The sequence below is a fragment of the Candoia aspera genome, chromosome 13 (assembly GCF_035149785.1).
Source record: "Candoia aspera isolate rCanAsp1 chromosome 13, rCanAsp1.hap2, whole genome shotgun sequence".
NCBI lineage: Eukaryota > Metazoa > Chordata > Lepidosauria > Squamata > Boidae > Candoia > Candoia aspera.
In genome coordinates this window covers 16,445,680-16,734,037 of record NC_086165.1, presented here as the reverse complement: position 1 = coordinate 16,734,037, position 288,358 = coordinate 16,445,680, and the positions used below count along the sequence as shown (strand labels likewise).

General features: G+C 42.8%; 2 protein-coding genes across 3 annotated transcripts; both read left to right on the top strand.

Annotated features, from left to right (window-relative positions):
* The first annotated feature begins 21,035 nt into the window (after window positions 1–21,035).
* SV2B (synaptic vesicle glycoprotein 2B) lies at window positions 21,036–52,987 on the top strand. The gene is made up of 12 exons (XM_063314219.1): window positions 21,036–21,898; window positions 29,220–29,400; window positions 29,883–30,034; window positions 32,106–32,239; window positions 34,959–35,048; window positions 36,284–36,394; window positions 37,336–37,424; window positions 41,483–41,647; window positions 47,734–47,867; window positions 49,455–49,655; window positions 50,203–50,362; window positions 52,423–52,987. Exons 1-12 carry the CDS (start codon window positions 21,415–21,417, stop codon window positions 52,604–52,606), a joined length of 2,085 nt encoding a protein of 694 aa, XP_063170289.1. The 5' UTR covers window positions 21,036–21,414; the 3' UTR covers window positions 52,607–52,987.
* Window positions 52,988–135,927: 82,940 nt separating this feature from the next.
* Window positions 135,928–252,795, top strand: SLCO3A1 (solute carrier organic anion transporter family member 3A1). 2 transcript variants are annotated; one of them, XM_063314461.1, is made up of 10 exons: window positions 135,936–136,321; window positions 167,095–167,560; window positions 227,397–227,495; window positions 232,745–233,011; window positions 237,033–237,197; window positions 238,670–238,868; window positions 240,337–240,472; window positions 246,904–247,079; window positions 250,774–250,838; window positions 251,605–252,795. In XM_063314461.1, the coding sequence occupies exons 1-10, from the start codon at window positions 136,124–136,126 to the stop codon at window positions 251,982–251,984; spliced, it is 2,151 nt and encodes a 716-aa protein (XP_063170531.1). In that variant the 5' UTR covers window positions 135,936–136,123; the 3' UTR covers window positions 251,985–252,795. The 2 variants fall into 2 exon arrangements, with proteins under 2 accessions (XP_063170532.1, XP_063170531.1); XM_063314462.1 differs by lacking the exon at window positions 250,774–250,838 and having other exon boundaries at window positions 135,928–136,321; window positions 251,605–251,746.
* The last annotated feature ends 35,563 nt before the right edge of the window (window positions 252,796–288,358 follow it).

The following is a 288,358-nucleotide window of genomic DNA, read 5'->3' as shown; positions in this document are numbered from 1 at the left end:
GCTGTAAAAATAGGGGTGTGTGATGGTGTAGCAATGACCATGAGGAGCAGGAGGAAGAGCTGCAACCAAGACAATGGTCAGAAAAACGAAATGTGAGTCAGCGCAGAAATGTAATTTGAGAGAGTGTCTAAGACTTGACCTCCCCTAGTTCTCATGAAGATAAAAGGAGGAAGGGGTGGGGGGAAAGCAGTATTCAGACTTGCAAGATTCGGTAACTTTATAATAAAAGTAGTATTAGCATTCATAACTGTCTGGTCTGCCTCAAAGGGCCAACATCCATCTTGCAAGTCTGAACTTGCCTTCCCAGGACAGGTATGGCTTGGATTGCATGATTGTGGCTGCCATCTTGACTTTTTTAACCCCACTGTGGACCTCCTTGGATATCTGGTTGGGGAAGATTTCAGCAGGTTGGGAAAGGCTCCAACAGGTACTTCTGGGAAGCCACCTCCTCAGCTAGCAGACCTTCTCTAGGCTGCTTAAGGAACTTTGCTGCTGCTCCAAATTTCATTTCATGCCAGTCCCACCAGATAGACCAGACCAGGAAATCAACTCCCCAGGAAGGCTAAAACTACTTTTGTTGAGAGTGGCTCTAATATCAGAACCTTGCAAGCCTGATTGTGCTGTACCTCCTCCTCCTACTTATACCCATGTGAATTAGGGAGGGGTCTGTCTGCCTTTATTATTTTATATATAAATATTATATATAAATAACTCATTGTCCATACTCATAACACTCAAGGCGGCGAACATACCTAATACTCCTTCCTTTTCCTATTTTCCCCACAACAACAACCCTGTGAGGTGAGTTGGACTGAGAGAGAGGGACTGGTCCAAGGTCACCCAGCCAGCTTTCATGCCTGAGGCAGGACTAGAACTCCCAGTCTCCTGGTTTCTAGCCCGGTGCCTTAACCACTAGACCAAACTGGCTCTTATTCTGGACTCAAGCCACGTGTTTTCCCCTAGTCAGTTTGGCAACGGATCTGGCTTATCTCTGTCAAGGTCATCTTCCTTACTCTCTACATTGCAGTGCAGTTTAAGCAGCTACCTATTCTGCTCACTTCATCATTGCTTTGGTGTGTGTGTTGCTAAGTGTACCTTGAGCATCACCAGCACCGGAATCCCCTCTGTAGAACATACTGCGTTCAGTTTATTAATCACATCTCTAGAGTTCCTAATGTGAGGCTTTGCCAAGCAGAAAAAGTGGCCGCTGCACCAAGTGCTGGAGTGAAGCAATTGTTGGGTCAGCAAGGAAAACTTGAGCTTCAGAGAACTCTTGAGAAGCAAGCTGTAAGAGACATTCACCTCCAAAACTTTGTGGGTCCATGTCTTTCCATTTATGCGTGGGGTGACCCCTTCCTGGATTTGCAGTGCTACCACAATCTCCAGACAATATTTGGAAACAACCAGAAAACAAAGAACATTGCATTTAGGATCAGATGGGCTGAGCACCCCTAGAAAGTTTTTTTAAAGTCTTCAGACTGTGAAAAGGTGCATGGGAACCAGCTTAAATTCCTTCTCTCTCTCTGGCAGTCTGTTCTATGTGATCTTGGTTGCCAATTAATATTTTAGAGAAAAAATAAAGTAGTCACTTGCCTGGATTTAGATACCTGAGGCTTAAATGATTTAGAGCTTTAAATAACATGCTCAGCACTTTGTGCTTGGCTCAGAAACCAAATTTGTGCTAATGCAGATTGTGTAATTTCTGAAGCCTCTTTGAAGGAAGCCTAAGATGGCGTGTGTTGCAATAGCCTAAGCCAAATGCAACAAAAGCTGAATTCCAACCCCCTTCCGACTTTTGCCTTTTTATCCACACCAAATATCAGTAACCTGGAAGAAAGGAAGAGTCTGGAAAGGGGCTTGACAAAATTCATTTCAGCATTTTCTCAGGAACAATTGTGAGCTGGACAGATTCATGAAGCTGTGGCAAGAGTAATACTATTTTTGTTTTGAATTAGAAATACCTTGAGAGCAAGTGGACTGGTGAATGAAGACTCTTTCAAACGGAAAAGCAGAACACTGAATCATTCATACATGAGGCAGATTCAGAGCATAGTGTAACTTCCATGGGTGTTGAAAAGCAGCCCTACTGGTTGTCCATAGATGACACTTTCAAGATCCAGGTCTATGTTTTTTTCCCCTCCAGCTCAAGTTTGGTTTTCTTCGTGGTAGATGTGGGACATGATACTGAAAGAGAAGAAGAGGGTCCCGAAGCCCTAGAGAAAAACTAAGGGGTTCCCCTGTAGCATCATCACCAGGAAATGGATGAATCGCCTGGCCCCTTTGGACTACAGTTAAAACCAATGTGTCAATTACCAAATCTAGAGGTCTCAGGTGAAGCCAGGTATATGTATGTACCTTGGTCACTAGCCAATTTGCACAACATGGTGAGGAACTTTCCCTATATATGTACACATGCAGGGAAGTTTCAGAGGGAATTGGACATTGTTTTTGAAGCATCTAGACCTACCTGGGAGGGCCAGTTTCATATAGTGGTTAAGGCACCAGGCTAGAAACCAGGAGACTCTGAGTTCTAGTCCCACCTTAGGCACAAAGCCAGCTGGGTGACCTTGGGCCAGTTGCTCTCTCTCAGCCCTAGGAAGGAGGCAATGGCAAACCATTTCTGAAAAACCTTGCCAGGAAAAATGCAGGGACTAGTCCAGGCAGTCACCAGGAGTCGAACGCTGGCTCAAAGGCACCAAAAAAAAAAAAAAAAGACCTACTTGGCAGATGTGATTTAGATATTGGGCTATATTGTAGTCTAATCTTTCTAATAACATTAGCTGACAAAAAACAAAAAACAAAAACAGAGAGTAGCATGAAGGATGACAGAACCAGAAAGCTATTTTCATTGGTGAAGTTCAGGAATCTAAACAAACTAAAATATTCCTGATAGGAGCTGCTGCACAGAACAGAAGGCATCCAATGAATTGGAAGATCTTCCCTATTCTATGGGGGCCTGTAAAACATGGGCCCTCCTACTTCACTCCAGCTGGAAGAGAACTCTATAAAAGAGTTATGGCACAATAGTGTGGAAGACCTATATGATCTTTTCTGTCTGTCAGTTTCCTTGATCTTTTGCAGGGTATGGTCAGAAAAGTCCAGATGGTGACTTTTCTGATCATAATGGCGGTCACCATGGTGCAACTGACAGACAGAACTCATGCCCTGGTTACCTCATGGCTTGACTAGTGCAATGCCCTCTATCTGGAGTTGTCCTTGAAGACCACTTGGAAGCTTCAAATGGTCTAGAATGCAGCAATGTGGGTGGTGATGGGCTTGCCTCAGTGCACCCATGTAACACCTTTGCTTCACAATCTGCAATGGTTGCTGGTTTGCTTCTGGGTGCAATTCAAGGTGCTGGTCATTACCTATAAAGCCCTACATGGCATAAAGCCTGGTTACTTGAGGGACCACCTGTCTCCCATAACATCTGCCTGGCTGATTTGATCTTGCAGGGTTGGCATGCTCTGGGTTCCTTCAGTTAAATAATGTCATCTATCAGGACCTCAGAAGCACACCTTGTCTGTAGCAGCGCCTGCCCTCTAGAATGAGGTTTCCCCTGAGATCCAGATGCCCCCCACTCTGCTATTGTTTAGAAGAGCCATGAAGACCTGGATCTTCCTCCAGGCCTTCAGCGAAGGAGATTGAAGCCCCTTTGGATTCTGATTTCTGTTCCAGTCTGGTTTCTGTTCTCTTGTTCTCTTTTCTTCTTTATTTTTGTTTCTGATTGTAATTTTTTAAAATGGTTTTACTTGTGATCTGCCTAGAGACAGGCGGCATACAAATTCAATAATAATGAATAATAGAAATCAAAGCTCCACCTGTTTTTCATGTGCAATACTCAGATTGCACTGTCAGGGCCCCCATTTTGACTTTTTGAACCATATCCTGTGGACACCCCTGACATCCTGGGTGTAGGAACAGAAAACATATGCCAAGGAATGAACTGGCTGGTAAAGGGTTTCTTTACATCTGAGTGTTTAGCTTCAGTCCTGCTCACACCCCCTTGAATTCTTGAGATGCTCTCTCTCAGCCAGGATACATTCCTGTTTCAGATTTTCCTATACTTCTCTTTACTACTTCTCTTCTGTGCATTCTCCAAGCTTTCTGCCATGAAAACTCAACTCTTCATCTGTTATTTATTCTCTCTTCCCCCACCAACCCCCATCTGTAGTCTCTCCAGCTAGCCTTTCCCCTTAACTGTGTCTTCATCTTCATCTTTTATTTGGCACTGAAGCCCTGTGAAAGATTTTCATCTAGAAATGAGGAAACAGCATATTCTGTGCCCAAGCCCCTTAATGCCAATTCCTATTCCATTCTTCCTGTCTCGTTTCATTAGGAGGATTTCTGAATATTAAAGTTGAAACTTAGACATATACCCAGCTTGGAGCTCTTCCAGTTTTGTTGTCGGTAAACTGCGTTTGATTAAACACAATAAACAATCCATGTGATACGACTGCTAAACATTGCAGAAAAAGTGCTCTTTAGATTGCTTATTTGCTGTTTTTTCAGGAGGCTGGGAGAGAAGATGGAAAGAAATCGGAGGACCTGTGAATAATGGCAATCTGTATTTTGGGCAAAATATAGAAAAGAGATAAAGGATAGACACATAGAGAATTCCTGATGCACCTGCTCAGCTCTAAAAACCAGCCAGTGCTATTCCTGGACAGACAGCATTTAGTGCTACCCATCAGAAGACATTAAATGGTGTCTGGTTTTTCTGTCTTGCATCAATTTTCTATGATAAGAAAGGGGAATTAAAAACCCAGCAACACAGAAAGAGTGGTGGGAAAAAAGAGAGATAATACACAAAATGATAATAATGTTTGATCATCCATTAAAATTCCATATTGGACAGTAAAGTGATTGCATAATAAAAGCCTTGTGTAAAAACCTTCTTCTGTAATCCAGAACTTTAAAATATATACATTTGGATAAAATATGTTTGGATAAAATTAATTTCAAAAGTAGTCCTCCAGTCTTTTGTCTCTTTCCTTGTCACACAAAAACAGTAGGATGCTAACTTCTCCTGAGTTATTAGACCATCTTTGGACATTCTTCAGTCTCAAAACAGCTCTGTGTTGGGTCAATGTTTTAGGTGTTGGGAAGGAATGATTTTGACTATCCCAAGGTATTACCAGCCTTTCCCTTTTTCAGTCAGACTCCTGGCTCTCATTTCCCATTTAGCTTTAATATTTAAAACTGCATGTAATTTTAGCAATGATGCTAAAGGTAAAGGTAAAGGTTCCCATTTAGTCATGTCCGACACTAGGGGGCGGTGCTCATCTCCGTTTCATGGCCGAAGAGCCAGCGTTGTCCAAAGACACTTCTGCGGTCATGTGGCCAACGTGACAGTCATGGAACGCTGTTACCTTCCTGTCAAAGCGGTACCTATTTATCTACTCACATTTGCATGCTTTCAAATTGCTAGGTTGGTAAGAGCTGGGGCAGGTGCAGGAGCTCACTCCATCACATGGCACTCGGGTCTCGAACCGCTGAACTTGCAACCTTCCAGTCGAAAGCCTGGCATCTTAACCGCTGAGCCACCACTAGGAGCTGGTAGAAGCTAAATCTGTAATGCATCTCAGGTCAGATCATATACCTTATCATCCAACTGTACTAATAGCAAAGTCAGTTCTCCAAATCTTGGGCATTATGTACAGGGTGTCCATAGGGAAGGGGTGTCAAAAAGTCAAGATGACAGTCACAGCCATGCAGTTAAAGCCCTGACCCTTTATTGTTCCCCTCCCTGCACACACACATAAAATCCAGGCAGAGCTTTGATTACACCATCACAGTGGCTACCTTGACTTTTTTGACCGCACCCTGCAGACACCCCTGTTCAAGTGCCAGTATATACTCTAAAACATGTTTATGGGGCCTGGCAAATGTAATGCAAAATTCAGAGAAGGGTGAATTTTAAACAATAATCCTTGAAAATGAGCTTGAATATTGCCGAATTAGATAGGTTCTCCTTGCAGGCACCAGCACTTCAAATTTCTTCTCCATTCCTGACAGCACTGGCAGTGCTAAGTTAGATAGATGATGGATGATAGATGATGATCGATGGATCAATGGATCGATGGATTGATGGATTGATGGATTGATGGATTGATGGATTGATGGATTGATGGATCGATGATAGAGATAGATGATAGATAGACAGACAGACAGACAGACAGATAAGGTAAGATAGATGATAGAGGTAGATGATGGTGATAGATGATGGTGATATAGATAGAAATGGATGATAGACAGAGATGATAGATAGAAATGATAGATAGAGAAGAGAAAGAGAAAGATAGACAGATGACATGATAGATAGACAGACAGACAGATAGATGATCGAGGTAGATGATGTTGATAGATGATGGTGATATAGATAGAAATGGATGATAGATAGGTAGAGATGATAGATAGAGATGATAATAGAAAGAGAAAGAAGACAGACAGATGATAGATAGATAGATGATAGATAGATAGATAGATAGATAGATAGATAGATAGATAGATAGATAAGATAGATGATAGAGGTAGATGATGGTGATATATGATGGTGATATAGATAGAAATGAATGATAGATAGATAGGTAGAGATGATAGATAGAGATGATAGATAGATAGAGATGATAATAAAGAGAAAGAGAAAAATAGATAGGCAGAGAGATAGAGATGATAGATGATAATGATAGATGATAGATAGGTGGGTAGGTAGGTAGGTAGGTACATAGGTAGATATTTGCAGGCCTTTTTTTGGAGTGGAGTAGTTATTGGACTGTTCAAATGATGGAGCTTTCCAAGTTGCAGTCTGGAAACTCCAGCCAGGTGTGACTCATCCCTCTGCAGCTCTCCTCTGTCCCAGATGACAGATCCATCCAATGTTTAAACAGCATCATGGAACAGGAAAGCCACCAGCTGCTTTGCATGATGGAGGCGGCAACTGTGGGAAGGGCGGGGCCGGGAGAAGGGAAGGCCAGGCCATTCTGAGTGCTCCGCTAACCAAGCTCTTCCTTTAGGTAACCAGGCAGGCGTGCTGAGTGCTGCAGTTGCTGGGGACGGTGGGGAGGAGCAAAGTGTGCTGCTGTTCCCTGCAAGCGAGCAGGTCTCCAGGAAACCTATCGGTGAAGCTCAGCCTCATTCAAGGTGCCTGCTTTACTGCCAGCTGCTTTCCAAGTACAAACCACTAACTCTGAGTATTGCATTTTGCTGGGTGAAGGCTCAGTCGGATAGGGATGAAGGAGCAGTCTGCCAGCACTCTTCCTCGTTCCTGTCTTGTCTGGGCTTTGGGGGTGCCTTTGTTTTTTGTTTTTTAATAGATATACTGTATTAAGTGCCGGCTTACCCGTTATGCAAAATGAGATGGTCGAATCCTGTGTGGTACTGCTCTGGACCTCAGGTGAGTGGCTTACTGTTTTGAATGCTGAACAAGAAGCCCCCCAAACCTTGCATGGAGAAAGCTAGCACATCACGAGAAATATTTTTTTTCCCTTTAGAAGTGTTTGTTTTCTGCAGGCCTCTCCAGAACTTCTGGCCGTTTGAGCATGCCATGACTAGATAAAGCAAAGGGTCTGTGAAGTGGTGGTCATGCATGCACAGGTTTGCCTATGCACAGATTCTCTTTCCGCTTGGAGTAAGCTTTGAGGGTGACCCTTGGGAGGTCCCTCTTCTGCTTGTTTCTTCAGGACAATAACATGTTCAGTTTCAGGCCTGTATGTGGGTATTGGGGAAGCTGAAGAAGAGGGAGTTCTACTTAACTGGAGAAGGAGACCACCAGGACAATTTGGAAGCAAAGGACAGTTTTTTCCCCTCCCTCCTTCCTTTCTTGCAAGCAAGTTCTAGTGGTTAAGGCAACAGGCTAGAAACCAGGAGACTGTGAGTTCCAGTCCCACCTTAGGCACGAAAACTGGCTGGGTGACCTTGGGCTAGTCCCTCTCTCTCAGCCCAACTCACCTCACAGGGTTGCTGTTGTGGGGAAAATAGGAGGAGGAAGGAGTATTAGGTATGTTTACCACCTTGAGTTATTTATAAAAATCATAAAGGTGGGATAAAAATAAAATAAAATAAATAAAATAAATAAATTAGCATCTCTCTCTCTCTCCTACAAGAATGCCTGCAACAGAAAGTGGACACCTCTTAAGTGTCCTAGTAGCCATTCATCTTCTTTTTCTGTTCTCTGACTTTCTCCTTCTAAAAGATGCTCCACTTAGAGACTTTATCTTTTCACAACGCAATAAAGGAATTAGAGCAACTTGTCCATTGCGGGGCTCTTGGAGGACAGTCTTCCCATCATTCCCCAGCTAGATGGAAGGGCATTGGGCTGCCCTGAAGGAAGGGAAAGTCTCTTTTGAGCTGAGCTCAGATTCAGATGACGACATGGGACAGATCAATGCAGTTTTCTTGGCAATAATATAGAAATAAAGAAGTTGCTCATGCAAGAACATCTTGAATCAGAAACGCCCCCAGCCCTATTTTGCACAACAGTTTTGAGTGTTGTGCAAACTCAGCCAATCAATATGGGAACACGCAGTTTTCAAGTCATATTAATATGTCTAGTGGGATAAAAAGAGTTGGGATATTTTATTGACTCCCCCTTTTCTGTTAATATACCTCAGGTCAGGCTGAAGCTCGTTTGAAAAATCTCCAATTTATACTTGCATTCTTTGAATTCCAACTTCTAATTTCCCTATTTTTGCAATAGATACATCTTTTACAAAGAACACCTCACCCACATCACTTCCAACTTCTCATCCTGGAAAGTAGCCTTGGGTTGGTGGTCCTCAAAGGATCTTGGTCTAATTCTTGAGCACCCTTCCCTAATTTAGCATGAGAAAAACGTAACTGAATGGGAACAGTTTTGGGGGTTTATCAGAATAGGACTTATATGTGGAAGAAGCATGCCAAATCTCAGAAACTGGAGGAGGGATTTTTAGCATGTTTATACATGTTTTGTTAAAATCTGATTTTTAAGCTTGTTTGCTGGAAAGTTAGATCACTATTAAGGGATGAAATCTTTAATAGAAATTGGTATGTATGGGGGGTTACATTCTCCTTTACCTTCTGACTGAATAAAAAGGGGATGGTGGTGATGATGATGAGAAAGAAAACATCATGACGTTTGCAATGAAAATGGATCCTATTACGAAGAATAGGTGTGGCAGATAGATTGAAGGGGCTTTACACAAGGGGGAAAGATATTGGCAAGGAAGTATGTTGTCCCTCTGCAGAGATCAAAAAAGGAAAGATGGTAGCCATGAAGTGAAGCCCTGCCCTCTGTTCATGCGTGTCATGCAGTACGCATAAAAAAGGGGCAGGTTTTGATCACATGGTTGTCATTTTGACTCCTTTGACACCCCCTGCAGATGCCCGTGTGTCAAAACAGCTGGAGTTGCCCGTTAAGAGTGGTGGTGGAGTACAAGTGATTAACTCACTCAAATTTTTCATTGGGAAAAAAACACAGTCCTTAAGCTTGTCAGTAGATAGAGTAAATACAGAACTTCTCACCGTTCAACCACAAGGGTTATAATTGGCCAACTGGCCTGCCAGTTGCTGAGTCCAAGCCTTTCCTCTCCCAGCCACGTTGGTAGAAGAGCAAATGCTAAAACATAATATTTGAAAAAGGCTTTTCGCCCACCCAGTTTGGGGTGTTGGCTGGCACCTTTCCATTCAGCAACTACAAATTCCCAGTGGAGCACCACAGAGGCTTTTGAACCAGGGTGAGAAAGCAAAAGTCGTTTTTCTGCCTTGAGTGAATTAAAAATAAACTTGAATTGCCACATCCTACTCTGGGGTTGGGTTTAGTGGCGCATTGGAGGAGAGCGTAGGAAGCACCTTGCACTGAGCAAAGAGCAGATTCACACAACCAACACATCTAAATGGAATACACTTGCTCTTGGACTGTATCATACTAAGTTGTGTATATGTTTGGGGGTGGAAAGAGCTGGGTTGTTTGAATGTTCTTCCACATTAAACAGAACAAGGCAACAATAACACAATAGTCATAACCACAACAGAGTTTATTTTGACCCAAGTTCAACCAAACATTCTTCACAAATAAAACTGGCAATGTTGCTCTTGGAAAGCTAGTTTCGGTAATTGCACAGGGATGAAATTCCCTTCCCTTCTAAAGGGACAAACCTGCAGGACAAATAGATCTCTGACACGTGTCTTAGCTCTTTGGGAGCGGCACACCATGAAGGCGTAATGCCTGAATGTGTTCCCATCAACGCCGTGTTTGTTCTAGACTTTTTGAATTGGAAGAAGTCGCCCCTGCAAGGTCATACAGGGATTTGGTTTCTGCCTCTTAATACCATTTATACTCAAAGGCTAAAATAGGAACCATTTCATCTGACGCTTCAGGGAAGGAGAAGATACTGTGTCCAGCTCCTTTTCAGAAAGTGAGAGATAATCAGGCAGGAAGGAGGTAGGATAGCTACTCAACATCTTTGAATGTCTCACTTTGGGAAAGAAAGTGAATGGCCCAGGGCTGAGCTTGATAAGGGAAAGCGCTCCATGGCATAGAGCCTCAGTGATGAGAAGAAGCCCATAACGTCCTGTGATGATTGATTAAACGGTCATCTGGCATCTCCAGAAGTGTTGGACTACAGCTCCTGTCACTCAGGTAATGCAAGCAATGGTGCTAAGTAATACGAGGCACTAAGCTCTGAAACTAGACTACAGAGTTTTACTCCCAGGAAGGCCAGGGTGCACCATCTGTTGGAAGAACACTCTGCTAACTCACTGCTTGCACTTGTTCCTGGTATTCAACCTTTGTGAGGGTTACCGCTTGGAGAATGTCAGCCTCAAAAATCTGCAAGTAAACAGCTCCCTCTCTCCCTCCCCCGCACACTTGCAAGAACAAGAACAAGGATCTTACTTTCCTGCAAAAAGGCATTTCATAAACAAGAGGGATTTTAGCCCAGCACTATGCAAAATTAGTTTTATGAGTCAGAAGAATGGGAAATATGTTAAATTGAAGAATGCATTTCTGCAGATCCATTCTAGATGGCACAGATATGAGATCTATGGACCTGATCAGTCTTTGGAAGCCTGGGACATAGAGCTCCCTCTAGCTGAGAGCTCCTGTAAGTGTGTCTCCTTGGATGGAAGCTGGAACTCTGCCTAGAGGAGAAAATGGCCAAGGCTTTGGAGAAGGTATAGGCCTCTCCTTACTCCTTGAGATCATTTGATCTATGGATGAAATTGGGAAAAGTGAATCCAGCCCTCCATTCCCAGTCCCTTCCATAGGTATTCAGGGCTTTTCAGTATTTGCCAGCCTTCAGATGTGCTGCATTGAACCTAGAGCTTGACATACAACATATCTTTTCTGAAGCTATGATGGACACCGATCACTGAAGTAAAACATCACTGATTGAACAATTAGACAATGTTTGGGGGATGATCGGCACATTTGGCATTTTCACCACAGGGCATGGAAATGCTCACAAAGTGGCTTCTGTGATGGTTACACACCCACCCCACCCATCCTCTCACACATATACACACACACAATCGCCAGAAAGGGTTTCTCTTTATTAGGTCCTTGAATTCCAAACTTTGCTTCGTCTTTTTTCATCAGGTCTGAAACTACTCTCTTTCATTAAATTCCAAGAACAAACGACATTTCTGTTCTTAGGAACAAAAATACTGCTGGAAGCTGGTGGGCTTTGTAGCTGGCTTTCTTTTTAAAAAAATAGAAAAATATCAAAAGTCAGTTAGGGCAGGAAGTCTAGCAGATACCAGTGAGGTACTTCTGTCTACCAGGCCCACCACAGCAATGGTGGTATAGTCCTGATTTCTTGGATGCCTCTTTTCCAAGAGTTTCAAAAGATTGTATTCAAGGCTCTTGGTTGTTTTACGATGCTGTTTTTATGTAGAGCGATTCAAAAGGAGCAAATCCAATAATAGATTAAGGTGGACTTCATGTGTGTAGGAATCATTTTGTTGCTGCAACTCGTAATCATCTGGTTGGAAACATGCCTTCATTTGAAATGCTCACATGGTAATATAACTTGAACCCCATTTCCTCCAAAGTTTGACTATTCAGAAAGCTATACACTGTTCTGAGCATACTCTGAGTGCAGCAAACATTTCATTTATTTTTAATGTCCACCAAAGACATTCAAAGCAGTAGAAGAAGACCGCCCATTTAACTGTTAGCGTTTTCAATTACTACTTCAATCCCAGCACTTGCAAACAGAACAGCATCTCAACTGGAGGCCTAAAAGCAATCAAGAAGGTCAGTTCTGTCCTGGATGTGCATTTGCAGAAGGGCTTCTGAATGTACCTGCCCAAAGTTCTTCAGGTGGATGGTGGAGCAGAGAGATCCTGGGTCCAGACCCATTTGGGGCGATAGACCTGAACTGGTACTTTGGCATGAGGTTTGAAACAATGGGCATTAACCAATCCATGTGCAGTGGATAGGATCTAGATACTGAATGGCGAACTGTTGCTAAAATATCAAAACCTGATTTTTCAGTTTCATTTACATATTTCAGACAAATAGCATGTGCAGGTGGGACGCGGTGGCGCTGCGGGTTAAACCGCTGAGCTGTCGATCGGAAGGTCGGCGGTTCGAAACCGCGCGGCGGGGTGAGCTCCCGTTGCTCGTCCCAGCTCCTGCACACCAAGCAGTTCGAAAACATGCAAATGTGAGTAGATTAATTGGTACCGCTTCGGCGGGAAGGTAACGGCGTTCCGTGAGTCATACTGGCCACATGACCCGGAAGTGTCCTATGGACAACGCCGGCTCCAAGGCTTTGAAACGGAGATGAGCACCGCCCCCTAGAGTCGGACACGACTGGACTTTACGTCAAGGGAAACCTTTACCTTTACCTTAGCATGTGCATGCGCACACACACACATGCACACTAGCTAGATTGAAAGCAGTCCTGGAGGGGAGATGGCTAGTGTTCCCATTCTGACACCACTGTCCCCCCCCCCTTTTTTTTTCACATCTCAAAATGTTTTTTGAGATGGTTGTTTGAGACCTTGTTTCTCTTTCTTCGTTATTATGTCATATTAGGGGAAATGAGAAACGTTAACTCTTAAATGTCAACTTTCACTGACTTCAATTCCTTTGATAACCAACAATTACGTCGGGAAGAATGAAATCCTATGTGCTGTTAGATGTGGATCACACAATCCATGAAATACCCACAGAGCTAAGAAGACACTGCTCAATTAAGCTAATAAGTATTCATGTAAAATTGGTAGTATCTTCTTTTAAAAATATTGGCTGATGACTCACAATGACATATCAAGATTTCCTTGAAATCTGTTTTCTTTGCAAATTGGTTTGGGTAGATGTTTTCATTTGCTTTTATAAAAATCCTCAGCTGTTGTGGTTATAACATTGAGAGTAGAAGCAAATACTTCAAAGCATCCTCTTTCAATAGATTTGCCATCTCTGTTGGTGAGAGTAAACATTCTACAGTCAGCAGGAATTTCAGAAAGGGAAATAGAGTTATTCAGAAATCATGTGTGCAGACATACCAGTTTGAGAAATTATTTTTGTTTTGTTTTTCTTTAGAAAATTTAATTCCACGTTACCTATTTTCAGTACAATTTAGTAGGAACATAGAAGAATGTGTGGCTTTCTCATGAACTACACTACCGTTTTCTCTTTTTAAAATAGCTAACGTTGTTGGGCTTGGAAATAACTCCTCCTGTCATTTATACATAGGAAGAAATTACTCACCCTCAGCTCTGCTGACTTTTCCTTGGAGAAAACAGATGCTTGTTAATGAGACAATAACACCATTTGCCCTTTTACCTGTACATGCAAAGAGAAGCTTTGCAGAAATAAATTTGGCAGTGTCTTTAAATAATTCATAGAATCAGTTGCTGCATGTATTTCTGCAGGACTGGAGCTCCTTTTTTCTCTTTCTAATCTGGTTTTTCTGTTTTGAAAAAAACATGTCCTTGGCCTTTGTACCAAACGTGTAATCTGCATCAAGGAAATAGGTGAATAGTATCATTTGGACTTTTTAAAATTTATTTTTATTTATTTATCATATTTTTATCACCACCCATCTCCCTCATATGGGGGACTCTGGGTGGTTCACAATAAAACAGGTTAGAATTCAATAAAATCATAAATAATATAATTCATCCATCAATATCAATATCAATATCAATATCAATGAATAAATATAAAATGTAATGAGATCCAAGTAATGGCAGATCTAATACCACCCAAAGGGGAACAAGACCGGCCTTGGCAGGACTAGGGAGCCAACCAACCCCAAGAGTGGCTCTTCCTTTCCCCACTCCAGGCATGGTGACAAAGCCAGGTCTTCAATCGTTTCCTGAAGTCCAGGAGAGAGGGGGCCAACCTCACTTCTGGGGCAGGGTGTTCCAAAGGGCGGGAGCTGCTGCAGAGAAGGCCCGCCTCCCGGACCCCGCCAGATGGAATTCTCTTGCAGACGGGGTCCATAGCATGCCCTCTCTACACGGCCAGGTGGGATGGGTCAATGTAACAGGGATGAGGCGGTCCCTCAGGTAACCTGGACCCATGCCATGTAGGGCTTTAAATGTGATAACCAACACCTTGAATTGGACCCGGAAGCAAACTGGCACCCAATGCAGCTTGTGAAGCAACAGGGTAATATGTGCTGATCTTGCAGCACCCAGAATCGCCCGTGCAGCTGCATTTTGGACCAGCTATACCTTCCAGATACTCTTCAAGGGTAGCCCCATGTAGAGGGCATTACAGTAGTCTATATGGGAGATGACCAGAGTTGGTGTGAGTCTGACTCAGTGCTTCCCAAACTTTATCCTTCATTACCCAAAACTGCTTATCAGAAAGGTAAAACACTTTAAGTCAATTTAAATGTCACTGTTGTGACTGGGTAACAGGTTTGTGTGTCATTACCCAAAGAAAAACCACTTTAACCAATTTTGGGTAATTTACCCAGGTTTGGGAAGCATTGGTCTAACTGGTTCTGCTCAATCTGAGTAGGCGCTGGCCTTAATGCTGAAACCAATTTGGCGGCATCTGTTCATGTCATTACAGTGACTTTCAGATGCCTTTTAGCTACAAATACAGGATCTATGCCACAGTTAGCTCACTTAATAAGTCCCACCGGGGTTTCCTGCAGCTTGGAATACGACATTGATCATTTTATTTCTTTGCTTCTTTTTCTTTTCTTTTAAAGCCCCCTTGGAATATTAAAGGTTGATTTTTTTAAAAAAAAAATTCACTCTGAAATCTGATGGAAATAATGGAAAAAGCTTGTGGCCAATATTCAGTGCATTAGCCTGCAAACATTAAATCTATATTCCCTGTGCTAGGTTTGAGTGAACAATTCTGGAAGATGCCCTCAATATTAACCCTGATAGTAAATCGCTCTGCAGAGGATTCAAGGAGGCTCTTTGTAATTTGGTTGAAAGATTACAAGCTGGTAGTTGCCACAGCCTATCAGTCAAGCTGATACCATGGAGGGAGAGAATTCTCTCCAAGAAGAAAGGATATATAGGCACATTGCAAATAAAAAAAGAAAAGTTCCAAGATAGAAAATGGAAAATTCAGCCATAAAGGATCCTTTACAGTGTGCCTGTGTGCATATGTATTCATGTCCAATCAGAAAAGGAAGAATCTCAAGCCATCTGCTGATTGAGAGGGAGATGGATGGGGAAGATATTTATCTTGCCCCTGAGATTTGTGAAGTCTAGATTAGGCAATGGCCTCCTCTCGGAGTTACAGATGGCCCCAACCCTACTTATTTTTTGTAAACAAGGTAAAGCCATTTTGTAGGAAAGTGCTTTCAGCCCTTAGTTGTTTTAGGTATCTCCTTCATGTGTTTTTATTCTATGTATGTTTTCCTTTGGTGCTGAATGTTTTATGTTGGAATTTGTTAGGACTGGGTCAGGATATAAATACTGAAAATGAATAATGTCACTTCAGCACTGAGGGGAAATGGATCTTGATCCAAATGAGATGCAGCCTTACTTGGAATGGAGGAACATTACAAGATGGAGTCAAAACTAGGAGCTGGGATTGAATCTTGTCTGGGGGCTGGTTTTGGCTGCTCACCATCTCTGACTCAAGAGGTGGGACGTTAAGAACAGGAAGCACTATCCACTGGCCAAAAGTCCTACTCTTGACAGCTTTCACAAGCTGGAAAAAGGTGGAGTGATGTCTCCTAGCCTCCTAATGCAGAGAGAAAAACTCTCAGTTCTGACTTCTCCTCCTCCCCTTTTTTCTGTACGGAAAATTCTCAAACTCTGCAATCTTTCGTCTATAGCAGATTTACAGCTCTAGTTCTGTCACTGTTCTATTTTCCTGTTCCCCATATGTTTTTCATGCCAGCCAGAATTGTTCAATGTATAATCGCACCATAGTCTAGTTAATGTTAAATGTTCAACTCCATTGTAATGACATGAAACCTGGAGTTATCTTTTTCATTTATGTCCACAAAGTCTCTTTCTTGATCCTTCACAGCCAACTCAGGTGTCATGAACATATGTGTGCCTTTCAGAGTTTTAGCTGCAAACTGTTTCCAAAATAAAATTCTATTAATATTAGATTTCTTGTGCTGCATAGTTTAGATTCTGAGTGAAGATTTTCACTCCGAGCAGGGATTGTCCTTCCCTCCTTCTTACTCTGCATGATAATGAAGATTATTACTCCTGAATATCTTTCTGGAGAGAGAAGCAGAAATACTAGCAGAAAAACTGCTCTTCCTCTCTCTCTCAATGAGGGTGTGAATCTAAGAAAAAACAATCCAATCCAGCTTTCAGATTACACAATCTGCTTTTTTGGTAGTTTTAATTTCAAAGAAACAACATGTGTTTTGAGACATTTATTGCCTCACTTTGAAAAACACCACCACCACCACCACCACCACCACCACTAAACCATCTGTTTAAAGTACGAATTGATTTCTTAAAGGCCAAAGGAAATACCACCTTGCAACTGATTCCTTTCCACAAAGCTTGATCTCTTTAAATGCGTTACAGTACTTAGAACCGCTAGATTTGTAGCAATCAAATGCATCCACTGAACTCTGCAAAAAAGGCAGGACAGGAATCAGTGTGAGGGGTGGGAAAGGCAAAAAATCAAGAGGACTCTGGTAGCAACTTTTCCTTTTTTTAAAAAAAACAAAACTTCATTGATTCTCAAAGTATAAGTAAAATACAAAATGTAGAGTACAGGAAAGATAGAATACAGAAGTAAAGAAAAAAGAAAAACTATAAAAGTGCAGAAATAGATAGAAAATATAGAAAGAGACTTCTGACCTTCTCCCACACAGGTATAAATGCGTATTTTACAAATGTAATCCCTTACCATTAGTTAAAATTTTAGTAACATTATTTCTATAAAATCAAACCATTCAATCATCAAAACCCAAAATCAAAACTTCATTTTTTGTTTTTCCCAGCTACAAGCAAATAATCCGAAAGCGGTTTCCAAATAGAAATAAATCCAGTCACAGTATTTTCTCTTATCAGTGCTGTCAACTTAGCCATTTGTGTCAGTTCCATTAGCTTAACCATCCATTCTTCCATTGTGTAGCAACTTTTACGATTAACAAATTTCATTAAAAGGCACCAGTTTTCATGGGCTATAGCTCACTTCATCAGATGTGTAAATAAAGTGAGCTGCATCTCCCACAATTTTCTGCAAGACTCATAATGGATTTGAGTGGAAAACAGCAAACATTGCAAATGCTGAGTCAAAACAGACCATTTGTGTCTTTTTCTCTCTCCATTTCATTGGAATGGAAAGGATGGCCTTAAGCCCTGTAAGAGTATCCAGAAGATTACTATTCTTCCAAGTGGAATAAAAAAAAAGAGAATCACGGCTCATTAGCTAATGCTCCCTTCCTCACAGGGAGAGATGAAATCTTGAAAGCCAGAGCTATAAATTTTTTGTGCCCTCTGTCTTCCCAAAGCTCTGTAGGAGTCACAAGCTGTTCATCGGTTTTCTGTGCAATTCACTTCCAAGGTTTGTTCACCATCCTGATTGAAATTCATGATTTTCAGGCCTCTGAGATCCTGGGAATGAAGTAGGGGTGGTAATTGTGTGCAAGGTGCCTAGAATGCAAAAAGAGCAAGTAAAATGAAGTCCTCTAAGAAAACGGATTCTGTTGTACTGTATGGGTCACTCATGGCAGTGCCAGAGGTTGGCATAACTTGATAATTGGCAAAGCTCATACCCCAGCTGCTGCCCCGTTTTCTGTCCCTTTGCAAAGCTTATGCGGATGAAATCATATTAATTTCAGAGATGCTTCCTACATTGTGAGACTTGCAAGAGACCTTCAAATCAGGATAGTATATGAATTTAAATGTTGCTCTGTGGAAAGGCAGAAGCAGAAAACCAAGTTCCTGGGAAGATACTACACGCTAAGTTCTTCCTCTTCTCCACCCTAAGATCTGAATTTGCAGCCATCTCCCCAAAGATTACTGAAATGGGCAAAATGAGTGTGGCTTCTCACTTGCAAGGAGTCACCAGTCCTTCTTTTTAGCTTTCTGGAATCTCTTCCTTCCCATGCAAGATGCTTTCAAGAGTGCCAAGGTGCTATAAGAACCTCCTGAAATGTCTTAGCACAGGGTGAGTTAGGGTGACAGCTGAAATGTCAAATCCAGCCTATTCAACTTGTATGCAGAACACATCATGCGACAAGCTGGCCTTGAGGAATCCAAGGCTGGAGTTAAAATCTCTGGAAGAAACATTAACAATCTCAGATATGCAGATGATACCACTTTGATGGCTGAAAGTGAAGAGGAACTGAGGAGCCTTATGATGAAGGTGAAAGAAGAAAGTGCAAAAGCTGGCTTGCAGCTAAACCTCAAAAAAACCAAGATTATGGCAACCAGCTTGATTGATAACTGGCAAATAGAGGGAGAAAATGTAGAAGCAGTGAAAGACTTTGTATTCCTAGGTGCAAAGATTACTGCAGATGCTGACTGCAGTCAGGAAATCAGAAGACGCTTAATTCTTGGGAGAAGAGCAATGACAAATCTCGATAAAATAGTTAAGAGCAGGGACATCACACTGACAACAAAGGTCTGCATAGTTAAAGCAATGGTGTTCCCTGTAGTAACATATGGCTGCGAGAGCTGGACCATAAGGAAGGCTGAGAGAAGGAAGATCAATGCTTTTGAACTGTGGTGTTGGAGGAAAATTCTGAGAGTGCCTTGGACTGCAAGAAGATCCAACCAGTCCATCCTCCAGGAAATAAAGCCAGACTGCTCACTTGAGGGAATGATATTAAAGGCAAAACTGAAATACTTTGGCCACATAATGAGAAGACAGGACACCCTGGAGAAGATGCTGATGCTAGGGAGAGTGGAAGGCAAAAGGAAGAGGGGCCGACCAAGGGCAAGATGGATGGATGATATTCTAGAGGTGACGGACTCGTCCCTGGGGGAGCTGGGGGTGTTGACGACCGACAGGAAGCTCTGGCGTGGGCTGGTCCATGAAGTCACGAAGAGTCGGAAGCGACTAAACGAATAAACAACAACAAAGGTTTCCCTTGACGTAAAGTCCAGCCGTGTCCGACTCTAGGGGGCGGTGCTCATCTCCATTTCAAAGCCGAAGAGCCGGTGTTTGTCCGTAGACACTTCCATGGTCATGTGGCCAGCATGACGACACGAAACGCCGTTACCTTCCCGCCGAAGCGGTACCTATTGATCTACTCACATTTGCATGTTTTCGAACTGCTAGGTGAGCAGGAGCTGGGACTAGCAACGGGAGCTCACCCCGCCGCGCGGATTTGAACTGCCGACCTTCCGATCGGCAGCTCAGTGGTTTAACCCGCAGCGCCACCGCGTCCCTTGCCTGTTATTTTAACCTATTGTTAATTCTCCATGATCTCTTGAATTAACTCAATTGTCTGGCTTCACCCAACACAACGAACTGATAGCTAGCCCACTAGATTTTGGTCTGGTGTGTTGCGTGCACTCAGTGTCAAACCCAAGGGAAAGTCCTCTAAATCCATGCTGTAGATGACTGATCTTTGCATTAGCCAAAATCATACCAGATTCCTGAATTTTATCTAGGTTTATATGTAAGATTCTAAGTTCATCAATTATAATCTGGTTGTGCTGGCATGGAAGTAGCAAGAATTACTTGCTCACAATTGGAGGACTGGATTTTTTATATATAGCAGACCGACTGCTTGGAGTCCAAGAGCCGTGCATACCATTTTAGAGTACATGAGGATGGATGTGTATTCATGGGTGAATGTGTATGCAACAAAATGAGTGTGGGTGCAGCTGGGAATTAGTGTGGGAGGGGCACATGGATGGAGCTTGGGTTTTCATTTCTTTCCCCAGTTCATCTTGGGAGCAAGTAGACAGAATCTGAAGGTTAATTTTTGAAAGGGTAAAGTCTGTTTTAGGAGTTATACATCTCAAAATTGTGAGAAGCAATGCTGGTGTTTAGGGATTGTGCTGAGGAATTTTGAAGAGGGTCTCACACATCTACAAAGGGAGAATTTGATGGATGCAGGTTGTTCATTCTGATCACAGCCTTTTAAATGCCTGCTTTAAGAAATGTGTTTTTGGTAGAACTTGGACTTCTTCCCAGTGTTCAGAGGACAGCTGTTGTGTACTAAACTGAAACAATTCTGCTTGTGGGAGAAACTTGTAAGAAATCTGTGGGCTGGCCTTGATCATTCCTTTTTGTTTCCTTGAACACCAGTGTGGTGTAGTTATGAAGGTGTTGGACTAGGAGCAAAAAGGCTCAGATTCTAGCCCATCCTCAGCCATGGAAACTCCCTGGGGGAAGAGGAAGGAGGGTGAGGTAAGCCAGACTGAGCTCCTGAACAAAGGATGGAATGTAAATGCAACACCCAAATAATACGTTGCAGAGACTGCAGTGTCTTTAAACATGTTTTAGCTGTCCTCATTTCCCTTCCATAAGATGTTTCCCCAGCCCAGTAGAAAGTCTTTTCTTTAAATTCCTTTGCTATTTCTGCCAAGCAGTTTTTTCTCTGATGTCAAAGGAATATGCCAGAAAATACAGCATGTCATGACCTTTTTCTGTCTTCCAAAGCATTTCATTCTGTATTTCCTCTTTTCCCTTTTCTTCTCTAGGACATGACCTTCAGCAGGAAGATGGACCATGAAAACAAACGATCTGCCAAGACTCCCTAGGTCCTGGTGATCCCTTGGATTTCCTTCCTCAGCAACACATGCCAGATGAAGAATTCAGAAGGCACAAAAAGGCAGTGATAGAGACCAGTGTATCATGGGATGCTTCAGGAAGGATACAATTCCTTAATTAAAAGCCACAACCTGTGAAGCTTCTTCTAAATTGTGGCGTTTTGATCATATATAAAGTGCATCTCCAAAGGAAGGAGAAGTCATGCCCATGTAGTTAACTGAACAGATTAAAATATATCTACCTACACAAACACAATACAAACATTGATAAATATAACTGTCCATTAGACATATTTGCTCAAAATGGATGATGGCCGTAGAAACCAGGTGAGCCATGGTTTTGATGACTACCGCTACCAGGATGGTGGCTACAAAGGTTATGCTCCCAACGACCCAACTTATCACACTGGAGAGGAACCCAGTCAGGAAGAAGATGCTCAAAGTGATGCTACTGAAGGCCATGATGAAGATGATGAAGTCTATGAAGGAGAGTACCAGGGCATTCCTCACCCAGATGTCAAGTCTAAGCAGAAGACAGCAGGTCTGTCCAATGAGTTCAGAGATCGTGATGAGTTAATAGCAGAAAAGATGGAAGATGAAGAGCAGTTGGCTCACCAGTATGAAAATATCATTGTGGAATGTGGCCACGGACGTTTCCAATGGATGCTTTTCGTTGTGCTGGGCTTGGCCCTGATGGCAGATGGGGTGGAGGTGTTTGTGGTTGGTTTCGTCTTGCCCAGTGCTGAAAAGGATATGTGCTTATCAAGATCCAACAGAGGAATGCTAGGTGAGCCCTACGTCTCTTGCACAGCATGGAAATGCAAAAGATGATGAAAAACTGGGAAGGGGGTGGCACAGTTTTCCTGCTTATATTTAGTTCTTAATTTCATTTCCTGATGTCTTTCTGGGGTGGAAGTATGGAAAGGTAAAGTTAAGTGAGCAGAAGGCTGCTATGCGAATTGCTCCTCCGTATTTCTCATTCTAGATCAACCTCACTTAAGTTTTCCCCAATCTGTTTCAGAATTGCTGGGACTGCTACACCCATCTGAGGGTGCCAGAATGTGGAAGCTTTCTTTAATTTGACAGATGGCTGGGGATGAGATCAATACAATATATTCCTTGGGAAGATGAAGCAGAAGAATTAAATCTTACAGATTGGAAGCCATAGAATCCACAGGCTTTCAGGCATGGTTTCCATGTGTAATATTATCTATGATCTATTTTACAAATTTGTTTGGAAAGATTAGCCTGATTATGATCACCCACACACTTGATTTGATTTGATTATTGATTAATCTATTTTCTGGCTTTGCCACATACTGAATCATAAAATAAGCAAACAGGCTGCTTTCTCACAAGACAAATGCAGGCATGTGCAAACTAATCAAGGTTAAAACCTTATGTAAATGTGTTTATATTTAGCATGTTGCATGAATGCAGCAAGTATCTGTATATATCCATATATTTATATCTATATATCTATATTTCTATATATCTGTCTACAGCTACATCTATTTGCTGCATTCATGCATTTGCTGCATTTGCTGCACACACACAGTGTATATATAGTGTATATATACAGTATACAGTATATACAGTGTGTGTGGGTGTATACACACACACACACATACTGTATATATACTGTATATATACTATATATATATATATACACACACACACATACACACATACATACTGTATGTGTGTGTGTATGCTCAGTGTGTATATGTGTGTGTGTGTGTGTGTACATATACATATAGATATACACACACACATAGCACTGATGTGAAAGAGACATCAGCAAGCAGAGGTGTCTGCAGGGTATGGTCAAAAAAGTCAATATGGTGCCCACAAAGTGCTGCCCAACTGAGTGGAGCTTCAATTGCACTCTTGTGGCTGCCATCTTGACTTTTTGACCACATTCTATGGATACCCATCAGCAAGAATTTCGTCTTAGGCTTTGAATCTGGAGGCTGGACCAAGGAAAATAAAAGGATGGAGACCCACTTTGCCAGTGGTCAGAAACATTTGCTAAGAGAGCTGAGAAAAATCTGAATTGCTAATAGGAATGTTTGTTACAAACGGCCACTTTTAGGAAGTAACTATCTAATACCTTGGGTGCAATTCCTCCAGTTCCTCCGACAGTATTCAAACAAGCTCTCCTTTAATCTTCAAAGGAGAATGAAGACTAATCATTGGTAGTACTTTTTAGCAGGAGAGTGAGGAATACCACTCAGACATGGCTCACTTGGAGAGTAAAAATCCCCTTTAAAAATTATGAAACCTCTCCAAAGGGGTCAACTTCATACAAGAGGAGAGCACACTTTGCTTGATAGTTGGTGATAATCCAGCATTGAAGAGATTCCTTCTCCCATCCCTTGAATGTCCTGGTAGAGACACATTATTAGATCTCTGACAGCAGGAAGGTGCAGACTAGGAAGGACTTCAGCCTGGACAGTCTCAGACCTACTTCATCTGTTACCAGGAGCGTCCATAGGGAGTGATCAAAAAAAGCAAGCTGGTGATGATGCGATTGAAGCTCTGCAACACACATTAAAAACAGAACAAAACAGGACACTCCTGTTGGTTACGTTTGTGTTTACACGAACGGTTTCTTCTAAAAAAAATAGACATGTGATAGAGGCAAGCATGTTTAGAAATGTGCCCATGTGCATTTGCTCATGAAAGTGTGAGAAGAGCTAGCGTGAGAACAGTTTTTTTCCCCCTTTGGCTTGTGTGTCACAACCCATTGTTCTGGAAAATGCGAGAAAAAAAGGCTGCCAGGTGAGGTCCTAAGAGCAAACTAAGGGTGGCGCAGGAACTTGCGGGCCAATCTTTATTTTAAAGTTAGGAGCTTACAGTGCTCTTTCCTCTTGTTTTCTCTCTCTTGCCCTTTGGAAAGAGAATGGGCAAAGCTGACTTTTGAGTCACTTGTGGGCTTCCTCTCTTAACCACTTGGAATCGGGGTGCACCATTTTAATGTTGCTGCCTGGGGGCGGGTGCCCCTCCTCCTCTGCCAGATTCCGTTGCTCACTGTTGGTCTTCCCTCTTCATCACTCCAGAGGGAACACGCACACACACCCAATTTGCTGAGGGAGCCCCACATCAACTGCTAATCAAGCATGTTCATGGAGAGCAATACGATGTCTGTGTTCAATGTGGGGTGGAAGAGTTGGATCATAGGCATTTATATATGTGTGGGAGGAAGGAGGAGAATGGCCTCTGCGTTTAAGGAGCTTTGGAGAACAGCTGGCATGAAGGATTTTCTCTGCAGAAAAGGCTGTTTACCCCCTCCTCCTCCTTTTAATCTGTGAGCAAGGGCTCGAGCCAAAGAAGGACACGTGTGCCTTCCTGACAGCATTAATCATTTGTGTTTGTGACCTGGTGACTGCGCTGATTTTACAAGAGGATCTTACCTAACTTGATATATTGATCGGCATGGATTGTGCTGGTTGTTGTGAATTATAAGGCACGTGGCCTGATGTATCAGCTTTCCTCTCTGTAACAAATCCTTTTGTCTTGTCTGGGCGAATTGCTAGACCTATCCTTTCCAACCGACTGGTGTAGGCTTTTCATGGCTGGTATCTGTTGGGCAGTGTTGGGCTTCAGGGTTAAATGACCATGGTCTAGACCACAGATTTCTTGATGCTTCCCTGGCAATTGTGGCTGGCATCTTCAGAGGCAAGGTGATCTAAGCCCTGAAGCCCAACCCTGCCTATTCTTTCCAAGTTTCAGTTCCCTGAATCTGAAAATTCAGTTTCTTCTCTGAGACAGAGACATCTCTTCCCCCCCGCCCCCCCAATAGCTGATGGAGACAGTATTGTGAAAGGACCCCATTAAGTACAGATTTTATATGCAGTAGTTATGGTGGCCACTTAAATGTCACCAAACTAGATGGACAAGAGTCTTGAATACATACATGTGCATATATTCAAGTAATGCCTGTCAGGGCTGAGAAGAGTGAGTTTGTGACCAGGCAGCCTTTATGCCTGCTCCATAAAAGGGTGGGCAGCTTCACAGGTCCCCACTGTTTTTCCTCTTTCCTCCTCCCCTTCCCTCCCCCTCCCCCTCTCCCTCTTCCTTCTCCTCCCCTCCCCTCCCCTCCTCTTCCTCCCCTTCCTCTTCCTCCCTCTCCCCCTCCTCCTTGTCCTCCTCCTCCTCCCCCACAACAGGATAACCCACAACATTACCAAAAAGGAAAGGGCTAGATTCCCTGAATGTTTTTGAGGCTGTGGTGGTGGTGTGTTTCCTTTTACATTTTATTAGTGTGCTACATCTGCTAGAAGTTTAACCTGTCAACTCTGATTCCTTCTGGGGCACCAGTCAAGAGGACATGGCACTGGCAGGATTGAGCAGTTGGATTCCTAATCCTGGCTGTGCGATTTTAAAGGACTTTTTGAACTGTGAAAACAGGGCTGTGGATCGTTCACTCCAGATTTAAGACAGCCTAGTGAGCCGTCCACTGCAGAAGTGACATTTGAGTGGGATTTTCCCCTGCTCTTAATTCTTACTACCCGGGCTTCATCTACTTATGTCCAAGCAGTTGAGTCTCTCCTAAATGAATTGTTACAGGAGTGAAAAAAAGCCAGAACAAAACTGTAGGAGGTCAAGAGGGTGATGTCATTGAGCCAATAGGTTGCATTTGTTAGGCACTAGAAATATCTTCCCATTTGCACGTATGGGGCATTGATGTGCCCTTCTATAGGCTTATAGAAGGCAGCTGCAGATGAAATACCTTCATTATAGACCACAGAAGGATCCAATCTTTCCTTTTTGGTCCTTAGGGGAGGTTCTCTCTCCTCTGCCAAATTCTGTTGCTTGGTGTTGGCTTTCCTTCTTCATAACTCCAGTGGCTTGAAGCCCATCAAAGACCAAGCCAGGCCCCACATTCTCCTGAAATCCACAGGCAGGCAGACTGGAGGAACAACTTCCCCACATTGCTCCAGGAGCAGGAGAACTGTTTCTCAAGGGCAAGAGACCTCCTTATGGATAAGTGCTGCTACTGTGTAAGCCTCCTGGTAGAAGGTCCTCTTGGTGGCTTCTCTTGGCATGGGGTGGAAATTTTGGAATACAGAGAGGAGGCAGATGGCTGGAGGGATGATGTATAATGGATGAGATGGCATTTATACATCACTCTTTGGATGTCTTGTCCTTAAATTAGTGGAAGAACAATGCATTCCACCCAGGAGAATTCCCCCAAATTCACTTCTTTGGAATAAGAAGAAAATTCTCTTTCACTCTGTTGAATAAGAACTGGTAGGAAAAAGGATAAATTTCAGCCCAGTGGTCTCTGGAAGTGGCCAAGAACTGTGAAGGTTTGAAAGGTCTGGAGAGCAGGTGAGAGGAGCAGAAGCAGGGGCAGATGGCAAAGCTTCAGGGGCTAAATTCAGCTTGGGGACTCCCTGCAGTCACTCCCCGGAGTCCAATAATCCATACAGTCATCAAGAAGGGAGCTCTGCTGTATCCTATAAACAGCCTGTACATTATACGAGTGTATAGTTTTATTCAGTCATTCGTGTGTGTGCTTGTGTGTTGTGCACATGCTTGGAATGAAAAAGAATGAAAAGAGGCAAGAAAAAGAAGCTCCTCCAGAAGAGGAAAATAAAACCAAGCTAAGGAACAAATAATGAGCACATGAAAGGGAATCACAGCTGGCTTGCAGCCATGAACCCAATGCATCTAAATGCTGGGTTGTTCACTGCAAAGGGTTTTGCTTTTGTTCTGATTAGGAAAAATAACAGTATTTATGGACTCCTCCAATGCCTGATTACCATAGATATAAAGCTTGTTGCTGCTGCTGTTGTTAATGCTGCAGTGCCTTTTAATTTAACAAGGCCCTTTGGTGCGTAGTGGGAGGAAATTAATCAACTCCCCACTTTCCTTTGGTAAAATAAGGGAGTCAGCGATGAATTGTGACTTTCTAGTAACTTGTTTAGCAAACTGAGGATCTTGCAATGGTCCAGGCACCTCATTGTGGCAGTTATTTTGTTTGCTTTGGGGATGTTCATTTGGAACATTTGCTCAGCCAGGACATTTTGTCTTGGCCAACTTGTGAATATTTTGCTTCCTATGAGAACTGAGATTAGAGCCAGAGCAATCATTCCTTCCTGATCCTAGCTATTAAGCCCAAAGACAATTGGAAAGGACCACAGATGGCAAAAACGTTGGCAGTGGGACTTGGAAATAGACCATAGATGCCTGTGTGTGATTTGTTACATTTCCCACATTCCCATCTACATGCACACATGTACATGTACATCTTAAACTGCTATTTAGTTTCATGTGGCTTATTTCCACTATGTTGTATGATCCTAGTCAATTGTCACTTATTTAACAAACCATAGCTAGGCAAATAATGGCCTAATAGAACATGGGAAAACCTGGTTGCTTATACAGTATTTGCAAGCCTGTAATGGATAACTTCCTCCCTCCCTTCTGTAAGAAGCAACACACTTGCTCCCAATAATGACCTGACTCATGCACCATTGAAAATGCAGAATTCAGATTTACTGAGAATGTGTACAGATCAAGAGAAAAGCTGCAACTGAAGATTCTCACCTAAACTATCTAATTAAAAGTTAGCTGACACCCCACTCCCCCCCCCCCTTTGCTTCTCTTCCCACCTAATTCCAATGGCCGGCATGCCAGGCACAGATGTCTCTGCTGGTACAACCTTGACTTTCCCCTTTCAGCCCAAACAGAATACTTTCACACTCCTGAAATTCCTCCCCTCCCGATTGATCCTTGATTCTTGACACGCGTTGACTCATCATGGCAGGCGAACACGATCAGACAATTTATCAATTGTTTGAATGTGGAGTCTGACTCCTTCCTTCCTTCCTTCCTTCCTTCCTTCCTTCCTTCCTTCCTTCCTTCCTTCCTTCCTTCCTTCCTTCCCTTGAGTCAGTATTGACTCCTGGCAACTACTCAGACAAGTCCCTGCAGTTTTCTTGGCAAGATTTTCAGAAGTGGTTTGCCATTGAGTGGGTAAAAAAAAGTCAAGATTGGGGCCATAAGTCTACAATTGGAGCCCTGCTCCTTTTTCCCATGGCTGTAAAGGGGATGGGCTTGGAATGTGTGGTTGTAGCTACCACCCTGACATTTTTGCCCCCCAGCCTATGGATGCCCTTAGAGTGATCTCCTTTTTAATGAAAACAGAATTGCAGTAGATGGCAAAAATCAATAGTGGTGAGCCCATTTTTTTGGTAGCTGCTAAAACTTTTGAAGGCTAACTGAATGGGGATGTGATGAGGCAAGAGAGGAAATCAAGCTGCTTTTATACTTTGTGTTTAATGTCTGCACTTAAATCTACGAGCACTTGCATGATGTAGAGAGTAAGGAAGATGTTCTTGATGGAGATAAGTGAGATTTGTGATCAAAGTGATGAGGAGAAAAACCATATCTTAAGTCCACAACAGACAGATAATATTCAGAAGGGGCTCAGACTGACATTCCCTGATTCCCTGGAGTATAAGAAGGAGGAGAAGGTCCAGTACAATCAGACTTGGAAGATTCTGTTGTTATAACCAATCTCAATAAAATTAGTATTAGCCTTCTTGTTGAGTTGATTTCATGGTCTGGTCTACCTGGGTGGGCTGACACATACAGAGGTGTTTATATGAAAAGCACTCAATATTACAGCAGGAGGTAGCACCTAGTTGACTCTGGCTGATCCCCACAAAGTTAATCAGAGTTGGGGATCACCAGGACATCCTAGCCTCCAGGCCTGAGTAGGTTGTTGTTGGTGGTGGGGGAGTATCCTGGAAAAGGGCAGTGGCAAACAACTTCTATTTTGTGTCCAAGAAAACTTATGGATGTCTCGCCATCACGAAGAGCTGAGCTTGACTTGAGGATGACTTTTACTCCCCCCCAACTTTTCGTTTTGAATAATCAGTATTAGACTTTTGCTGCTTTGACGAATGAAGACTTTTGATGCCCTTTGTGTGAGCTATTTAGTGGCATTTGTTTGGGGAACGTGCTTCCTGCATCAGCATTTCTGCAGAGTTGGCAAGCTGGCAGTTTTTGAAATCTGAAGCAGGAAACCCGGATGCCAGCGATAACAAGAATAACTACAGGAGTAATGTGTCTTGTGTCCCTCTGCCGTACAGGGCTAATTGTTTACTTCGGAATGATGGTGGGGGCCCTTCTCTTGGGCGGCCTGGCAGACAGGCTGGGCCGGAAGCATTGCCTCTTCTTATCGCTGTCCATCAATGCCATCTTTGCGTTCCTTTCCTCCTTCGTGCAGCAGTATGGCTTCTTTCTCTTCTGCCGCCTGATCTCCGGTTTCGGGTAGGTACTGAATGCTTTGGGGAAGAACAAGCTTGTTCCAGGCCAAGGGAGACATCTGATATTTGATAGTAACGCTTAGTCTATTGCAGTGTTTCTCAACCTTGGCAATTTTAAGATGTGGGGACTTCAACTCCCAGAATTCCCCATGCTCTGAAAAAGTAGGAGGAAAGTGACAGGTTTTGGTGCCAGAGATTGCCTATATATAGGGGTCTCATTTCAAACTACGTACTTGCTAGAATGATTGTGTTACAACCTTAACCTTAATTCTAATGAATTCTGTCGATCAGAATGCTTAAGCTATCGTTCCTTGGTTTAGATGTTTTCAGAATGGACTGTAAGGAGGGAAGTCTGTCACAGATTTGCAAACAGAAAAAAAATTAAGGAATACAGAAAGATAGTTGATATCTCTGGGTTACTATTAAACCTTTCCTATAGTTTCTAAGTTGTTTTATTCTTCCAGTTTCCTCCTTTTCTTTCTTCAGGATTGGAGGCTCCCTGCCCATCGTCTTTGCCTATTTCTCTGAATTCCTGTCCCGTGAGAAGCGAGGAGAGCACCTCAGCTGGCTCTGCATGTTCTGGATGATTGGTGGTTTGTATGCCTCGGTCATGGCCTGGAGCATCATCCCACATTATGGTAATTGTTCCCAGATCTAGAGGGCATTTTCCTGCATCCATGTCTGGCCTCCAGGCTTTTGCTGGCTAGCTTTTATTTCATTGAGATTGCTTTCTTTCAATCACCTAGTTGGACCGGAAAACCAAACTAGGTTAAGCAGGCTGCAATGTACCTTTCTTCAACTTGGTGCCCTCCATGCCCTGGACAGTAAGTTCTGAGTAACAGCATTTGGCAGAAGCTAGGTGACCTTGGCTGATCCCCTAAAGCTAAGTTGGGTCAGATCAAACCTATTTAGGGTCTGGATGAGGGATCCCCAAGAATTCCAGGTTAGACTGGAAAGTTGAAAATCATCCTGGAAGAATGCAATGGCAAACCATTTCCAGAGATGACCCTGGGGAAGGAATGGATAAGCCATTAAGGAGAGAAATGGCAACTTAGTCCTTGGAAAATGGAAGGCATGAGAATGAATCTCAAAAATTACCCCACCTTGGTTCTATTTGTTATAAAGATAGAGTAGAGCAGTGTTTCTCAACCTTGGCAACTTTAATTCCCCATGGCTGGCTGGGGAATTCTGGGAGTTGAAGTCTGCACATCTTAAAGTTGCCAAGGTTGAGAAACAGTGAAGTAGAAAGAAACTCTAGCAAGCTTTCCAAGATCCTGTTATTATACACTACAACAATAAAGCAGGATCCCTGGAATCCTTGCAGTACCTTTTTCCTGACCTGGCCTCCCCCAAAAGGGCAACAGTATTTTAGCAGAGTATCCCAAAAATATTCAGTAATACTCCAATATTAATAACTATAGCAAAGGGACCTGTTGGTTTCTTCTGCATTCGTATTTTGTGATGATTTTATAAGTTGTTGAAAACCACAAATAGGTTAAATAAACACTCAAAGTATGCATTCAGATTAAAATAAGTTTATTTTCTCTTCAATTAGCTTCAAATGTTTTTGCTGGAGATGAATTGAATACAACTTTCGATAGATTTGAAAGGTGGGAACGCACTGAAGAGAACAAAATCCGGTGCTTAATGGAGTTCTGATTTTCAGCTTTGTTTGAAGAATGGCAGATGGGTCCATTTGGGAAAGGAATTCACACATTATAAATTTTTTAGGCATTTCTACTCAGGATGGGGAAATAGGTCAATTCTAGTATCTTTTCTCTGTTTCTTGTTTTTGCAAATCTGTCACAATTGCTCCACTTGAGAGTTTTTCTTTCTGAAAAAAAGTTTGCTCTGAAAATTGTATTACTTTAGGGCACATTTCTCCAAAGGTATCCATTCGGATGGCAACTTTGCTTAATATTCACAGGTTTTTTGTATTATTTTCTCTAGCATAATCTGTTTTTGCATGTAATTTTCATAAATAGCTGCATTATTTTTACTGAATTTTCCACAATAGGTCTATGTGTTTATGTGTGGGAATTGTTGGCAAGCCCCATTGCAAATCTGGAAAAAGTTTGAATGTTAAATAGTAACTTAGTTTTGGTTCAAAGCAGGACATACATTTGCATTCAAATTCAAAGGGAGCAAACTTCTCCCTGAACCTTCGAAGCCAGATTTAATAGTCTACCCTCAATGCTTTTATACAGGAGATTTAATAAAACCCTCATGATCAGCTGAACCTGCCCATGTGGGGATGGTTCAGTTGAATCTATTCTCCACACACTGCTACAATGATATCCAAAGAAGATTCATCTTCCCTCACTTGCTACATGCACCAAATTATCCTGAGGAACTTCATGTCCTTTTATCAGACAAGGAAAGTGTTATCACCCATAACGTAGCAAAGTTCTGTATAACTACTGTGAATGTGCGCAAACAACTGACTATTGCACGTGATTGACATCCTTATGCCTGATTCACTTATCTTATAGCTAGGTGGATGGTTTTTAAAAATTCTTCTTCTCTTTTTTCTTTGCTCTATTTAGTTTATATATGTTCTATCTGGTCGCTGACCAAAATAAATAAATATTATCTATCCTATCTGTCTATCATCCCTCCTCCTCCTCCTCCTCCTCAAAACTTGGAAAGTCTTACATCTGTACCAGCACTGATCTGTTGTATTCTACCTGTCCTCTTTCTCCCTTACAGGATGGGGGTTCAGTATGGGGACCAATTATTACTTCCACAGCTGGAGGGTTTTTGTGGTGGTTTGTTCCCTCCCTTGCATAGCGTCGCTTGTGGCCCTGAAATTCATGCCAGAGAGCCCACGTTTTTTGTTAGAGGTAAGCAATCTGATATGGAAAAGGAAACACACCTATTTTATGTTAAATAGAGTGGGCCACCTCAGGATCACTCTGAATCCCCTCTTTTTTTGACACAGACCCCAACCCACTTGGGGCTACATTTGCTAAAAAAACAGCAGCATGCTTTCTCACTGTTTTGAGGCTGGAAGCACTGCACAGTTAGACTGGAAGCCCAGAAACAGTCTTAACATAGGATAAAAATAATGAAACTACAAACTCTACTTCCAACCAGGAAAATATGGAAAATTCTGTACACATCATTGGTGTCTGGGGGGGAGGGGGGTGAAAGAAGTGAAATGAGTGGCTGTGATTATGCAATCAAAGTCCTACCATTGTAAAAAAGGGGCAGGGCTTTAACTGTACAGTTGCAGCCACCAGTTTGACTTCTTTGATCTCCCCCAATCCCAATATTCCTGGTCTACACCCTTGGTGACTTGGTCTCATTCAATTATATCATCTTCTTCCTTACTGCAACTCTTATGTATACTCCCACAAAATGTGAAATGCAGTATCCAGTCACCATACCTATTATAAAAGCTATTACATTGGGGGGGGTGTAGGTGTGAAGATGCTGGATTTGTTTACTTAAGAAGATAAGCAGTGCCCTACTGGATTGGACCCCCGGATGATCTAGTCCAGCAGTCTGTTCTCCATCCAACTGCCCAAGGAAGCCCACTAGTCTCTCAGCAGATGGCCTTGAGAGGCAATCCCACGGCCATCAAGGCTAAGAGCTGTTGATCCCTGTGATTTCATGAATTGGTCCAACCCTTTTTTGAAGCCAGCCAAGCTGATAGCCAGCACCACATCTCATGGTAGCGAATCCCAAAGTTGAATTACACGTTGTGTAAAACATATTTCCTTTTTTTCCCCCCTGATTCTTCCAAGCTTCAATTTCATTGAGTGACCTCTGCTTCTAGGGTTTTGGGAAGGAGACAATGGTTTCTCCTTGTCCACTTTATTCACACCATGCATAATTTTGTACACCTCAATCATGTCTGCTTCCTTTCTAGATTAAAAAGCCCCAGATGTCACACTTTTTCCTCAGCAGAAACCTATTCCAGCCCCTTGATCATATTAGTTGTCCTCCTCTCTAGCTGCATTATCTCCTTTTTGAGGTGCAGTGACCAGAACTGCAAACAATATTCCAGATGTGGTCACACCATTGATTTATATAGGAGCATTATGATATTGACATCTCTATTTCCAGTACCATTTCTTATTATCCCTAACATGCTATTGGCCTTTTTTACATATTTAACATTGGCTGTAACCCTGAGCAGGGTCCCTAAGGAATAGGTCCCACTGAAGCCCATGTGTTGAATCGTGCAAGGCTTTTGAAGTGCTGGGGTCTAAAATTTTCTCTCTGACTTTTAAGCTGAAATGCCAGATCTGATACCCACAATGAGAAAATGACCATTCTCACATGGTGTGGCATAAAGAGGAGAAAGCTTTTTTCATCTCTTTTTTTCCACGTGAAAAAGAGAGATTTTTATGCAGGATTTTCTCCTGCTGCTAAAGATACAGGTGCATGGCTAGTAAAAAGGGGATAACTCTGTGCTAAGGATCATAATGTATGGTGAGTCAACACTAGCAGCCTTCACAGCTTTCGTTTTTGTTCCATACTTTGTTTCAATTTCCTGCAATTTGCTTTATTGCCCTGAGAGACTGTCCAAGTTAAATACTACCCCTCAAAACCTGTGCAGTAGGAGTTGGTTTCTACACTGATAAAGATTCAGGAGACCATTATTAAACAACCAGCTTCAAGCTTCCCTTGTTATCTGTGAAGAGACCTGTGTCCTTGCCAGTTCATCAGAAGACTGCTGGAAGAAGAAACAGAAAGTCTCCATCCAAATGTATGTGAGGACATACTGTATTGGTTCTAAACAGGAAAGAGTTCAGTTGCTGGAATTCTTGTAACCCCATCCCATGCATTGCAGTAAGTCTTTTTTAAGAGAACATCTTTGACAATCATGCTTGGAAAACAATCACTTTTGGTTTCAGCCAACTGCCACAATGCCTGATGTGAGCTTTCCAAATGTGGTGGACTTCAGCTCCCAAGGATCCTCATCCACCATGTCCAAAGGCTGTGGATACTAGGAATGGGAAGAATTTATTTGGAGGGCAGCACATGAGTGGAATTTACCCCAAAGCAATATGTACAACTTCTTCAGGGTGGGGTTCCTACTTGCCCTTTGACTTTCCAACAAATCTGGGGAACCCAGATTAAGTTTGATTTAATTTAAAATACAGTTGATAGAATTAACATGAAAGCAAATTAAGTAGGATTAACATGATTACTTCTCCTGGCTGTACAGTATTCACTTTTCCTTTCTCTCTCCTGTTAAAAAAATTATTGGAGTTGCCCACATTTCTTGGAAGTGCAAACAGTCCTAGATCTCAGATCATACTCACAGAAAAAAGGGAGGCATGATACCCCCCAAGGAACCAGGATTCTTCAAACAAACTTTTCCCCCCTTTTGTTGTTCTCTGGAAGTAGCAATTTTTCATTAAGTCCTTCGCTGAGAGGAGAGAATGCTGATTAGGTAAAACTTGTTCATCCGGGGACAGAAGTATTTCCAGTGCTCCCTCAGCTGTGGACTTCTGGAGTTGCAGTCTCATCACATCTGGAGGGTGCTAGGTTGGGTGAGGATGGTGTGCAATATGGGACTTTTGACTTCCTCTCCTGTGATTTTTCTAGATTGGTAAGCACGATGAAGCATGGATGATCCTTAAGCAAGTCCATGATGTCAACATGAGGGCCAAGGGAGAGCCAGAAAGGGTATTTACGGTGAGCTGGATTACATTCTAAGTGATTTCTTCTTTCTCCCAGGTAGACTTAGGCCAAAGGGTAATCCATGTTTTGATAAATGCCCCAAATCAGGTCTCCTTTTTAAAAGACATCAGCATCACTGTGGACATTGTTGTTCCTTCAAGACTCTTGTTGCACTTTGTGCCAGAGTGTAAGCCGCATGTTATCTAAAGCAGACTTCTCTAATCTGATGTCCTCCAGATGTCTTGTCCTATACTTCTTATCATTCTGGTAACAACCCTTTTGGCTTGTTGAGGGGAGTTCTAGTCATAACACCTCCAGGAGGAACCAGGTTAACAGAGGTCAAAATTAGATTGCCATCTCTTTTCCCAGAGATGTCTGTGAAGACCCCAAGCCAAATGTAAGTGTAATTGCCTTTCCCAACCTGGTAGCTGTTGAGAACATCTGATATCCACACTAAGGAGGCTTCACTTAGCTAGTAAACAGTAACAGTAATGAGTAAGAAAAGTCCTGGAAAAATTGGGTCCATGTGACCCCATGAATAAATAAATATGGATTAAAAACAGAAACAAAATGCCTCAAATCTTGTAAGATTTTGGTGTTCTTGCCCGAAATCCTACAATATTTTGTTCTTGTGTGACAAAAAATCTTAACAGATTTTCATTGAGAATGTCAAAATCTTGTCCAGTTTTTGCCATTTTTAAAATGCATATATTTTAAAAATTATTATTATCAATATCATTATTATTTTAGCATCCACTCCATTATGGGAAGTTAGGTAATGGCACCCAGTACCTGAATAAGTGGCCACCTTATTATCCTTTGTGCACATAACTGAGCTTTGTAGACTCTCTCTCGGAGTAGTTCCTTCCATTTTTTCATCATCATTTGTACATCACAAGCGAACTTGATGGTAGGAGCTGCAGGACATTCAGAAGATGAGGGAGGGAGGTGAACATACTGCATCCCTTCAGGCCAAATATCCACCCTTTCTAAAAGATGGAGTAGATCCAGAGAAGATTTTCATTGTATATGGTTATCTTGAAGAAAGCCCCATTGAAGGTGGCGGGATTTTGTTTTGTGTAGTCACAAGCAATTCTGGCTTCCAGAGGGTTAGCAGTTCAGGTATGAGAACAGATCCCACTTGCACTGTGTTGCCTTTGTGAAGTTGCTAACACAAACCAGGTTGTGTTTGAAGTAGCTGCTAGTGATGATGAGATCTGTAAACTCTGCTTCATTTTTTCCTTCTTCAGGTGGCTCAGATAAAAACTCCCAAGCAGGTTGACGAATTTATTGAAATACAGAGCTCAACAGGAACATGGTACCAGCGTTGCTTTGTTAGAGCCATGACCACCTTCAGACAGGTATGGAACAAGGATGACTAAAAAAACCACATCCAATGTTTGGATTCATACAACACAACAAACTGAGTTAGCAAAATACAGTTGCTATGTTCACATAACATGCAATGTTCAAACAAGCAAGCCATATTATGGCTTAAGATGATGGTCTTGTTCATTTAGTATATGAAGACAGTGGTGGAGTTGCTATGACACCTTCAGTCACAATCTAGTGTAATGTATGAAACAAGCCAAACAGTGCTCTGTAATGGCCTAATTAAACAATTTATTCTCCTTTCCTTCCAATGAATAATCCTTGGGATGAAACTTTTCCGGGATGCATTTTGGTGAAGATCTATGACCATATGGTTGCATATTTTGCTTAGTCATAAATGTTTAACCATGATTTGTTGAATAAGTCACAGTGGGTTCACACATTGCCCTAAACGAAGACAAACCAAATCATATTATCTCTTGACACAATGTGTGAACCAACAAACATCACTTCACATGAAACTGTCAACCCATGAATGATATTAAGTTGATTAAACACAAGAATTTTCACTCAGCTGAATAGCTTCATTGAAGGTGCCTTTTGAAATACAGAAGAAATCATAACAAATTATAGAATAAATTAAGACCATCACTTTTTACGTGGAAAAACTATCATTGTTCAAACATCGTAATATTAATTAGAAAGAGCTTGGAAACATCTTTAGTACAATATTTTGTTCCTCTTGTACTGTAGTAGGATGCCATAAATGAAACTGGATCTCTGAAAAAGCTGATATGCTTATAACAATCAGTGTTTAGAATTGCTCTAAAGCTCCAGTTGATTAAACTGTGTGCACCCCTCTTTTATAGTGTGTCTATTTTAAGATTAATACTTCATTGGTTCGCAGTTAGAGCTATAAGTTTCATCAAGAGTTAGTTATTTTCAGTGACTGCTCCTTTGGATTTTCTAGGTAGTGGACAACATCCTGTATTGCCTGACAGCCCAGTATAGAATGAACACACTGTTACTGGCAGTTGTCTGGTTTTCAATGGCCTTAAGGTAGGTGTCTTAGAATCTCCTTGGGTTTGTAGAACATTATCCTTCCACTTGGACTGATCTGCAGTGAGTATGTCCAACATATCAGCTATGAAATCAACTCTAGTTGATGCCTCCCTACATATTTTTTCAAAACCGGAATCTTTCAAAATTCTGCCCCAAATAAGTGGGCAGCAACATTGACTGGATGATTTTTTTACGTACAGTATGTCCAGAGGATTCTTCTTGCACAATTTAGGATCAGACTAAAGAGATTAGGGAAGACCCACAGATCAGCTAGATATGAGCTCACTAATATTCCTAAGGAATATGCAGTGGAGGTGAAGAATAGATTTAAGGGACTGGACTTAGTAGATAGGGTCCCGGAAGAACTCTGGACAGAAGTTGGCAGCATTGTTCAGGAGGCGGCAACAAAATACATCCCAAAGAAAGAGAAAACCAAGAAGGCAAAATGGCTGTCTGCTGAGACACTAGAAGTAGCCCAAGAAAGAAGGAAAGCAAAAGGCAACAGTGATAGGGGGAGATATGCCCAATTAAATGCAAAATTCCAGAGGTTAGCCAGAAGAGATAAGGAATTATTTTTAAACAAGCAATGCGCGGAAGTGGAAGAAGACAATAGAATAGGAAGGACAAGAGACCTCTTCCAGAAAATTAGAAACATTGGAGGTAAATTCCAGGCAAAAATGGGTATGATCAAAAACAAAGATGGCAAGGACCTAACAGAAGAAGAAGAGATCAAGAAAAGGTGGCAAGAATATACAGAAAACCTGTATAGGAAGGATAACAATATCGGGGATAGCTTTGACGGTGTGGTCGGTGAGCTAGAGCCAGACATCCTGAAGAGTGAGGTTGAGTGGGCCTTAAGAAGCATTGCTAATAACAAGGCAACAGGAGACAACGGCATCCCAGCTGAACTGTTCAAAATCTTGCAAGATGATGCTGTCAAGGTAATGCATGCTATATGCCAGCAAATTTGGAAAACACAAGAATGGCCATCAGACTGGAAAAAATCAACTTATATCCCCATACCAAAAAAGGGAAACACTAAAGAATGTTCAAACTATCGAACAGTGGCACTCATTTCACATGCCAGTAAGGTAATGCTCAAGATCCTGCAAGGTAGACTTCAGCAGTTCATGGAGCGAGAATTGCCAGACATACAAGCTGGGTTTAGAAAAGGCAGAGGAACTAGAGACCAAATTGCCAATATCCGCTGGATAATGGAAAAAGCCAGGGAGTTTCAGAAAAACATCTATTTCTGTTTTATTGACTATTCTAAAGCCTTTGACTGTGTGGACCATAACAAATTGTGGCAAGTTCTTAGTGGTATGGGGATACCAAGTCATCTTGTATGCCTCCTGAAGAATCTGTATAACGACCAAGTAGCAACAGTAAGAACAGACCACGGAACAACAGACTGGTTTAAGATTGGGAAAGGAGTACGGCAGGGCTGTATACTCTCACCCTACCTATTCAACTTGTATGCAGAACACATCATGCGACAAGCTGGGCTTGAGGAATCCAAGGCTGGAGTTAAAATCTCTGGAAGAAACATTAACAATCTCAGATATGCAGATGATACCACTTTGATGGCTGAAAGTGAAGAGGAACTGAGGAGCCTTATGATGAAGGTGAAAGAAGAAAGTGCAAAAGCTGGCTTGCAGCTAAACCTCAAAAAAACCAAGATTATGGCAACCAGCTTGATTGATAACTGGCAAATAGAGGGAGAAAATGTAGAAGCAGTGAAAGACTTTGTATTCCTAGGTGCAAAGATGACTGCAGATGCTGACTGCAGTCAGGAAATCAGAAGACGCTTAATCCTTGGAAGAAGAGCAATGACAAATCTCGATAAAATAGTTAAGAGCAGAGACATCACACTGACAACAAAGGCCCGCATAGTTAAAGCAATGGTGTTCCCTGTAGTAACATATGGCTGCGAGAGCTGGACCATAAGGAAGGCTGAGCGAAGGAAGATCGATGCTTTTGAACTGTGGTGTTGGAGGAAAATTCTGAGAGTGCCTTGGACTGCAAGAAGATCCAACCAGTCCATCCTCCAGGAAATAAAGCCAGACTGCTCACTTGAGGGAATGATATTAAAGGCAAAACTGAAATACTTTGGCCACATCATGAGAAGACAGGACACCCTGGAGAAGATGCTGATGCTAGGGAGAGTGGAGGGCAAAAGGAAGAGGGGCCGACCAAGGGCAAGATGGATGGATGATATTCTAGAGGTGACGGACTCGTCCCTGGGGGAGCTGGGGGTGTTGACGACCGACAGGAAGCTCTGGCGTGGGCTGGTCCATGAAGTCACGAAGAGTCGGAAGCGACTAAACGAATAAACAACAACAATGTCCAGAGGAAGAAGTTCTCCAACCATCTCTCAAGGGCACAACTCCTCCTTGGTGTTACAGTAGCACCACTAGTAATAAAACCTTTTGCAAGGAGTCCCTTCCTGAGGTCTCCCTTTGCAATTGAAGGGAAGGATGGGAAGCCAAGGCTTTGTAGAGAGGATAGGACCATAAAAAACAGGATATTCACACTTATGTTTTGGAGGACATCTTGTAGTTGAATATGTCTGTAGTATCACACTCCTCCTGTGAGAACTTCTCCAATATGATCTTCTCCTTTGAAATAATGTCAAAAACCAATTTTCTTTCCTCAAATTGAGTGAGAACTGGTAGGAAAACTGCAGGACTTTTTTGATGCCAACATTGACTAGCGGAAGCCTATAGACCACCAAGCATGGCTGCTTGATTCTTTTAGTGCCAGCTAGGGAGGCCTCAACAAGATCAGATATCTATTTTGCTTTCCATAGGACACGTTTTTATTTAAAGGGACTGAGCATTTTGCTCAGCTTCACAAGACTTGGGCTGGGTTTTGCATTCTTTAAAGGTCTTTTCATGTTGTATGTTGCATATGTTGTTTTAACAGATGTGGCTTAAAGCTTAGAGAAGCAACAGTACTTTCACATTTCACTTGAGTTATCAAACCCTTACTTTCTCAGGTGTATTTCCCCTACCAACAAGCTCCATTTTCAGTTTGAAAAAAGGACCTCTGTTGGCCTGGTTCCTGTGACAGGTTAACTGAAGCAGTAGGCATGTAAGTGGTTGTCTGTGTACAACACACTTAACTGGGCTCCTGAATTAACCAATTTTCTGTGGTTGCACAATACATTTAATCATGCAGTAATCCAACAGGCTGGGTTTGTACAACAGACTAAGGGACACTAAAATCAAACCAAGGCTAAAAACTAACCAAGAGTGTAATCATTAGGTTTGCAAGTGGTAAAGCATGTTGTGTGAACTCAGCCATAGTGTTTCTGGGAAGTCTGCAAAGTGAAGTGATCCAGTCAATTAATCCCCATCAGTTAGATTTCATCTGAGACAGATCCCAACTTGCACAGGGTTAAACTGACCTTTCCCCACCAGCCATATCTTGCCTGCCATGGGACTAACTAACCTTTACCTCTCCTGATATAGAGGTTGGAATCCTAGAGAGGACCCTTAAAGAAAGGGGGCCTCTCTAGGCATTGCATCTCTGGGGTTACTGGGGTTATTTCAATTACTACCTCCCTGCAGGCACAGGAAGCATGTGTCTATGAAAAATGAGCTGAAATGGGCAGGAATGTCTGCACAGAGAAGGTCAGAAAAGTTAAGATGGTGGCCACAACCATGTGATGGAAGGGTTTTGATCACATGCTTGTGGTTGCCATCCTGACTTTTTAAACCCTCGCTCTGCAGACACCCTTGCCCTTCAGCTCTGCCCTGAGCTGTAGGTGGATAAGGATGAGTCTGTCAACTAAAAGCGTAGATGGCTTGAGCTGTTCATGGGTGGGAACAGCTTCTTTATATGCAGTTGGACTTTAGAACCATCAGCTACAAAAGTAAAATAAAATGTCTATGAAGACCAGGGCAGCAAGACTTTGTGTACAATTGGGGCTTGGAAGTAGAATCATAGGATTTGGACAAGTAGCCAGCTTCTGTTTCCAGTCCTAAAATTGTTAAAGACCTTTTTGAGTCCCCCAAGAAAGGCACACAGCTGACATTTCCACTTCTCTGCAGTTACTATGGCCTGATTGTCTGGTTCCCTGATATGATACGGTATTACCAAGAGGCAGCATATAAGGAAGCGAGGAAGACTTTCCCACCAGAATTAGTGAAGGATTTCACCTTTGACTTTAATCTCAAAAACCAGCTCTACTTGAACTGGACATTCAGGAATGACAGGTGAGTGCCCCTGCCTCCAAAAATCAGCCCCCTAAGCCAGTAGGGGTGGACCATGTTGTCTCAGATATTCCAAATGGCTGAACTCATACAAGGCTGAGATCAACGCTTGCTTCACAGTATATGAATAAAGAAATCCCCTCCCAGCTCGTGGGAAGTCACTGATTGCAGCGTTCAATTCAAAGAAATTCCTTGGTCCAGCCAATTAATTCCCTGCAGTTAGATTTTGTCTGAACACATCCCAACTGGCACACGGTTAAACTGACTTCTCCCCAGCAGCCATATCTTGCTAACCATGGGGCTAACTGACCCTTGCTTCTCCTGATATAGAAGTTGAACTCCTAGGAAGGACCCACAAAAAAAAAGGGGGCTTCCCTAGGTATTCCATCTCTATGACTATTTCAATTACTAACTCCCTGCAGCCACAGGGAGGGCTTGAGTGTGAAAAATGAGCTGAAATGAGTACATAGATTGTACTCAGAAAGGTCACATTATTTCTACATTGATAAAATGGATCCAGCAAGCCAATCTCTAAATTAAATATGAGAAGAGAGATATTCATGTGAATTTGGGGGGTGGGGGTGGGAGTCCATACTCCTGGGGTCTTCATTCATTGCTATGGTTTCATCTCATGCCCCTTAGACACCATGTGGTATTTTAATGAACAGTGTATTCCAATAGAAGAGAAAGCAGCATATTAAATAATAATATAATTAATAATAAAAGTTCATTGTCAGAAAAGTCTTTATTGAAATACATTGCACATCTGGCATGCTGGCTGGGGAATTCTGGGAGTTGAAGTCCACACATCTTAAAGTTGCCAAGGTTGAGAAACACTGACTTATTTGTTGGTCTATTTTGGGCATTCTGACCTCTTGTGGTAACATGAGAGAAGGCAGTCTCCATATCCTTTTCGACTGGAACTAAGATGGTTGAACTGCATTTCACAGTTACGGTTCTGTCTAATTTTTTTCCCTCCTACGCTGAACTTTAAAAACATGAATCTTGCCAATCTCCCTCCCCAGTATCCTCAGTTGCAAGGGCTAGGCACACCTGCTTCTTGTTTTCAAGAGCAGTGCACAGTTTTCAAGATGTTTTCAAGTGTTCCGCCATCTGGCAACAGTTTACTTCTTGGCGTCATTCTACGTTATTGTGCTGAAGATGCTCTATGACCACAACCATCTGAAGAGAAACTGGGTGTGCCATTCTACAATTGCCCCCATTTTTAAGAAAGGTCTGGAGATGGATTGGTCCCATTTTCAGCTGGTTCGCCTCATAAGTTTTATAAGTGAATTATATGCTTGGCATGTCCATGGAAAATGTTTCTTGGCTAATCCACAATAAGGTGCCATCTAAGGAACAGGGTAGCTTTACACTGCATGGGACAACTTTTTCTCAATGCCGTGTGCTCTACTGTTGCACTGACAAGCAGTCTAGTAGACCTGTGTAGGAGTCCATTCCGTCATGTTCACTGATTCCAAAGGTTGACTAGATATTTAGAAAGTACTGTAGCTATGAGCTAGATTTGCAAAAACAACCATATAATTATAGTGCTGGATGGAAACACCTACATGCAGGTTAGATGGGCCACCTTTGGAGGTGTCTCTGCTGCAGCAGCTATCTTAAGAGGAGTTAAGCAACGGGGCATCCTGGCTTCCCTACTTTTCAACTTTGGTATTAATACCATTGTTGCAGCTCTGCAAAAAATGGGTTTCACCCACCAAAGTTGGCTCATAAACCTGCATCTATCCTTCTCTGGATGAATGATGTACTCATTTTATCCCTGATTGGCATGGGCCTAGCAGCATATTGCAGGGAAGAAAAATGAACCATCAACTGTTTCAGAACAAAGATGGTCCAATTTATCAAAAAGGCTGGTATCTTTTCTCGCAAGTCAAGGCCTTGGACTATCTAGAACTTTTCTTCCCAATTATCTACAGCTTGGAAGAAGTTTACAAAAAATGTAGTAGTCCATAATAATCCACAACTTGATTTGTTTAGCCACAATGACAATAATTTTGTCCTGGCCACAGTAAAGTTATTCACTAAGATGTTGGATGCTCATTTTATTTATTTATTTATCTATCAGATTTGTCACTGCCCACCTCCTCTGAACAGAGGGATTCTGGGCGGTTTACAGCATAAAACAATAACTATACAATACAATTCCAATATAAAATATAGACTAAAACAATTTTAAAAACTACCAAATATAATAAAATCCTGATGGCTATGGTCTCATTCAGTCCTTGCGTAGGAGGGGCACTTCAAGGCACTAGCCAACCCCAAGTATGATTATTCTCCTCCCTGCCCTAAGCCCTATAGCAGAGCCAGGTCTTCAAATCCCTCCGGAAGTCCAGGAGGGAGGGGCTAACCTCACTTCCGGGGGAAGGATGTTCCAGATGGCGGGCGCCACTGCAGAGAAGGCCTGCCTCCTGGACCCTGCCAGATGGAATTCTCTTACAGACGGGGTCCGCAGCATGCCCTCTCTGCATGACCGGGTGGGACAGGCTGATGAAGCGGGGAAGAGGCGATCCCTCAGGTAACCCGGTCCCATGCCATGTAGGGCTTTAAAGGTGATAACAGACACCTTGAATTGGACCCGGAAGCAAACTGGTATCCAGTACAGCTCGCAGAACAAAGGTGTTATATGCCTTCTAGGGGCACAAAAATAGCCCGTGCAGCCACATTCTGGACCAGCTGAAGCTTCTGGATACTCTTCAAGGGTAGCCCCATGTAGAGCGCATTGCAATAGTCTATATGGGAGATAACAAGGGCATGAGTGACCATTCGAAGGGCTTCCTGATTCCAGGAAAGGGCGCAACTGGTGCACAACACAAAGCTGTGCAAAGGCCCTTCCGGCCACAGCAGCCACCTGCTCTTTGAACAGGAGCCATGAGTCCACGAGGACCCCCAAGTTATGCACCAGGTCTGTCTGGGGCAGTGCAACCCCATCCAGAACCAAAGATGACAAAGTCCTGGATATGGCAGAGCCCTTAACTCACAGCCACTCCGTCTTACCAGGGTTCAGCTGAAGCCTGTTGCTCCCCATCCAGACCCCTACAGCCCCCAGACACTCGGAGAGGGTACTCACAGCATCACTGACTTCACCTGGGATGGAGATACACAATTGAGTATTGTCAGCATACTGATCATACCTCATCCCATGGTGACGGATGATCTCACCCAGCAGTTTCATGTAGATGTTAAAAAGGAACAGAGAGAGCACTGAACCCTGCGGCACCCCACAAAGGAGGGATCGAGGGTTGGATCTCTCACTCCCTATCACCACCAACTGGGACCAGCCCTGGAGGAAGGCGGTGAACCAGTGCAGAATCATGCTGCCCACCCCCAACTCCCTGAGCCGACCCAAAAGGATACCATGGTCGATGGTATCGAAAACTGCTGAGAGGTCAAGAAGAGCCAGGATGGATGCACTACCCCCATCCCGCTCCCCCCAGAGATCATCCATAAGTGCGACCAATGCCATTTCCGTCCCATATCCAGGCCTGAAACCTGACTGAAAGGGGTCTAGATAATCTGTTTCCTCCAGAATCCTCTGGAGTTGTAACGCCACCACTTTCTCAACCACCTTCCCCAGAAAGGGGAGGTGCGAGACTGGATGAAAATTATCCAGTACAGTAGGGTCCAGCGATGGTTTCTTGAGGAGAGGTTGAACCAGCGCCTCCTTAAAGGCAGCTGGAAACACCCCCTCCCTCAAGGATGTATTGACCATCACCTGGACCCAGCCACATGTCACCTCCCGAGCTGCCTTCACCACCCAGGAGGGACACGGATCTAGATGACAAGTGGTGGCATTTACTGTCCTGAGGATCATGTCCACTTCCTCGGGTCCAACAGGATCAAACTGTTCCCAGAGAACATGGTAAGTACGATCCCTTGGTATCTCCACAGACCATGTGTCACTCTTGGAGTCTAACGTAGAGCGGATCCAAGCGATTTTGTCTTGCAGATGTTCTGAAAACTCCTCTGCATAGCCCTGTAGGTGGGTCACTGTGCCCACCTTTCCCAAAAGGGATTGAGTAATTTTAAGCAGGGCTGTTGGGCAGCATTCTGCACATGCAATAAGGGTGGAGAAGTATTGGCGCTTCACCGCTCTTATCGCCACCAGGTAGGCCTTAATAGCGGCTCTAACCAGTGTTCTTATAATTTATATGCTATGAAGTTCAGTCTGGTGCTAACAACCACAACGACACACAAGCCTTGCAGGAAATTCACTCTGAAGTCTTAAGAGCTGAACTATGTCTCCCCCCCACCCCGTCAATTGCTTTTCTTCATTTGGAAATTGGCCCCCCCTCTGTAGAGACTCACTCATATGAGATCTCTCCAATTAACGTACTGACTAAAATTAAACTTGACAGAAGGACCTTTGGCCCAGTTAATCTTAGCTGATAACTAGGCTGCTTCCTGGAAGAAAGATGGGGCTTAATTCTTGATGATGATGGCATTAGAGAGATAAGCAGTGAGTCCTTGTCTGGACCTGTAAAATGATCTCATACTACTGTATTGTAACTGCCTATTTGGTTGATCTTTTCCATAAGTATTTAACAACATCTACTCCATGTTGATGTTCTTGCTGGCTAGATGTGTGTTCCACCATCCATGCCTTCAGAGGAAGTTTTAATAACGTTCCTTCCAAAGATCAACTTTGGGTCAGTATAATTGAAACACCATTGCATCGTTGTTGGCCAGCCCAGCATTTTGAGCTAATATTTAATTTAATTTAATTTATTCGATTTAGGCACTGCCTGACTCTGAATGGCTCTCAATACAACAACAACAGCAACAACAACAACAACAACAACAAAATATAGTATGATTCAAAACAACCAGCAAAAAGATACGAAGTGGCAAATTTGGCTGACACAAAATTCACAAGGGGCTCCAGCCACCCCAACTCAAGGCCTGGGAGAAGAGGGAGGTCTTCAAGGCCCTCCACAGTGCCACCTGGGGGGCCACAAGGGGGCACTTACTGTAGAGGGCAGGCACTGGAACAGAGAAGGCGCACCTCCTGGGTCATCCCAAAAGATGACATTGAACGATTGAAGGGACCTGAAGTGCACCAGTCACCTTGTATCAGCCAGGCAGAGTCCATGAGAAATAGGTGGTCCCTCAGATTACCTGGCCCTATGCCACGCAGTGATTTATAGGTCATCTTTGCTAACCAACAGCTTATATCAACCAGAAGCAAGTAATTGTAAATGCTGTAAGAGGATTCTGGGTGTAACACCGGAATTGTGTCTTAGTTGATTTATTCCTGTCCGGACCTGGTTCATTATACATGATACTGTTTGCTTGGTTCTTATTGTATTAACCTTTTTGTTCTGGTTTTCTGTGTCTGTGTTTTATTGGTTTGGTCTTTGGCGGTAAACTAAGAAACCAATGCCAAAAATAGGAAAACAGAAATCATCATCATCATCATCATCATCTGGCCATTCATTTTACCCCAAGAGAAACTTTCTTTTCTGAATGGTATTCTTTCAATATGAGAAAGACATGGCCATGTAGCCTAACCTAAATATCCCCAGAAACATAAATAATATCAAAATGAAGTTAAAGAGTCATTGATCCAGCAAAACCCTTCAATACATTCCAACCTAGATGGCATCCAGTCACTCAACAAATGCTCTGGGGAAGAGTTTGGATTTATCAGTCTAGCTATGAGATGGGGGTGGATCTTTGAACAGGGGGCTGTTCCAAAAAGCAGGAGCTGCTACCAAAAATGGGAAGTTCTGAGCTTCATTCAGCCTCCCATCACAGCAGCTTCTCCTAGAATGACTGACTTAGTCTCCCCACCCCATAAAGGAAGCTTCTGCAAGGCTTGATGGACTTCCCTTACACCCAAATCTTCTAACACTTCCACTTACAAAAATGCCCATGACTATCAACTGGAAAAAAAAAATGCATTCCAAGTTCTAAGATGCTCCCCTCCTGGTTTGACAGATTGCATCTTGGATAGATTCTGTAGCCTCCTCCTATGGTATTTCTTACCTTGCACACTTTGCTGATCAAAAGGCTTACTTCTGATGAGGCACAATGGTAAGGTCTTAGCTCTTGTCCCTCCCCAGGTTCATTCAAATAAAAATGTACGATGTGACTTTTGAGAACTCCCTCTTTGAGGACTGCCGTTTTGAAGATATCACATCCAGCGAGACCTTCTTCAGAAAGTGCACTCTTATAAATACCGTCTTCTATAACACAGGTAATGTAGAGGAACACCTGGGCAGGTGTGTGCAAAGGGCCTCTGTGCACTGGGGAGGGGGACTCCTCATTTCTATAAAAGCAGAAAGCAGAGAGGCAGGTCATTAGAGCAGTACTTGCAGGCAAGAAAAGCAGAATCAACCCTCCACACAGCTGGTGTGTGTGTGTGTGTGCGCGCGTGCTCATGTGTCTGCCTGCAGTGTGCGGTCAAAATAGTCAAGATGGCAGCCCCAGTGGTGGAATCCAACCTCTACCTGCAACACATAATCAGTCAGAGTTTGGATCCACCATCATGACTGCCCTGTTGACTTTTTGGACTAAACCCTGCAGACACCCTTGGACTGAGCCCAAAATATTTACTCTTCTTTCTTTTCCATGACAGGATGGAAAGCCCATGTCATCATTTGTGATTTTCATGCTAAGGGTTTGATTCAGCAGTATTCACAGGGCCATCAAACCGGGCCAGATGATAGTCGCAACAGCACAATTTAAGCCTTGTTCCTTTTACAAAGTAAAGTTGCAGCCACATATATGTGGGTTGAGCTGAAATTGCACCACTGTGACCACCATCTTGTCTGGTTTGAAACCTCCCTGCACCCACCCCGTGACTGCCATAGCTTGATCTGTCTTTAAGACACATGGCATATCACCCATGTATGGTTTATCCTGGCTTGTCAAGGCTAGCCCCTGTGTCCTCCCCCTTCTCCTTGATGCTACATGGTGGAGATGCTTGATGAACTTATTAACAGTTGCTCAGTTTTCCTTGAATTCCAGAAAACCATGCTTAGGGGCTGAGATCACACCACACGCTGTACCCTACAGCCAGGCTAACAAAGAGCAATTGCTGTGTTGTTCATGTAACTTGCAATGCCCAACTCAGCCATAGCTGTCTTCATAGAACATGCTTAACCAGCTCAGCAGAATGAGTAACCATCTTCACCCCACATGTGATGCTTGCTTACTCTTAAATTGTGTGTAAATGTGTGTGAGTGTGTGGTTTAGCATGTGCCACAACCTGATTTGATTAGACTTTAGAATTCAGTGTATTGTGCCAACTGGGAAAATGGGTGAATTTCCTAACCAGGTTAAGTGTGTTGTATGAACATAGGCTTTCCAAACTTTCAACTGGAAAGATATTCCTTCTCCTCAGAATAATGTATAAAATTATGGTTTCTGGAGGAGGGATTTACTAAATGCTAGGCCCAGCCATTTTTTAAGTATCAGGCACTGCAGTGGTGGCCAAATTGTGAAACTCTGTAAAGATTACAAACTTGTGAAGAATTTTGGACACCTAATTTGCAAGACTTCACAAGACCTCATGAAAGATCACTTGCATGATCCCCTCAGTAATTAAAATTCTCTCAGGAATTTTTAGTTTATTGGGGGGAGAGGGCTGCACACAGCCATTTTGGAATCTGGCAAATGCTGTGACCCCCACAGGAGGTATTCACTAAGACTCCCCCCAATAATTCTCACCCTCACAGTGATCGGCAGTTCCCAGGAATTTCATGCTCCAAGCAGCTGAAGATTTGTCACATGCTTTGAAAGCTGTTCCAGCAATGATCATCCATTGTCTCCTTCTCCACAGATCTCTACATGCATAAATTCATCGACAGCGAATTTGTGAACGTCACTCTCAGTGGGGAGAAGAAGGGTTGCCAACTGGATTTTGAGGAAGACAATGATTTCCTCATTTACCTTGTCAGCTTCTTGGGCAGCCTTTCCGTGTTGCCTGGTAATATCATCTCAGCTCTGCTGATGGACAAATTAGGAAGAATCAAAATGATCGGTGAGTGGGGATGGATGATATCAAAGGAGAAGGTTGGCCTGGTAGTCCCTTCGTGTGATGGGTGTGTTGGTCCAGGAGCCAGGCATCCAGAAGTAGCAGGTAATAGAGCCTCCTGGGACTATGCAGCTTCTGAATAAGGGAGTAGGTCGTTTTTCTCCATGCTTTTCTAAAACAATCACCAAACAATGCAAAATCCCTTCGGTGTGAAAAAATGGCACCTTCCTAAGAAGGTGGAGCTGAACATTCATCTTCCTGGCACGATCATCTTCCACAAGACTATTTCCTCCTTGTTGGATGAACTTTCATCCCACCTTCTTTGCTTTGAAATGGCCTGATCCAGAAAGGGCATGCCAAGTTCTATTCCGTTTGGACAGACGTAACAGGAGAGTCTGCAGGGAGGTCAAAAAAGTCATGATGACGGCCATGGACATGGTTTCCACTGCACATTTTAAAAGGCAGGGCTTTAATTGCATGGTTCTGGCTACCGTATGGACTTTTTTGACCCCCAAGCTCATATCTGCCCCCTCCTTCCTGCTATCTCTTACAGGGGGGTCCATGCTGATCTCAGCAGTGTGTTGTTTCTTCTTGTTCTTTGGCGAAAGCGAGTCAGCCATGATCGGATGGCAGTGCCTCTTTTGTGGCACCAGCATCGCAGCCTGGAACGCCTTGAATGTCATCACCGTAGAGCTGTATCCCACGCAGAAAAGGTGATTCGTCTCACTGACCTCTTTTGTGGAGAATCCTGCTTTCAAGGTTGCAGTGGCTCATATCCTGGCATATTGTTATTCGAATAATGCAAAATGTGTGGCTTGAAAGCTCCCCTTGGATATCTAGCCAAGTTCCCAGTTCTCACTTCTTTCTTTAGTAAAGGTAAAGGTTTCCCTTGACGTAAAGTCCAGTCATGTCCGACTCTAGGGGGCGGTGCTCATCTCCGTTTCTAAGCCTTAGAGCCGGCGTTGTCCGTAGACACTTCCGGGTCATGTGGCCAGCATGATGACACGGAACGCCGTTACCTTCCCGCCGAAGCGGTACCTATTGATCTACTCACATTTGCATGTTTTCGAACTGCTAGGTGAGCAGGAGCTGGGACTAGCAACGGGAGCTCACCCCGCCGCGCAGTTTTGAACCGCCGACCTTCCGATCGGCAGCTCAGCGGTTTAACCCACAGCGCCACTGCATCCAGAAAAATCACCCTTCTCTTTTTCTTTTAAATTCTGATATTGGCTAACAATTTGTTCACACTTTCTTTTTGCCACACTTTAGAGGCTGAGGGCATCAGAGAAAAGAGCTGCCACTGAGTTTAGGTCCTGTGCACATGAGACTTCTCCATAGATATTGGCTAACATGATCATTTCCCTTGGGAGAACAGATCAAAAGCTAACCTTTATAACTCTGAGAAGCATGCTAGTGGAATTAGGAGTAAGGATTATACAACTGAAGTTGAAATTTAAGCAGCACAATAAAGGTAGGGATATTTGTAGCAAAACAAAACAAAACAGATAAAAATAAGATTGAATGACATTGGTATGATTATTGTTCAGTTACTGCTGCAAAACTGTATGTAGAGATTAGAGGGAGCAATTTGGCCCTTTTGGAAATGTGTGAACCCTCACTTAAAATGCGGCCATATATTTCTTTAATCCACCAAATTCCTCCCACAAAGCCAAACTCTTTCCTTCTAGACTCAGCAGTGAAAACACCTAGGGATGTTGGAAGATCTCAAAAAAAGCTAAGCAATATCAGACATGGGAGACCACCAGAAAATCACACCGCTACAGATTAGACTGGAAAGTAAAACAAAAAATTCTTGGGAAGAAGGCAATAGCAAATCAATTCCCCTCTTGCTGCCTGGAAAACTACAGACATGTTCATAAAGTCTTTAGAGTAGAATTTGACTTGAGGGATACCTTAACTTAATCTTGTAGAAGGGAAGGGAGATGATCTTGATGGAAATATGCAAGAACTGTTCTAAGGTGTTACAAGAGGAGATCCATCTGAAGAGAGCAAGGAAGATAATCTTGATGGAGATATGCAAGAACCATTACCTAGGCAAAATGGGTTGAAGCATTGTTGAAGTCCAGAACAACGAGATGATATTTGGAAATGGCTCAGGTAGACACCTCCCTAATTCACTTGGGTATAAGAAGGGGGAGGAGGTGCAGTCCAATCAGACTTGCAACACTCTGTTACTGTAGCCAATCTCAAGAACATATTGTTCTACTCTTTCTGTAGAGTTGATTTCCTGGTCTGGTCTACCTAGTGGGGCTGACAATCTGTACATTAATCCGTTTTTAACCACCAGCGATAGCATAAGATTAGCCTCTTGCCTCTTCACAGGAATATCAGTGCTTCCTGTACAAACTCTTCTGAAAGTTGTTTGTGGTATGATTTTGCCTGTCCTGACCCAGTTTCTCACTGGATCCTCCAATCTCCTTCCCCACTTTTTTCTCCCCTTTTTGTCATCTCCTTTTTATTTTTCTGCCTCTGTACAAAAGATTTAAAATCATTCAAAAAGATTGCCCCACCATAATGAATTCACCATAAATGAGGCTGGGAAATCCCTCTTGGCAGGCTTCAAGATTTTGTACTTGACCTGATACCTACTGAAATCCCAATAGTTTGTTCTTGTTTCCTTGGCGTGCCCAGCTACATGTATGTGATGGTGAAATAATCACTATAAATACTTACAAGAATTGAAATGTCCATATGCTACTCTGGCTTTTGAATTCTGACACCTTTCTCTGATTTTTCTCTCCTTCCTATCTAGAGCCACGGCCTTTGGGATACTCAACGGCATCTGCAAAGTTGGGGCCATCTTGGGGAACTCAATCTTTGCCTCTTTTGTTGGGGTCATCAAAGTGATCCCCATTCTTCTGGCTTCTTCTGCTCTAGTTGGTGGAGGCCTCCTTGCCTTGCGGCTGCCAGAGACACGGGACCAAGTCCTGATGTGAGCAGCTGGAGGGTGAAATGCAGCACTGGTCAATGGTGAAGAGCCATGCTTAGAAGAAAATCAAAACACCTACCAATATTTCTCTGCCAATACCTCATATTTTGTGGGCAAGGGGGAGAGGAATAGACCTTCTACTGAAGGAAGGTTAAAACCCTGATTCTAGGACTATTGTGCAGAGATGATGGAGCCCACATAGCCAGACAAAATATACAACACACCCCTTTCCTGCCAAATATGTGCAAACTTCTAATCAATAGCCACCACAGCCTACTATATTGGACACATACATACATTAAAAGGAGTGGAATTAATAAGCATCAGTATAGATATCAATATAGCTTGATACCTCTTTTTCCACAGTTTTCCAGGAAACTTTCATCTATCTGTCTGTCTGTCTGTCTGTCTGTCTGTCTATCTACCTACCTACCTACCTACCTACCTACCTACCTACCTATCATCCATCTATTATCCATGTCTGTCTGTCTACCTATCATCTATATCTACCTATCATCTATATCTAGCATTTATGTCTGTCTGTCTGTCTGTCTGTCTGTCTATCATCTATCATCTATCTATATCTTCAAACTTATTCCCAACAGCAACTAGGCCTTGGGAATGTTTACAAAATAATGTTGAATTTATTTCTTAGATTCTCCTTTCTTCAAGAGCAAGGTGGAATACATAACACTCCTGCCAATTTTTCCCCACAACAACAATCTTTTGTTTTAGGTTGGGCTTAGATAGAATCACTAGCCCCCAAGTCCCCCCATACATTTCCATGGGTGAGGACAAATTTGAATCTGGATGCCCCAGATGCTAGACCTGCAGCTGAACCACTGGACCATCAAGGGTTCAGATTATTCTTTTGGAAAGATGTCAGTCATCAGCCATGCATTCGGTAGGAGGTGGAGTCGTACTTAGGGACCCTAAATTGGCCCTGCCTATATTTTCAGGGAGACATGCTCTGCCATTTCTCACATCGTCTCAGAATAAACAAATTCCTTTCTTTTTTATGGAATTGGAGGAAGCAAAGGCCATTTAGTCCAACCCTTTACTCAGGTCATTTAGATTTTGTATTCAGTTTGAAAAAGTCTGGCCTGTATTTGCATTATATATATTATACATATATACGTACATGCAAACAAATACACATATTGTTCTGAAGTACAGTATGTATGTACACAGACACACAGAATAGACATCCTGTTTCATTCTCACCAATGGTCTAAAGCAAAGCAGAAAGCTTCCAGTTTCCCATCGATATTTTAATTCCAGTAATGGAGTTACTGTGGTCTTACCAGTGGTAAGAAAGCAAGTGCTGCTGATATTAATTTAATCCATCGGACAGTATTGTAATAGTCTGCTGGGCAATATTTCTGCAAAATGAGGGTTTATGCTGCTGTCTTTGAACTGGTTCCATCTGAATGTTGTTCTCCAGAACCAAATATGTACTTCCTCTGCCCATGAAGGATATAATTAGAAATGTAGAAAAAAATATAGCTGCTGGAATTGTTGTGCATTGTAGCCATATCAATGCATGGCAATAGCTCAATTATTGATAGATGCCCATTTTACTGGAGTTAGTATAAAGGACTGACTGGGGAACAATCATTCCCATCCTCTGAGAACTGCACCCACTAAAACTTTCTTTATAGGGTAGACTGAAAATGCATCATCCGCTAGAGGAAAAGGGGATTTTCAGGAGGAGGTAGCCTCTTCTGACAGCCTCTTGCTTAGGCTGAATATTCTCAAGCAATCCATGCCATCGTTCATTTTAGGAGGCACAGAGGAAAAATCACCATTGGGGTATAGCCCAGGCAAAAAATGTATTGCAAGTGTCACGATCCATGCTGTCCATGGCTGGAGATGTCAAGAGTTTGTGACCACCAATGAGGCCAAGAGAAGAGAGAATGACCATTATGGATCATTGGCAGATGGCCTGAAGTTGTGTGGTCCACAGCTGGGAATGTGGAGTTTTGTCCTATGCTTTGAACTATTGCCAAGAAGACTCTGAGATGAGCAAGTGATCATCTTGATGCTTTTCAGGAGTGTTCATCCCCACCCAGATCCAAAGATCTCTCAAAATACTTACATCCTGATTTGTTGGCAGTTTGCAGAAGACTTCCTGCTGAAGTTCTCTCTGCTATCACTGATGAGCTTCACCTTGTTTGTTTTCAAAAATCAGGGGGGAAAAAAGCCATCTTCAGATAGATGCCATAACAATGACAACAAGCAAACGAAAACACCCCGCCTCTCACTGTAATAATGCTTACAGCATTGACAAGACTCAGTTACAAACCGACCAGCTGATGCATGTTCAGTATTCTCTTGCATCTGTTCAATGGGCACAAAGTCCCAGCCGCTTCCTTCCTGTTGTCTTAAATATCAAAAAGCCATATTGTCTGGTCCACTCTTAGGAAAAATGGACATGGATGGTTCCAGAGCCAGACCTGAATCTTCCCATTTCCTCTTGTGATGCTCTCCTGCACTTATATGGACCTGTTTTGTACCCAGTCTGCAACTTGTGTTTTAATACATCCTCCTGCTAATTGTGGGACTTGTAGCTGCCGCATTATGTGAACATTAAAAAAAATGTATTATTGAATAGATGCTATCACCGTCCACACTCAGCATTTCCTTTAGGCACTCACTTGTCATGAAAAAGCTGTTTTATCCTTCTGTATGAACCTCCCGCATACCCACCACAATGAATTTCATGTCGGGCAATGAAATTGCAATAAATACAGACCAAATGGGTCATCTGTGGCTCAGCATTAATTGTAGATTTCCTGGCATTCTCCTGGAAACTGCTCAGCTGATCATCTTTTTGTATGGTGCAACCTTCCCCAGCCTAGCAGCCATTAAGTGGGCTGGGACTACAAGTAATAGAATAGGAAGGGGAATTTTGGAGAGGGAATGGTGATAATAAATGGTGACATTTAATATAGAGGGTGGTGGCTATAATGAGACATGGAAAGAAGAAAGAGGTGGGGGGCCTTATCGTGCATATGGATAGAACTAGGATTTTCCATTTTCCTGGTTTTGGGAGAGAACTTTGCAGGATAGTTCTCTGTGTTTATAGTGGGCAGAACTTAGACTGAACATTCCGTACCTTTTCTACTTTCAAATGGTAGAACATCATGTGGTCCACTTTAAGCAACAATGGTCAGAAGGTTCTAGGGGCCACGGACAGGCTTGGGAGACATCTGCTGCCTAGGGTCTGCTGGTGTCCCACCCACCCCTGACTTAGGTCCATGTCTCTACCCTGATGCTCCTCTGCAGTCTGAATGGTAAAACTCCCAGAATTCCCATCCAGTTAGGCCTTGGGGCTTGATGTACATCTGGTTGAGGGTTGGCCTGGCTTAGGTTGAAAAGCAAGAATGCTGTAGTTTGCTGGGATGGGTGCGAGTGAGCCTTTGGAAGGATTCTCCAACAGAAGCAGCTAAAACCGAAGGCTACACCTGCCAGCTGTAGTGCAAGGTCATTGCAGCAAATCCTAGCTGGTCTTTTCAGCTGAGAGAGAGTAAAATCACCATCTCATGATACATGGCGAATTGTCCACCGTTGAACCATTGTACCTGGCTTAATGCTGCAAACCATCCTTATCCTCAGGAAACAGTGATGGGCTTCCAGCTGGAAGGCATTTTAAATCATCAGAAACTTGGATTTAAATTGGAAGCACTGATGAAGGAGCCCTGTGGCTATCCAGAATGGAGTCTTACTTTTCTTACAGTCCATCATACAACAGATCCTGATTTTATTGCTAAGTATCTAACTATCTGGCACCACAACCCCATTTTCCCCTCATCGAGCCTTGTAATCAATAATTGTGCTGGAGGTAAAGCAACAAAGACACCAGCTCCCCCCACCCCATGCCCAAAATGGCAATAATTGCATGGCTCATGTCCCTGAAGCTTTCCAAGGTGTTTCTGAATATCTCAGATGCCCTCCATCATGAAAACTCGGCTCTCCAGCTGACAGTCAGACTAAGAGCCAGGGAAGACTGCTGAAAAGAGAGTTCAGCCAGCTGTGTCAAAGTGCTCTGCAGCAATCCTTCAGGAGGCATAAAAGACTGATGGCATAAATTGTGCTGCCTTCACTAGTGTTCCCTGTTCTACAACAGTAACAGGGCTGGAAAGGACATAAGATATCCTTACATACCTCTTGCAAGTTAAGGAAAGGAAATGGTGGTTTTCCCCCAGTTTTGTTTCCTTTTCCACCTTTTGGCTGGCAGGTAAACAATCACCAATAATTCTGCCCACCACAATCAAGGTGGGTTGGGTTGGGTGCTTACAATGACACGTGAAGCCTCCACGTTTATCCACCTGTGAACAAGTCACAGGGATGGAGGATAGCAAAGTGGAAAGGGGTCTCTCTGATGCTGATGCTTGGCATACTCCTCCTCTGTGCCTGTGATCAGCTGGGCAATTTTTGAACATGAGTCTAGCGCTCTTTTGAAAGAACGCTAAACCCATTCCAAGCTAGCTCATATGTAACAGACGTGGAAGAGAAGCATGGGGTGAAGTGGGTGGGAGGCCTGGTGCTGCTGTGCTGGCAGTGAGGGGTTGAAAGTCCAGTTCTGACCTTACAGCTGATGGCACCTAGAAATTGCCAGTGGATGGCCCTGGAGAACACACAGTTGTGACCTGCCCATGCATAATGCCAGTGATCATCAGGGCACTGGTGCTGCCAAAGCTGGAATGGGGTAGGTAAACACTTACTGTTTCCCCCTACCCCACCCCAGGTAATAAAAAGCAGAAGTCCCTTTTTTAAACACAGGTCTAGTGTTCTTTCAGAAGAGCACTAAGCCCCATTTACAAGGAACCTGCAGAAGACTTGACAAGTCCTTTGGAACATGCCAGTCAGACATTATGCAGACAAGGGGTTCTGTGGAAGCTAGGTATATCTGGTCATATTCATGCTGTGGTTAGAGGGGTTGTAAGAAGAGTCCTGAATGCTAGCAGGCATGTTATATGGAATCCTGAGCTAAGCAGGGTCTTGTTTAGTTGGTGCCTGGATGGGAGGCTGCTAGGGAATTCTAAGACTGTACAGGAGACTAAGATTAAAAAAAAAAATCCAAGAAAGAGTCAATAGCAAAGCAAAATGTTTCCATACTGTTTGTTGTGTCCGAGTTTAATTTACGGGTGCCTTTACTTTTAGAGTTGCTATATATTCAGCAGGTGATGCTATAGATCAGAGAAGACTTTAGGTAGCACATGGTTCATTTTGCAGGGAGGACCCATGGACCACATGGTTTAACCTAGTGGACTGGAATAGGATGGCTGGCCTGTCATCTCTAATCCCTTACCGAAATATTACTTTGCTGGATCCTACCCAAGATCACCTAGCAAAAGATCTAAGTAGACAGAATTTTCTCTCCACCAGTTTTTAAATGGAAATTTTCATATTTGGTTTCCTATTGGCATCAACTTGATATAAGACAATCCAGTAAAATAGTTAATGTTAGAAAGTAAAGTTAGAAAAGAGGGCATGTATTTCACATTGATTGATTATATTCCATCAAGTTGGTGCCGACTCTTAGTGACCACATAAATAGACCTTCTCCATGATGATCTGTCTCCATTCTGGCCTTTCAGGTCTTCCAACAGTGCACCTATTACCTTGCTGCTGGTATTCCTCTTCTCTGTCCTTCCACCCTTCCCAGCATTGTGGACTTCTCAAGAGTGCTAGGTTTTTGCATAGTGTGTCCAATATATGACAGCTTGAGCCTGACCATTTGTGCCTTGAGTGAGAACTCTGGGTTGATTTGTTTGATGTTCCATTTGTTTGTTTTCTTAGATGTCCATGATATTCTCAAGAGTTTTTGCTGGCACCAAAGTTCAAAAGCTTCAATACTCTTTCTATCCTGTTTCTTTGAAGTCCAACATTCACATAGATGTCACAGGGAAAACTGTTGCCTGCACAGTTCTGGTCTTTGTAGGTGCAGACAATGTGTTTCACCTAGTCATGGTGAATAGTTACATTACTTAATCAGCTGAAGCTATCTTGTTAAAGACTTGTCTTGTGAGCTGAGAATCATAAATGCGAAGCAATTGGAAACTCAGGTGCATCTGAATTCAACTGCTATCCATCCACACTTACTTTGCTTCCAATAGAATTTGCATATCCACATTACAGCATTGCTCCTTCTGGATTGCTAAGTAACAATACTGAAAATTGCAGGTCTCAAGGTAAACACAATTTTGTTGATCAAATAAAGAGACTTGGTAGCAAGTACGATTTGGGATTCAGCATGAATTTTATGTCTCTTTATAGAAAATAAGTATTGGTACCCATTACATAAATGCTACTCAAAGTTTTACCATTGAATCATATAGTCCTGAATGATCAGATTAATATACATTTTTAAAAAATATGTGCAGTAATGCTCCCAAAACATTTAGGCAGAAGTCCAGGAGCTAACTGGAAATACATCCCCTTTATTTTCAATAGACATGAATTTCTGGACATACTTCCATTCCTTTCTTTTTGCCATTTTTCCAGAAAAGAATGAAACACTTCTTTGATATACCACTTATTAGCAATATTTAATCCTTCTTGGGCTTCCTCCTTCCCCTAATTAAGAAATCACTTAGAAATGGAGGCTTTTGGAAGATGGAAAAATTTGGCACTACCCACAATGGAGGAATGGTTAGAGAATATGATGAAATACTGAGATGGCCAAATTGACTTGCTTGATTAGAGAAAAGACATATCTACATTCATTGCTGATGGGAAACCGCTTATGGACTTTTTGCGGAAAGTAGTAAAAAATGAAATGATTTATGGTTTTGATGATTTGATAGGATAGATTATAGAAAAGAGAGTCATGATGTAACTTTAGAGCATTGCTGGCTGGAGAATTCTGGGGACTGAAGTCTATGCATCTTAAAGTTGCCAAGGTTGAGGAACACTGCTTCAGAGAAAGAGGTAAATTTATAATTGTGCTTATAACTGCTGCAAAGAAGATTGGAAGTCACTTTTTTGTATCCTTTTTCTTTGTTTTCTATTTTTCTTTTTCTTCCTTCCTTGCACTTTAAGCTTTCTGTTTGATTTCTTTCTTTTTCTTTTTTCTTCCTTACTTTATATTAGTTTGTATTAGTTTTTACCTTCATTTTTAAAACTTGTAATAAAATTATTAAAAAAAGAACAAAAAAGAAATGGAGGCTTTTAGCAAGGCAGTACTCCAAGCTAAAAGACAATAAATGAGCAATGAATGCTTATGTTCATAGTTCCTGAAAGGTTAATATATTTAAAATGCCAATTTATTGCCACTGCAAAGTTTGATTAGATCTACAGCTTAATCGTCAGTGTGTTTTCTTGCTGAGTTTCCTGGTTGACCCATGTGTATTCCAAGCCCAGTCCATTAAAATCTGCATGGTGTTTACAAATGAGAAGAACTGGCACAAATGTTTCTGTACAGAAAATTACAGCTTGCAGCCAGGGTTCTGGCAGATTTAAAATAAGTTGAGCAATTCCTTTTGTTTCATCGCTAGCTGCATTTGACAAAATTGGCCTTGCAGGGTTATAATGCAGGCTCCCCTGCAGGAAAAACAGAAGGCTAGAGGGCGCTGTGTGGGACGCAGTGGTGCTGCGGGTTAAACCGCTGAGCTGCTGAGCTTGCCGATCGGAAGGTCGGCAGTTCAAATCTGCGTGACGGGGTGAGCTCCCGTTGCTAGTCCCAGCTCCTGCCAACCTAGCAGTTCGAAAACATGCAAATGTGAGTAGATTAATAGGTACCGCTTTGTCTGGCAGGTAACGGCGTTCCGTTTAGTCATGCCGGCTACATGACCACGGAGGAAGTGTCTACGGACAAACGCCGGCTCTTCGGCCTTGAAATGGAGATGAGCACCGCTCCCTAGAGTCGGACATGACTGGACTTAATGTCAAGGGAAACCTTTACCTTTACCTAGAGGGCGCTGTAGAACTCACCTTTTCTCCCTTGTAGTGCTGTAGTTGATTGTGCCCACTAAGAATGTAAACAAGTTTCATCAGGGAGCTTGTCTGAAGTGGACCTGATATTGGTAACAGGAAAGAAGTCTGGCTAGGATTTATCTTTCCCTAGAAAGAAATCTGTTTCACTATGGAAAATGCAGGAGGTGGCCAGCTTTTGCCTATGTTTTCAGAACAATATTGCCCCAACTGGTCACAGGAAGGTGGGACTTCTGAAATCCCTGATCATTCCAGGAAGGGCCCTAATATGATACCTTCGCTGTCACTAGGCAGGGCATTTTTGCTATTAAAAAACAATGGATATCCCAAGTCCAATCCATTAAAATAAAGTATGTATTTTTAAAAGTATGGAACCTGTCCCTTCCCTATGTCTCTAAACAGGCCAAAATAAAAAATGTCTGAGTTTTGTTTTGTTAAATCTGCTAGAGGTAACATCTGTGTTAGTAAAATACATCACATTTACTGCAAGACATCTACTGAGATGTTTGCCACGCCTCCATTCCTTCTGGGACTCAACTGCTGCTTGTCTGACTGTTGTCTAGTCTGCTCTTCCTCCTGTCTCCAGGGTCATTTCCACATACCATTACAATTAGGCTGCAGATGCTGGGAGATCCCTTTTTCTCTCCCCTTGGTGAATCCTCCTGTACAGAAATGGTGGCTTCTTTTTAATTGGCTTTGATTCCTTCCCACCCTCTTGAGAGCCCTTGCTCTCAAGAATGATGATGGAAGACCCCAGAATTCGACTTTTAGTCTAGTTTTCTTTGGGAAGGAGACAGTTTGCCTCTTTGTCCATCTCTAAATCAGAACTGATAACTTGGGCTGGTCCAGTAATTGGCCTGAATCAGAGGTGGGCAATCTTATTGCAACCTCTGTAGCTCCCATTTTCAAAGCCGTGCTGAAATTAGTATTTGGAATGAGGTTAAAAAAGAGTGAGATAGATGCATTAATCTAATGCTTAATGTATCTATTTTATTTTGCATTCAGAGAACTCCCTGTTCATCCCTAAAATGCTAGGAAAAGTGGCTGAAAATTTCAGCTCCACCAACTCAGATGATCTTACCATCACCCCTCGGAAGCTAACAACAATAATTTGAAGTGGGTGGCCACTGGAGAAAAATATCTGCCCATCCATGCCCTAAATGCATTTACTGTAGCCTGCAGACATTGTAGGAGAAGAGTTGGGAGCTGTGTAAATCTAAAGTAGCCAAAAATCAGAAGTCTGATAGCTGCCCATCCAATTAACAAAATTCATTGAAAAGAACAAGCTTTCAAGTTACAGCTCATTTCATCAGATGCTTAGAATGGCTAGATGGATGGAGGATTTAAATTGGGGTGAAGAGGGAGAAGGGAAGGGAAGACAAAATGGTTATGGAGATGAAGGTTACAGGTGAGACGAATTATGAATTACCTTATCAATGTTAATGAAGGACCAGGTTAGGGACAGATCACCTTGGAGGAGATCTATCTTTGTGGTCGCTCAGGGTCAACACTAACTTGATGGAACGTAGTTGATATAAGGGCAAAAAAGCCATACTTCCCAAATTATGCAGTTTTACCACTAATCAGGAGCATAATTTGAGGATGATCTGGGGTTGCAGAGTAAGTGCTGGTGGCACATGGGCTGCACAGTTTGGGCACACTTATATTAGGGCTACCCTATCCAAACAACCGTCAAAACAATAAAGCTCCAGATTCTGACAGATTGCATCCTGGCATTGTCTACATTTCTCCAGGGCCTAATATTTTTAAAACCCATTGCTGGCAACTTCAAAGAAACTCTATCCAGCCCTTCAATACTATGTAAATCCTGGATGGGTGCAGAAAGCATTGACTGCTCTGGGCAATTTGGTGCCATGAAATGGAAACTATGGGAACCATTTTTCTCCTGCTGCATCTAAGTAAATGAACTGGCAATGAATCTTCTTCAGTCCTGAGGGTCTCCAGCTCTTGGCACATCATGGTCATTGATATGGAGATCCTTCTGCTCTTCTACTCTATGTCTGATCACAAAAGGCCAGAAGAAAGCTCTTCCAGATGCATTCTCTCCAGGGTAGGATTGGGTACTCTTGTAAACAAGGCTGGGTTTCAGCTGGCAGGTCCCTTCGATAAATCCAAGCAGCAAAGCTCAGCTCATCATGAACCTCTCAGTTGATCAGAGAGATGGAAGAGAGCTGTTTTCCTTGCAAATATGCACTAGGGAATCCAAGGCAAGAAAACTATTTAACTGCATTCTTCTACTCCCATGAAGCTTTCCACTCTGTCTCTCATATTTTCCTTGCAATTTCCAGGCTGCAGGGAGCTCTTGCTCAGGGCTGGTGGTTGACCTATGAATTGATGCAGAACGTGTTAAGTGCTTCTTGATATTACTGCTTTTGCAGCTTATTTATTCCATCATCTCTGGCTTGTTGACGGATATCTGCGGCACAAATGTTTTGCTCCTGCCTGTCCTGAAAAATGTGGCTGACTAAGCACCTCGGGTGTTGATCTCCTCCCTGCCATAATCCCAACGAGCAGCTTTTAAAGAGGTACATTAAAATGCCAGGCATCTCAGCCCTCCGACTCAGAGGCTAAAGAATCAAGCAGCCAAGTTGCTCCTGGACTTACCCATTTCTGAAGGCCAGGTGCTCTGTTGCATCCCAGCAGAGAAAACGATGTTATGCTGAGAACACTCCTGCGGTTTTTTCTTCTTTAGTTTGATGAAGGAGAATTTATTTCCTTCTCCTGGGTGAGAGAGAAAAACCTGAATGCAATTTGTTTTCCATTCTATAGAAAGAAAGGGATAAAAAAAAAAGACAAAACAAAGCAGAAGAATATTCTGGCACAGTGCAACTCACAGAGCTTGAGTTCTTCCATACCATACCTCCAAGGAAGGCAGTAATTGTATTGGCTTATAGGACCAGGATTAGGTGTTCATCATGCTTTGTAAAGGCATTCACAGAGCCAGCTGAACTAGGTCAGTTAAGGAATTTATTTATTTATTTGCTCAAGGCGACTCTGGGAGGTGTACAACAATGGCTGTTCTTGGACAACCTGCTAAGCTTGGTTAGTTTTAGTTGTGGTTTGGGGGACTTGGTTTACCCTGGCTGGACCCAGAAAGTGGTTTGATTCCAGTGGTGTTGTTGGTGGGGGAGGGACGAACTCAGACAGGCTTTCAAGATTCTCTTATTCTTCCTTATTACAACCAAGGGCATTCCTGGAATCCTGCCATGTCTGTTTCTTGATCTGGCCTACCTTGATGAGCTGATACCAATCTTGAAAACTTCCCCAAGTTTCTCTCTGTCCCATTGTATAGGTGGGGTAATTTTGAGTGTCTTTCTCACGCATCCCTCTTTCTCAGGGAATCAGTGAGTCAGCCTTAAGTCATCCTTAGCTGTATTGATCTTAAAGGACAGGTAGCCCTTGTTTAGCAACCACAACTGGGACCAGCAACTAGGTTGTTAAGCAAAGCAGTTGCTAAGTGAAAATCACATCTCCATGACAATGCTTACAACCTTACTTCAGTTTTTCTTTGCTTCTTGCAACTTCCTTCAGCTGAACTGGGGTTCTTTCTCTTTCTCTTGGAGGACATCTTGATATGGGGTAAATAAGCAAGTGAAAATAAGAGCAGAGAGATGCTCTGAAGGTCATAAATGTGAAGACTGGTTGCTAAGTTGTTTTTTTAGCACCGACATAAGTACGAATGGCCACTAAATGAGGCAGTTGCTAAGTGAGGATTACCTGTAGTGTTTCCTTCTTCATTCTGCCCAAGGACATCATCAAAGGGTTTTAGATCTGTAAGGGCTTGTCACCTATTGCTTTAGGAAGGAAAACAACGGGGAACAGAGGCAGGAGAAGAATCAGCCATGGATGCAGCCCACATCATGCCAATAGTTTTTTGCCCATGCAGATTCCATGAACCTTATGTTACCAAATTGCACAACCCCTTAAATTGGGAACATTTCTGGAGCATCTCTTCCACAGATTGATCTTTTAGAAGATAGAGAGGCCAAGCACAGAACATTTATGGCATTTGTGTAAGATATGGGTTTCTTATACAGTCAGTCAATCTGTCACTATTTTATTTTGGACAATAACCAGAATTCTGCTCAAAGAAGGTCAAAATTAAGGCATACAAAGTAAAACAAGATATAAATACAATAGTAACAAAATAATTGGTTACAGCAGGTATTACAAACAGTAAAACAAAATTGGGCCACATTCAAAGAAACTGAATCACGCTGGCCAGCTAACAGCAACTGTACATAAAATAAATCCAAATGGTGTGGGAATTTAATTAATTGGGGTGGGATATAAAACATAGCTGTGCATTTTATTAAATGGGCAATGCAACAATATAGGGATTGTATTTTTAACTGTGTCTTTGCCACAAAGACAGAGTCTTAAAGAATAAGGATTCTCTTGAACTTTCCTTCCAGGATAGCTGTTGGAAGTGTGTTAAAAAGTGCTAAGATGGATTTCTCATATCTAAATAAAGGAGAGAAGTGGAGGCCTATGATATTCTGAATCAGTCTATCAGATTTAATTCCTAATCTGAGGTGGACAACCTTTGGAGTGTTTCCAGTCTTGTTTTTGTTTTGTTTTTTTCATTTTTTTCCTCCACCTCTGCAGTGCCTCCAGGATCGTGGCACCCAAACAGTTTTACTTAGCTTTTTTCAAAATAAAAGTAAAGTTTTGGAGGCATAAGCACACCTAGTGTCCCACCTTTTTGGGGGGAGATGTGCTGTGATAGAAATCTGAATAATAAATAAATAAATAAATAAATAAATAAATAAATAAATAGTTTATTTATTTCTTCCAGCTAAAATCGGGGACATGAGCAGAGAATTCCCTACTTGTCCCTTTTATGTCATTTTATTTCTGCCACTCCCTCTATAAACTTCACCACTGGAGAAAAAAGTGATTAAAGTAAGTGGGACCTTAAGTGTGGAAGAGGTTGGATCCATCATCCAACTGTTGTTGAGTAGGAATCTGCCACAGCCATATCCTAATCGTATCCAACCACCTTTGAAAAGCTTTATTTGCCTTGTGTTGCACGACTGCCAGTTATCTAAGGGCTGCTGATAATAGGAAAGGTTTCTGGTGATTTGAAATACAAAATGCCAAGGAGCAACCTCTCTAGAACATTGTTTTCTTTCCTTCCATGCTCTCTTGCCTTTCTTGGGGCCCATTCTGGCAGAGTTCAGATTTCATTTTTCACTTCAGTGCCATTTCGGTGAGCTTGAAGATTGAAGCTGGTGCATATATATATATATATATATATATATATATATATATATATATATATATATAAATCATGCTTCATGCTATGGGTAAGTGGAGAACTTATCTCACGCACACCTTGTACCTGGCTCCTGCGGCTGCATGTTAAGGCTCAACAGCACTTTGCATTAGGTGCACGTGCGCACACACACACACACACACACCAGTAAGTAGAGCTGTTATGATATAAAACTGATTTTACAGTGTATTTGAGGGGAAAATCCTTGCTTGGAGAAAAAGTGCAGTTGCTAAGGATTACATCAAGTATGTGCTTTGGAAATACTTGGCAACAGTCAATGTACTGTAGGAATATGTGAATCAATAAAAATGTGGGCCACTCTATTGTCCTGGCTAGATTTTTTAGTGAGTTCAGGGAGAAAACATAAATAGCAGTTTTCTCATTCTCAGAAAATGCAAGTGCACAACTTCTACCAAAGCATAAGAACAGCTTCTATAAAGGCCATAGGAGGTTAAAATGGGAGGTTTTAATGCTGGGAGGTTAAAATGCTTGGATATAACTACTCCCTTCCACCACCACCTACCCCCATCTCAACTTAAACCCTACATCAGCCTGTTGTCCCAAAATGTGGGGTTCATTGCCCGGCATGCTATAGCCCAATGAATCACACCAAGGGTGGAGATAAAAGCTACTTTATTCTGTGCAGAATAGGTCACTTGAGGATGATTACCAAAGCAAGCCACCTTGGTCAAACGATTCCAGCAGTTTTTATACACGCGGTCCCAAATACCAGGCAAACATCATGTGGTCTTAGAGATTGGCACAACAAGCAGATGTCTCCCTAACAAGCATTTCTTATCAGCAAAACAAGCATTTCTAAGTCCTGTTATATATCACATAGGCAGCAAAGAGCAAACTTACATCAATCAAGTCTAGCTGAAGGCAGGGTAACTTTACTTCAGATGCCAGATGAACACTTTAGTGGGAGAGGGTACACAAGGTGGTTTACAGAGTGACTGCTGTGTCTGTTACTGTGCAAGCTTTTCTCAGTGGGGTGGGGAAGGTCATAAAAAGTATTAAAATGGCTGACAAGCATGAAATGGCCAAACCCTGGCTCATCAAGTCTAGCCACTCCATGGCATCTGACGAAGTGAGCCAGAGCACATGAACACTTATGCCTTTTAATAAAATGTGTTAGCCCAGAATGGCGCTACCAGACTCCTCCTGTTTGGCTATCATTGGTTAACACAGTGTCAGACCTACTAGGTAGACCAGATCAGGAATCAGCTCCCCAGGAAGGCTAAAACTACTTTTCTCGAGGTTGCTACAATAACAGAATTTTTTAAGTCTGATTGTGCAGCACCTCTTCCCCCTTCTTATACCCATGTGAATTAGGGAAGTGTCTGCCTGAGCGAGCATGGGGAGTTGAAATCCACCTATCTTAAAGTTACCAACGTTAGGGAATTCTGGGAGTTGAAGTCCACACATCTTAGAGCATGCTGGCTGGGAAATTCTGGGAGTTGAAGTCCCATCTATTTTAACGTTGCTAAAGTTAAGAAACACTGGTATAGATGACCTCCATAGTCCCTTCCAATGTGATGTTTTTATGCAAGAGCATCACCTGTGAGATGATTTCCTTTGAAAGGGATTCCAAAAGCAAATTTTCTCTTCTCAAGTAGCAGGAGAACAGATAGAAAAAAAAGGTACCAGGTTGGCCTTACGTACTTTTTGCTGAAAAAAAAAAAGGTGATTTATGGATTTGATGATTAGAAAGGGTAGATTATGGAAAGAAGGAAATTATGCTGTAACCTTACAGAGAGAGGGCAAAATATAAATGTACTTATAACTGCTGTTAAGAAGATTGGAAGCCGCTTCTTTATTACCTTTTTTCTTCTTTTCTTTTTCTTTCTTTTCTATTTCTTTTTCTTTCTTTCTTTTTCACTTGCTTATCGCTCTTCCCTATTCTTCTTTTCTTCAATTCAAAATTTGTGTTGTTTTTATTCTGCTGAAAACTTCTTTAATAAAAATTATTTTTTTAAAAAAATGGGTGAGCGGCTGCATGGAGGCTGAGGAATGCCGTTCCCTGAAATGTAATATCTCTTCAGCAAAGAAGGATATACTCTGTCCCTTGGTGACCAACTTTAATAGGGTAAATTAATACAAAACTTTTGATTGAAGTAATTCTACTTGGTAGCTTCTGATTCTCAGCAATACAGAATTCAGAGGGGTGAATTGGGGGGCAAGGGAGGTGAAAAAGGCAAGATGGTAGCTGGGGCTACGAGATTGAAGCCCTGCTTCTTTTTACCTGTGCCTCCCTTCAATTTCTTGGTCATGGTGCTATCTTAACTATTTTGATCCCCCAGGAATGCCCTTGCTAATAAACATCATACACTTGGCATTTGCTCAAAAGCAGCTGACTTTTTAAAGCTGCCCCTTAACCTATAAACTTTCTAACTTATTGTCCTTTTCTTTATGTTACCAAAGGATATTGTTTTTTTGTACTGGTTTTAGTGCCTGCTTATGAATGAAGAAGAAAATAGCTTAGATAAAAGAAAGTCTATGCCCCAAAGCAGTGCCCAAGCATAGCTGTCTGTCTGATGCTCATTAAAATTAATTAGCAATATTCTGTCACTCCAAGACACAAAGGCATCTGAGAAGGATGGATTTACATGTGTTTCAAGAATGGATTGGACACACAACTCAAAAGGAGGCATCGAGAGGGATTCCTGGGTATTTCCTTGGAGTTAAGAAAAAGCCACAGTGCGGTTTAAATGAAAATGGGTGGTGAATTACAAGCTACTAGAAACAGGCCGAGTGCAGTCACAGATGCTGGGCATTGCTTTATGCAAAGCTCAAATCCACAGTGGAATGAGTTACTCCTCCAGGGTGGTTTTATAATTTATAACTTCAGGCAGAGCCAGCTCTTCTTAAACATTCTTTAAAAAGCCTCTGAGATACACAGTGCAACTTTTCTTGCTGTGTTAATCTCATTTTAAGATAATAGTAAACTGCTTTCCCATTGTTGAGGGTTAGAGCTAGGGTTCATGCTCATGAATGCTCTTTTCACAAAACTTCCAATCATTTGCAGCCTCCCTGGCTGCTGCTCATCTTTCCCACTCTGAAAAAGTGAGGGTGATCTGGCTGCAACATCTGTACTCCCCCACCCCACCCCGATCACCAGGGGTGATTTAGTTGATCTGGCTGGCTAAGGGGCTGTCCCTCCCTCCCTCCCTGCTCCATGTGCATACCTCCTGAAGCTGCGCATGTGGTGGAAGAGGATGACCAGCCCAGATAGAAGGAGCATGCCAATCTTCGCTGAAAGGAGTTCTTTCTTCCTTATGTTTATGCTTTTGGGACTGAAAAAGATAATTAGGCTGCAATTCAATAGAGACAGTGGATTGTACAGTGCAAAACAGGTCAGTGGATGATTGGCAATACCCAGGACATCTTCCAGGGAAGGGAGGAGGAAGGGTTTTAAAAAATCAATATGGCAGCCACAACTGTGCAAAGCCTTTTTTTATGTGTATCGATGCATATAAAAAAGAGGTGGGGCTTCCATCTTCACACACACACACACACACAAAATGTAATGGTATGTGGGAAAGACCCTGGGAGACTGGGCGAAGAGATGCTGCCAAGGGAATAGTCAGATAAGAGTGGGCATAGCCTGCAGCTGGATAGTGGGAAGGGCAAGAGGCTCAGAAGGGACCCTCCCTAGTTTCTCGGGCTGTAAAAGAGATGGGAGGAGAATTGCACTTTCAGAATTGCAAGATTCTGTTAATGTAGCTCTACAATAATGTAGAATTAACTTATCTGGTTGTGTTTCCTGTCTGATCTACCCGGTAAGGCTGACATCAATCTGAAAGTACAACTCTCCTGCCGTTTTCTTTACAGCCCAAGAAACCAACATGGCAGTTCTGTGTTGCTACAATATCATGCCAACAACTGTCATTAATATATTAGGTGTACCTTTGCTCAGTTTTGAGTCAAAAAATGGGGAACATTGTCCCGTCATTTTGATCCTGTCCATTCTAATTTTATTGCCAGATCCATTTCTGGTTCTCTTCAAGATGTCTGCTCCAGGAAACAGAAATTACAATGACTCACCTCGCAGAGGCTAACCAGATGGGTGGGTAATTCAATCAACTGACAATATCAATATTTTAATCTTATTCAGAGTGGGGGAGTCTGGATGGAACATAGATAAACAAAGAATGAGTCCTTTGAACATTATCCAACAGATTTTTTTTTCCTTCCAGGAAAAGATAGAAGTGATGTTCATTCCTTTCAATATAGGCTTCAGAAGACAGCATCTCTTACTAAGCACCAGGCATGTTCTGGGGAGAGTCAAACTCTGTCTCAGAAAGGCCCCTGCATGTCTTCTATGGAAACCCTGCACATCACAGAGACAGCAGGCCAGCCCCTTGAGATTCAGGCCAGTAGAAATCTAGGAGGTGGAGCCTGGCAGCTTACATCTGATACTTCATGCATCAAAGGGTGGAGTCTTGATAGGTTGGGTGGAGCCTAATCAAGAGCAGTGCAACACTTGAAGGGGGTGGTCAAAGAAGTCAAGATGTCCCTGACAGAACCTGAGGTTTGTGGCCCAAGATGATTGCTGTGTAAGCAGAAATAAATATAGGTTCTTGGGTCTGTCCTTTCATTCTGAGTTTTAATCCTCGAACTTTCATGATTTTAACCAAAGGCCAGGAGGCCTTGAGTCACATCTGCTTTCCATTTTCTTTAGCTAAATTAAAGACGTTTTTGTTTTTGGCTTTACACCTTTCTTTGGGAAGAATTTATTGACCACAGAGGCTTCCTTGCGCTGCTGAATTCTTTGTTTCTTCTCACCTCTCCGTTCTTTTGTCTTGTTGTGGATGCTCAGTGAAATGAATACATTTAAATAGAACAACAGCCTTTGTAATCAGGGCCACAACTAGAGGGGGGCAACCGGGGCATGTGCCCCGGGCGCCACGCTGGGGGGGTGCCAAAATGAGCGCTGGGGGGGGCGCCAAAATGGGCGTGGAATCCATGTTTGCCCCGGGTGACACAGACCCTAGTTGCAGCCCTGTTTGTAACAGGCAGAAGGAATCACCCTGAGGAACAGGAGGAAGAGCCACAACCAAGACAAGGGTCAGATAAGAGAAACCTGAGTCTGGGCCAGAACCGTAACCTGAGAAAGCATCTCAGACAAGACCCTCCCTAGTTCTCATGAAGATAAAGGGAGGGAAGGGGGAAGCGCATTCAGACTTGCAAGATTCTGTTACTATAACCTAACAATAAAAGTAGTATTAGCTTGCATATCTTTGGCTTCCATGTTTTGTCTACCTTGGATTGGTGCTTGGTCCTTTGGGGAAACCAAGAGAAGCCTTTTAAGTTGACCTGGCCAAGGTGAGATGGAGGAGTTCTGGCTCAAATGATCAGGTGACATTTGTAACTTCAGCTGATTTCCAAAGCCTTGGTTTGTTGAAATATTTTGTAGGGAAGACAGATATTCTGGGGAAACCGCCAAAGTAAGGTGATAGGAAAACTGGAATGAGCCCAACCTTCGAAGTGTGACAGGTAGCTTCAGGAGAAAAAGCTAACTTTGTAGTGACGTCACCATGTTAGACTGCCCCTATTCAGAGAGGCTCACTTATGAAGTCATTTCTTGTACTGGTCGTAGACTGCTATAAAAGAGCTGACTGACTGATGTCATATCGGTGAAGAACAAGCATCTTCCAATTCTCCTGGTTTAATTCTCTCTCTATTATGTTTACATCATTTTGTCTTATATAGTTCTAATTATGTTAATCAATTTTATACTGTTCTTCAGAATGCTGGTGTTTAAATGTTCCTGTGATGGAGTGCTTTTTTATTGTGCTTTATTGCAATTTTCAGAAGTTTGTAAGCTTGTTTGCATTATTTTTTTGCCAGGGAACTAAACAATGACTCAATGCAGAGGCGTCCATAGTGAGAGTAAACAAATGTCAAGATGGTGGCTGCAGTTTTGTGACCTAACCCGGCCCTTTGTGTATGTGTGTGTGTTTTAATACATCTAACACATGTACAAAAGGGGCAGGGCTTCAATTATGTGATCAGGGCCACCATCTGGACTTTTTGGACCTTGCTGGTGCTGCTGATTAAATATATAAAGAAATATAAAGAGCTTATGCAATAATCTTCCCCAACCTGTGTCCGCCTGTTACAGTTGGCGGTGAGCCTTTGAAACCTCAGGGAGCAGTTTAAGCCATTCTCCTTCTGCCAAATGTCAGTTGTGTTAATCCTGTGGTCCCTTTCTGATATGGTTTAAAAGTTTCAGAGGTTTTTAAAATTATGTTTAAAGATTTCTAGCATATTTCTTAGAGTTTCTATTGAATTATTCATTTAATAATAATTTGCCTTTCATTAAAAAAAGAAACCAACAAGAAAAGAAAAACTAATGCCAACAACTATAGAAAAGAAAGGAAAAAATAATGCAACAATTGTATCTATTAGGGGTATATACACACACACACACTGTGTATATACTGTGTGTGTGTCTGTGTGTGTTTTAATCCATTCAGTTGTGTCCGATTCTTGGAGACTGCCTGGACAAGTCCCTGTAGTTTTCTCGGCAATGTACTCCCTGTGTGCTTGTGTGTATATACACATACAAACATATATGCACTGTATATATACTGTGTGTATATATGTGGGTGTGGGTGTATTGTATATATGTGTATGAGTTTCTACTGAACTATTAGTTTTTCTTTAATGGTCCTCAACTTACTGTAAACTACTGATTGTTTTTCTTAAAGTGGACCCCATTTGGGGATTGTTTTTTATGGTAAAAATGAGAGATAAAAATGTTATGGATAAATGCAAACTTAGCAGTGTGTTGCAGAGGAAACTTGCTGGCAAACTGAAGTGTTTATAGTTGCTGGTAAGCAAGTGAAGGAAGAACCGTGTGTTGTGACCAGTGACCAGTGACCAGAGGAGAACAGAAATCCTATTCTAGATGTGTAGGTGCGTTCTGACCTTCAGGGCACATTCTTTTAACTGCTTCCCTCCCTCCCTGCCTCTATTTATTTTATTAGTTAGATTTTTCCCCTAACTTTCTTCTATCTACAGTCCTCCCATTTTTCCCCACGACAACCACCCAATGAGGTAGGGTGGGCTGAAAGAGAGGGACAGGCCCCAAATCACCCAGGCAGCCTCCAAGGTTGAAGTGGGACTAGAAGCTGGGTCTCCCTGGTGCCAGTCCAAACACCCTAACTACTGCACCAGCTGGCTTTGTCGGATGTAAAAGATTTGGGGGGAGACTGGGGAAGGAAGGGAAGGGAGATTAGGCATAAACCCATAACAGACCAAAGAGAAGACCACTGGCAGCTTTTCTCATAAACACCAGCTCAGGTCAGGTGGAGAGAAATCTGGGAAGAAGCTTTTCCAAACATTCAAGGAACGCCACCTGAAATAACTCACTGTTAGTGAAGGTGGGAAATGCCTCTTACAGTTTTCATGATTCTGTATTTACCCCAGAGTAGCATTAAAGACACTTTCCTAAAATCTGTACAGTCTTTGCTTCCTCAATCTTTCTCAGCTGCATGGGGCTTGACAACAGTTCTTCCTGAATGTTGATATTTGAAGGAATTGCCAATTGGCTGCCGTCACCATTGACAAGGCAAATGAATTGGCTGTTGCTCCAGACACAGTTACTCTCCCACCCCTCCAATCTCTATTCCTTTGATGCCTTTGATCAAATCATTGTATGGTGAGATTGTGCCATCATGCCACAGCTGCTGGGGCCTCTATCACTATAGTGTGTGAAACAGAAGGTTCACACATGTCTAGGGGCACCAAGCTGCAAGTAAACTAGAGAAAATGTTTCATTTAGATTTAGCTCCTGGAGACCTGGGGAGAGAAGCCGAACCATAAATAACAAGTCTTGACAGCTGAAAGCCTGGAACAGATGTAGCCCAATACCATGTAGACACACACATGATACATCTGAACTGAAGCTGGACTCTTCCAAACACACTGTATCCAAAATTCAACTTTCTTGAAGGTTTGGACAGTTTACACGTTTTTCCCATCTTACCATGGTGTTGGGACAATGCAAGCTAGGCTTCTAGGCTAGGAAAGGTCCAGTCTCTGTTCATTAACTGCTGGCTGTTCAACATCTGCTTGAACACATCCATGAATTCCATCACTAGCCTTGGTTCCACTGTTGAACTGCCTCCTTTGATGAAGTTGCTTTCCTATCATTCAGCCAGCATCTGCCTTCTGATAACTTTAGATTGTTTTTGTGAGTCCTGAACTTCTTGACCTGCTTCTCTGCGCCATCCTTTCAGGTACTTCCAACACACTCAGACTAAAACTGTAGTTGCCTTTGTAGCGGTTGCTTCATTCCACTGACTCATCTTCAGCTTGTGATCATCTATTATTCCAAGATCCTTTTCACTTGTACTACTATTTAGCCATGCGGTCCCCATCCTATACTGATGTGGTTAATTTGTTTCCTAAATGAAGTCTGCATCAGTCTCCACAGAATTTCATTCTGAAATGTTCAGCCCATTTCTCTAATGTATCAAGAACATTTAGGAAGTTTTTCTTTCTCGTGAAACATTAGCAGTCCTCACCCAGTTCTGAGTCATTGCAAATCTTACAAACATTCTCTCCTTTCATTCCTCAATCACATCCTCAGAAAATGGGTTAGCATCAACAGCAACAGTCCAAAGTTGTCCACCCAGTGCTCTATCATGGTTGTTTCCTTTCTCCAGAAATAGTTGTTGGACCGAGTAATGGTGGTGACAGGGACGGTGTGAAAAGACGTTGTTTCTCAGTCTTCCTAGAAACCCAAAGTTGACAGAGATAAGAGATTGTGTTGAAAAGCTCACAGATGGCAGTCTCTATAAAACAGCAGAAAGAGTTTGTTAATTATGTCTTCCTCTCCCCACTGATTAAAATTCAGAAAAGATTAACTGTGACATTTGTCCTACAACAGAAGAACAAATCATAGCAATTACACCAGACTGCCCAGTCCTGGCTCAAACATAGCTTATTCTTCTGGGAAGGCTGCATATCAATGAGTAAATTTAGGAAAAGGAGATGTTTCACGCAATGTGAGAGCAGAATCAGAAAATATGAATTTTCCCAGAAGGAAGATAACATGAAAGACCAACTACCCAGTTTTTCTTTGAAGTGCTTGGCTGGGTTCCTGCATCACGCCAAGTCCCCAAATAATAATTAAACAAAAACTAAATGAAAGATTTGCATGTCATGAGAACCGTTGTGCGTAGAACTTGTACTATGCCAGAATTTGCCTTATGAATTTTTTTTCACCTTTGAAAGAGACAACTGTCTATTCACCTCATTCCCAGAGGGTCTCAGCATATATGTTATTTAAAAAAAAATGAGGGTCTTTTCAACTGACCGAAAGTGGTGGAAGCTGCTGTTGCTGGTTTATGATGATGCATCTTTCAATTACTTTGTGGCCTCCTTTGGCTACAGGAACTTCCAAACCTGGAAACAAATCTGATGGGAGGCATTCCCTCCTAAGATATTTCTTTGGGGTTGAAGGGAAACATGGAAAAACAAGGGAAGCTGTCCTTTGTTGAAGAAAGGCTTATATAAGGAAAGAAAAGGCATTTATATAGGACACCCTTCTTGGACAGGTGGCATCAAGCATGGCTATGAAACTGTCTATCCCTCACTCAGCTTTATGTTCTCAAGCAGGCACAGGGTAGTTAGATGAGTGAGAATTAGGAGGCTGGTATATATGAAGAAATTCTGTATACAGCAGCTTGCAGGAAACCTTCTCTCTCCTCTCTCTCTCTCTTTCTCTCTCTCTCTCTCTCTCTCTGTGGTTCCAAGATTTCCAGCCTCTTTCTACCACCTTTGAGAATTATCAGACTTTTTCTTGTTCTTTTCCCAGCCTTGAAGGTCTCTGACATCTTTTTCTTGTTTACAAAACAGTTCTATCTGGCATGGGAATCTAGTTCTCTCATCTCACCAGCTTCAATCCTGCCATCTGATAATGGCCTTGTTTTCTAGATAGTCCAGGAAGAAAGGCTTCAGGATGATAAGCTTCCCATGTCTTGTCTAGAGCTACACAGTTCTAATTCAGATTGAGTGGTTTTTTCCCACACTTTTTTTTTCCCATTATGAGAGGAGGGAAAAATGGTCAGGCAGTGACAGAAGCCCAGGTCCCCATTTGATTGGGGCATCTTTGATTAGTTCTGCCCACCCACAGGCTAATCAGGGCCATCCATAGAAGAGGAGTCAAAAAAGTCAAGATAGCAATGGCAGCTGTGCAATTAAAGCTGCCATCTTGACTTTTTTTTTAATTCCCCCACTGGACACCCCTAAAGGGTGAAAGAGATAGAAAGAGAATTGGGAAGAATGTGGCAGAAAGATTATGCATATTGCTGTGAGTGTAACACTACTTACTGAAACTATGCAATGTGTAGACCCATCCAGGAATGACAGTTTGGTGTAGTAGTTAAAGGCATCAGGCGAGAAACTGGGAGATTGTGAGTTGTAGTGCTCCAGGCATGAAAGCCAGCTGGGGGTTCTCTTAGCCCTAGGAAGAATAAGGCAAGGGCAAGCCACTTCTGAAAAAGTTGCCAAGAAAACTGCAGGGACTTGTTCAAGCACTTTCCAGGATTCAAGACTATCTCAAAGGCACCAAACCCAACCATGTGGTTCCTAAACCACAGTTTATAACTTAGGGTTTTGTGCAAATTAAGTCATGATGTCTTTTTCAATAGGCAGCCTTTCACAGGTAGTGTGAGTCACTATTTTAAATAGCTCACGTTGCTCTAGCTTTTCAAGCTGGTGCCCTCCAGATGCACTGGGAATTGAAGAAAGCTTTTAGCTCCTGCCTCTCGCTTTGACAGCCATCTGCAGGGGGTGGGTCAAAAAAGCCAAGGTGATGTCCACAACTATGTGATAGGAGCCCCACCCCTTTTCTACATGCTCTGTTATATGTAGAGGGTAGGATTTCAACCGATGGTTGAGGACATCATCTTGACTTTTTTTGACCCCTCCTACGGACACTCTTGTCCTGTCACCAGGTTTCTACTAACAGCTGTCTCAACATCTGTTGGGGTATTGCCCCATGCAAAACTTTCCCTCTGTTCAGTGACACTTTCCCAACCTTATAAGATGTTAAATTATTCAGTAGCTACATCAACAGGCTGTTCATTGGAGGGGGGAAGCAAAGAACTTGCTTGGTTGGAAGAGTATTTGATTTCCCCACAACCCTGAGTGTTTTCCACTTCAGGAATAGGAAACCAAGATGTTCTGGGTAATTTGATGTACTCTGGTGTTCAGCTTTTGATATGTGAACACTTAACAGACGCCTTCCAGATGCCCCTTTTCATGCAAAATCCAATGAGAAATGCTCTTCTTCTTTTTATAACAAAAGCAATATATTGGGGAATGTAGGTTTCATTTTATTTACACATATTATACTCCCCACCCTGCACACATATACTGTAACTGGAAGGAAATAACAATTTATGCCTTTGCGGGGGGGGGGGTATGTTTTTCACTTTTGAACGCTATGGAGTAAAATAGTTAAGAGTTTATGAAAATGGGAGTGCAGTAACAATTTCCAAATGTTATGTGGGATTTTGAATTGTATATTACTGCTTTTCCTTTCATGGATAATATGGAAAAAGTCCTTGGATGCAAAGAGCAGAATAAAATTCTATTTCCCCAAAGAGGCATCTTTAAACATATGCTTCAAGTTTCCATCATAAAAACTGATACAATCAATAGTGATCTTTTACCATGCACATAACAGCCAATTCTAAATGCAGGGCACTATTGATCTGTTGAAAGCCAAACCAATTTTGTCTTCTTGCCTCTTATGGCTTCTAAAGACATGATTGATCTAATCAGAGGCCTTTGCTTTGATTTTTTTCAGACACAGAGCAAGGACATGGGTGTTCTCAGTTTTATTCAACAACAGTAAAACAATAATGCTGTAATTAAAAAAAAAAACAGAACAGCTCAGAAATATCTGGGCCATAGGAGGAATGCAAGCATTTGAACACACAACAGTTTTCTGGGGAAATCTTCATAATGAACATGATTAACTGCCCATTTTTGACAAAGCTGTATTTCCAAGCATTCCTTGAAAGATATTTTTAATTTGCATTTAAAAAGGATTTGTAATACTGCGAGGCATTTTTCATTAAAAAGTGTATAATGTGGTGGTGGTGGTGAGTTTGCTTTAATAAGGCAGACCTTATGCAGACTGGATTCACACATTCTGCAAAGCCACAATATGGCTTTGTGCTGCTGCTTTACAAACCTTCAGGAAACCATCTAAGCCCCACCAGGCAAAAATAAAATGGTTCCAAGGGTTTTCTGTTCCCACTGTGAAGGATTCTGCCCACTCTTAATTCAGTGCGTTATGAAGTGATTTACTTATTTATTTGTGAGCTTTTTAGGCTGCCTCAATCTGTTACAGTTCTGGACAGCGTATAAAATACAACAATAAGAAGACAATAAAAACACAGAATTATATCATCAGAAGAAAAAGAAATCAATCATTTCAAAAACCAGACCATCACCCCTGCTGACCAAGGGGAGTAGAGCCGAGTTTTAAGGGCATGTTCAAATAGGCCCTGGGTGGGGGTTGTGTGACCCTTGGGGGAAGGGGGATGGTGTTCCAGACAGCAGGTGCCATGATAGTGCAAATCCATCCAACTGTGGTTTAGCCAACAAACCATGATTAAGCAACTTCTCAAGTTTGTTTAAATGAAACTCAGCAGATGAATCCCCGGACATTCAAGATGATGAATCCTTATTGCAGACCTTTTTCTTTGCCTTCAAGTCAGTGCTGACTCCTGGCAATTGCCTGGACTAGTCCCTGCAGGTTTCCTATCATGATTTCAGAAGTGGTTTGCCATTGCCTCCTTCCTGGGGCTAAGAGAGAGTGACTAGCCCAAGGTCACCCAGCTGGTTTTGTGCCCAAGGCTGGACTAGAACTCACCGTCTCCTGGTTTCTAGCCTGGTGCCTTCACCACTACACCAAACTGGGTCTCCCATATTGTAGACTAGTATGAAGCAAATAAACAGCAGCATCTGCCAAAGCAAGTATCAATATTTTCAAATGGGGTATATGGTGTCACAATCCAAGTCAGGATCCTTCTGTATGTGCATCAACATTACAAGCACATCCAAAAGGGGCAAAACATTGGTTGCAATGCCTCCCCTGCCATTTTGCAGATTTTGACATATACACCCTGCAGATCCCCATGGATGTAAATCAGCTGATTTTCTACTGCCATCTGAGGGGGCAGTCCCTACTTACCCATTAAAATAATTTAAATCTGGCACTGTTCTTTTTCTTGCCTTTCTCATACACTACCTTAATAGACATATTTCTGTGCATTTCTCATGCTTTGTACAAAGCAGCAGTTTGTTATTGACAGAACTGGCATTCTTGCCCTAGGAAATTCTAGCTCCCAATTTATCTCTTCCATGAACATTAGTATGGGAGGTAAACTCAACCCCAGATTATATTTGTTTGTTTTGAGGCCAACGGATGAAACATGATGCTGATTTTGTGCTAGTGGAATTTGAAATTGCCTGACCTACTTTTCTTAAAGATAAAATGATATTGTCAAATAATTCATGCAACGGGGAGGACAGAAGATAAAGAAATATCCATGGCTGACTGTATGGGTGGCAGTGCAGCCCTTCAGGGTAGACCAGACAAGGAAACCAAAGTTAAGAGTGCTAATACTACTTTTATTTGTTTGTTTGTTTGTTTCAATTTCTATACGTTTTTATTATAAGGTTATAGTTACAGAATCTTGCAAATCTGAATGCACTTCCTCCCTCCCTCCCTTCTTTTATCTTTGTGAGAACTAGGAAGGGTCTTGTCTGGGACACTTTCTCAGCTTACAGTTCTGGCCCAGATTCAGATTTCTTTTATCTGACCATAGTTTTAGGAGCAGCAATTTCTCCTGTTCCTCAAGGTTATTCCTTCTTCCTATTACAGGCAAACAATTTCACGTTATCTCATGATGTCATTGAACAAATGATATCTGTCATGAGTAAGGATGGCGAGCAGGGGGCTCCCACCCAGACTGTCAAGCGCATGCGTAGCACTGAGGAACTGTTCAGCCATTCAAAGAGACACAGATCGGGACCGCCTTAACCCTTGGGGGTTATATGTCTGGGTTTTCCCACGCTTCTTCAGTTTGTTAGGATTCTTGTTAAGTACTAGTAATAAATATTAGAGACCAGTTCATTGTCTCAGTGTGTTTCCTGGTAGTTAGGACAATATCACAACATATATGAAGTCACTGTGGCTTCAGCTGGACACCTGTGTGATAGGGTTGTTCACTGTCTTTAGTTTCCTTCTCCCAGTACAGGTAGTCCTCCTTGAAGTTATGGACACTGCAGCGTCCCCATGGTCATGTGATCGTGATTTGGGCACTTGCCAACCAGTGTGCAATTAAGACAGTTGCAGAATCCTGCAGTCTCATGATCACCATCTGCAACCTTCACTGCTGGCTTCCGACAAGCAAAATCAGCGAGGAAGCCGGCAGGAGGGCACAATGTCACAGTCACATGACACTGTGCTTAACAACTTTGCCAGAGCTGCCAGAACTGCTACCTTAAGTCAGCACAGTCTCATGATTTTGCGCTTTACCACTGTGTCGCTCAGTGACAGAGTTCCTGGTCCCAGTTACAGTTGTGACCTGAGGACTATCTGTACATGATTATAGAAATGCCTTTTTTAAAATAAATCAATGGTCCTATAGTCTTCCATCTCATCCTCTAGTTATATTTCTTGGTTTAATCACATACACTTTAGCCAATACATTCAGAAGCACTTTATCTATGGAAGGATTAAGTTCCTGACATAAAGTTATGTAAGCAGCAGCCATATCATGCCAAGCAGTCAAATAAAACTATATTTTAACATGAACATAACTATTTAACAATTGGATCCTGGGGGTGATTATGCCTGTGACATTTTATTTATAACACAAATGCAGTCTATAGCACATTCCCAATATATATGAATCAATTTGTCCAAGGTAGGCTGTCTGTCTAGCAGGTTTTAATGAATTCCTCTATAAATTCTACTGGGAATTAAACACCGCTGAAACTGCAACACAGCCCTCAAAAATGTACTCAAGGGGTTTACTTATTTCCATAGCTAGGTTTGTGCCCCTTGTCCTATTTCTCTTAGATCCAGTTCCCATTGTTGTAGAGACAAAGTCCTGGTTGCAATTAGGTCTCTGGTCGAACTAAATATCAGAGGTGTTTGCTTCAGATGGGAATCTCAGGCAAGCTAGTCACTTGGCTCCTTTGGTCTTTTTTTTTGCAATCAAATCCACCAGTTGTTTTGAAAACTATTTTTTACTGTTCTGACCTCATGAGAATATAAATCCAACACCTGGAATCTCACTGTTCATACCGCCATGACTCACATCCTTATATTTTCTTACATTCCGAAGTAGTTTAGTGTTTATAGCAAGTTCGGACTGAAGGCTTAGGGATAACAGTGGAAATGCAGGTGGAGGTCCTGTCAGCTGTCGCAGAGGTAAGAAGAGAGGAGGAATCCATGGGCAGTTTGCAAGGAAAGATTCAAAATAAAATTTGTGGCACCTGATGGTTCTGATGACCACATCTTAGGAATGGAGGGTCCCCCTGATGTCTGGTATCAGCAGAGCACTTTGGGATCTTCTAAGATCAGGTGGATACAAGATTTAGCTGACTGTAGGAGGCAAAGAGGCTGTGATTTGGATGGGTCACAGTCATACTATACGTGGGACAATGTATACAGTTCATGAGAAGGGAAAACACTGTCAGGCTTTCAAGATTCAATGATTATAGCCTAGATCAATAAAGCAGAGTTCCAGTATTAGAGCTCCAGTATTGGGGCTCTGTTGGAATGGAGTCCACTTCCTGATCTGGCCTATCTTGATGGGCTGATTATCAAACCTGAAAGCCAGACAGCATCTTCCCTCCTTCCCTCTTATGCCAAACAGAGTTAAGGCAGACTCAGTTTAAGATATTTTCTAATGTTTTCTTCCTTTCCTTGGTTTTTTCAGGTTAGCTAACTATTGTCACATTGCTTCTCCAAGATCATCTCTGTGGTTATCTACACTTGTGGGGAGAGGTGGGTCAGCTCTGCAATCAGTTTCCTCCAATGGCCCAAGTAGGTTCATCCCAGTGCAACACGGTCACTTTGCACAGACTTATTTTGCACAGACTTATTTTGCACAGACGTTTTTCAGAGTACGGCATTCCTTGAAAACACAGCACAGCTCTGCGACACCACTAATCAGGCGTTTTTTTAGTTTCAGAGCAGAAGAGAAGCCCTGAGCAACTTCACCTCCATTATCCAGGACACAGTTCTTGCTTTGATGCATCACTCGTCTCTCTTTGCTAGCACAGGTCAGACAAGCACAGAGGAAAATGAGCAAGCTAAAAGGTACAGGGATATTTGCTATAAGAAAGAGGTTAATTATCCTGAAACATTTATAATTAGTGTCACCACCACAGCAGGGATATCCATTGGAGGAGGGGTGTGGAGGAGGAGGAGGAGGCAGCTGTGATTCTGCAATTGAAGATTTGCCTATTTTTTATGTGTGTCATTCAAAAAAGGTGTAATGATATCTGGGAGTGACCTTGGGAGACAGGAGGAAGAGCCGCATCCTAGACAACAGTCTGATAAACAAAATTTGAGTCTGGAGGAGGGGTGGTGAAAGTGTCTCAGAAGGGACCCTCCCTAGTTCTTCGGAAAGTAAAAGTAAAGGAGGGGAGAAGGGCTTTCAGACTTGCAAGATTCTGTTAATGTAATCTTATGACAAAGGTAGAGATAGTACTCCTGTTCTCCTTCAGTTCATTCTGGAACTGAAGAGGTAAAAATGCCTGCTCTGGTGAAAAATTCATCCTAGCCTGGATCCTGCTGAAAAAAAGCAGAATTGGATTGGGCTTTGGAGGCTGGCATGGGAAAGAAGACAAGAAAACTTGGAACGGTTTTTGCTGTTTGACCTCTTATTAAGTCTTCAATGACATTTCATACTTCCTTACATCCAGATCAGTGCTTCTCAACCTTGGCAATTTAATTCCAGTTCTATATTATGAATTTTAACTTTATTTTACCACCCCTACATTTTTGAAACAAAGGTGGTGAGTAACCTCAGATCATCTCTTATAATTTAAGTATCTACTTACAATTAAAGTTACCCTTCTAGCTGGCTGGGGAATTCTGGGAGTTGAAGTCCACACATCTTAAAGTTGCCAAGGTTGAGAAGCACTGATCTGGATTTTTGGGAGATCAATACATAGCAGATGCAACTAAATAAATGTTGCAGAAAATAAACATGAAACGGCTGTATCCAGCAAATTTATCAAACTTCTTGCATAAGATATGAATGCATAGTTTTCTGAAAGAATTTTTTGAATTATGGATGATGATGATGATGATGATGATGATGATGATGTCCTCATCTTGGGTTTAAAGGCAAAAATAGGGGATAAATGATTACATTCAGAAAGCTAGTACTTAACGACTGGAATTGGAAACTGATTGAGCCAAATTTCACAATTCCCTTGTCCAAGAGTGGGTGGGTGGGAAATATGAGCACCACACAATCTTGCAAGCCTACAAACTTCACCTTAATGTTGGCCCTGGCTTTTGCTGTCCTTCACTGGGAAAAAAAAATGCCAGCCCTATTTTACGATTATTTTATTTTATATATGAGTGTGTGCAATCTTATGTTTTGTTAGACTGCACAGACCCGTATATAAACTGCCAGGGCCTTCCTCCTAGTTGTTTTCTCCCTACATTTGTTTTTACAGCAAGCAGTAGAAGTCCAGCTCTAGTGACTTTGCAGAAATAGTGGCTGTGAGATGATGACTGTGACAGTACGACTCAAGCTCTGCCTGGTGGTGTGTGTCACACATGCAACACACATAAAAAACAGGTGGATCTTTGATCGCATCATTGCAGCTGCCACCTTGACTTTTTTTACCATACCCTGCAGATACCCCCAGTTTCAACCATCAGACTCTTTGCTTAAGGTGCCCTCATTTCCTGCTTCCTTCCCAGCATTTGGATTTGTTTGTAGAATTTTTGCTCCTAGTTTTTGACCATACACTGTGGAATCTCTGGTTGAGGGGTTTAAGAGCAAGAAGCAGGCCAGGCCAAAGAATACTTCCCATCTGGGTGTCTGGAAGATGAAGTGGAGGAGGAATTGGGTGCTTTTGAACCCCTTTGTTGGGGAGAGGATGGGCTTCAGCTAAGTTATGTCCTGCATGAGTGAAGTTGTCCTTGTAAGTTATAGGCATGACACAAACATTAAGTAGTAAACATTCTAACATCTGGTTAGAAGAGCAGTCAATGGGTGGTGTGACGGCAGTGGGCATCAAATTTGAAGCAAATCTCTCTACTCTCATTTTGCACATCTGATTCTAAAATGAACCCAAACAGCAAATGCTAGAATGAGAAAAGGAAGCTTGTTAGATGAGTTTTGCATAAACTGTCAGAGTTATTATATGCATGCTGCTAAATCCTTCCCATCCAGGTGGGAAGGATGCTCAGCCCATCACAGAGTAAATCTGTTCCTAATCTTAGCTAAGTAACTGTGGTTTCTGTTTCTCATTTGAGACACTTGCAAGGGAAGTATTTTGTTTTCCTCTAAAATGAGTATCTTTGGTCCAAGACAAAATGAATTCCTTTTGTCTTAAATCAAAGGACATCTGGGAGAAAGTTACTATTTTCCATGTCTTCTTATTTAGACCCCTGCTCAGCCATGAAATTCACTCAGCCTAATCTACTTGACAGATTGATCAGTGTATATTTAAAACTTGGGTATTGTAAGCCATTCTATTGTGTTTTCACAATAGCCCACATAATTTCAAGAAGCGATGTTTAAAACTAACTAAAAATGACAAAAACAGAAGCATAAAGCATCTGCCAAGTGAACTTCAGTCCACCCAAGATTACACTGTTTCGAATTTGCTCATCTTAAGGCCATATGTTGTATTACATTTTGGAGACCTGAAGATTCTTACTTTTGCTGCAACAGAATAACAAGGCTGAACCCCTGGAATGGAAATATTGAGATAGTTGAAAGCTGCTGAGAACTTTGGGAGGAAAATTTAGGAAGCTCTTCGGAGATGAGAAAATCAAAATAGACACTGAGTCTTTCTGGGGAGAATTTTCCAGAATCAGAATAGCTCTACTGAAAAGTTGTTCTTTCCATCATCAGCTGCCTTGACCTAAATCAGTGGAGGAATATGGAAAGAGATGACACCTTAAGCAAAGAGTCTTGTGACACCTTAGAAAGAAAACCTGAAATTAAACAAATTGTTTCAGTGTAGCTGAAGAACTTGTCCTCCTGGATTTATCTTCAGTTTGCTTCTCCATGATCTGGTAGAGAATGAGTGAGGTTGGATGAGAGCAGAGCAGTGACTGTATTGAAAATCTCCCCAATTGCTTTTGGGTGGTACAATTTTAACCTGATGTGTTCCACAGGCAGGTGTGAGGCCCATAATATGAAGTTGGGTACCAGGGACAAGCTGCGTCTCTATGGCTGTTCAGCTCACTCTCTCCTCAAACTCCCTGACCTCATCAGTGGAATAGTGATGGGCTCCTCCAGGTTGTATAAGCTAGAAGATAAGATCAGGGGGTGTTCAGGCATACATGGCATGCAGAACCTTTGTCAGGTCCACCAGGTATATCTTTTCCTGGACCAAGATGCATTGCAGATAGTGACCCAAGTTGTATTCTCTTAGTTAGATGATGTAATTAACTCTACATGGGACTGTCCTTGAAGGTGACCTAGAATCTACAGAATCCAGCTACCTGTTCATAGCCAGTGCCAGATGGTACCAGTTATAAAATCCTACATGGCTTGGGTCCTTGTTATCTTCAGATAGAATCTGCCTCCCATATATAGTCTAGTTGGGAGAGGATGCTGTGGGTGTTGGGACCAACAGAGATGGCCTATACAGGAGCAGCCACCTCACATTGGAACAACTTGCCCTCTAAGGTTAGCTTAGCCCCCACCATTAAATCCTTTATAAAGCTGGTTAAAACAGGTCTCTTCTGCAGCAAATTTGGAGAAGGAGATTTTAACTGAGGACAGCAACATTTGTTTCTTCAATGTGTTCATGTTAACATTTATCTTATGGTTGTTTAAAGTTATTGTAAGCTGCTTAGGGTTGCATGTGTAGGTGGCATACAAATAATTTTAATACATAAATGAAGGATACAGTACATCTCATGGTAAGAAAACCCATACAGTGTGAAAGCAAATCTCATTAAAGAGTTCATTTCTCTCCTGTAAATTGAGGTTAATTTAGGTGATTAAAAGAGCACCTCAGCTGGAATACCGTCAGCTCTTTTTAGATCTCTTGCCTTGAAATAATTTTAGCCTCTGAATTACCAGGGAGAGGGGAAAAGGTTGCTATGGTAACTTCTGCCTGCCATATTGCTCTTCTAGAATCTGCCCCGTGGAATTTTGCAAGTTAATGGAATCCTGTCATTTGCAGAGGGAGGGAAAATTCTTCCTCTTTGCTACAACAACAAAACATTTGATTAACAGATCTGCCCATGGGTTTCTCAGAGTGTCTTGCTGATTCCCCTCCCCTTTTGATTATAACAGAAAAGGGAAGGAAAGAAAATGATCTAACTTAGTGTTCCTTGATGTTGGGAACTTTAAGATGGGTGGATTCCAACTCCCAGAATTCCTCAGCTAGCTAGAAGGGTAACTTTAATTGTAAGTAGATACTTAAATTATAAGAGATGATCTGAGGTTACTCACCACCTTTGTTTCAAAAATGTAGGGGTGGTAAAATAAAGTTAAAATTCATAATATAGAACTGGAATTAAATTGTCAGCATATGTGTGAGGACCTCCTTCTCTGTTCTCTGCTTCATGTCAGATGATACCTAAACAAGCACTACAACATCATTTATTGTGCTAGGCTTTACAATTCTATGTGCCATTTCTAAGCAAATATCTGATACTGCCACCATGCAGTTTGCTTAATGCGGGGTCAAAAATCTATCACTTTCCCCAAACCTCTGTTCTCTGACAAGGAGGTTTCTGCATTTCTCCCTCCATTCTGGCCACTTTAGGACATTTTTTGAGCTTTCCTTATTGGTAGATGTGGTTCTTTTGCTGGTGGTATTCTGAGACTAAAAAAAGTATTTGTATGTGTGTGTGTGTACTCGTGCATGCATGCACATTTATCTTTTTGCGTATCTATGTATGTATATTCTGTGTGTGCGTGTGTGGGGGGTATATCTCCATTTCCATCTCCACCTGATCTTATATATCTCTAACCCTGTCTGCGTCTCCATCTTCCATTTTTGTCTGATCTTATATGTCTCCATCTCCATCTCCATCCTCTTTACCTGTTTGCTCTTACTAATCCAGCTGGGATGGTGCTTCTTCCCAAAGCCACGTCAAATGTGTATGGAGAGGGCAGGAATAGTTTCCATCCTCAGCCATATTCTCAACTGCCCACATCACTCAATGTCCATACAAGACCCTAAAGTGTTGCAATGGGCCTAAATTCCAAGACGCACTGGACAATATTATGTAGCCAGTTTTTAAGAAACAAATCTGATCGTGTGTGGTTGGAAGTATGTTTTGGGCTTTAGAAGAATAGGCCCTATTTGAGCATTACAACATATGGGGTCAAGGTTAAGCTTGTTCTCTCAGCTCAAGTTCGGTGTGTCTCTACCTCTGGGGTATCCCTGTTAGAATTTAGGGAGTGATGTCACAGCACAACACATATGATGTGTTGATTGTATGCTTATGAAAAGATTAGGTCATTTTAATGTGCATGGTGCAATTATAGGAAACTTAGAATGAGACTTTTCTGATGTGGCTGATATTATTTGGCAGAACCAACCTGAAATGCTGATTGTTGATTTCCTGTTAAGCTTTGAAAGGTGGGGGGCATGTATACACATACTCACATACACATTAAATCTACCTTACATTTATATTTATATTTAGTTTAATTTAAATGCTGACTTCCATATGAATGCATTACTGTTCTCTGTAATTTACAGTCTTGGTATGATTGTCTTCTGTTGCCTCAGATGCACTTCCTTTCCCAACTGTTGTTCTCATTGCTTTCTCTCTCTCAGTAAATAAATCTAAATTTTATGCAAAGTACTTTGGGGTGCATTTAGCTCAGAGTCAAGGAGTCTGAGAATTCCCAAATGCTGCTGAACAGCAGCTCCCAGTATCCTTCATCACTGGCCATGGTGGGACTCAGGAGTAGTCTAGATGGGATATAGGGAAAATCACTGAAATGTCAATTAAAGCTTTAATATGTGCTGAACTGATAAATAAATTGATTGATTGATTGATTGATTGATCAGGTGCCAGCTCTTAACAATCGCATAAGTAGACCTTTGATAAATAAAACCTTTGATAAACTTTGATAAATAAAATGAAAAAAATAAAGATGTGCTTGGGAAAAGTGGAGTTTTCTTGAATCATTGGGGGATGTCACGATGGCGTGATTAGTGAGACTTAAGATTTTGAGGGTTGGAAGTTGAGGGCACTATGCTATCCTCGGGATTTCTAGTGCCTCCACACTCCAGTTACTTCATAAGGCCATGAAGACATTCATTTTGAGCCTAGAATTTCCAGATGTTTATTCCTTCAGTGTTTTTAATGATGCTAAAACATTCTTACTATTATATGAATATTTTGATTATTTTAATCATTTGTTTTTGTATGTTGCATGGAGTCTTGGGAATGGGGCACACGATAGAGTTTAGGAAATTAAACATTGTAATCAAAGTGGGGAACCATTCTTGTAGTTCAGCCCTATTGGAGAGTCACTGGTTGTCAGCTTAGATGAAAAGGTGGCATTATGAGAAATGTCATGCAAAGCGATGAACATTGCCAAGCCAAGGTGATGAAGAGCTCAGATCGGTTCTTTGACATCTTTGAAACACGGACTTTGGAAATGGTTGGGGGGGGGTGGATGTGGATTGGAATGACGGCCCTCTTATGTAGGAGGGGGGAAACAGCCCTTTATCCTGGACAATTTATCTTACAAACCCTGCTCCCCTCTTTGTTTTTTCCCCAGGAAGGAAAATTTGGTGATTAAAAATCTCTCCAAGGTTGAAGATTGCAATTAAATCCAGGAAATTGGAAACAACCTTGGATGCTTCACTTCTGCTTTGCTTTCCAAAGACTAAAAATGTGTCACCTAGTTTAGTGGAAACTGAATTCCACTAAACAAGCCTAGTTAATTTCAAAGGATTTCCTTGCAAACAAAGTTGGCTAGAAAGATTATGGATGCAGCCTCACAAACATATGGCTCATATGGAGATCCGTTTTCTTTCTTTCTTCAGAATAATGTGCTGATTTTAACAACTAAGGGAGCCAAGGATGGCTCCTTTGGTGTCAGCCAGAGTTTTTGATTGGCCTAACTAATTTTCTTTTTAGTTTGTTTTACTGAAAATATGGAATATCCTGGAGATTGTCATGTTGCAAAGCATCCATCTATCACATCTTTTTTTTTTCAGAACAATGCCCTTAGCCTACACATGAGTTCCAAGAACATTCTTAAAAAAGAGTGGAAGGGACCCCAAGTGATTGCTTGGAAATCTGCTCACCAGCTCAGAAAAAAGTCCCAGAGAACTATGGTGGAAAAGAATATATTTGTAGTCTAGAGCATTGTTTCTCAACTTTGGCCATTTTAAGATGTGTGGACTACAACTCCACACACTGGCTGGGAATTCTGGGAACTGAAGTCCACACATCTTAAAATGGCCAAGGTTGAGAAACAATTATCTAGAGAAAAGTAGTATGGAGCATCTTCACCCATTTCCTTGTGACTGCCAAATGGGCACTGCCCATCATTTTGTGAAGAGGTAAATCCCCTTGGCAGACATTTTGTGAGAGCACTCATGAGTTCCCCAGTAACTGAAAAGATCAGCCTATTTTTAACAGAGAGAAAATGATAGGAATGCAATTTTTAGCAGCAGCTGAGTTAATGTGTATAATAATATCTTCTGAATACAGTATGTATTTTAATAACCATTAATCAAGTGTTCCTTCTGTCAAGGTCTTTCAGCCACTGGTTGAATAATGCTGGTCCATCAACCCTTTCCAAGCATTTCATGATGATTTAGGAATTGCTCCTTTCTTTCAACTCCGCCAGTATTAAGCCTCAGGTGTCTTCCTAAATCCCTCTACAGTGTAATCTAATGATTCTGAAGGGAACAATTTGTCATTTCTGCTTGCTTAATATTTTCCTCTAAAAATAGTACCAAAAGATAAATCTGTTTACAGATCCTCCTGTTAGCTTATGTATTCCATGAAAAAATAAACTATATCTGCAACTCTAAATATAAACCACAATTTAATACACAAATAGGTAATTAGTGTGATTTATGAAAAGCTTCTGCTAATCCTGTCTTGCTATAACCTTTCTCATTTGTGTTAATTCAGACAGCTACATGAAATTTCTCTATATATATTTCTTTCATTTTTCAATCCTCTTTCTTCTCCTTCTTCTCGATTTCAACCCAGCCTATTAATTGCTTGATGATCAACTCAGCTGTGAGGGAAAATATTCTCAGTTGGTTTCTAGTCTATTTTGCACAGTACCATTTCCTTGCTAAATAATTAAAATGATTGGTAAAGAGTAGAACAACCAGTTGGAAAGGTAAATCAATGACTATTTCATAGGCTATGTTGTTCTCTCATTGTAAGATGTAGCTCAGCCAGTTAGGGTTAATATCCACTGCTGCCTTATTTGGCAAGTCCAAGACGATGTGTACCAAGTAGAATACAATATACAACTGGAAATACAGTCACATCAAAAATTCAAACTCACAAAATGGGTATCCCATAAAACAGCAACATAAACAACTTTTTAAAACAAGTATAATGAGTTCACATCTGCTCAAATGTTGCTCCACAGTTCTGGGAGAAGGAATTCTGGAAATCTTGACTGAGCAAAAAAAACAATTTAGGACTTTTTGAGTTCTAAATCAGCTCTGAGTTGGAAACAGATAGGGAGCAGATGCAGCTAATAAAGTGTTGGTATGATTCTCCACCTTGGTGCCTTCCAGACATATTTCAACTTTCATCACCTCCAGCTGGTAGGACCAAAGTTTATAAATTGCAGATGGCTTTAAACTGAAGCAGACCTGGATGCCCTTGCCTGTTATGGATTTGATTAATGAGAGGGCGAAATCACCCATCCCCTTTTTGTTTGCTTGAACTTCCTGTACTTTTCCATAGGGCAATGCTTGTAATCCAGAGAATATCATTACCTGTACTGTATAAACCCACGTCTAATCAGTGAGATAGTTGGGAGGTGCCTATTCAATTTTCTTGGGAAGAAATCACTGCAGACTGGACTGATAGTAAACAGCTTACTCTAAGGTGGGAAATAATTCTTTGAATAGTTTCACATGATGCCGTAGGCCATGCTTGCTTTAACTATGGGTGACTGAATAATGTATAAAAACCTTTAAAAAAAACAGGCAGAGCTTTGACTGCACCATCACAACCACTGTCTTTACTATTTTTGTTTTATCATACCCTACAGACCCCTCTGGTTTGCATCGCATAATGATTTTGCTGCAATAATCTCGCTCTCTCCCCCTTGAACCTATGAGACTTTTATTTATGTGCATATAGATGGAATGCTTAATAGAGGGTTTGCTGCACTTGATAAAATCATAAATCACGGATTTGGAAGCGACCATTAAGGTCACGGTATCCAAAGGCTTGTTCCGTGCAGGAATCCAAATTTAAGCATCCCCTAAAGAGGGTTGTCCAGTCCCTGCTGCTTGAAGACACCCCCCTGTCCGAGTGTTTTCTCTGCCTTAACTGTTCTTATTCTTAGGAAATTCTTCCCAACCTTCAGAATCCACCTCCCTCTGGAATGGCAGAGCACAGGTCTTGACAACTATCTGTACGGCAGCCTTCCAGGTATATGAGTCACATATGTGAGATGGGTGGCTATATCAAACAAACAAACAAACAAATAAGAAAAGTACTTAAAAAGTGCTACACATGCCCACTTCTTTTTTTCAGAAGTAAAGATCCGAATTTCTCTTCTTCATTTCTCACGGTTTCCCTTTGACCCATTCTAATCAATTGATTATTTCTACTGATGTAATAACTATATGTCAGGCCCAGCCCCAAAATGACAAAGAATCAGTCCAGCCAAACTTCAGTTCTTTATTTGCTAACACCAGTAGACAGAGTCTTGCCAGACTAAAGCAACTCTACCTAACCTGAGGGGAAATAACCTGGGAAAGCTCTAGGGCGGGGCTATCCTCTTAGTCTTCCCACAATCACTTCCTGGACTGTGTCTCCTCTTATCTTGCCCTTCTCCTTGGAATGTGCTCCCTCCTTCCCAAGAACCAGCAGCACTGCCGAAATCCACCACACTATATTTCTCTAGGTGCACCCTAAATTTTAATTTGCCTTTTGGAGAGTCACCTTAGAGTATTGACTGGTTCAGCTGACTACTGTTCTACAATCTTTTTCATACATTTCATTCAACAATTCCTTTTAGCAGGAATCTTTCATAAGCTTTTTAACAGAGATGCTGTACAAATCAGCCATCTGTCTCCGTTCTCCAGCTCCCTCACAACGTATGCTGAATTTCTGTGTGATCTCTTTCTCTGCAATACCTGCACTCACAGTTCTCCCTTACTTTCCTTCCTTACTTCATTTTTTTTAAAAGTGAGGAATTTAGCCTAGCCCTGAATATCTCCACTCCTATTGCAACTCTTTTGCCAAACAGTTGCTGGCTGTTAGTCTCCTTCCGGGTTACTGTAATGTAACCATGACTATCACCTCCCCTGTGTCAGATCTTAGAAGGCCCCAAGATCTCCACCCCATCACTCAACTCAAAGGCCAAGTTTAACTGACTCTGTTAAGCAAGTTGTATAGAGACCAAACTCCTACATTTCTACAATATGCTGAGTTTGAGTAGTGTTCCCCTTGCTGTTTCTTTTTGTAGCTTAGCCTATTGTGCAGACCCAGCCCTTTCATTGGAGCTGCATTCCATTGTGTTGTGCAAATCCAGAAAATGAGTTAGTTTGGTAACCAGCTTCAATTTATTGTATAAACCCAACCTCAGAAGCCTTATAGAGAAAAATTAAAGTCCCTTTCTCACCGTATGCTAAGCTGGGCTGACTACAAAACTCAACAAATTAATCCAGAAAGGTAAATAAAGGTAAATAAACTCCCTTTATATCTACTAATTCCATGGACATTTTGTGAACTACTTAAGTGAGAATCAATTGTCCTTTCCGATGTCTGTGGTGGGGGCAAAATGCTAGAGAAGCTCTGCAAAATGAGCGTCTCTGGGCACACCATTTCAGTGGAAATGGTCTTCACCCCCACACTTCCAACCACAAGGGAGGGGCAGTGACAAAGGGACAGAAGCAGAGTGGGTATGCCCCCATGAACCCATCTGCAGTGACACAATTAGGACTGAAAGCCCTTCCAACTCTGGTAGGACTAAAAACATGGCTTTGGGCTGGCTGACCCCCTTAGCCAGGATCATGTGCCTCTAGCCCACAAAGGTGAATGATCTGACTGGGGGAGGTAATCCCTGGGTTAGCTGAGTCATGGTAACAGGGCCAAGATTTGGAATGGGACCAATTAGATTGCTTTGTCTAACCTACAAAGCCATAACAGTTTGGGGCCTAATGCAATGGTACTTTTGAGAGACTCTCTTGCAGGGTGCTTGGCCAAAAATGTAGAAGTTGGACTTCCATCCCTCCTTCCCATCGACAAGGGAAATGCAGAAACCAAAATCTGACTTGCTGTGTTCCTGGCCATAGCCCGTAGCAGCTGATGCACATAAATGCATTACATCACCACCACCATCTTCACCATCAATGCCATTATTTGATGAACACTTAAGACACAAATATATTGTGTTGTTGTTATTTGATTGATTATTGTTCTGTTCTTGTAGCTTCCATCAACACAATTGCACAGATTCTTTGTTTTTTATTTTCACACTCTTGATTCTGCTGAAAGAAAATATTTATGCTCCTGCTGTGTTTTGTGGTTGTTGGTTCCTCCCCTGTGTCTGATATATTTGAACTACTACAGTTGCTGTCTGACAGTTTAAGAACTTTATGGTTGCAAAGCAAAGTAGCCTGGAAGATTAGGAAGATTTCACTATGCTGGACAGACAAACCAACACTGGTAAATTCCCATGATAACTTTTCTTCTACTCTGAAATGCCTCAAGAACATTTTAAAAATATATGCTGGAAAATATATGCAAATAAGCATATACTGTACGTATAGGTCTCTTCACCAGTCCTTGTAGGACTTGGTTTCCAGTCCTTTCACCATCTTGATAGCCCTTCTCTGGACTTGCTCTAGTTTATCAATTTATTTTTTAAACTGGGGTGTGCAGAATTGAACACAATACTCTATTCCAACCAAAGTAGAGTAGAGGGAAATAATTGCTTCCCATGATCTGGACTCTATGCTCCTCCTGATGCTTCTCAAGATGTTGTTGGCCTTCTTTGCAGCTGCATTACATCGTTGGGACATGTTGAACTTGTGATCCACTAGCACACCCAAATCCTTCTCACAAGTGCTGGTCTTGAGCCAGATTTTCCCCATCTTGACTTTTTGACTCAAGACTATTGACTCAAGACTGGGAAAGAAAGGTTTTTGACTCAAAAGGGTAGGAGAAGACACTTACTGTAGGATTCAAAATCCAGAGCTAACATTCAGAGAACACTTGGACTGGTGTTCTATGGTAGGCAGATTCAGCATATATATGTTGAATCTGTTCTTACCTATCTGCAATGAAGCAATTTATCAATCACCACTGAGTCTGTGAAGCGTCTCCAGTTAGCTAGTTCTTGAATGAGGGATCACATTTCCAGAGAGTAGAGATTTATAACTATGCCTGGCCTGAGGGCTGACAGATGGGAGGCAACATCTGTGTACACTGATCCCAAGTCCACTTTAAAGACAAGAAGGGAGATCAAGTTGGACATGGACAGGATATTAAATAGCAGGCACAGAAGTCTGCCTGGCCAAGCTGGATGGTATTTCTATTTGCATTATAGTCATTATTTCCAAAATTGCACTTCTACCTTTCAATTAGCTCTAAATCTGTACCCCTAGATCTGTGTCCTTGTTTGCCCTCTCTTGTAAAGATACATCATTGGCTGCCCTGTATGGTCCCCTCTCACTCCATCTAAATAGTCCTCTCACACAACTAGTTGCTGGCTCAGATGCCTCTGTGTCAAGAAGCCATGTGTTCCATGGGAATGCCCAAAAACCTGTTTCCCATCTTTTAGCCAGCTGATGCAAACGCTAGTCCAAGCCCATTCTCCAACCTCCCATGCTGATTTCTGCTTTCAAGAGCAATGGCTCAATATGGGGCCTCATCAGTAACTGCTGAGATTAGCAAGATGAGAATTTAATTAAATGCATTCTGACACAGTTGGAATAAGAGCCCAGGAAGAGGGCTTTCTCCACGGAGAAGCTGCAAGGACCTGCATTCTGCACTGGAAAAATGGCTCTCTTCCCACACTCCTTTTTTGCCTCTTTAATTCCATAGCAGCTTTAATTCTATCAGGGAGGATTTACAGTATCCTAAAGGCAAAATGGCTCAGTCAGTCAGCTTGCCAATTGCATTGTTAAGGAGTATGTTTAACTTAGGGCCCTTCAAATAAAAAAGAATGGTGAACTTCCCTTCCCCTTTCTCTTCCTTCCTTAGCCATTGGTTACATCATATTTAAAAACTCTCCAAATCTACAAAAGTAAAATTCTTGCAATTATTTGTATCCAATTTATGCCAATGCCATTTTTAAAAACGAACTCTTTAAAACGGTTGAGTTTTAATGAAACATTGTTAAAAAGGAAATAAGTCTATTAGCCTTATATTCCCAGTCTAGGGAAAGTTTGTTTGTTTGTTTTTGTTTAATTTTTATCCCGTCTTTATTATTTTTATGAATAACTCAAGGCAGTGAACATACCTAACACTCCTCCCTCTTCCTATTTTCCCCACAACAACAACCCTGTGAGGTGGGTTGGGCTGAGAGAGAGGGACTGGTCCAAGGACACCCAGCCGGCTTTCGTGCCTAAGGCGGGACTAGAACTCTCCTACCACGCCTGATTGGCTCCTGGGCTGAGAGAGGGGGACTGGCCCAAGGGCACCCAGCCGGCTTTCGTGCCTAAGGCGGGACTAGAACTCTCCTACCACGCCTGATTGGCTCTTGGGCTGAGAGAGAGGGACTGGCCCAAGGACACCCAGCCGGCTTTCGTGCCTAAGGCGGGACTAGAACTCTCCTACCACACCTGATTGGCTCTTGTGCTGAGAGAGAGGGACTGGCCCAAGGTCACCCAGCCAGCTTTTATGCCTAAGGCGGGACTAGAACTCATAGACTCCTGGTTTCTAGCCCAGTGCCTTAACCACTAGACCAAACTGGCTATGTAAGGTCAAACCTGGTTTATTTGTGGATGGGAGACCTCCAAGGAAAACCGGGGTTGTAAGTTAGACTGGGAAACTGAAAAAAAAATGCCCTGTAAGAAAGCAATGGCAACCCACTTCCATTTGGTTGCCAATAAAACAAAGGGTCCATGAAGGTCCAAGAGTTGAGCTCACCTCAGAGGAGATCTGAAAGCATTTGAGTTTTGTGAAACAGAAATCTGGTGTTTTCACTGTGAAGTTATGAGCCAGCACTAATGAAGTATTTCACCCTTTTAGTAGAAGATATATGATTTTACAAACTTGGCAATAAAACCACATGCATCATTTCTTGAAAATGCTGGTTGGAGAATGTAAGAGAGAACACTGGCCACCTACCCATAACATGGCACACAAGTTATTTCCAGCATGTTCAAGTGAAATCCCTAGATTTGGGTCAGGGTAGTGGGTGTCCAAAGACGGAGAGAGGGGCAAGGCTGTTCTACTTTTCCAGTGTTGACAGAGGACCATTAAGGCTGGCAATTTTGCAAAGAACCAGATTGGGGAACATATGACATATGAAAAGAATCCAGTGTAATTCAGTGGCCCTGGCCAGTGAAAATCTCGCTATGCCAAGCCGTTTTGATCCTTCACAATTGCATCAAAGGCTGTTCCCTCTCAACTGCAGTTTCTGGGAGAGTTGAAAAGTCTCTGCATGAAGGAAACACTACTCAGGACATGTCTGTACATCCCACTTAGCCTGTTATCAGCATGGGACATCTCTTCAGGAGTGCAAGAATGGGTAACACTGAGTTCCTCCCAGTCCTAGCTCATCACAAAAGCAGCCCCTGTCTGCATTTTGAAGCTGATTCAAATGTATTGGGGCTTGCAGAGCAGATAGTTTCAAGTGTTCTGTCCTGATTTAGTTAACAGCCACAGCTACGATTGGCTGAATGGCTTGCCACCCCCACTTCCCTGGCTGGCAACCTCGGTTGCTCCAATCTCCATTCCCTTTTCTTTCTTAAAAATTTACAATTTCAAAACTGTGAACTCAATTGTTAAATCTAACAATTGATCCAAGGGTGGCTCAAAATGGTGATTTCCCAGCCACTGTAAAAGCTCCTGCCCACTCAATTCTCATTATTCCTAGTAAGCATCCTTTCAGTTTCTCCCCAGACTATGAGAAACGCATTATAGTACACTTCCTCTCAGGGCCGTAACTAGGGGGGGCAAGCAGGGCATGTGCCCCGGGCACCGTGCTGGGGGGGCACCAAAGTGGGTGCTGGGGGGGTGCCAAAATGGGCGTGGAATCCATGTTTGCCCCAGGTAACACAGACCCTAGTTGCGGGCCTGCTTCCTCTCCCACCCCTGCCCACTGTATGCAATATTTTTCCTTGGTTCTGCCAAAGAAAAACCTCTAGATAGGTAGATAGATAAAACCATATTGTGGCCAGAAGCCAGAAAAACAAGCAAACATAGAAAAATACAAAGAAACACGGTTTGCATGGTTGGAACCTAATCTTCAGGAAGCAGCGTCTGTTGCATTCTTGAAGCTAAGTAGCAAAACTTGGCAACGTTATAGATGACCTGAAAGATTTTGTCAGCTAATAGGAAAGCTACATAGTGAATATTGCACTGCCCTGGAATTAAAAGGGAGACATACATTTTTGACGTGAACCCAAATAAAATTTGCAGCGTATATAGTAGCACATGTTTGACAGTGCTAGATAAGAACATTGCATCGAGCTCCTCAAAAAACAGCTGACAGTTGTGACAGGGTTGAAAAATGGGGGACACTCTTGAAAATATATTAAGGGAAGGAATGATGGAGTTCTTCAGGGCAGCATTGGTACAATGAAGGAGGGAGGGAGGGAGGGAGGAAAGGGAAGAGAGGGAGGAGGGAGGGATTGTGTAACATTAAAATGGCAAAATCCAGGAAGGTGGGGGGAGGGCATCCATCAGGGAAAACAGACATGGACAGGGGCACTAGTGAGGCAGAACCAATCCCTAAAAGGAAAAGGCAGGCCTAGGGAGATCTGCCCACAACTTGGCCATCCAATAATGCTTGACTCTCCTGCAAGATGGGAAGGACAAGAAGTAGAGGAATGACCAATCAGGTCCTGTACTGGTCCTAACCTGGACGGAGACCAGCCTGATCCCATTGCCAACCCACTGCAATCTGGACTGGAATTTCTGAAGTTGGCTTTAAAAAAGCCAGAAGCTGCATGGGAGACAAGTAGCTTAGGCTGCTGTGAGGAGATGCCTTCCTGACTTTAATTCCTGATGTAAATAAGTGCATCTGTTCATCCACAGAGATTTGTTTTAGATCATGCCTGCTTGTGAGACTCAGTGGCTGGCATTAAAAATGGTCTCTGTTCTGACCCTTTGCAATTTTTTGCATAATATCAGACAGGAGATTCAGGGGCATTAGCTGAGATCACAAGAAGCTAATGGGAAATGAAAATTAACATTTGAAATTAAGCATTTATTCCAGTAATTTCTAAAGCTCCTTTGAGAGTGTGTCTCATTCTCATTCTCCAGACTTGTAGTTCTCACTCTACTCTTTAAACAGGGAACACAAAAATATCTCCCCAAAATGCGAGGTGAAAGGTCCCCTGTGCAAGCACCGAGTCATGTCTGACCCTTTGGAAGGATGCCGCTTTCGTGACGTTTTCTTGGCAGACCATAGCAGGGTGGTTTGCCACTGCCTTCCCCAGTTGTCACCTTCCCCAGCAAGCTGGGTGCTCATTTTACCAACTTTGGAAGGATGAAAGGCTGAGTCGACCTGAGCTGGCTACCCGAGAATCCAGCTTCTGCTGGGAATGAACTTGGGTCACAGGGAGAGTTTTACGTTGCAATACTGCTCTAAATATACTGCCAATTTTTTGTCTTCTGATTCTTTTTTAATTAAAAATTAGGAAGAAAAAATTGCCAGAGAGCAAAAATCTGCTCTGCAAAGTAAGCAGTAAATTGGATTGGATGTATTCAATCAATTAGATATAGTAGTAGTCTGGGGGCGGGGGAACTTTACCCTTTTGCTGATCCAGAGCGCTGCACATCCCTATGGTCAAGGAAATGTGTCAGCATCCAACATCAGAGTTATTTCCAAGGATGTTGCTGAGTCTCACAAAGGGCCAGTAGATATTCATAGGGCAAAGCCACACTTTCTGCTTGGCCCATCACCAGTACAGGCTACTTGTTTCCTGAGTGCAGAAATGGATGACCTCCTCCTCCTCTGACTCCCAGCCAATCGCACCCCACACCCATGTTTTCCAGCTTCAATTCAAAAGTGAAGTTTTCAGACCTTCAGAATGGAGAGTCTCCAGCACTTTCTTTCATTCTAGTAGCAACCACAGCCCTGACAGGTGTGCCAGGCTCTTTAGTCAACCGCCTCCCTCCTGCTGCTGGTCACTGTCATGTTCAGCCATTCTATCCTGGGCTGCTGGGCTGCTGGGTTCTCTGCTGGTCAGCAGTTGCAATTTTTTAACACTTTTGTGATTGATTCAAGGGTGGTCCATTAAGTCAGTGAGTTTGCCTCAACCCTAAAACTCATGCTCCATTCAACCCTTGCTTCTGCCAAGAGGCACCCTTTTCTTTTTTTTACAATATATTGTACATTCCATTTATAATATATTGCATCTTCTACTTTATTTGGTTTTATTATGAGCTGCTCAGATCAATCTGGAGCTGGGCAGTGCCTAAAGTGAATTGAAATGAATTTTGGTTTCTGCCCCAGCTGGGTAAAACATCCACCCCTTGCTTTCCCATCCTGTAAGGGTATATGGGAATGACCTTGGGAGACAGGAGGAATTGCTGCAGACTAGGCAATGTTCAGATAAGGGGCAGCTGAGCCCACAGAAGGAATGCAGGCATGGCAAACATCTCAGAAGGGACCTTCCCTAGTTTTTTGGACTGTAAAGGTGACAGGGGAGAAATACTTTCTTAACAGAATCTTGCAGGTACTTCCAAACTTGCAAGATTCTGTTAATGTAACCTTACAGTAAAGTAGAGCTAGTACTTCTTGTCTGGACTACCTTGCAAAGCTGACACAGCCCTGCCCATGGTACTGCTCAGCTCCCCTTTCCTTTAAGTTGCAACAAAGGATTGTTGCTACTTTGATTCCCTGAAACTGAACTATCCATTCTTCCTTTTTACAAAGCTACCACAGACCTACAGGAGAACATAGGAATGAAAGAACAACCTGTTCTGTATTGTTTTGATTATCATAGCATCAATGCAACAATGCTACACTAAGGGGGGAAAAGAAAATGAAAGGGTCAGCTTTAGTGTCGAAGGAGATAATGTGGGAAGGGTGTGTGATGGTATATGCGTGCAAAGGAATGGTATGGGGGGTAGTGAGGAGGGAACAATTCCTGAAAGGAAAGGGAGCCATGGATAGACCAGTCCACACAGGAGCCAGCCAGTGAGGTTTGCCTTTCCCGCATGGATGAGAAGGGTAAGAAGGAGGGGAACAACCAATCAGATTTTGGATCAGGGCCTAGCAGACCCTGGGAACATGGAGGAGGAAGGAGGAACATTATAGGAAAGGTTCCCAAATCCAGAGGAAGGGGTACACATGAGAAAGAGACTCAGAGCAACTCTGTCTTAATTATGCTAGGTATAAGTTGATCTGGACAATTGCTTTGGCAAGTAGTTCTTGTTCCTCAGTTTCCTACCCGCAAAAGGCTTGATACAAATCTTGTGTGAACACAGTTTGTACTGAGCACAAGCTCAGTCCCATTGCCATCCTGCTATCTGGAGTGGAATTTCTTAAGCTGCTTATGCAACATTTAGTAACAGCATGGGAGAAGAGCAGCTGAGCCTGCAGTGCAGAATTGTCCTTAGTTAAATACTACCAATTCAAGTCTAACTTCTGGTGACCATTTGGACAAATCTTTACTAACTTAGCCTGTTCCTGGTGACAACCCACCGGTCTTCCAGAGAGAATTCAGTGATATCCTTGATCCTGCTCATCCACCATCTCTGTTCTTGCCATCTTTTCCTTTCCGCAAGCTTGCCAGACATAGTTGCTTTTTCTGGTCCATCTGGTCCATCACTCACATGCCCAAAATATGTGAGTGTCTGCTTGTTAATCATTGCCTCAAGGGAGCAGTCATTTTTTATTTAAGACTGATTGATTAGTTCTTCTTGTCATCCATGATATTCTTAGTAATGCCCCCCAAATCCATAATTCAGAGCCATTTATCTTCTTTCTCTGGTTCTTTATCAGAATCCAACTTTCACACTGTAACATTAGTACTGGAGAGACCATTGCTTTGAGCTGCTCTGACATTTTAAGGGGGGGGAAAGAGTAAATGACTAGAGCCCAATGGTTTGAAATGCATCCACATCCCCACCCCTGACCAGAAAAAGAATGTTCAGCTGGGATGCTGGGGAACCTCTTCGGAGGGAAGCTAAAGAGAGTTACAGAAGGATGGCTGACCAGTTTGCCTTCTCATAAATGGATTGTTGTTTTTCTTAGCATTTGTCCACATAGTTGCAGGATCTGCTTGTTTGGTCACAGAACCTAATATTGATTTGGGCTGAGGGGGAGGGCCTGGCCCTAAGTCCTCCAGGGAACTTCCATGGCTGAGGGGGAACTAGAACCTGGGTCTGCCCACTCTTAGTTCAGTGCTTTCACCACTATCTCACATGCATCCTGGAGCTGAGAGGGACAGCCTGGCCCTGTCCTCCAGGGAGCTTCTATGGCTGTGAGGAAACTAGAACCTGGGTCTTTCCACTCCAGCTTCTTCACCACTACACCACACTGACTCTTGGGCTGAGCAGGAGGACTGGCCCAAGGTCACCCAGCCAACTTCCATGCCTAAGAATGGACTAGATCCTAGGTCTTCCTGCTCCTATTACAGCAATTTAAAATGCTGTCTCTTTCTCTCTTCTCATACATGGGTCTTTTGTGATTATCCATGTCCATTATGGTAGGCATTTGGGGAGATCACCAACAGCAAGCTGACAAACTTCCAAATGTGCCCACTGGCTCCTCTCCTGGTCCTATAGTTTTGAAGTAAAGGCAGTGCCTCTTTCAAATTGAACTGAATTCCTGGTGACTTTGCAGACACATCCATGGATTTTTCTTGACAACAGTCAAGCTGTTTTTCTAGGAATTTATTTTGTTTGTTTTACTTTCCAGCTGACCAGCTGCTGCCTTTAGCTGGGGTTGCTGCTTGTTGATTAACGGAAGAAATTTCAATGGGTGTTTGTAGCATAAGAACTGTACCAACTGGAAGTCCCTTTTTTATGAATCTGTGAAAAGCATAGGTGCCTGGGGCATTATTCGAAGCCCAGAGGCTTCATTTAAAATAAATATACAACTCAGGTAAACCATCATGGAGCCTGGCGGGCCCTAAGGAAGGCATTCCTGAGCACACTGATGAAAGCTACTGTAAAAAGAGGGGGTGGCTTAAAACTCTCCCCTGCTTATGTTGCAGATCCCTGTCTCCTCTGAAAATTTTAAACCAAAAAATAATTTTAAAAAATGCTATATTAGCTTGAATGGAATATAAAACTGGAGCAGGGATGTAGCAAAGCGAGGGCTGTGGAGGAAAAAACTAAATGTCGTTTATCCAAATGCTGCGGGGTCAGGCAGGAGCAATGGTATGATGCCTCTTTAGGAATTCTGTCCCTCCCCACCCTCACCCCACCCCCTTGTGGATGCCACTTGGCTGGAGACCTGTCTGATTCAAGGACTGAATTCATCCAACAATGCTAGGGAATTCATGGAAGTGAGGCATTCAGACAAATCAGCAGTCAACAGGTACATAGAGATAAAACCTAATTACGTACCAATTAAAAGACGGCATAACTTTGGGTTATAAGTCAAGGAAGGAAACGAACAGCCCAGAGCACAGCCCAGATAAGCAGGAAACAGCCACAGATAAACTATCAGGGAAGAAACCATACCCTAATCAAGAAGCATCAATGAAGATTCCATGCCCCAACCAAGACCAGCAGGGAAAGCTACTCTATATAAATAGACAGAAAACGTCACTCCCCCTTGCACTGATGATGTTACCTAGACTGGTAATGAAATGTCTGCAGGAAAACAATCAAGCTCAGAGAACCCCAAGAATCAAACTATTCAACCCTGAACTACATATGTTATTTTGGAATATGGAATTTGGAATGTCAGTTTCACATTATTTAGTGGTGGAACCAAGACCAAGATTAATAAAATGTCAGCCTAAAATAGCTTAACATGGTTAAAAGAGCCTCAAGCTGTCTGCCCAAACAATCCAGGAAAAGTTAGAAAAATCCCACTCTCGCCATGTACAGAATGCTGTCCCCTTCAGTTGAATTCTTGGTTCTTCTCCCTGCAAGCTTTCAACCCCAGCTGGATGCCTGTCTTTTCTCTGGCAAAAAGAAAAGAAAACCAGGAAAGGTGTGTGCTGCCTATTTCATCTGGTGTGTGATTTAGGTCTAAATAAATTTGAGAGCTGGCTGAGCTAACCTCAGCCACCACTACCCATAACATCTTCAAGAGGACTGTCCCAACAAAACTCTAGACTCCAAACACAGCAAGACTGTCTTACTGTGTTCAGATAAAGAAGAAAGGAATGCCCCCTCCAAGGAGAAGCCCACCAAGACCATAAAGCCCAGCCATAATAGTCATTAACATAGTAATAGAGGCTATAAAACCACTGTAAATGAGTGCAGTTGCCATCTGAAGGAAGATTACATAAGACAATAAAGTCTGTGGAGGGTGTCTGAAACCATCAGATTCTACCACTGAATTTTAGTGGAATATTTATTTTTTTATGAAATTTATTATGGCTACCCATCTCATGTACTCGATTCTGGGAGGATAACAGTTAAAACAGGATAAAAACAGAGTAAAGACACAATCAATAATTACAAACATAAGTAAGATAAAAATAGCAACCAATAACATTATTATTACTATAATAATAAAATAATATTGTATAATAATTATAAATAAATATAATACACAATAAACATTATATTATTATTAATTTATATTAATCATTGATAATAAAGCAGTATTTTATTACAATTATATATAAATATATCGTACAGAATAAATATTTATATAAATACTTATATTTTTATAATAATATACGAATAATAGGCTTTTAAAGCCAGTAGAAACTAAAGTTACAATTTAGAACAGATCAGCTTCAGTTCTCTAGGAATATTGGTTCTAAGCAGCATCAAAGTGGGAAAAAAATGAAACGACAGTGAAGATATTTTGCATTTCACAAGCGGGCTGTGGGATCACCCCATAGGACATTACAAGAAAGCACATTAATAATAATAATAATAATAATATCTGTATGCCACTAAACTCCTAGCAACTCTGGGCAATCGATTCATTTACACTATAGAAAATGAATTAAAAGGGAAAACTGTAGAAGCTTTAACTCTAGCCCAAGAAACGGTTCAGGAGCAGACTCAGAAAATCAATCACTGGAATGTACTTGAGATTGATGAGTTGCATGGATTTTAGCTTCAGTATCTAACCAGCCTATGCACACAGTTAGTTGGATCAGTTCAATGCTGCACTAAAGAACAGAACAAAGGAAAGTTGGATGACAACTGGAAGAACCTTTTTGGTGAAAAAAATGCAAAGAACAGAAGTCTTACTTGAAAATTACAGACCAACAACTTGTTTGCCTCAGACTGCTCACTGGAATCATAGCAAATTCCACGTATCTTTATCTGAAGGGAAATTGTCTCTGCCCACTTGAGAAAAGGGAAATTGCAAAAAATCACGAGGAACAAACAATCCTTTAAAAAATCAAAACAGAAGTTAATTTGTGCATGGCTTGGATTGATTTCAAGACAGCATGGAAATGATGGGTATAAGGTACTATGCCCTTTTTTCCAATGTTGTGCAAAATTTGTCCTTGCAGCCGTGAGCATGTATCTTAATAAATTATGATATTTTTATGGGCACTACCAAAAATCTGATATACTGCAGGAATAGTCAACTGGACTCAGATGGACCTTGATAACCTTGACCTGCAAACCAGAAAACCGATCTATGAATAATACAGAATAATACAGAATAACCCTCACGGTGCAGAAATCTCAAATACCCCAGAAGTATTTATATCTGTATCATTTGCACATAAATGTGTGGTTTTATCTTCAAAAAGGGTTTCCAAAAACAACTCTGCAGAAAAAGCCTGCAAGCAAAAGATTTCTGTGGACTGGGGAAACATAGATTACATCCTTTTCTCTTCTTTCTTTTTTTGCCTGAAAGATAAACAGGATGAAATAGTCAGGTGCATTCATATTTATGCAAACTTGCTTTCTAGTTTCCTTCTCTTTCCCTTTGGCAAAGCTTCATCTGCCTCCTGTGAGTGAAATAAGCTTTCAGTTTCCTAGCACTTGGGAATGGAAAGGCGCCATGGAACAGAGTCTTTTCAATGTGATCCACCAGCTTGTGCTGGCTACAGATGGAGCTGAAACCAAGCCAAGGCAAAATGATTGGCTCCAAATAATATATTATTTCTAGTTATCTAAAGCTCCCTCCAAAGGACTGGATTCAGGATCAGCCATGAGGGGAGAAGGGTTTTTAAAATGTAAGTGAATTGATTTACAACTTTTCAGATGGAGTTTATTGAGATCTATTTTACCGTTTTCCCCAGTTTTGAATATTATTTTAAACAGAGCCTGGTTTAAACAGTGAAGGCCATTTTTAGATTTATTTATTACAGAAAAAAATTTCAGGAAGAGAGATTATAAACATCCACGCACATTTATGTAGAAGGAAAAAGCCAAAGTAAATCCGCTTGTAAAGAGAACGTGAGCAGGCAGCATGGAAAGGACAGTCTGATCTTAGCCCTGTGTCTGTGGTACAATAAACTAGGTGAGCAGGAGGAGGTGGTCCAGAGACAGCCCCCCCCCTCCATTGAAAAAGCCATTAGAACCAAAGAACCTTGCTGGATTAATCCAAAGGCCATTCCAAAGTGCCAATGGAAGGCCAGTGAGCAGCCCTACCTCTTTGTTCTCCAGCCAGTCACCACCACTCTGAACCAGGTTGCTGGTTTTGGCCTAATCTTAATGAGCTGGGAAAGGAATCACTTCCACAAAGGTCAGAAGATTCCAAGACTGCGGACATAAGAGGAATAAGAAAGATATAAAATCTTCACCCTTTGTTTGACAATTGAGTCCAATGTTATTTGCCAAAGAGAACTCCATGAGCATGGCACTCATGAAGCCCATGGGTGAGTTGTTGTTTATTCGTTTAGTCGCTTCCGACTCTTCGTGACTTCATGGACCAGCCCACGCCAGAGCTTCCTGTTGGTCGTTGCCACCCCCAGCTCCCCCAGGGACGAGTCCGTCACCTCTAGAATATCATCCATCCATCCACCTTGCCCTTGGTCGGCCCCTCTTCCTTTTGCCCTCCACTCTCCCTAGCATCAGCATCTTCTCCAGGGTGTCCTGTCTTCTCATAATGTGGCCAAAGTATTTCAGTTTTGCCTTTAATATCATTCCCTCAAGTGAGCAGTCTGGCTTTATTTCCTGGAGGATGGACTGGTTTGATCTTCTTACAGTCCAAGGCACTCTCAGAATTTTCCTCCAACACCCCAGTTCAAAAGCATTGATCTTCCTTCTCTCAGCCTTCCTTATGGTCCAGCTCTCGCAGCCATATGTTACTACGGGGAACACCATTGCTTTAACTATGCAGACCTTTGTTGTCAGTGTGATGTCTCTGCTCTTAACTATTTTATCGAGATTTGTCATTGCTCTTCTCCCAAGGATTAAGTGTCTTCTGTTTTCCTGACTGCAGTCAGCATCTGCAGTAATCTTCGCACCTAGAAATACAAAGTCTTTCACTGCTTCTACATTTTCTCCCTCTATTTGCCAGTTATCAATCAAGCTGGTTGCCATAATCTTGGTTTTTTTGAGGTTTAGCTGCAAGCCAGCTTTTGCACTTTCTTCTTTCACCTTCATCATAAGGCTCCTCAGTTCCTCTTCGCTTTCAGCCATCAAAGTGGTATCATCTGCATATCTGAGATTGTTAATGTTTCTTCCAGCGATTTTAACTCCAGCCTTGGACTCCTCAAGCCCAGCATGTTGCATGATGTGTTCTGCGTACAAGTTGAATAGGTAGCGTGAGAGTATACAGCCCTGCCGTACTCCTTTCCCAATCTTAAACCAGTCCGTTGTTCCGTGGTCTGTTCTTACTGTTGCTACTTGGTCGTTATACAGATTCTTCAGGAGGCATACAAGATGACTTGGTATCCCCATACCACTAAGAACTTGCCACAATTTGTTTTGGTCCACACAGTCAAAGGCTTTAGAATAGTCAATAAAACAGAAATAGATGTTTTTCTGAAACTCCCTGGCTTTTTCCATTATCCATCAGATATTGGCAATTTAGTCTCTAGTTCCTCTGCCTTTTCTAAACCCAGCTTGTGCATCTGGCAATTCTCGCTCCATGAATTGCTGAAGTCTACCTTGCAGGATCTTGAGCATTACCTTACTGGCATGTGAAATGAGTGCCACTGTTTGATAGTTTGAACATTCTTTAGTGTTTCCCTTTTTTGGTATGGGGATATAAGTTGATTTTTTCCAGTCTGATGGCCATCCTTGTGTTTTCCAAATTTGCTGGCATATAGCATGCATTACCTTGACAGCATCATCTTGCAAGATTTTGAACAGTTCAGCTGGGTTGCCATCGTCTCCTGCTGCCTTGTTATTAGCAATGCTTCTTAAGGCCCATTCAACTTCACTCTTCAGGATGTCTGGCTCTAGCTCACTGACCACACCGTCAAAGCTATCCCAGATATTGTTATCCTTCCTATACAGGTCTTCTGTATATTCTTGCCACCTTTTCTTGATCTCTTCTTCTTCTTTTAGGTCCTTGCCATCTTTGTTTTTGATCATACCCATTTTGGCCTGGAATTTACCTCCGATGTTTCTAATTTTCTGGAAGAGGTCTCTTGTCCTTCCTATTCTATTGTCTTCTTCCACTTCCACGCATTGTTTGTTTAAAAATAATTCCTTATCTCTTCTGGCTAACCTCTGGAATTTTGCATTTAATTGGGCATATCTCCCCCTATCACTGTTGCCTTTTGCTTTCCTTCTTTCTTGGGCTACTTCTAGTGTCTCAGCAGACAGCCATTTTGCCTTCTTGGTTTTCTCTTTCTTTGGGATGTATTTTGTTGCCGCCTCCTGAACAATGTTGCAAACTTCTGTCCAGAGTTCTTCCGGGACCCTATCTACTAAGTCCAGTCCCTTAAATTGATTCTTCACCTCCACTGCATATTCCTGAGGAATATTAGTGAGCTCATATCTAGCTGATCTGTGGGTCTTCCCTAATCTCTTTAGTCTGATCCTAAATTGTGCAAGAAGAAGTTCGTGATCGGAACTACAGTCAGCTCCAGGTCTTGTTTTTACCAACTGTATAGATGTCCACCACCTTTGGCTGCAAAGGATGTAGTCAATCTGATTTCGGTGTTGTCCATCTGGGGAAGTCCATGTATAAAGCCGTCTCTTAGGTTGTTGGAGGAGAGTGTTTGTTATGCAGAGTGAGTTGTCTTGGCAAAATTCTATCAGCCTATGTCCTGCTTCGTTTTATTCTCCCAGGCCATGCTTACCTGTAATTCCAGGTGTCATTTGACTGCCCACCTTAGCATTCCAGTCTCCTGTGATGAAAATAACATCTCTTTTAGGCGTGTTGTCCAGTAGGTGCTGCAGATCCTCATAGAACTGCTCTACTTCAGCTTCTTCAGCATCTGTGGTTGGGGCGTCTATTTGGATCACTGTGATGTTAGATGGCTTGCCCTGAATTCGAATTGAGATCATTCTATCGTTTTTTGGATTGTATCCAAGCACCACTTTAGCCACTTTACTATTAATTATGAAGGCTACTCCATTTCTTCTGTGGTCCTCTTGTCCACAGTAGTAGATCTGGTGGTCATTTGATGTGAAGTGGCCCATTCCAGTCCATTTCAGTTCACTGACGCCCAAAATGTCTATCTTTAATCTTGACATCTCACCAATAACCACATCCAATTTGCCCTGGCTCATAGGTCTTACATTCCAGGTTCCAATGGTGTGTTGATCCTTAGAACATCGGATTCGCCATTCACCACCAGCACCGTCGGCCGCTAGCCATCCTTTTGGCTTTGAGCTAGCTGCGTCATCACGTCTGGGGCTAGTTGAGCTCATCCTCTGTTCCTCCCCAGTAGCATTTTGACCATCTTCCGACCTGGGGGTCTCATCTTCCGATGGTATACCGACATATCTCTGGTTGTACTGATCCATTTAGTTTTCACGGCAAGAATACTGGGGTGGGTTGCCATTACCTTCCCCAGGGATCGCATTTAGTCTGACCTCTCTGTCATGACCTTCCTGTCTTGGGTGGCCCTTCACGGTTTAGCTCATGGCATCATTGAGGTGCTCAAGCTCCAGCACCACGACAAGGTAATGATCCTTTGCTGAAGTTACCGCACCCTAAACATTTGATTATGGTTTAATAGGTTAACCATGCTAAGACTAAGTGACCTCATACCTTGCTTCATTTACAAACATCATCTGCAGGACATGATTATTTGTCTAACACACCTATAGCAGGATGTGCAGGGTGTAGTAAAAAGGTCAAGATGGCAGCCATGTTGGTGTGACAAAGCTTCATCTCTTTTTACTTTGCAATGCACATGAAAAACATGCAGAGCTTCAACCCCACCACTGTAGCCCCATCTTGACTTTTTCTGACCATACCCTGGAGATACCCTTGTACACATAGATTCTATGATGGCCATTCATTGTTTGTGTCAGAGGTGTTTGAACAGCCCACTTCCATTCACCCCAGAATGATGGAATTTAGATCAACTGCCAGGTGAACATTTAATCCCATATGACACAATCAAGATCACTGCCTGGTTTTCATGTGACAGTGTCTTCTGGAACAATTCTTCATGCTACATTAGCCATTGGCTCCAGATACCTTCTGCCCCACCTTGAATGGTAAGAGCATCTAGTAAGAGGCCCAAAGATACTTTTAAGAAATCAGTAGGCAGTCTTTCAATGGCCAGAGCATGAAAGATGACCATAGCATGATATAATGTAGAAGAGACCAGGATATGGCATACCCTACATGGCATAGGATGTACATGGACCTTACACGGCAAAGGGCTGGTTACTTGAAGAACTGCCTGTCTCCCATAACATCTGCCTAGCCATTTTGATTCTATAGGATTGGTGTGCTCTGGGTTCCTTTGATTAACCAATGTCATCTATCTGGACCACGGAAGCACACCTTCTCTGTAGCAGCGCCTGCCCTCTGGAATGAGGTTCCCCCTGAGATCTGGATGGCCCCCACTCTGCTGTTGTCTAGAAGAGCCATGAAGACCTGGCCCTTTATCCAGTCCTTTGACAAAGAAGAGCGAGACCTCTCGCTTCATCATGCGTGCCATTTTTTATCTTGCATGCAATTGAGAAATGGCATAGTTTGGTAATCACTCAAAAAAAAAAAAAGGCAGAGAAGCTGTGACATTTTTGTTCCTCCAGGAACTACTGTAGTTCAGGGAGCAGACTCTGAATGGATGACTTTTCTTCTTCTTCTGTTGATCAGTTAGAGGTGAATAGTGGATCCTCAGTGTGTTTCCTGGATTCTTTGAGCATTTTGAGGTCTGCAGAAGTGATGTTAATCTTGGTTGGCTTCCAACTGACTTGTAGGGGATTGGGGAATGAAAAGGATACAGTGCAGAAGTGCCCTTTGATAACTCTTCTAAACTCAGAGTGGAAGAGGAGAACTAGCCTTGTCTTCACCTGGTTCCATTCTTGATCTTGCCTGGGAAGAAATGCTTCCATACCTGTGTCTTCCTTTGTGGGAGACAAGATTTTGTTACCTATCAGTTGTAACATGGTTCATTTTGTAGTTAGTGTCCTCTATTAGTAAACATGCATGCTCCAACTGTCCTTGATCAACATTTTATATAAGAACCATATAACCTTGTTGTTCCTGCTCTTGGCTCACCTAGATACAAAAGACCAGTCACTTACTGTAACTTGCTAATAAAATCATAGTTTGGATGCTCTTCAGTTGTTGGCCTTTCTTGGTGAGTTATTTTGCCACAATACTGAAAGCCAGTTGCTGCTGCTGCTGTAAATTTCCTTATTTTTCCCCACGAGACACAGATGACTAGTTTGCAGTGTGTACAAACTTGTTTGCAGCCATTCTTTTTCACAGTTGTGAATTTGTGTGTAGCATGATAGGGAGACAGGGATGAACTAGCCTTCCAGTTCTGAATAATGAAGAACTATATTCACAATTAATTCTAGCAATGGTTGTTGCATTTAACAAAATGCAGTGCCATTCCTTGGCCTCTGTGAAATAGAGTTTTATGCAAGCATTTCTGGGACTTTTGCTAATGGCATAACAACAGGGGGAAATAGGGCAAAGCCACTTCCTTTGATAAGCATCATTTTGACAGGTCATATAAACATAGCCACAAAGATGTCTGCCAAGTGATTTTCATGGACTTCAACTGCTCTTAAAATGCATGGATGCAAGAAGATAAGGATACAATCGCCGCAAAGGCAAATCTCATGTGTTCCAAGCAATTTCAGTTGTGTGAATGATTTTCTTGTATCAGACAATTACTTGATGGTTCCCAAACTCTTGATTTGCCCAAGAAAGCATAAAGAAACTAACCAAAACACACAACTCTTTTATCGCATGTACCACTTCTTTAATATTTTGTCCAGCTGTGTCTATAGGGGTGTTGCCTGAATTTGTATTGCTTCTACTCTCAGGAACATATTCTTCTTTTTTACTGAAGACAGCTAAAGCTGAGGAGGCAAGAGGGAAAAAAACTACTATCCCAAGGCACAGATTCCTGGACCTAACCAATACTTTGCAGATCAAAGAAGCTTTGCATATGTCTATTTGAAACTGCCCAGTAGTTTAAAAGGCACAGGAAAATCGGCTTAAAGATAAATATTTATTTGGGAAATTTACAGCCTCCAGCATGGACTATTGATAGGATTAGATTCTTTTCCTGTTTTGGCTGTTTTAATGAGCAAAATGCCTGTCCCCCTTACTGTATATCACAGAAGATCCACAGAGTTTAAGCCCTCAGTTTCGAAAAGCATTTTTATTGTGTGTTTCAGCCCTAGCAAGACAGTTTCCAATGGCAAAATTTCAGTGTCTTCAAAACCCAAGAGTGTCAGTATTTTGCTTTGCTAAGGAAAACATTCACCTGATGCTGAAATCTGTCTTCCAACTGCATGAAATTTTTCTTCTACAAGAGAGGCTCCTGGTTCTATAGCTCATCTCAGAGAGCTTTAGAATTTATTCAAAATTTCACTGGTGGCTATTTGAGCTTTCCTGCTGAAGAGGCTGCATTGGGTTTTGCCATTTTCCTTTTCACACCTTCCTATTCGTTGCCAACCTCCTTGACTGTCTCTACATCATGATGTGGGAAAGCTTGATGGAGGCATTCCTTTCCATGCATCTCCCTTGGAATTGGATTGAAGCGTAGGAAACCAGGGAGGCTACAGAACATCAAAAGCAGGTTGTACAATGAAAGACAAGACATTGACCCTTGGCTTCCTTGTCACTGAATATATCACTGGATACATCCCCCATTCTCCATCAAAAGGGGTTTCGCAAAAATGTTCTTCTGCTTTGAAAACAATAAAAAGCCATTCATTTTCTGTCCAATTAAAAAAGAAGGTCCTTTTACTTTCTCCCATTCTCTCTCTATCCTTCCCTAGTTGGTGCAATCTTTTCAGATTCTCTTATTAATTTTTTCCTCCTTGAATGGTGTTTGGGAGTATGTGAATTCTTCTATTTAGAGTTTGCCTAGACAAAGTAACCATGAATAGTGAATAGGTCTCACCACTGAGTGGTCACTGGCATCATCAGAGCAGGAGGATCGAGGTCTATGTATAATTTACAACTGCTCCTTTTTATGTATATCTAGAAATTAATATGAGAGCCAGTGTGGTGTCGTGATTAAGGCATCGGGCTAGAACCTGGGAGACTGTGAGTTCTAGTCCTGCCTTGGGCACAAAGGCAGCTGGGTGGCCTTGGGCCAGTCACTTTCTCTCAGCCCTAGGAAGGAGCAATGGCAAACCACTTCTGAACAACCTTGCCAAGATGACTACAGGGACTTGACCAGGCAGTCTCTGGGAATTGGATACAACTGAATGGATTAAAAAAAGGAAGGAATTAATACAATGAATGAAAGGGAAATTCTGTTCATCCTATCATATTGTGGAAGACTTTGAACAAATCAAGTGTCCTAACAGTCAGGAATCGCGCTGAGACGAGGAGTAGGTCTCTAGCGTTTATTACTGCTACATAAGACAGATCCTAACAAACTGAAGAAGTGTGGGAAAACCCAGACAGATAAACCCCAAAAGTTAAGGCGGGTCTGATCTGTGTCTCTTTGAATGGCTGCTTAATTCCTCAGTACTACGCATGCGTTTTCCCCCCTGGATAGAGCCCCCCTCCTGCTCGCCATCAGTACTCATGACATCAAGTATGTTTACTGCCTATTTGGTCTCCTAACCTGATTTTGTAACTTTGGACAGGCATCTCACTCAAGGCATAATGGATTGGTAGAGTTCTTCCTTCTGAAACCAGATTTGGAGTGGATAGCTCTCCCAACAGAAAGTAGTTTCAGCATCTTCCATACTGCCATTTAAGTTTCTTACAACCTGAAACAGCTCAGGAGGACTGGTGACAGTTGCTGCCCAATTGCTGTCAAAGACAACTTCCTGACTTTAACAGTTAGGCCAATGAACATGTTGCACATGTATATGCCTGGCCTACAGTCCTGAAATGATCCTGCTGTCCCAGGTAAGCTGTCTTAATAAGCATTGTGAAAATTTAACTCAAAGCTTCCCATCTGGGTTTTGATCATGTCCATTTGTTGTGTTTTTTCTAGAGACATATAGTAATTGCCAGGTATGTACAGTATCCTTCAAAATCATTCAGTGACACTTAGCAGTTTGGTAAAAAAAAAAGGGGGGGGAGGCAATGAGAAGCAACTATGGGAATATACTGGAAGCTATGGTGTTAGTGAAGTGGTAGAAAAAGATTTAGTTTATCAGAAAAGATGTTTGTAACCTGACAGTTGTGGTATCTATAGGTTCTGCAGTTAGGCAATCTCTGAGTGTGTGGTCCTTCAACTTCCACAATCTTTAAAACATCTGAGAGACCCCATTTGTATAAGGTTGGTGGAAAGGAAGCACTCTGCAGTTGTATTTTTCTCACCCTTGCACCAAAATAGTTGTTCCAGATGCAGAAAGTGCTGGAACCAAATGTTAGGCTGAACTCAAGGTGACTTGAGGATCTAACAAAAATGACAGAGGCCCTGGATGGTGGCAAGCGATAGCATTTTCAGAATGCATGTGAGGGCCCAAGCTTTTCAATCTGATCCCTGATTTTTCATGTGTTAAGAAAGGTGAGACATTGGGTAACTTAATAAAACTGGCTTGGGTGTCAGTTTTAAATCTCTTTAGCAAAGGCATGGACCCAAGTGTATTTTTGGAGGGCTGTGTTTCATACCTAAAGAATGGTTTACAGAAGCTTATCTCTTGCTGTCTGAAGCATGCTGATAGCTGCCTGGTAGTACTTCAGTCTCTTTCATCTGTTTTAATTTCACCATCTCTGCTAGCTCTGTCATCTTCACCAACCATTCCTCCATTGTGGGTGTTTCAGAGTCTTTCCTTTTTTGCCCATATAATAGTCTCACAGTGGTGATCATATACAGTATAAAAATAATCTTCCATGCTCTTTCCTAATTGACTGTCCATTAATCTCAGCAAGAAAAGTTCTGGTTTTGGTTGAATGTTAATCTTTAAAATTCTCTGTATTTAAAATTCTTTGTATCTGGCCCTGCCTTCTCACTATCCCAATGAGTAGGTAGAAAGGCACATGGGGTCTTTAATTGCTGCTATTCTGTTTCCATGCATAGGGCCTTGAACAGAAAAAATAACCCAATAAAGATCAAGTTTCTTCAAGTTGAGTTCATACCTCATGATTTCATTAACTCATCCACTGGGTTCCCTTGACAACAGTACAGAAATGATTGGCCATTGATCCTTTCCTGGATTTTGTTTTTACCTTTTAGATTAGCCTATGAATCTGTTTCCCTGATGTTCTCCCATTCAAATACTAACCAGGCCCAGCTTTGCTTAGCTTCTGAACACAGACAAAGTCAGCTGCTGGCTGCTGAAATAAAAACATGAAACTCCAAAAGCATATTAACAATAATTTAAAAGTCATAAGACAGCCAGTTTGGTGTAGTGGTCAAGGCTAGAAACCAGGAGACTGTGAGTTCTAGTCCCACCTTGGGCATGAAGCCAGCTGGGTGACCTTGGGCCAGTCCCTCCCTCTCAGCCCTACGAAGGAGGCAATGACAAACCACTTCTGAAAAATCTTGCCAAGAAAACTGCAGGGGCTTGTCCAGGCAGTCTCTGAGAATTGGACACGATTGAATGGATTAAAAAAAAAGTTGATGTCTTCATCTAAACCTTAAATGAAGTCCTTAGCCTCGGAATGCCAGAGGAATATCCTTCTGTAATTTGCCTATTTCCTGGAAAGGCAGCCCAGGGAGCATTTCAGGATGACCTTCGGAAATAGGATTCCTGCCTTGCAGGCCTGGGCTGTCCTAGCAGTTCCCAACGACTCATCAATCAAGAGTGAGCATGACAGTCTGGTTATAATAGCTTCCTGGCAGCCTTTCCAAGATTTAAGTCAGCACCATCCTGCTGCATCACATTTGACTGCATTTTATATCTGAAGGCCCCAAAAGAGTGAGCCATAAAGGGGGAGCGTAAAGGACAGCTGTTTAAGGTTCTTGAGTTTACATTGGCTTTGAAGGAGTTATTGAAGGAAATATCAGGTTCGCAGTCTCAGATGGTGCCCAGCAAACTTTGCTGAGTTCCCTGGGTTCTTTGTCTGCAAGGACTCAGAGCTCGGTCAAGTCTCAGCTGAGAAGCAGAGTGGTGGTGAGAGGCAGTCAAAAGGACATGCTCAAATCAATGACACCAGAACAGTTTGGTTCCCTTCCAAATAGCCGCAGGATTGCATTGACTTTCTGAATGGCTTTGGGATGTATTTAAACCCAGCATGATTAGAGGCTTAAACGGTGGATGCAGGCACTGCCCACAAATGGGCAAATAAAAACAGATCTGGAAAAATGCTGTTTATTTATGTTAGAGCTTAATTTGATATATAGGAGTCAAGCCATTTCAGTGCATTCTATGGAGGGGAGGGCACTAATCATTTGCAGAAGGCTCTTAAATCCAGTTGGTAAACAAATGATGGCTTTACACATCATTCAAAGCCCTGGTTTGCTTAAACATAATGTATTGGGTTGAGTTGGTTGAGTCTGTGCAATATGCAAGTTACAAACTGTGGTTTCCATGCACAGGTGTGTCTCAATCCCAGCCATTTCAAGATGGGTAGACTTCAACTCCCAGAATTCCTCCCAGCTAGCATGCTGGCTGGGCGTAATTCTGGGAGTTGAAGGCCATCCATCTTAAAGTTGCTGAAACTAATATAGTAAAGCAGTTAAAATACAGGAAGCATAGAATCCTAGAACTGAAAGCAGCCACTCAAGTCTTTGAATCCAACCCACTCAATGCAGGAATCCAAATTAAAGCCTCCTTTAGCAACGTTCTAGACTCATCCAACTATTGTTGTACTAAAATGTCAGAAATGAGAGCAGGCTTTACATCACTTCAGCAATGGCTGGGAGATACTATGAAGATGCTATAAGGCACCATTGGAGAAGTGACCCTGGAAATGATGCACATAAAAGAGGAATGGGGCTTTGATCATGTGGCCATGGCCTCCGTCTTTGCTTTTATGGACCCCCATGTGGAAGTCCTGGAATCATCAGTCTCAGGTGGCTGACATCTTGTTGACTCCCCAACTGCAGGCTGAGAGTCTGTCAGGTTGTCCCCTGCAGCATCAGACCCAAAGGGCTCCATCAGTCACAGTGACTCTAATGGTTGAGTTGGCTGCTTGAGGAATACAGATCAAAATGAGCAATGCTATGAAGCCCGTTTGGTGTAGTGGTTAAGGAATCAGGCTAGAAATCGGGAGACCATGAGTTCTAATCCCGGCTTAGGCACAAAGCCAGCTGGGTGACTTCGGGCCAATCCCTCTCTCTCAGCTCTAGGAAGAAGGAGGCAAGGGCCAACCATGTCTGAAAATGCTGCCAAGAAAAGTCAAAACTGACTTGAAGGTACACATTTCTTTCTCATGGATGAGTTAAGCCCTCTGGAATGATTTCCATAAGAAAGAAAATGTTATGTTATGTTATGTTATGTTATGTTATGTTATGTTATGTTTTATGTTATGTTATGTTATGTTATGTTTTATGTTCTGTTCTGTTCTGTTCTGTTCTTATGTTTCCTAAAGGAAAATTCAGGTAGCTGAATCTGTCATTATTTCTTGCATAGCTTCTTTGATCTACTGTAATGGCAAAGATGGCAAAGGCAATATCTCCCAGCACCTCTTGTGGCTGGCCATGCTAACTAGAACTGCTGGATGTTAATTTATTTACAATCTTTAGATGCTGCAACTCACCAGACTGTAGGTAGCATATGATTATTAAAAACATAGACCAAAATTCCAAAAGTCCATTGATGCCATTGTCTTGAATGTCAGTAAGGTGGGGACATCCTGGGGGGGGGCAAGCTTTGTGAGGGGCTGCTACCATGAAGGCCAGTATTGTTTGTTTGTTTTTCAAATTTTGCCACTGCCCATCTTCCCCCAGAAGAGGGACTGCTGTTTTCTTGGCAAGATTAGCCCTTCAAGTAGGGCAAGTCAGGAAAAAGATACCACAAGATATACTTGAACTCCATTGACGTAGGCTACAATAACAGAATCTTGAAAGCCCAATGTTGCTTTCCCATCCCTCCCTCTTATACCACAGAGAGTAAAAGTGGGACATCTTTAAGTTTCTTTCTTGTGCTATCTTGTTTTCCAGGACTGAGCTCATGTTTCCCTAGAGACCTCCTCCAAGGTCATCTCTGTGCTCACCTACTCTCAGCCTCTGGGCCTCTGCCCCACAATCTTTTAGGAGTGATCATTCACCTCACTCCCCTCCAGTCTGTCTGTATTGAGGGGCAGATTTCAGCTGTAGCAGGCAGTCCCAAAGGTAACACTGGAGACTGGCGCATGATGCACCCATGGTTATGCGCACTGAATCCTGTTTGCCCAGATATCTAGAGTCCTGAGTATCATAATACCCTTTCATCAGCCACCTTGCAATCTTCCTTTTCTATTTTCACAGCAAATGAAGGCAGTAAGATTCTGCCAACCTCAATTTTTCTTCTGAAGGCAGTCTCTGACAAGGAAAAGAGGAGTGTTCTCTTTTACAAAGAAGTCCTAGATCATGAAGCAGATGACCAACTGAAAGGGTTTCCTCCCCTCGCACGAATCATACTCTGGAAGGCCAGGAACTGAGCAGTGCTATTTTTAGGAGCTGGTCATGAGATAACTGACTTTGCTCTGGGGTAGTAACTCTGAGGCTCAGACACCCAGCAGCAGGTTGGAGATTTTCTTCCAAAGAAAGTTACAGATCATTTGTGCATAAAAGTCCCAATCAGTTTCAGGACCATCACATGTTCAGATGCACTGGAGGAGTGGCCAGGATAATGGATCGCTCAGCTTGGACAGCACCTATCTTGCATTCCTCCTTTACAGACAGAACTTAGTGGTAGGAATATTCCGAGAGCTAGGAAGGCTGTGTCATTCAGCAGGAATGTTACTGCTTAATTACGTCAGATTAGAAAAGCTTGAATGATAGTATTAGCTGCAGAACATGGAAAAGCTCACAGAATGCTGGAGTACAAGCCTCGGGCTGGATTAATCCCACAGGGTTTTCCTCGTGTAATCGACATGTGGTGCCTGGATGGAGGAAATGGTAGTGGATATGTCTGGATGGGGATTAGAGAAAAGGTCAGACAGATTGACATGAATAAGTTTCTATTCCTGCCTGAATTTGGATAAGTCAGCCAGACTTACATACGTGCACGCATGCATGCATGCATGCATGCATGCATACATACATATTCTTATGGAATGATATGAGGTAGGAAACTTACACAGGAAGAATCCTGTGGGATTAATCCAGCCCGAGGCTTGTACTCCAGCATTCCGTGAGCTTTTCCATGTTCTGCAGCTAATACTATCATTCAAGCTTTTCTAATCTGACATAATTAAGCAGTAACATTCCTGCTGAATGACACAGCCTTCCTAGCTCTCGGAATATTCCTACCACTAAGTTTTGTCTGTAAAGGAGGAATGCAAGATAGGTGCTGTCCAAGCTGAGCGATCCATTATCCTGGCCACTCCTCCGGTGCATCTGAACATGTGATGGTCCTGAAACTGACCAGAAAACCCTTTTCAACTGTCCTCTTTACAGAAAGATAACACAGAAACACGTTTTGTTTTTGCCTCTCCCTTCCTCCATGATCTGTTTGCCTAATGAAAACACAACACCAGCTTTTTGGAAGCTAGTCAGAGAAGCAAATTAGAGTCTGGGTGCTTGGAAATTGTGAACTTTGGATCCTATTTGGATTTACTGTGTGTAGAGAGAAGTAATTATCACAGGACAAGATCTAAAGCCATAGGCCGGATGAGGAACTTGGAAAAATCTCCTGTCCTCACTTGTTGGCTAATCTATGACTGTTAAATAGGGTTTAGTTTTGATCTTGTTGTATTATACTTTTTGCCTACATTTTTATCCATCATTTTTGTGGACCACTAGGACAGGTAAACTAGAAATACAGCAAACAAATATTTTTTTAAAAAAAATCAGTATGTCTGGGAGAAAGAGATTAGCTTAGTCCCAACTAGAATGTGACGATTTCATGTAAATTGACCCTCCAGTCTCATTTTCTCAATTTGTCCTGCTTTGAAGCACATTTTTCTTTAGCTGTTCTTGCAAGGCAAAAGAAATAGGAAGTGACAATTCATAATAGGAGACCGACGGCTTCTAAAGCAACCAGTGAGTTAATCCTTCCCTTTCTCTGTTGCTAAAAGTGATCCACTGCCACTGTGGTATCTCCTACCTTCTCAGTGGAACCTAATTGCACTGAAATTACAAGCTTGAAAACATACTGAAATGGCAAAAGATAAATTGCTTCTTTCATACGATGCCCGGGAAGCTGACAAAAAGAATAATTTCTTTGGGAATCAATTCATGATGGCATTCATTATTCAGAGGAGCAAATATCTCCTTACTTCAAAGGACAATTCTGTGGATGCTCCTCCTTGGGTCAAAGAGCTTTTCATGGAGAATATGGAGCACTGCAGCTACTGTTCCATTGTAGAATTCACTAATTCTGGTTCAGCATTGCATGGAAGGGGGAGGAGGGAAGCTACAAAACATGAGGAAGGTTAGGTCATCCACATATTCAACCTTCATGTGAGAGAACTTTAAATGCCTACTATTGGCACCCTTAGTTCCAATAACTACCCAACTCATGCACAATTGAGATATGCAGAATTCAGGTTTAATGGATGCAAGTGCACGGAACAAGGAAAAAGCTGCGATTGAAGATTCCCGCCTAAACTCACTCATTAAAACATCCCAGACCTCTGCATCCCCCCTTTCTGTCTTTTCTCATGCTGTTTCCAACAGTCAGCACTGCCAGTCTCGGATGTCTACGGTAGGATGACCTGGGCTCCCTCCTTTCAGCCCAAACACCTGCAGTTCACAGTCCCTGCAATCCCACCCCCACCCCCCTTCTTTCTGCTTGACACGCATTGTTTCATTGATGCAGATGGACACGATCAGACAATGCAGCAATCATTTGATTGTGGAGTCTGACAGTATGCATGTAAATTCTTCTGCAGGTTCCCTCATGTGTAATGGCTGGTCACAACATTCAAGAGACCCCTGTATAAACAACCAGCAGCAAGATTTAACATTATCCGTGAAAAGATCTGCCTCCTTGATGTTGGAAAAATCAGAAAGTCAACTAAAAGGAAATAGTTCACTTGCTGGATTCTTTTCATCCCCATGAATCTTGCCAAAGAGAACTCTGCAAGAACCTTCCTTGAAAATGAATCACTTTTGGTCCAGAACCTCCCTTCTCTATGAACTTTATTAATACAGGGTTGTGCAGTACGTGGGTGTAGTAGGTATGGCAGCTAAAGCTAAAGGATAAATTGGATAGTCAGCTATGAAGCTTGCCCAGTATGCAAACCCATTTGCTTGCTTTGATCCAAGCCACTGCAATCAGGGTTTTGAAGGAAGTTGTTTTGCAGACTTCTAGAAAAGGCTGGGGGCTGGAATTTATTTTGGAAAATCATCCACACAGCACCAGTCTTCCCCTAATTCTCACTGAGATTCCCAGCTAAGAGGCAGCTAGCATCTTGCAACAAATACGTGAACACCAAGTTCTAACAACAATAAAGCTTTGTTGGTTTAACAGGACAGATGACCTCCGACTCTCACTGATCCTCACCTCCCTTGTTACGAGGACTGGCCAAGCCCAGTGCAAAAGTATGGGAAGCTCTTCTCTGGAAAAGAAGCATTCAGCTTGCCCTTTCAATTTTTTGAAGCTTTATCGTTATCACTGCTGGAGAAAATCTCACTGTGCGCAACACTGATTAATTGCCACATGTTTATTTCTCTAGCTCTCTCTCTCTCTACAGGCAGTCCTCAACTTACGATCATTCATTTAGCGACCATTCAGAGTTATGACAGCACTGAAAAAAGTGACATGATCAGTCCTCGCACTTAGGCCTTTTTCAGTGTCCCTGCGGTCATGTGATCAAAATTCAGGCACTTGGCAACTGGCATGTATTTATAACAGTTGCAGCATTCCAGGGTCACATGATTGCCATTTGCGACCTTCCCAGCTGGCTTCATAAAATCAGGTGTGACTCACTTAATGACCACCTCGCTTAGTGATGGAAGTTTTAGTCCCAATTGTGGTCATTAAGTCGAGGACTACCTGTATAATTTTAATTTATTAAAGAAATTTTTAAAAGAATAAAAACAATACAACTTTTGAAAAAAGAGTAAAGAAAGTAAAGAAAAGTAAAGTAATAAGCAGGTAAAAAAGGTGCAGAGAAAGAAAGACAAAGAAATAGAAAAGAAAGAAAAGAAAAATTTATAAAGAAGCGGCTTCTGATTTTCTTAACAGCAGTTACAAATACATTCATATTTTACTCCCTGTCTCTAAAGTCACAACATAATCTCCTTATTTCCATAATCTGCTCTTTCTAATCATCAAACCTGTAAATCACAAATTCATTTTTTCCTTCTTTCAGCACAAAGTCCATAAGGAGTTTCCAGTCGCTAATAAATGTGCTTATTGTCCTTTCTCTAATCAGTCAAGTCACTTTTGCCATCTCTGCTAATTCTGTCTACACCAACCATTCTTCCATTGTGGGTATTTCAAACTCTTTCCATTTTTTGTGCATATAATAGTCCTGCAGGACTTATCATATACAAAAACCATCTTCCTTAACTCTTTTCTAATTGTCTATCCATTAGTCCCAGCAAGAAAAGTTCTGGTTTCAACTGAATTTAATCTTCAAAATTCTTTGTATCACTGTGTGTATTTGGACCCAAAATTTTCTGGCTTTTTTCTTCAGCTGTCTTTCTCATTCCTCAGGTATCTGCTTTTTCTCCCCATTCCTCCTTGAAATATGTACATGATGTGCTTGTTTCCAGATAATGGTTGCAGTCCTCACGTAGCTGTGCTCGTTTTTTGTTGCCTCTTGTTTCCAAAGTCTTCCAGATGTGTTTTTCTTTAATATTCCATTTCACCTAACCATGATTGCTGAATTTAAAAACTCAGGATGGTTCTTGAGTGCATAATGCTGGGGACAAAGGATGGCAGTTCTCACCTTCATGCCCCATTGAGCTGCAGGAACCACCCGGCAGACGATGGGATGCTGCAAATGAGTCGACTGATGTGATCCTGAAAGTACATTGTCTATCATTTGCCCTTCCAGAGAAATTACTTTTCCTGATGCTTCAGCCTGAACTAAGGGACAAAACAACAATTGTACTAAAAGGTATCTAATAAATATGCAAATCAGTCTATCTTTATTCATACAGGGTAGAGCTATTATCCCGACATCTTTACTGGGTATTATTTTAAGCGTCAGCTCCTTTTAACAATATTTCTAGCACCTGTAAACCAAGAGGATAATGTGGAGGCAAATGATGAGAAACAATAAAGCTATGAAAATCTAGATGAACACTTGAGGGGGAGCAAAGAGGCAGTTTTCTGTACCTCTGCTGGCATCTAATCTCTAGCCCAAATAGTCCTAAACTGTTGATTCTTGTTGTTGTTTATTCATTCAGTCGCTTCCGGCTCTTTGTGACTTCATGGACCAACCCACGCCAGAGCTTCCTGTCGGTCATCAACACCCCCAGCTCCCCCAGGGATGAGTCCGTCACCTCTAGAATATCGTCCATTCACCTTGCCCTTGGTCGGCCCCTCTTCCTTTTGCCCCCCACTCTCCCTACCACCAGCATCTTCTCCAGGGTATCCTGTCTTCTCATGATGTGGCCAAAGTACTTCAGTTTTGCCTTTAATATCATTCCCTCAAGTGAGCAGTCTGGCTTTATTTCCTGGAGGATGGACTAGTTTGATCTTCTTGCAGTCCCAGGTGCTCTCAGAATTTTCTTCCAGCACCACAGTTCCAAAGCATCTATCTTCCTTCGCTCAGCCTTCCTTATGATTCTTAGGAAAAGAAGAAAGATAAAATGGCCCACATTGCCAAGCTATTATCTAAAGTAAGGTGTAACTCTACATGGAAAGTTGTATCCTTTGCTAGGCTGGTGCCTTCTGGATATGTTGCACTACAAATCCCATCACCCCAATCAGCATGGGAGAAGATGATGGGAACTGTAAGCCAGTACATCCAGGGTAGTGAAATGTAGAATACCCTGAACTGTAGATTTCTGGTCTCTGCAACTAAGAGTAAAGGGCACTGTGGTGCTGGAAAAGTTACCTATACCCCAAAGCAGCTAAAATGGTCAAGGGTCTCAACGAACTTACTTTGGAGAACCACTCATAGTCTTGAGCTAAAGGTGGGGACATGACAGAGATGTATAAATAGTATGAAGAAAGTGGATAGGGTAGCAGCCTTGCTCTGTCCTAACTGTGGGACCTAGGGGCAGGGCTGTAACTAGGGGGGGCAACCGGGGCATGTGCCCCAGGCGCTGCGCTGGTGGGGCGCCAAAATGAGCGCTGGTGGGGGCACCAAAATGAGTGCTGGGGGCACCAAAATGGGTGCGGAATCCATGTTTGCCCCGGGTGACACAGACCCTAGTTGCGGCTCTGCCTAGGGGCACCTGGTGAAGCTGCAGGTTGAGAGATTTGAGTAACAGAAGGAACACGCTATATTAATGGGTTTGGATGCCACTGCTAGAAGATTAGGCCAACTCATGGAAGGAAAAGCTATCAGTGGCCATGAATGGCATCAGCTGCCTTTTTCACTGCCTTCATTTTTCTCTTTCTGTATCAGGTGGGATGGCAGTCCCAGTACAAGCTGCTGAGAGACAGAATTGAGAGAAGGTGAGCTTAATTCTTGCTTGTGGACTTCTCAAATTTACTGGTATAATCTGACTGCTCTCTTGCTTTTTCTATCCAGGGGACTTGGTCATCTGGAGGTCATGACTCTTCCGACAGAGATGTATTGCTGACCTGATGAGAAACTTAAATATCATGTATTGGCTGGAAATCTTCATGGAGGTCTTCTGTCTTTTTCTGAACCTGCTGTTAAGATCAGAAGGGCAGGCTCTCCTAAGAATGCTCCAGAGTTGTTCTAATGTCCACATTGTGTTGTGGAAGCAGAAAGACAGGGCCTTTTCCTGCATTGTTCTCCTGCCAAGTTGCATTTGGTCTCTGTTAATTTCAGTGTTTAGGGAACCTGTAAAGATGCATCTCTTTAGCAATACTTTTAAAGACAAAGTGGATGTAGTGCCTATTTTAATATTAATGCTCAATAGTTTTAACTCTCTATATTCTGTTTCTGTTTTAAATTTTCTTAACCACTTTGAATGCTCCTCAGAGCAGAAAAGCAAGGAATAAAATCAAATAATGACTTAACTCATCAAGCTCAAATACTGTATCCCAAGTTTGGGTTGCAAAGCTCTAAACTTGAGCTAGGTGGCCTTGGATCAATCAGAGTCCTCACTCTGTGTCTGAACATCACTGGGGAAAAGGATCATATGTCTGGATTAGAGGATAAGGTTAAAACACCAGCCATATTCAAAGAATGCAGTAGTTCCATTTTCAAGGATCAAACATTCCTTGGAAATATGGACCTACAGTATTTGTGCCTGGGTGTGGCTCACAATTCCTGGATGAACTCAGCTTCCAGAAGGAAGTGCTAGAACAATGGCTTTATTTACATAACTGAAGCCATGGTCTGCTTAATCCTGATGAATGAACTAAAACACAACTGGCTGTGTTCACAGAGCATGCTAAACCAAAACTAAGATCCATCCCAAGATCACCTGGAGCTTTGTAGCCCAAGGATGGTACCCCTGCCAAGCCGAAACTCCATTGCAATTCATTTCAACCCCTTCTGCTGGGTCACATGACCTGAAGGGGGCTTAGAATGGAGCAGTTGGCAGCATTCTGGGCTGTTGTCCCACTGTCCTTCCCATAGGGATGCATTGGGCCAAAAATACGATTTTTAATTAATTTCTGTAGCCCCAAGCTAGATCCAGCTTATTGTTTTGCCCAATCTTTCTTTTGCTGGGTTCTCTCCCCATATCACATTTGGTCCCATTCTTTCTATATTCAGAGGCCTGTACTTCTGATGAAAAGAGAGGATTCTGAGTCCCTTACATAATTTATTTCCAGTGTTTCATGTGGTTGGAAAAAAGAAAGAAAGAAAGAAAGAAAGAAAGAAAGAAAGAAAGAAAGAAAGAAAGAAAGAAGGGAGGGAGGGAGGGAGGGAGGGAGGGAGGGAGGGAGGGAGTGGGGTACATTCTGCAATGTGCACATTTATTCTTTTGCATATCTCTGGGTTTCTGCCAAGGATGGTTATTTCAAATGAATTTCCAGGCATTTGCTTCTCAGTAACAGTCCAGCACACATGGGGCATTTCTTTTTTGATGCTGCTTTTCCACCCAGGCTAGTTTCTTTTTAAAAGCCCAAATTCATTTGCTGAACTGGGAGGCTGATCACCATCTATTGTCTGCAATGAAAATCTATTCATCAGAGCACAGCAGGGGAGAAAATTAAATCTGGATATTCTCTCTATTCCCAGGTAACCATTTCTAGTGAAGAAGTTGGACCATTCTTTTCTTTTCAGGAATTTGGAAAGAACAACAAAAGAGGACAGGCAAGGTAATTGTGACAGCAAGCATGCCTGAGAAGAAATAAGATATCTTATTTATTATGCAGAGCTAACATTTCAGAGTGGTGCACCAAGATGCCATGTCTCGATCCATTCATTCTTCCCGTGGATATTTGTTTTGCAATTCAAACCTCATCCATTCTCTCTATATGGCCAAACCACCTTACTGCATTTCTTACGTACTCAGCTTTTGTATTCAATCCACGTTCATTTGGCGCCCACTCATTATCTCTTCTTGTATGACCACCCAAATTTCTTAAGTACCTCATTTCCACTGCACTGAACTTCTTTTTATGTTTCTCTTGACCTACCCAATTTCTGTTTCCACAACACAATGTGGACAGAAACATACTTTTATACACTGCCATTTTTGTTTCTGTCAGCAAAAAGGGAAAGGGAGTGAGATGTAGAGAGTAGCTCTTTGAGTGAGATGGGTGGTGACAAAATCCCAAAAATAATATAATATAATATAATATAATATAATATAATATAATATAATATAATATAATATAATATAATATAATATAATATAATATAAATAAATAGATTTGCCCTAAAATACACTGACTGACCAAGAGGATATCTCACATCCTTGTCTTACTCCTTGCTCAGCATCGAACCATTGACTAAGTCTTCCATTTATTCTTACGTGTGCTATACTTCCGTCGTATGATGCTATCACATTTAGCAACCAACCTTCATGTTCACATAGAACCTTCCACAATTCAAGATTATCTTCTCTGTCATAAACGTTCAGCCTTGCTACCTTTCTCTTTTTAGAGGGGAGCAATTCTCTCTCTCCCTTTCTGGAAGAGAACAGTTGTCACATCACACTAATATTCTTCCAATCATGCAGAGTTCACACATATGTTGAACAAGTTGCATTGTCATTCCATGTGCAAACCCCATCCATATTTTAACATTTGCTCAGTTACACCATACGTATCCCCAACCTTAGCATTGTTGAACATTCTCACATTCATGGTTTCCTTTCCATCATTTTTTTTCCTTAGATGCCAATATTTGTAACATTGATTTCAGTTCTACTCTTGATATGCCACTATTATTCCCATGCAAACCTTTGAAATATTGCTTCCTGCATACCTTCACTTCAGTTGCATCCCAAATAATGTCATCAATTTTGTTTTTAATTCCACCCACTTTGCTAAAGTCTCCTTGTTTAGCCTTTTTCAGCCACTTCCAACACACCTTTTGTATATTCTTCAAAATTACTCTGCCTGTTCTCAGCCTCTTTTAATCTTAATCATTCCTTGCTCTCTTTAACTGGATTCTTTGCAACTCCATTCCCCTTAATTCCATTCGTCTCCCTATGGAGACAGTGCCATGTTTTTGGCCGAGAACCCAAGCGATTTGCAGTGAAAAAGATTACAGAATTGTTTGCAACAATTATTCTGCCATGACTGCTGAACTTACTGAAGAAGCTTGGGAATTAGTATTAGAAATATACATATTTGCATCATATTTGTATTAGATAAAAATATATAGAATTGTAACTGTTTATTGCTGTAACGATATATTTATTTTTATTTTACTTTTTCTGTTATACTTTCCACACTTTTTAAAGCTTTGAAAAGCTTTTAAAGCTTTACCATATCTTTTTTACAGACTTTCGTAGAAGACTGGGGGGAAAAAAAGGACAGAGCTATTTTAATGAGTTGCATCTAGGTCTTTTTTTTTAAAAAAACGTGCTCTTCTCACACTTGGGCACATTTCAAAGCATCTATTTTGAAGCATTTTTGAAGAATGCACAACCCTACTATTTATAAAGGAAAAGAAAAGAAAGAACTAATAATGGTACGAAAGCTATAATTTATCTGACAAATGCTGATTAAATAAGGGGCAATTAACAGTAATTCAAAAATTAATTTCCCCGTTAAGCTGAAAATCAAAGCAACCTAAATGAGTTCAATCTGTGAAATGAAGCCTTTAAGCAAAAAGCTCAGGGATTCTTTTGCACGGTTTGCTACTTCATGCATGGACATCATGGTTTAGCATTTGCATGAACTTGTCTTGTTGAAGTCCCCACCCATTCTGCATTGACACAACCTGTTCAAAATACCTTTAATCTCATCTTTAAAATATTTTAAGCTTGTTTTCTCTAACCTGGTGCCCTTTGCCTTATTGAAATCGAAGGATCCAGGCTGGATGGGGATTCTGATCGTTACTCATCAGAAGGGTCTGGCATTAAGGAAGGCTCTTCAGGAAAAACTAGGGGGTTTAGCACATGCTGGAATTACTCAGCTTCCAGTGACACCAGATCTCTGTCATATGTGCCTGGCTGCACTTTGCATGTATTGACTGTATTCACACAACATGCTTCATCAGGTTGGCAACCTGATTCAGTAATCAGGTGAAGTGAGTTTTATGAACCCAGGGCCGGTCAGCTTCTAAATCTGAAAAGTTGCCCAGTTGGGGAGCTTGGTGATTGCTTCCAGTAGTCCTTATCTTGGAACCCCTATGATTTCCAAGGGGGCCGTGCAGGTGAAATATATATGTTTTTGTTGTTCATTTGTTTAGTCGCTTCCGACTCTTCGTGACTTCATGGACCAGCCCAGGCCAGAGCTTCCTGTCGGTTGTCAACACCCCCAGCTCCCCCAGGGACGAGTCCGTCACCTCTAGAATATCATCTATTGCTGCTATAGAGTGTTCTGCTAATGCAGCCCTTCTTAAAATGATAGGCAGGTTTGTTTTTATTGATTGTCTACCCAAACAGTTCTAGGCATACATATAGGACTATAGGATAAGATGCAGGCAAGATGCTTCTTAACTGGTTCTATCTGAGCCTAGAGAGCAAGAAATTTTGGGAGAGCTATTTAAAGAAAGAGAAGGAGGGGGAGGGGAGAGGGAGGGGGAGGCATGTCAACCCTAAACCAAACAGGAAACACAACCAGATGAACTAATTCTACTTTATTGTAAGGCTACATTGACAGAATCTTGCAGGTCTGAAAGTACAAATCTTCCACCCTCCCTATTTATGGCTTGAGTGGTCATGGTGGGTCTTTCCTAAGTTTCTTCTTCAGACCGTCACCCTCTCCTGGACTCCCTTTCCTTTTATCTGATCGTTCCCCAGGCAGCATCTCTTCCCTCTGTTCTCCAAGATCGCCCTCACATTCCATTATGGGGGAAGGAGGAGGAGGAGGAGGACCAGGAGAAAGGTGGTGGTGGTGGTGGTTAAAGAACCTTGAGTGATTATACGGGTACCACAATGCTTTGTTCTGAACCAGATGCACAAGTCAAGGTGCAGGGCAATGTCAGCAGTTGCTCAGGTGTGACATGACAGAAGAAGACTCTTTTGCTTTTCACGTCCAGGGTGAGAAAGAGTTAAAGAGCTCTTTGTCTCCATGTCTTCTGGGAGTGACTTGTGGGCCAAGAGCCCCTGACAGCTGCCAGGTTTAAAATATAGCCCCTTTGAAAAAAGCAGCTGCAGTGGAAAGGATGATGTTCTGAAGCCCACGAGAATGCTTGCTAACCTTTCCTGCACATTTCATGCCAGGAGACAGCAGAGTGTGTGCACAGGGACTGGTGTTCATTTACAAGTCACTCCGGGACCACATTGCTTTTTGCAGGAGGGAAGGAACAGAACAGAAGCAGAAACGTCATGGCACATCAGAGTTCGTGCCCCATAGCTAAACAGATTGCGATCTAATGAGATATCAGGGATAATTACAGCCCAGAAGCAGTGGCTGAATTCTGGAGTGTTTGCAGCTCAATTGTTCCTTTATTTTTGTGCCTGATCAAATGTTCTGGGTAAAGCAATCACTTTCACACAACAGGTGGATACTGGCATTCTTCAAAAGCACAGCACAGGTTCCTCGTGAGAAGGTAAGCTGTCCTAAATCCCACTTTCCTCCTCAGATCAGTGACCCGATTCCATGATCTGAGGTGAACCTATTTGGTTCTTTGATCTCTGAAATCAAATTAACTTGGTTTTCCAATTGGATGGTTGAAATTGGATCCAATCTAGCTCCCACAGATCCAGTGACTACCTTCTCTTGCAACTGTATTCCCTATGAATACAGCTTGGACAATCCTCCAAGTACATAAAGGGGCAAGCAAAATTCTTAATCAATCCGTTCCCCTAGCAAAAGTTCTGGGTAACTGGGGCAGGATGGAAAGAGAGTAGCTGTTGGGATTTTATTTGCAAAAATGGGAGATTTAATAAAACAACAGTTAGTGTCTTGAAGTCAAGCCCCTAACATCAGAGTCCAACTCAGAAGGACAGATTCACAATGAGTCTCATAGTTAGGCTTGTTGTCAGAAGCTAAGGATTTAGTATACAGAATTTTGGAAACTGAATAAGCCACACTCTAGTACTTATTAATGAAGTCATTAGGTTGTTGGCCCCTCTCTTTTCCAGCGTGCAAGACCGAAGAGCCAACCATCCTTTCCCCTGAAAAACCTATCTGCTTGTCATTAATATTTTTGAGATATTCCTATTCCTTTTGCAGCCTCCAAGATTTCTCTTACACTTGCTGTAATTCAACACACCTTGCAACATGCTGTGCTAGACAACATCCAAACTGCATTCCTCAAGGCACTCTGCCATTCCCTTTAGGAATACAGATGGAATATCAGAGACCAATAATATCAGCCCCAAGTCCTCCTTCCCATTCCTTTCCTGCTCTGATGTTTAAGTATTACATCTGTTAAAGAATTTTAAGCTAATGGAAAGCTTGCAAATACTAGATAATAATAATAACAACCTCTTCTACGAATGTTTTATTTTGAGCTTTCTTTCGACCAATATGGCTATCATTGTGGCAAAATTATTAAGGGGCCACAGCAATATTCTGGGAAGTATTTCTCCTCCTAAACAATTGTGTGCTTTTTTTAAATTAGAAAAGTATTTCTCCTACTTAACTCTGTTCTGAAGCAGACAAGAGGATGGAGATGATGAACGGGACCAAAATGGCCCCAGCGCTCGACTTCTGCTCTTGAGCATCAGGAATATCATTCTTGTCTTCTTTCCCAGCTGTAGAATGTTTTGGTTTGTGGAAGTTTTCTGTTCAGTAAAGGAAGAATCTGCTTTGCCAGTTCTCCTAGCCTGTGTAACTGCTATGTTTGGAGGTTGTTTGTTTTCTTTCAGGTAAAGGAGAAAAAGCAACGTCTTTCCTGTCTGGCAAATCTGGACTGGGGGAAAGACCAAGGAGAGTAGCAGAGATGATGCACCATTTGGGAAAAAGACGGTATACTTCCCAGGTTGCATTTCGACCAGAAATTCTCCCTGCAAGACAGCTCATATCTAGTTGATTGAACCATTGCAGGGGGCGCTCACCTTAGTAAATCCAAGTTGCACTAACGTATTCTGGCTTACTTTTTATTTTTTACACTCCTGTTTATGTTATCCACCCCTAACTCTTAATTCAGCTGTATTAAACTATTGATTTTTTTCCCCATTTCAAAATGGAAAAAGAATCCAAAATGGTTCAGATTATTTAAGGTTAAATAATGTCCCTTCTGCTCAGCTAGATGGCAGCACCTAGCTGACCTTGTGCTGATCTTGAAAGTAAGCAGAGGCAGACCTGATTAGTACTGGGATGGGAGACCACTCAGAAACCCCACACTATAGGCTGGGTTTCGGGGGAAAGTCCTGGAAGAAGGAAATTGAAAAACACTTCTGTACTGTTGGCAAGAAAATTACATGGACATGTAGTGACCAACAGTTAGTTTACTGGATTTCTATCCTGCAGTTCTTTTTATACAATCCCTTAAGGTAACTTCCAGCCATTAAAATAAAAATTATAAGTCAGAATTGAGCTAAAATCAAATACAATGTTTCTTACTCATTTTTATGTTATTTCCAGGGGCTGAGGCTAAAAAAAAAAAAAAAAAGGATGCTGAAATTGATTTCCCCTGCTTTGTACCCACGGAGAAAACTCAGGCTGAATTAATAGTGTGAAATGGCTTTATTTTCTAAGTACTTGATCTTCCAATTCATTGATAGACAAAAGAGGAGAAGTAAGATAGCCCAACTGGCTTATATCATCAGCATACTGAGGACCTGCAAGATCTCCCAACTGAGCCAATAGAATGGGAAATCTACATCTTAAAAAATGAGAGCAATAGTCCCATCTCAAACTGATACTAGGAATTATTTTGCTTCTGAATCTATAAGCAGCATATAGCCATCATAACTTGAACCCATTTATAGCCTTCATCTGAGCTGGTAGCTATTCTAAAAATTGTGCCAGCACATTCCAAGATCAGTGAATTCATATGTAGCATGATGCCATGGGCTACTTAACCATCTCTCAAATCAGCCATAGATGGCTGGGTTCATGCAATGAAGTGTGTGTGTGTGTTACTTCTGATGTTAGTCACCCAGAGTTGCTATGGTGGGATGAGCAGCCATGTAAGTCAATAAATAAATAAACAAGCTATGGTTTAAGTGCATGGTTTAGGAAGCCCACTGTGAAATATCATGTAGTTCTTGACTTAAACAAATCTTTAAATTGTTTTCCAGCTTTGGTTTTAATATGCTTTCCTTTGACGGGGCCATCTGGAGGACTGGAGAATCTGGGGAGAGAAGACAGACTAATGGCAGCTTGGGCTTGATAAGGGGTGGGGGGTTGGATTGGATGTGGATGGTTACAGGGGACTGGATGGAAGTTTAAGATGCCATTAAGCAAGTGGACCTGCAAAGGACTCTTCTCAGGGACTGAGAAGTTGGACAGATGGTCCTTGGTTAGTCCACGGTCTCCTGAAAGACACCAAGGGGTGGTGGAATCTGTAAGGTGAGCCAGGAGTCATGCATCACCACCTGGGATGTGAGTTTTTAGCTGGTGGTTGCACTGCCAGATGGAGGGGGTGGGGTGGCAGCCCAGGAGTAGGAGAAGGATTAATTTACATATTTCCTGGAAGTGTGTCTTCTCAGACAGAAAAGAGCCCCAACATTTTTGGTAGGTTCCTTTAGGCCTCTAGGGAATGTCTCTTCATGGCGGTGTTTACCCAGCACCTTTAACCAAGTTCAAGACTAAGCCAGGGAAGTCATATAACTTGGCTGGTGTTTTTTTTTTTTACAGTCCAGCCTGATGCATGAACCACCTCATTTGGTTAGTTACAAAGGCAGAATGTAGGTTAATCCAGTCAAGGACAAAGAATCATACATTGTAGAAGAGACCCCAAGAATCACCTAGCCAAGCCTCTACAAGGTGCAGGAAAACCAATTAAACCATCCTTGAGAAATGGCTGTACAGTCACTTCTTGACAACCTCCAGAGACAGAGAACTCACCATCTCCATAGGTGGACTGTTCCACTGTTGTTCAAATGTTACGAGGAAGGCTTTCCTTGTATTTACATGGAACCTAGGTAGCTGCAACTTCTACCCATTATTAGTTCCTGTGGCCATGGAAAATAGTTCCTGGCATCCCTGTGTCGTGCTTCTGTGTTCCTGAATTCTGCTGTTGTGGCTCCCTTCTTTCCCCAGCCTGAACAACCCAAGCACCTTCAGTGTGGCCTCATAAGGCAGGTCCTCAAGTCCCTGTATCATCTTTGCTGTCCTCTTTGAACCCTCTCCAACCTTTCATCATCCTTGTGGAGATGTCCTGCCCAGAATCATATGCTGGACTCCAGATGTGGTCACTCCAGTGCTGGGCAGAGAAGAATAACGGCTTCAGTCATCTCGGACACAATGTCTCCTCTAATTCAGCTGGAAATGTTCTAACATCTGTTGCACACTGCTGGCTCTTGTTCAGCTTGTTGCCAGTGACTGCACCTAAGACCTTCTCAGAGGTCATGTTTCCAAGCCATGAATCCTCCAGGGAGTTGTGTGAAAGTAGCAATTCTGTTCATAGCCCACGTAAACATATTGATGTGGTCTGCCTTCCTCCTTGGTTTCCCCCCCCCCAAAACCAGATATTGTTACTGTTCCATTTTCAAATAGTCATGCACAAAATTCAAAATAAAAATAAACCAATTTACCATACACAAAAACAAAAGGAAAGAGAAACTTTAAACAAGAGAATACATAAAAAGAACAAACAAAACAATAACACTTTAATTACAACTATATCCCAAGTTCACCTGATTCTGTAAGTCTTTAACAAGAAAAACTAAGTGTTTAATGTTGAACCAAGCCTGTTCAAAAAGTTTTCCCAAAGGGAGAGATAATGTGACATTTTCTGATTAACAATATACATTTTTCTCAAAAACTGCTAAATCACACAGCCCTGAAATCCAATCCTTTATCTCTGGAATTAAGAGTATTTTTCTATCTCCTAAGGATTATTCTTTTTTGCTATTGTCAGAGCATGAAAAACCCATCTTTGTTCTGAACATATTAAATTCCAAGTAGTCATTATATAATTCAATACAATATACTTATCTTTAAAAACCATTTTTCTCAATAATTCTGTCAACCTGTTGTATAACTTACAGTACTCCAAAAAGGATGTCAGGAAGAACAGGACCAGCACGTATGAGCTAGAGTACCTGCAAACGTCTTGCAATGCCAACACAAATAATGCCTCCCCCTTGGTTGCTTCCACTTTCTCATTACCACTTCCTCCCCAGCATCCATCCATCCACCCGCTGCCCTAATTCATGGCTGGACAGCCTTCACACTGACTCAGGACTTACTGAGGCCAGACCAGACCTGTTCCTCAGAGGGCCTGAAGTTATGCACGACACTCCAGCCTGGTTCGCTTAACCACAATGTACAGAGTCCAGGATACAAACTCCATGCATAGCACCAAAGCAGAGGTGTATCCAGGGCATGGTTTAAAAATTCAAGATGGCGGCCACAGCCATCCAAAGGAAGCTCTACCTGTTTTTATACATGTCACCTGGAGAGCTTCAATTGCACCATCGTAGCGGCCGTCTTAACTCTTTTAGCCCTACCCTGGAAACACCCTTGAGAGTAAGCCAGGGCTTACAGTCCACAACAGGGCAGACAAAGGTTTGGCATTTAGCCCAACTAGGAAATCTCCCGGGGCCTGGTTCATGCCAAACATCACGCCCGAAGGTGGCTCTGTTTGTTCGCGTGGTGCTCAGTGTGCCGCGAGTCAGCTTCCAGAGAGGGGAGGCTGAGGAGTCCAGAAACCACAACCCAGGGCCAACGCGTTGTGAGAATGCGGCTAGCCCCCTTTTCCCCCAGGCCCGCCGCAGAGGTCGCCTTCCGCTCTCCACCGCATCGCCGAGCCTCTTCGTGCGCCGCTCCTCTGGACGCGCGCCGGCTTCTTCCCACGTGCCCAGTCCCTTCACCCTGGAGGAGGCCGAGAGCCGCTGCCTCCCCCCGAAAAGAGGGCGCCCCCCCCCCGGGAGCACTCTCTGGGCTCTTGGCTCCGATCCAGCAGCAGGCGAGGCGCGGCAGGGCTGAGAGCCGGAGCTGGCGCGGCGGCCGCGCGAGGGGAGGAGAAAGCGCGGAGGAAGGGGGAGCCTTCGGAGCGGGCGGAGGAAGGAGGCGTGCGAAGAGCCAGCCGCCCATGGCAGCATTAGCGGCGGCTGCCGGCAGGAAGGGAGACGAGCGCCGGGGGCGGCAGCGGCAGCGGCAGCGCCAACAGGAGCTGCCGTGTTCCCGCATCTGATTGGCCCCGGCCGGGGAGCCGCCGCACCCGGGCAGCTCGCGGGGAGGCGGCCAGGAGCCTTGGGGACCCGCCGCGGAGGAGGAGGAGGATGCAGGCGAAGAAGTCCCGCGGATCCTCGACGGGCGGCGGCGGCGGCGGCGGCGGCGGGGCTGGCGAGCTGCAAGGGGACGAGGCGCAGCGCGCCAAGAAGCGGAAAAAGAAGGGGTCGCGCTTCTCCAGCATCCAAATCTTCCTGGTGTCCGAGTGCGTCCTGATGCTGGCCCAGGGCACCGTGGGCGCCTACCTGGTGAGTGGGAGGCGGATTGGGAACGGGGCGGACGCGGGGCGGGGGGGATCGGCCAAGCCTGGGAGGAAGGCAAGAAGGACCGGGCGGCGTGGGGGGGGGGGAGGCTATTGGCGAGGCTCCTGGTCCTGTCGCACTGCAAGGACTCTCCGGCCCCGGGGCGAAGGGTTCGTTTGTCCCTGCCCCGCCCGAGAGCTGGGAGCGCAGCCCAGGCTGCAGAGGCGGGCGAGGGACCGAGAGGGTGGCGTTTACCCCGCGGCTGGCCGTGCGCCCTGTCTCTCTGCCGCTTCCCCGGGTCTGTGCCAGGCTTTCAGGAGGCGCGAAGGTGCTGCGAAGGGGCGTGTTTGGCGCAGGTTGCCTTGACTGACACCGCCGGCCAGCCAGGCGCAGCCCCCCGGTCCCGCCGCCCGTTCGTCCGCGCCTCGCCTCTCTCCCTCCCTCCCTCCAGCCTGCCGCGCTCTCGGGCTGAGCGAGGAAGAACCCTTCGCCGGCTTAGCCCCGCTCGGACCCGGCGGGCAAGGGAGAGTTGGCCGGAGTTGCCCCAACTAACGGGCGCCGCCTCCCCGAAGGTGGCCCACGGCGCCGCCCGCTGCGTGTGCTCGGAGCGTTGGGCCACTTTCTGAAATGCGCCCTTGCCAAGCGGAGAGTCCTGCGCTCGGTTGGGTATCTTTAATAGCGGGCTCCGGCCACTGATCCCCTCCAAAAGGGAAGAAGGGCTTCCGGAGTCCTGCGGTGGCCGGATTAAAATTGTCCCTTGCCAGTGAGGGAGAGAAGGAGGAAGCAAAAGTCGTGAAAAGTGCGGAGTTAATAAGGTGACCTCCGGGATGTAGCTCACTCCAGCTGCAGGACAGATTTGCAGGCTTGATACCGAACTAGCCCGCATGGAGAACTTAAGCGTGGTTTATTAAATTAATTCAGCTTCTAGTAATGCAGAAACTGACCACAAAGGCTGGGTTTAAGAAACTTGCTCTGCCATAAGGTGGCTGGCTAGCCTTTGGTTCAGCGCATCCTGCAAACTAACCACAGTACAGTAATTGGATGCTTTAGCTTAACTGAGTTCAACTGAGTTTGACAGATATTTGGAGCTACAGTTCCCACAGCCCCTGGCCATACTTCCCCAGACAGATTGGAGTTGACATTCAAAACTTCTGTGGGGCTACCCCTGCTTTATGTCAACCCATTCCTTTTAACATCATTCTGCCCCTCTTTTTGTTTCTTGTCATTTTTAATGTCTTGTTTTTCATGTTTTAAATAATTTGTAAACCACCCAACCCAACCACTCCAGGAGTCAGGCAGCATATAACTTTATTTAATAACAATAATAATAACAACAACAACAACAACCACAACCACATGGCAATTGTTTCCAGGCCTGCCTAACAGGGCTGTTGATACCTACCCTAGAAAATGTAAAGTGTTTCAAGCAAAAACCTAAAAGTCCTCCCTGTGCTAGAAGTCAAAATGCCAAAGTATACTTAAATTCATCTCTCTATCCCACCAACCCTTTTTCCCCTGATGTCTTATCTTTTGAAATGCAAAGCATCAGCTGACTTGGGGGAAAAAACAAAGCCCTTGCTTGTCCCTGATAAGAGTGCTAATCTGCAGAGGCTTCACAACAGAGAAATAAGCATCACCACCACTTGCTAATGTCTGTGGATCACATTGCTGTTTAAAGGCACCAGAGGGGAGATTGGCAAAATTAAATAAACAAATAAATAACTGTAAGCTCTCTGGGGCAGAGACCCTTGCATTTCCCGCTAACAGTTCTCTGTGTTCATTGATGACAACGCAGTGATCCTTGTTTCATCCTCCTGAACTTAGTGCTTTCCAGATGTGTTAGGAGGACAGCTCCTGGCATCATCCCCAGCTTGCCCAGCCTTCAGCCCCATCTGGAAGGAACCCATCGTGGGTTGTGCTTCCTGAGCATGGTGAGCTTGTAAAGGGGAGCTTCCCAGAAGACAGGATCTTACCAGAGCAATGGAGAGAGAGAAACTGAAAAATGGGCTGGGTGAGAGAAGGAAAATGCATTTTCACAGACGCTTGGCTTGCATATCTCTGGTGAGGTCTACTTCCCAGCAACTGTTAACAAATTTGGTGCTGTCAAAGTGAGGCAGGATTTGCTGTGGGGCTACCTCTCTGTTTGGGAAGAGGGCTAGGAAAGAACAGATACAGGCATTCAAAACCAGACCGGGGAGGAAAGGCAAAGGAGTATAGGGTTAGTTGGTGGGCTTGCTGCCCTGCTCGGAGATTGGATGTCTGGATCCCTGAGAATTGGAACAGGAGGGGACAAGTGAGCTTTTTCCTGCCTGCTTCATCTTCTCATCCTGGAACCAAACAGCAGTGGGGCAGTTATGAAGACTGAATGGCCCATCATGCCTTGGCGTTTCAGTGCCCGGGGCCAGTTCATGGCAAAGGGCTGTGCCCAGGGTGGTCGGTTTAGCCAAATGGGGTAAGGAGTGGTGGCAGAATCCTCTGGTCAGTTCTTGCAAAAAACAGTAGGAAGTATTTTAAGAATGGTACTTTGCAACTCCGGCTGGACTGGGCATTTAAGTATTTTATTCATTGCAATTCATTTTCTACATCATAAAGTACCTGGCCAGCCACCAAATGGAGTTTAATGCAACCAACCCTTAACAATATAATTTAAAAATGAAAATATGGGTATATAAGTATGGCCTCTGAGGATGAATGGACGTGCAGAGCACCATAGTGGAATATTAGGCAAAAAATGTGAAAGGCCAGGGTTGCTCTAACTCTGAGCATTCCTTCTGTTCTTCTTCTTTATTTGAATCCAGCTGAATTGCTTTATTTCCTTCATTGTCCAAAGTAATCCCAGAATGACCACCACAAACTGGTCCAGAGACAGATTCTGTTTGACAGGCTTACGGTTTGAAAATTATGCCTCAGTGAAATGTCAGGCCAGACTTTGGGTGATGTCCTGCTTGTATCCTTACCAGGGACATGGGTGGGAAAGTTCTACTCTTTTTGAAGAAGCTCCATGGGATTTAATTAATTTGACGTCTCCCCATTTGAATGCTTGTTCCCTTTCTTAGATAGTTTTCATTCCCTTTAAGCCACATTTTATTTTAACCTGAGCTGCCAGAAGCTTGCCCAGAATAGCATGTCATTCCCTGCTGCTTTAGAATAATGAATGCACTGGCTGCCTTTTTTTTTTTTCTTTGTATGTCTAGTGTTAAGTTGTAGAAAATTATTATTTTGCCCTCTAGCTGAAGGTAAACTGAGAATTTCTATAGCTGTTTCCTCTGTTTCTTCTTTGGCCTCATTGCCCTACAGCCTTACTATCACTCGAAATTTCACATGGACCATGTTGTTTCCATCCCTTTTATTGGTAACTTTTGCCAGAGAAATTGGAACCTGTTTTGAGCATTCCAGGTTGTAGCAGCAGCTTGAATAAGAGATAAAAGCAAAATGTTAGCTTTTAGACTTTTACATATATCTCATTATTTAAAACGTCTGGAATTTTTCCCACTTTTTTTTAACCCAGGAGAATTTTTAACAATCACATTTAAAACTTACTTACCTTCTCCAAGAAAAATCTATGAAGTTGCTAAACAGAATCCTGATGATGATTGTCCAGTGAGTTACAGTGGTTCCTAAGGCATAGAGCTGTGCTGCAAGAGGATTGTACGGCTTGCGCTGCAAATGTAGTGTCTTCCTCCTCTTGGCATGTGTATCAGATTAAAATAAGGGTGTATGAAATAAGACCTTCTTTGCAAGTGCTACTCAGGCATCTTGTATTCAGACTCTGAAGGGTTAGTTGGTAACATCATGATGAAAATGGTCCCCTGATGCTGCTGTGGGTAGAAAGCTTCTGTTGGTACCAGTGAAAACTGGTTGAAAGTTGATGAATTGGATCTTCCAGCAGTTTCAGCCAGTGTGAACTAATGGGGCAGGATGTTGGGAGATGTAGTTCATTAACATTTTCTCTCTGCACGACAGAATTTCAGCTGCCGAGGGAGAGTGAAATTTTAATCAGGACCAAGTGGGACCTGTGGACTGGATGCGGCTTAGATTTAGAGGAGAAAAATGGGGATTTTAATTGGTTTCATGTAAACAACATCACATCTCCTTCGGACATGATGTTACAGCCTTGCACCAGGAAGAGATCGGTGGTGCTTTTTTAAAGGCAGCATCATTGCTGTCTTTTTGTTTTTAATGCTTATTTTCCCAGAGCACTGTGCTATAGAGACTTTCCTTGTGGGTTCACTCCGTGGCTCTGTCTTAAAAGTGGGAGACAAATTAGGGGTCTGGGAAGGAGCAGGAATCTTGCTGGTTGGGGTAACTAATGACAGTGGTAGTAGGGAGACAAGGCCAGGCTTCTTGAGTTCAAAGAATTAGCCTAGCTGGGGAAAGGGGATGGCTGTTTTTTCTGTCAAATTGGACTGCATGGTTGTATGTGTTCTTTATTGCCTGGCTGGTAACGCACAGTGACTGCTGGGAAGATGCAGAAGGGGAACGTGTCAAGAACTGATCCGGTTTCACCAGTCCTAAAACAATTCCAGGGGAACTTATTTTAGGGGCTTTGGGGAAGAGCCGAACTATATAGGCATGGGCATTTACAGTACAAGGGGGCAAGCAGTGTCATGTACATTCTGATGCCAGTCATGTAGTACATGCTGTTTGCTGATGATATCATGGCATGTGGGTTAGGTTCTTGCCGTGGCTGTCAGGAACCAGGCCAAGAACCATGCTGAGCCGATACCTCCAACTCTAGTTCTTTATTGTTCTCACCATATAGAGAGAATCTTGCCAGACTAAAGCTACTCTAACTGACCTAAGCACAAACAACCAGGGAAACTCTAGAGTGGGGCGACCCTGAACCTCTTAGCTTTCCCACAAACACTTTCTGGACTGTGAACCCTCTTCTCTCTCTGGAATGTGCTCTCCTCTTCCTGAGAACTAGCAGCAGCACCAGAATCCACCACAGTGGCTGTGCAACCAGTTAGCCAAGCTCATTAACTCAATAGTGGGTTCATTCTCATGACATCCTATATTTAGTTAGGGTTTACTTATGTGCTTTCATTGTGTATGACTTACAGAATATGTGAACACACTTTCTGAGTTGGTTTTATCACTCAGTATAAAGCCTCAGTGGACCACAGATGTCCTGAGTGATGGAGGTCAATATCTATGGGCCCATCTAATGGCAGCTACAACATAGTGTTAGCTGGATTTCCTTTCCTTTTCTCTTATCTTATGCCTTTGATTTCTCTGGCCTGCTATTTTCTGCATTCTGTGTAACACTATTTTCCCTGGAAGGGAATAGTGTGATAGTCTGTCTGCCTGAATACATGCATGTATAAATTACTGTGTAAATTTGGGAAGCGGGATAAACATGTTGGGTGAAAGTATTCAATGTGTTAATTGTAAAGCATCTTTGATAGCCAGAGTCCAATGCGTTTTGACTTGTGTACAAAATAGTTTTAAAAATGATTTACCATTTATGAAATATTTTTGCTATGCCCTAAAAGGATTTTTTTAAAACAGAAGGAGAAAATACGATAAACCATTTTTTATTCATTCTTGGAACAGGACATAAAGTTGCAATTTTGCACACAATGCACAAAAGACATTTGTACTATGGTAGCATAGTATCTTATTTAATAAAAACATTTATGCTTTTCCTTCCAGTAAAATCAGCTAACTCTCCAGATGAACCCCAGCATTCCAAAACCTATAGTAAAATAATTATGGGCAAGTAAATTCAGAAAGAAAAGAAACAGCCCAGCAGAAAATTAAATAAATGGTGTGTGGGCTTTCTCTTTCTTTCTTTCTTTCTTTCTTTCTTTCTTTCTTTCTTTCTTTCTTTCTTTCTTTCTTTCTTTCTTTCTTTCTTTCCATAGGTACAAAATGTGGAAAGTGTTCCTGACAGTCTTTTAGTTTTCTTTAAACTTGGAAAATAACTGAGACAGAGGAATCTTCCCTGCCTGGCCCTGCTAGCGATGCAACGTGCCTGCACTTCCGTGCTTTTTAATCTCCTGACGTAGCCTTGGTAACGACTCCGAGAACATCTAACAGAATGGCCCAGCTGAGAACATTCTTGTGCAGTCTTGCAGTTGCTTTGAGGAGAAATTGTTCTTCCCTGAAAAGGATGCATGGGGCCGTGCTGGGTCCACATTCACTTATGGTGATGTCTGTCCCACCATGCCTGCGCAGATTTGGACAGAGCTTCACATACACACCCTGCTATTTTTGTATTCCCTTTAATGTTCTGTTTATACTTTTGTTTGGCTCCTCTTTAATTAGCCCATAAGCACTTTGAAAATAGACATTAGCACTGAACAGAGTTTTGCTGGCAAAGATCCAGCGGAGGTTAACTTCATAATGCAAGTTTAGCTTAAGCTTGGTCCTTATTTGCCTTTGGGGAGGGAAAATGGCCTCCAGGTGATCAGGACAAGGAGTCGGGAAAATGTCATTTGTTTGGGGGCCCCAAAAATTGCTGACATGCATCATCTAGGACAAGCAAGCTAGAGCTGTTTTGTGGGTTTCTAACTCCCATGTCTTGTATGTTTAAGATTAAATGAAATAAAATTCCACTTCCCAGAGCTGTTAAAGTCATGTTAAACCAATTAGCATTGATAAAAATTGATAAAGTAGGCCAGATGAACTTAATATTCCTCAAAGGCCGAGGGGTAAAAGAAGACAGGAGTCTTCCCATGGTCACTCTTGGTATCGTTTTGCTTGGTGGAATTTTGGGAATTGTAGACCCAAAAGCTTTTAGGAGGGTATTAGTTTGGGAAAGCTTGGAGTTGTAGAAGTTTCACTGAATTGAACTGAACCTTGGGATTGTTCCTGGGAATAGACAGGAAGTAGAAGAATTGGTTGAAATACCACCAATAGTATGTGAAAATGGAAGATGGTAGCATCTTTCTTCTAACTGCCCATCAAGTATGGTCTGGGGCCTGAAACGCCCCTTAGAACTTAGTATCAATGCTGTTGACTATTCATGCTTGTTCCTAACCACAGTGATTCCAAAATGTCGTGATGTAGGACTACAAGCCCCACTCTTTCTTGCACCACAGCATTGCACACAACTATATCAAGTTTGCATCATGATGCTGCAATGCACATTTTGTCACTGCCCCCCCCCCAATCTCAATCTCTAAAAATAATTAAGGTTATGATTAGCATTGAGTGTACACGTAGGGGAAAAAAACGATTCCGTATTTATTTATTTATTTATTTATTTAATTTTATTTTTATCCTGCCTTTATTATTTTTTCTGAGCAACTGATCCTGTTGACCAAAGAGGAAGTTAGAAAGTTCTGCTTTTCTATCTAAGTGCCAGCCAACATTTACAAGAAAGAGGAGACACAGAAGCATGGGTGTATTGTAAAGCTACAAATCGTTCAGAAGGACTGGTAAATTAAAAGAGATATTGAGTAAAAGATAAAGATTACCTTCAGTAGATAAGCTATAACTTACTTGTATACTTTTGCTAAAACTCTCCTACCACTAAAAACTTAAGTGGAGGTTAGAAAGTGATTTTGGTGATTGATGGAAGTAGCCCTTTGCAGAAGATGGGGGCATTGATCCTAAGACCTTTGCACCTTTGCAAGGCTTGTGGGCTCCCTAAAAGGGGCAGAGAGAAAGAACTTTAGGAATTCCAACGTCAACATACCCTAAAAGGAACAGCGAGAATGAACAAAGCTAACAATGCTCATATCCTTCAACAAGAGCAGAAGGCAAAGAACAAGGAACGAATGGCCTTGAAGAGAAAGAAGAACACAGGCACCTAACAGAAATAGCAGGGAGATTGGAATCAAATGATGAGCAGCGATAGCGACAGTGGGCATTGCCAGGAGATGGGTGAGCATAGTTTTCATGCAAAGAAGGCCAAGGCAAGACCTGCTCTTCGGAATGTGAATCAGAAGTGAGACCCTAAAGGCCAGCAGTCTCTTTCTGAAAGGGACAGTTATTTCCCTCTATAACATGGACATTAAGCCTAGCCTAATGGTAACTTTTGCAAACTGAAGCATTTCATGGACTGAGAAGATGGGAACATTTCTTGATTCTATAAATGTGTCTAAGTATCTCTTTAAAAGGATCAACGATGTAGTAGACATGTTATGTTTCTGTTGTTCCAAGTCCCTAAAATGAGCTTTTCCCAACTTGGTGCCTTCTAGATCAGTGTTTCTCAACCTTGGCAACTTTAAGATGTGTGGACTTCAACTCCCAGAATTCCCCAGCCAGCATGGAAGTCTGATTTAAAAATAGCTCAGGAAAAAGAAAAGCCAACCTGGCTGGGGATCCTGAGAGTTGTGGTGTAATCAGCTTGGCAGGGTTGTGGAAAGCTCTTTTAAACTCTTGGTGAGGGTACTTTGAGAGGAAACAGCAAATCTCTTTTGCCCTCATTTATGTACTTTTAACTGAAGCCTTTTATCTATGCCCCTTGCATGCTAAAAGAAGCCTCCAGTGTGATTACTATGGCATGTCTAAAATCCTTCAACCAACTTCTAATTGATGGCCAGCCAATCAAAGATGCTTTAGTGCATTGGTCATTATTGCTGGGTTTATTCACTAGTTTTAAATTCCTGTCCATTTACATAATTCTGAACCTCCAGTACAGTTGTCATCAGGAGAGGTTTAAAACTAGAGAACAATTTGGAAAGCTTAAAAAATTCAAAATGAATGCATTTCTTCTTGCAGTCGAAAACGGGAAATCCTGGGGGATGAAGCTGTTTGCAGCAATTTTCTATCAACTTAATTCAGCCCTTCCTCTCCAGTCTAATCAAGTCATTCTTTTTTTGGTGAAATGGTTGTTTCTGTCTACTTCTACAAATGGAGAGCTCTAATCTACTCCTGCAGATATTTTTGTTCTCCTTATTTTTTTCCTACCCTGATGCTGAAATCTGGGCTTCACCTAGGGGGAAATCATTCTTTTTAGATCCAGGAGCAAAATTCTTGGGTCAGATAGTTTCCAGTTGTTTTTCTTTCTTTTTTTTCTTTTTTTGTCCTTTGCATGGCAAAGCATCTTACTTAATTTTCTCTATTCAACCTTTAGCCTTCCAGAATGCAAAATAGCTAAAGCTGACCTAGTTGCATAGAGTCCTCCTCAGCTGGAGTCAGGGGAGGGGGCTCAAAGTAGAAAAAAGCTGTCTAGCTGGGGATGTGTTGCTGCAGACAGCAGCTCAATGTGCTTTTTTGGGCCGTGGTTTTGAGCAAAAGCCTTTGAACCGTCTGCTAATGGCTTTGAAACTTGCTACTCAACATGATGATGATGGAGGCAAAGAAGAAAGATGGGGAAGGAGCACAATACATGGGAAAGCTGGAATTAGTTGGGCCCAATTTGTGCGGAGATCACATTGGAGCTGATTTTTAGTGCTAAAGCCAATGTCTAGGATGGCCTTTCCCATCCAGGAGCAGACACTATGGGCATTGTGGAGTCCTTGGGGCTCCCTGAGCTTGGTTGTTGGCTTGCAGATGTTTCATTACCCAACTAGGTAACATCAGTGCCTAGACATTCATCATCATCATCATCATCATCATCATCTAGATGTTACCTAGTTGGGTAATGAAATGTCTACAAGCCAACAACCAAGCTCAGGGAGCCCCAAGGACTCCACAGTTCAACCCTGAGCTATATACATTCTCTTCTATTACTGTATATAGGTGTTGCATCCCATTAGTGTGACAGTGGCTCCACTCATACAAGATAGGACGTCTGTGCTGGAGACACGCTTTTCCCTGAACTTGGCATTTCTTTGGTTGGTTTTACAGCAGGTCTTTGCAGCAGCCAAGGTTTTGCTCACTGTCAGTAAGGTTGTGCTGCTTTGAACTTGCTTGTTGGACATTGAAAGGAAAAGTGCATGCTGCTTACCTGAGCAAGAAAATTCATGTCAGGGGCTTCCTTTGGGCATGGATGAAATTGAGAAACGATGAGGAATGAGTATAAGGGATTCGTTGTTAAGTTGGGTTGTGAAATGTATTAGAGATGTGTAGAATACCAGAGGAATAAGAGGCAGGATAGCCCCCCTCCCCCCAATTTCTACTCTATCCAATTGATGGGGTAAATGTACAGAAACAAACAATAGATGTACAGACACACATTCAGAGTTAAAAAAAAAAAGAACAACTATGGCAACAATGGGGAATTTGCAACTGCTGTTCTATCGGTTGCCTCAAATTGGCACCTCCTACCTCGCTTGCTATTGTGAAGTGCATGCATTCTAAATACACCAGTGTGCTGTAATATTTGTCATGGACCTGTTAATCAGCAGCTGCATTTTGAAAAAAATACCACTGCCAGGGTTTGTAAAGTCATGCAAGTTGGGAATTCTGAGTGTTTTTAGGTACCCTCCTCTGCTTGGTGGGTGTTGTTATTTTACTTGGGTTTCTGTAAGTTTACTTTTCATGTTTTAATTGTTTGAACAGATCCCCAAGAAACGTAATAGATAAATAACGAGAAGGCATCAGGTTAAAGAAGATACTTTACAGCATCTATCCATTTATTTATACCCAGTGATCGCATTAGTTGATCAATTCATGTGTTACATGTTCTCTGTACTTTGCTGAGGTCAAGGCTACCATATTTGAGGACTATAGAAAACTGGACAAAGGTGCTGCTTGGTTAGATTCCTGCCCCACCTTCCCTATCACTTCTTAGAACAACCCTTTGAGGTAGGTTGGGCTGAAGACACCAGGTGAGCTTCCATGATTGAGGTGGGCCTCCTGGCGCTAGTCTCACACCTTATCCTGGACCAGATGGAAAAGAGTCAGGTTAGTGAGAAGACTAACCAAATTAACCAGAGAAGGAATTGATCTAAAGGGTATTTGTTTAGGAAGAATCTTCAATGAGAGACAAATTGCTTGGATTAAATCTACTTTAGGCTGGACATGTGGCCTTCAGACATGTAGACTACCGCTATAGTCATCCCTCAGCATTGACTATCCTGGTTAAGGTTGATGGAAGTTAGGGTTCAGTAGCATCTGGAGAGGCAGCTGTTATCCACCCCTGTTTTATGGGGCCAAATAAACTAGAGTCAGGTCAGGCTGGTTGGTACAGGTTAGGGTGATATTTTTGAATATTGAGATCAACTTCCTACTTTGAGTGAGAGCTGGACTGCAGGAGGCTAGGAACCCCTGTATCTTTTATAATTTTTATTCCACTAAACTAACAGGAAAAGAGAAATTACAGAAATAAACAGCATCAGTAAAATAACAACACTGTACCTGCTCCGAAAGTCTGCTGCTTTATCTCATAAACAAAACAACGCTCCCAAATTGAGCAGATTCTCAGAGGTCCTCGGCCTTGCCTCGTTTGGAGAAAACACTCCCCCCCTCCAAATACTGACAGAAAAGACATATCGTCAACGTGTTGCTGCATGTCAGGCAACAATTTGTCCTTCCAATGTTGTGTATTAGCTCTTCTGGCGCTCCCCGCACAATCAGACCCATTGCGCCATTTCCTTTCAAGGTAAGCAACGTTGCACAAAGTCCAGAGACTGAGTAAGAATAGTGAGCTGAAAAGAATAAAAGGCACGGGGTAAGAAAATGAAAAGCAATCCTAGCTAAATCTAGTGCGTACCAAATCATTTGTTGTTCTTCTCCATACTGTCAGGGTCTCTGGCAGCTATCTGGACCCAAAGCAGTTTTTTCCCCCCCACCAAGGGTGATTCTCTCTGTGTCTTTAGCAAGATTTACAGAGATGGATGAGATGTTTAGAAGAATTCCGGCAAGTGATCTATTTCCCTTTAGAACCAATATATCTCTGTGTACTTTAGGGCAGAGATAGTCAGCGTGGTTGAGTAATGGTTGAGGTCCAGGCTAGAAACTGCGAGACTGTGAGTTCAAGTCCTGCCTTGGGCACACAGCCATCTGGGCCAGTCACACTCTCTCAAGCCCTAGGAAGCAGGCCAGGGCAAACGCTTCCAAAAATCTTGCAAGACAATTGCAAGGACTCGTCCAGGCAGTCGCCTGGAGTCAACACTGACTCAAAGGCACACAGACATAAGTTAGGGAAGAGATTTCCTGGTTTTCCAACAGCCTTCCAGTGAACTGGCGAGGAGGCAGGTCTCTTCACCAATAATGGAGAAGTTTGAAAGTCCTGGATCTGAATACGAAGTGTTATGCATGGCTTCTTTTTCATTTTTGCCTTGCACGCGCACATTCCCCGTTTTCCACTGCATTCAACTTCCTTTTACCTTTTTCCTGACATATCCTACTCTCACTTCAAAGTGAGCTATGCGCAGCTTCCCTTCTTCTGATAAGCATTCATTTCTTATAGTACACCACAGACTACCTGCTAGCTTTCTACCAGCATGTGCACATGTTAACATTGCTCCATCCATTTCCCCACCTTTGGTCAACGTTCTACCAAGGTACCCAATCTCTTCGGTCAACAGACTCCTGAGGTCAACTCAGTACATGCATCCTGCTTTTCCTACACATTTTCCAAGCTCTTAGCTCATCACTGAATACAAGGAGAGTGGGTTTCTGCTAAGGCTGAATTTGTTTGTAATTCATTCTTTTTGAACTCTAGTGATGAGCTTCCAGCTGAAATGTTAAGCTGAAATTTCATATAGTAGGTTGAAACTGTTCTGTATAATAATTCAGTCAAAAGGAAATCTGTAAAACAGCTGTGACGGAATATACTCTTCTACTTTTCCCAGCTAATAGGAGCAGATGGTTTTTTTACAATTATAACTGACTGATAGCAATTAAGATTGGAAGAAGGTGAAAAGTTTTAGGGAACCCTATAGCACTCAGTCTCTGTCTCTCCCTTCTGCATAATAAAATATCATTAATTCTACCCATGGTTCTTCAGCAAAGGATCGTTACCTTGTCATGGTGCTGGAGCTTGAGCACCTCAATGATGCCATGAGCTAAACCGTGAAGGGCCACCCAAGACGGGAAGGTCATGACAGAGAGGTCAGACTAAATGCGATCCCTGGGGAAGGTAATGGCAACCCACCTCAGTATTCTTGCCGTGAAAACTAAATGGATCAGTACAACCAGAGATATGTCGGTATACCATCGGAAGATGAGACCCCCAGGTCGGAAGATGGTCAAAATGCTACTGGGGAGGAACAGAGGATGAGTTCAACTAGCCCCAGACGTGATGACGCAGCTAGCTCAAAGCCGAAAGGACGTCTAGCGGCCGACGGTGCTGGTGGTGAACGGCGAATCCGATGTTCTAAGGATCAACACACCATTGGAACCTGGAATGTAAGATCTATGAGCCAGGGCAAATTGGATGTGGTTATTGGTGAGATGTCAAGATTAAAGATAGACATTCTGGGCGTCAGTGAACTGAAATGGACTGGAATGGGCCACTTCACATCACATGACCACCAGATCTACTACTGCGGACAAGAGGACCACAGAAGAAATGGAGTAGCCTTCATAATTAATAGTAAAGTGGCTAAAGCAGTGCTTGGATACAACCCAAAAAACGACAGAATGATCTCAATTCGAATTCAGGGCAAGCCATCTAACATCACAGTGATCCAAATATACGCCCCAACCACAAATGCTGAAGAAGCTGAAGTAGAGCAGTTCTATGAGGATCTGCAGCACCTACTGGACAACACGCCTAAAAGAGATGTTATTTTCATCACAGGAGACTGGAATGCTAAGGTGGGCAGTCAAATGACACCTCGAATTACAGGTAAGTATGGCCTGGGAGAACAAAACGAAGCAGGACACAGGCTGATAGAATTTTGCCAAGACAATTCACTCTGCATAAAAAACACTCTCTTCCAACAACCTAAGAGACGGCTTTATACATGGACTTCACCAGATGGACAACACCGAAATCAGATTGATTACATCCTTTGCAGCCAAAGGTGGCGGACATCTGTACAGTCGGTAAAAACAAGGCCTGGAGCTGACTGTAGTTCAGATCACGAACTTCTTCTTGCACAATTTAGGATCAGACTAAAGAGATTAGGGAAGACCCACAGATCAGCTAGATATGAGCTCACTAATATTCCTAAGGAATATGCAGTGGAGGTGAAGAATCGATTTAAGGGACTGGACTTAGTAGATAGGGTCCCGGAAGAACTCTGGACAGAAGTTGGCAGCATTGTTCAGGAGGCGGCAACAAAATACATCCCAAAGAAAGAGAAAACCAAGAAGGCAAAATGGCTGTCTGCTGAGACACTAGAAGTAGCCCAAGAAAGAAGGAAAGCAAAAGGCAACAGTGATAGGGGGAGATATGCCCAATTAAATGCAAAATTCCAGAGGTTAGCCAGAAGAGATAAGGAATTATTTTTAAACAAGCAATGCGCGGAAGTGGAAGAAGACAATAGAATAGGAAGGACAAGAGACCTCTTCCAGAAAATTAGAAACATCGGAGGTAAATTCCAGGCAAAAATGGGTATGATCAAAAACAAAGATGGCAAGGACCTAACAGAAGAAGAAGAGATCAAGAAAAGGTGGCAAGAATATACAGAAGACCTGTATAGGAAGGATAACAATATCGGGGATAGCTTTGACGGTGTGGTCGGTGAGCTAGAGCCAGACATCCTGAAGAGTGAGGTTGAGTGGGCCTTAAGAAGCATTGCTAATAACAAGGCAACAGGAGACGACGGCATCCCAGCTGAACTGTTCAAAATCTTGCAAGATGATGCTGTCAAGGTAATGCATGCTATATGCCAGCAAATTTGGAAAACACAAGAATGGCCATCAGACTGGAAAAAATCAACTTATATCCCCATACCAAAAAAGGGGAACACTAAAGAATGTTCAAACTATCGAACAGTGGCACTCATTTCACATGCCAGTAAGGTAATGCTCAAGATCCTGCAAGGTAGACTTCAGCAATTCATGGAGCGAGAATTGCCAGATGTACAAGCTGGGTTTAGAAAAGGCAGAGGAACTAGGGACCAAATTGCCAATATCTGATGGATAATGGAAAAAGCCAGGGAGTTTCAGAAAAACATCTATTTCTGTTTTATTGACTATTCTAAAGCCTTTGACTGTGTGGACCATAACAAATTGTGGCAAGTTCTTAGTGGTATGGGGATACCAAGTCATCTTGTATGCCTCCTGAAGAATCTGTATAACGACCAAGTAGCAACAGTAAGAACAGACCATGGAACAACAGACTGGTTTAAGATTGGGAAAGGAGTATGGCAGGGCTGTATACTCTCACCCTACCTATTCAACTTGTACGCAGAACACATCATGCGACAAGCTGGGCTTGAGGAATCCAAGGCTGGAGTTAAAATCTCTGGAAGAAACATTAACAATCTCAGATATGCAGATGATACCACTTTGATGGCTGAAAGTGAAGAGGAACTGAGGAGCCTTATGATGAAGGTGAAAGAAGAAAGTGCAAAAGCTGGTTTGCAGCTAAACCTCAAAAAAACCAAGATTATGGCAACCAGCTTGATTGATAACTGGCAAATAGAGGGAGAAAATGTAGAAGCAGTGAAAGACTTTGTATTCCTAGGTGCAAAGATTACTGCAGATGCTGACTGCAGTCAGGAAATCAGAAGACGCTTAATCCTTGGGAGAAGAGCAATGACAAATCTCGATAAAATAGTTAAGAGCAGAGACATCACACTGACAACAAAGGCCCGCATAGTTAAAGCAATGGTGTTCCCTGTAGTAACATATGGCTGCGAGAGCTGGACCATAAGGAAGGCTGAGCGAAGGAAGATCGATGCTTTTGAACTGTGGTGTTGGAGGAAAATTCTGAGAGTGCCTTGGACTGCAAGAAGATCCAACCAGTCCATCCTCCAGGAAATAAAGCCAGACTGCTCACTTGAGGGAATGGTATTAAAGGCAAAACTGAAATACTTTGGCCACATAATGAGAAGACAGGACACCCTGGAGAAGATGCTGATGCTAGGGAGAGTGGAGGGCAAAAGGAAGAGGGGCCGACCAAGGGCAAGATGGATGGATGATATTCTAGAGGTGACGGACTCGTCCCTGGGGGAGCTGGGGGTGTTGACGACCTACAGGAAGCTCTGGCGTGGGCTAGTCCATGAAGTCACAAAGAGTCGGAAGCGACTAAACGAATAAACAACAACAACACCCATGGTTATTGATTGCTTCTGAAAGGTAATAGGACTGAGCTTTGGGGTTTGGCAAACCAATGCCCCCTGAACAATTTTGCTTCCCCCAGCCCCAGTGTGCAAAGGCAAGAGATTGTAGTTTAAACTGCTTAGAAGATAACTATAGGCCTGACACACAGACGCACACACACTCTGCAACATTTAATATGCTGACTTTATACTTTGCAAATGGTCATTCCTTGTGTTATAGGGGGAGGAAGCTTGCTGAACGAGCTTTCTCGACGCAGAGGACTAGAGGCGACATTTGTCAAGTGTAGGTGTCATGCTGAGTTGGCAGATTGCTTGGCTTGAAATTTTACTGAATCCTACAGGCTCTCTAGGATGAATTTAACACAACCTTGTCCATCCTAGACTTTGCCCACGCTTTGAGAGTTGTTCTAGTAACGCTGGAAAACCCCATCTTGAAGAAGCTGGTTTAACATATGCCATATCCTAGGTGCACCTGGCAGTCATTCTTAAAGTATGTTACTTTGCTTTAAACACACACACACACACTCTTGTGAAGCCTGTTTCATTTTGGGTACTGCAGGTATTTCAGAAGGGTAGAATAGAGAGATTAATTTAATGTGTGCATGGAATGAATAATCAGCGTACTTATGCCTCTAAATGCAGAGGGTCTGGTGGTTTCTTTCAGCTCTACTTAGATAACACACTTAAGTAGGTCAATTAAAGATCGAGGAGTGAATTTTTAATCTTGCTTAATATTTGTGGCTTACCATCTTGTACGAACCCACCTCTCTGGGTTAGTTTTCCAATTCACAATATTAAGCACACTCAGGAAATGAGTTAATTAAGTCACTAGGTTAAGAAGTTGACAGCGGCTGCATTCATACACCCTGCCTAACCAGGTCATTGAAGGAAATAGTGCCTCCATTTGCACAATATGTGAAGCTTGGTTAGTTTTTAACTTTGGTTTACCTGGGGTGGGCTTAGTGTGGCACCCTATGGTTTGAGAGAAGAATCACCTGGCGTCTCCTGTAATGAGAGTGAAATGGTTGGATAGGTGAAATGGGCACAGTCAAAAGCTGGAAGGTGTGAAGTGGGATGTCAATGCTGATAAAATACTGTTGATGGAATACTTGTAGTAGGTGATCATCCACTCCCAGGCAAGACTGTTGCTGTCCTGTGTCCCAGACTCATCCATGCAATTTTCAGTTTAAGTCTTGCACTGAAATACAATTAAAGAGAAGGCAACTTTTTACAAAGGGCCAGGGACCCATCCTGATTTTCATTTCCAAGAATGATTGTAGGAAGATCTCAGGCTTTCAAAGACTCCATTATTAGAGTTATGTCTAACTGCACTAAGGCAGAGTTCTAGGATTTCTTGCTGTATCTGTTTCCTGACATGTCCTATCTCAAAGAGTTGACAGATCCCCACAGGGACCTATTAACATTCTTAGAAATAAAAATGGTGAGTGGCTGAAGCTAGAAGTGTGTGTGTGTGTGTGTGTGTGTGTAGGCAAATCACAACAGCAGTGTTCAGCCAATACAATGCATTTTGATGAAAGAGCTGGATCCTGTGGATATCCTTGGCTGATTGTAGCCTGATGCTTTTTTGGAACTCAGCCACCTGCCCTACCCTTCCAAAAACATCTACAGCAGGCCAACAAATAGATGTTTTCTGCCTGGCCATGCCCATAATGGTTTTATAGTTGTGAATGGATGAACCACAGATATGCTGTGAGATTACCCATCTTACATTCTCAAATGCCAAGACTGGGGGTTTGTCCTGGCCTACTGCATTTGTATTTTATGTCAGCAAAAATATCTGTTAGGAAGGAGAGGGGAAAAAATCCCTGTCTAGAAAGACTCTGAGTACCCTTGTTGGCATATCTGCATAAAGTTGCATATGTATATGTATATGCATATGTATATATGAGTATGTATATATAAATTCCCTTTGCACCCCTATGGGTGGTATATGTCTTCTTCAACCTTGCGTCCTCTACCAGAGGCCTGGGAGTTTGAGGGTTCTGCGCAGTATCTCAGCTGTTCCTAGCACTGCACTCTTCTATGTATGTACTGTATATGTATTTGTGTGCGTGTGTGTTTACACACACACACACACACACACATCTCATAAACCTGGAACTAAAGATATATTTTTGCAGGGGCAAGAGACACCTACAGCAGATCTTAACTGTTTGACAGATTGGAACATTAGCTGGAGAATATTTACAGGTGAAGCCTAAACATTTATCTTTACTGCAAATGCTGGTGAAAAGGAGGATTCCTGATTAGGCGATCAATCCCTTAGGACTTCGACTGGCAAAATGGTTCCTAAAAATAGAGATGGTAAAAGGAAGGGAGGTGGCGGAAGGATAAAATAAGAATGAGGGAGGGGAAGATGGGAAGAGCAGGGGTGAGTTTGGGCGGTTAAGCACCAGAGGGATGGCAAAGGATGGGCCATCCAAGGAGAAAATAGACAGATTTCTAGAAAAGGAAGAAGAAACAGTCTACCTTAGGTATGTGTTTCCTATTAAAGGGATCTGAATGGACTTGCAACAAGAACACACTGTTACAGCTAATATTTGGGGCATAGCCTGGCTGCACCAGGCACTTTAAGAACTGCCAGTCATGGGCATCCCCAGCCTCTGAGTTCCTTCCATACCTTATAACAGCATGCAGAAACCAGTGTGAAATCAGCTGATGCTATCCTTGTTTATTTTTTTCAACAAGACGTCCATATTCTAATTCAGGCTTCTTTTTAAAAATGATGCCCGATTGCTACAGTAATTCTGATTCAATTACAGGTAAAAGGGGTGTTTTTTATTGATTGCAATCACCCCTGTCTCCATGCAGCTGGGAGATGTGTGGGTGTTTTTAACAGCCAGTCAGATAGGTAGGGATGTGCACGTGTGTGCGAGAAAGCAAAGGTGAGAAAGTCACTTACATAAGTCTCTTTGCTCCATAAATGAGGCTCTTGAGCATTTGGATTCTCAGCTCCCTGGAGAGTGCCATTTCATGTTCATGGAAATATAGAGCATATAAAAAACTATCTTTTTTATATGGCAATTAAAGTGCCCAGGAAGTCCAGATACAAATTACAGCAGTTATTAGCTTTACAGATGGAACTTTTAAGATGTTGGGAGATTTATCTTACATATTATACAGAACCAGAAAAACCTCCCCAAAAGCTTCTGATTTTGATTTCTCACTTCATTTTTCACTGTTTTCAACTATCAGAACCTACTGTTCCACATTGTTAATGCTTTCTTCAGCTTTCCCTCACTCAACTGATTATGCACCATCAAGTCATTTTTGACTCCTAGATAGATTTTCTCTATGACGATCTGTCCCTTATCTGGTCTTTCAGGTCTCCTAATGATGCCCCCATGACCACTGTGACTGAATCCATCCCCCTTGCTGCTGGTCGTCCTCTTCTTCTCTTTCCTTCCACCTTTCCCACCATTAGAGCCTTTTCCGGAGAGCTGGGACTTTGCATGATGTGTCTGAAGTAGGATCATTTGAGCCTCGTCACTTGTGCCTCGAGTGAGAACTCTGGACTGATTTGCTCAATGATCCGTCAGTTTGCTTTCTTGGCTGTCCACAGTATTCTTGGGAGTCTTCTCCAACACTAGGCTGACCATATTTCCTTGAGATGAAAGTGGGACATTGGGATGGCAAAATGGGGCAGGGCTGGGCAACAGGCTGGATCAGCAGACAGGAACTTCTCTGGTTTTCTCGGGCTGGGAATCTTTGGATTCCTTCATTTGTGAGAGGCAAGGCTGGGCTGGAGAGCCTAGTGAACTGTTGTCCCCGACAAGCCGTTCCTCCTCTGGCCGTGCTTTGACGTTCTTTTCTTCCCACCATTTTAAGGCAGGAGCCAATCGGTTCACCCTTTGATCACTGCCTATCAGCCGATCCTGTTTTTTTCTTTTCAGGTTTCCCAGAGGGTTGAGCTCTGCGGCTTTCCCCCCACTGTTTCTGCTGAGCTCCCCCTCCTTCCACTCAAAGTCAGACTGCCTTCTGACAGGTTTGCGGGAACTTTCAAAAATTTAAGTTTTTTAAGAAAAAGGGACAAAATGGACACTTATATTAAAACAACAGGATGGTCTGGAAATGTTAAAAAAACAGGACTGTCCCATTCAAAACAGGACATATGGTCAGCCTATCCAACACCAAAGTTCAATCGTGTCAATACCCTTCCTATCCTGCTTCTTTTAAAGTCTTTTGCTTTAAACCTTTGCTTCCATAGAGTATTACAGGGGATACCATGGCTTGCATGATTCTGGATTTTGTAGGTACAGTAGATTAGAGATAAACTAATTCAAAGATTCACATTAAAATTACTTTGATCAGTATACCTGGAAATATTTTAAAATGCATACAACTATACGCTGTACCCTTTCCTTACATGAGCACCTGGCTGGGAGTTCTGAAAGTTGTACTGTAGTGGTAGTTCAGCCCATTTCCTCACTCAGCAGCCTCCAAATGCATTTCAAAATGTTTCCAAGTATACCAGTTGAAGCAATTTCCATGTGAAACTTTGAATTAGTTTGCCCCTAATCTTTAACTAGTGGGGGGGGGATATCTGTTGAGCTACATTTCTATGTTGGGTAAAACTTAGATGTTTATACATCATGCTTTGCATTTTTTAATTATTTTTTTTAAAAAGTAAGTTTACAAAGAGTAAGTCAGATAACATGCTGCATCAGAGCTCCCTCCATTAAGAATGACGGGGAAACTTTCTAGAAAATTTCCCCATTCCCAATGCTCTGAAAAGCAGTGACTCATTTGTAAGGTCTGTAAGGCCAGGTGCAACCCTTTCTATTGTAACCAGGCCCCAGTTCCTTTGCTGTGTACACAACACTGTAACAGCCCTTGATGTTTGCACAAAGCCTTCTTTTTGAGATGGCTTGTTTACACTATTGAAAGACGTAGAATGCTTTGTCCCATGTCTGCCCTGGTTTCAAGAACCCCTTCTTTGTATCCCAGTCTCCATTGTCATGGCTATTTCTAATCAGTAGACCCATCTTACTAAGCTTCCCATCTGCCATTGCTGGGCATTAGCAGCCTTCTCTCCTAGCAATCAGACAGACAACAGTTAATCCAACTATCAAGGTTCTCAGAGCTCTTATTCATGATATTTATCGGAAAAAAGGTTTAGGTTGCAACACAAGAATTCCAACAAGTTCTCTAGTGTTTTCAAATGGGAAACCAGTTTAAGATGGCAAAACTCTGGCTTGTTGCCTTGAGCTTCTTTAGTGTAAAGGGCAGGGGCTTGCCTGCTTTGGGAAGACAGGCCAGCCTGCGTCTGTTTATTGTTCTGGAAGTGGCCACAGGACTTCATATTGATGAGAAAGCCAACAGTCACAGACATATTGGTAGCAGCAGGATGTTGAGGACAGCGGAAGTAGCATTATGCTTTGAGAGAGATGCCTGCAAGGCACTCTCCTTAGTCTCATGTGATGCTGCTAATTGGTTCCAGCGTTAAATGCAAATTGTTCCCTAGCATCTACCTTCTTGTAACCTTTGTTCTATGATACCCCACATCCAGGTCTTGGATAACTAGTTTTGGTTTTCTTTCATAGGATACTCTTTCACTTATTTTAGAAGAGTTGAGTTTTTTTCTTCTGAAGGTTCGGTTGGCCTTGCAGCCTGGTTTGCTTCTCCTTCCTGGGCTGGGGGCAAGGGCAGAGGATAGCCTTGGCAGCTGCTGAGCCACACTGCATCCTGCCATTGTGTAATGGTGTGTGGGAATGACCTTGGGAGACTGGGTGAAGAGATGCTGCCTAGGGAACAGTCAGATAAGAGACAGCATGGCCTGCAGCTGATAATGGGCGAGGCAAGAGGCTCAGATGGGACCCTCCCGAGTTTCTCAGACTGTAAAGGAGACAGCGGGAGATTTTAACTTTCAGACTTGCAAGATTCTGTTAACTTAGGCTTACAATAAAGTTGAATTAGTTCATCTGGTCGTGTTTTCTGTCTGGTCTACCTGGAAAGGCTGACATATTGCTTCATCATGGTCCTTTTGAAAATAGGCATCCAGGTAGGTATTGCCAGCAGTGCTTAAGTCCATGCTATTTTCCTGAACTCCATTCCCCAAGTGGAAGAAAATCTGTGCCTATGCAGACAGCATGGATGGCTTGCCTGCTGGGAACTATGGGAATCTACCCCAGGAGTAGATCTGTGCTGCAAGAGAGCATCCTTGGAACACAGGGAGTAAGATGCATTGGCCACGCCAGCTTGCCAAATCTCAGCCTGCAGATCTAGAGATTATGTCAGAATAAGAGGCAATGAAGCTAAAAGCAGTGAAGTCTGCAAGTAAAAAAATTCAGGATTGTGGCAGTGACCATGTGACCAAAGCTCCACCCCTTTTTTACCAGTGTAAATGGATGCCAAAAAGGGCAGGACTTTGGGTGCATGGGCATAGCCACCACCTTGAATTTTTTGACACCCACCCCCCAGTGGATACCGCTGTCTGCTGCTCCTTCCCGGTTTCACTAATACTCTGGCAGCAAGTCTGACTTTGCTTCCTTGGACTTGCTATGTGACTGAGAGGACGTTTGAATGGATACGAGGTTGGCAGCTTTGCGCCCATCCGGCTGCTCTTGGGAATAGTCTTTCTTGACATCAGAGGTCAGCATTTGTGGCAGGAAGGAAATATCTGGAGAGAATGCTGCTGTGTTATCCCAGCCATGATGGGGCAGGAGCCTGGAAGGGTTTCCTGGATCAGCGTTCAAAGGTGACGACAGTTAAAAGGTGGTGAATTCCCTCTTCTCCAAAGGGAAGAGAAGCCTACAACGGGTTCTTCTTTTTACAGCAAACCAAAAAGTACTGGTTCCCTAGCGGGCTTTTAAAAAAATGCCTTTGCTTTGAATTTAGACTTCTTAAAATTTTTTATTGTTTTTAAAATAATAACAGAAAATTGTGTTTTATAGATAAAATAGAGTAAGAGGTTAATGTATTTGTATGTTTGTATCTGTACTGAAGATAGTTGGAAGTCATTCTGTTTTATATGTCTTTTTTGTTTCTGCACTTTTGACTTCCTTCCTTCCTTCCTTCCTTCCTTCCTTCCTTCCTTCCTTCCTTCCTTCCTTCCTTCCTTCCTTCCTTTCTCTTCTTACTTGTTTTACCTATATTCTGAAACTTAATAAGGTTATTTAAAAAAATAATAACAGAAAAAGAACAAAAAGAACAAAACACAAAGATAATCATGATAGAAATATATACGTTGTCAAAGAAGGAAAAAAATCACATAAGAAGGGCTTTAAAAAAAAGTGAAAAAAAGAAACAAAGTATAATATATCATTTGAATTGAAACTGCTTTGAATCTAGACTTAATTTCTGGCTGGTTCCACAAATCACACTACGCCACAATTTGCTTAACTATAGTACACGGAATAAACCTCCATTAGTTAAGGTCACAAACCATGGTGACTAAGCTTTCTTTTTTCGGCAGCTTCTGGAAACCCCACAGAGTAGAACCATCAAAAAGCACATTTTTTCTCTCTATTTTAAGGCAGGGAACATTAAAACTATAGTCTAAGCCCTAAAATGAGCTTATTTTCATTAAAACAAAAAGAGATGCCCTCAACCCTTCCCAGGCAGGATGTTTTAGATTTCCAAGCTCTACTAATATACAGTGAATTGAAAAAGATTGCCCCTCCACACACTAAAACCTGAACCATGGGTTATAAACCACAGTGATTAGGTTCATGCAATGCACAGTGCACAACCTCATGCTGGCTTAATGTGATGCATGAATCCAAACTCTCTGTTTCTCTCTTTTTAAGGAACATGATGGCAGAGAATCCATTTATTGGATGGCAGGGCAGATGATGATGATGTTGATTTTTACATGCAGAAAGTGTTGGCTTCATTTAAAAAACAGGCTGGCTCATATTAGAGCTGATGATAAATGGTTACTGTGGATAGCAAGCAGGCAGCCTTATCTACTTACTAAATTTGGTTTGCTTTTGGGTACTCTGGATACATCAAAAGCCTCCCCTCCCTATTGAGATTTCAGCAGGAATCCACCCTCTGCTTTCCAGCCGATCCCAATCAAGTTAATTATGGGGTCCCCTTTTTACCTCTCAGTGCTGGCCATTGCGGGCAGGAACCCCTCTCTTTACTGTAATTATGAGGTAGCCACCAGCTTTTTCAGCTGGTGGAACAAAAGGCAAGTACAAATTTAGGTTATAGCAGTGTTTCTCAACCTTGGCAACTTTCAGATGGGTGGACTTCAGCTCCCAGTATTCCCCAGCCAGCTATGCTGGCTGGGGAATTCTGGGAGCTGAAGTCCACCCATCTGAAAGTTGCCAAGGTTGAGAAACACTGGGTTATAGCATGGAATGAACTGATCTACTGTAAGTCATGGATACCTTGAATATTGTATCCAGTTCTGGGCACTGCATTTAAATTCAAAGAAACTGGAAGAGATAATCAAGACGAGCAGGAGAAAGGGTGAAGAAAAAAAAAACCTGGTCATATTTAGCTTTCCAAAGCAAAGACAGGATGAGGGTGATTGCATTCTTCAGATACCCAAAGGGTGTCATATAGAAGGTCAAAATGTGGTATTTTTTATTCGGGAGTACAGGACACAGAATAATGGATTTTAAGTTACACAAAGGCAGCTTCTGATAGACTGTTGAACAGAACTTCCTACCAGGAAGAACGGTTTGCCAGGGGAGCCAGTGACTGAGAAAGATGGCCAAAAATCTGGGGCTACCAGATTCCCAGTTTTTGGTCCCCATAGACTAACACAGGTCTCTTCCTACAATGCCAGAAAGATGGCTTCAATGCCATCTGTTTCCATTATTATGGCCGGGTGTCAACTAGTCTGTGGGATTTGAGACAGAGGCATTGCAAACACAAGGCCAATCCTCTTCCAGATTATTGGCGTGGCTCCGCTTGTTTATCCCTGTAATTTTGCGGCATTGCGGTCTCCCATCTCTGGCTCTCTTAGGCGCCGTATTTTCATTTCAGCAGAAGAGAAGCAGGGCTTGGCTTGATGGCTGCACCGCAGATGTGAGAAAAAAAAATCAGAAAACCACTGGAAGAAATGAGGGTTGTGCAAAAACCCAGACTGGAAGGGCCAAGTGTGATTCTGAGCAGGCATAGGAGCTGTCAGGATCACTTTGAAGAGCTCTGCCTATTTGTGGGACCAAGAACAAGTGGTTGCTTTGTGTTTTTTTTAGCCACCTTTATTACAGCAGTTTGTCACTGCAATGCAGAGCAGATTCCAGGGCCATAAATGAACATCCCACAGGGCACCAGCAAGGTTTGAATTCTCAGAACTTGTGGCTTATCAGGTGGGAATAGGTCATTTTCAAAAGGTGTTACCAAAAAGATGGGGATAAGCATTTCAAGTCAACAGCAGTCTGGTTTGCAACTTGCCTCTTCACCTATTATTCTTCTGCAACAGGTCTATATTATTGATTTGGTTTTCTTAAAAAAAAATATCTAAGGTTTCCTTGGAGTTGAGCCCAATTTCTGGTGACTGTGTGTTTCCTTGGCAGTAATATGGAAGTGATTTGCTATTGCTTTCTCCCAGTTTTTTTTTATAGGACTTCTAAATCTGTCCTATAGCCTCATCTCATACAAGCAGGAATCTGGTGATCTCCCATCCTATTTTCTGGTGGTCTCCCTCCAAACATTAGCTACCTCCTAGATGGGCATTGATTTGGTTAGGGAGGGTTAAAGTGTAGGAGAGCCAGTCTGTGCGGCGGTTAAAGGCATCAGGCTAGAAACTGGGAGACTGAGAGTTGTGGAGTCCTTGGTGCTCTCTGAGCCTTGTTGTTTTCTTGCAGACGTTTCATTGCCAGACTAGGCAACCTCTTCAGTGCAAAGAGGGAGTGGGCCTTGCTCTCGGTTTATAGACCGTGGCTTGCCCTGCTTGTGTTGGTGGGGTGTTGTTCTCTCCTTGGGAGTTCCTTGATTGGGCTGTTGTTTGCTGCTTGGTTGATTGCCTGAGTTAATAGTTCCTTGATGAGGGTGTATTGTGCTGTTTGATCGTTCATCTGGTGTTGATCCTAGTGTTGATTTTTGCATATCTGGGTGTTGATTGCTGGCAAGGGAGTGTACTGGTCTTTTGGCTTTTCTATTGTCTCTTTTGAATGGTATGTAAATGTTGTTTACCTCTACGTGTCTGTTGATGGCTGCTTTGTCTGAGTGCCAGGCTTCCAGGAATTCTCTGGCGTTTTTGGATTTGGCTCGGTTTAAGATGCTCAGTTTCCCAGTTGAAGCTATGGTTGAGTCCGTCCATGTGTTGTGAGATTAAGGAGTTCTCATTGTGTCTTCTGACTGCTAGTTGGTGTTCGTGGACGCGCTCTGCTAGTCTTCTGCCTGTCTGTCCTACATAGTGACTGTTACAGTCTTTGCATTGTATGTTGTAAATAACTCCTGTTTTTTCTTCTTGGGCTATTGAGTCTTTTGGGCTGCTTAATATGTTTTGAAGAGTTTTAGTTGGTTTATGTGCTACGGTGATGCCGTGTGGTTGTAACAGCCTGTTGGTGGTTTCTGAGATGTTTCTGATGTATGGCAGAGTTATCCTTTTCATAGTTTCCGCTGGTTGGGTTGTAGTGGGTTGGGTGATGAGGCACTTTTTGATGAAGTTGAGCAGGTATCCATTTTGTTGGAAGATGCTGTGCAGATGTTCTTTTTCTTTTTTCTGGTGTTCTGGGTTGCTGCAGTGTGTAAGTGCTCATCTGAATAATGTTCTTACACAGCTTCTCTTGTGGGAGGTTGGATTGTTACTTTGGCAGTGGAGCACTTGGTTGGTGTGGGTAGCTTTCCTGTAGACTTGTGTTCCTAACTTACCATCATTTCCTCTACTGATGAGGATGTCCAGGAATGGTAGTGAGTTGTTGTTTTCTTCCTCCCTTGTGCATTTTATTCCATTAAAGATGTTATTGATGGGTTTGTGGGTTTCTTCCAGTTGTTTCTTTTGTATTATGACAAAAGTGTCATCTGCATACCAGATCCATACTTTGGGTTGCATGTGTGGGAGTGCCATCCTTTCCAGACGCTGCATTACGATCTCTGCTATAAGCCCTGAAATCGGTGATCCCATGGGTGTTCCTTTGATCTGTTGGTATATTTCTCCATCAAACTGAAAGTAGGTCGTAAGGCAGAGGTTGATGAGGCCCATTATCCTGGGTATTTCTATTTTGGTGTATTTGGCTAGGTCAGGTGTGTTGCGCAGAACTGCAGCCATAGATTCTTTCGCTAGTGCTGGGTCTATGGTTGTGAAGAGAGCTGTAACATCGAATGATACCATGATCTCATCTTCTTCTATTTTTATGTTTTTGATTTTCTGGAGGCACTGTAGTGGGGAGTTGATCGAATGTTCACTCTCCTCTGTGAGTTGTCTGAGTTTCTTTGTGAGCTCTTTAGCTATGTTATATGTGGGAGTCCCCAGTAATGATACAATGGGCTGAAGTGGTATGCCTGGCTTGTATATCTTGGGGCGTCCGTAGAAATGTGGGAGGACGGGTTCACTGCTTTTCATCCGCCTCTGTTCTTCTTGTGTAATTTGGTCTTTCTTGGTGAGGTTGTTGAGAATCCTTCTCAGAAACCACCAACAGACTGTTACAACCACATGGCATCACCGTAGCACATAAACCAACTAAAACTCTTCAAAACATATTAAGCAACCCAAAAGACCCAATAGCCCAAGAAGAAAAAACAGGAGTTATTTACAACATACAATGCAAAGACTGTAACAGCCACTATGTAGGACAGACAGGCAGAAGACTAGCAGAGTGCATCCACAAACACCAACAAGCAGTCAGAAGACACGATGAGAACTCCTTAATCTCACCACACATGGACAGATTCAACCACAGTTTCAACTGGGAAACTGTGAGCATCCTAAACCAAGCCAAATCCAAAAACGCCAGAGAATTCCTGGAAGCCTGGCACTCAGACAAAGCAGCCATCAACAGACACGTAGAGGTAAACAACATTTACATACCATTCAAAAGAGACAATAGAAAAGCCAAAAGACCAGTACACTCCCTTGCCAGCAATCAACACCCAGATATGCAAAAATCAACACTAGGAGCAACACCAGATGAACGATCAAACAGCACAATACACCCTAATCAAGGAACTATTAACTCAGGCAATCAACCAAGCAGCAAACAACAGCCCAATCAAGGAACTCCCAAGGAGAGAACAACACCCCCACCAACACAAGCAGGGCAAGCCACGGTCTATAAACTGAGAGCAAGGCCCACTCCCTCCTCGCACTGAAGATGTTGCCTAGTCTGGCAATGAAACGTCTGCAAGAAAACAACAAGGCTCAGAGAGCACCAAGGACTCCACAGTTCAACCCTGAGCTACAAATATTTGCTTCGATTGAGACTGTGAGTTCTAGTCCCGCCTTAGGCACGAAAGCCGACTGGGTGACCTAGGGCCAGTCCCTCTCTCTCAGCCCAACCCACCTCACAGGACTGTTGTTGTGGGGAAAATAGGAGGAAGAAGGAATATTAGGTATGTTCGCCGCCTTGAGTTATTTATAAAAATAATAAAGGTGGGATAGAAAATGAAAGAAAGAAAGAAAGAAAGAAAGAAAGAACGACCCTTCTTGTTGTTCACATTTCACGTTTTACCTATATCTGTTGTTAAAGAAGTTGGAAGTTATGAAAATGACCTCAGGTCGTTTTCCCTACTGTTATAAATGGAAATGGTGGCGATGCGTTCAGTATAGGTTTGAGATTACACCTGGTGAAAAAATGTTGAAGTGTTGCGCTGTTGCTCCTCATTTTGAGTTTCTTTGTTTATTTGAGAGATACACATGGCCGCCCAGTATTATACTTTATTGATTAGTCAACTGACCATATCAAAACATAGGCATCATCCACAGTAAGATATAATAAAACAGAACAAAGTGAGATACGATAAAACGAGCTAGAATAGGCTATGGTGAGATAAAAGAGATAAAATATAATAAGGTAAGGTAAAGTAAGGATAAAAGTAAGGTAAAATAGCATGAGATAAAATAGTGACTCGGTGGCTTACAGAAATCAAACCCCAAATATAAGACCCACTATACCCCCACCCCCCAGGCGGCAACAATACATTCAAACAAACCACCAGGTAGGCTCTGTATCAATCTGGGATCCCCAGGTGTGCTGTCAAGACCATGTCTTCAGGGCCTTTCAGTATCAAGGCAGGGGCCAATCTTATCTCTAAGGGGATGAGGTTCCACAGGGTGGGAGCCACCACGGAGAAGGCCCTTCTTCTTGGTCCCACTGGATGGACCTCCTTAACGGGGGGAACCTGTAACATGCCCCGCCTCCCCGCTTTGGTGGGCTGGGTAGATGTGACTGGGGTGAGGCCGTCCTTCAGACAACCTGGCCCCAACCCATGTGGGGCTTTAAAGGTGATGACCAGCCCCTTGAACTGGACCAGGAAGCAAATCGGCAACCGATGCAGCTCCTGTAAGAGAGGTGACATGTGTGCAAATCTAGACTTGCACAAAACCATGCGGGCCGCCACATGTTGAACTAACTGAAGCTTCCAGATACTCTTCAAGGGCAGCCCCGTGTGGAGTTCCCCACTGAGAGTGTTCAAAGAGGTCGGGCTGAATTTATGAGCCTGCAGAGGGGGAGCAGCTGCAGAGAACATCTTGCATGCTTTTGTGGTTCCTTCATTGCCGAGAATGGCCCTCCTGCACCAGACTGGCAAACCACCTTGGCATTTTTCCTCAAATGCACACCCTCTCTCTGCTTGGTGGTTTTCCAGTCCCCCTTTGCGTCCTCACGTGCCCTTGGAGAAGCTGCTGTAGGATGACAAAGGCTGTCAGAGTCTCCTAGAAGTTGGCTTCAGGGCATCTCCTGCTTTGAAGGATGCGTATCAGCAGACTTTGCGATTGCCTCCAGTCCTGGCTATTTCTGATTTTCTCCAGAGGCAATGGAGTCTTTGGTGTATGCTGTGAATTTGTAAAAAGGACAAAAAAGGAGGTTAGCTTTGCTTCAGAATTTTAAGGGGATTCAAAAGGTTTCTTTCCCTCCGTCTCTCCCTTTTTTAACTGTATTCTCACAACACACTTTACCAGTTCAGTTGGAAACCTAGTGGCTGAATTCACACAGCATGCTAAGCTTAGTGTCCTTCCTTCTTCCGCTTTGCATTTTGCATGACCCAACCTATTTGATTCGGTGTATTGTACAAAGTGAGGAAATGAGTTAGTTGAGTAACTGGGTGAAATGGGTTGTGTGAACTCTGCCCTTGTGTACAGGTAGTCCTTGCTTAACAACCATTCATTTAGTGATGGTTCAGACTTACGACAGTGCTGAAAAAACCAACTTACAGCTGGTGCTCACACTTATGACCGTCGCAGCATCCCTGCGGTCATGTGACCACGATTTGGGCACTTGGCAACTGGTTCACATTTATGACCATCACAGCACCCCGTGGTCACATGATCACCATTTTCAACCTTCCCAGCCAGTTTCTGGCAAGCAAAATCAATGGGGTACTGCATGATTTGCTTAATGACCACATGGTTTGTTTAACGCACATGGTGATTTGCTTAATGACCAGCAAAAAAGGTCATAAAATCAGGTTGGATTCACTTAATGACCACTTCACTTAGCAACTAAAATGCCAGTCTCAATTGTGGTCATTAAACGAGGACTACCTGTATAAGCAATTTCCAAAAGGAGCTACTGGTGACCCTATAAATTCAAGCAAGGTGTGTATCAGGGAAAAGATTCCCTATCACAAGGATGCCAAACTGTGAAGCAAACCACCTCTGACTTCTTGCTCTTGTTCTTGCAGGTGAGTGTCCTGACCACCTTGGAACGACGGTTCAACCTCCAGAGCGCTGACGTTGGTGTGATCGCAAGTAGCTTTGAGATTGGCAACTTGGCCCTCATCCTTTTTGTGAGCTATTTTGGTGCCCGGGGTCACCGACCACGTTTGATAGGATGTGGGGGAATCATTATGGCTTTGGGAGCCCTTCTCTCGGCTCTTCCTGAATTCCTCACCCATCAGTACGAGTACCAATCTGGGGAGATCCGGTGGCGGGCTGAAGGGAGGGACGTCTGCGTTGTCAACGGATCCATGAGCGACGAGGGACCAGACCCAGATCGCATCTGCAGGAGCAGGACTGCTACAAACATGATGTATTTGCTCCTCATCGGAGCACAAGTCCTTCTGGGGATCGGGGCGACTCCTGTGCAGCCTTTGGGGGTCTCCTACATTGATGACCACGTGAAGCGGAAGGACTCTTCCCTCTACATAGGTACGTGGTAAGCCTTCCTTGGAAGGTCTTTAATTTACTTTACGATTGTTCGCCGCCCAGAGTTGCCTGCTGAGATGGGTAGCCATACAGATTGAATGAATGAATGCATGCACGCATGCATATGTACATCCATACATGAATAAGCACGGAAATTTTGACGGTGACTTGGTTTCCCATTTTGCTGACCGTCCTAAAACAGAATTTTGTCTGAGATTCTACTGGGTAATTTTGAAAAGGGGATTTGGATCCTCTGATTCTGCTAGCCACTTCTCCCTTCTCCCTTCTATTCACTTCTAATGCACAATATAAATCCCCCAATTTACAGGGTAAATTATTCTATGATGCATTTGCGAATTTGAATACTGTCCTAGCCACTGCACACTTAATACGACCAGAAAAACTTCTTTCCTTTCTCCTCTCCCCAGTTCACATGGTTATAATACTATTACCACTAGAAATCAGAATAGTTATAAATAAATCATCTCTCTGGAATGTTCTCCTGAGGCAACTGATTCTCGACTCTCGGTAAGGTTGGCCAACCTTGTTCCTCCTGCCTCTTTTTTTCTCCTAAAGGAGCTGTTGATTGATATCTCCATTCCTTAGCTCATAAATATCATCTTTGCAACTCTGCCTTCATCCACCATCTTTCTGTGCAGTGGGCATTAACGGGTACATCTTAGGAGGTAGGTAGGCAACTTTAGGAGACATGGAAACCAGCAAAGAACATCTCTATTTTGGACCTCAATGGAGCTGGGGTTGGCATCTGATTTTAGTGGACTGTCAGCATGGTGCTTCTAGCTGGTGGAATTAAGGACCCAGTGGTGGGATTGGTGATGGATCCTTCTGTACCATGGAGTGTTGGTAGATGCCTAAACATTTCCATTTCTGGACTTCTAGGAATTTCAAATCTAGCTAAGAACTCTTCTTGTCTGCCCAGAAATTGCGGTTCCCATCTTAGACTGGCTAGTGGTAGGGGCTACGTTAACAAGAGAAAGGGTGATTTATCCATAATTGTTTGTAAGGATGACCGTATGGAACGTCCAGGTCTGCAGCATGAAAGCTTAGTGCCTATGAAATCCAGTTACTGGGAAGCAGCAATAGGAGAACTGTTGTCCTTGCATCCTGCTTGTGAGCATCCCAGAAGTCCATCCCATTGGCTACTACAAAAAATAAGATACGGGACCATCTGGATTAGACCACTGGTCTATGAGGAGCCCTCAGATCAGTGGGTCTTTGCAAATTAAAATGCATCAATAAATTGCAGTGCATAGGTAGTATGTGCCCTTTACTGTGCATGCAGGTAGGAAGTGACTTTTCACTGGTCTAGAGGTGCTTACTTAACTTGAAACCTTCCATAGGAAATGCAGCCGCATTGCTCTTCTTTTATGACTTATGGGAGCTTGATCCACTATTCCAAACATGAAAAAAAGAGATTTATTAAGTTACCGATGAAGTATGAAACTTGGCTGCAGGGTGGTGTTTGGCTTGGTGATCCTAAATTACTGTAGATCTGTTCTAGAACTTGATCCTGACATTTTTCAATACAGCAGCCACCCAATTCTCCTGTCTCAACCCTTTCTGATTGTAGTATGTCCATTTTCCTCTCTGCTGTTTAAGAAGCCCTCTTTTAATTTGGTCTCGGGAAAGGAATGCATATTCCTGAGCAGACCAATGGATATTTTATGACTCGCACAGAAAAGGAGGTGATTTAGACCAGAAGGGCCCAAAGGTTTGCAACAGACGTCTTTAGACTAAGGAGGTTTTGCAGGTGTCTCTAGCAAGTTACAGAAACTGATAGGGGAAGGGAATGAAAAATTTCCAAACTGCGGTCTTTCTTCATGTTTGCAATTGGAAGGGCATAGTGAAGATAACCATTCTGCTTCTTCAGGGTTGCTGGCATTCAACAGAACTAATTTTCTATTAATAATCCTTTTGGGCTGCCGACTGCAATGTGATTCATTTTCCAAACGTCTTCTGTGAGCGACATTTCTGCAGCCTTTTAAGCTGTAGTTGTATGGATCATTTGAGACTGAGGTAGAAGTGATTGATTAAGGTTGTCTAAGGAGAAGGGACTTCTTTTTCTTATTTATTGCTCTAACATTCCAGAATGTATGTATGTATGTATGTATGTATTTATCAATTTATCAAATTTGTCATCGCCCATATCCTCCCACTGGAGGGACTCTGGGCAGTTTACAACAGAATGTTCTCAGTTTTCTAATGTCACTGGCTTGTCTTAACCTCCAAAATTGCCCTCTTCTTGGGAATTGAAGCCAAGCCTTTGCACTGGCCTTGTGTGAACATCAGGGTCAACCAAAGGACCAATCTCAGTGTCTTCCCATCTGCACTTGCTGCACAGTCCTTTCCTTGTCACACCACCACCACATACTGGTGGTACGGCTGTTTTATATACTTTGCTCTGAAGAGATGCTCAGATTTTCGTGTTTGAGTGGCCTTGGTACACATAGACATCATGTCAGTTCACAACGTGTTGCTCAAGGAGGTCTTCAGAATGATATACCAAATGAATTGGCAAGGCTCCAAAGAGCTACAAATCTTAGATACAGTGGAGTGCCTCTTGCATGTTTAGATGGCAATGGGTGGTTGCTTGTTCCCAGTTTGCCACTTGTTCTAATTTACCATTGAAGCAGCTGTTTCATTCTGCCTTGTGGTAGGGCCATTTCTGACCAACACTCTCTGAATGCCGTTTGTATGCAATCCAAAGATGCCAATCTAGAAGGTGCCATTATTCAGTGGAAGAGATGGACTTCTAAGTGTGCAGTTTTGATGGAGAAGGAACAGAGAACTGGGGTGCAAAAGACAGGCAATGTTTGGTTGCAAAATTTCTTCAAGGGGAAGAACAGAAGGTACCCAAGCTCTATCCAAGCCCTACTGCTCCAAAGTCTTGGGGGAAGAATGGTCAGGAGAATGTTTCTTCCATGAAGGCTCCTTGATGATACACAACCAACCTGCAACTGCAGCCTGAGTTATGGTATGGGAGAGTAAAATCTTCAACTGTAGTTGTTACAGTGTGTGGGAATAATGTAAGCACAGGTTTTGTGGAAAGGTCAATTCTCACACTACCCAAGTGCTCCAGATCCAGGAGGTCTTCCCCCAGATCCATGTCATTTGAGTGATGGTGGGCACTCCTGCTTTCTCATCGTGGGCTTCAATATGAAATAGTTACTGCATGGGATCTCTGTTCATCACTTAAGTACCATGCTGACAAATCTGGATTAGGTCTCTTATCATTCCTTCACTTACCTGCTGTGACCAGAAAGGGATATCTCTATCAACAAGCCACTGGATTTCTACAGAACATATAATAACTGGGCAATCCATGGCTTGTGTCCATTACTATTTCTTTCTTCAGCTTCCTATTCTGCAGGCTCATTGCTGATGATGTCTGTTGTCCTTGATGAGTTCCCTCTTGATAGATCAGCCCTCCACTACTTGCTGGCAGGGATGCCAGCTGCACGTCAAATGGAATTAATTCAGAGGTGTTTTCTCCAGGGTTAGAAGGGTGGTGTCTATCTCTCTAGGGCTGGGCAAGATCAAGGAAGCACAAACTATACAGATTTCAGGAAAGTACCCAATGCTGCTTTTGGAAATTGTAAGAGCAATTTCTGTGCCCCATTTATATCAAGTTTCTTATGGCAGAGGTCAACTTGAAATGCTTCTTCCCAGATTTCTCTCCACCTGGACTGAGTTGCTGTTTATGAAATAAGTTGCCAATGGACTCCCCATCTGTCTCGCCCTTCCATTCCTTTCCCAGCCTCCCCACACTCTCTCACAGGCAGGAGTTGAATCAATGCAATCTCATTTTGAACTGGAAATCTGGCTGTTTGCAGGTTAAAGTAATATTTGCATTCTGCTGTGCAAATGAAAATGCATTTGCACAGAATAACATTTCCAGTCCTGCTGCTCTACTGATATCCTCTACTGATCCTCTGTAGGGATGGAAGCTTGAGAGGTTTCTTCATAACCAAATCTTTTCTATGAAGGCTTTAGCATGATTCTTTAAGCGAGAGAATAGGCAATATTGCGCCCGCAGGCAGCAAAGCAAACTGCCTGCTTTCAACATCATCTTTATTTCCAGAAAAATGCCTCAGGGCTCTTACTAAAATAATGGGAGCGCCTGCAGAGCATGACCTCTGGAATTCTTTCTACCAGTCAGCCCTACAAGGCAGGCCAGACCAAGAAAGGGACCCCCACGGAGGACTAAAAGTGACTGTAATTTAGATTTGTTATAGCAGCGTTTCTCAACCTTGGCCGCTTTCAGTTGGGTGGACTTCAGTTCCCAGAATTCCTCAGCCAGCCAGCTAGCTGGCTGGGGCATTCTGGGAGTTGAAGTCCACCCATCTGAAAGCAGCCAAGGTTGAGAAACACTGGGTTATAGTAACAGAAACTTGCAAGTCTGACTGTGCTTCCCCTCTTCCCTCTTTTATATTCATGTGAATTAGGGAGGTGTCTGTTTGAGATGTTTTCCTCCCACAGCGTTTGGACCCAAAGCAAATTTCATTGCTTTGTTGCTTCCTCCCTTTCTCCATCAGGGTCATCCTCTTTATTCTCTACACCACCCCATTAATCGCAGCTCTCTTCTGGGTCATGTGACCAGGAAGAGGACTTAGAATGGAGCAGACATCAGCATCCCAAGTTGATGCCCAACTGCTCCTCCTCCCATAGGGAAGCTTTGGGTGGATTTTTCTCCTCTGTGATCCCCAGCCCATTCCAGCCTTTCTTCAGACTTCCATCTTTCTTTCATAGGCTTTTCCTGCTAGCCCGAATTTGATCCCCTTCTGTTTGGTTTTCAGAGAGTCTTGTCTTCCTGCTGACGAGCAGGCGGACAGAGTCCCTAGACCCTTCACATAATTGCTTTCCCACATGCTGCTGGGCTGGCCAGAATAAAAATGGCAGATGACTGGAATCTGGAGCTTGACCTGAAAGGGGATCAGCCTGCCAGCAAACAAATAAAAATAAAGCAATGCTGTAATAAGAAGAGCATCCAAGAGAGATAGAGTGGGTAGTCAGCATCTCTCTGAAATGCTAACTATTTTCTGACTCAACAAGTGGTTCCAATGGCACACATCTGTGTGTGTGCCCAAGCACGCCCTTGAATTTCCAAATCGTCCCACTGACTGAGTGTCTCTGTAAATCTGGCTCTCCCGTGTTTTGCACTGGATGAAACAAGTGGGATTTGCAAGAAACGGATGAAGTCTGTCTTGTATCTAAGAGGCTGCTTTTGTTCAGTCCTGGCCAGCTATTGCCTCTAATTAGGCAAATGTAAATCTACCCATTTCCGTTTTTTCCCCAGTTTGTTTCTGCAGTTATCTCAAGTTTGTTTCCAATACATTTCCTGGCAGTTTTGCAAATAGTCTTCCATAATGTAATGCCTTTTCGTACATTATTTTTGTGAATGCGTACATTTTTAGCAGCCTTTTGCCTAATATGCATAAATATTTAAGTTGCTGTGAGCTACACTGCAAAAATGAGGAAGTTGGAAAGTTGGAATGATTTGGTTTGAAAATACAAACGTAGTTGAGCTTGCATTCACATGTAAGCACAATATCTGTCCTATTCTTGTTCCACATAGGCATTCTACTTTTTTTGCACAGTTGCTACTCTTTTCCAATTATCACTCCATTTGATGACTTAAAAACTTGTTGATTACTGTCCTAGGCTATGCCCTACTGATTTAACTGGATCAAAAGCTTTTTATAGACTATTGATTCCTTTCAAATAAAACATTTTATGTTGTATCTCATTGACAACACTGTGATAGCAGATATAAAATACTGAGCCTGTAGACTAGATGGCAAAGATAGATTAGTGTGTGTGGGTGTGTGGGTGCGTGTGGGTGTGTCCCAGAAGAAAGTGGTGGTAAACCACTTCCATATTTCTGCCAAGTAAATTACATGGATAAGTTCATGAGATCAGCAGGAGTCAAGCTCAACTTAGTGCAGACGTTTCTTGACTTTTTATTGCAAAATGCATAATAGTTTTTTATGGGAAGTGTTTGACCACATCCTTTTCAGAAATAATGTCTGGTAATAATCAGTCTTTTCCAGTTTGCACATCATTTTCCACGTCTGCTAAGGAACACACTTTCACTTCCAAATCATGCAAAACCATAATGTGCTCTGTCTAGTTTCAACTTGGTTCAGTGGGTGAATCCAGCTATCTCTGGTGTCTTCAATAAGCCAGGATTAAGCAAACCCTGATTTAGGAAAACACATGACCTTTGAGAAGGCAGGGATTTTGGATGGCATGTTGAACAACAGGAGGCCTTGTTCTCCATGCTCACATTTTCATAAAACTAAACAGGCAAATATGTGAGGGGCAATGAGGATTTAAACCTTTGAGAATAAAGGGAGAATCTTATTTTGGAAGCTCCCATGTCAATTTCTAATCCCATGCCCTTTGCTGGCTGGGATAGAATGCCATGTTCCTTTGGGTTCTGGTTGAAGTCAAAAAATGAAGTCATAACTAATTAATTAATGGGAAAAAAACCCTTTCCACATTGAAGGGGAAATTGTTAGGGGCACTTAAGTGGATTCCTTTATTAAATTTAAAAAAAGGGGGGGAGGCACTGCATCGTCATGACTCCGAGCCTGCGATCTCTTGCTGCAGTTGCTCCACTTTACCATCATTTTGCTAAGAGCTTTTCTGCAGCTTGAACTGAGTAAGCAAGGCGGGCAGCAAGCAGAGGATCAAACCATTTACACGCTGGATCAGCCTCCTATTTTGCAAGACATGGACCTTTTTTTTGCTGAAGCACCAATCAGGGAAAGTGCCAGTGAGTTGAAGATGCTGTTAGAAGCTTCTGCAAATTGAATAAAGCTTAATTTGTATATTTTGCTGGGATGATTTGTACACTGGGCAGGTCATTTCTCCCTATGTGGGCATTATTGCGTTTGGACCAATCTCCCTGCAGGTGTATCATGTAGCAGAGGGTCTCCTGATGTACAGTATTTTGAACAATGGAGGGAGGCCTTGTTTAGAGCATGCTCATGGGCATCCAGGGAGCCAAAGAGGACAGGTGTTGTCACACATACCACAACATCATTGCTCAGGTGGTGCAAATAATCTAATTATATAATTTACCACATTTAATAGAGGATATCATGGCATGTGTAATGTCGCTGTGGTTTCTGCTGTTCAATTTGGGGGGTGTTCTGCATTTAATAACAGGGTTCCTACTTCTGTTTCCAGGACTAAAATGATTTTCACATTTTAAGATTTTGTTTGCAAGACAAACAAAAGCAATAAAAATAAAAAAGCAACAAATCACAAAGAATGCATGATTCAAGCTGATCCTTGATGTACGGTTGCTTGTGATGCAGTACGCTGAGCCTATTTGGTTTGGGAGACGAATGCCTTATTGTGTGCTTAGATTCCGTCAAATACTTTATCTATTTTGGAATTAGCCTTGAACCATCCTTCAGTTATGCCAAACGGTTGGACAAGCTCCACCTCTTTTGTACATCCGTCATGATGCTGCGTACAGTTTTGAAAGGAACGAAGCTTCCGCTACAGTGGGGGTGACACAGCTTTCATCTGCTTGACTAGAGCCTCCAATCCTGCAGACCCCTGAAAGGGGCTGAGTTTGCACAGCGCGCTGCCACAAGAAATTGACCCAGGTGTAACATTTACCGAACTTATTGTGCTGTCTGAATCCTTGGGTGACCTGATCTGATTAAACATACCAGGTGAACACAGTCCAGGTATGTCCACAGGGCAGAGACATAAAAAAAAGTCAAGATGGCAGTGTGATTGCACAATCAAAACCTGCCCCTATTTTTACTCACATTATGATCATGATTTCACTTTTTTCACACACAGACACACACGCTGTAGAGGGATTTAGCACCGGTCTTGAGGAGGAGGAGGGAGAGGAGAAATCACTGCGCAGCCTTGGGAAAGGAGGAAGTGTGAGAAAGAGACTCCAATCAGCTCTGCCTTAACCTTGTTATCCTTAAAGAGGGGCACTGAAGGTTCCGGATAGGGTTTCAAGATCCTGACAATAACACACTCTATGCTACAACAATAAAGCAGCATTCCTGAAATCGCTGCAAAGGCTGTTTCTTGACCTGGCTAAGCTAAACCCTAAGGCTGAGTTAAAAAACAAAACAAAATTGCTACCTTAACTTCATCTGCACTGCCCAGACAAGCCATATTAGGGCTTGACATGGTGTCCTGGTTCACACAGTGTGCTAAGACGTTCCTCCTGCTGCTAGAGTTTGAGGGGGTGGGAAGTGAGGTCATGCAACTTACAATGATGTTAACCATGAAGAGATTGGCAGGCGAAATTGCAGGACTGCAGGGGTTAAAAACTGGGAAATGACTCTTATCTGCTTCTCAGGAAGCATAATCAAGAAACTGTTTAGCCTTTCGGGTGTGGCGATGCTGCTCCTTTTTGTGATGCTTGTTGTGTTCAGATAATGGTTGGTTCCCTTGGAATGTTCTGGATGGGAGTTGTTCTGGGAAGTCTAGTTAACATACATTTTATTGCCTAGGCTGAAGGAGCATTTCTCAAAATGTTGTGCCTTGTTCATAAAGAGCTTGTTGTTGTAGTGTCTGGTCTCAACCAGAGCAACCCGCTCATTGTCCTTTGTTCCAGAACAATGGGCTTATTATGCAGTTTCTCTCTCTTTCCCCCTCGCTTCCTCCCCTTCCACCTGTGAGATCTCTGGTCCTGGTAAGGTCATATATTCAGACTCCACAACACCCTTGTAGCAGTATGGCCAGTTTTCATGGGCTTCTTAACACCTGGTGCTTATGCTTGTAACCAGTTTCCTCTTATTTAGTCTCCGTGTGATCCATCTCTAAACAGATGGTTAGGAATGGAACCAATCAATTTGAGGCTATGGTTCTCCAAAAACGGAGTACCAATTACCTGGCTGATAACTTCATTTTGAGGGAATCCTATTCTTTCCTTTATTATAGCCAAAGATAGATGAGAGGTGATCTTCAACAGAAGCGGAGGAGGTTCCCATGCTTTTGATAAAGACTTGGGGTACAAAACAGGCTGGGCTACAAAATAAAGGCGTCTCACTCAGTCTGAGAATTATTTCTCCATCTGACTTTGACTATTTGCCCATTTCATACTTGGAATAATTTGTCTTACTCCTCTTTGTGAATTAGGTTTGTTTACTGTATATGATTTTTTGTGTCATGCGGGGTGATGGAGAAGAGAGCCAATCTGCTGTAGTGGTGAAGGCACCAGGCTAGAAACCGGGAGACTGTGAGTTCTAGTCCTGCCTTAGGCACAAAGCCAGCTGGGTGACCTTGGGCCAGTCCCTCTCTCTCAGCCCTAGGAAGGAGGCAATGGCAAACCACTTCCTAAAAAGCTTGCCAAGGCAACTGCTGGCTAGGAGTAAAAAAAAAAAGAAAAGAAAAACTGACTCAGAGGCGCACACACACACACACACACACACAGGATAATGGAGTGCAGCAGAAGGCCCTGGGGCCAATCTTGACCTCTAAGCTCATTTGGAAACCTGGAAGCATCCTTGCCAAAAATTGGTAGTATGATTTTGAGTTGAAAATGTCTGCAAGCTGTAGCCTAAATTAACTTCCTTAATGGCTTCAGTGGCTTACAGAAATACTGTAAAAGTAATCATGATCAGTGTTAAAACCATATATAGAACACTAAAAACTGTTATTGTAAATATCACAACATTAGACTATTGAAAGGGTGAATAAATTAATTCTGAGATACCTTCTGAATTGTGCCAAGGAGGGGCCTTGCTCTGGCTATCCTTCCATAACATGATCCAAAGTTACCAAGGATCTGATGTGGTCAATTTCATAATCCCTTAGTCAGATTCACAGTGCAATAGAAAACTCCTAGTTTAATTTTCCTTGATTTTATAAATGGCACGTGCCTGCCAGCATCCCCCAATTCAAATGGATGATCCTGCAGCTATAAAGCATGTTGTACTTGGAACACACGAATGCTGCAATTAACTGAAAGACTGGCCCTAAAAGCCATCACGGAAGATGTATTTTTAAGATTAAACTGGATCAGGAGGATGGTTTCAGAGCTTCACCCAGGAGATGGCAGTTAGAATAACTGTAAACTCAGCCATTGCTTGTGTAAGGAACCATGGAGAGGACCATGGAGAAACTATGCAATGGCAGTTACAAAAATTGATTTAAGTCCAGGAGAAGAAAACATTAGAGAAAAAAAAATTAAACTCACTCCAACTTAACTTTCTTGGGTATAAGAGGGAGGAGCAAAACCCTGTCAAGCTTTCAAGATTCTGTTACTGTGAAGTAGAGTTCCAGTCATTCTTGAGGAATCTCTTTCCTGATCTGGTCTACCTCAAAAGGCTAACAGTGCAAGGGTTAAAGACAGGCTTGAACAGCTGTGTTGCTTTCACTGCAGATACAAGAGATTCTGACACAGAAGAAGATTGGTTTCTGCAGAATCAAGCTGTCACGCTCTCTGTTTACAATAGTCTCATGGTTTAGATCGTGCATCTGTTTCTCCTGGCCTTATGTGGTAACAGACTTCCTGCCTTGGAGCTGTTTTGATAATGGTCCTGTTTGCTGTCATGCTCTGGGTAGCTCCAGCCCTCACAGATGTTAATGGGATGTGAGAATGACCTTGGGAGACAAGAGGAAGAGCCGCAGCCAGGATAACAATCAGGTAAGAGATATCTCAGCCCGCAGCAGGAATGGAGGTGGAGAAAGCGTCTCAGAATTGACCCTCCCTAGTTCTGTGGGAAGTAAAGGCAAGGGTAGGGGGAAGTGCTTTCAGACTTGCAAGATTCTGTTACTGTGACTTTACAATAAAGGTAGTGGTTGGTTGTGATTTTCTCCTCAGTAGTTTCTTGATTAGGGTAATGCTTGATGGTTTGTCTGCAAACAAGCAGACAAACAAGCAGAAAACAATCAAGCAGACATACAATCAAGAGAAAACAATACCCTAATCAAGGAACTACCAAGGAGAAAACCACACCCCCATCAACACTGGCAGGGCAAGCCACCAAGGAGCAAACCCCACACTCACTCGCACTGATGATGTTACCTAGTCAGGTAATGAAACGTCTGCAAGCCAACAACCAAGCTCAGAGGGCACCAAGGACTCCACAGTTCAACCCTGAGCTACATACATTCTCTTCCATTGATGATATTACTGTGCACAGTTGCTGAATGGAGCCCCATGTTCAGAGTAGTGTATCTTTGAACACCAGATGTTCCTGTCCACTAATGGAAAAGGACTCTTGTGGCCTCTTGTCTACTATTTGCAGGTACAAGGTTCCAGTTGTTGATACCTGGGATGGTGAACTCCATATTCCTTTGGTCTAACTGAGTAGGGGCTGTTCTTCCATTCTTCTGAGATCTTAATTTGACCTTGCTTTCAGAAGTTACTCCCAATTTTTTGTAAGTCATATTTCTGATGGTATTTGAGAGCTGAGGTTTGCTCGTTGTTGGGCTTCATCTTCGTCCTGATTTCTGCAGGGATGGCTCCTAATGGTTTTGATTTAACAACTTTCCCAGGGCTGTGATAACCCCAGCATGGACATATGTGATTAGTATTTTTCAGTTATTTAACATAGGAAATGAAATGCAAACAAGCCTGGTTTGAGCTAAGCAAATGTGATTTGTAATTAGTTGATGTTGCAATTATCCTGCAATCAAAACCACCTGGATCTTATTAGTGGCCAGCTAACTATATGCAGCCCTTGTAATTTAATCCATCTGAGCATCAGAGATAGCAAACAGAGAACTTGAAAGAGCTTGATAGATTATGCCTGTGGTCAGTAATGATGGTTTCCATGGATGGGGAAGAATGGTTGAATCTGAGCTAAGCATTTTCTGTCGGGGATATTCTCTGAGGAATAACTCTGGATCAGCAGAAGCCAAAGGGCTGTTTAAACCCATATCTCCAGATATGGGGACCAGCCTCTTTCATAGTCCATCTGGCTAGTCCACTTGTTAATTGGGAAGTTGGGTGGTGTAGGGAAGGCAGGGGGGGCTTTCTTTTACAGTAGCTAGAAAAAGGCAGTATATGAGGGTTGACTCTGATGGATGATTTCTTAAAATTTTATTATGCTCAGCTAATTAGCCAAGCACAAAAGTGTAACTGCATGCAGCAGTATTAATGAAATAATAGAATGTCAGAATTAATGATAGCAATAACAATAATAACAAAATTAAAAAGTGGACAAAGGGGTGGAGAATCTATGTCATAAACAGAAAAATTCCAATCACTTTGTCCTAATGGATTCAAAGTCGTCTTTATTCCATCTGTGTTTGTTTGTTTTAAATACCTACTTCAAATGTTAGCAAACAACACACATCAATAAGCCATTGCTCCCAATCAGGCATTGAGCTGACCTTGGGAAGAGGGGAGGAGCGAATGAGCCATTGGGGGGGACTTGGAGAAAAGATTCCATAGACATGAGATGGAAGGAAGTGTGTGAGAGACAGACTCAGAATAACCTTGTGTTGACTTTGTTCACTATAAGATGGGACAGCAGGAAATTTGCATGGGCTTTCAAGATTCTGTTATCCGCCTTATTACACTTAAGAGCATTCCTGGAATACCTCCTTTGTCTGTTTCTTGACCAGGCCTACCTCAAAGAGCTAACATCAATCTTGAAAGCCTCTCTAAGTTTCTCTCTGTTCCAATGTATATTAAACAAAATCAAAGTGGGGTTATTTTAAGTGTCTTTCTCATGCTTCCCTCTTTCTCAGGACTCTGTAATCTTTTCTACAAAGCCCCTCCTTAACAGCTCGCTCATTCCCTTCCCATCCTCAAGATCAACTCTAATATTTTTTAACAGAGGTAGATTTGCCCCTTTCAGTGTCATATGAGAATTCTTTTTGTCATTACTCCATGTCTGAAAAGTCCACAGTTCTTGAAACCAGGATAACATTCTAGGTAAAGGTAAAGGTTTCCCTTGACGTAAAGTCCAGTCGTGTCCGACTCTAGGGGGCGGTGCTCATCTCCGTTTCTAAGCCTTAGAGCCAGCGTTGTCCCTAGGGACACTTCCGGGTCATGTGGCTGTCATGACGACACGGAACGCGGTTACCTTCCCGCCGAAGCGGTACCAATTAATCTACTCACATTTGCATCTTTTCGAACTGCTAGGTGAGCAGGAGCTGGGACTAGCAACGGGAGCTCACCCCGCCGCGCGGTTTCGAACCGCCGACCTTCCGATCGACAGCTCAGCGGTTTAACCCGCAGCGCCACCGCGTCCCTCTGATAACATTCTAAGTAACAGGAATAGTGCTAAGAAGAACATAGGAATCTTTAACATGTAGCAAGGGATCCAGAGTTATATTACCAATCCTGAATGTGGCAACAGGGAGGAGCAAATGACAAAGGCATTGTGTTGATGTGACACAAACTGTGTCCCTTTTGTACATGGGTTGTTGCATACATACTTGAAAGGGGTAGAACTTTACTGCTTTTTTTTTTTAATGAAAGTGCTGGATCCTGTGGTCACCCCTGAAAAGGACCACATCAATTGACATTCCAATTCTTGAGTTGCATGATGACCTTGATGGATGATCACATCATTTGCTGAAGGAGAATGCCTAGAATGCTGGAAAATGTAGCCAGCTACTGATTTCTTCCTTCCTTCCTTAGTAGCTGGAGTTGCTTCTGCACTGCTTGCTAAGAAAGGGATTTCCTTTTTTCGTGGCCCTGCATGGAAACCTGCTGAGCTGATGGTGGAAGAAGGAAGCAATTGCTTCTGCCATTAATAGCTCCCTGCAATGGTGTGAAGAAGAATGTGCAGGGTTGCAAAAGGGAGCATGCAGGCTGGAGGTGAACTAATTGCAGGTGATCTGGTCTGCAGGTACCGTAAAAGGGTGCAGGTGTGCTTCTGCTGTGATGGAAGGAACCATCCCTGAGAGCTACTTCTGCAAATGACTTACTTTGAATAGTTGGATGCACCTAAGCCCACTGAGCTCAGAAGGACTTGAGGTGGCCCAGCCCTCCATGGGACCACATTCTAAGGCTCAGGGTAAAGAAATTATCTGCTCCTTCAGCATTCTTACTCATGAGGGACAAAACAATCTTTCCTCAATGGCTTTCTCAAAGACATCTAATATTTTGTATGGTTTTCATGTCAGCTAATAGTAAGAGAATGTTGTGGGTTCTTGGGATTTTCTGAGCTTGGTTATTTTCCTGCAGACGTTTCATTAGGTAACATCATCAGTGCTTGGGGGACTGAAGTTTGCTGTCTGCTTATCTAGAGCAGCTTGTGTGCCAGCCTTGGTTGGGGTGTGGTTTCTTCCGTGACAGTTTATCTGAGGCTGTTTCCTGATTATCTGGGTGTTGGCTGCTAGGATGGCTGTCTATTTCCTTCCTTGACTTCCTTGTCTTTTGGGGCCTGCAGTCCCTACCTGCCCAGCCCCAGGAAGGAAAAGGGATCCTGGAGGAGCTCCTTGTGAGTGGTAACCCCCACAATGTGAAACACTTTCCCCCCAAGGTTGAGTACCCCTTACCTTGCTTGCATTTCTCAAAGGAGTGAAAACCATCTTCTGATGGGCTTTTAGTGAGGATAGAGGACCTGGACTGTGCTTGTCCTTTTAAGATAAGTTGTCATTTTTAATGTCTTGCATTGTATTATTTTTCTGGTACATACGCCATCTTGAGTTGAGAGAACTAGGGCAGTTTAAAAATATTGGAGAGAGAAAGAGAGAGAGACAGAGACAGAGAGATCTGCACCACCCCAGGCAAAAATTTGGCTTTGCAGCTCTGGGCGGCTCTGGTTTATTCATTGATGTTCCCACAGCAATGTGACTTTTCACTGTTTAATTTCAGAATTCTTTCTTCCCCCTCCTGTTCGTTTGATACACCTACCCAAAAATGCCATTGTTTTAGCTAAGCTGCCGTTGGTATGCTCTGTTGAAGGATTTACAAAGTTAATTGCCTGAAATGACTATTAAAAAAAAACAACTCTTATTTTGAGAGTTTGCTTCCTATAGCAGAAGTTTTCCACCCTCAAATATATACATATTTTAACTGATTATCGATATGCATATATATGACCTGGGCATCTATTTATTATGGCTTAGCTGTATTTGCACACTAGGTCTTTAGAACTCCTTTAACTCTTTTTTTTAAAGGTCTTAAAACTATGTGAATGTAATCCCTGTTTGCTGTTATATTGTAGGAGCAGGAACTGAAGATAAGAGACCAATAAGATAGGCTGCCTGAGTAATACAGAGCAGGGTGGATCACCCCAGTTGCAGCCTTGGTATACCTCTACATTGTGCTGATGTGAGGTTTAACAGCCCTATTTTGCAGTGCAGACTATCCCACAAAGAAGAATCAAAATTGCAACACAGGGCTTGGGAAGAAAAAAAAAGATAAAATAAGTTCCTTGGTTGGAAACAGTTGCCCATCCCTGTAGATGTGTCTTAAAGATTTCTGGAAGAGCACCCTACTGTATCAAGAGGTATTATCAACTAAGTGATGAGTCAGAATTCCAGCATCCACAAGAAAACAAGCCCTCCCTTCCTCCCCCTTTTTTTACAAAAGATGGATTTAAAACTGCTAAATGGAATGAATAGATTTGTAACATATAAGCGGCCTAGAATGTATAGACAGGAGGAGTATATATGCCTGTAAAGACAAAAAAGATTTTGGAAGTTACCTGGATAGTTAACAAATGAAAACAAAAATCCCTGATGTACCCTTTCTTACTAGTAGGACCTTCTATACAGGAGGGACTACACACTTGTAATGGTGCATACGGTGAGAAGGATAGAAAAGAACTAAGAAGGAAGCTGGAACTTGTGTGCACTGATGATGTTGCCTAGTCAGGTAATGAAACGTCTGCAAGCAAACAAGCTCAGAGCATCAAGGACTCCATAGATTGCACACTTCTGTGTTCATTCCTTAGAATGTATTGACATACTGGGAGTTAACACTTGGCTTTCACCAATTGGCTTATCTGTGAACTGGATTTTTCAAAGCATTTGCTCAAATTTCCTTGAGCTGTTCGATCTGTAGTTACGTCGTTTCTTTCTTTTGATGTGCATGTCATATACGGTATCTTTCATTATTACTGCTACATTATCACTTGCTTACTGATATATTGTTAATTTATAGTCCAGTAGTATTTTAGCTTTTTGAAAGTACTGAAATGGATAGCTGTCCTTTGATTTCTTTCTTTTGTATTTAGCTTTTTAGAGCAAGTGTATAAACAGGCACAAATGGAAAATAGAAGACGAATTTAAAAATAATAGAGCACAGATGAGTAAACAAAGGATCTAAAAATGTTAAGGTTATAGTTTTCTGATATATCACAATAAATTATGGATGATTGAATGACTAAAAGTCACACTTAAGCTTTCAGCAGGAATAAATACCAAGAACATGGTCAACGTAATATAAACCACTACATAAAATTATAAGCTACCATTGATTGAGTCAGAACTGAGAAGCTGTTCTGCTTTAAATATCCCATGAAATTGAAATATGAACTCTGTAAATAAAAAAACATAAAATTTGAAAGGAATTCAAATCCATGTATTAAGTTATAGTCCAGGAATGGTTTTCACTTTGTATTAAATTCTGTGTCAGATTTATTTTAATGTTTTCTGGACATTGAAGCTACTCCCACAACTTGATTAACCTTCTTCCAAACAGGGAATCAGACAACCTTCATGCTAAGATTATGCTAACTGATGTATTTGGATTGCCTACTGGTGCTTCAAGTTTTTAAAAGTGGGACTGAAGGATCTTGTCAGCAGCTCCTCATGCTTCAGTGTGATGGCTGGATGCGCCGAGTGAATTGAGTGGGAATAGATGGTGTTTGCCTTATCATTTCTTTTTAGGAAAGTAAGCACTGATTAATAAAGGAGAAGAGCCAATTCGGTTTAGTGGTTAAGGCACCAGGCTAGAAACTGGGAGACCATGAGTCCTACTCCCTCCTTGGGCACGAAACGAGCTGGATGACCTTGGGCCAGACCCTCTCTCTCAACCCTGGGAAGAAGAAGGCAAGGGCAAGCCACTTCTGAAAAACCTTGCCCAGAAAACTCTAGGGACTCATCAAGGCAGTCTCCAGGGGTCAAGGTTAACTCAGATAAGAGAGCCAGTGTGGTGTAGTGGTTAAGGCATCAGGCTGGAAACCGGGAGACTGGGAGTTCTAGTCCTGCATTAGACACAAAGTTGGCTGGGTGTGTTTGGGTCAGTCATTCACTCTCAGCTCTAGAAATATTTCAGATACTGGCAAACCACTTCTGAAAAACCTTGCCAAGAAAACTGAAGGGACTTGTCCAGGCAGTCTCCAAGAATCCGACTGAATGGATAAATTAAATAATAATAATAATAATAAAGGAGAGAAGGATAGGAAAGATTTACTGGGGATCTAACCTCCTTGTATGGTCTGGCTATAGTAAAGTGGATGATTTATTTTGAAAAATCAATACACTCCTAAGCTTAGCATTACACCTGTGATTTTCATACAAGACTCTCTCTTTTTTTAAATCAATACTGAGAGTCCAGCTCAGAAGCACAATCTCCATGTAGTTACTGAATGAACAAAGGCCCTTGCTGGATATTGATTTTTTCCTCATTCATCAGGCAGGTCTTGTGTAACTGAACAGCACACAGCAGAGAGAGCAGGAAAGAGGAGGCTTGCAGAAGTGGGATGCCTGTTCAATTCACTCTTTCCTCTAAAAGATTTGACTGGCATTAAGTAGAATAAAAATTGGCCTCCCCCAAAAAGTCTGATGCAGCTCCTAGAGCTTTGCAAAAGTCTGTGGCCCGATGTTTTTTTTCTTTTCCCCAGTATGACAGAAGGGGAAATAGAAATATTTTTGATGATGTTTAATTAATTTAATGAAATGTTGATTTGGTTTTGATTTTGTTCAGGCTTTGTCCACTTCTTTTCTCTGGAAACCGCCCCCCCCCTATCTTTTTGCAATGCAGCCTCCAGCACAGCCACTAACAACAAGTGCTGTCTCCCTGCCTTGCCTTAGAGGGCATCCTTGGTTGAAGGCACCTTCTTTTTTCCTGGGGCCAAGCTGAGCAACCTTAGAGGCGGCTCTGTAGGAGAAAAGGCCTCTGCTGGAATGGGTGAAACTTTGGCTTCTTTGGAGCATCGGAACCTTTTAAAACCTTGCTGGATTCAGGAGCAGCTTGGGAGGGAGGATTTAGCGAAAGCTGCCTCTTGAAAAGTCATCTGTAACCCCCTGTGGGATTTATGCTTTCCTCTGATCTTCTGCTTTGAGCAGCAATAGCAGTTAACCCCCTTCAGATGTTCAACAGTGTCACGCACATTAGTGCCAAGAAAGTAACTTTCCACATCGTGAACATGTCCTTCAGGCTAGTTTTCCTCCTCCTCTCCCTACCTCCTGAAGTGGGACTGGAGCAAGCCTGCCTTCTTGGATTTTTCAGCATGGCCTGTGAGCCTCTCTGCACTAAAAAACTATGAGCAGGTTGGGATTAACAATCCTTTGATAATCCCCAAGCCCATTTTCATCTCAGTTAAACTCTGCCTTCTGTCCGTTTTTCCCTTCGCTTCGTCAGCTGCCTAGCGGCTGCTGATTCAGTTTTACACTGGCTTTATTGGGGCAACCAAAGTCTTTCTGGCTGTGTGGTTTGGATCAAAACAGACTCCTGGGCCAGGATCAGGGGGCACGTTGGCCAGCACCTGCTGAGGACCACATCTCTGCAAGGAGGCTATGGCCAAGCTGGGAGTAAGAAGAGGAAGATTATGATTTAACTTCTGCTGCTTCTCTACTAAACCATTCTGGAATACAGAGTTCCTAATGCTTTCCCCCACAACAGCCTTCCTCTGAGGTATGTTGGGCTGTGAGAGTAAGTGGTCCAAAGTTGTCCAGGGAGCATCTGCAGCTGAAAAGTGGAGCTCAACTTGGGTCTCCTGGTGCCAGTCCAAAACCTTGATCACCTTCCATCTCTTGGCCTTTGCCTCGAGACGGCACAACAAAGCCTTGCTTTGGGTTTTCCCCTCCCATGTGCATTTTGCCAAAGTTGAAACTGACTCTCTGAATTCCTGTGTGTTTTCAGGAACAATTTAACAAACTTCCAAAACTCCCTAGAACAGCCTTCCCCAACCTGGTACCCTCCAACTATATCAAGACTACAGCTCCCAGAATTTCATCAAACAAGGAGAAATAAAGGTGTCCTGTATGGGTGACCCATCTTAAAATTCAGTCCTTGGGACAGTTTGCTGTATTGTCACTTTGGCCTCAACTGAAGACTTCTTTCTTTTGGGGGGAGGATATTTAGGCCAATTGGCTTACCTGGGTTAATTGTTGTAGACAGCAAGTGAGCCACTATATCATGTGGGGCCTCCCAGTTAATCTCCATGTTGCAAAACAATTAATCTTTGCATAGTGGGCCAGAGACATGCCTGTCTCCTGTTTAGTTCTGCAGTACATTAAAAAATGCAGCTCTCTGCGAACAGCTCTGGCTTTTTTGCCTTCTCTCCCTTGACCTGTTTCAATAAAAATTACTGTAACTGACTTCGTTTTGTGAAGGGTTGCGATCCCTGGTGCTGGGGGGGACTGATTAAATGAAAAGAAGATGCACACCCACCTTTATGAAGTGCCCTTAATAATGGCTTCACTTTAAAGTTGTTCAGCAAACAGAATCAAAATGGTTGGGTACCAGAAATGTCATGCTGCTTTGTTTCATGTTGTCCTTTTATGTGCAGAAGAGAATACTGGAAAAGGTTTTATTTTCAACTATAATCCCAGATCAGGGATGAGATCCATGGTTCTTCTACATGCATCTATATTCTACTAAAACTCTCATTGTGTTTATCTGTGCCCCCAAGTTAGCCCAAATGGTGCATTATAACACAACCGTTTTTGAATCAAGGTACCTAAAATCCGCTAACTTGAAGAATGCATTAAAAAGCCCAGGATCTATTACTCGTGTGGAATTGAAATGTCCATGATGTTTACACCAGTTTTATTTGCAACATTGTGACCATTGCAGCATCCCAGCAGTCATGTGATCATGATTTCTGATGCTCTCTGCCAGCTACCCACAAGCAAAGTCAATGGGGAAGCTGGCGGGAAGTCGGAAGTCGCTCCCTCTCCCACTGCTTTTTTGCCCACCTGTGGTCATTCTGTTTATCTGTTTACAATAAGTAAATATTGACTTCTTATTGAAGTTCATTTGCCACTACAATTATTTTTCCATCTATAGTATATTCTCTTCTTAGATGAACATGGGACCATCCAGCATTGGGGTAAAAAAATATGATCAGCCTAACATTCAATGTTCATTCTGGTCACATCAGACTGTACTACCTTCCTCTCAAAGGATGACCCAACGGGTCACAAGGTTGTCTAGTAGTTAGTAAAAATTGCCCTTGCTATCTTATTACACGTCTGTGTTTTAAAAATTAGCAAGCAATTGTATCCTGTTTCTGAAGCAATTCTATACTACCTCTGAATCAAAAGCTGCTCACAGTGACCTGTTAACCAAAAATGAATCCCTCTTGAAACATGTACACAAAGGAGGCAGTAGAAGAACTGAAGGCAAATTAGCAAAAACCTCTTCTGCAGTTTCACAGAATAAGGCCTCCAAAAGTGATCCAGTGTACATAAAGTTATAAGCCTTGTGTGATTCCAGGCTTCACATTTGGAAGTGAAGTCTTTGTAGTTGCATATTTTGAAACGGAAAGGAGTTTTTATCAATCAGATCATCTGGAAACATTGACCATCTGCTTCAATCATGTTATCGAACACCATGTCCTCTACTCCCTGCTTCTTTCATACTGTATTTCTAACTATCTTTTAAAACCCCAATATAAACTATTGGTCTTCATCCTGGGCATTTAGCACACTTCTACCTGCTTTTCTACAGTTTGAAGCCATACTTCATAGATGATGATTCCATATGTTTGGAAATGCAGTTCCTTTGGCATGGTCTCCATCTAGATAGTCTCACCTGGAAATGGTAAAGCTAGATCATAACAGAATCCTGTGACCCCAGCTTTTACACTGAGCAGCAAGTACCAAAACATTTAAATAAAAATAAAGTAATGGCTGAAATCTTGAGGGATTGCTACAGATTACATGGCAATCTCTACCCCGAGGTCTCATGTGATTTCAGCAGTTATCCAAATCTTACAAAGTATCTGCATTCTTGCCCCAAATTTTGTATCATTTCAAATTCCTCATGTGGGATCTCCAAAAGTGTAGTGAAAGTGCAAGATTTGAGCCATTTTTATTCACTTAATAATTTTTTTTCTTAATTTGAGGATTCTGTAGACACCATCTAAGTGGAGGCTAAGGGTCCCACGGAAACCCTACTGCTAAATTCTGGTGTATAGAACCAGCCATACTGGGACAACCCCAAAGTCTGTAGAAGTAAACAAAAAAACAAGAAACAAAACAAAACAAATCAGAACCAATGAAACCAGAAAAATAACATATGGAAGGGAAATCTCTCAAAATAGACCAATGAGGAGCAAAGTTGCTCAGTGACCAAGGTATGCTGACAGGTTATTGGAGGAGTTAGGAGGGAGAAAAACTAAGAGGAGTAGGAATGAAATACATAGAAGAGGACATGTGTGGCAGATTGGAATTCTTAACAAAGATATTCCATGCTGTGACATTTTTGACAGGCCTTGCTTTCCTCTTTGATGGTCAGTGTCAACATCTTGCATGCTTCTTCCAGTTCCACAGTGGAATACGTTGTCCTATCTGATGGTCAGTGGAATGGGAGCAATTTGTGCCTTGATACCTTTTGCTCTTCCTCTTACACTTGAAACGGGAGGGAGGGAGGCAGCATCCTTGCAAATATGGTGCATTGACTTGGTGCCAACCATCTCCAGCTTGTTTCTTTTCAGTTTCCAAGCCACTGGTGCCCCCTTTTGTCTATCGAGGAAAAGCACCTGGCCATTAGCTGAGTGGTTGAACCTGCTTGCAACAGAAATGCTTGGTCAGATGTCTGCTGTGTTTTACTGGCTCCCTGCTGTGAGACAATTAATTGAAGCCATCTAGCATGTGAGATTTGTCAGCCCACAAGAAAGTTACCATCCGTTGCAGCTCTGATCCAACTGATCTTTTTTTGGTCCATGGCCAGACCTGACTTTTAAGAGGAATGACTGGATGGTGGGGGTTCAATCCTAAAGGAAGGCAGAGCCTGGGCAAAGAGGTGGAAGGAACTTGGTGAAATTCAGTTCAATGGAATTTCATTAACCTTTAAGCCAAATTAATTAAATACAGTTCGTTGGGTTAAACTTCCAGAAATCCTTTCTAAGGGAAAACAGAATGTTCCAGGATGTGTGCATGGCACCCAAATGTTCTATTATCAGACCATGGTTGATCTGATGGGGATCTTATTTTTCCAAGCTGCTTTTACTCCATTGGCTGAACAATGGAGCCCCAACCCTTCAAACAAATGAATGTAGGTGCCAGGAAGGGAGCATGAAATGGAATGGACACTGATGATTGAGGCAAGGGGTGTTGTTAAAAAAATGTCAAGATGGTAGCTGTGATGTGGGGCTTGTAGCTCTGTTTACTTGCATCCCAAATAATAGCCAAACCTTTGGACGCCCCTGTTTCTAATGTTTCACTTATTTGGCCTTAAATGTTGCAGTGTTTGGAGTGGAGATGTGCTGTTTGGGTAGAGTTGACCAGGGTGGGGAAGGCCACGAAGGAGTGTTAAAAAGGTAGCAGATAGGTGGTTGGTCATCCATGGTGTCTTGCAGTTGCTCATGGATTACAGCCAGGGAGTCCCAGGTTCAAGGGAGACCCACATCCATGGAAATGTTCTGGGTGCCTTGGGGCCAGTTGCTCATTGTTAGGGAGATAAAACTGGGGGAGGAAGTCCTATATGCATAGTTTAGATCTCAAGGAAGAAAGATGACATATGAACCCAACAATGAACATATGGATTACAGTTCATCCGATTCCTCCCCTTGCATTTAATAATTTCCCCCTTCTGTCATATTAACAATTACATTTTTGGCAGCAACTTTTGATAGAGTTCCAGGCCTGTGTCCAAGAATTTTTAGGAGCCATATGTGTTCCTGGAACTCAGATGCACTTGTGCCAGGTTGGGGAATGAGCCTCGTCACTTGCTTGCTTAGCAATGATCAAGGATGTCCAATTTCCTCTGGAACAATTGAATCAAGCTGGCCAGAGAGAAATCTCTGAGCATGCAGAAGCCCAGCTTGGCTTTTTCAGGAACTCCTACTTCCCCCACAAAGATACAGTGAACAAGGCAGCTGTTCCTTGCCTGTCAAATGCAGATCTGTGGATATTATAAATAGAAGCATGCAACATTCTTCTCTGGCCTCTGAAAGGTGACATCCCAGCAGCGCAAAGATTCTGCCGGCTGAGTCAGAGAAGTCAGCATACCCGTTTGGATTCTTTGCAAAGAAGTTCACAGCCTGACCTCCGTGCCTTCAGCAGTAAATTGCAAATTGAATAGCACCCTGGGACTCAGATGAATTACATTGTGGCAGGCAGTCTTGTAAATTGCCTCTTTGCTTTCCCCAGCTGGAAAGGGATACACAGGAAATCTAAGAATTACAAGTGCCTTGAAAGTGGGGGGATTTCTCACTGTGAAATACCTCTGTTGCTGGATGGATGTCCAGCACTTTCTCTTGGCCAGCCTTGCTACTGGGAGAGTATAAAACCCTCCAGAGGACTTTCTACTGCTCTGCTAGTTCTTGTTAACTTATATTAAAATGGAAGCTGGGGATAGTAACTATATCAGTCGTGAAGGAAACAAGAGTGGCCTATGATGCCTGTTTTAGGTAAGTGGCTACCCAAGTCCAAGCTAGATAAGACATTTTCCTAATTCCCTGTAGAGATACTGATTTGATTTACTGTATATCTCACCCTATGCTCAGGATCTCAAGGTCATATACATCATGCTCCATTCTTCTGTTTTCCCTGCAACAACAACTCTTTGAGTTAGGATTGGACCAAAGTCACCTAGGAAGCTTCAGTGGCTGAGGATAGAATTAAACCTGGGTCTCCCACTCCTAGCCTAGCACCTTCACCACTACTCCACACTGGCCCAAAGTCTCCCAGAGAATGTAGGCTGGAACCTGGGTCTCCCTATTCCTAGTCCAGCACCCTTCCCTGCTGACTCTTGGGTTGAGAGAAAGGGACTGGCCCAAAGTCCCACAGGGAGCTTTCATGGCTAAGAGAGGGACTAGAACCCAGGGCTTCCTGCCGTTGGTCCAGTACCTTCACCACTACACCACATTATATTCCCATTGATAAAATCAAGACTGTGCTGCAGCTCTGAAAACTCCATTTAGAGATACGTTGCATAACAGTATTGCATTGTTCAGACTGCTAGTCAAAGTGCCCCCTGCATCCAGCCCATCAAATGTGATTGGCCATTCCTCAGAAGGAGACAAGTGTATTTCATGGTCTGAAATTTCTTGGGCTATAGGAGGAGCTGCTATTCCTGGAAGAGTATAAAGAGGTCCTTTTTTTTTCCTGAATTAAAAAATCGAAAGATGAAAAGAGGGTGTGGAAGGTTGTAAACTTTAAATGATGATTTGATTTTAGAAAGGGCTATACCAGCCTTCTCCAATCAAGTGCCTTCCTAATGTGTTGGGACTACAATTCCCAAATTTATAGTGTTAGATACATTGGCTGAACTTGATAGGAACTGATGTTTGGAAGTCTGGAAGTCGCTGGCTTGGCAAAGACTAATCCTGAGACAGAGTCTGATTTCAAGCAAGGGTAATGATGTAGTGCTTCCTCCAGAGAATCCTGGGGTTTTCTTGAACTTTAGCTCAGTAGGAAAAGGACAGAACTGGAGATCTTGCTCCCTGGGCCATCTTTTCTGCAATGAATTGTCCCATAACATCAGCCTTGAGTTCTTGAGGAGTTGCAGTGGTGGGATACTTGCTTTGTGCTTAGATGGTTCCCAGTTCAGTCACCCACCTTCTCTAGGAAGAGCTGGAAAAACCCCGGAGCACCTTGAACTCAGAACATTTTTTATTTTCAGGATACTTGCCAAATGAATGATGGTCTAAAAGAGGGCAACATTTGCTTCTGCTTTTCTTGTCCCAAGGTTAGTGCTTTGGACCATTCCTAATTTTCTAAAGCTTGCAGCAGGCACTCCTCTGCTGTGTTATCATGTCACACTAAGTCTGCTGCTTGATCATGGCTGCTAAGATGATCTTGGCAATGCAAGTGATTAATTCAATAAACCCTGAAAGTTCCTTTGTGTGGTTTCTTGAACATGAATAGACAACCTGGGAATTCTGGCTTCATCCTTCGAACAAGCCAAATTTGAAAACCTTGACCTTTTAGGAAGAATTGCAGGATGTCTGAAGTGGTATAGGCACTTACGGGCAGCTCCATGCTGGTCACCTTTATAAATCCTAGCTGTCACCAATGACTCAGCATCCTCCTCAGCTAAAGAGAGCTAGTGCCTTCTGGGTGCTCTCAGCTGGACCACTTGTGATGTTGGCTGTTTGACATAGTCATGTCTTTCCACTTCAAGAGAGGTGGAATGTTAGCTAAAGTAGGACCTGGATTTCTAAGGGCTTCCAGCTGGAGTGTTTATAAGCATTGGCTTTCATCAGAGGAGGAGAAAATAGCTTGAATTAAACCAGTGGGCTAGATACATTACTCACCCCTGATCTAGTGGCAGGTAAGTTTGATTTCTATTATTTGTTAGTTTTGTATCCCACCTTTGTTCCAGGCTGACTTGAACCTGCTAGTCTGACTCAGTAACCACATTACTGTATGATGTACTGTATTTTAGAGTTCACTCTTCATTGAAGTAGGGTGACTGAAGACCCTGCTTGAATTTTGTTCTCCAAATATGGAAAGAGGTCCTGATAAGAAAAGGTTTGAAATCTATGATTGCAGAAAGAAAGAAGGAAAGAGGGAAGGAAAGAAAGAGAGAGAGAAAGAAAGAAAAAGAAAGAAAGAAACCCACTAGATGAAAAGTTAGTTTTGCCCTTCCCCTTTCTTCCCAATCTTACATTTCCTTGGAAGGCTAAAAAACACATCTGAAAACTTTCATCTTGAGAACTGTCTCTTGCAAATGAGGAGGAGGGAAAGGTCACAGCTGCCACCTTGCTCAGATGGCCTGAAAGTTTGTTTTTTCCAGCTCTCCTATGTGCAAAGCAATGTGATGGCATATAGAGGACTGAGTCACCAGAAGAGAGAGGAGTTAGATAGATTTGGTTCGGGGATAGTTTGCTTTTTCTTGGCATTTTCACCATTTTTGATGTTTCTCCTTTTCGTATTCATTCACTTGGTGTGGACAAAAGGCTGTTGCTAATCTTGGATTTTGAACTCTGTTGATTTCTTACTGTTTTAGGTTAGTGAAATCGCCCACAGCCCATGTCAGCTTTCCTTAACCTACTCCTCTCTACATATGTTGGGACTGAAATTCTATGTCTCCATAACATCTGAATCAGGAGAAGCTATACAGATTCTGGATTGACATCAGGATGCATTGATGAGGTGGCTGTGGGCTAATAAATACATTAAATCCTGAGAAGATGGAAGATAGTTCTGAGGTACAAAAAGGAGAGGAGCTTGATTGATTAATTTGATTATGTGCCATCAATCCAATGTCAACTCTTCATGACCACATCAATAGATTTTCTCCATAATGATATGTCCCCAACCTGGTCCTTCTGGTCTTCCAATGTTGCCCCCATCACCACTATAATTGAATGCTTCCATCTTACTGCTGGTCATCCTCTTCTTCTCTTTCCTTCCACCTTTCCCAGCATTATGGACTTCTCAAGGGAGCTGGGTCTTTGCACTGATTTATTGATTAATTATGTGCCATCAGGTTGGTGCTGACTTTTAGCAACCACACAGAAAGACCTTCAGGATAATCTGTCCCCAACCTGGTCCTTTAGGTCAACCAAAGGCACACCCACCACGAATGTAATCAAATTCATTCACCTTGCTGCTGGTCATCCTCTTCTTCTCTTCCACCTTTCCCAGCATAGACTTCTCCAGAGAGCTAGGTCTTCATATAACCTGCCCAAAATGTGGTAATTTGAGCCAGTCTTTTGTGCCTTGAGTAAGAACTCTGGGTTGATTTCTTTGATGATCCATTTGTTTGCTTTCTTGACTGTCCATGGTATTCTCAGGGGTTTACCCCTTTTAAATGAGTTTGCATTCCCTCTAAAAGAACAGTTATGCACCTGGGGGATGGGATGTCAGGCTCTAACTCAGATCAGGCAAGTATAGGTTCAATTTTCATTGTATTCCAGGTATAGTAGCCATATAAGATAGTTGACAGTTACTGATCAAGCAGTAATAGTAGTACAAAATTTATTCTCAATCAGCTTTCAAACCCTTTCTTTTCAGGCAATGCATTTTCACTACAGGAGACTTGGGTTTCCTCTTATCTCCAGTCCTCGTGGTGTCCATAGGTGATTGGTGTTTGTTTAGGTCTTCATTCCTACTTTCCCTTTTAGAAGAGTCCACCAAGTCCATTAATGGAGCTTTGACACAGGGCTCCTGGAATCATAATTGTAATGGGAGGTCCAAGTGGCCAGGAGGTCCTATTACTGGTATGTCAACTGCTGCACTTTTTCCTTGAAAGGGTCAATACTTTTGCCCATACGCTGGTAGCCTCATGCTTATATTATTGTAATGCCGTCTTTGTGGGGTTATCTGTGCACTTGATTTGAAAGCGACAGCTAGTGCAGGATGAGGTGGCCAGGTTGCTGAGTGAGGCACAAGTCCATGCACATACAGCACCTCTGTTGAAACAATTGCACTGGTTGCCAGTTAGCTAAGGCTCCCAGTTAAGGTTTTGCTTGTAATGTACGGTATATGGCCATAAACAACATGGAGCCAAGATGCTGGACAAATTGCCTTCATCCGTACAGACCCTATTGATTGCTAAGCATTTCAGGGAGGTCCTTCCAGGTTTGCTGAGTACCAGAGAGTGCCATCCTACAGTTACTTCTGGGGGTGCTGCCCATATTGGGCGGGGGGATCTGCATTCTGGAATGCCTAAGATTTGTGAGGTGCCTCTTATTCTACCTTTGAAGGCCCTATCTTATCATCCTGGCATTCATGAATGTTGCATAGATGATTATCTATTGTTTTTGTTCTCTTTCCGCATCTCAGCATTTGGATGAGTGACTGTTTTACTTCCTTTTGTACCGTAAAGCTCCTTCTTTACTGTGAATGATTTCAGTTGAATAGGAAGTGGTATTGAAACGTATTACAGGGTCAGAGATCCGAGTCTTCAATCCATTTTTTCAATCCCAGGGAACAAAACTAACTCCCCAAGGAATTTTCTCGCAGCTGCAGTCCCCCCATGGCTGCTGGGCCAAGTGAAAGAAAAGCCCAGAGGCAAATGGTGGAAAGATAACATTTCTTAACCATCTTTCATTTTAACTATCTACACCCATAGGAGGTACAGAAGAAGGTTGAGGAAAGAAAACGTTTGAGGAGCATTTTGGTCTTCGCTGCACTCGATGCGGCGGTTGCTGCAGCAACGGTGAAGGTTAATAGCCGGAATCTCCATCAGTCCTAGATTTTTCCAAGCATATATGCAGCTACTGCTTGATGACATTTTGAACCAATATCCAAGTAGCTGCTTTGCCATTTTAAAAGCAAACAGGCCATACTGGAGACATTGCTCAGATAGCCTTCCATGAACAGTTGGAGCAGAAACCCTCCTTAGCATTGGATTGAAATTGCAGGGCTCTGTAGTGTCTTGACAACCGATAGATTTATTGTGCTGTGACCTTTTGTATAGACCCGTGTCCAGTTCCAGCCAATGAGTGAAAAGTTATCTAGAACTGGCAGCTGTTCATAAGCATGAGTTCAGGGCTAGGCAGAGGAGTAAATCATGGGTTCAGATGACAGTGAGATGCAAAATGCAAACTCAGACAATTCACTGGAAGTTTAAAATCTGAGAACACATTTTTCATAATTATGAAAGGATAATTCAGTGAGTAGTTTCTGAGATATGTTCTAAGGTGCACCTATGTCATGGAGATTTCTTAGCAAAGCTGTTGAGCCTTATTGTTGCTGTGTGCAAATAGCAAACAGTACATTCTTGAGTAGGAATATACAGAGAGTACATTCTTGAGGGAGGCAAGCGACATCGCACACCTCACGACATCATTGCACAAAGAACAGAAACTAACACAAATAATACAATTTATGTCATGTGCACAAGATGTTATTGGCATCACTAAGACTTTACTGTGGCATGTGGCATCGTTGTGGCTTCTACCAACACCTTTGGATCTGTGTCTGAGTGAGCCACAGAATGGAAAGGCTGGGGTCCATGTTCAGAAACAAATTTATAGCCATAAAATTTCTGTGTCATCCAGATATATTGGGGAAACTCCCAGTAGTATGGCTTTGGAGATTGAAAAAATACTTTTGGAAAGAACTAAATTGTATCCTCTCTGTCTTTTCTGCAAGGTTCTTGTTGGCGAATCTCTGGTTTCTGTTTGATGAAAAGAGAGGGAAGACATTAAGAAGACAAAAATAATGCCAACTTAAGTGTTTAGTGATCCTGCAATTGACATTGAAGAGCTGAAGGCATTGGATACAGTGAAACCTGCACTGTGTGGAGGAAAGCATTGTCTGTTCTTCTCAAATGTCTGTAAAATATGAAAATAAGACATTTGCAACAATTTACATCATTTGTAAATATGCAAATGATGTAAATTGACATGAATATGCAATGTGTCATTTGCATCATGATTTCATTATTCAAATGACAAATCAGTAGACAAGGTACATGTAATGCTTTGGGGCATTTTTTAAGTGCCTCTTCTGGACTAGTTCAGATGCCAAGGATGTAGTCGCTGTTTCAGGGAATGTCTGGATGGAAATTTTGTCTGTTGCATCTCAAGTCCATTAAATGAGGGCATGTTTAAGTTGAAGGTTTTGTCTTCTTGGGCTCAAAAATAAAGATGGACAATGTGCTGAGAAGTCAAGGGGAAATTACTCCTAACGTGGAAGGCAATAGTAAACTTAGACAAGGTTATAAAGGATAAGGACATTTCTGCACAAGAAATATCAGACTAGTTAAAACAATGGTTTTTCTAGTGGTGGTATATCATATGAAGGGTGGATATTGAGAAAGCAAGAGAAAGATCCTTTGAATTATGGATCTAAAGACAGTTACTAAGAATATCATGAACTGCAAGAAGAAGAATCAGTCGGTCCTGGACGTATAAGCTGACTGCTCCCACCAAATAAATTAAATTTCCCTTATATCTTACAAGATTGTGAAATGTCATAAAACCTCATATGAATTTTTGTGCATTTGGCATTCTTATGCAAGGTCTTATGAGAATTTGCCACTGGGTGTATCTGGGGCTTGAAAAGATTGATCACCCCTGCAATAGGCTCCAGTTATTTGCATATGGCAGGTTAAAATCAAGAGAAGTTGACAAGCTTTGGGGACTTTTGCCATCATTAGCAACTATCACATGAAGAAACAGGTCATTCAACCTTTACAGGAGTGTGCATCCTCATATGATAGCAGAAATGTCAAAACCTTAATGAGATTCTTGTGCAAGATTCTGTGAGATATAGTGAGTTTGCCAAACTTGGAGCCCTTTTAGTTTTATTTGGTTTTTTTTAAAAGGGGGGTTTCATACATGCTGTTGTTTTGTTGTTGTTGATTCGTTCAGTCACTTCCGACTCTTCGTGACTTCATGGACCAGCCCACGCCAGAGCTTCCTGTCGGCCGTCAACACCCCCAGCTCCCCCAGGGACGAGTCCGTCACCTCTAGAATATCATCCATCCACCCTGCCCTTGGTCGGCCCCTCTTCCTTCTGCCTTCCACTCTCCCTAGCATCAGCATCTTCTCCAGGCTGTCCTGTCTTCTCATTATGTGGTCAAAGTATTTCAGTTTTGCCTTTAATATCATTCCCTCAAGTGAGCAGTCTGGCTTGATTTCTTGGAGGATGGACTGGTTTGATCTTCTTGCAGTGCTAAATTTGCATTACTGGCGCTTAAAATGTGGGTGCAATTAATTAAGACACTGGAAAGTTAAAGATAATACAACGTTGCAATTTTTTCTCCTCTTATGCTTTCCCTTTCATTCTAAATAATTGAAGATCTGAGCTATTAAGTAGAGTAGACAAAGGCTTTTGAGAATAATAGGTGAAAAAAAAATCCACATTTAGAGAACTATCTGAAAGCAGATCAGTCCATCTAACTCAATAATCTGGGACAATCTTCTGCAACCTTACCTAGAGATGCTAAGGGTTTGGACTGGACCATGGGCATCAATATGTGTCTGAGGGGGCAATAACAAAGCTTGTGTTATAAGATAATATAACCCAACTTACGTAGCAAACCCACAACTTACGTAGCTTTGTTAGACCTGGTACACAAAACATGTGGAAACAGTGGCTAGGTTTCTGGAACACACCAAACCACAATTTAACCAAACCCACTTTAGCCTAGTGGTTAAAGGCTACATACTAAGCTAAAGTGGTTTTGGTTAGACTGTGGTTTGATGTGTTCAAGCCACTGCTTCCACGTGTTGTGTGAACCAGGCCATCACAAGAACTCCAGAATATAATTCATTTGTTTAGGTGTTACAACTATGGGAAAACAGCAGCTGTGCTTTGTTCATAAGGTAAAGGTAAAGGTTTCCCTTGACATTAAGTCCAGTCGTGTCTGACTCTAGGGGGTGGTGCTCATCTCCGTTTCAAAGCCAAGAGCCGGCGTTTGTCCGTAGACACTTCCTCCATGGTCATGTGGCCGGCATGACTAAATGGAATGCCATTATCTGCCCGCCGAAGTGGTACCTATTAATCTACTCACATTGGCATGTTTTCGAACTGCTAGGTTGGCAGGAGCTGGGACTAGCAATGGGAGCTCACCCCGTCACGCGGATTCGAACCGCCGACCTTCCGATCGGCAAGCTCAGCAGCTCAGTTTAACCCGCAGCGCCACTGTGTCCCTTGCTTTGTTCATAGTCAGTGTGAATTCTTTTTTTCCCTGCAGAAAAAAAGAGAAAGGCGAGCAAGAAAGAATCTGGTTGGTTGGTTGTTAAACTGAAATATACTTTGAACATCTGTTCCACCCTCAAAGAGGCACTCTCACACTCACATGGAGAAGGGGAAGCAGATCTGCAGAAGTCTCTTAAAATGAATGGCCAGTGCTTTTTCCTGGCAGATGGTCACAAGAGATTTATTTATTTATTTATTTATTTATTCATTCGTCTATCCATTTATTTATTTATTTATTTATTTATTAAATTTCTCCCCCAGAAAGGGGGACTCTGGGCGGTTTATCCTAATCCAGATTTTATTTATTTGTTTATTTATCAAATTTGTCACCGCCTATCTCCTCCCACTGGATGGTATCCTTCAGATGCCATCTTCCAGGCAAAGCTCACATTGGGGATGAGTAAACCATGGGCCACAAATACATCCCATTTTCCATCCCCAAGTGGGTAGAGTGAAACTTTTTAGATCCATTTTCTGCAGTCCTCAGAAACTGAAATTATGCAGTCACTTCCATGTAACTGGAACTGAGACAGTGGTTACTTTACATTTCTGTAAATGCAAAGCCTTCCTGCTATAGACAGTTGCACAGAAACCTTCTCTGTATTTATTTCAGTGGCACAAATAGGAGAGAGAAGGACTATATATAGCTCTGTGCGTGCGTGCATGTGTGTGCATGCATGCACCTTTGATTCAGTCTTGACTCCCCTTAACTACCTGGACAAGTCTGTGCAGTTTTCTTGGCAAATTTTTTGGAAGAGTTTTGCCCTCACCTTCTTCCTAGGGCTGAGAGAGAGGGGCTAGACCAAGGTCATCCAGTTAGCTTAGTGCCTAAGGCAGGACTAGAACTCACAGTTCCCTGGTTTCTAGGCTAGGGCCTTCAACCACTACACCAAACTAGCTCTTACTTATAGCTCTTGTGAAAGTGAAAGGTGAAAGGTCCCCTGTGCAAGCACCGAGTCATGTCTGACCCTTTTGGAGGATGCCACTTTCGCGACATTTTCTTAGCAGACTATAGAGCGGGGTGGTTTGCATTGCCTTCCCCAGTCGTCCCCTTCCCCAGCAAGCTGGGTCCTCATTTTACCAACCTCGGAAGGACGGAAGGCTGAGTCAACCTGAGCCGGCTACCTGAGAGAGAATCCAGCTTCCACTGGAATTGAACTCGGGGTCCTGGGGAGAGTTTTGGTTGCAATACTGCCGCCTACCACTCTGCGCCACACGAGGATTCTTACAGCAATTACCATTTTGCATTTTCAGAATTCTGGGTTCTTCTGCAGAAGTCTGGCTTTCTTTCCTGGCTTCTGGCGTTCCTACCTCTGTTATCACTTCAGTCAATCAGTAAAGTTTATTACAGTAGTTAACCCATTCAAAAAGGAAGAAGGAAAGCAAATTCTGTGACAGCAAACAAAACCGTCATAAAACTCAATAGTTATAAAACCAATGTGGTCAAAGTACAATGCATTTTACAAATAGGAAAGCAAAATGTAGCTATATTTAGAGAAATGGAGTCACATTGGTCAGACAATACTAAATGCATATAAAATGAATCTGGCCTGGAAATCTGATGTCAGCCCCACCAGGTAGTTCAGTTCAATTTTATTACAGTCACTGACCAGTACAAGATACAATTCTGTAAAGATATACACATTAGCCCCACCAGGTAGACCAGACCAGGAAATCAACTCCATAGGAAGGCTAAAACTACTTTTATCGAGAGTGGTTGTACTAACAGAATCTTGCAAGTCTAATTGTGCTGTACCTCTTCCTTATACCCATGTGAATCAAGAAGGTGTGTGTCTGAGCTCTTCCACATCCTTTTGACTTCTGTGGACAAGACGTGTTTTTCTTCTTGTTGCTTTGATAATGGATCTCACCTATCTATCAAGGTCATCTTCCTTACCCTCTATATCTGACTCAATGTGTATATGTGTGTGGGTTGTTAGCTGTTACTGGGCATCTTGTAATAAGGGCAATGTGACAGCACATGACTTAATTCCTTTGCCACAGAGGCAAAGCCTTAGTTCAGATAGCATATCCTAGGAGTCTCCCTCAAGGACAGCAGTTAGAAGGACATTAACTCTTCATAGAAAATATAAGAGTTCTATGATTTCATAGAATCATAGAATTCTAGGGTTGGAAGGGACTTCAGAGGTCTTCTTGGCCAAACCTCTGCCCAGGGAGGAATCCTCAGACCTTCCCAGACCAATTTAGCTGTTGAAACTTTTCTTGAAGACCTCGAGCAATGGAGAACCCACAACTCCAGGAGTCAGGCTGCTGCACTGCTTCATAGTTCTGACATCAGGAAATCCCTCTGAGTTTGGATATCCCTTCATAAAGCTTCCACCCGTTGTTCCTTGTCCTGCCCTCGGGCACTACAGCACATAAATCCACACCCTTTTCTCTGTGACAGCCCTTCAAGTCTAAGAAGACTGCTATCATCTCTCCCCTTAGCCTTTTCTTCCTTAAGCTAAGTCTTCTTCCTTAAACGCCCCCAGTTCCTTTAACGTTCTTCATAAGATTTAGCCTACAAGCCTCTCACCAACTTTGTCACTCTGCTCAGCACTCTTTCCAGTTCCTCAGTGTTCTGAGGATTGTGATGGTGACCAGAATTGGACCAGAATTGATGGAGCAGAACTATTATCTACTGCAGCCTTCCTCAACTTTCTCAACCTTTTGAACCTGGAAGAACCCTTGAAATATTTTTCAGACCTCGGGGAATATTACATTCATTTCATGTTTAGGCCTGTGCATATGCATTAACAGTGTGCTTAAACTAAAAGAAAGAAACTTTCCTCTTTAATGTGAAGTTGTCTGAATTTGAAATATATTTTTGAATAAACAGTTTTTTAAATAGATCATGATCTCCCAGGGAACCCCTAGTGACCTCTTGCAGAATCCTAGGGTTCCATGGAATGCTGGTTGAGAAACCCTGATATACTGTGATCTTCCCATGATCTTCCCAGATTTAGGGCTCTTCCAAATTCGGGACCATTACTGAGTTTAAATATCTTGTGGCTGGAGAAAAGGGGAGTCTGTTAATGCTTAGCATTGGACCATTCATGTTCAGTCAGTCTACCTTGTTCAGGTTAAATCAATTTCAATCCATCCAAAGGCTCAAAAGCAGAATGTGAAACAAAATCAGTGCTGGGTGCAGAAAGTGGGGTGCGGGTCTGTGTTGCCTAAAGCCCCTTGTTGAATCCATGGTGGAAGTCGGGTTGAATTTGTAATCTCTGGCATCAGCCCAGCGGATTGGCTTAGCTGCTCTGCAATGCCAACATGGAAACCTTTTTCTCTAATGAGTTTCTGTAACCACAGAAGGAAGAAGGAAGAAAATGTGTGCACTACTTCAGTGTTTGATTATAGGAATCTTGAACTGATGAAAGTGTTGTCTTATGCTAATAGGACTTCCCCCAATTTAATCCCACTGCCCTGCAGTTTCTTGCATGCCAAATATTATGTCTGGCTGTGCTGGGCTTCCATTCCCTTGGGAAGTAAATGCTAAATGAATGGCACAAAGGTCTCTGAAGTGACTTAATGGATTGTATAAAGTGTTATTAAGCCTCACAATAGAAGGGAACCAAGCAGAGGAGAGTTTATCATGAACTGCTGTTACATTAATGGGGTCAGGCTGATGCTTACAGCTTAAGCTGGTTTGGTTTCTAACAATTTCAGCATCTTCTTCACCCAGAAAGCCCATTTTCCTTTTTCAGGCTAGGTGATACCTGGAGAGGTAGGCAGTCAGACCAATCAAGGGTGATCTTGAATCCACTAAGCTTTAAAAAAAACACACATTCTGTTTTTGGAAGTTGCAGAGCCCTCTAAAAACATTAGAGCACAATGTTTAGCCTCCATATCAGACAATATGGAGCAAAGTGGAAATGATGGGGATTCCTTCCAACAGATCAAAAATGCAGCAGGCTGTGGGGGTACCACATGGGAGGGTAGGGTCAAAGAAGTCAAGATGGTGGCTGCAGCCATGTGATCAAAGCTCCACCCCCTTTTTTAAAGATATAGCTCTTCCATTACAGAGTCACGATCACTATCTTAACTTTTTGACACGCATCCCCCAGACCTCCTTGTCAGGTTGAGAGAAGGCTGTGCAGAATACAGTGGAATTCAATCATCTGAGACTGTTCTGGAAGTTACTGTAAGCCTAATTTCTTTAATAGCTTTGTGAATTTTGCTTAATGTTTTTTATCTGTTTGCCAGCCAGGGTTTCTTTGGTAGGTGGGCAGCTATATAAATTTGTTAAATAAATGAATCAGGGTCAGTTTTGGAGAGGGGAGCAAAGTATTGAATGCCACTTAAGTTGTTCTCTATTCTTTAGACAAGGCAAAAAGGAACTTTTTCTTTAAAGAAAATGAAAGTGAAATACTGTGCAGGGATTAAATTAATGCAGGGTGTGCATCCCTGGGATTTCCCATCACTTTGCTCTGTCTTTCTCACTTTCTCACTGCAGCAGTAGCTTGGAGATAGTGAATAGAAAACTCTCTCCAGCAGAAAACAGTATTGGTCTTCTGATGGCGTTAATCCAAAAGCAGAGCCAAGTGGCTGAATTAATACAGAACCAATTACTCTGTGCAACATTGGTGATTATTAGCAGGGATTATTGGCCAATTTTGGAAGAAGCTGTTGTTTTTGTGATTCCAAAGTTAGCCTTCCCTTTCCAGAACTAAACCATCACACCCCTTCTGAGAGCAGGGAAAGATACAGGGTTAGGCTTAGGGAGGCTGAAGAAATTTGGAAGTAGGGGATGGTTCATAGACAGAGGCTCGGTGATGCAGGAACTTTAAGCATGATGCACCCGATCACTTTTTAAAACAATGCTGTGCCAAAATCTGCTTTGATTTTTTCCCCTGAAACCTTTATCTCCCTATGAAAGAGGCTTGTGTTTTTCTACTTTATATTCAAGGTACTTGAGAATTTCTTGAGAATTTCTCTTGTTTTTTCAAACTTCATTTCTTGAAAGTGGCAGAGGGGGCTGCATTTTACCCCACTCCGAACTCTCACTAGCGACCCAGATGAATCAGTGAAAAACAGCATGATAGCAAATCTAACTGTTGAAAAACAAGAACTAATCAGCTAGAAACCAGTGGCCCCATGTGAAGGCGGGGATGGGCCACCCAACATATGAAGTTGGAATGAGAAACATGTGCAAAAGAGTTTGAATATATATTTTTTGCATTGGTCTAGCTCTTGAAAAACAGCAGTTACTAGAATTCCTTCATATAACTTCAACGCTTTTCTTCACCAAAACTTGCTTGGGATGAAACTTCAAGGATGTAGCTGGAGATCAGACATTAGGAAGAGCTTCTTGACTCTAAGAGCTGTCAATCAGTGGACTAGGTTATCACATGAAGTGGTTTCTTGCCCTTCACTGAAGGTTTTCAAACAGAAGCTGGATAGTCATCTAGGGGGGGTTGGTCTAGTGAATACAGGTAGTCCTCGCTTAGCGACTGCCTTGTTTAGCAATCATTCAGACTTAACGGTGCTAAAAAATGTAGCGACCAGTCCTCATATTTATGACCTTAGCAGTGTCTCTGCTCTTATGTTCACTTGCTTATTTACTCCATACCAAGATGCCCTCAAAAAGACAGAAAGAACCCCAGTTCAGCTGAAAGATGTAGCAAGAAGCAGACTGAAATAAAATTGTAAGCACAGTTGTGGTCACACAATTTTCACTTAGTGACTGCTTCACTTAATGACCAAATTGCCACTCCCAATTGTAGTCGCTAAATGAGGACAACCTGTACTGCGGTGTGCAGTGGGTTGGCCTTGATGACCTCTTTGATTCTATGATATGCTTGTGAACTTGCCTGATTGGCTCTCTAAAGCCTGACACAATTAAAAAAAAACCATGGGAAGCATTCCCTCCAGATCTCTTACCTTTAATAATGGAATGTGGGAAGCCAGGGAAGCCTGGACCATGGAGAGATGATTACTTCCCCATGCCCTGGCATGCCCCATGCACTCCTCAGCTGTGTTTTTATTAAGAGCTGAAAGAAGGCTACTCCACTCCAAAGTCTTTTCTCCTTTGAAAGAAGTGGTAACTGTCCGTTCCCCTTCATCCAGCTGAACTTCAACTGGTTTAGAATGAGATAGAGCATTTACGCTGACATCACCCCAAGCATAGAACAGAAGAACAGAAGCCTCTTTTGCAGGTGAAGATAACTTTGGAAGGCTGCGCAGCGTTTTGCTGCAGTTGGGCAAAATGCTTCTTTGAGACACGTCATCTCGCTCGCTTTCCTGGAGCAAGGCTTGGCATGCTGCCAAAGCAATTAAGTTGCAGAAAATCTGCTGCCGCCAGAATTGTGCGTCCACCTCTTGTCTATGTGACAGTGCAGCATCTTAGGACTTGTGGGTTAATTATCCTTTCTAAATAATGGATAATGGCATATGGGGCCTGGTGTGGTAGACTGTAATCAAGTTATTAGGAAGCAGATGAAAACAGCGCAATGCGATGGCATTCTTTCTAACGCAGGCCCTGAAAATTCAATTGCAGGTTTTTTATATATAATTTGCGGCTACAGCAATCTTTATAAACCCAGCTATCAACCATTTGTTTTTCTCTTTCCCTTCCTTCCTGAATTTGTTAAGTTTTATTTTAAAGCAGCATAGTAAGAGGAGAGGGAAATACATAATTGGAAAGCACAGCAACTCAGTTTAAGCTGCCAGGAGACCTGAAAGCTTTGTCATTAGATATTTCCCAAATTCTCCAGCAATTATTCATTTGTTTGGCAAAGTTTACGTGTTTGTGACTCCCTAAGATAGCAAACAATGAAAAGGGGAGAAAAAATTACCATGCAGTAGAAAAACACTTTTAAAAGTTGCTGGCAGATTTAAAGAATGGCAACATTTTTTTTGTAATGTAACAGCAGCCTGTTGTTTATTCGTTTAGTCGCTTCCGACTCTTCGTGACTTCATGGACCAGCCCACGCCAGAGCTTCCTGTCGGCCGTCAACACCCCCAGCTCCCCCAGGGACGAGTCCGTCACCTCTAGAATATCATCCATCCATCTTGCCCTTGGTCGGCCCCTCTTCCTTTTGCCTTCCACTCTCCCTACCATCAGCATCTTTTCCAGGGTGCCCTGTCTTCTCATTATGTGGCCAAAGTATTTCAGTTTTGCCTTTAATATCATTCCCTCAAGTGAGCAGTCTGGCTTGATTTCCTGGAGGATGGACTGGTTTGATCTTCTTGCAGTCCAAGGCACTCTCAGAATTTTCCTCCAACACCACAGTTCAAAAGCATCGATCTTCCTTCGCTCAGCCTTCCTTATGGTCCAGCTCTCGCAGCCATATGTTACTACAGGGAACACCATTGCTTTAACTATGCGGGCCTTTGTTGTCAGTGTGATGTCTCTGCTCTTAACTATTTTATCGAGATTTGTCATTGCTCTTCTCCCAAGGATTAAGTGTCTTCTGATTTCCTGACTGCAGTCAGCATCTGCAGTAATCTTCGCACCTAGGAATACAAAGTCTTTCACTGCTTCTACATTTTCTCTCTCTGTTTGCCAGTTATCAGTCAAGCTGGTTGCCATAACCTTGGTTTTTTTCAGGTTTAGCCACAAGCCAGCTTTTGCACTTTCTTCTTCCACCTTCATCATAAGGCTCCTCAGTTCCACTTTCAGCCATCAAAGTGGTATCATCTGCATATCTGAGATTGTTAATGTTTCTTCCAGCGATTTTAACCCCAGCCTTGGATTCCTCAAGCCCAGCATGTCGCATGATGTGTTCTGCATACAAGTTGAATAGGTAGGGTGAGAGTACACAGCCCTGCCGTACTCCTTTCCCAATCTTATACCAGTCCGTTGTTCCGTGGTCTGTTCTTACTGTTGCTACTTGGTCGTTATACAGATTCTTCAGGAGGCAGACAAGATGACTTGGTATCCCCATACCACTAAGAACTTGCCACAATTTGTTATGGTCCACACAGTCAAAGGCTTTAGAATAGTCAATAAAACAGAAATAGATGTTTTTCTGAAACTCCCTGGCTTTTTCCATTATCCATCAGATATTGGCAATTTGGTCCCTAGTTCCTCTGCCTTTTCTAAACCCAGCTTGTACATCTGGCAATTCTCGCTCCATGAATTGCTGAAGTCTACCTTGCAGGATCTTGAGCATTACCTTACTGGCATGTGAAATGAGTGAACATTCTTTAGTGTTTCCCTTTTTTGGTATGGGGATATAAGTTGATTTTTTCCAATCTGATGGCCATTCTTGTGTTTTCCAAATTTGCTGGCATATAGCATGCATTACCTTGACAGCATCATCTTGCAAGATTTTGAACAGTTCAGCTGGGATGCCGTCGTCTCCTGCTGCCTTGTTTTTAGCAATGCTTCTTAAGGCCCATTCAACCTCACTCTTCAGGATGTCTGGCTCTAGCTCACTGACCACACCGTCAAAGCTATCCCCGATATTGTTATCCTTCCTATACAGGTTTTCTGTATATTCTTGCCACCTTTTCTTGATCTCTTCTTCTTCTTTTAGGTCCTTGCCATCTTTGTTTTTGATCATACCCATTTTGGCTTGGAATTTACCTCTGATGTTTCTAATTTTCTGGAAGAGGTCTCTTGTCCTTCCTATTCTATTGTCTTCTTCCACTTCCACGCATTGTTTGTTTAAAAATAATTCCTTATCTCTTCTGGCTAACCTCTGGAATTTTGCATTTAATTGGGCATATCTCCCCCTATCACTGTTGCCTTTTGCTTTCCTTCTTTCTTGGGCTACTTCTAGTGTCTCAGCAGACAGCCATTTTGCCTTCTTGGTTTTCTCTTTCTTTGGGATGTATTTTGTTGCCGCCTCCTAAACAATGTTGCGAACTTCTGTCCATAGTTCTTCCGGGACCCTATCTACTAAGTCCAGTCCCTTAAATTGATTCTTCACCTCCACTGCATATTCCTTAGGAATATTAGTGAGCTCATATCTAGCTGATCTGTGGATCTTCCCTAATCTCTTTAGTCTGATCCTAAATTGTGCAAGAAGAAGTTTGTGATCGGAACTACAGTCAGCTCCAGGTCTTGTTTTTACCAACTGTATAGATGTCCGCCACCTTTGGCTGCAAAGGATGTAATCAATCTGATTTCGGTGTTGTCCATCTGGTGAAGTTCATGTATAAAGCCGTCTCTTAGGTTGTTGGAAGAGAGTGTTTGTTATGCAGAGTGAGTTGTCTTGGCAAAATTCTATCAGCCTATGTCCTGCTTCATTTTGTTCCCCCAGGCCATGCTTACCTGTAATTCCAGGTGTCATTTGACTGCCCACCTTAGCATTCCAGTCTCCCGTGATGAAAATAACATCTCTTTTAGGCGTGTTGTCCAGTAGGTGCTGCAGATCCTCCTAGAACTGCTCTACTTCAGCTTCTTCAGCATCTGTGGTTGGGGCGTCTATTTGGATCACTGTGATGTTAGATGGCTTGCCCTGAATTCGAATTGAGATCATTCTATCGTTTTTTGGATTGTATCCAAGCACCGCTTTAGCCACTTTACTATTAATTATGAAGGCTACTCCATTTCTTCTGTGGTCCTCTTGTCCACAGTAGTAGATCTGGTGGTCATTTGGTGTGAAGTGGCCCATTCCAGTCCATTTCAGTTCACTGATGCCCAAAATGTCTATCTTTAATCTTGACATCTCACCAATAACCACATCCAATTTGCCCTGGCTCATAGATCTTACATTCCAGGTTCCGATGGTGTGTTGATCCTTAGAACATCGGATTCACCGTTCACCACCAGCACCGTCGGCCGCTAGCCGTCCTTTCGGCTTTGAGCTAGCTGCGTCATCACATCTGGGGCTAGTTGAACTCATCCTCTGTTCCTCCCCAGTAACATTTTGACCATCTTCCGACCTGGGGGTCTCATCTTCCGATGGTATACCGACATATCTCTGGTAACAGCAGCCTGCTGTACAGTAAAGCTGTAGTTTTCAAATGCCAAATTTTATACATTTTTTCCAAATATGCACCTAGAATTTGGGTTTTTCTTTAAGTGCTCAGTAAGAAAGGATTCTGATTTTTATTATTCAGATATAATATTCAGATATGTTATGTGAATCTCTCCAGCAAATCATGGTAAAGGGAGATTCATATCATAGTAACTTTCCAGGTTAGATTCATGAGTCATTGACTTTCCAACATAGCTGCTAGATCCAGGATAAGCCATCATGTGGTACTCTTGATCTTGGCTTACTGCAGTGTAGAATGCCAGCTATTACGGTTGGTAAATCATGGTTGTTGGGTTAGCACACTGGATGAAACTAGTTTATGGCACATTAAGCAAAGTGTGATTAAGCAATCCATGTGTATCAGCTCAGGTTTTGTTCTCAATCAGAGCTTCATAAAATTTAATTATTGTCATGTTCACTGTTTCAATGTGCACTGTACATCGTAACGTTTCACATGCCATGGTGCTGACACGTGTTTCTGTTGGGAGGGAGCTGCTGTGAAACCTTGTGCCAAGGCAATCATTACAATTATGAGCTCAAAACGCTCTTTCGTGCTCTCTGCAATGAACTCTGCACATTCTCAGAAATCCATATCCGTACTCAGTAAATAACCTGCAACTAAACATATATTAGAAACCAACGTTGAATCTGATGTTTTAAGATGATCTTCTCTTGTTCTCCTCATATTCCCAAAGAAACTGTCACATATTGCAGCAATGCAATCCAGGAAAGTTTTAGTTAAAAATGCCTGTTTATGGGACATTTGGCAATGATGTTTAAATGAGCATTTTATAATAAACTTTACCAGATTGCCCTGTAGCACAGCAGCTTCTTTTCGTTCTTGGAATCTTCATGAATTTTTGCTACATTCCCTGAAGGTATACAGATTTAATAAATACATACATAAATAAGGTGGCTCCAAGACCTAACCTGTTGCCTGTCCCCTCTCATCTTAGTCAATTGCCAACTTGAGAATACATTTAAAATGATACAGTATTAGCAAAAAATAAGAACAGTAAGAACACAACCCTAAACAAATAAATAAATGCAGTATTTGCATAACAAACTTCATGAGAGAAGTGAGAGACAGTTTGGTCTAGTGGTTAAGGCTCCAGGCTAGAAACCAGGAGACTGAGAGTTCTTGTACCACCTTAGGCATGAAGCCAGCTGGGTGACCTTGGGCCAGTCTCTCTCTCTCAGCCCAAGAGCCAATCAGGTGTGGTATGAGAGTTCTAGTCCCGCCTTGGGCATGAAAGCTGGCTGGGTGACCTTGGGCCAGTCTCTCTCTCTCAGCCCAAGAGCCAATCAAGCATGGCATGAGAGTTCTAGTCCCGCCTTGGGCATGAAAGCCAGCTGGGTGACCTTGGGCCAGTCTCTCTTTCTCAGCCCAAGAGCCAATCAGGTGTGGTATGAGAGTTCTAGTCCCGCCTTGGGGAAGGGCTGGGCAACCTTGGGCCAGTCACTCTCTTTCAGCCCAATCCACCTCACAGGGTTGTTGTGGGGAAAATAGGAGGAGGAAGGAGTATTAGGTATGTTCTCCACCTTGAGTTATTTATAAACATAATAAAGGTGGGATTTAAAAAAAACTTCATTGGGTTGTTTCAAGAATGAGTGGCTGTGGGATGCAACCTGACATGCTGGGTTAGTGTTAATCTTTGGATCTGGGGGTTTAGCATTGTTGCATGATGACAGGCTGTTTGGTTCCCTTAGGGTTGAGCATCTTGTGTAAACCCAGAACATCTGTTTATTCAGACACCCGACCAGGCATCTTGTGTGGACCAAGGCACAGTCTCATCCATGCAGACACGAGCCAGACACCTGAGTACTGAAGGGGTAGAAGGATGATGCAAAGAGTTGTGTCGTTTTGTGGGTTTGTTGTTGGTTGAGGAGGGATATAAGAGACGCTGTCCTTCTTTGATCTAAAGGTTTTATTCAGATCAAATTATGAATTTACATCTTAATCCAATAGATACTTTGATGCCATGAGCAATGGGAATTTTTCCCCAGGCCAGAAGACGTGTGCATTGCCCAACAAAGCTGATCCTTTGTGTCTAAGTGGAGAAACAGCCTTGTAGACCAACAGTTGGCTTCCCCTGATTTGCTGTAGCCTTGGGTAACCTTGATTTAATTCATATTAGCCCATCTCACTTCCCTCTCTTGAAGCCAGGACATAAATCAGAGGAGCCTCCTTGCGTTCAACAGAAACTTCAGTTCTTGAGGGCCATTAATGGCAGAGGTGAAACTGAATCCCTGTTGTGGCGACAGCTTCTGTTTGAGAGCAGAAGTTAGGATGGGGAACTGAGGAGTGACTTGTGGGTGAGAGCTCATGTTGAATGTAAGAGGTGGAGCTGGTGACCAAGAGCCCTTCTGAACTCTCCATTCAATTTGTGGGCAGAGAAGTTGTATGGATGATTTCTCTAGGGAAGGAGAAATTCTCCTGTGACTTCTCAAGGGCAGGATCTTCCCCCCACCCCCACATCCCCGTTAGTGTGTGGCTACTGAGAAAGAAAGCTCCATAAAAGGACTTCTCTACAGTGGTCTTCCCTTGACAGTGAAAGGAAGTATGAGGAGCCATGGAAGCTTGTAGAGATCAGTGTTCAGTGAAATTCACACACACCCCTTTCGTGTCCTATCACTAAATAAGGGGAAGACCATTGCACTCCACCTGTGAGAATTTCACCTCATTTCTCTTCTCCCCCAAAAGAAATTTCTGAAGCACATTCTCTTCCATCCAATCAAATGAAGAAAATAAAGGTGACATAAGAGTGCATTCCAGACAGGTAGAGATTTCAAGGAGCCATTGTATAAACACAGCCAGCCGCAAGCTTTCCTATTATCAGTGATCGGATTCATCTTCTTGCTGGTTCTTCAGAAGGCTGTTGGAGAATCAGAAATGCTCTTCCCGAATGTTCCAAGGGATATATTGGTTCTGAGCTGGTAATAGTTCAGTTGCTGGAATTCTTGTAACTATCTCCCATCCATCTCAATTAAGTGTTGCTCAAGATAATTCTTTGAAATTGTGCTTGGGAAAGAATCATTTAGGGTGTAGGCAGCTGCAAAGCAATCTCAACTTCTAGTGACGCTAGTTTCACAGTTATTGAAATAGTTATTGCCTTCTTTTGTTCGTTTGTTTCTTTGGACTTCCCTGTCTAGCTCATATGAATGGATTTCCCAAGTTCTGCTTTATCAGCGTACAAATCAGTCTGATCCTGATTAGTTTTCTGGATCAGCCAAGGTGGCAGTTGAATGAGAACAGATAGAAAAAATGCAGGAATGTTGCTCTGCCACATCATGTGGGGAAGGAAAGAGAGCTTCATGTTGCAAGAGGGAAATCAATGTCGGTAACCATAGAACTGATGCAGAAGATTAACCAGAAGCAAATACTAAGAATCCGAAGATTTGTTCACTACCCAGGGACTTCAGAAATAAGGAGAGTTTTTAAAAAAAAGAGTCAAACAAACAAATGGGAGTAAGAAGCAGTTAGGTTAGCCAAGAAACTGGTGTTGCATCTCCCCACTTTTGCTCCTAGGAAGATAGACAAAGCTTGTGAGTCCCATCCTGTTTAGTCTTTCTGTGCATAAGGGGCACTCTTTGTCATGTTGTTAATTTTGTCCAAGTGCCTACAAGTCAGCCATGCTGATGTCAAAATAACATGTATGCCATGATGTCATTGCACAAATGAGTCAGTTAATGCCCTCGCATCCTGATGTCTGATTAAGGACTAAGTTATTGCATGATGGTATCATTATGTGCGTGTTGTCATTTGCACCCCTCTGCCCCCCCATTGTGGATGCCTGTGAGGGTTGGGCTGAAATGTAAGTAGCAGAAGATTGGTGTGAAGAAAGAAGTCTTTAAGACTGATTGAGTTCATACATCATGCTCAGTGAAGCCAGTTCTTATTGTAATTATGGCTTGTTGAACAAGCGTGAACATACCTGGTTCATCCATAATGCTAAGTCAGAGTTTGGCAGCCTTTTCAGGCTTGGGCACCTCTGTGCTACTTTGGAGAAGTTCTGCAATCAAATTACGTGTGTTACCACTGAAATGTACCCCCCACTTTTGCATGAGACTATGTAAATAAATTCCTTTTTAAAATGATTGTAACCATTAGCCAGCTAATGATTCATTTAGTTCAAGATTTAAATTCTCAAACTAAAGCTGACTTTTAAATGCAGAGGGACCAATTGGACAAACATTAGCAAGGGTATTTTGCTAGCTGTGCTACTGAACCCAACCTAGACCCCTAAGAAAACTTCAGCATGTGGGAATTAAAAATAAAGCAGACTAGTGTAAATTGGAGGTGCTTTTATGGATGTGGACAGCAAGACAACACAATGCTCTGCACAAAAGAAAAAAAATGCAATTGGAATGAAAGCAGCAAAAATATAAAATCCAGACTGAAAACAGTTACAACGTAATGGCAGAATTCCAAGATACATGGAAGCAGGAAATATCAGGAGCTGCAGTTTAAGTCTGGGTGGGAGGGTGTATACCATAACATCAGTGATGCAGGAATAGAAAATGGTCTGGGTTTTTTCCCCCCCAAAGGTGTGCCTCTCTGTCTCTCACACACACACATACACAGACTCCTACCACCACCATAGCTATTGAAGTTCCTAATTCCTTCTACTTCTGATACAACTTCTCAGCCTCTTGGGCTCCTGGAAACAAGTGGGATTTTGAAAACTCCCATCACAACTTGGCTGTTCAAGGGCTGGCCATTCATAAACTGGCTACTTGGTGGGGAAAAAATAAGGAGTGGGCTTGTGGGAGTCCCTGGCCGAAGTAATTCTTGAGATTAAGTGCAGAAGTCCTCTTCCAGGTTTGGTTGGTTCTTGTGCAATCTCTTCAAAAGCACAAGGTTGTTTCCAACTGAAAACATGATGATCCTGTGAGATAGGTTGGGCTGGGAGTGACTGGCCCAAAGTCCACCAGGGAGCTTCTGTGGCTGAGGAGGGGCTTGAACTTAGGTCTCTTCACTCCTAGTCCAGCACCTTCACCACTACGTCAGGCTGACTCTGGGGCTGGGAGGGATTGACTGGCCCAAAGTCACCCAGAGGGCTTTGGTGGCTGAAGGGGAATTAGAACCTGGGTCTCCCCGCTCTCAGTCCAAGACCTTCTCCACTACCCCATCAGCTCCTGGACTGAGAGGAAGGGACTGTCCCAAAGTGCCCCAGAGACTTTCTGTGGCTGAGACTAGAGTAAATCATGGCTCTTCCTACTGTTAGAATGGAATTTTGAGAATGTGTGGGCGCTTTCGCAAAATGTCTGACATGCTGCGTGTTTTGACCCGAAGTATAGTTAGAAACATTGTTCTGAAAGGAAATGCAGGTAAGTACATACCCTGGGAGATGAAATAGGGTTAGAAGTGCATACTTTGAGAGGATCATTTCTTTGGAAATGCCAGTTTAAGTGCAGGTTTCAGCAAGAAACTATTTTGGACGGCTGTGAATATAAGGTAGAACTGACTTGAGAATAAACACACATCAAAGTGAATGGAAGTCACATGATTTATCCATTCCTACTCGTTGCCCTGGCAACTGAGGACATTTTGGGGGAGTCATACACACACTCCTCCCTCTTGATATGCACCTACAGAATTCCTTCCTGGAGAAGGTTGGCTAATATTGAGTCTTTTACCAACCTCCTGCCCTTGCAGAGGCCTTGCTGATGGCCAAAAAGGCTGCCTACACATTCACTCAAGGCTGATCTCCTGGAGGCAGCTCTGAGTTACCATAGCTGATCAAGCCTACCAGAACTACCTAATATAAAATTCACATCTGTAGAGCTTTGACCTGGCAGGAGGCTGGGAAAATGACTGCCATGTGCTGCACATCCCATTTGCTACATTCAGCCATTTTGTTTTATACATTCATTCATTCATGGAGGTCCATGGGGTCTGGTCAAAAAAGGCACCTCCAATGGTGTGATCAAAATGCCACCTGTTTTTTATGTTGGTGCATCATGCAAACGAGGGGACACGGTGGCGCTGCAGGTTAAACCGCTGAGCTGCTGAGCTTGCCGATTGGAAGGTCGGCGGTTGGAATCCGCATGACGGGGTGAGCTCCTGCTGCTAGTCCCAGCTCCTGCCAACCTAGCAGTTCGAAAACATGCAAATGTGAGTAGATTAATAGGTACCGCTTCGGCGGGCAGGTAACAGCGTTCCGTGTAGTCATGCCAGCCACATGACCACGGAAGTGTCTACGGACAAACGCCGGCTCTTCGGCTTTGAAACAGAGATGAGCACCGCCCTCTAGAGTCAGACACAACTGGACTTAATGTCAAGGGAAACCTTTACCTTTACCTTTTATCATGCAAACAGGCAGAACTTTGATCTCACTCTCACAGCTGACATTTTGAGTTTTTTTACCACACCCTGTAGACTCCTTCCTTCCTTCCTTCCTTCCTTCCTTCCTTCCATATGGCCACCCAACCCACAAATGTGAATCTAATGTAAACTTCATATTAAAAGCAACAAACAAAAATAACTAAAAACACATTGCATCCAAGGACATTCCCATATCTATGCCTAATGTGCCAGCCCAATGTTTCAGTTCTCCTTGGCTATCCTTGCTGCTGCAGAGATTCCCCCACCCCCCACCAATTGGTTATTTTTGTAAGGAGGCCTGTGTCTGCCCAGTTCTTCCCCATCCTTCAGCCTCTGTCCCCAGGCTTGTACCAACATCCAGTTGCAGCTATTTTGATCCCCTTTGGAATTAAAAGAAGAAGAGGGAAAAACAAAATGTTAAAGGGAATCAGCCAGCATCGTCTCTCACTAATTAACAGCTTCAAGCACTTTCAAAATCTGTCAGGATGACTCTTCATGTTTGTCCCAAAGACAGTCCTGGAGAAAGGAGAATAAATCCGAAATGAGCCACTGCTTTGCCAATATTTCTTGTTCTGTTTTGTTCAAGTTTTTCATCTTCAGTGTTTGGGTAACAGCAGGAGCAGCAAATATATCTCAGAGTAAGATAAGTCAGCATCGCCTTTTTCAACATGTTTGCCTGATTGCTAGCTGCTGTTTGAATTGCTGCAGCAGAAATGCAAAGCCTTAACCACGTAAGCCAAAGATTTGGAGAGGAGCCAAGAAGCCCACTAAAAATTGTATCATTAATTCACTTATTTGTTATAAATGTGTCTGTGCCTCTTCAGCTGTATGACTCTAAGCCAGTGTTTCTCAACCTTGGCAACTTGAAGATGTGTGGACTTCAACTGCCAGAATTCCCCAGCCAGCCAGTTAGGGGATTCTGGGAGTTGAAGTCCACACATCTTCAAGTTGCCAAGGTTGAGAAACACTGTTCTGAGTAGTTAACAGCATAATATACAAAACACAGAAAGAACTGCAATAAATTAAAAATTATCAGAATTATCAGACATATCAGTAGCAATAATTCATACAGTCTAACAACAACAACCACCTCATGAAACCCTTAAGTTGCTAGCAGGCTATAATTCTTGACATTATAAAACACTGGCAGTATTTGTATTAACAAATTCCATTTGAACGTTAATGAAAGTTAAAGTTCATTGAGTCCAATTTAGTTCTGGCCCTGGAAATATGGCCCAGTGCATGTCAAGGAACAAAAATCTTTTTTTTAAGCTGTGCCCCCATTACAGTGTGGTTCAGCTAGAATCAAAATTAACAAGTAAAAAATGACAACAGTTAAAACTGCAGAAAGGCGATAAAATCAATACAGTATACCCCCATGGTATAATTACAGTCTCACTAAAAATAACATTTTAATGACTATAAAATCCTAAACCTATAAACGTGATATTCCTGCCATCTGACTTTGCTGGTAAGATTTACAACAAAAAGGCTCTACCATCTACCTCTGCTAACTGCTGAGTACAGGCCATAATCTGGAAAATGTGCAGTTCTAAAGAACAGGGTTAGACTGAGTATGATGATCAAATGTATGTCTCTATGTCTGTGCATATGTGTACATGTATATGTATATGTATACTATATATACTATATATATATATATATATACACACACACACACTATATATATATATATATATATATATATATATATTATTAAATATTTTTTAAAGGATAGAAACTAATACAAACTAATATAAAGTAAAAAGAAAGAAAAGAAAGAAATCAAAGAGAAAGCTAAAAGTGCAAGAAAGGACGAAAAAAAGATACAAAGATACAAAGAAGTAGCTTCTGATCTTCTGTACAATATTAAGTGCAATTGCAAATCTACCTCTACCTTTCTTATGGAGGAAATTCAGAGTTATTAGCTGGCTTTCTCTGTCCCCTCCTATCATCGCATTCAAAAAATGTGAATGTGTGGGAAGAGATGCAAAAATAATGCTAATAATCTTCAGAACAAGAGAGGAGGTGGGGGAAGCACCACCCCCACAGAGCATCTGTTTTGTGTGTACAGTAAACAGATCTAAGTTTGGTTCCTGTCATTTCCAGAGAAGAGAAGGGGTAGCCTGGTCTTCAATCCTAGAGAATCATTGATTTGAATTCCACATTGCCCTAGTCCAGGGTTTCTCAACCAGGGCTCCATAGCAACCTCGGGTTCCTTGAGAGGTCCCTAGGGGTTCCCTGGGAGATCACAATTTATTTAAAAAATTATTTCAAATTTGAGCAACTTCAAATTAAAAAGGAAAGTTTCATTCTTTATTTTTAGCCTAAGCAGACTGTTAATGCATATATACAGGCCTACCCATGAAACAAATATAATAATTTTGTAACCTCTGGCCTATATTTGAGTCTGAAGGTGCAGGGGTTCCCCGAGGCCTGAAAATTATTTCAAGGGTTCCTCCAGGGTCAGAAGGTTGAGAAAGGCTGCATAGTTTACTGAAGAAACTGCTACTGGCTATGTGGTCACCACACGTTCAGATATTAATCGTGGAGACCCACCTCAGACCCTGTGTGATGACTTTAGTACCAGGCAGATAAATCCTTTCACACTTTGTTTCTCACCAATTCTTCTTCCACTAGGTGGAAGAGAATTTGCTTTCAAGTTGTCTTCAGAGGAGAAGAGAGTCCTGGCTGGGGTGTGGGTTCCTTGCACTTACTTAGTTCTTGCATTTACTCTGGGTGGCCACTAAAATGTGTCCCCTTCCTCCTGGTACTATCTTCTGTCCAGCAGTGTGAAACCTACCTGGCTTTTTATGCTTCTGTTTAGTCCCAAGGGAAGATCTCAGGTGAGACCTCCTCCCAGGGGACTTTTTCAGTACTATCCCACTGAGAGCTGTCCTGTCCTGGAGAAATGGCTGGATAAGTTCTCCTTCCTTCAGATAAATCTTTTGTTCAATTTCTCTGATCCTAATTCAGGTGGAGAAATTGAAAAGGCTGTTGGTGTTGTCTTCCAGCATGAACCCAACCTTTGAAAATGTCTGAATAACCAAGGACTGAAGCAACAATCAGTCATCAAGCCCTTGTAATGTTGTAGATAGCAGTAATTACTCTGCACTGAGGATAAACTCTTGGCCCTGAACTGGAGAGTCGGTCCAAGGCCCAACTCTGGGCAGATGGGTCACAAGGTGACCCCAGCTTCTTTGCTACAGAATGTCCAGGAGCAACAATCTACCACCTTCATTCAGGAGACCTTCATGGAGGAGAACAAACTGCACAGAAAGCTTCTTTTGATTTCATGATGATACAGAAACAGTTATGACCATTTGTTCTCTACTTGCATCCAACTCCTGGAGGCCACAATTATTGTCTCCTTTGAATCCACTGGTCTCCTCTGCAGCTAATGCAGTTTATTATATCCCTACTATCTTTCCATAGGGAGACACATCCTTTTATTATCTACCACAGCAACATGAAAATGTAGGACAAGTAGGGATTATCTGGATTTTTAAAGAGGAGGCTGTTCCCATTGCCTGGAGAGGAACATTGGAAGCTATTTCAGGATTTGCAGAAGCCATTGGGCTGGTGTCAATGGCGTCTTCTATGATTAATTCTTGTTGTTTAGGTTCTGGTAAACAGGAGGATCAAGTTTGTGGGTTGTTTTTTCACTTGCAAAGTCTGCTTGTTTGAGGATAAAAGAAATAGTTGTTTAAGCTGAGCTTTAGGGTATGGATCAAATAGAAGAGCATGCAATTACTGCAAAAAATAAAAATTACCAAACCAACCTACACTGGGGATGGATGAATTGGGAAGTTTTCTTTTCCTGCACATTTGATTTGATTTTTTGATCTCAAACCCTTTCTATTCAGATTACAAAATCAAAAACCTGTCAGAATTATTCTAAGTCCTTGTTTTTAAATGAGCCAAATTCAAGAGGGACAATTATTCCTAGCATGGAAAGCATTGGGTATACCTGTGTACCTATGTAGCTGTTAGATGAGAAAACAAGAAAAAAGGAGATGCTAAGCTTAATTCCAGCATCACGCAAATGCTGCCTGAATCTTTAGTTGCTAAGCATTCATGAGATCCTTGACTACATGGGCATAATCTATTTCTATTTCTCCCACATCGGAATATATTTTAAACTTACGTTGTTGGTTTTTTCATGTTCACAAAAGAAGCAAAGGTTAAAAGGACAGATAGAGATCAGCAGAGGACATCACCTAGTCAACATTGGCCAATCTCAGACACGAATAAAGGAGGAGGAAGAGGAGGAGGACAGGATGTTACAGGATGTAAATTCCAGGGCTGGAAGCTAAAGTAGAAAATCAAAAACCAGTCTGAAAACTGCAGAGACACAAATGAGCTCAGCTCAAGGACATCTTCACTTGGTTTCACACACTTTCCACCTGTCTCTTAGCTCTTTCAACTTCTAATAAATTATAATTCTCTCCCTGTGCAAAAACAAACCTATCACAGCATGGATCTTTGATAGTTTGCAAACAGCCTCTCTTTTAATCCACAGCTTTCCATCTGTTTAGATTTCTGTGTTGATGGTTTTGCTGACATGTTATCAATTCTTTTTGATAATATGTCACATTTGGGAGGGGGATTTTAATTTGTTTATCAACCATTTACAATTACATATTTTTTTCCAACTGGAAGGAATACGCTTTCGATATCAAATAGGGTAAGTTTTGGAGGAATTAATCACTTGGTTCCTGGTTTTTTTCCCTCTCTCTCTCTCCCCAAATTGTACAGTCTATGCACCTTTTAGACTGTGAGTCTTAGATATTACAGAAAAACTCTGTTATGGTGCCTTCCTATTTCTAAGTAATTTCTTTTCTGTATTTTAAGTTAGCATCTCATCGGTATATTGGTAAAATACCTGCTTGAAAGTTGCCAATGAAAAGAACTCCAGCTGGGAACAGGCAGGGCTGAATGTGTCCTATTCATTGAATCACAAGAAGTTCCCCCAAAGAAATTTGGTTACCAGAAATACCCATCAGCATATTGAGCACTGAGCTGTGCCAAACAACCAATAGGAATTAAATTACTAATTGTTAAATGAGCCAATCTGTAGCTTTAGCAGGGAAGGTGAATCAATCATGAAGCATCTCTACCCCAATGCATATTAGCTTGTTAGAACAGCACCTGGTCTCCTTCAGTTTTGTCCTATATATTCTATCTCGCTATCTTCCAGATGCTTAGTTAATTAGCTTTAACAAGGATGAAGCAGCTCCCTTGAGATTTCCTTTCATTCCTTGGGGTCTGGCTATTGATCCCTTTGTTCTGCTTCATCCAGAGGCCAGACGGGAAGCCACTGATCCCTTTGTGTCCTTTGTTTTGAAGTCTATAACTCAGGCACCCATTGTGGACAGGATCTCTGTGTCACAGCATTAAAAAGCTCCTGGGGTTTGTTTGATCCACAGTTTGTTTTAGCCATTCTTTACAGCATTTATTTCCAGCTCTGATGGGTCCTGCATATGCCAGAGCAAAACAAACACACTCCATTCATCTCCCATGTAAACCACCTGGCCTCTCCATCACCACACAGCCAAAGGCATTTTTTTTTTGGACATGTATGGGTAATATTGTCAACTGTGTTAGGGTAAGATGTACCATTTTGAACTGGTAGCTATAAAGCAGAAAGGCTGGTGTTTACCACCATCTCTGACCACCTGAAAAGTCAGATCTGACTCGGAAACAAAGAAAATATACCAACTCTGGGCTTTGCATCCTACTTTTTTTCTCAATATTTCTCTGGATCTATCAACTCAAGCACTGGGCAGTGAGACATTCTGCTGCCTTTTTACTTTTCAAACCAAGATTTTTGGAAAGATATTATGGAGAGGGACTCAAGACTTCCTCTCTTTCTCTGTCTGCCCATCAGTAGGATAACCCTCCAGAAACCAAACAGAACTGGACTAGATGTGGTGTGGGGGGAGAAGCCAGCAAAACAAAGAGCAAGCTTGAAAATGGGCTTCATCAATGGCCACTTCCCTTTTCTCTCCTGATCCAGTGACCCAGAGCAGAATGTGCGTGCGCGCGCACACACACACACACACACACACTGTTGCAACAGAGGGGGAGAGCAGAAGGGCATGCACATACACACGCCAACTGAACACATAACTTTGTTATGCAGAAGTAACTACAGGTGCTTCCTATAGCCACTCTTGATAAAGCATTCCTGAAGCTGTGTTCTGCACGCTTTCTTCCCTTGCTTTTCCCACCAATTCTCATTCAGTTGGATGAAAATATTTGCTGTAGAAGAGGAAAACTTTTCCTGGGTGGAGTTCTTGCTTCTATTGAGTGATGAGGTGGCCAAGAGGCGGATGTGGATGTTGTGCCTTTCGTCATACAATGGCAGTCCTCCCTCCATTGGCTGGGGGTCTCTCTGCCCCCTCGGCCTTCCATTAAAACCAAGGGAAGACCTTTCAAAGTCTTTTCCTAGGAGCTTTTTTTTGGGGGGGGGGGGGTATTGGTGGACCTGTCACCACTAACAGGAGAATCCTGCCCTAGAGAAATTGTTGAGAGTGTTTCTCCTTCCTTTGGGGGAAAAAAAATCAAGGAAATCACCTTTCTAATTTCTCTACCTATAAGTTGAGTGGATGATTGTGAAAGGCCGTTTGTACCCACCTCTGGTATTTCTGACTGGCAGAGCAATGCAGTCCATCTAATGCAGTGTCTCTGAACCTTGGCAGCTTGAAGATGTGTGGACTTCATCATGCTGGCTGGGGAATTCTGGGAGCTGAAGTCCACACATCTTCAAGCTGCCAAGGTTGAGAAACACTGACCTAATGGAACAGCTGCCAAGAACACTGGAGCAGCAAGATGGGCTCTCATTGGCTGTGCAACTCCAAAGGCAGGCATGGGTTACTTTGCTTGATGCTACACTGGGGAAATACTTTACAATGGTGAGTTACTGCCAAGCTGAAGAACAAATCAGGCACATATTTTACGGTACAACCTCTGTCCTACAACCATTGCTGTTCCTTTTTTTATATATAATTTTTATTGAAAGTTTTAACAACAATAGTAAGAACTAAGACAAACTAAAATAGAGCAGAGAAAACAAAAAGGAAAGAGTTAAATAAAAGCAATATTCCATTGCTAAAAGTGCAATAAGAAAAAAAAGCAGAAAAAAAGAGAAAGATACAAAGAAGTGGCTTCCGATATCCTTCAGAGAAGTTATATTTTGACCTCTCTCTAAAGTTACATCATGACTCTCTTCTTTCCATAATATATCCTGTCCAGTCGTCAAAACCACAAATCACAAGCTCATTTTTTCCCTATGGATGTCCACAGGAGGTGGGGAGGTGGGGAGGGAGGACAAATGAGCATCGTGATAACATGACACACTCCACTCCTTTTGTACTTGTGTCTCAATGTTGCCCACGTGTGCGTAAGGGGCAGAGCTTGCGTGATGACACTGGTTTTGTCATCTGGATAAGACTATGGATTCTGCAGACACTTCTGGCCCCTCCAAGCCATTGGTCCCTTCACACCCATTTCATGGTCCTGTCTTTGCAATGCTCTGGATGCTGCAGGATCTGGCCACTAGCTGGAGGATCAGGAACTTGGTCCAGTTTCTCAGCAGGCAGCACAGTAGCACCCCTTAACCAGCTCAGATCTGGAAGGGAAGATCTATAGCAGTTAGGTAATTTGTCACAGTCATTTAAGAAAGCTGCCTTCTAAAGCCCAATCTGTGGTCCTTTCTTCCTGGTATCACTGGTAATGAAAGTCGGGGGTTTCCAGGACTTCAAGCTGGCACTTTTCCACTTTACCTGGAATTGCAAAGGATTGAACCTGGGAAAATACCTGCTGTTATATTTTTATGGCATTGTGGTTCCACCCATGTTCCTCTTTTTTCCATCTCTCTCTTTCTCTCTGTCTTCTTTTGCTTTAGCATCCTCTAGTGGTAGAAACTTAGATAGGAGAAAAAAGTCCTCAGGAATTCCTTCCTAGGAATATGCTTATCCAATGATTATCGTGGAATCGTAGGGTTGGAAGGGACCTTGGAGGTCTTCTAGTCCAACCCCCTGCCCAAGGCAGGAGTCCTCATACCATCTCGGACAAACGGTTGTCCAATCTTTTCTTGAAAACCTCCAGCGATGGAGCACCCACAACTCCAGGAGGCAAACTGCTCCACTGCTTAATAGTTCTCACTGTCAGGAAATTCCTCCTTGTTTCCAGGTTGGAGCTCCCTCTGATGAGCTTCTACCCACTGCTTCTTGTCCTACCCTCAGGTGCCATGGAGAATAAATCGATCCCCCCTTCCCTGTGGCAGCCCTTCAAGCATCCGAAGACTGCTATCATGTCTCCCCTCCGTCTTCTCTAAGCTAACATACCCAGTTCCTTTAGCCGTTCTTCATAGGATTTAGCCTCCAGACCCTTTATCAGATTAGTCCAATTTTGTACCAGCTTTATTTAACATATTTATTTATTTATTTATCTAATTTGTGCCTGCCCATCTCCTCCCATCGGGGGACTCTGGGCGGTTTACAACAATCAATTAAAACAACAATCATAAAATATACAGTATAGAATTACAGTAATAAATAATATAAATAAGAGTAAAGATAAAATGTCCAAGTGGCGAAAGAATCTAAAACAGTCCAAGTGTGGGAGGAGTGGTCTATAGCAGCCATCCCCACGTAGATCTATTCCCCTCTCCACCCCAAGCGAGGCGGCAGAACCAGGTCTTCAGACTCCGCCGAAAGACCAGGAGCGATGGGGCCAATCTCACCTCTGGGGGCAGCACGTTCCACAGGGCAGGAGCTACTGCAGAGAAGGCCCACTTCCTGGACCCCGCCAGATGGAATTCTCTTACAGACGGGGTCCGCAGCATGATCTCTCTGCACGATCGGGTGGGACGGGTGATGTAATGGGGATGAGATGGTCCCTCAGGTAACCTGGCCCCATGCCGTGTAGGGCTTTAAAGGTGATAACCAACACCTTGCATTGGACCCAGAAGCAAAGTGGTACCCAATGCAGCTCGCGCAGCAGCGGTGTTATATGTGCCCTTCTAGGGGCACCAAAAACAGCTCGCGCAGCCACATTCTGGACCAGCTGAAGCTTCCGGATACTCTTCAAGGGCAGCCCCATGTAGAGTGCATTACAATAGTCTATATGAGAGATAACAAGGGCATGAGTGACTGTTCGAAGGGCCTCCTGATCCAGGAAGGGGCATAACTGGCGCACAGCACGTAGCTGCACAAAGGCTCTCCTGGCCACATTACTTTCCCTTAAATGGAGCCTCTCCAAACATGTGTTTGTTTCTTCCTAGTCACCTTGCAATCTAATCTTATCTTACCTGACCAGGTCCAAACCCCAGGTCTGAAGGGTCTCCATAACTCCATTTTACAAAGTAAATGTTCTCCATATTTCTGCCCTGTTATTTTTCTGAACTCTCTTGCATGAAGGAGAGTTCTGGACAAACTTGCATCATTTTGTATAGTTAGCCTGATAAAATCATTGCCCCTATAGATTGTGGGGGAAAGGGTTCTGCTACTGTTGCTTTGGTTCATTAATCAAAACTTTGCACTGTGGTTAGGGATGAGGGGTGAGACAAATGCTACAAGGTATTCTTCATGAAAGGGAAGATCTGTGTTCTTACTTTCAAACCTCTTTCAGGACTCCAGCACACAGCCATAATAGTTGGACACAGAATTGTAGGCAACAGAAGGAAACGAAGATTATATCAAAATAACAGCTCACTTTTATAAAGTGATGTACCAATTATATATGATACCTGCTAAATTGTCTAAAATGTATAAGGGACTATCAAATAAATGTTGGAAGTGTGAAAAGGAAGAGGGGACCTTTTATCATACACGGTGAACTTGTAAAAAAGCAAAAAAAAAGGTACAAATCCATACAACGACGCAAAAGATATTACGGACTAACATCATGATGAAACCAGAATTATTCCTACTGGGTTTTATGGACAAGGAATTAGAAAAGAAATATAGGAAATTAATATTGCCTATGGTACCTCTGGCAAGATTACTGTATGCAAAAAGTTTGAAAAGCAATGAAATGCCTACAGTGGAAAATTGGATTGTAAAATTAACTCAGCTTGCAGAAATGGTGAAGGTGACCAGTTTGGTCAGAGAAAAAAATGATAAAGGCTTTTTTGAAAGACTGGAAACCTTAAATGGACTTTTTGTTTAAAGAAGAAAGAAAACAAATTAATAGTTTGGGGATTAAAAATGAGATGAAAAGCTTGAGGAAATGTTTAAGATGACAATTACTCAATAGAAAGAACAGTGGAAGGCAAAATTGTATGTTTTTTTCTTTTTTCTCTATTATTTTCTATCTTTGTTCTTGTTCATTTTGTATATTTTACTACATTGAAAAATTCATATATATATCATAGATAGATAGATAGATAGATAGATAGATAGATAGATAGATAGATAGATAGATAGATAGATAGATAGATCAGCTCACCTACAGTCACAATACATATCCCATTTTTACACAACTGCATCCTGATGTTGCATCAAGATGAATTGAGGCATATTTTGTCATTTCTCCCCATTTCAGTGAACACCAATGCATTAATAGATAGTGGGAGCAGCAATGTGCTAAGCTTTATTCATTCAACTTGGATTATTCTGTGGTGCAAACCAATACCATTTGGTTAGTTTAGGGGTTAATGTACTGTGCAAACTGGGTCAATTCACTTACCAGGTTAAATCTGTTGTGTGAATACAAGAATTGGGAAACCACAAAGGGTCTGTAGAATCAGATTGAAGTGGGTCCACCAAGCATTCGGCTTGAAATGGTGGTCAGCCTGATGATGATGATGACAATGATGAAGATGATGATTTATTAATTTTATATGCTGCCCAACTCCCAGATGCCTCTGGCAAAACCAGAAGGGAGACGTGAACTGTTGCCTGATGCTGGTCCTCAATTTGTACTTGCTGGTAAAGTGCCTCTGAACATGGTGGTCCTGTGTGTTAACTAGAGGTCATTCTTAGCCCCTTGGAGGAATGATACGGGTCTTGTAGTGTAGGAAATGTATCCATAATCTATCAAGCAAGCGGCATCCCAGGGTCTGAGATGCTTGGAATAATTTGTTTAGCTACCTTATACTGTAATTAGGAATTTGACTAATGTGCTGGGAGCTGCTGTCAATGAATATTGATGAAACAAGAAGAAAGAAATGGGAGGGGGATGAATCAAGACTAAATTTGATTTAATTTCACATTAATGCAAATTTTAATTAGCATGTCTCAATATGATCATGCTCTGTGTATTTAATAGTGTTCTCTTTCCATCACATTAAAAATTATGATTTAGTTGCAGTTTGGGGGGGGGGGTGCTGCATCCAAGCCTTTAAGTGGAGCGGGGTGGGGTGGGGTGGGGCGGAATGGGGTATTCTCAAGTTGTTCATCTCTTGAAAACAGGAGCTGGACCAAGTGCTCTGTCTGAATGAGTGAGTGCTGCTCTACTCAAAATTGTGCACAAAACCAGCATATCAGAAGAACAGACTAGAATTCTACTCCCCGCCTTGCAAGACTGGAGATCCCAGAAAAACATTCCGTTTTGTGGACTCAACACCCTCCAGGAGGAGGTTTCCCACCAATACCAGACATGGGGTGGTCCCTCCCTGACCTTCACTGTGTTGTTCTATGTTTCTTTGCAGGTATCCTGTTTACAATGCTGGTGTTCGGACCAGCCTGTGGATTTATCCTGGGATCTTTCTGTACCAAAATCTATGTGGATGCTGTCTTCATTGACACAAGTAGGTAACTTTTTCCCCAGTTGCACATAAGCAGAGAGGGTTCTTTTGCCAACAGGCCATGTAGCGCCGGACGGGAAAGGTGGGGGGGGGGGAATGCATTTTGAAAGATTTTGGGTGAAGCTAGATGTTATGGCTGCTATCCGGCTTATCTGAGTTTTTATTTAGACAGACTCAACAGATAATGGGTGCAGAATTCAGCCTTCTGACCATTTTTTGCAGCACAAGTTTCTAGCCCTTATGAACATCTAGCCCAAAGAAAAGCTTTGTGGGTGAGAAAAAGCCCAGTAGAGTCTATACTGGTGGAACAAGATTGGAATAAGATTTCAATGAATGGAGGCAGAGTTTAAGTAATCTTGGCCCCTTCCCAACTGGGAGAGATTATGCACTGTAGAAAGACAGTTGGTTAATTTAGGTAGGCACAATGAAAATGAATTATGGAAGCATGCCGATCATCTAATTAATGGAGTGTCACCTCATTCCTTTACTGCATAAAACGATACAAGGACCGCATTGTGATCATCTCATATTGTTCAACTTTAGCTCCAGCTTTTCTCAACTGCTTTTTAATGTCATTTATCCAACAAATTAGACTGCCTTGTTTCCATTCTGGAACCACCAATACAGCCACAAATCATGGGCAGGGTTACAGAGGCCGATCTCTTGTAATATATCACTGTGGATTTTTTTGACCAGCTGAGGAAGCTCTAAAGTAATCTTTTCCCAGTGGTAGTTTTCCTGGCACTTTTGCACTTCATTGCCAAACCTGGACATTGGTTGTCAGCATCCGCCCTGAAGTTTCCATAGAGGTGTATCACCTGTGTGTAACCTCAGCCTGGGGAGCATTTTTTGCAATCTAGGGACTTCTCAATTCCAGGTTCCATCAAAGACACTCGGAAACAGAATGTGGAATGCTGTAGTTGAGAGACAGATCACTTTAACACAGTGTTCTGGGAGTTGAAGTCCATACATGCTGGCTGGGGAATTCTGGGAGTCGAAGTCCACACATCTTGAAGTTGCTAAGGTTGAGAAATGCTGCTCTGACATATTGCCAGGTGGCAGGCTTTAGGAAAGTCCTTGGAGGGTCAGGCTACAATTCCATCTAGCTCTCCAAAATTTCAAATGGGAATCTTTTCAAGCCTTCCTACAGATGCCAGGAATTAGAACTGGGTTTATCTGTTACATGCAAAGTTTGTGCCATCCATTCTTTCTTCTCCCTCTGCCCCTTCCTTGGCAGCTAGCAGTATAAGTTCTCATGTGGGGGTCTCACAGTGGCTAGATAAATGAGTTTTCTATATGATATCTCCAGGTAAACTGTGTTTTCCACTGTTCCTTCCTGGTTTTCCTTTCCTCTGAAAATCCTTAAAGAACAGAATAGCAGGTATGGATATAAAAATGCAGGATTAAAGCATAATAGGAAGACTATCCCTGGAAAAGGTTATGATAAATCCACTCTGTTTATTCTACAAGAAGGCAGATTTCCAGGCTGGTGAGGATGTTTTCCTCCTAGATTTTAATAAAACCTGGAGAAAAGTAAAAGACTTCAACTTCTAAAAAGAAGAGAAGAGCTGATTCAGATTCTCATGTCTTTTTCATTTTGACTATTATAATGTCCTGCACACAGTTAGCAGCATTATCCACACATTTCCTGAACTGATCATGTAACCCTGTAACTCTTCAGGATTGCATGATTATTCCCGGAAGCGCTGCAGGCCAAAAAATGTTCTGGCTGTACGCTGGTGTGAGTTGGGGGGTGGGGGGTGTCATTATATAATGAGTTAAAAGAAATGTAGAAAAGTTGATGCTCTCTTGTCCTACTTTAAAAAGAAGCTGACATTCTTTGCCACAAAGCTGGAACACAAACTAGACTTCATTCCTGTTAGCGCCTGAATCGCCAGGATGATATCATCCAAATGCATTGTTATCACAATCCATGGTAAAAATCATTTATATCCCAAGTGAAGATTTTGAAAAGAATCTTCCTTTTCAGTGGTGCTTGCCATGATTCTCAGTTTCTTTGCCATGCAACAAGCAAGGAAATCAGTATTTCTAGCTAGGGTGAGGAATATAGCACATAACCAGATCTGGTTATTATGTGTTGAAATTGACTAGGCTAGCAGAACAGACCTTTTCAGATGAAATTGGGGGATTTACAACCTTATCAGAGGCGTGCCAGTTGAAAGGCAGGCAACATTTCCCAAACACCGTTTTTAAGTGCAATTTCACAGTGCCAAGAATTGTAAAAAAGCACATGTCCAAGCACACCCTTGAAAAAATGGAACAAAAGGTGGGTGTAGATGCTACAGATGGTACACCTTCCCTTCTTATTCATTGGCCCTTAGACTCAAGAGCTGTAGCTGTTGATTTTGTCTAGGCTTCATACTAAAAGCCTTAAGACCTGCGCTTAAGGTGGTTTTTTGATAAATAATTTTGCATTATTTTCTCGACTGACCACTACGAGGCACTATATGACCAGTTTCATTCTGTTGGAACTTGTTAGGCATAGGCTGTCCTCTATGGATAGTATATATGAGACCTAAGATATGGGGCTACCTATGCATGTCATATAGCACCCCCTAACATATGGGGGCAGCCTGTACATGGCCTCCTAATGGTCAGTCATGAACATGCCCACTGTAAAGGTACGCGTGCCAATCAGAGACAGTACTGCCCTAGAAGCCGCATCGTACCCACCATGCGGACAACACTTTGTGAGTTTTACACGCCGATGAGTGTTTGCAGCAGCACCTTAGCTGGGTTTGCAAAACACACTGGACTAGGATCAATAAGGTGGGCAGTTGTGGGTTCAGCATCTGTAGAAACCCACCATTATCTTAACATGCTTTGTGAACCAACTCATCACCCTAAGCCACAACGTGATTTTTTTGCTTGGGCACAGGACATTACACAAAGATTGCCATGGTGATCTTTTAACCCAGGTTTAGTGTGTTGTACAAACCCAGCTACTTATTCGTAGTAAGGAAGCCAGGGGAAGCAACAAAGACCACACTTTTTGGAAAACGATTGCGGCGGCAAGGAAGCCATGCACATTCACAAAGAGACCGGAACCAAACATTTTGGCCTGTTCCGGAGAAGGTTGGAATCATTTGAAAACAAAATAGATACCACCCAAAATAGCAATTTACTGCTAATACCAAGAATAACATGCTCCTGAAGTCTGGGATTCTCTCCTTGGAGACCTCTAGAATTCATTAGCATGTTGGAATGTTTAATGTAGGAGGAGAAGATTCTTAAATGTATAACCAAAGGGTAATAATGTTATCTATATTTTGTTTTAATTAACCAGAAATGCAAATGAAATCTGGTTTTCTGTCCTGGCCCAACCTATTAGGCTTTATAAAGAGCACTCCGTGGGATGCCCCCGAAAGTTCAGATGCAGCCTTCTGGCCAGACAAGTTAGGTACCCTAGAGGGCTTGGGGTTATGGAGCTCAAACCTCTGGTCTACAATCTCTCCACTTCTTTCTTTCTCTTTTTGACTAATGCCACACTAGATGTTTTTTTTCCAGAATTGCTCAGTTTCGGTCACTTACTCAGGTTGCTTCTAGATGGCCATCTTGCAGTGCCATCAGTACAAAGATATGGGCCACCCTTCCATCTTCCCACCAAAGTGTGCCTGTGTGCAGAAAGAGGCAAAGATAAACAAAGATATAGGGAAATGTGGGAGAAATACAAGAGGAAGGTATTGCCAGTTGAAACTCTGTAAAATCCAAAAGCAACTGCAAAAATAATTTTTTCTCTAGAAGCACTCCTGTTAAGAAAACCCCAGCTCCCCTCTGGCTAGCCATCATATTTCCCTCTTTTCTATGGGGTCTCACTCTTGTTGTTTTTAAAACACCTGATACTGTATATGGCTTTTAAAACAAAATGTATAGCAGAAGTGCGGTGCCAAAAAGCCTCACTATTTTTAAACATGATAGCATAAATCACAGCATTTTTTTTAATCGTTCCTGTGCTGTGCTCTAGCACATGTTTTATTATTTTCCCTTCTGTTGTGCACTGATGCAGAAGAAAGCTGCATACGGTGGGAAGAAATGAGTCACCAAATGGTGGTACAGTACTTTTACACCTAATGGTTGTGCAGAGGTGAAAATACAAGGCAGGAAAAGGAAAAAGAATGGTGTGGGAGAGTAGACAAAAGTCACACTACCCCTATATCAGTCAGCATTGCTGGCTGGGGGATTCTGGGAGTTGAAGTCCACACATCTCAAAATGGCTACGGTTGAGAAACACTGCTCTGTATAGATTATGGATCTTTCTGAAGCTGGGATGGGACCTCAAGGCTCATGGGAATTTGGGCTCCCAAATTTCCCTTCATTGTGCAGCCAAACAGAAACAGGAGGTAAAGGAACTGAAGGGGTAGTAGAAAAATGTTGGCTGTACCAGGATACTAGATGTTGGAATACCCCAGGCATACCTGGGAGAGCGATAGAGACAATCATGAACAATTTAAGCAATATTTAACTTTAAAGACTGGGAAAAGCAATGGTGACCATTCTGCCTCCCAGTAAAGTCATCATTGCTCCAGGTAGCTGGGAAGAAGGCCTCTGTTCCTCCAAGCCCTTTCCTCAAAACCCATCACAAGGTCTCCATAGAAATTGTATGCATAATTATCATCCTGATCAGATGTCCACTTTGAGTTTTCTGTTCTGGGTGCCACGTTTTATGAAGGACTCATTGAACCTGAAACGGGTGTAGAGGAAGGCAACAAAGAAGATCAGGAGATTGCAAATGGAGTCCTACAAGAAAAGATTGGGGAAAGTGGGCATGTTGGACCTTGAAGAAAAAGTGGAAGGGGAAAATGAAACCTTTCCAAGTACCCGATAAAGGCTAAGACTTGTTCTCTCTTGTTCCATAGTGCAGGACATGGAATAACAAACTTAGCGTGCACTAAAGTAGAGTCCAATTGAATGTTAAGAGGAAAAAATCCTAAGATTAGAGCAGGCCCTTTTCCTAACAGTGAAGACACCCAATCACTGTGGTGAACTTGTTCAATGGATATGTCCAAGCAGATTCTGGCTCACCATCAGGGAGACTTCAATTTAGGCTTCTACGCTGTTCAGAGGATTGGATTCTTGATCCTAACTGGGCCTCTCCTCCTTCTTGGTGCCAGCCTTTGGTTTCATTCAAAGGCTGTCATCTCCTGAGTCCTGTTAGCAAACTGGTGCTTTCATGGTATGTCCTGATGTCCTCGTCTTCCCCAGTAAAGAGCCTATCTTTTTGTTCTTTGCAGGCAAGCTGGATATCACCCCTGATGACCCTCGGTGGATTGGCGCATGGTGGGCTGGCTTCTTGCTCTGTGGTGCCTTACTTTTCTTCTCGTCTCTCCCGATGTTTGGATTCCCACAGTCCCTGACCCGCCGGCCGGAGCACATGGCAGAGGTAGAGGAAGCCATGCTGCCAGAAGGGGACTATGAGAGGCCAAAGCCTAGCAATGGGATTCTCCCACCGCACTCCATGGAAGCCAACGATGATCCATCTTGCTTCCAGCAGCTGAGAGGTGACGCACTTCCTTCATAGCCCATGTGGCTTCTGCGGGAGCCAACAGGTTAATGACTAGCTAGATTCACTACCTGATGCAGACATTAGATTGCGTTGCTCATCTTACTTCTTTCCCTTATATAATTATTCTACCAACCACTTGATGAAAAAAATAAAGCCTTGTTAGGGTTAGTCCTGGACACTGAAAGGACAACTAAATTAACACCTGATCTGATTCAGCTTCTTGGATGGCTTTGGCTTGGCCCAGCAAGCAGGTTTTACATTTGTTCTAATGGAAACTTTTGATCCTTTGTAAGTAGAACATCTGTCTCTAGTACCAAATACTCTGTTGTGACTCGCTCTTGGCTAGTGATGGGTACTCATTACCATGCCACTTTAAAGGTCACTGTGAGGCAAGGCACCGGTGCTCTGTAGTCAGGTGATTAAAGCAACCACAGAGATTACTTTTCATGTGAGCCACAGGTGTTATGAGCTGCGAGAGATGGAGAGAGAGAGAGAGGATGAAAAGGAAGTTTCAAGTATCCTGAGTGCTCCATGGAGTGTGACTCTTGGAACCAAACTCCAGTTGAAGGGGTCCTGGGCCCTTCCTTCCATCCTGGATGACTGGAGGCAAGTCTCAAGAACAGCACTCCTAACAATGCCAGTTATCTTAGGATAACTTAGGGACATATAGTTTAACGTAAATGACTCTGTTTTACTTTCAACTTAGTGGGGCAGATTTCTATCCCAGCTAATTTATATCTGGATTTTAACTCAACCATCTGGACATAAAGTTGTCCTTTCACCGAGAAGAACACATCTCACAGAAAAGAAGAGCCAGACACATTCACAACAGCGCATGGTCATTCCAAGAAGCAGCCTCTGAGTAGAGCTATGAGCACCTGGATGGTTTTCGCTGTGAAAACAAAAAAACCAAGGGTTCTAACCAGCATATATTTTCAAAAGTGACCACTGTTATCCCAGTCTGTTTCAGGCAGTGCTCATCCTTGCCAGAATTTCTTGGAAGTGAAAATCTGAAATTGGTTCCCAGTGAAATCCACATTAATGTTCTTTTCCTTCCCTCATCTAGCCACAGTTTTAATTTCTCACCATGCCTCCATGAAGTGTTCCTTTGAGACATGATGGGAAAGCTATGCAGCTGCCAGGCCTAGCCAACTGGCACCTGCTCAGAGCAGCAGAACAGAAAAATTCTACAGTTTGGGGGGCTTGGAGTAGGTGATATGGATCCTCTGGAAGAGGCACTTACAGTTTTCTGATGACCAAATTGTGCTCAGTGTTTGGAAAGTAAAGCATTGCCTTCTAATTTGGGGTGGGAACAAAGGCATCTTTCCAAGGGATGTTTCTGTACCTGGAAACCCTAGAGAGGTGTTACTCAACCTTGGCAACTTTAAGGTGTGTGAACTTCAACTCCCAGAATTCTGGGAGTTGAGGTCCACACATCTTCAAGTTGCCAAGGTAGAGAAACACCGCTCTAGAGAGCAGACTTTCCATCTGCTTGAAAAAAGGATTCCTTTGCAAGTAAAAGCAGATGGCAGAATCAAAAGGAGGTGTGATGGCAGATCTGGAATTCTCCTTAAGGGGCAACTTGGCCAGCTCTGCTTTCTCACTTCCACCTGTGGTAGCTGGCAAGTTAAACCGTGGAGCATCCCAAGAAAAAGTCAACAACAATCAGGGAGAGGAATATAGATATAGATATAGATATAGATATAGATAGATATATTCCTCTCCCCAATTGTTGTTGACTTTTTATATATATGCTTTTCAAAGCTAAACCATGTATGGCAAGGTGGGAAAGGAAGTAGGCATGAGGTGGAGTGGGGAATTTGCCTTTTGAGGGCTCAGCAGCACTTCACCAAGATAATTTTCAACCATAATAATTTTCACTTGGAATTTGCCCAGGAGTCTGTTTTCACATATTAAAGGATGCAAGACTTTTCTTCCTCACATTAGCATCCCGTCTGGCTCAAGCTGAGGTATCTCCAGAGTAATTAAAATCCTTACACAAGAAGACATTGCTCTGCCTGATTCATTAGTAGAAGAGTCCCTTCGTAAAGCTCATTTTCTCAGCTCTTACATTCACTTCTTCAAAGCCAAGAGAAAGCTTTGGCTGAGTTTTGTAGCCAAACAGAGAACCTGGGGATGATCTTAGGGTGAATTTACAGAACCAAAAAGGATTTCACATGTACATGGGATGCAGTTATGGCATGAAAGAGCTTCAATCTGGCAGAATTTAACTTCACTGGTATTTTGTAAAGCATGGTGAAGTGTGAAGGCAACATACACCTTCTCAGAGATGTCCATTTGAGGCAGTGGATTATCTGTCATTGGTGTAGAAAAGGGAGCAGGACCCATTTGAACACAAAATTTGGAGCATATCTATAGTTCGGGCTGGAGCTCAGCTTTCTAATAGTTCTGTGCTACTGACCCAGTAATCAGAATCAAACTTAGGTATCCATGCAATGAATTCAGTAGTCACTAGATGATCCTGTGCATCTCCTAACAGCCCAGGTAGGTTAGAATATATAGTGGAATATATACATAGATCAAAGATATTTATTGTAGCTTTCAGTTAATGTGCTCCAAGCACAGCAAAATCAATAATGAGTAAAACCACAAAACGCATGCACTATGGTACAATGAAATAGAGGAATGGTGTTTTTCTGGAGCTGGGACTAGATGGACTTTTGACATGATCTTTCAAATTTGTGGGTAGAAAAATTGTATTTCTCTAAGGGAAGGAGAAACTTCTCCAACAACAACTCCAAGGTGGAACTCCCATGGTGGTGACAGTAGCACCCATATCAAAAAGGCTCCAGGGAGTTTCCTCTTGATGTCTTCCATTGGAATCAGACAGAAAGGTGGGAAGCAAAGACAGTCTATGGATGGCTGGAAAGATGACTGTGCCATGAAGGAGAGGATGTTCACACACACATGCACACTCACACTCACACCTCTTTCTGGCCACCTTGTAAGTGGAAGGACATTATCTTCTGCCCAGGAGAATTTCCTCAATATTCTCTTCCCCTTTGAAAGAAATTTCAAAATATGAATTCCCTTTTCTCAAAGGAATAAGAACTGGCAAGGAAAAAAATACCAGAGGATTTCTGTCCCCAGCATTAAATCAGGCAACACAGTAACTGAGGTTTGTAAACCATGATTTATGGATGGCAGGAATGTAGCCATCTCAAAACTGAGCCATGCAAAGACATCACATTCCATCCTTGAGAATGTCTCCAGAAGTTGCCCTCCTTCTTAAATGTCCTTTACATTTCAAAGGAAAATCGTCTGTCATACTTGAATGAGACCTGTCAAAAAATCTCCTTCCGTGGTGGTTTTGGTTTTATTTACTGCTATTGCTGAATTGATCTAGGTTGGTCAATTATTTTAAAGATGCATTCTCTTAAACTCTCTTGAACTGTCCTTCAGCTGCTATGAATACTTTTTAACAAGGAAGTGAGGTAGAAATATTTCAACAGATAACCAAAATAAGGAAATCAATAAATGTCCCCATAGTAAATTTAGGAGAGTATGGAAAGAGAGCCTTGTACCTCATCCAAGCTGCCACTTGGCAGTTTTAATTGATTGGCTGGTAGACTTTGATCTTTTCATTAAACCCTCTGATCCAGTTTCAGAATATAGGAGAACGAGCAACTCTAGCTATTAGGAAGTTTGCTTGTTTTTTATTGTAATGTTTGGTGGAAACTTTCTTCACTGAAATTTCTTCCCTTTGGTTCTGTTTCTACCCTGCCATCTAGATGCAGACAGAGGAGCAGATTCCCAGGGCTTCAACTCGTGTGGGCAAAGCTCTGGTAGATCCTTTGAACTGAACCAGTTATGGAAGACTTACCTGACTCTTCCCCCACAGCTGGAGTCATCCCATGGAATTTTCTCCCTATCCACATGGGATGTGCTGATAGATGGTCTGGAGAAAACCTCAAGGATGCCTGAGGAAATTAAAACAGGGCATGGTGGATAGGAATCTCATTGTGAAATTGTCTCTCCAATCCTCTCTCTTCCAGTGATCCCAAAAGTAACTAAGCACTTGCTCTCCAACCCGGTGTTCACCTGCATTGTTCTTGCGGCTTGCATGGAGATTGCGGTGGTGGCAGGTTTCGCAGCCTTTCTTGGCAAGTACCTAGAACAGCAGTTCAATCTCACAACGTCGTCAGCCAACCAGTTACTGGGTAAGTAGCCAGAGAAGGTCAACTCTTCCCCCTCCAGTCAGGGATGGAATCTAATGACCAAAGAAGTGCCCTGAGATGGGATCAGACCAAAAACCCAACCTTCTTTGTCCATGGTGGCAACCTGCTCTTTCCTAGTCAGTTTCCCCACTAATCAGCATTGACAGATTTCTGACATTGGAAGTAATCTGTGGGCATTATTCCTAGTAGCCATTGATAGCATTACTCTCCACCCATTTCTCTAAGGTCTTTAAAGCTATCTGGATTGGTGGCCATTGCACATCTTGGACTTGTGAGTTCCCCAGGTGGCCTGCTAGATGCTTGACTGTCCCTAGCACCTTCTGCCCACCTATGGCAAAAGGCTGTAGCTTGATTGCTTTCTGATGTTAATTTTTCAGACAACATTGTATTGGTCTTAAATCAATGGCTTCATCTGATCTCCAGGGTTCAATTCAAGGTGCTAGTGCTTAATGAAAAGCCCTAATTGGGTTAAAAGGTATCTGAAAGATTGCTATATTCCATAGCCACGTAGGATGCATGTTGGTTAGGAACATTTTCACAAGATCTGTTGGATATCCGAACATTAAAATAATTTAGGTGGTAATGCAAGTCAAGATCTTGGATTGCCAACATCCCCCTCATGGAAATTTCAAAGGGGGTGAAACCAACTTCTGCACTTTGGCACGTAAGCAAGAAAAACATCTTGTTTGGCTTAGTCTTTAAAGATTTTGTATAATATGACTGAAGATCTCATCTCTGCCCCATCCATGTAACTTGGGATGGTAGCTCAGGCAGGACTAAGGGGTTCAGAAAAAAGCCTGCCAGCTAAGGATGACGTTATCTCTAAGTACCAGCCTTGCCAGGAATTGATATCCTGAGCTCAAGCTGAGCTAACAGTCATTGCACACATGAAAATAGGCTCTCATTTCCCCCCAATATTTTGGCAGCCTCATTTTGAATCAGATTTTTTTTCCAGGCTATTTTCACTCAGTAGATCTGGACCTACTTTCTGCCCATTCCTGATGGCTGTCTTGGAATTCCAGGCAAGCTATCTTGGAATAGCCAAATCAACAGATGAGGCTTACAGCCTTCCTGAATTGGTTTGGGGCTTCCTGGGAGCACCCAATGACTGTTGGAAAAGCTACTAACCTTGATCCAATCAATTGAGGCTCTCATAATGAAGACTTCAAGGCTGGAGTTTGCCACAAATGTTGCATTTCTATGGGCAGTGTTCACTTCTACCTTGAGAGAAAGCAAAATTCAGCCAGAGGTGGAAAACATTTCATTAGCTTCTCCATTAGCTATGGCCACTGGTTCAAGCGTAGCCTTGCTTTTTAAAATTTTACACCTTCTGGAAATGGAGCCATAATAGGCAGGATCATTGAACTTTTATCTTCAAGGCTTCCTGGAGAGGAGGCTCCATGTTCTGGCTAGATTTTGCCCAAGTCCTCTGCAACCTTCTGTTCTCTTTACAGGCATGACAGCTATTCCTTGCGCATGTTTGGGCATCTTCCTGGGCGGCCTCTTGGTGAAGAAGCTGAGCCTTTCTGCCCTGGGCGCCATTCAGATGGCCATGTTGGTCAGCCTGGTGTCCACAGCTTGCTACGTTTCTTTCCTTTTCCTGGGCTGCGACACGGGGCCCGTGGCTGGCATTACTGTTCCCTATGGAAACAAGTAAGTAAGAGAGAAAGGACTGCCCATGATGGGGATTTTTTGAAAAATGTGGAACTGCAGGTTTGCACCCCACCCCTACAGAAAACCATAGAGTTGGAAGGGACTTAAGAGGTCATGAAGTCCAACCCCCTACACAGGAGTCATTACACCATCCTCAATAGATGACTATCCAGCCTCTTTGGTAGACTGTTGCTGGACTGAGCAGGCCTATTAGATTTGGGAGAGGACACTCTGAAGGCAACTAAGCAGAGGAAAAATGGGAATAGGGAAAAAGCCACAAAACGGTGGTTTGCTGAAGGCGGTTTGTTCCAAAACTGGAGCCAGTTCCAGTTGTTCTTTAACAGCTGCTGGATTCTCAGCTTGTCTGTTTTCTAGAACGGCAAAGGGCTGTACCTAGCACTAGAACAACCCTGAGATAGTGAGAGGCTCAAAGTCACTTTCCAGAGCTTCACAATTCTAGTCCAACATCAATTGCTGGGGGACAGCAGTGAGAAAGGGCAGTTGCTTTAATACCCCAGTGGGCTTCCCAGAAATGTTTGGCCACACTGAGAAGCCAGGAGCTCCTGGGAGGTGTCTTCTCCCAAGGCCCCATTCTGACCCCAGCAGTTTCTTGAACATCCCCTAGCCTCTCCACCAGAGCAGCCACCATTAAGCCTTCCATCTGATTTCCCCAGCCTTCATCTGTCTCATCAAGGAAGAAGGTGATGGTGCAGTATAATTTAATATCAGACAGAGAAATTCTCCTGCATGTTTTTACCTCCAGAGCAGTCGTAATTCAGCTTGGTCTTCCTCTGTGTGGTGCTCTTGCACTTATGCACATAAGAGTCAACCAAAGGGTGTGTGTCATGCATTCTCTAATACTTCCCAGCTTCTGCAGCCTCCCTGGCTTCCCATCCAAGGGAAGACCCCTGCAGGAGCTCTTCCCAGAGGGCTCCTTCAAATTATGAAGGGTGGGCAGATTTCCAAGAAACCTCTTGTTTCCTGGTGAAGAAGGTCACCAGGAAACAAGAACAGCAGCAGTAGCCCCCTCTGTCATCTCAAACTGTAAAATGGTCTATCTTTTCCTAGGCAAACTTCTTTCCAGCGGTCTGTATGCCTCCCTGGCTTCTTCAGCCACAGTGCTACTGTTCTCACTAAATGGGAGTTCTGCTATTGAGAAATGGTGGGGCCATGTCTCCTTCTGAGGAGTCATCCGTCCAGTTTCCATCCCTACAAATCTGGCAAAGGTTTTGAAAAAGCCATGTCTACCAGTTTAAATGTAATTGGCACAGAGCTGTTGCTTTTGCCATCTTCTGGGCAATGAGGAGTAAGGATTTGGGAGCTTCTGGGAAGAAAAGTCTTCTCCTCCTCCTCCTCCTCCTCCTCCTCCTGATTTCTAAACAAATCTGAGTACCTTACAACTAAAAAGGTTTTCCTGCCTGCTGATTGACCCCTCGCCCCACCCCACTCATCCTTCCTTCTTTTTCAGGTCAACCATCTCCAGCTTGGCCCCCTATTCTGCCTGCAATAGCAATTGTAAATGTCAAATGGATTCCTTCACTCCAGTCTGTGGAACAGATGGGATCACATACTTATCTGCCTGTTTTGCTGGTTGCACCAACATGGTAATCCCTTATTTATTCTAAGATGCTCTGTATCTGTTTGCAACCTTCTTCAGCCAACTTGTGTGTGTGTGTGTGTGTTGGGTGTTTGTTTCCTGTGTGTGTGTGTTTCCTGTGCAGTTAATCATGCAATGACCATTCACTGCCCTACATAAAAGAGATACCCGGACTGTTACTGTCCAAATCAATCCCATAGTCAAAGACAGGTTGCGTGCACTTATACATGATGATGGGAGTGGTGGTGGTGGTGCAAACACCCAACTCTATGCTGAAAGTAGTACTCTCTGTGAATAAATTAACAGATATTGAATTAAAACTTTCAGATTCCGCCTTTCCAATAACATTTCCCCAATGGCTAGGACATATGACATACGACATATAAAATATTGAGGATGGTTATAGTTTCTCTTACTGAGCATAAGTTAATACGGCAATATTCTGTTTCTGTTAGCTATGAGACGAGCAAAGACTGCCTTCCATATTCAGCAGTTCATGTACTGAAAGCTCAGCTTTCTCCAGATGTTTTGGAACTCCAATTCCCAGTATTCCCAGCTGGCTGGCTTTGCAGTCCCAAAATATGTGGAGGGTGTCCAAACTGGAGAAAGATGAGCTTTGCCTTTCTGGATTGAGGTCTCAATCGCTCATTTGCAGCACTCATTTTTGCAGCCATAAGAACTAGAAATGTTCTTTTTTTGGAGGAGGAGGAGGAGGGACTTAACACCTTGAATCCTCCAGTTACCAACCACTTTTTTTGCTCACTCTTTCTACTTATATTCCTGTGCTTCCCAGGCCATCAGCCACTGTGCCTTTAACAGACAACTACCCAGGTTTTTTATGCTGTTGTTTCATTGTGGTCCAAAGCAGTTGTCTCCCTAAAGATAGAAGGTAGAAAATGGTGGGCGGGTGCCTGCCTGTCCATCAAAATGAGCAAAGTGAAGCTGGAGTGGTGGGGAACATCTTGGGGATTAGATAGTGGTGGAAAGACCCTTTCTTGTGAATCAGTGCTTTGTGAAAGAATGAGCAGGAGTGAGCAGGGAGGGAATGAAGCTTTTGGACATCCCCGGCTTCTGTTTGCAGCTTTCAACATTAGCTGCTGTACAAAAAGCTCTCTTGCTTGAAGAGGCAAAAATTTTCAACCAGGGGGCACGTTTGGAAGACTTTCACACTATAGGCAACGCTGGAGGCCTGATCCTTCACAAAGCACTGATTCAGAAGAAAGGGTCTTTCCACCACTATCTAATCCCCAAGATGTTCCCCACCACTCCAGCTTCACTTTGCTCATTTTGATGGACAGGCAGGCACACTGTAAAGCAAAGTCCAGGCCATCATTTCTGTGTTCTTAAATAGCAGGGGTCCAAGGGGAAAGGTGCAGAAGCATTCTTGAAAATGAAAATACTGCAAATGTCTAGTCATACTGGCTGGGGAATTCTGGGAGTTTAAGTCCACACGTCTTAAAATTGCCAAGGTTGAGAAACGCTCCCTTGCTATTTGTTTTGTTCTCATTAAAAAACAGAAACGGTAAGCAGTCAATGGGGTAAGAAGAGTAGAGGCAACTTAGCCCACAGAAGGAATGGGGGTGACAAACTAGGGAGAAGGGACCCTCCCTAGTTTCTTGGGCTCTAAAGGCGATGGGGGAGAAAGGTACTTTCAGACTTGCAAGATTCTGTTAATGTAACCTTACAATAAAGTAGAATTAGTTCATCTGGGCCTGCTTCCTGCCTGGACCATCTCGCAAGGCTGACAGGAGGTGGCTGCATCCTCACAGGGACTTTTTAATGCTGCTCTCCACCCTCAGACCAAAAGCAATTCCAAGCGAGATCCTCACAGAGCCTTCATTAACAAGATTTATTGAGCTGAGAAGGATAGGGTTATAGAAATATCCACAACTGAATTATTGCTCCTAGAAAGTGAGTGGCCTGCTCCCTTCCTTCTTAATGACTTGCTTATGAAGTGGTGAGGAGGCAGGCCGCTTTGCTGATAATGGACAGCCTTCCAAGCTGCCTGTTTACCTAACCAACTCCTGAATCTTTATCAGCCTGTCAACTAGCTCCGAACAAGGGTGGGGAAATGCCAAGGAGCCCTGATTCTTAAGCAGACCAAGTTAGCTGTGCCTCCTGGACTGGAACATCTTTTGCCTTCTAGGCTGCAAACTCCCACCAGTTTTGCAGTGGATTCCATTCTGTGGAAAACCACACACAGCAATGTTGATTAGGCTCGTTTTGAGAAGCAGTGGGGTGGATGGAGTCAGGCTTTTCCTGGGAGGCTAAACAGGGCCCAATGAAGCAGGCAAAACAGAATCCAGGAATTTCGGATAATGCAGGTTGTTTACCGAAAAGCTGAGGAGATGTTATAAAAGTATACCGGTGACTGCTGTGCGTGAAATGTGAAATAAAAAATCAAATTCTTTCTCCTGCCCAAGCTATTTTACAGGCTGGATGGCCCTCTTTTGTAGTAGGAGGTCTGGGTTGTTTTAGTAACAGACAGATCTGATAGCAGGCTGTTTTCCCCTGACTGGATGGGTGCTAACCCTCCCAGATTGAAAAGGAACAGAGTACTTCTTTCCAGCCCTTTCAGAAGGAAAATAAAGACAGGCCAGCTACCCCTTCACTCAGCCTGGAAAGCCCAGGATCCTGAAAATTAGCAAGAGGGAGGCATTGCCTGAATTCCACCATGAGCAAGAAACGGAAAGGCATCCGCGCTCCTGTCCTCCACCGCCTCCTGCTCCAGCAGGCCTTGAGTGTATTTAGTCATGCTGGCCGGCATTTCCTGCACCAGGCTGGGGAAGGCTGCGACAGCACAGCGAGCTGCCTACCCATCATGAAGTTGTCCTGCGAAAAGCAATTGCGGCTGTCTAATGAAGCGCACGCTAGGGGTGCGTGTTTCTGTAGGTTTTCAATTACTGAATTCCGAACCGTTCAAGGCAAGCCAGTTCAAATGAGCACCTACAGAAAAAGTGAATGAAAGAATGAACATCATTCTCGGTACCTCAGCATCTTTTGGGAATAGCAACTTTGATTGCAAAGCGTGCTGAAAATGAGCCGGAGGAGGAAGGGGAGGGCTTTTTAGCTGTTCAGACAGCCAGTGCTGCCTAGCTCCTATTATGCCCAATTGCCTTGGCAGCTTTTTCAGTTGGACCCAGCTGTTCTGCTTTGCTGTTCCCCGCTCTGGAGGGACCCTCCAAAGGCCCCTTGTTCTGCTTTTTTTACAAAAACAGGTTGCGACATTTTTAGGAAACTGAGGCTTCCAGGGGTTGCCGTGACATACAGTATGACCTAAAGCATCCTTTCTGGCATAAGACACAGATCTGGGGGGCTTTCTTGCAGCGCATTCTTGTAGCTCCATTGGATCCCCCCCAAAAGCAGAAATTGAGTGTGAGGGGGGAGCAAAAATAGGTAATGATAAGGCTTCAGCTCCAGAAGAGGAAAACTGATAAAATTGTGCTTGAGACAAAAAGAAGCTCCGCCTCTGGCCGGGTCCACTCCAGAGCAACATAAGGCCAAGCTCCACTGGGGCTCCATCCAAGTCGTCCTCCATCCTTGTCCATCCTCGTCCTACTGGGGCTCCATCTTCCTCTTCCTTCAACCTCTCTCCTGTTTTCAGTGTATGCTAAAATACTCCTTCTAATATTTTGCCTCCTGGTGGCCTTTAGATGTGTTGGAACTCCAGTTCTGGAAAGTTGTGTCAGCTGTGAGTCTGTAGTCTGAGTCTCTAATCTGATGCATTTGGGGGACCCTGGATTAGAGCAGGCTAACCAACAATCATTCTCTCCAGAGCAGGAAAAACATGCCAGTTTCCACATACAATATGTCAAGCTAGTGTCAAAACCAGGCTTGGCTTGGTTCTTGCTGAAAGCAAGGGGATCCAAAAGTGAAGTCAAGATGTTTCTGCTCAAACCATTGAGGTTCTTGATGGTGGTGATGATGCAGACCAAGATGCCCCAAGAATTCAGCTGGATGCTTGGAAAGTGAGACAAGAGCAGGAAAAGGAAAAGTGGGTGTTGTTTACCCTTCCTTTTCCTTTTCCTTTTCCTGAATTCTAGCTGTACCCTTCCTCTCAATCCAGCCACAGCCTGTTATGAAGGCTTAGGCAGTCCTCTCCCCCCAGAAGCTGACACATCCTTTCATCTCTTTTGGATGCCCTCTGAGATGCCCCCAGGGAAAGCAACAGACTGCCCAAGGTTAGAGACAGCGTCCTTTGCTTCTTGCTGCTTATCAGTCGAAGAGAAACAACGGGCCTCATTGTGGTTCCTATTCCCAGGGAAAGCACACACAGGAAAACACAAAGGAGAAGTATTAGGGCTGTGCAAAGCCTTCATTCCACTTGGCACAAACCTGAAATGGCAGCTGCTCTGGGTTTGATGCAAGGGCTGAGTCTCAAGATGGTTGGCTGAATATGTGATGGAGAGGAAGAGGGAAACACACTCGGGCTTCCTTTTTACTCACACCCTGCCTTCCAGAGAGTTTGTGTTGTAGATTTGCCACTTGCCACCTGTATTTGCGCACCTCTCTTGGAACCAGCAAGTTCATTCCCTCTGTGTTGTTGTTGTTGCTTTTAAGTCTTCTAACTGAATATAGGCCCAAGGGAATTCTTAGAAAATCAAAGGGGGGTACAGTCCAGGTTGTTTAGAAGTGTATCCACCTGTTTACACACACACACACACAAACACACACACACACACGGTGATTGAGAGCAGAGAACATAGTGGGGAGCATTTTGTGAGACTGCCCACAGTATGTGCCAGCTGTGCCACTGGCTTGAAAAGGTTCCCAGCTGATGTTCTTGAGGTTCTGAACAGAATCATTCCTGGACACAAGTAAGGGCTTGTGCATGTGTGCATATGGGCATTCCTCAAGTAACCCATTAAAAGCTGCTTTGCATCATTCTTTAAATTATAAATGAGCTTCCTAACTGTTGTCCATCCTCTTCTAAACTCTTCCTGCAACCTACAGCTCCATAGTAGAGCTGAGCAAGCTGTAGAACCTTCCTAGCTCCAAATGTGTATCCCCAGGCAGCATAGCCTTACCCACAGAGGGCATCAGTGAGGCTCCAGAAACTTGAGCATGTGCTTCGTGTGAAGCATCCATCCAGAAATAAAAATGGGTCATGCCGTGTTCAAAGGATTTCCTCAACAAGCAAAATACAAGGAAAAGATTCTCCCAGAGGAGAACCATTTTCAAACTGCAGCTCCAGAGGAATGCCAAGTCCAAATCTATCAGTGGAACCAACTAGAATAGATGGTTATATTTCTCCTCTCCTTAAAAAAGGGTTTATCCTGATGGGAGTGACACATTCAGTCCCATCAGAAATTCTTGGAGGTCAATGCAATTAGAGGACATGGCTCACAAATGCCCCTTTAGGTACCCAGTACTGGTGGAAGGCCAAGGTTCTTTCCTTTGTGATGATAGGTGCCTTGCCTGGTGCCAATTTCCTGCCTTTATATCTTCTCCTAGCCCATGTGACCTGTTGCTTTTTGAATGATATGGGTGGTTGGTTCTGGGGATATGATTTGCCATTAAATCCTAGCCTTCTGTACGAGATTTTTTATTTTTGCATGCCAAATCACTCTGTATCCCAATTAATCAAAGGTACTGAAATGAGGGTGTGAAGGGCCAGATGCCTTTATTTTTCTACTATATGTTAGTATAATCAGAGAGCTGGGGGTCAGGAAAATGTGGAGGTGGAATTGGAAAGTAATTGAACACTTCCGTTTGGAAATGTTTTACCCTAATGCTGAGACACAGAATCTTCCTTTTATCCCCTCCTTGCCAGGGATCTGAATTTATGGTAATTTTCTTGAAGTGCTTACTTGAAAGCCTTGAAAAAATCAAAGGAAAAGTACAGTGATGTGCCTCTGATAAAAGGCCAAATATCTTCGGACTGTTTTGCTCTCTCTGGTGGCAGATGAACAAAGAAGAGGTATTTTCCTGCCTCTTGCCAAGAACTTTGCTTCATAAGAAAAGGACAACACTGCACTGGTAGAGCAAACCACATAGGCCAGTGGGATCTGTGCCTGTGCTATGATTCTGCAGAAGTACCTACGTCTCTTCCAAAATCAGCTACGGTCAGCTAGATGCTGCCATCTCTGAAGCTACAACAATAGTTGTTTTAAATGTGTGCTTGTTAATGTGTGGACAATGCCTGTTTGAACTCTGAGAAGCCAAAATAGAGTCCTTAGTGAAAGGAGTGGGTAATCTATGCTGCCTTTCACTGTGTTAATCTTAAGGGGTTCCTTGCTTCTGCAGGGAATTTCAGGGGATGAAACACCAGAAGGTTTGTCTAGATCAGTGGATTCTCAAGGTGTGGTCTGGGATCCAGCCACCTCTGTATTAGATCCATGTCCCTCCTGCAAGGTCAAGGCCACGTGCAAGATAACATGCAGTTGGATCCATGCAACAGCATCTGCTGCCTCAACCGTGTCCTGCCTTCTGTCCTAGAATCTCACTAGTTGCACATGCCTCACCTTGGCCTCTGCCGAGGATGCCACAGTCGTTCCTGGGAAGTGCCCCAGCCCTGGATGCCAAGAAGCCTTCCTGACATTCCTGTGTGTGATGTGCGTCTGCAGCATGATTGGAGCCATGGCTCAAACACCCTCCGTCATCATCCTCATCAGGTAAGGCTTGCGCTCGCAGGGCAGGAGGCAGGGAACCTTCCATATGGGAAGAAATGGTTGGCCCTAAGAAAGCATCCAAGGGAGTTTAGGATGGCTCTTTTGCTTGTGGAGGGAACTCCCTGTTTTATACAGAAAAGTACCTTTGGATCTAGTCTCTCCAATGGATCTTAGCTGAGGCCAAAGGCAGTTACTGAATTACGGAGAAAGCTGACACGGCAAAGTCCTGGAGACACTGTGATATGCCAGAAATTAAGAATACTGGAATACACAGCTATTCTTTGATTCAGAAGGTATTGAATGTTTGCCATCAAAAGAAACTTTGCGGCAGGTTCTTCCAACCTAGGGGGTTTGCAGATGAGGCAGGATTGCAACACCCATCATCCACAGCCAGCTGTCCAAAAGTTTGCTGGCAATTGTTGAGTAAGACCACATATCTGAATGCCCCAAGGTTAGAGGAAACTGCACAATCTCCTTTTATTTTCTTTTTTCTTTTTATGTTCATGGCATTATAGTGGTATCTTTCACTCTTTCCACCCATTCCCTTTGTACTGAAAGATGCAGAAGATGAACCTAAATAATTTAAATATTGAGGGGGGCAGGCTAGTAGTAATTAAGTACTGGTAGTAGTGGTAGTAAGTAGTGGTAGTAGTCACGACCCTTCTTGCCATGTGGGGAGGGTGGTTTCCCTTGGAATGCAGCATTGTAGGGAAGTCAGGTTGATTTAATCCTGGCTTCCACAGCTGCACCATCTCTCTGTGCACAGCAATTGCCAGCAGGGAAAAAAAAATCTCTCAGTCATACCAAGGGGAGTGTTTTATAAATCACGCACTGCAATAGCAGAGGGGGTGATTTTCATCCAGATCACAGCAGGCGAAGGAAGAATAAACCTGCTTCGAAGCACCGTGATCTTGGTGATCTTATTGAGACACCAGGATTTGAAAAATGTAAAAAAAAATGTATGCAACAGCAGGACACACAGCTCTAAACCCTTCTGGGTATTTTTCCCCCTAAATCAGGGGTGGATAACTCATGGGACATGTATAACCCCTCAGGACCCCTTTTAGAGGCCCCAGAACATTCCCAAGGGTACCCTGGATTTTGGTAAGCCTGATTTTTCAGACTGGGGTACGTGTGTGCATGTGTGTGCACACACAGTTTAAACTCACAGAGCCATTTAAGCTCTATGAGCTTAACCCTCTCATTTACCCCTTAAATTTATCCCCTTAAATTCTCCCAGCCACCATTCTCCCATGGTGGTTGGGAGACTTTAGGGGGTAAAATGAGAGGCTTCAGCTCACAGAGGTTAAGGCCCTTACTTTACCCTCTCAAACCACTGAAACCACTTAGTGAGACTGATTTTTCCCACAGGGAACAAGTTAAGAGGCCATCCATCCTTTCCTGCATGATTTTTCATCTGCTCCCTCAGTTTGAATCTCCCTTGCAGGCTAACTGTTAATGCCTCTTTCTGTTTAATCCCAAGCCTTGTATACAGCCCTTTTCTTGCCTTGGATCAGCCTCAGTGCCTTTGTAATGTGGGGTTTCCAGGGCATGAAAAATGCCCAGGAGAAGCCAATTAGTATGTCCTCTGGAGGTGCAGTGTGGCCACTTCACAGCAGAGTTCTGCGCTTAGTTCTGCCTTTTATCTTCCTCAGTTGCAGCTGCTTCAAAAGTTAACTTTCCCATTCATGAGCAGGGCATCACTCAGCCCTTTGAGGTAGGCAAGGTCAAAAAATAGGCACAGCAGGGACTCCAAGAATGCTCTTTATTGTTGTAAGATAGAAGAACAAAATCTTGAAAGTGTACCAGAGTTTCTCTCTACTCCATCTTATACCAGACAAAAACTCTGAGCTTCTTTCTTGGGATTTTTTCTTTCTCAAGACAGAAATATTTTCTGAAAGTCCCCCTTTCATGGTTTGCTCATTCTTTCCCCATTCCCAAGGTCAGGTCTACACAACTCCTGAAGACCAAAATCCCTCTAGCCAACTCCCTCCCTCTCTCTCTCTCACTCACACACACACAGAGCAAAGCTTTGGCCAAATGCCAGTAGAGGGGCTTGTCTTTCTACTGCAAGAGATTCCCCATTTCTTTGGAAGCTCCAATTTTTTAAAATAAAAACATTTCGTGAAGGGATAACCCAGCAAGGTCCCACAGGTTCTGTGATGCTCCTCACATGCTTCCATGGCTTCCCATTATCCATTTGAATGAAAAGAGATGAAATGGTTGACTTTTTTGTTTTGTTTTACGATCTCAGGAGAGAAGGTCAAATTCTTGCAAGGCAGGAGTTCATGTCAGTGTCAGTCCTATAGGGCAGACCAGACTAAGAAACAGACACCATGTAGATCTAAAGCTACTTTTATTAGAACAGCTCTAGTAACAGGATCTTGCATGTCTGAATGTGCTTCCCCTCCTCCCTCTTTTATCTTCATGTGAATGGGGGGGGGGGTGCTGTCTAAGGTGTTTATGTAAATCTCTTTCTTGATATGGGCTCAAGCCATGTTTATCTGATTGTGGCTTGGTGATGGCTCCATCAAGATCATCCTGTATACCAGTGCTTCCCAAACATTTTCCTTCATTCCCCAAAACCAGTTTTCAGAAAGTCCTTATTACCCAATGTAGGTGAAACACTTTAAGTCAATTTAAACGTCCATGTTGTGATTGGGGAATGGGCTCATGTGTCATTACCCAAAGGCAAACCACTTTTACCCAATTATAGGTAATTTACCCAGGTTTGGGAAGCACTGTTCTATACTCTCTATAGCAGTGTATCTCAACCTCAGGAACTTTAAGATGGGTGGGCGTCAACTTCCAGAATTCCCCCAGCCAGCATGCTCACTGAGGGAATTCTGGGAGTTGAAGTCCAGCCATCTTAAAGTTCCTGAGGTTGAGAAACACCGCTCTGTAGTAAGGCCTCACTGGTGAGGTTGCCAAAATCTTGTGACTGTTGGCAATATCTTGCTTGCTCTTATTTTTTTAACCCTGGCATGATTGCTAAGACCTGAAATACATGCAGAGTATCCCAGTCCTCTGACTGCTCTCCCCTTTGAGGCAAACCCTCAATATCAGATGCTGACAGGAGAAGCTACTAGGGCTACCATGTCTGAGCTGCAAACGTCTTGTCAGCCAGCAGATGGCAGCAAAGAGATGCCCAAAACTCTAATTCTAACTCTACTAGACAACCAGATTTGTGCACACCTGGTAATGGTAATCCAAGGGGGAGGCAGAAATGCGTAGAGGGGCATTGCTTTGTTGTTAACTTGTGGCCTTCCTGGAGCGATGTTAGGAGCCGGACGGTGGCCTAGAGAGTGCTCCTGCTGGGCAGTTTTTAATGTCGGCCTGTCATTGCATCAATTGTGGCTATTTGGAGACATTCAACTTGCTTTTTTCTTGTTAATCTTCAATAGCATACTTAAGTCCAGCTGCAGGCCTTTCTTGGAGGTTTGCCTTGGAGTGGGTGGGAAGATTGCCTACAAATGATCTTGTTTGCTGAAGAGATACCCCCATCATCCTGGCTGACTGCAAAATGTAGCTGATGGTAACCTGTTACAAAACAGCCAGGAGCTAGGAATTGTTCTATTATCTATCTATCATCTCTCTCTCTCTCTCTCTCTCTCTCTCTCTCTCTCTCTCTCTCTCTCTCTCTATCTATCTATCTATCTATCTTAATGTTATTTGCTTGGATATCTCTTCTGTACAGAACTGTGAGCCCGGAGCTCAAGTCATACGCTTTAGGAGTTCTCTTCCTTCTCCTCCGATTGTTAGGTGAGTGAAATTCATGCTTCCTTTTGCTTCCCTCTGCTGCCTCCAGAGAAGCAGAGACCCCTGATGAGAGATGGAGCTGGATTATGAACTCAAATCAGGTCCTGTTGAGGACTTGAGCAGCCTTCTCCAACTGAGTGTCCTCCAAATGTTTTGAGTTATATCATGAGTGGGCCATTTTTTGCAGTGATTGGTTCCTCCCCTTGGTGCAAGTTCTGTAGAGATCGATTCCATTTCAGTATGATGTCAGCTCATGTACTTGAATTCATTCCTCTTCTGAAATAACCCATTTTCTGGATTTGCACAATAGACTGAACTATAAAGTAATCAAACAGGTTGTCTCCTCATGACACATTAAGCTATAGAACAAATAACCAAACTTAACCACTAACCAAATCTCACATCTTATAAACATTCAAACTCTGGGTCTGTAACTAACTCAGATCTATAGGAACTTGGTTTCAACAGTCGTGTAATGTCAGATGTTCCCAGCTCAGCATCACTTCTCTTAGCTTTGATGCCTGCATCTTATTTCCATTATCAGTGGTGGCCTGCCTCTTAACATCACTTGCTGGAGAATAAGAGTGAGATGTTTCTGCCTTGAAGTCCTCCTTTTGGTCTCTTGGAAGCCATCTATTTGGCTTCTGGAAGACTAGAATGGTGGACTGTGAGAGATCTTTGATCCAGCAGATGTTCCTCTTATGTTTGTACAGTCTTGATGCTTCAGAGAATACTGCTGATATAAAAATATCTCCTTCTACCTTCACAGGCTTTATCCCACCTCCCCTGATCTTTGGAGCAGGAATTGATTCCACCTGCCTTTTCTGGAGCACCTTCTGTGGTGAACAAGGAGCATGCGCCCTATATGACAATGTTGTCTATAGGTACCTGTATGTGAGCATCGCTATTACCCTGAAGTCATTTGCATTCCTCCTGTACACCACTACCTGGCAGTGCCTGAGGAAAAACTATAAGAAATACATCAAGAACCATGAAGGTGGACTCAACACTAGTGAGTTCTTTGCCTCCACTTTGACCCTGGACAACCCAGGACGAGACCCCCTTGGCCAGAATCCCTCCCATAGGACAAAATTTATCTACAACCTTGAAGACCACGAGTGGTGTGAAAACATGGAGTCTGTTTTATAGTGATTAGAAAGGTGGATTGCTAACCCAAAGGTCCTTCTGAAAGAAAGATATATATGAAATATGTAATATAATATAAAAAAGATGTTTTGGAAAGTACAAGCAAAACAGAGTCCACAGCTATTTCAAAATCTATCATGACGTTCCAGGAGCTTCTCATGAGAAAGAGGACATTTGTCCCTTTCTCAGAAGCAGATGAAACAAGAAGAGGGGAGAAAGGGTATTTAAAGACAAATCTGGGGTGAGAAATGGAGATGCGAAGTGGATCATCAGTGTATCAAATGCCTTGGCTGGAGACATAACAGATGGGCAAAGCTGCCAGTGTTTGGGGACCTGGTATTTCATTGGAGAGCAGAGCAGATGTCTGTCCTTGGGTGTAAAGGCAAACAAATGAAAAACAATTCCCAATGTGGGGGAAGGAATAGAAGCAAGCCACAGCTGTTTCCAAACATAAGTGCTATTTGAAACTTAAGCACTGTTGGAGTAACCTTTGCAATACAAGCTCAAAAGATGTCAACGAGGGTGCTATGCTGTCCCAGCTTTCTCCTAATGCTCTCCGTCTCTTTCTCACATCAACGAGGAAGCCCTGTCAGAACTGCTTCACCTTTATTGTCTCCAGCTGCAGACCAACATTGACAGCTGTTGAAATGGGCAAACCAGCAGATGTGTCTGGTACAAGCCATGATGATATCTAGTTGACATCACGTGCTGGATAAGAGTTAGTTGCATCATTTGTGTGTGTCATGGTTTGGATGCCATTGTGACTTGTACCCAACACTAATGCAACCACAACATTACAGCTCTTAAGGCACCAGCATTGCTTTTCTTAACTATTTTGAGGTCTAGTTCCATTCTGGTATGGGAATTAGGATGGGGCATTGTGTGTGTGTTTGTGTGTGTGTGCAGTTGTGAGGGACATAGCACGAGATGACTCTCACCAAACAGTCTGTAACTTCTTCAACTTTTAGCAGGATGGAAATGGTATAAGGGTCATAATGACCAACATCGCCATTGAAAATGGGCAGAGAAGGTCCAGTTGAGCCATCACTGCCATTAACCATCTGTACATTTTTCTAGTTTCATGTCAGCAGTGGGAAAAAAAAAAGTTTTCAGTACACTTCCATTTGAATCAGAATATTGTGACCATAGAGAAATTTTAAGCCACCCATTTTGCTCCTGAAAGCTGCTTGACCTCCCCAATTAAAAATGGCTGCAAAACTTTAGACTGCCTCCACTGGAAGTTTCAAAATGTTTCTGACCCGAGGAAAAATGAACAAGCTGATAAATATATGTGCCTTTAAAAAAATGTTTGCTTTACAAGCATCAGACTGAGAGCCCACCTTATCCTGAGAACTAGTGATTACTTTGTAGCACTGGAGCAAAATCTCACCCCCCCTTTCATTATTTCATTATTTCATTAATTTGTGAGTGACAAAACAACAGTTCTTTTGGCAGTCTGGAGTGAAATGTAAACCTTAGCATTTCTAGGGGCACTTGATACCACTAAATGTACGTTGGTTGTCTCTTTCTTAAACTTTTAAATAGCACTTTCCTTTGGCTAAAACAAGAGAGAATTTCCTGGAATGGTTGATTGCCCCTTGCTGTTATAATCTCCCAGAATGCCCTCTGGGGGCTCCAGACCAGACAAGGCATTCTGGGAAAAATAGCAGCAGCTAGCTGGCTGCCTTGAGATGGGTGCTCTTTCATGTTGCTGCAAAGGGAGCATGCTTTCCAAATAAGAAAAAAACAAACTTTTTTATACACCTATTGTATTGAGGCATACCTCCCATATGAGTTGTGCATCTGAAAACCACACTGCCTGCAAAAGATTGTTGGCAATTTCTATAGAACACACTTCTTCGCCCCACATATCTGTATTTAGCCATGATCATCAGTGGCAAATCCCAGTTCTGGGCTAATCTCATTCCCTTCCCCCTGCCTTTGTCACACCCTTGCTAATTCTGAATATTTTCTGCTTCTTCCCACTTGGATCTGCAGTGAAGGCATGTTCCATGTAAAGGAGGATTCAGAGATTTATAGTATAATACTGGGGGAGGCATATTTCTGAAAAGACCCAAATTGGCTTTGTGCCTTTTTTTCTATTGCTCTTAATTACTATTTTCTCCTCCATACATGGACGTTGAAATTAATTTATTTTTTGAAAAAAGGATGCTGAAAAAGAAACACAATGAAGTCAGAGAAGGATTGGCTGAGCTTATTTTTACAGATGTTTTATCTGTTTTTATTTATTTGCTTGTGCTGAGTTGGATTTTGAGACTTTGCTGAATGGTAAGGCAGGTAAAGGTAAAGAAAGGTTTCCCTTGACGTAAAGTCCAGTCGTGTCCGACTCTAGGGGGCGATGCTCATCTCCGTTTCTAAGCCTTGGAGCCGGCGTTGTCATAGACACTTCCGGGTCATGTGGCCGGCATGATGACTCGGAACGCCGTTACCTTCCCGCCGAAGCGGTACCTATTGATCTACTCACATTTGCATGTTTTCGAACTGCTAGGTGAGCAGGAGCTGGGATTAACAATGGGAGCTCACCCCGCTGCGCGGTTTCGAACCGCCGACCTTCCGATCGACAGCTCAGCGGTTTAACCCGCAGCGCCACCGCGTCCCGGTAAGGCAGGAGCTAAATGTATTTTGGTCTAAACAGTGATCCTTGAATTTAGGTGTGCACAGTGACTATGTCCACATGCAGTTTTTCAACTGTGCTCCGTCTTGGCTCATGCTGGCAGATGACAGTTAAGAAATCCAGATGGCTCCATCTGGGGTTCGTTTACCGCTTTAGCCAAACCAGAATCCTTGGCTGGTGTCTCTCCAAACAAGCCAGTCCCAGCCAAGAAAAAAACCACGATGCGGTCTGCTTGCCATCAGCAAACCCAGCCCGACTTCCAGCTACATTTTCACTGGTTTGGGAGCGCCTTAGGAAACCAATTCTGATTTCACCCTAGTGCTGAAGCAGTGAGCTGGATTTCCATTAACTAAGCGTAGGATCTCAAGAATGGCTCTGTACTCCCAAAGGGATTTCTAGTTTTTATTTCTTCTTTTACTTCACGAAAGCTTCCACCTTGTGCTGCCCTACAAACTGCATTTGAAAGAGGAGTTACATAAAGCTGGACCTGCAGTTCTAAGAGGAGATGTGCAAACCCCATTGTGCACATCTGTTTGGATCCCTAATGACATCTATCCAAAATTTAAGTTCTGGAAGGCATATGTTCTTCTTACCCTTCCTCCAGAAATGCATCTGTTTCAAATAAGATTACACTGTGTCAAAAGCCCCGCTCTTTTTTTACGGGCATTTTAAAATTACAAACATCAAGGTGAGCCTTTTGGTCTCATGGATGAATTCAAAGAGCAGTGAGACTCCAAGGTTAGGTCTGCACACATGCTTGGACACAAACTTTTATGCAGCTTTTGGAACTATGTAGAGTTATATCCTATAGTGTAGGATATAACGTGTGAACTCAGCCACCAAAGAGTTGTAATCTGCCAAACATTCCCAGTTCCCTTCCACTGCTGGCAGTGGAGGTGCTGAACTATTTTAGAGGTAGCAGGTTGAGTGTTTTTTTCTTGGAACAAAGAAAACTATTTTCATTCCTTTTTCATAAATGAAATGAACACTGACGGTCTTAGGGCTTTTCCATTGTTAAGGCACGGAGAATACAATGCACTGGGTGGACCTAGACGTTTGCTCAGGATTTTGAATCTTCTCTGATGGGTTGCATGCAGATCCCTTTCGGATCTCCAAGTAACGCAAAGGAAGGTAAACTTTAAGCACCCCTACAATCAGACTTGCTGTAAGGCAGCTTTGGATCTTTCTGACCATACCCTACTGTGCAGAAAGCTTCGCTGGTATTTTACTCAGAATCTAAAGAGCACTTTTAATTATACTTTAAAGCAGTGTTTCTCAGCCTCAGCACCTTTAAGATGTGTGGACTTCAGCTCCCAGAATTCCCCAGTCACCATGCATGGCAAACACTGCTTTGTTGTTTGAATGCATAGATTGTACTGAGTCAGAAGGTCTGGATTAACTTGTGCACTAGACCAAGGTTTGCTTAATTATGATTCAGTTCCTAGACAAATCATGCTATGGTTCATCACAATGTGAGAACTTGGCCAGCATGGTTGGTTGGGTGTTGGCTCAACAGTTCATAGAATGATACAGTTGGAAGGAGAAGGTTAATCCATTAGTCCCATTCCCTGCTCAGTGCAGGAGTCAAGGGTGTCCATAGGGTGTGGTAAAAAAAAGTTAAGATGGCAGGCACACTGATGTGACTGAAGCTCCACCTTTTTTTTAATGTATGTTGCTTCAATCAAAATTAAATCATCCCAGACTAGCTTTAACTTGGATACCTCCAATGAACAGGAACCCATCACTTCTGGGGGTCATGACTTCTACTATGAAACTGCACTCATTATTAGAAATATTTTCTAACATTCAGTCAGAATCAGCCTTCTGGCCATTTCAATCATGGTTTTGTACTCCTGCACTCTGGAATGAGAGAACAGGACTTGACCTTCTTTGCGTGAAGTGTATCTTTCTTCATAACCCTCAATCATCTTCGCTGCCCTTCCCTGAATCTCTTCCCATTTCTTTGAATCCTTAAGAATTCGTTGTTGAAAGAAATGGAATTTCAAAGAAATGCTGCTTCTTTTAGGAAAGCATTCTATTGTCATCTCTTAAGAGCATCAGGTCCAGCAAATGCTGCTTGGTGGCAGCCTATGATGGAATGTTGTTTGGTATCTATCCTATTTATATCACAGTCCAATGTCAACCAAGAAAGCAGGAAGAATTTGGAAGGCCGTGTCTTTGCTCCTTTGTGTTTACACTGGCCTGTAAAAGACAGGGATGGTTATGCTACTGCTTAAGGTCGCTTTGGGCTGGCAGGGCTGCCTGGAAAACCTCCAGGGAATTCAGTGTTAGTTTTCCTTCATGTGGCTGTTTCAGATTGCTCTTTTTAAAAAATCAGTCCAAAAACTGCATGCACTCCTTGCTAGCTATGCAGGAATGTTAGTTGTAAATGGAAAGGTGTGGTTTTTCATTGACCATGGAGCAATGCCACTGAGCAGTGAAAAAATAGCCTTAAAAAAAAAAAAGCAAATAATGGCTTTTTTGTATGCAAATCTGTTCCCCTCCATTTAGCTAAAAGGTGGAGGGAAAACTTTCCTGAAACAGACACGATAGCTCTGAAGCCATTTCCACTAACAAGTGTTACAATGTCACTCAACTGGAACTAATATTCTAGCACAATAGTAGCAAAAATCATAATTACCTGGAAAAAATTATCCTAAAAGTAGCTTGGTGGGGGGAAGGAAATAGAGGAGGGGGACATGCCCCAGAAGATTGGCTGAGGGTGTGTCGTCTGCCGAGTAAGTAAACTAGATTGATCTCTGACTCTCTGTAAGAAAGGGGAGCGAAAACCTCTTTGTGTAATGCTTTGGAGTTCTTCGTAATTCCTGTTGTTGTTTTTCAGCTTCCAAATTTACTCTAAATGTATGTGAATTTAAAACCTGAATAGGCAGTTCCAGCAGAATGAGATAGTAGCATCCTGGATTAGAAGAGCCATTTTGGACTCCATGCAAAAGCATTTCAGGGAGCAGGGCTGCAACTAGGGTCTGTGTCACCCAGGGCAAACATGGATTCCGTGCTCATTTTGGCGCCCCCCCCCAGCACGGCGCCTGGGTCACATGCCCCGCTTGCCCCCCCCCCCCAGTTGCAGCCCTGTCAGGGAGTGGGAAAGGGGCCAGTCAAAAACAATTATTCCAGGCATTGTGTAAAGGGGTGGGGCTTCAATCATGCAGTCACGGCTGCCATCTTGACTTTTCTGACCACCCTCCCCATGGATGACCCTGACTCCATATTTACTTTTAAATGCTCCCTTGTGTAGGAACAACAAACTTGCATTTAGAAATGTAGCTTAGTGGAAGGAAAGCTGCCCACGTTATGCTAACTGGCTGAAGGGTAATGGACATTGTAATCCAAGGCATGTGAAGGTCATGAATTGGAAAAAAGGTGATTTAATCTGTTGTAGCCAAAAATTTACTCTTGTAGAACTTTGAGTCTCTTCCACCATATGCCCCACCATATACTTCTCTATTCCTGGAAAGAAATACATAATTATTTGGATTCCAGTGATTATTGCTGTTGTTATTATTACTATTATTATTATTCAGACAAACACATATACATCCTGGTAAAGCTCTTCTTTATCAGGACACAGAAACTTAGACAACCCATTAAAACTGGATTTCTTAATATCTGGTTTACAGGAGGGCTATAAATACAATCCAGTGTTTTTCCACAACCTTCACCCAGTTTAATAACTGTTTTTTTTTTCCTCTGTCTGTCTCATCTCTTTGAATAGCTGGCCACTTCTTACATGTCTTTCTTTTTAAACTTTGCATTCCATGTTTCCTAAAAGAGGGAAACATATTTAGAGTGATCCAATTTAATTCTCACAACAACATAAGGGCAGGTGGTAGCTCACTCAAGACTGTTGCTTAAGGTCAGTAGTATTGAAGCAGTATAGAAGTTTAATGAATCAATGCATAATTGAGTCAATGAGTGAGTGAGTGAGTGGATGAGTGGATGAAGAGCAAGTTTCATGAGTAAGCCATGACTTCATGATCATTGTAAACCAAGGTGAATTCAGAAGTTCTCTCACTCATTCCTAAAACAAGAAGGATGTGGACCACACCTTTGGGTCCACCATCTTCATGAGGTCCCTTTCACCTCTCTCTGTTTTGCTCTGCTCTGCTCTGTGGACAAGAGGGGTTCCTGCATGATCACAAGGCTGGAAAATCAAGATTTGAAATTGTGCAGGGAATCTACATAAATGGAGAAAGATCCCATGAGTGATGTAACCCTGCTGATGTTCAAAGAGGCAAATACCAAAGTCGCAAGAGAGGAGGATGGGGCTACCAACATTGATTTTGCTCTTCCCTTTACAATTTGTAACAATGGAGAGAAGGAACTTTCTAAATGGAATCCCTGTTTACTTAGAGAGATAATTAGAATTACACCATGGGCTTTTTCTGTTGGTTTTATTTTTTGGTTCTACTCATTCAAGGTCCAAGATTATGCTGCAGATCATCACAGATGACAGCAAAGATTCAATGTGAGTGCAAATGGCATAAGTCAAACAGGGCACATAAACCTTCGCATTTTATTTTCCAGAGCAAAAGTGAAATAGGCCTTTTGCATTTAACTGATTATTGTTTTTCATGTCTTTCATTATGTTTCTGAATGATTGTTCAAAGATGGAAAGATGGGCAATAAACTGAATTACTGTAACTCGGCTTTCCCCAACCTGGTACTGCCCTAGATTCCAAACTGGCCAAAGCCTCAGGGAACTCTAATAGTTCCAACACATTTGGAGGACACCAGCATGCAGAAGTTTGAAATAATAATAATAATAATAATAATAATAATAATAATAATAATAATAATAATATCATCATCCACTAGGTGAAAGCAACCATAAGAAGTCACAACTGTCTGTAGATACCTTGGTTAAAATATTATAAGCTATTCAAAGATGCACTAAAAATCAGTTTTCCTCAAGCTGTTCAAAGTAGTAAAACTATAGCTCCCCAAATTTCCCACCCAGCCAAACTTTCTGCTGGCTGGGAATTCTGGGACTTGCAGTCCTAATTTTTCTGGAGGACACTTGATAGGGAAGGCTGCATGGATAGGGGTGTCACACCTGATTGTGACACAAGAGTGTGTTTCTTGAAGCTGCGAAGCAATAAGAAAACTTGGCCGGATCATTTATGCAGAATCTATTTCAACCTTCTAGGGAAGTAAGGTATGTCGCAGTGTTGAGTCAATCATTAGTGCCATTCAAAATGTGCCAGTTTGTGTGTGTGTGTGTGTGTGTGTGTGTTTTAAGGGCAAGATGAAAAACACATCTACCCATCTTGGCTCCACTACACCTGCCACAGGAAAAATCCATGGGTTTTCAGTGCCATAACGCCATGTGGTTCTAAGCAATAAGAAATGTATCCCTTCAATTAAAGTACTGACTTTTCTGCATATGCTTCTCTCTTTCCCTCTCATTATTCATTAATGGCCTTGGGGGGTTTCTCAGAACTGCTTTTGCATCCTTAAGCTTCTTGCAAACATTTCACAAGTCTCAAGTACCTTGGAAAAGAAAGTTTGGGTCCCCAAAGCTGCACATTTGTAGTCCCTGAGCTTCCTGCCTCTCCTTGGGTGAACCAGTTTGCCTTTTGGAGATGCAAGTTTCATGACTGGAAGTGCCAGTGATGGCATCTCTTTTGTGAGCATGTTCAAACAATCCTTTCAAACAGCATCCTTTGAAAGAAGCATGTGCACCCATCCGAAAAGACTGCCTACCACTGCCCCAGTGCAGCCAGTATTTGGGATAATGCTGCTATGGGGGTGGGGAGAGAATAGCCTTTAACCTCCCTAAAAGCTATGAAGAGAAGTTGCAAGTTCCACCTAACGTCTACTACTATGTTGTATCTCGAGTACTGGGTTCTTAGCAGGTCAGCTTCAGCTCTTGCATAAAAAAAGGAAGTCTTTCAGCTGAGTGGAACATCTGATGACTTCATAGACATCTCCATCTTAATGGTTGGTTGGTTGCAACAGTACAGAAGTTATCTGCTACCTTTTAGGATGTTTCTTCAACGTTTCTCTCTAACAGAGCCCTGAGATATCCTAATGATCTCCCATCTGTGCAATGAGCTGAGGTGGCCCTGCTTACTTTTGCAAACCAGCCAATTTGGCAGGTGCTGCCACCTAGCTGGGTTACCCCTTGCATCGATTAAAAAGTGAAGTGGGATATTCTCCATTTAAAGGCCCGTGAATGGTGAATTTGGGGTGGTGTTTCCTGATGCATGCTGTTAAACAGTTCCTGGTGCACACATGGCCACTACAGCTCAAGGTCAAGGCTGTTTCCAAGGCATATGTAGAAATCCTTTGAACAGACCTACCTATACTGTATCTGGGTCTGCGGCAGGGTTTCTCAACCTCAGCAACTTTAAGATGGATGGACTTCAACTTCCAGAATTCCCTAGCTAGTATGCCAAAGTTGCTGAGGTTGAGAAACACTGGCCTAGAGGAACACCAAAGGGCAGAAAGGAGGGTTTTCTGTGTCTCTTTGCTGTCCTCTACTGGTCGACCTGGATTTCGCAGCCTGGATCTGGTAGCTTACCACAAAGTGGAACTCTGTCCAGGATTCAGCTTTCATTGGCTGAAATGCAAATTTCTAGTCCTTCTTATGATGCATATATTACAGATCAGGAAACGTTTGACCAAGTTGGACAAAATCAACTTTCAATAAGGTGTTTACATAACTCCTTTACTCTCACACCTCCAAAACTGGCCAACATATATAGAGAGAAAGAAAGAGAGAAATAAATGAGTAGATGCAATTATATGTAATAGCAGGCATGAGTTATTTTTATGGTTGCAGAACTGAGATATTCTTAGCTAAGTTTGGATTAGGGTTTCCACTTTTATACAAAGAGTAATTGATGTATATCCCATTAAATTCCTAGAAGAAGAAGTTGAACCTAAAACTTTTAAAAGTTCCTTCCTTCTTTGTTCTAGACCTGTCTCAAGACAGAGACCGCTTCCGTGCATCCCAACTTACCTGATAGATCCACTCCAGATAAAGATAGTAGTTGTAGTAATAATAATAATAATAATAATAATAATAATAATAATAATAATAAATAGCAGTTCTTAAGCTGCTATAAGTACAGCATGGGTGAAGCAGTGGAGGAAGCAAGTGGTAAAAATTTCACTGCTTTCCTTTGGCAACGGAGTGGGGTATGTTGTAAGCTATTGTCCTTATTATAAACTAAATCATAAAACCAAATCCAGACTGAAGCACTGGGTTCAGTAACAAATTTCAGTCTCTCATTTTTGCTTCTAGAGGCCTAACATTCATCTCTGTTATTTAATTGTCCCCATAACAGCACAGTATGCTGATGTTTTTTTAATTGACTATGTCTCAAAAGGCTTTTTTCCCCCCTTCTTCTCTTTTCCCAAAGAATACCCAGATAATCCCTTGAGAGTTTATGCTTTGGCTCATTTATCACTTGAAAGAAGTTCTTCCAATTTTTAATGTGTTAATTCTTGGGGAGGAAGATTGGGGGGGGGGGAATGGAAGAGGAGAGAGATTTATTTAAACAATGAGAACAATCTTAACCGTATGTCTGATTGAAAGAGACAAAGTGGAAAGAAAAAGGAAGGCTGTGCTCAGTATATTTTGAGTACCGCATTCTGTATTTTTGCAAGCTTATATTTTCCAGATGAGTTTAGAAACCTGTGATGACGTGAAATAAAGTACTGTACTGTTTGCTGTAAATGATATTAAAAGTACTATTTTCATTTGTTGTCAGTGTCCTTCGATGAATCGCGCATGACAGATGTTCTTTAACAGCCTTTGCAACCTGGTCCCCTCTTGGTATCTTAGAAGGCAATATTGTTATTCATGACTAGTACAGCTTTTGCAGGACCAAAGTTCCATTCAAAGGATCTATGCAAGACCCATTGACAGAGGAGGGCAGCAGTCCTGCCAGGCAAGAAACACAGCAAGAAAGGGGGGAAGGGAAGGGGAAGGCTAATCTAACTCTAATTCTTAAAAGTACAATTTTGATAACGATGCAGGATGGAAGTATTCAGATAGGAGCCAGACAGAGGGACTATAAGAAGGTGTATCAAAAATGTGATGTTCTTCCACTCTCCTTTTTTACACCTGGCTGTTGGCTGTACTAAGGTGCATGGGATTCCAAGCTGGCAAAATTCTGGGCACAAAGCAAAACCTATTCTTAAACCTCTAAATGGGCCTGCAAAAGAGGCATGAGGAGCCATCCAACAACCCTGCATGCAGTTGATTGCATTACATACTTCTGTTAGCCCTGTGAGGTCATCCAGGCAAGAAGCACAACCAGGAGAACTAGCTCTAGTGTAATGTTACATTAACAGAATCTTGCAAGACAGAAAGTATTTCTCCCCTCCCCTTTTACTCTCTGGAAAAATAGGGAGGGTCCCTTCTGAAATGTTTCCCATGCCCTCCCTCCTTCTGTGGCCTGAAATACCTTTTACACTCTCCTTGTCCAGCCTGCGGCTCTCCCTCCTGTCTCCCAAGGTCATTCCCACTTACCGTTATAAGCTCTGATGCCTGTCCTACACATGACACCCTACACATGGATTTGACCTGAATTTATCCCTACGATAGAAACCCTGGAAGATAGACTTCTCCAGTCCCTTCTTCTCAACCCAGCCTACTTCACATGGTGGATGTTGCAGGGATGAAATCAGAGAACATGATGGGGACTTGATTCCAAATCTTGGATGGCTCTCACATGAAATTTGAGACATTCCTAGAGAATAAGGCTTGATGGTTAAATAAGAATCTCCAAGATCAGCAACAAAAGTCTTCTTGGAATCCCAGTTGCTGGAGAATGTGGAAAACACTACTAACCCCATGCCCAGTTGTGGACTTCCCACTGGCAGGGGCATCCAGGGTGTCCAAAAAGTCAAGGTAGTGGTCATGAATGTATAATTGAAGACCTGCCCCTTTTTATGTGCATCAGAAAAAAAAACCCTGCTTATTGGACCAGCCAGTTGTCTACTGTGAGATATAGGATGCTGGACCAGAGAAACCTTTGGTTCAAGCATCAGCCCTTACTGCATCCTTAGGATTCTTTGGACAGACTGGGATACATAATTCAAGAAGGAGAGAAAAGTCTATCTTGTTCTTATTATTGCTCTTGCTTCTGGCCATATGGGATCACCTCCAGAGTTCACATCTAGCAGCTAGCCAAGACAATTTGGGGTCGGCAATTCCACTGGGCTTTTGCACATTTACCATCATGAATCATGTGGCTTAATGAGCAAGGGGTTGGAGGCCAATATTGATAGCGACACCACACTAGTGAGTCAGCCAGCTGAGCAGGGCTGGTTATCATGTTGGAGGGTGAGGAAAAGCAAAAGAATGTCATCCATAGTAGGCAAGCTGAGTATTTGCTGTACTGGCTCAGAGATGGTAGCAGATCCTACCATTCTGAGTCCCTACTGTGTGGTCCTCTCTAGTCAGACCTGTGGTTAAGGTTTTGCCTTAGCAGCGGAGAGACCCTCATCCTGGGTATCCCTTTTTCCCCCCCACCCCACCGCCTCTGCTTTACAAGGTTGCTGTTGTGGGAGAAACCTGGAAGAGGGAGTGTTATCAATGCTGCCCTGAATTCTTGGAGAAAAGGCAGGATTAAAAACCCAACAACTCAGTCAATATAAGACCATCTCTCCTGATCTGCTAGTGTTCTCTACAATTGCCCATTCTGTAGATCCATAACATGTCTGCCTGGATGTGTCCAATTTTTCCCAGATGGATGGATGGTTGGATGGATGGGAGGGAGGGAGGGAGGCAGAGATGGGGAAGGTCCAGGTAGGGAGGAAATGCAACTCCTGTTAGGTTTTTTGCTGTCCCTCTTATCTCAGCCGCTATGCACATTCTCCAAGAGGGGGAGAAATGGAGAGTTTTGTGATGGCCAAAAGTCGGGAGCAAACATCTTTGGGTTGCTAAGCAATTCTGCAATATCTTTTTCTGCCCCTTCCTCTACCCATAAAAAGGACAGTCAGGTTTTGCATCCAGTTAATAAGCATCAGCAGAAGCAGTAGAGGGAAGAAGGAGTTTCAAGGACAGATGGCATAAAGTCGAGAGGAAAGTGAAAGGAGGGAGATGAATTGCATTGCAATGAATCCCATTGCAAGAGAGGGATATTCGTTCCTTTCTGCAACCCACAACCTCCTTCTTCTCCCCTGTCTTCTCTAATTAAGTCCTTGCAATCACGTCAAGGGCTTGCCAGCTTCGTTTGGCCCATTTGGGGCTGCCAGGTTCCAAACCTTCATTGGCTTTCTTTGTTCCCTGAAATGCCAGCCTTGCTCCGTTCCACATGAGAGAAGCAGAGTGCCAGTACTCACTCTTCATTATGTCGGCACAAAAGGTTTCTGTCTGTCTCTCTGAGGCTTCTTCACAAAGCAGCGAACCTCAGTGACCCCAGGAGAAGATGGGGCTGATAATACACATCTTTCTTACTTAAACCAGAGCTGGACAGAAATGAAGATTTGGAATCCTCCACTAAATCTGTGGACAGAGAAAATGGGCCGGGGTGTATGTGTGTGTGTGTGTGTGCGCGGATTTCTCCAGATTTTATCCAAGGAAGGGGAAATTCTCCAATCATTTCTTAAGGGCAAGATCCCCCCTTGGGAGTGACAGTTGAGCCATAACTAAATGCCTCCTCTCCTATTCCAGGGTAGTTGGTTCTCCACTTCTTGAGGTTGAGAGGAAGTGGGGAAAGTGAGAGAGAGGATCTGGTCATGAAAGGCCAGCAAGGGCATCCCTGGTGGGAGGGAGTCAAAAAAGTCAAGATGTGCCCACAAACATGTGGTCAAGGGTAGTCTTTTACTTTTATGAATCCCCTTTGGACACTTCTGAAGACTTTTTACACCCACTCCTTGGTTCACTGAATAACAATGCAAGAACCCACAATCTGCCCATGATAATTGAATCAAACACTCTTCCCTTTGGGGGAAAAAAGGGGATTCTGTTTCATTTCAAATTTAATGAGAATGATAGAGGAAATGCAATAACAATTTTGCAGATGACGCTAGGTCCCGTATCCGTTATTCATCAGTGTTCATTATTTGAGCGCATGCAAGAGTTTGGACCATCACCTCCATTGGACCAGGGGTACAATGTCTACCCACCAATATTGGACCAAGCCATTGCTAGGACTGCCCATGATTTCACTGGGTAGTTTTTACAACTTGTTAAAAAAAAGCTGTCAAGGAGCTTCTCCTCCTCCTCCTCCATCACCTTCCCTTTCCCCTTCCCCTTCCGTTTCTTCTGCTCCTCCTCCTTCTCTTTCTCCCCTATTCCCTCCTTCTTCTTCTCCCCCCTTCCCCCTTCCCCTTCCCCTTCTCTTGGTTTTGCCTTTCATCCCTGTTCCCAGCCATAAGCAAGTCAGTGGAGAAATTAGAGTGGGTTTAGCTGTCAAGTACAGCCTTTACTTCCCCTCTCCAAATTGCATAATTTTGATATAGAAAAATCAGCTGCATTCAGGGAAGATAAGCAAGTATGAATGGAACCTCAAAGTTCTGATGGCATTTGAAGGAAGAGAGACTCTCATTTTGAATGTATCATCCATCCGATTAGTCCACATATTCTGTAACCTGTTCACAAGCAACTGTATTAAAATCAAGAGCATGTGTCTGCTGTTTCCACCTACTCACACACACCAAAAGACGCTGGGAACCAGGAAGTACCCTCTCATCCTGGCATTCCTCCTTATTGCAGCAAACACGCTTTTGAATCTAATTAAGCTTGAAGTTATCATTGTTTCTATCACATTAAGCTCCCACTTGGCTCTTGACAGCATGGTGCGCCAAGTCAACAGCAAATCTTTTAAAGAGAAACAACAGATTTTGGTTCAATTAAAAATTCATTAAAATGCAAATTAGCCTGCAATCACCCCTCCCCTTTGGATACTTTACTCAGCATGGCATTTTTAATCACAGATGGAGGTAAGTGGCAAACTCATGGAATGGGGGATGTCTCTTAGGGTTTCTGCATGCATATACAACACTATATATATATATATATGTATGTATGTATGTATGTATGTATGTATGTATGTATGAATTATATATATATATATATATGAATAAAACTGAGGGTCAGTCTCCCTGCATCCATGCATCATTTCCATTTTATCTCACTAAGACAGATTTTAAAGTTAATTGCAGTGAGAGTTGCCAAATTGTTTATCATCCCACTGCAGAACTTTTAACTTCAGGTTGATCTGCAGCTTTATGAGAGAGTTAGCCTATGAGATGTCTTTTTAGCAAACGTTCTGTTACTGCCATGTGAGCAGATCAGGAATGGACCCGCTATTCAAAATATTATTTCAGTTTCCTCACTCTGGCAGCCCATGACTCATACAACAACCTGGCCTTTGAAGTTGTGTTCCATTTTCTGCAATTGCTTTTATGATGGCTCTTTGGGGTGAGTCAGGGGTGTGCTCAGGGGATGGTGAAAAAGTCAAGATGACAGCTGAGATGTACATACAAACAAGTGGAGCTTTGATCGCACCATTGGGGCCACCATCTTTACTTTTTAGTCCATACCCTGTGGACACCATTGAGTGTACGTCAGTCATTGATTGATTGATTATGTGCCATCAAGTTGTTTTTGACTCCTAGTGACCACATAGATATATTTTCTCCATGACAATCTGTCCCTAACCTGGTTCTTCAGCTCTTCCAGTAGTGCCCCCATCATCACTGTAACTGAATTCATCCACCTTGCTGTTGGTCACCCTCTTCTCTTTTTTTCCACCTTTCCCAGAATTAGAGCCTTCTCCAGAGAACTAGATCTTCATATAATGTGTCCAAAGTAGGATAATTGGAGCCTGATCATTTGTGCCTCAAGTGAGAGCTCTGGATTGATTTGCTCAATGATCCATTGGTTTGGGTGTTTTTGGCTGTCCATGGTATTCTCAGGAGTATTTTCCAACACCAAAGTTCAAAAGCATCAATACTCTTCCTGCTTTGCTTCTTCAAAGTCCAACTTTCACTTCCATAGTGTGTCACAGGGAATACCGTGGTTTGCACAGTTCTGATATATGTAGGTATAGACACACGGCAGCATTTGAATATCTTTTCCAAGGCCTTCATGGCTGCTCTGCTGAGTGCTAATCTGTGGCATATTTCTTGACTGCTTGCTCCTTTAGTGTTGATGGTTGATCCTAAAAGGCAGGAGCTCTCCACCACTTCAATAACTTCATTGCCAATGCTAAGGCTGGTTGTTCTACTGTTTCATTAGTTTGGTCATCCTTATATTTAATTTTATTCCCATTTTTTCACTTTGTTCCTTAACTTGTATTACTAGAGTTGCAGATCTTTTGCATTTCTGGCTATCAGGGTAGTGTACAGCACAAGTTATTGAGGTTTCTTCCTCCAGTTTTAAAACTGTGCTCATCTTCTTCCAATCCAGCTTCCCTTAATATATATTCGGCATATAGGTTGAATAAATAAGGGGAGCGTATACAGCCTTGTCAGGGGATGCGGTGGCACTGCGGGTTAAACTGCTGAGCTGCTGAGCTTGTGAATCCGCATGATGGGGTGAGCTCCCGTTGCTAGTCCCAGCTCCTGCCAACCTAGCAGTTTGAAAACATGCAAATGTGAGTAGATTAATAGGCGCCGCTTCGGCGGGCAGGTAACGGCGTCCGTTCAGTCATGCCGGCCACATGACCATGGAAGTGTCTATGGACAAACGCCGGCTCTTCGGCTTTGAAACGGAGATGAGCACCGCCCCCTAGAGTTGGACACGACTGGACTTAATGTCAAGGGAAACCTTTACCTTTACTTTATACAGCCTTGTCACACTCCTTTGCCAAACTGGAGCTAGTCTGTTTCACCAAGTTCTGTCCATACTGTGGCTTCCTGACCCGTATACAAGTTTCTCATGTGGACAATGAGATGTTCTGGGATTCCCATTTTTCTGAGCACTTTCTACATCTTGACATGATCAACACAATCGAAGGCTTCTCTATAATCAATGAAGCACATAGTGACTTCTTCTGCATTCTTTGGCTTTCTCAATCATCCAGTGTGCATCTGCAATGATGTCTTGTGTTCCTTGGCCTTTTCCAAAGCCATCTTGAACATCTGGCATCTCTTTTTCCAGGTTGGGCTCTAATTTGCATTGGATGATCCTAGGCATTATTTTGCTAGCATGTGAAATTAAGGATATTGTACGGTAGTTTGTGCATTCTATGAAGTCTCCTTTTTTGCATTGGAATATAGATTGACCTCTTCCAATTAGTTGGCCACTGTGTTGTTCTCCAGATTTGCTGGCATAGCTTGGTTAGAACCTTGACTGATTCTTCTTCTGTTGCTTGCCCTATTTCAGCAGGTATTATATTAGTTCCTGTAGCTTTCTGACTTGGTAATGACCAAAGTGCTGATCTAACTTCATCTAATGGGACTAGAGGTTCTTGTAAATATGCAACATCTTCTAAGATACCTTGAATGTTGAGATCTCTACTGTACCATGTTTCAGTATGCTACTTCCATCTGAGTTTGCTCTCTTTTGAATCAATTACTATCTGTCCATTGGCATACTTTAGCATACAGATTTGAGGTTGGAACCTTCTTCTGAGTTCAAAGATCTTTTGAAAGACTTCTGTTGTTTTTCCATGTCTGTTTCCATCTTTGATGGCTTTATAGATATGGTTGTAATACTGCTTCTTGTCTCTTCCAACACTGCTTTCTTGTCTCTGAAACTCTGTTAATTTCCTTTCTGAGATTTTTGTATTACTTGGCTTTGGCTTCTCTTCTTGTTCCACAGTTTGTTCTGACATCCAGTTTGCTTTCTTCTTACCATTTTTGGCAGGCTCTTTTCACATTCATCCTTAACAACTTCTTTAAATTCATTCCATAATTCCTCTGGTTCTCTATCAATGAAGTTTAGGACTTCAAAGCAATTCCACTGCATGTATGTCCTAATCCATGGGATTCTGGCAACAGTGTGTTGGCTTGCAAGGTAGTCTCTAGATTACAGATGCTGTCTTGCATAGAACAATGTGATGCTTGGGGTAAAGCTGGGTTTGGTGCACTTGTAGCATTCTGGCCAATATATGCCAGAAGTGACCATTATTGTCTTCAGGGTTAGTGGGGAATTCTGCCTGTGATGTGGTTGCAACAAACGTAATCTAATCCACATTTCTGTTTTAGCAAAAAGCATTATCTGAAAGCATTGGTTAACTAAAGGCAAGATAGACATCAGAGATCAGTATTTATGGACCCATTTGGTGATGACCAGTTTTAGCTATATAGCAGCCCTAGATAACCATTAAGCAAAATAAGCATATGCTTAGGACACCAAGGGAAAGGGGGCACCACAGAGTTCCCCTCCCCCTAGCTAGCATGCCCTTGAGAGCCAGTTTGGTGTAGTGGTTAAAGGCATAAGGCTAGAAACCAGGAGATCATGAGTTCTAGTCCTACCTTAAGTACAAAACCAGTTGGATGACCTTGGGCCAGTCACTTTCTCTCAGCCCTAGGAAGGGGCAATGACATACCACTTCTGAAATCTTGCCAAGAAAACTGCAGGGACTTGTTCAGGCAGTCTCCAAGAATTGAACATGATTATATGGATTTTAAAAAAAATGCCCTTAACTCCTTCACTGCCACACTCAACTTTATTGAATTTTTGTGTACTTGTCCTTATCTGCTGTGTTTGACTTTGATCTGCATTGTTTAAAAAAGTGTTTTCTTTGGCATGGTGAGCGACTAAAGTTTAAAAACTAGGTTTGAGGGTGTTGTCAGATATCACATTTGTTTCCATCTTATGGCATGAGGGTTTTGGTGTTTAGGGCATCAGTTGGCCTTAATCTGCCCCTGCTATAGTATATAGCCTTTCTTTTTTCTTACTTCATTAGCCCTCTTCTGAGCTCTGAATAACTTTGCTTCACTGAAAGAGAATAGTGTGATGGCTATGAATGTACATACAGTACATTATCCATTTTGAGTGTTCACCAGAGCAGAAAAATGGGGTATCCATCAGTGAATCAATTAGATAGCTGAATAAATAACTAAATACATAAATGCTAAGTTTACAAACAGCAGTGACTGGATTGACACAACACTGTAAGTCAAAACTAAATAAAGCACATTATAGTTTAAGGAGATGTGTGAATCCAGTTAATGGATCAAGAGCTTTTATGGGGTAGCCAAAAGGATATCAGTCAGGGAAGCTCAGATTCAACTTTCTGTTTAGCCAAGTTAATAATCTGGCTCAACCCCGCACAGGATTGTACTTGCGAGTGTAAAAGAGCAAGGAAGATCCAACCATAAAGACGCTTCAGGGTGTTCTATTTTTGAACAGGTTCGGTGGTGCCGCTTAACATGCAGGCATTGTTCTCCCTTTGCTTTCTGGGCATTGAATCCTCTGAATGTTATTTTAGAAATAAATTAAGTAAATTAGTTTAGCAATGTTTTAATTCATTGTCAACAAGCCCTGGAGAACATTTGACTGAAAAGGAATGAATGAATCTTTAGAATAAACAAATACAATTGCCATTGCTTTTAAAGACCCTTGACAAAATTATCTTTTTGCTTGGCTTGGCCCCACCTGCTGCAAATTTCCCCATATTCACACTTTTCCAATAATGGAAAGCTATCCACTTTCAACATGGCAGAATATTATCAATCAATTACCAAGTTCTGCTTATTTCTCCAACATTCCTTGTTGTGGATCATTCATTCAAGTCAAACAGACATTAGAAAGCGGCATAATGAAAAAGCCATGAAGCCACATCAGAATGGGGTGAAATATTTCCCTAATAATGCAAGTAATGTAATCTTTTGGAGTCCCAAACAGCAAAAAGGTGCTTATTGAACACTTCATGTGTTAGCTAACAGCCTTTGTCTACATCTTTCGACATGCCAAACACATCACCAGGTTCCGATTTTCAGATTTCTATAAAACCCTAACTTTATTCTCTTCAGTTCTTCAGCAGGGTGGGATTTGGGAGTGGGGCAAAGGTAAAGGTAAAGGTTCCCATTTAGTCGTGTCCAAAACTAGGGGGCGGTGCTCATCTCTGTTTCATGGCTGAAGAGCCAGCGTTGTCCAAAGACACTTCCGCGGTTATGTGGCCAGCATGACAGTCACGGAACGCTGTTACCTTCCCCCTGAAGCGATACCTATTTATCTACTTGCATTTGCATGCTTTTGAATTGCTAGTTTAGCAGGTGAGTGCGGGAGCTCGCTCTGTCACATGGTGCTCGGGTCTCGAACCGCCGAACTTGCAACCTTCCAGTCGACAAGCCTGGTGTCTTAACCGCTGAGCCTCCACACCCCCAAATTGGGGGTGGGGAGGGGGTGATTTTAAATGTGTTTGTATTTGTCCCATGCATGCAGATGTTCATTCTGCTTGTTGATCTAGGGCAGAAGTGGGACATTTTCTCTTGAGGGCCAAATTCTTTGGGGAGGAATCTTTTGACAGCTGCAGCCAGGGGCATACCCAGAAGGGATCAAAAAAGTCAAGATGGCACCCACAACTACACAGTTGAAGTTCTGCCCCTTTTTTACATACAACATATCAACAGCTTGATCAAGGCCACCACCTTGACTTTTGGATCGCCTTCTGTGGACACCCTGGCAGCACCTTGGTGTATCAACTTCTGTCCAGTTCTGGACCCACATTTTAAGAGACACTAGAGCAGGGTCAGAGAAGGGCAAGAAAGGACTGGACTGGAAATTGAGTTTTGCAAGAAATCAGAAAGAGTCTAGTAGCACCTTTTCCAACAAACCAATTTTATTAAAAGGCATCCGATTTAGTGAGCTCACTTCCTCAGATGTGTAGAGTGGCAAGACAATGGGTTTTTAACACATTACAGTTGTTAATTGATAATGTATTGATAATCTGTCTCACTTGCAGCCTTCATCTGCGCAACTACCTGGTCTTCCCCTCCTCCACCTCATCCCAATTTAAATCCTATATCGGTCTGCCACTCTGCATCTGAGGAAGTGAGCTTCTGCCTTTTAATCCAACTTGCTAGTCAGGAGAGGTGTCACCAGACTCCTCCTGATTTTTTTGCAAGCATAGGCTAACACGGCTCCCCTATTCAGTTTTGCAAGGAGAGATTTGGAAACCTGAGCATGTTTGCTTTGGAAAGAGAAGACTGAGGGAGGGGTGCATGGATATTGTGGCACTTTCCAAGAACCTGGAGAGGCCTCCTCCAGATGGCTAAGACCTTTTCTCCATCACTTCAGAGCGGAGGACATGGGAAAACAGACTTAAGATACAGGAACAGGAAAGCAGATTCCAGCTGAGTGTTAGAACAAACCTCTTTGCTCATTCTGTTCAAGCAGGGACTGGACAGTCATCTGTTAAGAAGGCTTTAATTTGGATTGCTGCATTCAGCAGAAAGACAACCAGTGTGGTGTGGTGGTTAAGGCATCACACTAGAAACCAGGAGACTGTGAGTTCTAGACCTGCCTTAGGCATGAAGCCAACTGAAGGACCTTGAGCCAGTCACACTTTCTCAGCCCTAGGAAGGAGGCAAGGGCAAACCACTTCTGAAAAACCTTGCCAAGAAAACTATAGGGACTTGTCCAGGCAGTCGCCAGGAGTCAGCACAATAAATAAGGCACAATAAATTAGGCACAATAAATAAATAAATTCACACGAGGTTGGAGTTGATAGCCTCAAGGGCTCCTTTCACCTCTAGGATTCTGTGGGTTTATGCCTGTTTATGGCAAGTCTTAAATTCTTCTTTAATTTCCTAAAACATGTAATTGCTGTGTAACAAGATAATTATAACAAGTCAATGTGCTTGCAATTAAGCTTCATTTACCATACATTATGAATGTCTTCACGACAATTAAGGGCAGTAATGAACTCTCAGCAGTGACTGGATTTACACACAGAAATTATGAGAACAACCTCTATGTAGTTTCCAAGCATGTATCCTCTGATCAACATTTAGTTTTGTCTGAGGGCTGCTCTATTCCAGAGGCTATAAAGAGTTTATTTTGATGTGTGACATATTCACATCCTCACTTAAAAAAGCAAAGGAAAAAAAGAATTGCCTCTTTTATACAAATTGTATGCTAGTGACAAACACAGCAATGCTGTCAAAATGTGTGCATTGGATAATCATGACATTTGTGCGATTATGTCATCATGCATGCTTACAGCCCTGGATTGGCACTGAGGATTTTTCATTTCACCTCCAAAGCATGAGAGAAAACTCCCATTCTAAAGAGACTCAGTAATGGTTGTGGAGCCTCCATGTTCAGAAGTAATGTGTCTGATTGGATTTGGCCCTTTCTATAGGCATCTGACCATTTGCAAACTGCAATTCATCTGTCTTTCTTTTTAATGATACTGTATTTATATTATGCAGGCTTTGAACATAGCCTAACTATTTGGAAGGACATTAATGCTTGCTTGGAAGAGAAAATCTGGCTACATTTAATTAATTCCTCATATAAGAATGAGAAAAACTGCTGTCTTCATTGTTAAAACTAAGCTATTTTGTTCATTCAATTATACAAGGGTCAGGCAACCTTTATCAGAGACTGCAAATCATCACCAGAGTATTTTCAGTCCTCAGGGGCTATAGGTAATTTTCAGCCTTTTCTTTCTTTTTAAAATTGGTTTTCTTTCTTTACAGAAAAAAAGAAATTAGTTCATGAATGACACGTGCCCTGGGAGCATGGCTGCCTCCTCCTAGGTTTCTCCAGTGCTTTGCCAATTGTTCAGAATACTTAAAAACTGTATCGGAACACTGAGCAACAATAATAAAATGATTAAAAACGCACACAAAGTGAATTAAAGAAATAGATCAAAAACAGAATAGACACACTAAAGCACTTCAGTGCCCAGTATGAGAGAAATCATGTAATTTTGATTTTTGGACTCTAGAGAAACCTCTCCAATCTGGTGCACATCTGATGCCCTCCAGGGCTATGGATGTCAAATCCCATAGTCCTCAGCTAGCTATTGGTTCTGGAGGCCACCATTTTGGGAAAGCTGGACCCCTAGAGCACCAGGCCTCAAACCAAGCTTGGTCCCAGCAATATATGAGTGACACACGACAGATTCGACCACATCAGTTGCAATACCTGGGCTGCTGGCTCCTCCAGGTAAGTAAACCTGTCTAGTGTTAACCTTGGTTAGTTCTTTGTGACTTAGTATGTGGCACAAACCCAGCCTGTTGAGTTGATTTATGGCTTCATGTGACTTACGCAGCTTCCCCACAATGGGTTAATTCGGTGATCAAGTCAAGCCCCGTGGGTGAACACACAGCCACTCTGTATGTGTCTATGTGTACCTGTGAATGTGTGAGTTTGTGGTGTGTGTGTATGTGTGGGAAACGGGTCGGGGTAAATGCGTCCTGCCATATACGGCTCTCCCCTTCTACATAAAAGGCATCTATCTCCCTGTGTGACACAAGTGGGCTGACCCAGCTGCACCCTGCTCTGGTTTATTAAAAAAAAAAATCCTTTTTTTAAAGCTATCAAAGTGAAATGGTAATTTTTAAAAAAGGGACAGGATTGGACCATTGCTGTTTTGTTCCTTGATCACTGAGGGGCGTAGAACCCCAGACGTGGATGGGAGCGGCAGCAGTGGGCCGGGCGGTGAGGTGTGGCGAGCTCGGTTGGGCCCTGACAAAAAGGCGGGCCCCAAAGGACTGCGCCGGTAGCGCGGCGGCGGGCCGGGCCGGCGGCGCGGCGGCGGGCCGGGCCGGCGGCGCGGCGGCGGGCCGGGCAGGGCGGCAGCGGGCCGGGCCGGCGGCGCGGCGGCGGACCAAGCCGGCACTGCGGCGGGCAGGGCGGTAGCGGACCGGGCCGGCGGCGGACCGGGCAGGGCGGCAGCGGACCGGGCCGGCGGCGCAACAGAAGACCACGTCGGCAACGCGACAACAGACTGGGCCAGCGGCGTGGCAAGAGACTGGGCCGGCACTGCAGCACCGGACCGGAGCAGCGGCGCAGTGGCAGACTGGGTCGGCGACGCGGCGGCAGTCCGGGCCGGCAGCGAACTGGGCCAACGGTGCAGCAGTTGACTGGGCTGGCAGTGTGGCGGACTCTGGAGGGCCTCACCCACGCGGGGAGCCTTGGCGGAGCGACCTGGGGTGGCGTCGGTTTGTGGGCCTTTTTGAGACTATCTTTCGACCCTTTGTTGGCCGTCGACGCGAACCCTGGTGGCGCGGGCCTTGGCGAGCCACGGTGAGACGGAGGGGCTCTGGGCTGCGCCAGAGAAGAAGAAAGTGACTGGTTGTTGGCCTTGGTGTGGCAGACCAAGTGGGTGAAGAGTGGGGAGTTTAGTAAAAAAAAAAAAAATTACCCATCTGGGAAACGGGGGGGGGGGGGTGTTTCCGGCGACCTTTAAAGGCGTTGGTACACCCTCTCCTCAAGAAGCCATCGCCGGACCCTACTGTTCTGGACAATTTTCATCCAGTCTCCCACCTCCCCTTTCTGGGGAAGGTGGTTGAGAACGTGGTGGCTTTGCAGCTCCAGAGGGTCCTGGAGGAAACGGATTATCTAGACCCCTTTCAGTCAGGTTTCAGGCCCAGTTATGGGACGGAAACGGCATTGGTGGCACTTATGGATGATCTCTGGTGGGAGCGGGTTGGAGGCAGTGCATCCATCCTCACTCTCCTTGATCTCTCAGCGGCCTTCGATACCATCGACCATGGTATCCTTTTGAGGCGGCTCAGGGAGTTGGGGGTGGGTGGCGTTGTCTTATGCTGGTTCACCTCCTTCCTCCAGGGCCAGTCCCAGTCGGTGTTGATAGGGGAGGAGAGATTGGCCCCACGGCCCCTTCTTTGTGGGGTGCCACAGGGACCAGTACTCTCCCCTCTCCTTTTTAACATCTACATGAATCCGCTGGGCGAGATCATCCGTCACCATGGGATGAGGTATCATCAGTATGCTGATGATACTCAATTGTATATCTGCATCCCGAGTGAAGTAAGTGATGCTGTGACCACCCTCTACGAGTGTCTGGGGGCTGTGGGGGCCTGGATGGGGAACAACAGGCTTCAACTGAACCCTGGTAAGACCAAGTGGCTGTGGGTTAATGGTTCTTCTGTATCCGCGACATTAACATCTCTGGTTCTGGATGGGGTTGCACTGCCCCAGACAGACCTGGTGAGTAACTTGGGGGTCCTCCTGGACTCACGGCTCCTGCTCGAAGAGCAGGTGGCAGCCGTGGCCAGGAGAGCCTTTGTGCAGCTATGTGCTGTGCACCAGTTACTCCCCTTCCTGGACCAGGAGGCCCTTTGAACAGTCACTCATGCCCTTGTTATCTCTCATATAGACTACTGCAATGCGCTCTACATGGGGCTACCCTTGAAAAGTATCCGGAAGCTCCAGCTGGTCCAGAATGCAGCTGCGCGAGCTGTTTGTGGTGCCCCCAGAAGGGCACATGTAACACCACTGCTGCACAAGCTGCATTGGGTACCAGTTTGCTTCCGGGTCCAATTCAAGGTGTTGGTTATTACCTTTAAAACCCTACATGGCATGGGGACAGGTTACCTGAGGGACCGCCTCTTCCCCATTACATCAACCCATCCCACCCGATCGTGCAGAGAGGGCATACTATGGACCCCGTCTGTAAAAGAATTTCATCTGGTGGGGTCCAGGAAGCTGGCCTTCTCCTCAGTAGCTCCCGCCCTGTGGAACATGCTGCCCCCGGAGGCAAGATTGGCCCCATCGCTCCTGGCCTTTCGGTGGAGTCTGAAGACCTGGTTCTGCCGCCTCGCTTGGGGTGGAGAGGGGAATGGGGATGGTTGCTATAGACCACTCCTCCCACGCTTGGACTGTTTTAGATTCTTCACCACCTGGATTCTTTATTTTTACTTCTATTTATATTATTTTTTACTATATTTTACTCTTTGTATTTATTGTGGTCGTTTTAATCGATTGTTGTAAACCGCCCAGAGTCCTCCAACGGGAGGAGATGGGCAGAGATAAATTAGATAAAGAAATAAATAAATCACCAGGTTCTTGGGGAAAGCTGAGATTAAGGATGGCTTTTTAATCCCTCCTTCTTATTCCCTTGTTGGCATCGGTCATATGGGCATGATATACTCAGGATACAAGGTACCTAACAAACTTTAAAATAAAAGTAGAATATAGAAAGGTAAAAATACAAAATAAAGCTAACATTCAGTAAGTAAGATGAAATAAATAGCTGCACATGGGGTCAGGCAATTGTGGTTTATAAATCATGGTTATGGTTTAGCATGATGTGTAAACCCTGTCAGTGCCTTATATATACACTGTATGGCCCAGGTCACAAGAATGAAGACTAGCCTGGTATGCTAGATTTGGACTGTTTTTCAAAGAGGGGGCAATCTCACAAAAATGCATTATCTGGAGCAGGAACAATAGTTTGGTCATATACTGTAGTTGCATGTATTGCTTGCCCACACCAACACTTAGCATGCTGGATGACCCATTCAGCAGTTTTAGCGCAAGCAACCAGGCAACTTGAGTGAAGGGAACACCGTTCTTATTACAGCTGTCTGAAGGTGTCAGAAAGATGTAAGAGCAGATTCCAGGTAAGCAGAGTAGATCCACAGAGCCAGGAGATGCTGCAGCTGTTATTTATTACTTAATGCATTTGTACCGCTGGCTCAGTCAGCTCTCAACATTGCCACATACAGGCTGTCTTCACTAAATGACCACAACTGGGACTGGAATTTTGGTTGCTAAGCGAATCTGACCCGATTTTATGACCTTTTTGGCAGCAGGCATCAAGCAAACCACAGCAGGCGTTAAGTGAACCACATGGTTGTTAAGTGGATCATGCAGTTCCCCATTGATTTTGCTTGCCAGAAACCAGCCAGGAAGGTCACAAATGGCAATCATGTGACCGTGGGATGCTGTGATTGTCATAAATGTGAACTGGTTGCCATGCTCCCAAATCATGATCACATGACCGCAGGGATGCTACGATGGTCCTAAGTGCAAGAACCAGTCATAAATTGGTTTTTCAGCACTGTTGTAAGTCTGAACCATCACTAAATGAATGGTTGTTAAGCAAGGACTACCTGTAAAATCAGCAAATTCAAGAAAATAATGTAAATAAGTCAACAATGATACATAGAATAAAAGGGTGTCTCAGCATATTGACGATGTCTCAATACCAGAACCAATAGGTCACATCTGCTGCAAAGTCTCACGCTTGTGGTATCAACATCTGGATGCATGAAACTCTGTAGCTCAGTTTTGCACTTCAGAGATGTTAGGTTCAAACCCATTTGTGGTTTGGGTTCTCTGTGCCCCAGCTAATTGTGAGAGAAGAGGGAAAGAAGACAACACAATCCTCTCTCAAGACAAAGGATGTCTTTCCACAACACACCCTTGACCTGATCTCATGCTTGACTTGGTCCCTGTATTCTGAGTTTACACAATACGTTGAAAATTAATGAAACAGATCCAGGTTCCCCTCCACCCCAAAGCCAACAACAGCAACAACTAAGATTCACACTAACTAATCTAGCTACGGTGAATGATTGCAACTGCATCTTCTTTGACCTGGTTATACATACTGTGTGACCACAGCCGACTGGTGGCCATACACAAAGAAAATGGTAGTTCCAGCCAGTGGGGGAGGGGGAAAACACTTTTTATGTGCGAATTATCAATATTGTTGAGAAATGTAAATTCACCCAACGGGATATCTGACCAAAAAGTGGGGGAAACGTGTAAAATAGACGCCGGGTGTCTCAAATATTTTGTTCTGACAAAGGTAAGGCGTGTATGACAAAGTGAAGCCTCCCTGCTAACAGTGGGGGGGAGAGAGCGGTAACAAAGGGGAGGGGGAGGGATTCAGAGGAGATGTTCCATTGTGCACCTGTCCCAAATGACTGGTTTATGCAACCTTTTTAATTTCTCTTTAACAAAAGAGAAATTGATATGTCAAAAAAATGGATACGCTTATCTTGTTCGTTCTCTCTTATCTGTAATCTCCTCTTAGTGATGGGAAAAAAATCTGTTATTACCACTGGCCCTTCGTAAATTTGTTCTTACCAGTAGAAAAGTGTGATTTAAAATATTGGGGGGGGGCACTGAATGTATGTTTATCCTCGCTCACCATGAAGGTCCCTATGGATTATGCCTTGACAGTGAAAACATTTGCATATACGTGGGTAACATTACAGACCTATGCGCAAGCGTTTCTAGTGTCAAGGCATAATTCACAGAGATCCTCACATGAGCAAGGAAGTAGCAAGCAGTGGGGCAGGCAGTCTCCAGCACAGGAGGGATAAGCCCTCTTCTCTCTCAACCCACTTTTTCAGGACAGAGGCACAGGAGTTTCTGACCAGTGGTCTGAACAGATCTCTTGGAGGGGAATAGCACCCTTGGGTGGCCCTCCAAAGACTTCTGAAATGAACATAACTATAGTTTTGCTTTTTCTGCATTGGAAAAATTAAGGGACAAAACAGAGAAGGTGAAGGTACCCATTTCAACCTGGAGCCGGTGTGTGTGTGTGAGAGAGAGAGAGAGAGAGAGAGAGAGAGAGAGAGAAAAGTTAGACTACTCTTTTCCATTTCTGGATTATTGAAGGGGCACAGTGGGTATGTCAGGCTTCGCAGGATAGCAGCTGTATACAGATGACATGACAAGCCAGGTCCTTTGTGGTCCTGAGTCAATAATACCTCTGTGATGGCAGTTCCCTAGAAGGAGTTCCCCAATGAGGTCTTCTATGGAATTGAATGAAAGCAGAAGAAGCCAGAGAGGTTGCAAGTTGCTGGAGACAGAATGGCCTGTTATCCACCTCTCTATCCCTCTGCAGCCTCCCTGGCTGCCTAGACATCTCAACTGAAAAAGTTCCTGGGAGAAGTCTCTCCTGAGGAAGAAACTGGGGATAGACTGAATTCTATTGGGATTCAGTAGAAGTATTGGAGGCTGCAGATTGCTGGAGAGAAGATGGTGCAGTGAAAGGGAAAATGCTGAGCTCCCAGCTATCTTCTAATTCATTAAGTGTAAACACAATCCCACTGTGCCCAGGAGAATTGCACCAACATTCTCTTCTCCTTTGAAAGCACCTTCAAGGCCAGTTCTCTTTCAGCCAATGGACTGGATAGGAAAAAGGCAGATTTCAATTATTAAAGGCACTATAATGAATTATTCTTTTAGTTTGCCCTTCAGTCTGTAATTGGGTGAGGCGTTATGTGGTCTGGATTTAAGGATGAATGTTATCTTTACATAGGAGCTCTTTTGTTAGTGAGCTTGATAGAGGCCTGTTTGCTCATGTGCCTCAGATGTGCTGGAACTGCATTTCTTTTGAGAGATGCCTGTCCTTTCAGAACCAGTTCAGTAGCAAGTGCTTGATCTTCTGGCATCCTGGCTGTAGAGCTGCCTTGCCATTGTTTGAATTGTAACTACGCAACTGAGAATAACAAAGGGGCAGGAGGTACTTTCTCCCTTCATTCCTTTATTGATTAAATTCCTAGAGGGAGGGACTTATTGTTACAAAAAGAGTGTTCTCATCAGAAAATGTGTAAGGACTCTGCTCAGATCAAGATGTTCCTTACCCATTTCTTCAAGAGAAGTTCCATTCCATCTGATTTTGTAGAGATATTTCCAGTATTTGCAAACACCCACACACCCTTTTCAATACAGCCCCCTTCCCAACTGCTGTCATTGTCCATCAGGAATATCATTTTGCAGTTTCAGATGTTGATGGGCATCAAAAGGGTGATGTTCATTTTATGGTTTTGTGATGACTGGAACGCTTGTCTTCCCATGTAATTGTGACTCATACGCTTTTGCTTAGAAATCTATTTTAATGGTGCAAAGCATTCAGTCCAGGGAAGAAGTTGTGAATGGAAATTCCTGCACATTTTTACAATTCAAACTATCAGTAAAGTCAAATTCCCCCCCACTGCCCACTTAGGTATGCGCCCCCTCCTTCTCATGCCAGCAGATGGCTGTAACGGTTCTCCGTGGATGGCCTTGGTGCTGGAAGATAGTCCAAACAAGATGATTCACACTCCAGCCATGCTCCCCATCCCTGCTGGTTGACACGCAGGTGGACACGCATTTCACCAACATGGATGCAAGTACAATAAGATATTCTGGGAACATTTGATCGAGGAGCATGACAGGTTTTACAAATGCAAAAGGAGGTGGGTTAATCACTGTCACTTTCACAAATCCAAGGAAGTCCTTTAGTTGAACTTGTCTCGTTCCTACAGAGAACTGTTCATTGCTCCCAACCGCATCTCCTGCTCCCTAAGAACCGTGAATGTCCCTTATCCAAGTGGATAATTGTCACTGCATCCTTTAGTCACTAAGAGGCAACTGAAGTGTTATCTGGAGTTAGAAAGTTAGGATTTTCATTTCTGTCCTTCTTAAAGAGAGGCAAGACAGTTCTGCCTAGCAAGTCAACGTGTGGAGTCTACTAGCTCTTCTGTGACATCATTCTTAGGCTCTTCTCCTTTGTCCTTCTTTCTCTCCCTCACCTTTAATACTTTGAGACAGAACATGTCTGTAAAGATTTAACAACAAAAGAGTAATTTAATAGGTGAGGTTTTCTGCATCTCTGTGCCCCTGTTGAATATAGAACTTGGTACAAATGTCAAAAGCTAAGCCATTATGTCAATACAGGAGAGTTCATCCATCATGCCTCAGTGCTTTGATCTAACTATGTCAAATGCTTCAAGGCTGGCAAAGTCAGGAGACCAAAAAAAAAAAAAGAATTTCTGGAATGAACTTTCTTGCTAATAGGATAATTTCTGGAATGAGGTTTATTGCTTGAATCTTGAAAGTTTGCCAAAGCACTTCTCCAATCAACTTATACCTAGTGTAATTAAGGTGGAATCACTTGTGTCTTCTCATGTTCTCCCTTCCCTTGGACTAAGGAATCTTTTCTGTAACAGTTTTTCTCCCTTCTGTTATGGTCTCAACCCCCTCCTCTAAGTTCCCAGGGTCTGTTAGACATTCTGTCACAGACTGAGGACAGGCAGAAAGGAGGAAATGGAGAAAAGAGGGTCCTAAGAAAGAAGAAGCAAATCTAAGAGATGTGGAGGGTAGGTCTGGATGGAAGATAATTCATGGTCCATAGGCTCCATGAAAAGGCCAGAAGGCAGAGAAGCAAATGGAGACAGAACACAAAGGAAAAGAGGAAATGTACTTGGCCAGGAGATCTAAAACAGAAGAAGGGCTTCTGTTCATAGCACCAGTTAGGGAAGATCTAGTTTAAGTTCATCACAAGCTCCACTGGGCTGACAAGTTTTTCTTCTCCTAACTTACCTAACAATGTTGTTGTTGTTGGAATAAAACTGGAGAAGAGGGTACAATGTACCCCGCCTTTTGCTTCTGGAGGAAATCTGGAATCTAAATCCAACCCATCAGTCAATCAAATTAAATTGAAATGCTAATGTTGGCATGACTCAATGACCTGCACGTTTTTTTAATCTGTAGCACTTTAATATATGCTTTTGGGCACCTTGGTTTATTTTTCTTCCTAACTCCATTTTCTATTTTTTAAAAATAGTCCTGAAACACCCCTATCTCCCATTCCGCTTGTTTGTATTGATTCTGAATATCAAATATACTCTTTTTCTGCAGGCAGAAAGGAAATTATATCAAACATATTTAATATGACCTGGTAATAGGAAACTGGGAACAGGAAAAGCTTCTGAAAACAACCTCTAATTTGGGTCAATTTAATTCCATGCAGACACACTTTTAGTGGCATTTGCTTAATGGTGTTTCCCCTTCACATTAAATACATGGTTTTAGATAGGCAAGTGGCTAATATGGAGGTTTGTATGCTTTGCACACATGCAAATGCATGCTTAGACACACACACACACACACACACACACCATTTTCTGGGTAACAATAATATTGCTGTGCTTTTTTTCCCCCTGACAATATTTAGCTCTAAAGAGCCAAAGATGGAACCAGACCCAGCAGGACAGTTCAGCCTTCAATAACCATTGTGTGTTTGACTAATGCCATCCTAAGTGAGTGAACTGACCCTTTCCTCTTTTCTCCATCTTTCTCTACCGCCCCCACCCCACTTACACACCATCTTCCTCGACAATTTCTTCCTGAGAAAAAGAGAAATAACACCTTCCCCACTTTGCAGAGGACAAATGAATGGTTCTCACAGGAGTGAGAAAGATCCCCCCCCAGAGGCATTAAATGTAAGGGAGATACCCACTCCCCACAAAAAAACAAGTCTCAGAATGTTACTGAAGAAAAAAAAGAGGCGGGTGGGGGGGGAGAACTAGAATTAAATAGTAAATGTTTTGTTTAGGAAGGTTTTCCCTTTCTTAAAAACAAACAGTAATTTGGGTTTTTGTGCTGGCTTCTGGTAACAAATGCTTGTTTTTTCTGATTCTCTTCTTTTCCTGTTTTGTCAAGAGTCACACTGAGAGCTACAGGAACAGTGGTGTGGTCACTGCAGTTTTATATTCCCACATTGCGTGTGTGTGTTTGATTTAATCTTGACTCCTGATGGCGACCTGGACAGGTCCCTGCAGTTTTCTTGGCAACATTTTTGGAAGTGGTTTGCCCTTGCCTTCTTAGGGTAGAGAGAGAGGGACCAGTCCAAGGTCACCCAGCTGGCTTTGTGTCTCAGGCAGGATCAGAACTCAGAGCCTCCTAGCTTCCAGACCAGCACCTTTACCACCATGCCACACTGGCTCTCTGTTCCTGCATTAGGTGAAGGCATCTAATTAAGAACACATCTATGCCAAGAATCTTGGCCACAGCTCCTACATTCTTCAATGTGTGGACCTTCCAGTATATTGTATTATGGATCTCAAACTGGCCCATGTTGTCAGGGAATTTGGGAGGAGTCCAACATTAGATTGGAGAAGACAACCTCAGCCAAGTACATTAAACCACAGCAATTCCTTTAGAAACAGAAAGAGGTGCAGCTGTTTCTGTAGCTAGATTGGCCTTTCCTCACCACAGTTTCATGCCCTCCTTAAAAAGGTGTCTGTCACTGAAAATATTCTGGTCAAATTCTCTGTCTGGCTCCAGGAAGAGCCATTTCACTGATGGAGGTTCCAAAAATTAGGCCAGAACTTATTTAAGCCCCCAGGCCAAGGGCATCTATTGGGAGGGGAAGGCATCAAAAAAGTCAAGGGGACTGCTGCAACTGCACAGTTGAAGCTCCTCCCCTTTTTACAAAAGTCACCATCTTTTTTTGCCCCCTTCCCACCCCACCCTACTTATGCCCGGCTAATAACCCAGGGAATTAGTTATTTCAATAAGCAGGTTAACTGTGTGAGGGAAACTTAGCCCATGTTTTTACAGCCTGCTTTTCCCCAAAACTGTATTTGCATCTAGGAATGATGGGCAAACAGCCCAGCACAGATGGCATACCATGGCAAGGTTGTTTGTATCACCGCAGATTTTTCTCCCTCTCTCAAAAAAAATGGAACCAAGGGGCCATTCAAGAAGTGCGGGGGGAGGGATTCAGAGAGAAAAGTGGAGGAACTTCCACTGAATCCAAATTAATCTGTTAATTCACTATATCCATGATTATTCCTTATGATGGCTAGGTGTTGGATTTATGTATTACCAATTACTGGGAGATGCCAACTGCAAAGGAGCCACAGAGTGAAAGGATACACCTAGCAACCCCCAACAAATAGTTTGTACCCACTGCCTCCCATTTATGAACCCCTTAAATTTTAACCACCCAATCACAAATTGCACACATGAGGCACAGCTTGCCCACTCAGACATGCATTTTTCTTCATCCAGGAAGCTGTAGAAAGCATTTGTGTTCATGTCCTGCTCTGAACTTCACAGGGGGCATTTCTTTGGCCACTGTCAGAAACAGGAAGCTGGCTTGTCCTCTGATCTGGCCAGGGGTCTTAATGAGTGAATTGGCTTTTTTGCTGGGTGAGACATTTATTTCAAGGATGTGATCCTCCACATTTCTTCATTTCTCCTCCTCTTTCCCTACCATCATAGTCTAACTTTTCCCTAAGAGCTCTTGGAGGCATGCAACAGGGAGGTTTTCCAGGATTTGAAGAGCAGCCATGTAGAAGATGGAGAAGAATTCTTCAGAGAGGTTTCAGAAGACAGAACGAGAAACAAGGACTTTCCGCTACAAGAATATGGAGAATTAGCTGGCTTCAAAATAAATAAACAAAAAACGAAAATGATAAACTTAAATATGTCACAAAATATTCAGAATATATTAGAAAATAAATCAGGATTCTCTAGTGTTAAAAAAGTCAGATATTTAGGGATAGAGATTACAGCAAAAATTAATGATCTATACCAAAACAACTATGCAAAAATATGGAAGGAAATTCAACAAGACTTAGGGAAGTGGGAAAAACTAAATTTATCACTTATGGGGCAAATCTCTGTAATCAAAATGAGTATCTTGCCAAGGATGTTATTTTTATTTCAAAATATTCCAATATTATTAACTGACAAAACTTTTAAATTATGGCAAAAAGACCTATCAAAGTTTATTTGGCAAAGGAAAAGACCAAGGATCAGACTTAAATTAATGCAGGATGTTAAAGAATGAGGAGGCTGGGGTCTTCCAGATTTTAAATTATATTATGAAGCATGTGGATTACTATGGATAAAAGAGTGGAATACTTTACAAAGTTATGGATTATTAAATCTAGAAGGCCACGACCTGAAATTTGGTTGGCATGGATTCCTATGGTATAACAAATTGAAAGTAAATAAAGTATTTAATAATCATTGTATTAGAAAGTCCCTTCTTAGAATTTGGGAAAAATATAAATCTACTCTAACACCCACTCTACCATTATGGATTTCCCCGCAAGAAGCATATAGTAGGAGAGAAAAAACAGGAATTTGCAAATGGCTAAGATATTTGGACCTAATAAAATTTGAAGGGGCTATATATAAAATGAAAAGAAGAGATGAATTGGAAAATGAAGGACATCCATGCCAATGGTTTTTGTATTTTCAATTAAAGGAACAATTTAAAATTGATGCCCAAAGTAACAAATTCACAAAAGATTTAACCTGGTGGGATAACTTAGTTTATGCCAACAATGACCACATGATTTCCAAAATATATAAAATGTTATTACAAATAAGAATGGCAAATGTACAAATTAAACAATCTATGATTAAATGGGAGAGAAACCTTGGATATCACATTGACTATGGTGTTTGGGAAAGTGTGGACCAAAGGACTGAAATTTACTTTAAATTATAACTTAAAAGAAAATTTTTACAAAATGATGTATATGTGGTACATTACTCCGGACAAAATATCCAAAATGTTTCAGAATACTTCAAATGTCTGCTGGAAGTGTAAAAAAAACAGGAACATTTTATCATATGTGGTGGACTTGTAAGAAGGCAAAAAAAATTTGGACATCTATACACAATATAATTTGTAAAATGTTGACTAAAGAAATTAATAGAACACCAGAACTCTATTTATTGGGCATCATGGATAAGGATCTGGAACATGAACATGGAAAACTTTTACGATATTTGATCACCGCAGCTAGAATTACGTATGCATCAAAGTGGAAGGAAGAACTAACCCCCTCAATGGAAGAATGGACATTTAAATCCCTGGATCTGGTGCAGATGGCAAAACTTACAGACCAGATAAATGATAAAAATGTGGAAGATTTTCAAAATGACTGGACCCCCTTTTTCAACTATGTAGAATCGACCCAAAAAATTAACGTGAATGTGTAAAACATAGGAATATAATACAAGATGTAAATATTATGTATTTGACTCATATAATCTCAATAGAACTGTAGAATTATTGTAACCAAATTAGTGAATTGTGAACAGAAATTATTTAGTTAAGGTATAAAATTGTACCACTTAGGGAGTTGGAAATCCATTTCCTTTCTTTTAAACCTCTTCTTCTCTTTCTTCTTTCTCCTTTCCTTTTTTCTTTCTCTTGTTTTTGTATTTTATGTTTATTGTTGATTTGTCATTGTATGTTTGTATTATTTGTGTAAATAATTTAATAAAGACTATTTTTAAAAAAAGAGAAACAAGGACTTTCAATGACATGGAAGCAGATTTCAGTTGAGTCTCATTTCGTTCCTAATGGGAAGTGCTTTTCAACCATGGAACAGATAACCTCAGGAGGTGATGGTTTCTCCTTTGCTGGAGATGTTCAAACAGAGGCTGGATGCCATCTGTTAAAGATGCTGTATCCAATGGAAGAGAATATACTGTATGTAACTCAGGGTTGAAATGTGGAGTCCTTGGGGCTCTCTGAGCTTGGTCGTTGGCTTGCAGACATTTCATTACCCAACTAGTTAACATCATCAGTGCACTGATCATCTTACCTAGTTGGGTAATGAAACGTCTGCAAGCTAACAACCAAGCTCAGAGAGCCCCAAGGACTCCAAAGATGCTATAGTAGTGGATTCCTGCATTCAGCAGGGGGTTGGAATAGATGGTCCCCAGCAAGGTCCCTTCCAGCCCTTATAACGGGGCTAACCATCTTTTAGGACTTTCACTAAATTGTGCATTTCCTGCCTCAATATAGCAAGGAATGGATGCTTTTCCCACTTCTACCTAACCATTGGACAAATGGGCTCCAACAACTTCCTCATTTCTGCTCTGCCCCCATGAGGTTGCCTTTATTTCACCACAGCCCAGAAGTGAGACAAGCTGAAGTCATCCTCAGCGGTCCTTGAATTAAAGCTGCATTTTCCCTTTTATTCCACTCCTGCCCAAAGAGAGCCTCAAGGGGTATAAAATCTGTTAAGCTCTGCCATACCTATCACTTTGGGAAAAATCAGGGGACTTGAAGTGACTGGGAAAAGAAACAGTTGAAGAGGGGTCAGTAATGGGCCAACAGTGCTGGTCTAG

Bases quoted from the DNA above. Each gene is read 5' to 3' on its own strand.
- SV2B (XM_063314219.1), top strand. From the start codon at position 21,415: ATGGATGATGGCCGTAGAAACCAGGTGAGCCATGGTTTTGATGACTAC. The intron at 36,395-37,335 runs GTATGGAACAAG...TGGATTTTCTAG, and splicing joins CCATGACCACCTTCAGACAG to GTAGTGGACAACATCCTGTA. The intron at 37,425-41,482 runs GTAGGTGTCTTA...ACTTCTCTGCAG, and splicing joins TGGTTTTCAATGGCCTTAAG to TTACTATGGCCTGATTGTCT.
- SLCO3A1 (XM_063314461.1), top strand. From the start codon at position 136,124: ATGCAGGCGAAGAAGTCCCGCGGATCCTCGACGGGCGGCGGCGGCGGC. The intron at 233,012-237,032 runs GTGACGCACTTC...TCTCTCTTCCAG, and splicing joins TTGCTTCCAGCAGCTGAGAG to TGATCCCAAAAGTAACTAAG. The intron at 237,198-238,669 runs GTAAGTAGCCAG...TTCTCTTTACAG, and splicing joins GTCAGCCAACCAGTTACTGG to GCATGACAGCTATTCCTTGC.